At 41.3% G+C, this 288,358-nt stretch overlaps 1 protein-coding gene across 10 annotated transcripts; it reads right to left on the bottom strand.

Annotated features, from left to right (window-relative positions):
* Positions 1-15,664: 15,664 nt before the first annotated feature.
* Positions 15,665-241,228, bottom strand: ARHGAP24 (Rho GTPase activating protein 24). 10 transcript variants are annotated; one of them, XM_055724668.1, is made up of 10 exons: positions 241,089-241,228; positions 200,173-200,372; positions 157,765-157,852; positions 51,686-51,808; positions 38,851-39,058; positions 27,278-27,410; positions 24,995-25,068; positions 24,086-24,207; positions 19,462-20,530; positions 15,665-18,734 (listed from the first exon to the last, which is right to left on the bottom strand). In XM_055724668.1, exons 2-10 carry the CDS (start codon positions 200,350-200,352, stop codon positions 18,491-18,493), a joined length of 2,241 nt encoding a protein of 746 aa, XP_055580643.1. In that variant the 5' UTR covers positions 200,353-200,372; positions 241,089-241,228; the 3' UTR covers positions 15,665-18,490. The 10 variants fall into 10 exon arrangements, with proteins under 10 accessions (XP_055580643.1, XP_055580721.1, XP_005433844.1 ...); XM_055724746.1 differs by lacking the exon at positions 241,089-241,228 and adding an exon at positions 237,348-237,367; XM_005433787.4 differs by lacking the exon at positions 241,089-241,228 and adding an exon at positions 235,856-236,430.
* Positions 241,229-288,358: the final 47,130 nt, after the last annotated feature.

Consider the following 288,358-nt stretch of genomic DNA (forward strand, 5'->3'; position numbering starts at 1 on the left):
TTGAGAAAAGAGAATTTTTCTGGTTCCTGGCCCTCATTAAAAAAGCCTGTTAGATTAAACTGGAGAATCTTCAACATGTAAAAACAGCCATCCCCCTCTGAGTGCCCAGCAGGTCCCAAATGCCACTCAGGATATGTTGAAATTATTTCTAAATAACAGTGTGTTTCTTAAACTCCTATGTCAGCATGGCAATCTTTAAGTGTCTGTGATCAGCAACCATCAAGTCAAGAAGACTAGATAGAGTTCTTACTAGGTGTGCTTACGTGCTCTCATATAAGCCTTCACTCAACATGTACGTAACAACTGCTAGCTTCATTGGCATATAATGTGTGCTGTGCTAAACAGGACCTGTGTGGAAAGAATGTTGTAGCCTGTGGAAGCTATAGTTTCCCTTCTCAGATACTGGTACCCAGATGTAAAATTGTATTACAACGTGCTTTCATAACCTCAGCCAAGGTTAACCAGTGGTTTTGCACCAGGTGGTGACTGTTTAGAATCCCAGCAAGAAAGGCACTCGCACTTTGTAAAGTATCACTTAAAATACCACGTATCAGAGCTAATACTACAAAGAGGCAGCAAATTGTATATGTAATCTTAAGTCCCTTCAGATGCTGGAAGTGGGGAGTTGGGCTGGATCAAATGGGTGGCCCTGGATCAGGACAAAGCATCTGATGCAGATCCCATCGTTTGAAAGGTTACATTGTTTTGGTCATTGAAGCTACTGTAAGCTTTTCTTAAAAGTAAAAAAAAAATCTCTTCATTCTTCCTACTGTCAAATTAAAAAGGATGTTCAGCTGAGAACTTGCTGCAGTTTATACTGAGGCAAGGCCGTGCAGGTGCATAGTTGCCAATTGCGAAGTGGGAACTTCCTGCAGGCTCCTCTGTTACCATTATCCATCTCAATCTATCGAGCTGCCAAGGGATATGCCCAGCACAACAGAGGCTTGAAGGCTAAACTGTACGTTCAGCATAGCGCAGCACAGGCCTGTACCTGCTAACATTCAGTTTTGTGGATGACTAGCTCCTCGATGTACAAAGTCTTCCGATCAGGACCATTATGCTGGTCTATCAGTTTCTATATCCAGATTCTTCTAGGAAGAACTGCTATATTACTACTATTATTCTGCACACACAGAAAAGATAATTTTCTTGCTTTTCTGATAATGATCCAATTAATTATGTAAATAAATACAAAACAACCCTTAACATTTAATTGCAGTCTTTGTAGAATAAAGGGGAGGATGTTACAGAAAATAATTTAAGAATTTGTCAGGCAAGCTGTAGGAGGAGGAGCACATCATACTATTATGCAATGCATTGCATTACAAACATTTAATGCAACAGTCTTGATAGGTAGTAGAAATAAATCCCATACCCCTTACAAAAGCATTTGCATGGGTGCAGAAAACCTATTGGCCTAGATGATAAGACAGGAATATGACTGAATCCCATCTCTCCTTGTCACTGGAAGGCACAAGGAGACTTAAGAAAATTAAGAATAAGGTAATCGGGCAGTTAAATCTAGGTAAGATAGACTGGGAATGTAAGATTTGATTTCTCAGGAGAGAATGCTAAGGTATGGATTGGGCCTTAGGCAGCAAACTCTTATACAAGGCTCCACCTGATTATTTTTTTTGTGAGTAGAAGCACACAGAGGAGAGCTACCTTGCTTTTCAAAGAGATTGAAGGAATCGTGTAAGCAACACCCCTTTCTCTGAACACACAGTGGTGTATGTATGTGGTAGCAGAACTAAATAACCACATTTCACAAAATATTACATGGAGTACTTTTGCTTTTTTTTTTTTTTTGAGAAGTCTCAGACTTACTTAGATTCTGGTGCAGAGGAAGGATGTTTGCAGAGTTAGCTATTTGTGAAGTTCCACTGAAAAGCCACAATAATTTTCCTTCTTTACTTATTAGGACTTTTTGCTTGTTAGATATCTAGTACTTAAGTGCTCTTAAGTGTGTCTTGAAAGTCCTCTTCATTTATGATTGAATATATAATTGCCATTAGTGCAACATGAGTCTTACATTCATAAAACTGGCAGCAGACACTTGAATATTTACAGACTGCAGTAGCTTCAGGTAAACGTAACATTCTATATTTACAGAGTAATATTCTAAAAGACCGACAAAGCACTCTAAGAACAGGTGTGTAAGCACCGGTTCAAGATTGTGAGTAAGAGACGCACAGCCCATGGTAAGATCCATGCCTTCCCTTGCCCCCTCAGTCTTTCTCATGTCAGTTAGTTTGCCAAATTGTTGCATTTTGCTCTGGAAAACTGACAAGCCTTGCAGGTTATGCTGGGAACTAAAGGAAGGGTAGAAGTAATCTGTAGGCTTAAAGTGTCCTTAAGAAACTGTTTGGAATTTACCATAGCAAGGAAGAATTAGTTGCTTATAGAAATTTTTCTTCACGTCTCCTTAGCTCCCCCCACGACACCACCCTCACCATCCCCCCCAAAAAACAAACAAAAAAACAATCAAAAAAACCAAACACACACACACCCACACACACCCACACACCCCACCCCCCACCCCCCACCCCAATTTTCACACTTTCGGACAGCTTCGTATTTACTTACTTACTGTATCTTCCTTTTACTGGATTGGTTGTGTTGCACAGACTACAGAACATGCTACACATCTAAGTTGGGCACCTGAGCAACTCTGGTAAGAAAAGGAATCTCAATGATCAGAGCAAATGAAGAAATTGCTCAGTGAGCAAAGTGATTTTCTTGGTCAGTCTAACCCTTGCAATTTTGCACTGAGCCTGCACAACTAAATTCCACACCTGAAAATATTTGGTATAAATAGTACAGTATAACTACTCTTGTCTATATTTATGAGATGCAACCATACAGTCTCCCATTTACTGAATAAAATGACTTCCTAATGTGTACTACAGGCTATAAGGGTTTAGTTCTTCTTTGTATTGTATCAGTATGCAGATTAACTGCCTCATCAATAATATATGATACTGTGGCTTCTACAGCTAACTTTTGCTACTTAGTAAGAATAGATAGTTCCAGTGAAGAAATATTGTGGTTACTGGAGGAAAATAGGAAAGAATATGGTCTTGTTATACAGCTCTTAGGAAGTCTCATTTATCATTTTAGATACAGATGGAATACTCTCTGTTTTCATATGATCCTGTATTTATTACTCTTCTAAAAAAATCTTTGAAGCTTGAAACCATTTCTGTCCTTCATGGTTATTTTGAAAGCAGGATTGTCACTGAGATTGAAGATGGTGAGACCAGTCTTTCCTTCCACTACATCAGTTAAAAAAACCTAGAAATTCACACATTTAACAGGTTTTATGTGCCATGTAATGGCATTCAGTGATAGGCTTAAACACTCAAATTGCATGTGAGAAGGCATTCAAGGATAGATGTGGATTTTGGTTTTGTGCTTTGGGCCTTTTTTAAAAGTTATTCTTGGCTGATAATATGCTTGCATAATTGCAGTAGAGTAGCTCAATTCTTGCTAAAATTTATACACTTATGAAGAGCTCGGGCTGCAGGTTTTATTCAAACACACGTTCTGCAGCTGCTTTTCTTTGAGTGTAATTTTCAGCAATACAGTTTCATCAGTGCAGATACTTGATCTAAGTTGTTAGTACTTTGCAGAAGACCTGAGAAATAAACTGAGTTAGTAGGTGAAAAGAAGCCCAGGAAGATTTTAGCAATGTCTGTCAGGACTCTGTGGGGAAAGATACTTAAAATTGCCCAAGAGGAATTTTTTTAAGGGTAAAAACAGTCACTGCCAAGAGTAAAGTTAAACTCCAAAGATGACCTCCAAGATGCCCTTCCTCTTCTGGAGCCAAAACAATTAGCAGGTTTGGAGTCTACCTTGAAGATGGAATTTGTTCTTGCCAGGCATTTTTCATCAAGAGGAATATGATCAAGTGCAACGTACATACCCAAGGGAGGAAGAAAGCTTCCCTGATACTCAGTTGCTCAGTGTCTCTGCACAGCTTCTGAACAAAGAGAAACAGTCCGTGGTTCAGCTCATTCTTTTCCTCTCTGCATTTCTGGGTACTACCAGGCAATTACCTGACTTTTGTTTCCATGGGACAACCCTGTATGCACCTACAACTGGAATAGTTATCTTGCAACTAGCATTTAAATCACCTGTTTTACCAGACTGTACAACTCGGAACACAGAGTTTTCCCAATACTGTACCATCTCAAACATTCAAGTCTTAATACAGTTAGCTTTTTATCTTTCTTTTACTTTATTGCCTTTCAACTGCCCTCACCCACCTCCTCCACCCCACCTCACACACCCCCAAGAAAAGAAAAAGAAAAGATAGGGGTGAGAGAGAGGTTTCAATTATCTAGGACATTACAAAGCACAAGCTAGCATTATCTTTATTTTTTCACAACTAACTGACTTACTATGTATGTAGACATAAAAATCTGGCAGATTTCTGGCTTGTCTTCCAGAGGGGTCAAAAAATGGATTTGGTTTCATAGTGTAGAAGGCTTGGGGTTTGTGTTGCCATTCCTGATGGCTTAGATTACAATTAATGTTAGAACATATCTTATGCTGAAGACAGGTAAGAAAAGATCTTCTCTGTTTTCTGTATAGCTGCCACCCCAATGAACGTAAATCTATCAAAGAAAGACATTAAACAAATAGTCAAGTTGATGGCATGGCATATTTTTTAAATTGCATTACTCTTTCAAGTAATGCAAACAATTAAGGCTGCTGTATGGGAGACTGCAGGCTTTCATAGGCAGATATGTAACGATGTCCACTTGAAAAAAAGTCTGCTCATCTCTGAGCACTATACTATATTTTAGAAACAAATTAAATATACAGTAGCATATGATAAATACTTGCAAAGGTTTTTTTCATCGTATTGGAGCAAGAAGGCCATACCCTGTTACTGCAACTGGAAACATATCTTCTATTTGCAAGGATAGCATCTCTCCCAATCTTTTAATTTCTTTTTCTGAGAGCTTTAGTGAAATTTGTACGTTGAAAAGAAAGTATATATTTGGTTTGGGTTTATTTCCACAATACGAGCATGTCTACACAAGCTCCAGGTAGCTCGATAAAACATACTCAAAACTACAGTAAAGCAGTGGGAACAATGTCTATAGCAAAATCCACTTGAGGATCCAGTGCAGAGCTTTTGGCTCCATTCTTGCTCTATGTATTCTCCACCCATCTGCTTCCTAGAGAGGAGTTAGGCCAGGCATTGTATAAACTGCTAGTAACAAGTTTAGCGTTTAGCATAATCTAAATTCTGGACAAGCCCCCTCTGAATTAGTGAGCTCTTAGTTTGACTATTTGAGCTACAAGCCCAGTACCCTATGATGCATTGGTATCTCCTGCTTCACCACGCCAGCCAATTTAGCATTGAATGGCCTGTGAAAAGTAAGACATGCTGTCTGCACAGCACTGTCATAGTTGTGACAGTATATCTGTGTGCACAGAGTACACAGATAATCCACCTCAAAGCTTTTGCAGCACTAACAATAGGTTTCATGGCTACATTGCTTGTAGCAGGATGACATCTCTCTTGTCTTCTTTTCCCCATCTCACACATCCCATGTGTTGTCACATCTTCCCCATTGCTTCTCTTGTTCTTCTCAGGTTTCCTGTGGGTTTTTCAGTTTGGATGGCCAAAAGATAAATTACTGTACCAAGACTGAAGGAGTGTGCTGAGCTTCTTGCTGCCATAGCTGAGCTAGTAATAGACTAAAGCATCCTTGAATAGCTGTATGCTATATTGCAGTCACTTAATACCACACAAGCCTAATGGACATGAAACGGAGTGAAGCCAGGAAGAATTTAGCCAGGGATAACTAAGTGCACCTTTGCGGACCTCCACACAGTGTTGGGAGCAGTATCTGCCACATTTGTTTCATAGGCTCGTGGTCTTACATGGAGGCAAGACTCTCAACAGTGTCCCTGTGTTTGTCTCATTGCTCTTTGTGATTGGACTCATGGTTGGCACATATCCCCACTGCTTGTTGTTATAGTTCAGTAACTAAGGATCCTCAAAACTCTGCAAATACATACTCAACAATTACAGGATGACCACCTTACAGTGGCTGTTCTGTGCTGAACAAACTCTAACAGCAGTGAGGGATTTGGAAAGAAAAAAACCAAACCTCTATTTCCTGGGCTAGTACAGTTACCATCTGGTCAGCAGTTGCTAGTGGCTGGCTGTTCAGATCTGAAAGGCTGCGTAGGCAACCATGTGGATTTAATCCTTTCTTTGTAGCTATTTTTGTTCTGGATGGTATAACACTTCTTTCCTAACCCCTTTAAAATTGTGTCTTTAAACAAGATTTTTAAGAAATGTTGTACTTTTTTTTTTTTTTTTTTGAGAAATATAATTAAGTTTTCTCACTGCCAGTGTGCCAGTTGATACACTGCTGCACTTGGTTCTTACTATCAAAAGTTGTTGTCTATAACACTCCCCCCCTCCCCCCCCCCGCCCCGGTATAGTATGATGTAAATGACATGTTTTCCAGTGTCAGGCTGAACAGGATGCTGCTATTGAAAAAAAATTTCTATCATAGAGATAGTGCATTATGTAATGTTGATGCTGCAATTATAATAGTAAAAGTATGAAAATCAATACATTTCGGTCAGAACTACTACGAGATAATATGCAAGAGGCTTTTTGAAGAAAAACATGGAAGGGGGATAAGTGTTGCACTGCCTCTCGTGTATCACACTGACTCCGTTGCTTACTACTAAGAATGTGATAAAAGAAGTGCAGCCTCCCTCCCTCCTAACTCTCATGGTGAGAAAAAAGATTTCAGAAAGGAGAAGGTTTTTTTTCAAAGGCTCTTAATCTCAAAATATGAGATATTAATTGTAAAACAGTCCTTCAGTGTTAGATTTCAGCAAAAGTACATTCAGCAAAGTTAAAAAAACAACCCAACACTAAAAAAAAAAAAAAAAGGGAGAAAACACAACTGCAGTATCTACCTGTAGTCTGTATTTCCATCTGTGGACCAGGAGATGTAAGTTTGTAAACAGCTGTCATCCTCAGTTTTTCTAATAGCTAATGTTTTAATCAGCAGTAGAATAAAACACTTGATGTCCTCATAGTAAAACTAAGTAATTACAAAAAACATAAGATATACCTCCATCCTAAGATGGCTGTACAATCTTGAAGGCTTTCTTGAAAAACCTTGCCTTGCCTCAGAGCACCTATACTCCACAAAATGACTACACATACTGTGCCTCTTATGTCAACCCCCTATGCTGGTACAATGCCTGCTGCCTCAATATGTGGAACACTAAAGCAAACTAACCTTCCTCTAAACAACCAGTGCCAAAAATCAGGAAGAAGTAAGCCCAATATAGTAGATGCCCAGAGATTAATTACTAAACGACCAGTAAGTTGGCAAGATGGTGGCAAGAAGACGTTTTCTGGGTCTAGATTAAGAAGGTAAAAAGTTTACCAAGAAAAAAAAGAAAATAAGTGAGGAGGAGGACTATTAGTAAGAGAGTTAGGATCAGTAAGTTATCCATGTAAACTGTCAGTAATCTGTTGAAGAAAAGCAAGAGAGTATCATTCTTCCTAGAAACATGCCAGAGTGTGTTACTACAAGGGCTGGTACCACCAGGAGAGTGCTGTCAGAACAAAGCTAGGAAGCTGGCAGAGCAGCATTGCCTTCTCCTTGCACAGTCAGCTTGGAGACATGAATATTGGAAAGAGATTGCAATAGTAATTCCTTTAGTAAATCACAGGATTCAGCTCACTGCTCAGAAGTCAAATATTCTTGTTGAGTAAGAGAATACAGCGCACACTGATGGCAGTGGTCAGTGTGGGTGTGCATATGCATTGCAGGTCTTAAGCTAATTTATGAAAAGGTTTAAGCATAACACAGGTGTTTTCACTCACAAACAGCTACATTTAATGGTGGAGAGCCTGTAACACAAAGTGTGAGAAGCCATGGAATTTACAACTGATGTGTGTAACCTCTTGGCTTGATATGATGCCTGTCTAAATTTAAAAAGATTTACATATACCTACTGCATATAAAATGTCTGCAAGGATTGCTTTATTGGCTTCTCTTCTTTACTGCAGCAGTGTGCACTGGGCTTTCACTGCTGCCCTCTAGGCTAAACCTGCGTAACTCCTTTAAAAATCCCTCTTAGGAGTTGTGGGGTTTTTTTTAAATGATGTTTTGTTGTCAGTGCGCATTTCTCAGCTATATGAGTCACACAGGTTAGACTGAATTAATTCAACCTGGTTTGCAGGCAATGAGACAGAAATACAATCCTTTTGCAGGTTTTCACTCTGGTGCCCAACTGAACTCCTATTCTCCCTATGAAGGAAAGTTCTGTTGACTGTAAACCACGTTAGACCCTAAATAAAATCTTAAAGAATTGTATCAGGCCCCACATGAACTATGGGAGACCCTGTTTTCCTTTAACCTCACATCTTCTCTTTCATTTCCAAAGTCCACCATATTTGCTGCTTGAATAAAAGCTTGCTTTTGGTTATACCAGTTATGCTGTTCTAAAGCAATGCCATTTAGTGTATTAGAATTGCTCCAAATTATGCTTGCATACCTGTCAGGGAGACTTTGACTTGCCTCAAATGAGCAGATAATTTATCCTTCTCTGACATGCAGGGTCAAAAGTGTCCATTGTTTTTGTTTAAGCCACAGCTGCCCAGGGTGGCAGACAATAGCAGATTTGTGTTGCTGTAGCATCGTGAACTTCCCCTTAAACATTACCACTATCGGTGCTAGCCATCATATGAACATGATACATCATTGCTGTCCTTAGAAGGGTTACTGATTTGACTCCAGCTACTCAATCCAAATCAAAGGCATTCTTCTGACTTGTTTTTCTGTGTTGAGTACACACCTATATACTATGTATCCCTCTTTGTCAGGTCAATAAATCAATGCAAAATTTATACCCAATGTTCACAACCAATTCTTTTCTAATTTTGTAATTAAGTAGGAAATCAGTGTTTACAACAAGTATTTTAATTTGTTTTCATCAGCATGGACATGAGTCTCCTGGCCAACCTGCCCATTTCTTACTGCTTTTGCTGAGATGCAGTGTATTTGGCTCCCCACAGTAACAACTAAGTTAACTGAACTATTGCAAAGCATGACTAAAGTATCAGAAAGCAAGGCTTGCCTGAAGCATGTTTCAATGTGTAATTATGGTACTGCTACAGTGAATTGGAATTACGAGTTTACAAAGAACAGAGAATGTATGCGCCCACTAAGATGGTAAGTTTCGAACAAAGAAACCGATACTGTGACTGTAGCTGGGTTTTCCTTTTTTCTTCCCCTTTTTTCCTGTTTGCCTTCACAGTAGAACTTGAATAACAAAGAATTAGAAGACAATTTGTTTAAATTTTCTTTAAAATTGCCCAGAAACTATTTGTCAGAAACCAAAAACCTATCACATCATAAATCCATTGCACCATACACCACTTACCTCTAATGTGTACGTAATCAAGATTAAAGTTCTTCTAAAAAAAACTATTCCTAAAATACATAGTAAAAAAATGGAGATGGATTCCTCCTCAGTTCCACCCTTTTAATGGCAACAGTAATTTCTGACCCATGATAGCAATATAGTTATAATTCTCATGTAAATTATTTTGATATAGCCTAGTCCTCCTCCCTGCTGTGATGGTGAAAATTGGTTCAACTTCAGTATTATGATAAGCCCCACATTTTAGAAGTGTTAGGTCTTGGAAAGAACAAGTAACTCTGTAATCTTGACTAATCCTTTTGACTATTTACCTGTAAAGCACAGGCTGAAATTCAACAGCAGCTAAAAACAAATCTGAAAGTGGTCCCCCAGGTACCACATGTTCCTGACTCGGGAATCAGGCATAGCTGTGTGATTGAGGACATCCACTCAATTCACTTCGATTATGGCTGTGTGAGCAGAATGAACAGAAAGAATGCAGTCACTATAGGCAAGCATAGGTCCCTTTTATCTGCAGAGGTTCCAGAAAAGATTGAAATGTACTGTTGTGCTGCACAGGGAGTAGTTTTATGACTAACACATGCCATGTAGTCATTGCCTGGACAAACGGAAGACACACCTTTAGATCTGCCAGCCCAGCTCCTTTCATCAACGTAAGATTCAGACTCAAAATACAGATTTCAATAACAAAAACTCTGTTCTCAATTTTACATCTGTTTGGAATTTGTTCTGTGTTTCTACCAGTCTACGCACACATATACCTTGTAGCTGACATCCACAATTGCATCCCCTACAACTTCAATTACAGGCCTTAGTGTCATTATAGCTCAGAAGCGAACCTCAGCTATAATCTTTCTCTCCCACTCTGCCTTGTGGTCATTTCCCAAAGGACCAGCTCTCACTAAATGTTCCCCACCGTAGAACTGAATGGGCCTGTCAGCCTACCACAAACCTGTTCTCACCTGCCAGCCACAGCCACAGGGAAGGCATTTTCCTTAGCCATTATCTTAATTTTTGTCTGTGTGAAACCTGAAGCTGTAGCTGTTAGCATGGATCCCAAGGATGGGAGTTGGCAGTCCTCTCCAACTGCATTAACATAGCAGGCCCTACTACAGATCAGAACTGCCAGGAACTAATCTCTCTGCGCCTGTGGCAAGCTACTGATAAAGCTACATAAACCTGTGTCTCCCAAACTTCATTTACCTGTAGGTAAAAAGCAAGCAGGTGGATTGTTCCCTTCTCCACCCATCACCTCTTTCAAAGGACGCTCAAGCCCAGCAGCCTCTGCTATTCTTCTGTGGCCACAGAGCTAAGGAGAGAGACATAGAGGAGGAAAAGTCCTTGGACTGTAGCTGTACAGAGTTTGGGGAATGTCTACACTGTGAATGAAAGACACCCCAGCTTGAAATGCTGAGGAGCTTGACGATGCCTGCAGCTGGTTCTTCATGGACTGAGTCACCTGCAGAATTAGCATAGCAATACTTGTGCACTGCTGTATGCCCAAGCCAATAAAGCCTGCTTTGCCACAGGGCAGGCTGGCTGGACTGCATCACTATAGGAACACTGAACAGACTAAGAACCTAAGCTGGAAAGTGTGCCTGCTTCTGCTAAGTACTGCAAATTTACCCAGCCCCTGCTGGCTCCGGTGTGTTGAAAGCTGTCCATCTTTATTCAGTATGTCTTCCTGAGTTGATACTAGCAGCTCTCCACCTCTTCCCTTCTTAGGCAAGGTTTTTAATAGCTTAGTGTGCTTTTGATGATAGGTTCTGGCCTTGGTAAAAACAGGACTGGCTGGCAGCACACAAATAGATTAATAGTTCATGAACTGTTCTCTTAATGGCCTTTGGAATTGCCTCTAAAGATGCTTCATTTCTGTTGTGGTTCATACCCTGCTTACATTCCATTATAGCCTCCTTTGGTGTAGGTCCTTTCAGTCAAACAGAAGAATATCAGTGATGTCAATTGTGACACACTCACTGCTAATACTAATTTATACAAATATCTCCACTAACCACATGTACTATTAGTATTAGGTCATACCTACACATGGGTACTATTACAGAATTAGGTAGGTGTGAATTTGTAACTTTTTTACACAACTCCCTGAATAAGATCTCACTATTACACAAAGCACACATAGGCAAGAGTGAATTAAGCAAAACCTCACCAGAGTGCTCAGTCTACATGAAAGGTGGCTACATGAAGAACTAACACTACACTAGTCATCCTACTCTGCCAAAATCCAGGTGCCATAGATCAGCCTGATGTAAAGAATGTGCAATTAAAAATACCAGTTACTAGCATAGCTTAGCAGTGATGAAGACTTGGAGAGCACTTTCTGTTATAAAGTGTGGAGAATTGATCTGCAAGTAGTTCTGTGTGCAACAATCACTGTCATTTCGACTGAACTGTGGGCTACATTTCAGCAATTGTTAAGGTTAACTCTTAAGGTCAGAAAAAAATGAGCACGCCTTTGCAACTTGAACAACAAAGAAAATGTAAGCGCTCAAAACTACCTCTTTTGGTCTCAAGCCAAGTCACCTCCTAAATCCTATACAGTTAAAAAACTACAGGCATGCTTATAGTAGTATTTTGAACAGCTCATAATAGTATTTTTTAAATCACAATAAAGTCCTGCTGAACATGAATCATTTTAAACCTCTTGCACATGAAGAAAGTAATACACACAGAGGTAGAAAGGCTTTTCCATTCTTGAATTTAGGACATTCAGAAATGGAATTGTATTGCATGCAAAGCTCACTATCCTGGATCCCTTAAGGAAAAGGGGAGGAATATATTTGCATCATGCTAATTTTTCTGGGCTCAAAAATTTTTTACACTCTTTATTATTATTGGCATACTAAAGAAACTCCAGCAAAACCAGACCACCAACGCCAATTGTAAATCCACACATTATAAAAGCCTAGTAAGGGAAAGCTCCTCAGCTTCTTTCACTGCCTCTCAAACCTCTATAGAGCTATGGCAATTTATATCAGCAGGGCATCAGCTGTATATAATTTTTTTTCCTGAGAAGCACCTCTCCAGAGATGCTGAATGACAGTACGGGGGCCATTAGCAGTTCCCAGAGCGAGCGCTGGTAAACCACGGAGAACCATCTGACCTTCTGGGGCTCCCTACCTTGCATTCAGCCCTTACAGCAGTGGCTTTGCTAGGTATTTCTCCACATGAATTCTCACTGTTAGCACACAGGACTGACAAAAGCAAGGAAGACAGTGTGTGAAACAATTGACCTAGCTACTGGTGTCAGCCCAGAAAATAATTTAGAGCTGAAAAAGCTCTGGAAAAATAGCACAACATTAACTGTAGTAACCTTTTTGTAGAGACAAGCTTTCAGAAAGAATGCTCTCAACTGGGGGCAAATTACTTGCCACCTACAAATGGCAATTTCAGGTATATTCACTTGCTTGTTCTCCTGGTCTCTCCCATCTGTTTCCTCTATTTTTGCATGCTCACATCGCAAGTATGCGTTAATTTCTTTTCTCCCATCTCCCCTTTCCCTCCCCACCACTTCCTTGCAGATTTATCAGGGGCACAGAGAGTCTACAGACACTCTCCTCTTCAATGGACAGACTCCAGAGGGAATTCGGAACAAGAAAGGAAAACAATGAGGAGTTTCACTCAGCCAGGAAGGGTTCAAGTGTACAGCAGCCAGAGGCAACTCACTGTTTTGACTGGGTTGTTAAAACATGCAAATCAGTGTACCAGTTTATTTCAGCATCTCCTTACCTCACCTCTGTTCCATCCCTCTGGGAATACTATACAACAAATGTTTTTAAACATTCATTCTTTTTAGCAAATTGGATCTTTCTCAAAAATTTTTGGACCATCACTTTCAACCTCTGGATCAAGAACTGCTTACAGATCTTAGAGTGCTAATCTTAGCAAGCTCCTTTCCTCCTCATTCTTATGAAAACCTAACATACCAGCTTTGCATATCATTTAACATAAAATTTTATTTATTATTTGTATTTGGAAAACTTGCTTTATGAGATGCTGAAAAAAAAACATGTAGCGAAGAAGTATAGTAAGTTTAATTATTCTGCTGCACCAGAGCACACTCCAAACGCATAGCAGGAATCTCACAAACAGAAAGGAAGACAGAAGCTTTTCTGAGCAAAACATCAGCATCTAAAACTTAAAAGGTACAGTGAGTGTCTGCCACTATTCCAGTCTACTGTGCAAAGGCACGTAGGGTACTGTTACCCACAGCAGTGCTCTGATGATGTGGCTGGAGATGGGATTAACAGTGGTAAGCCTGCCTACCTCTCTTACTCTCTGTCCCTTAACTGTAGCATTCTGAAAGACTGCTTTTAAGTGTGCGTGCTCTCCTGAATTTACACTTCTGAATGTAATGGAATGTAATCATACCTTATGATTAGACCTGAAGGTTATTAGCTCTGAGAGATTTTTTTCCCACCATCTGTATTGATGGCTTGTAAAAGCATTGTCTCTTGTGTGCTATGCATGAGGCAGAGTAACAATGTGCTAGAAGGGTTGAGCTGTCAACTGCCATTTTCAGCTTGGAGCTAGCCAGTGAACTCCCACAAGATTATCAGTTTTGAAAATTCACAGAAACACCTGTGAGAAAGAGGTGAAAGCAAATGTATTATTACACCTGTTTCAATTAATACTTGAAACTCTTTTAGTATCCTCTCAGTAGTAGGTAACACTGTCCCTTGGCCTTAGAATATGACTTGTTCCATTACACAGGCTAGTGATAAGACTGGTTGTCTCGACTAAAGCCTCACTCAGTTTCACTCAATACCTTAAGAGTAAGATTCCTGAAAAACCTACCTTCATGAAACACCCAATGATCAAGAAATGCACTATATGAAATCCTTACAGTTTTTTTCAGAGCCTTTGGACTCAGTCTGCTTTGACCTTAATTTCACGTCCACTGCATGAGAGGGAGCATGGGTTTATCCTCTGGCCACTTAGATCCATGAGCATGCCCCTGCAACATTGCCTCTGCCAACCAGGTCAATTCACACACAGGCTGGACATGCAGGAACAAAGCAACAAATTGGTTGTGGACCATGTGAAAATGGTATCATACAGCTGAGAAGTTACAAATGTTAGAAGAACAGCTTTTCGTTATTTGCTTCTGAATGTAAGAAATGTCGATAATTTTGTGCTTTTAATTTAAAGAAGTAGGACAATAATAGAAGCATGAAGATGACCACTGAGGACATAAATGAACTTTATCACCAAAGCCTAAAAGCTGAGGAAGCCTCACAGAAAGACTGGGGTACTTTGGATGGATTCTGATGGGAGTAGACATACATTGCTGATAATATTTTCTAAGTTTGCTGTGGCAGCTCAAGTTTCCCGGTCTGTCCAGATGTTTTCTGCAGAGACAATAAGGTGAAGTCTTGTCCTGGATTGCAGAGCAAGGAATCTGGGCTATCAGTGCTTAGCCATATAACTGGGATTAGAACATTCTTTGAGGAACTGACTGGAATACATTTTCTAATGTGAAGACAAGCTTCAAACAGACAAATCCTGCCTAACACAAGCTTCCAAAAAAGCATTCAAAGATACTTAGCGTTGTGATCCCATGACTGTTTTAAGCTGATTCCAAATGGTAGAGCTACAGTGAACTTGTCTGATATTTTATTTAGTCAGCACCAAGACCTCAACCAGCAGAAAGCTAACCTAAATAGCTTTGTGCAGGTTCAGCTCCAGGAAATGGACCACTGTGGGCTGAGCTGAGTGATAATAGCACTAAGCGGTAGGATACAGCAATAAGTGGCTGGAAGGTGACAGTACCACCAAGAATGATTTTAAACCCATCAGAGCCAAAATGAGCTCGGCCAAATGGACAGAAACCTGAGCTGCTGCTCTGCTCCAGGGTAACAAAGACTTTCCTGGAAGATACTCTGACTAAAGAGTTTTACTTCTGTGTCCAGGTAACTAAAAAATGCTAGCTAGTTTTAACAACTATAATTGTGTGGATGGTTTGTATTTTCTTCCAAGACTAAGTCCTAATTTCAAAGCAGGTCAAGATCCCTCTAATACATGAACAAAACAAAAATTCTGATTTCTTCACCTGGCATCAGTCAGGAGGAAGCAGGTCTACTCCAGCCTAAGCCCTACCTAAAATTCACATGGAGAACCACCTTCCCAGAGTCCCTGCAAAAAGGACAAAAAAAATTTTTTTCAAGGATCATGCCCTGAAGAAATCAATGCAGTAGCATCATTCAGTCTGAATCAAGAGTGTTTAATGGCAGTCCTCAAAAAGAACAATACAAAAATGAGGAGGATCTATATACACCAAAAATTAAGAGTTTTCACTGAAATAGTTTGTCTTATAAACCATCTTGGCCATGGTGAATGCAAAGACCTGAAGATAAGCAAAAATCCACTCTGAACTGTGCTCTTGTAGCTGAAGATAAGAAAAAATCCACTTGGAACTGTGTTCTTGTAGTTTGTGGGTAGACCAAGAACTAACCCTCAGAAAGCAATCACTGACCAAAGAGTCTTAGTTCAGAAACAGGAGTGTACAAAGAAGCCTGTTCAAACAAATAAGGAAAACATGCAGCACATACAAATTAGTGGAAGCCTCCAGTCAGTTCCTGTGAAAACCAAAGATAATCAAAATTGAACACAGAATGCTAAGTACCTGGACTATAAACATCTCCCCTTCTTCCATGCATGTTGTATAGCCTATGGCATTGGAAGCAGATGTGGATGTGAAATAAAATTTATATTCTTTTTCAGTTTCGAATAAGCATCAGAAATAAAATTTTATCAAGTAGCTGTCATTTTTGCCACTGTATCAGCTGATAATTTTGGAGTGGCACCTTTCCCCACTGCCTCACTGGCTGCTTTCTGAAATGATTCCATGACTAAACTTTAGGTCCTCATTTACATAGATCCTTGAACTAGTTTTAGGAATTGTGTATTCCTTTAAATTTTCAGACAGCAACAGAGCTTGAATGACACAGGGACTGCTAGAGGAAATCAAAATGATAAAATTGGCTTACTGGGAATGAGAAAGCAGGACTTTCTCCACCTTGGGATACTGCTACAGGGGATACTGTATCCATCTAGTGTAAAAACATGAATTCCAGTTAAGAAAATATTTATCTCAGAGACTTTGTTGTCATGTCAACAGATGTCAGATACTGCTTAAATTGTGAGTCAACTTTGAGGCCTACTGCATCAGATATCAAGGTCTCATTCAATTAAAAAATCATATTAGCATAGTAATCTGGTTCCTTCTCTCACCATTGTGGGGACATCTTGTGATTGCTGCTAACTGATATAAAACATGCTCCTTCCTATTACCTTGATCTTTCCCTATCTGACTTTTTCTGATTTACACACAGACTGGATGTGCACTAGACATGTTCACAGTACAATAGGCACCCTGACTGGCTACTCTGATGCTCACCAGACACAAATAATGCATCCACAAGCACCATGTGTAATGCTTCATTGTAAGTTAATACTTCTCTGAAATGTAAACCTCATGTTTGCTTCCCAGTATAATTCCCACATCTAGTTAATACTTGTCTAATATATATGCAATAACCAAGAATGTTCTTTGAGGCTACCTTCGTTCTTTCTCAATTAGAATTAAAAAGAATTGCAATATATTTAAGAGACACTAGAGGGAAGCCAAGACATCCCAACAACCCTCTCTAGTAATACAGCTTGCAGTCCTAAAAGCAGTTAAAAACAAAAAATCCTTAACATGGTGTAGAAAATACCAGTTATACTTACTATATATAAAGATGCCAAACAAATTATTAATTTACAGCATGGCTTTGCTGTTTTTTTTTCATTGGCACTCTGCATGCTGTTAGGCTCCAGGCTGTTCCCTCTAGGCATTCCCTTGGTGATGCTGAGAGCCTGTGAACTTTCACAGTTGTAACACTTGACAGTAATCTCATGAAGCATTCAGACAGTATAAATTGCTAATATACACTGTAAATAGGGGTGGTGGATATGCTGGTGTATTTTCTTCCTCATTTGTTGTTTGTTGCACAGTTGCTCCATAATTTCTACTCTGGACTTAAATATTTTGGGGTTTTTTTTCAGCACCCATCACACTCACAACTACCAGGATGTCCAGTTCATCTCCCCTATATGTCCCTTCACCAGCCTTACAAAAAGGACTCTTTCACCCAGAGTACAGAGGCAAGTCACATGCAGATATGGTCAGAACAACTGGTTTATGTTTGTGCTCTGAGCTGCAGTGATCAGGCACAGGGCTTCTTTAGGGTACCTCAAAAAGCTCTGGTTATGTGATTGACACCCCCTTAAGTTCCCCCTTCCCATCTCCCAACTCCTTACTCTGCCACCCACATTTGCTCCCAAACAAGCAGCTGTTTACCCTTTTGCCATTGTCCCCAGTTTTGCTGACTTGATATCCTCATTTGGTCTTTATGATACAGGTGCCCTGATACTTTCTACCTGGGCCATCAATTCCGTTAAAATTAGTACCACTTTATTCTGTGCTGCTGTTTCTCATCCTGCTGTCTTTTTAGAAGTGACACAAATCAAGGTTAACCATCGGCACATATACCATAATATACCTGTTTATCTTCGCTCCCCAGCAAGAGGGGTAACAAAAAACCCAAAACCAAAAAACATTTGATATACAAAATAAGCTGATGGTAACACAATGCCAAAAATAGCTTATTACGTTAAGTGCAAGGGAGAAAAGCCTTGATATAAAGCTTGATTGCAACAACATTTCAAATTACCAGTTTAAATACAAGACTTGCATTAAAATATTTCTTGAGATACATCTCTTGCTCTCTAAGGTGATTTTCTTTTAAATTTATATACACATATCCAGTTGTAACACTTGACAGTAGTCTCATGAAGCATTCAAAGAGTATAACTTGGGTAAGTACACACTGTAGATATGAGTGGTTAATGTCTGTATGATTTCTTCCTTCAAGGGTTCATAACATTATGTTGAGTACTAGCCTCAGACAGGTGACCAGCCACCTGATACAGTATAATACCCGCAAGCCCTTCCCCAAAGTCCCACAGTCTATGCTTCCAATGCTCACTGGATCCAGATGGTATTGCCTCTTTCTGGTCTGCGAGACTCCACTGTCAGTTCTCCAAAAGTGGAGAAAAACTGCTCCATTTCCTTCTGCAACATATCATTCCTCTTCTCTGCATCTTCCTTGGCCCGTTCTGCATTACGCATTTTGATTTCTACCATTGTGAACTTCTTCCGCTCTTGATCCAGTTCTTCATGCAGGGCCATCATTTCTGTCTCCAGGGTAAGATTCCTCTGCTCCAAGCTGCAAAAACGAAATAAAAGCAGACAGCTCCTGAGCAGCACTCCTCACTCACTCGAGCAAAAATGAACACCACCAACAAATTCACACACAGGTCTTTCCATTTAGAAAACTTAGACTGCATTTTTGAGGTGTACCTACAAACCATGGCTTCATCAATGAACCACTCTCATAGGGCAATCACTTCAGTAGCTCATTTAGAAAATGCTTAATAACATCCATTGGCAAGGTGCACAGTAGTGAACAGCTCCACCTAGTTCTCCAGGAACAGGTTAAAGACTCTTTTCTCTTCTGGAAGTGCTGACACCCAGCTCCTGCTGTAGTTGCACTAGTGTCACTTACAAGGTCAGAATAATGCCCTGAATGCCTGTGTTTCACTGCTAATTTCCTTTCTTCACCTGATTTATCTGCTGTATCTATTTGCAAATATAGATCGACAATTTCAGAAAAACTGCAATCAACATATTTTTGTCTAAAAATCTGACCCTATATATATTTTTCATGCCAATAGGATAGCACATCACAACCATGACAAACAATTGCTCTGAAACAAACCCCTTTGGATCATATCACAGAAACAATGTCAGAGTATGTCAGCACCAAAGGATAGGAAACTCAGTGGCAAGCACCCAGTCACTGCACCTAGTGCAGACTGATAGCAAGTCACAAGAGGGAAATCTCGGATTTATGCTGTAAAAGGCAGTCAGATGGTAGAGCCAAACCGTCTTACCTTTTTATCCTTGTCTCATACTCTAGTTTTTGCTTGGCCATCTCTTGCTTTAAGCTGGAGACCAGGCTGTGCAAAGCACTGTGATTGTTAGTACTGTTGGCCACAAACGTTTCACTGTTATCACTGCTGCTGGTGGCTCGGCTGCTGTGGCCCCCCGTACTCCTCCTGTCACTTTTGTTCTCATAGTCACCCGGGTTAGAGAGATCTTCATGTGGTGGTCCATCCAGCACAGAGTCTTCAAAGTTACCTGCATAAAAGTCCTGCTCAGGGCAGGTGGTGGTGGATGAACGACAGGAGTTGGAGTGCTCAGGGAGGGATATTTCACAAGAGGATGTTGACCAGGTTGCACTGTCCACACTCTGTTTGTCATCAGAGTTCACCATAGAGAACTGCTGGTGGACATTGTCATAGGTGGAAAGCCTGTTGTGCTGGCCTGACTCACTCACCGATTCCTTCTGCTTGTTGTCCCTCAGTGTGACGTAGCCATTGGACACCCAGCCTGGGGTCCGGCTATTGAGGGTGTTGCTGTGCCCATCTGTGCTAGAAACACCCATCCGCACACCTCCGTTCTGCACGCTGTGTGTGCCCATCTTAGTCACTGGTCCTTTCAGGGACGACGTTCTCCTGGTTTGCAGGGTACAGTTTGGTAAAGTCTGGCTCTTCTCAGGGCCCTCCACAGAGCTGCTGAAGGACCCATTGGTGACTATGCCACTGCCTTTATTAAAAGCAGGATTTTTTTTCACCATGAGTGGTGGGCTTCTGGTGACATCTAGTTTCTGGATGCTGTTCCTGGGGCTATTTGTCTTGCTGCCTGGCAGAGCAGTTGGAGACTCATTGTCCGTACTTCCCCTTTGGGGAGACTCAGCCTTGTCCCAAGAGCAGCGCCTTACTGCTGTCTCCTTGGTGTTGTTGTTCTCTTTGTTCTGTAGCTGTCCCGCAGTCACTTTCTTTGGCATTTCATTGTTGTTGTTGCACACCTCAGGTCCCATCTGAGGGTCTGCATCCTTGGGAAACAGCTCGTCATGTTTGCTAATCATCACTGACATTAGCTGCTGGACTACTACTGTGCCTGAAAGGACACACCAAGTACATGGTCATTAATGACCTGTTTTGTTTAGGGCATAAATGTACTTTATCCATCAGATCCCACAAATACTTAGCAAATATTCAGCTTACACAAACATTTATGCAATGCATCCATCTGTGTAACACCCTGAATGTTTAACACACTTGAAGCGCCTCTGGCTACCAGGCCAGATCAGCACCACCTCTTTCTTCCATGAAACCAAGCCAGCAGGCCTCACAGACTCTCTAAGAAAGAAACTTTTGCGAAGAAGCTACTACCATGAGAGTAACTGCATCCCAGGCAGACCACAGACGGAGATAATGAGTAGCAAAGGATAACATCATTCTAAATGATGTGTTTCAACTCAATATGATGATCACTTTTAAAAACAATGTCTTATTCTGTCACGGCACTTGTATTTAGTACCCTAACAAAAAACAGGCAGGCAAGGGATTTTTGTTGCTGGAACACAAACGTTTTAGTCTTTGGAGCAAAACAGGGCAGTAATGAGACAGAATTAATTTAATGTGAATGCTTTTAACCACTCCATGGTGAGACTATATGCAATCAGGAAACTATGCCATGTCATAGCACGGTACAGAACTAATGCAGGACCACAGCTTGCTATTTGCTGTAATAAATGGCCACCTTTACTCTTAAAGAGCAACTCCTTGGTGTGCACACCACTTGACTCCACGGTAATTTACATACTAGCATTTATAACTGGACTTGGGGTAATACAGATGTGCAACTCTAATGCATTAAGCAGACTCTCATTAAGGGTTATTAAGAATATTTCAGGAACAGCGTCAAGGTAGTTATAATAATAACCACCCTATTTTTAAGCTCCTAGAGAGCTTTCAGAGGTATACTGTGCTCTTCTAATCAATAATTTCCCACTGTGCAATATTGTTTCACATCAACTAATTTGTAATATTCTGGATCTTTATAACCCACCCTTTTAAATTACAACTACTCAGAGCCAATTCAATGTGGGTACTCAACAACATCTTTTTTTAGTGTTCTTGTTTGTTTGCTAAGGCAAAATCATACATTAGAGCTTCATGGCAGGAAAATTCACTTAGTTACTCCCATGGTACATTAGGTGTATTTCTTCTGAGAACATTAGCTGTTTCAGGCAGAATTTTACTACAAACATTGCACTGTACTCAGGCAACTTTCAGCACTGTGTTTGACAGGAAAAAATTGCCCCATGATTGGAATTCTGGAAAATGTCTCTTGAAGCAAACAAAAAGAGCTCCTCGTCTCCATTGTACAGGTATGGTTACCCATAGCTGCACGTTTGGCTTTGAATGACTGCAAGAAAAGCACGCTGTATCTTCCAAAAAGCAAAGAGCAATGAAGAAGGGTGGCCATGAGCACCAATCAATGTACAGTCTTTGTTATAAGTTCCTATACATTTAACTATGCATAGCCCAATTGCAAATCAGCTTTCTCTCATGTCAAATCTTAAAGTTATGCTTAAAGAGAAGTCATAAATCTGTTCAATCAAACCTGTTTCTCATTAGTTAAAAGATATATGTATTTCCCTTCAGTCAGTGTAGTATCCACGCCATTTCATACAGCAGCCACCATCCTTTTAGGGCTGTTGATAAGCAGGCTGGAAAGTTGCTTCCAAGAACTGGAAAAACATACTACTTTCCCTTTCCACCTGGTTTAAAGAAAAAACAACTGAAAACTTTCTTGCTCAAACTTTCAAAAAACCCCCTCAACTCACAACCTTTAGGCAGCAGCCCATTTGGAAAAATATAAACCTAGAAGGTAGTATTTTATTTAGAAATGTCTAACTCTTGTCTCCCCATCCCAAATCTCCATCTGCCTCCCTTGCCTAGGGTGAGCTGAAGATACATGGTATCCCATCAGTAAATGTCATCCTGTGAGATACTATTCTCATTGACTTCAGTAGTATAAATCAGCTCTGTGACATCTCTCTCCAATTCCAATCTAATAAACAATTTGAAGTACTTTTTATACTATTTAATTCAAAAGCATGGGGAAAAAAGAGACAGTTTGCTGCCTGACCAAAAGAAACATTCACAACAGTTATCTACCAGGCTTCTAAGCTCTGCGGAATTTCAGAGTAAGAGAAGCTACTATTCCAGTCAGTCTGGCAGTTTCCTAGGTACAAAGAGACAGGTTGAAAGTGAAGTGATAGACAGCATATGTGCACACACACAAAAACCCTAACTCCTGCAAGAGACATGACAAGATAGTTGAAGAGGAAGGAAACAAAGCAGGAAAGACTCTTGTGTTTCTCTTTCAAAATACCATGGGGAGATGATATAAGATGCATAAACTAGCACTTTAATGACACAGCAAAGCTTATCTCTGCACCCCTATATCAGACAGTCACAGTGCATTTGAGACAGGTATGTACAGAAACCAGGGGGAAGACACAAATGCAGATTTAAGGGTATTTGAAGCTACACAGGTTGATGATACACATGCACCTTCATAATAAACATGCACGTAAATTGGACGCCTGCTCTTGCAAACTCTTTTGAGTCAAATGCATGATCAAACCATTCTCTGTGACAATGAGAATCCAGACATTAAAGTTAAGATGACAATTAAAATCCCTTTCCACATCAGGTTTTCTGCCTTATCTGAGCTGCTGTTCAGATGACTAACCCTGGGCATTCACTGCTTTCATACATGGTTTGGAAGTGCCATGTTTCTGTTCACAACAACATAGTCATTGCGTCAAGAATTAAAAGGAAAAAGAAGGAACCATAAGACTACAGAAAAACAAGTACATGAACAAATGATACGGGGAACTTTATCTGGGAAAGAGAAAAACATCAAAAAAAAAAATCCATATGCTCTCAAATAAACTGTGAACACTGTATTTTCAAGTTTTGGTAAGTTTTTCAGTGCAGCATCTGTGTGCAGCCCTAATTTCTAAGAAAGTTAAGTAAATCTTCCATATAAAGAAAAAAGTGTTTCGAGGGAGAAAAGGCATCATGTACTTTATGGACAATCAAGGTCACAAAGATTAAGCCTAGGAGGAAATTAGGGGAGGAGATTATTGTGGCCATATTTTTGTCTTAATTACAGCAAAATGCTACATCTGAACATTGCTGTAAATAACAAAATGCAGCTGACAATTTGATCACTGTTATGTAAGGCACATAATATACCACTGCCTTGTGGGGGATTCTACATTGCAGTATGAACTTGTACTAATTTTTTCTCATCGTTAAGAATCACAGTAAAATATTAACTGCACTCCAGCTGCACATGCTGAGTAAGAACACGCCATATTTGCAGCAAGTTTTGAGAGAAAAAGTACAATTTTAGTGAAGTGGCCAGGGTAGCACAATCTCATGCAAAGTCTGTTTGCAATGCGCCACGTTTCAGTCACTTTTATAGTAACCTGTGCAAGCTTTAACCCAAACATTCATTTCAGTTGAAGAACTCTGTGTCTATAAAACAGATATACGGAACTTGCTGTACATGTTACATGGACTGGTGTGTACTGTTAATTAACTTAAAGACATTCCTTCTTCTATTACAAGTTCAGTACAGTAAGCTCACCCTCCATGATAGTCAGAGGATCTTCCACTTTGGGGCGAAGGATGTTAGGGCCAAAAACAGTTGCCAGATTTTGCACACTCATTTTGTTTACACCTGAATAAGACTGGACTTCATCAAGGAATCTGTGGGGAAGACAGAAGCCTTTAAGGAACATGTAAAAACGGAAATTAAAAACAAACAAACAAAAAAGCACGTGATAGTTCCTTAACATAGTTCAAGTATTCCCTTCCAATTCCTTACAGAACATCTTGAAAACTCAGGGCTATTCTCTACAACTTCTTCAGATTTTTCTTCAAAATGAGACATTGTTAACAAAATTTAAATCTCAATCTGGACTGATGATGAGATAACTCTCTTGAAGATGGTAACCTTCTCCAGCATAATTAATCAACTGCTTGGCTCATAAAATATCCTCAAAATGCAAACTGTCAATTTTTAATAAAAAAAGTTTCTATCATTTTAAAACACATTTTTTTTACACTGGGCACTTCACAAATTGCAAATGTGTAAGACACATTTTTTAAGATGTTAGATGTATCCTTGAGACTATTCTATATATGACAAGGCATACACAGTGTCCAAGGGTAACATGCTTCAGGAGTGCACAGCCAAGGCCTATAACTGCAGTTAGAAATGGGAAAAAACAGAGGACAGAAAGTATTCACTTCTACCTTCTTGTATTTCTTGCTGAGTGTGGCCCGCTTATGACAGGAATGTCATAACTGTGCACCTTGATAGGGCAAATTAGTAATTGGTCATGCAGTAAACCTGTAATTTTAGTGCATTCACTTGAAGTTTACCAACCCTCCCACAGAGTAATGCTTTTCCTTCAGGGCACATATGCAGACACATAAGTCTGTCAGCTCACACTTACAAACACCATTGTGATATTCTCACAAGAGCACTTACCTACAGATATATTTTAGCAGATTATAATTGACAGCTGGCAGGCTCTTCACTTGCTTCACCAGTTCTTTCAGGCCCTTTAAGTGGTTTAAAAAAAAAAACAAACAACAAAAGAGTGGGGAGTCACAGTTTCTTAGTATCTTACCAGAAAAATATTAGCAATTACAAGACAACAAACACATTGCTGAAACTGCAGCATTAGATGCTATATACAGGTTACCATCAGGAACAGCTTGTAGACCCCATTTTGCAGGGGGAAAGCTATATTTGACTAATAAGGATTAGCTCTGGATAAAAATAAACAAGTAAGTAAATAACTTGGTTTCATCCTGTCTTTCCCTTCTCTCTCACTCTCTTTTTTTGACCAGCAGCTCCTTTCCTCCTGCTGCTGATAAAAAAGCTGAGGCTCCCAATAACAGTTCTTATTTGAACTAGTTGCCATTTTCATAGGAGAAACTATTCAGGTATTTTACCCAGCTCTGGTCCATAACAGATTCAGACCATTAAACAGTTACTTCAGTTTGTGCTCACCCTGGGAATGGGACAAGCAGAGTATCACACACTGATTTCTGTGCCCTGTGAAAACAGACCCTGGCTATGCTCTGTACCAATTAGTGCCTTTAGACTCAGATTGGAGTTTTGATGCTTCGCCAGCATCAGTAGGGTTTTGATTAAAATATGGTATGAAAACAAATGCAAATTGAGATGTGTGGACCACGATAGTGCACAAGTCTGCTGTCTGTGGGCTAAGAAAAGAAACAAGATGCACAGTTCTTTCCCCTAACTGTGAACGCACTTTTAACTTCTGCACGGAGAAAGATCAACTGAAAATCTAGTCAGACAACTTTATAGCTGGACTGCTAAGCCACCATAAAGAGGACTGAAGTGGCTCATCACCTATAGTGCTGATTTTTCACAAGCTATCAACACCAATTCCAGCACCAAAAGGCCACTGCAATTTGAATTTTGCTTTCAAAATGAATTTAATAAAGTGCATCATGGCATAGTTGCAGAGGAACTACATAAATACACTTTGGTCTAAGCCAATATAAAATGACTAAAATTTGAATCTGAAAATGAGTGTCACTGCAAGTATAAACTGCTTGATGAACTCGAGCTGTCAGGTGGCTTTACATGGGAGCTATTAAAGGTTAGAGACATATGCAACACACACAAGCAAATAGCTGCAACTTTAGCTCTGAGGATCCCCTGCAATAACTTGTGCAAGTAACAGCTCAAACTAAACCAGCTGAACAGCCCACTCCCACCTTTTGTAAGCAGCTGACAAAAATATGCACCTTGTAGCAAAGGCCAGCAAAGAAACCAATCTGATTTCTGTGGGTGTAAGAGGTTATGACCATAGAAGACAGTTTGCCACAGATCTTTCTTCCCCCTCCCCGTTCCATTTGGATGGGAACAACTGCCACCTCTGCTTGGCAGTCATCAGCTGAGGGCTCAGAAAGGAGACAGACTCTCAGTTAGAAAAGAGGGGCTCCTACTCAATTAATTAATTAGGCAGGAGGGATTCCAGTTCTGGCAGGATTTGAAATGTCAAAAAGGAATTAAACAGAAATAACCACCTTAGAAAGTTAGGGCAGTAGATTGAAATCAACAGAATGAGCCTATTTGTATTTACTTTGAAAATAGCAGGGTTGACTTCATTATCTGTAAGCACACAGAACAATGTAAAAGCAAGCACTTAGTTTCTTATGTCTTCAGACTAATACATAGCAGGACCATGCCACCGCAGGGCGCATTATCGGTCAGAACCCTTATTTTGCTCATTGGGTTATGCTGTTTTAAGAGTTTGGAAGGCGGTCCGCTTCCATCTTCTTGAGGCCTTCTGATTCAATGATAGGCAACGAATAGAGAACATTGGCCTTCAATCAAAAGTCAGTAAAAGTTGGCATCTTTTTGTTGGCACTTCGAAGAAAATGACCCCTGATTTAATAGCAAGAGATGGTTAGCAACTACCCAGACCCTTCCTTTTACATTTCAGAACAATAATCAACAAAAATGTAAGCCTCTTCTGTGTAAAATGGAAGCTATTGACCAAAATGATATTTATTTGAACTGGATTCAGTGTTATGCAACTAATAGAGCTAAGGTTATGCTATGTACCTTTATTTAGACTTGCAAATTATCTAGGTGGCAAAAATTTTCATATAAACCCAGCGTCCATTAATAGATTCACATCTTAAATTAGGATAGGTAATCACCAGCTTCTCTCCTCTTCAAAATCACAACAGGTTATAACACACCAGCCTTTTATTTCATCTTACTCACCGTTTCTTCCTCCTTGCTGAGCATTTTGGCACAGGAAAGAAAATCTTCATATTTTGCGTATGGTATGACTGGTTCTGGGAGTTCCCTTAGGTACAGCTTAAGCAGCGATGCCACCGTGTGCACATCTGTATTGCTGTTGGGTTGGAATACAAGAAGCTGTTACTGTGAATCAGGATAATACTGTGAGATTGACAGGCTAAAACCCCCGCCACTTCACTTTTCCATTGTCACCCCAGATTTTACTCATCAGCACTTCATACATTCATAGACCATATCTATAATCTGTGGGGTTTTTTTAGTTTTGGGTTGTTGGGGGGTTTTTTCCTATAAAAACCTCACAATATCTCCAAGCAAAAGTGTGTCAACTCTTCTGATTTATTACTATAAATAATTACACATAAGGCCCTATTTGTAGGCACAGATGCAATGAGATCCTGGCTGTCATTGACAGGCATCTTATATCAGGCATGCAAAATCTATCTTAACTGATGCTTTTCATTTTCACCCGACCCAGAAACCAGGCATTATATTTAGACAGTGGGGATTATTGTTTTACCAGAAATGGCCCCAGCTCCCAAAACATGCCCAGCATGTCTCAATTCCACTGTATCACCATCCTCCCTGGTATCACTATTAAGTAAGCAAGTTGTAAAAGAGACTGTATATACCACAGGTGTTTAGTTGAAACTGCCTGATCTGAATTACAGTTTTTTCCCTGCCATGCATCTTTTTCCTATGGCCTCCCACAAAATGACTACTGTGCCTTTTAGCTGTACCATTAACACTGAAAACCTGAATATAATTTACACACAGAACTGTAAATCCATGGGAAATTACTTTTAGCTCTATCCTATACCACGTAAGCTAACGTATTGCAAGTCACCAAACTTAGAAAATGTCCGAGTGCTAGCACAACAGGTTATAGGACTGACAGTCAAAGATCTGGCAAGACTTATGCTTTCTCATAATTACATTTGCAGAAACTTAAGGTATTTTTTCGATACAGCTAACAGGTGCCAAGGGTATTTATCAGGTGTACTAAAAGTAAGAAGATGGGGAGAAAGATTTAAAATCACAATTTCTGAGTATGCAGTAAAACTTGCTTAAATGTTCCTGCGGTGTGTAAAGTTACACTATGGTAACTTAGGAGTACTTCTCTGAAAAGAAATAAATAGATAAAAACTACAAGTCTCTTGCGTTACTTTTGACTCTCTGAGTTTAGCTACTCAGGCATTTACTCAAATTCTTACTGGAACGTTCTACATGCTTTCCCTGGTTCAGATAAGGAGTTGTACTACAAGCTAGTATTTTTCCCTCTAACTTCTGAAAAATCAAAAACCCCAGATACTAAATTATGCTAATTTCATTTCTAAGAAACAGAAAATGTACAGACATTTCCACAACATGTATTATTGTGTATTTTCTTTTCCTCTGAAAACTTCACACTTGGAACATTTTTTAAACTCTCAGTCTCTCAAAGGGAACCACTGGTATTTGATGCACTTAAGCTTTGCTAGAGGTATGTTAATCATTATTTTGGAATGATCTGTTAAAACAATAATGGCTTTCACTAAGTTAAATGTTAACAAGAATGATGGGAACAACCTTAGATTAACGTGGTGTGGTATGAGCAATCTAAGTCAAAACAGGCGAGAAATGATAAAACGCTGCATATATTTAAAAGTTAACCACCCCCACCCTCCTTGAAATAAATTCCCAGAAAACATTTCTATTTCAATCGTGAATAATTCCCAGCCAAAATTCCAAAAAGCATTTTCTAGAGAAACTCTATAAACAAAGCACTAATAGAAATCTGCATTTTTAAGGAAGGTTCAAATTGTAATCCCTTGATTGCAACCCCCTACTTCGTAGACTGGCTTGGATTCAAAACAAGAATCCTGTGTTTACCCCGCCCTGCTTCTTGGATGCATATATAACTGTAAGGAACAGTACTATATATGAAACTAGATATAGTTGTACTATTTTATGATATTTCAGATGCTAGCGTAGATTTGGCCTCCAACCTTTGCCTTCTACCTGACCCCAATCCAGATGCAAACTGAAGCTCTTCTTGACGTCCTGGCTAACAAAAATCTTTACAGACTGCACAACCCAAGGGCTTGAAACCCAGACCCCAGCGATCTCTCAGGTAGCTGCTTAAATGTCTGGTTGCCATTGGTGGCATTAGTTTTTAGAGCACAACCATGGCATGCCCAGGCAGTTGCCACTATTCAGCCTTATCCAAAACCCAAATTTTACAAAGATATCTTCAGTTTCCTAAATTGTTGGTACATCAGGAAAGCAAAAAGGATACAGAGGGACTGAGTTTTGCTAGTCAGACTCTGAAGAACAACAGCAGCCACAGAGAGTAGATGTAAACTGGCAGCCTTAAGACAGTGCCCTACATTGCAGCATGAAAGCGGGCACGGGCCATCAATCTGCAGAGAATTTAACTCTGATTCCTTGGCATTTATGATCTTTGTGAAGATTTTAGTGTTAGTATTTTTATTATTTAAACAATGAAACTCCCCAGGACTTGCTGAAGAACTGAACCACATCTTCACGGAGACTATTTACATAAAACTAGAGAGGCCTTTCCAAATACAAGATTCAAACAGGTTGAGTGACACAAATTACTGAAGAACAATTAAAAGTTAGCACACACGTCTCCCAGTGAGGGGATTAAGCAATATCATCTTCCCTTTGTACTTCCAGGATCATTCTTCCTGTAATACATAGGAATAATTTTACAGCAGTCCTTTGGAGTGAAGTGGAACACTTGCTCCTTGAGGGCACAGCAGATGGAGGATAAAAAGACTGAAGAAGGGGGAAAACCCCTGAAAACTGATGCAATTTGCAACTTTCTCCTTTCTATGTGAAGTAATAATAGAAAATCACTGTGAAGGGTTAGTTGAGTGCTAAAAACCGTGGCTCTACCAAGGAAGAACCAAGAGAGAAATGGGAAGGCAGGATGCTGAGGAGCAAGGAAACAATAAGAAATATTGTCTTCTCAAACTAAGCTCCCGAAGGACATGCTGTATACAACCCTGCAGAAAGGTGCTTTCTGTGGGGGTTAGAAACCCAGGTTCTAAATCGTAGACAGGGACACACTCACAATTTATTTTTTTTTTTAAAGTTTTTATTTGCTTCTGCTGACTGGATGTTAGGGCAATACCTCAGGCTGCCACAAGATGGTGGGACTGCAAAGTAAGATTTTGGAAAATTTGTCTTGTTTTTTTCCTAAACTGTATTGGAACACTGCTTAGGACTTAAATCTATCTAGGCAGAAATTACCATACAGATCTTGGCAGCATAAACAAATATATGTACATACACACATATACTGCCTGTAAAGCTCTTTAAGAATTGGGTTTTATTGTTTCTATTTAGCAAGTTAGACAAAAGCTAGAAGCTTTCTTCTTTCAATGTAAATATTGGTATAAAAATGTCAGTATATTTATAATAATGTAACTGAGTGATTCATATAATCTGAAACGTATTGAGACCTTGCAGTCTAGTACTGTGGTTTTTTACCTTTTGTTTTAAAATACAGAGGAAAACTTAAAAACTGGCAGACTTCATTTTATTCCATCTGTATTTTAGGTGTTTCAATCCACAAATACCACTAAGTGCATTTCAGACACAGAGGACAGCTGTGAGTTTCAAAGGAGTGCTGAACTGTAAGCTCTTTTGAGGATCAGGAGCATTTATTTCCCTTTCCGGTCTGCAGTGTAAGTCAACCAACAGCGTTTATGTATCTGCCTTGATGTGGGTCTCTCCAGGACCTGTAGAGGACCTTTCCTCCTGGACTTCTTCCAGCTACAACTGATCAATTTAAGACAAGGCAGTATTTCTCCCTTCAAACCTGACCTTGCTTATATTCTAGGACCATTACAGCCACAGAAACTTAATGATTATACCTATCTTGGTATTTCTTTTCCTATCTGACAGTGTAATATCAGAGTGTTTAATGATTACACGTTCATATTTAACATGATTAAAAGTATTCATTAACAAGTATTAAAATAGTGTGTGTCAGTTCCAGCAGAAAATCCTCTGTTATCTAAATTGGATATCCAACCATCATTAATCGAGGTAGATTTTCTCCAAGTGCACAATGAATAATTACAAGCTTGAAATGGGAATGACAAAGCACAAAGCAGAAAATTGAATGCAACGCAAAAATCATCAGCAGGCTGAGAAAGTCTATTTTGGCATGTCATGCTGGAAAGTCCGAGAAAGATTACTTACCTTACTAAAACATTAATACTGATTTACTGTTGATACGTTTCCAAAGGAGCATCCCCCACTCTGCCACTGTCCATGCAAAGGCATTACAAATGCAAATGCACCACAGCCTCTCCTTAGTCATCAGACTACACATATTTAAAGCCCCATTCATCTGAACTTTGTTATTAATATCCCTCACGGCATTGCTGTTTTGACAGCACTTTCCTTTGTGATACCACAGACGCTGTGGAAGTGGCTGTCAGACCGATTACAATGCCTGGAGTTTTTCACCCTCTCTACCATAAACAAAAATTACTGAAGCCCAGCAGGTCACCAGAAATCCATGCATACCCCTCACACTCGGACAAGCAGACAGAGTGTTCAGAGAGCTGGAGTCAGCGCTTCAGAGCACAAAGCCAACAAGCTCCTCATAAACTCTCAGAGAGGAAATATTAACAGGGCAAGGTCACATTACAAAAAAGATAAATGCTGTGCCAAAAATAGCTCTAGATCATGATGACACATAAACAGTTTGCATAAAGAACAAACAGTAGGAAACAAGCAGCTGTGAGGCTATAATTTATTTTAAGAGTTCTGGTAATAAAACAAAGGAGAACAGTACAGTTCAGTTTGTGTATCAGTACCTCCCAGAATTATTAGAATTACAGCTCTATCAATGTGTCACAGATCACAATCCTGGAAACAGCCCCCCTCACCAACATATCCTGTACCCACCACAACGTTTGCTGACTGCATCCTTGCTTACCTGCATTCAGGTCTGTAAAGCAAGTCCCATACCAGTAGAGACATTTTCCTCACATGCGATTCCAACTGGCTGCCCAGTGTGTATCCTTACTGCCAGTCTGCAGACAGCTTAAGTGAGATACTAGAGCCCATCACATACCAGTGATGAAACACCGAGTAAGAAACATCAAGGGAATATTACAAATGTGCATTAACTACACACAGAGAGAACTGGAGCACTATTACAGCTGAGAAGCCAGTACACTGAGGCTAGGAAGGCAAAGCCTGCGTTCAGTAATGTTACAGTGAATCCAGAGACGTTCAGCTGATTTTGGGAGTCACGCTTTCGTCCAGAAATTAAAAGGTCAGGTCAAATGTATAATGTAACTGGTTGAACGTCCTACGTGAATGTTCCCATGTGTAGGTATCTTCAAAGCATTACTCTCTGTATCATCTCCCTATGTAACGCTTATCTAGTACAAGTAGCAGAATTCATAATCTTAAGTACCAGCTGAAATCTTGCCTGCAACTTGCAAAACATATATGAAAGCATTTACCATTTCAAGTTGTGAGTTGTCTGTCCTCTCCTTGCTGCCACAAGAGCCTCGCTCTACTGCAAGTTAAAACTGATCTCAATTATATTTCTGTTTAGACAGAGAGAAAAACCAAACACATATTCTGCTCATTTATCCTTGTGCTCATGATTTTAACAATCCATGCTACCTTCCAGGGACACATTCAGGGGAGTAAGCAGTACAAGGAATACTGAAAATTGACAGACTCTATTTCCAAGTTAGACATCCACTCCAGTAATTATAACAGCAGCCAACTCATTCAGGTTGAGAGAGTGATGCTTTAAAGGCAGCAATGAAGACAGCAATTTAGGACACAGAGAAGAAAAGACAAGCTCTATGGAAGGACATTAAAAATTACTTAGAAAAATACAGTTTCTTAAAGAGACACAGAAGCGCTTTTAGGTAAGGTGGGCAGAAGCCTAACAATCAGATGGGTTCCCATCAGGAAAAAAAATCAACCAGTTCCAACGAATACACTGCTAAATTATTTTATCATTTGATAGGTTGTTCAGAAAGGTTGTTAAATTTCTACAGGATTGTGCAGGGATTGCAAGTATATAAGAGCCACCGCAAATAAACTACCTGTTCTTGTTTACTGGAAGAGAACACCACAAATCCCTAAGTAAGGGTGCTTTAAAAAACACACTCTCAGACCTTCCACATAGCAACAAAATATCATCCTTTCTTAAAGGTGACCATAGCCATCTAAGAAGTCATTTGTCATTGGCAAGAGAAATACATGGCTGCCTTTTTGTTGTTTGGGTTTTGTTGTTTGTTTGTTGGTTTGGTTTTTTTTTTAATAATCACAGCTGACACACCAACTCCATTTCTAAAACTGAAATTCATGCAAAGCAACTACAAATGTTCATTCACTGCCAGTACCTAAAAACACACACTCCTGCAGCAGGGCACCAATTAAACTGATTTAATGACCCTTGCATCATGCTAGAAACGTGCCTCCTAATGTGTATTTAATTGCTAGACTAGGTCTTTAAGTTGTGCCATATGCAGAGGTTCTTTCTGCTAGCTGGTTAGAAAAAGCTGAAATTAGATAGGACGTGGAAGGGGCTCCAGAGGCATAATTGATGAGCAGATTGTGAGGATCAGGGAAGGAAGCCTGGAACAGGCAGAAATGAACAGGAATTTTCAGCGGCCTAAGGCCATTTGTGTTTGGCAGGAAACAGCTTTCTAGTAAAGACTTCATTTCACATAAAAATGTTTTGTTTTGGGATTACTGTAGTTTCCCACTATGAAGAGAATAAAGCTCATTCCTTGTGGGGAACTATCTGCCTCTAAACAAAGAAATTCTTATATACAGGTTTGTATTTGGAAAAGAAAAGAACAATTTTCATAATCAGTGATTTCCAAGTCAATGTCTACTTCCAGTCTGTACAGTGCCAGTGCAGACTGCAGCCCACTAAGACAGATCCAATTTCTTGCATTCACCAAAGATTTAAAACATTCTTTGTCTCTGGAGGAGAATAAGAATTGTGCACGTGCTCCTTCTCACCTTGAGGATATTATGTTAGTAGTGTCCTCATCATTTTCTTGTTTTGCTTCTTCAGTCCCAGTGATTAAATGCACAGGAACATACCAGTTCTACGTTCTGGATTATTTGACTCCAGTAAACAGCATTTGCCAGCTATCACATACTGCCACTTACATACCCTTTTCCTCAGCTGATTGCAACGGTGACTAGAGCAGCAAGTAATATCTTGTCATATAACGTACTGCATTCCTCTTTAGAGGAATTCATACCCATAAGAGAATGTAATAGGGATGTTGTTTTGTTAAATATGCATTTATGTGCTTTTTTTCTTTCCTGTGCGTACACACAAACACAGGCAGGTCAGCTTTGTAACTAAACTCTTCTGAACTACTCGACTATATACATCAGCGATAGCAGTTACGAAAATCCAAGCCACATACATCAGTCAGTCGCAAAAGTATTAATATTTGATTCAGTGACATTTCCAATATTTATTTGCTCCCTAAGCAATCTTAACTCTCATGTCATCTGGTAGAAATTGTGATGAACTGTAGATGGAAAGAGGTAATATAAAAAGGGAAATCCAATTTTGTACCCCTTCTAGGTAAAAATTGTAGAACAAACCCTTAAGTTAATTTCCTTATGCAGTGCCATATTCTCTGTGCTAATTTTACAGAACAAATAGTTCTAATCCACTTTGTATCATTACCAATGTATGATGTGTAAAGCAGCTGTGGGATTTTAAATTTAAAATATAAGCCACACAAGCAGAGAGAAGCAAATACCATAAGAGCAAGCAAAATGGATTCCCCAGAGGGAACAATTTTACAGAGGTGGAGCTGTACTGGAAATACCAAGGATATTTCAAGTAGTAGCAAGCATGAGTGATTGCCTAATTGCACTATTAGTTCCTTAAAGCAGATTTCACAATACGTTGTTGTGATTTAACCACTGGACATATGTGCAGATACATACAGAGGGAGTGAGGTATTTATTGATTTTTGGTTTTAAACTGACATAGTTTTCAATTGTGGGGTGTTTTTTTCTTCACACAAAAGGCCTCAGCAGTTTCCAGTTGTAGCACTTGTACCTTCCCTTTCCATGACTGCGAGCAATGCTGATGTTCCAGTTTTCATACTGGGAGGCTGGGGTGTTGGGTGTTTCAGATACCGGGTTCTCTCATTCTGTGAGTCTGAGAAATTTCAAACACTGTTTCCATTCTCATACACGTAGCTCACAATTCTTCAGCAACATCTTATCCAACAATAAGATCAAGATCAATTAACACATGAAGGTTTCTGCCACTCTCTGACTTGTCCTGGATTCAATCTGCATTTTTATAACTGACTTCAGTGTTGGAACATCCACACTCATGTGAGAGCTACCATTTGTCAAACTTGTTTTATGTTTAAAAAATGGCTGCGTTTTCTTTTGAGCAAAGCTATTCTTCTTTCGAATGCACCACATTTGTTCCGCTTGCATACGTTCTGTGGTCATCTTTGCCAAAGGGGTGCTGATAGGAACACAACATGGGAGAAGGGCAGGGGCTCCACAAAACTGTGGGCAGCAGCTGAACTCGGGACAAAAGAGCAGATCTGTGCCTTTGACCTTTATCTCCCAACAGCTGTAAGGTGTTTCAAGATTTGCAACCATATTAAAACACATATGACATTTTAAAGGAGTACTAATCATGGCTGTATGGTCTTACCTTTGTTTTTGCTTTTAATTCTACAAGTTACATATTTTAGTGAATTAGCTAAGACAGCACAAAGAGAAGAAGGATTATTTAATAATAATATCCCACACAAACACATTGACAAACCTACACACACATTTCAAAGCATCTTCACCTGCTCTACAGTCTTTTTTTGACTTTTGTGCACTTATACACAGAAAAAATACCAGTATGAAAAATATCAAACTCTTCAAATATCAGCTCTTTATATTAGTTCCTACACGGATGACAGCAGCTAGTCTTTCTCCCAGTCGGAGCCAGTGACCCAGCACCACTACAGAAGTGTGACCTGGATTCCATTGTGTTTTGTGCCCCCTCAACAAAACTGTCAGCTCAGCTCTAACTGCAAAAGTCTTTATTATTATTGATGTATGAGAACAGGAAAAACATAAATTAATAAACGGAACCTTAGTAGATTTTGCACTACCAGACTTTTGACTGATAATAACATATAATTACAAATTAACAAAGTGAATCTGGAGGTTCATGAGAAAAAGTCAGCATGGACCCCTAACATATATATTTTTTTCTTTTCTCCACAGCAAGTTTTCATATTGTGGCCACTTTCCAAGAGCTCAACTTGCCAAACAGGTTGCATCAAACCCAGAGACCATGCCGCTCTTCAGCACAATGAAAAGAAATGTTACCCCAAAACAAGGTAATCACATAGGCACTCTGTACAAACACTGTGAAATGAACTTCACCTCAGAAGTTTAGAAATGGAACAAAAGGTTAGAGGAAAAATGTAGACGATCAATGGAAACAACAGCAGAGATTAGAACTTGTCTGCCTGAATTCTGGACCATTGCTACACCTAAATCATACCTCTCCAAACTCAAACGTGAAAAAGTAAATAGAAAAAGTACCCTTCACAACGCAACACATGGACATACAAGGTCAGTGTTCTATAAATTCTCAGCTTCAGAAGCAGAACTGCAGGACCAGCGATTTATAGGCAACTCCTGCTGATGCTTCTAATTGCTATAGTAGACATTATGTGCCTTCTTCACAGCAGTAGCACGTAAAATCTCTTCTCCATTTCGTCTGCTAAAGCTCAGCTAGCATGCCTATTCCTGGGGCTCATCAGTGTGTGCTACAGATGTTATTAGATAACCTTGCAGGGAAAAAAATTGCATGCAGCTGAGCCCCAGTCTCATTTGTTTTGAACAGATAGAATTTAGGCACCTTTTTCAAGCTGTAGCTCTCAGTGGGGTGTTCAGTACATCATCTTCCTGGAGTTTGGGGGTGGCTTGTTTTCTTAAGCATTTCCTCCACAATTATTTGGCTTACAGGCACAGAAAAAATAACCTTTTGTTTCTGCCACTTGCCTACTTGTATCTCTGGTAGAGGTTGTTCCAGAGACATGACCAGTACTACTTATCTTAACATCCAAGTAAGGAAAATATACCCAATAGATGCTTCTTTACCATTTTTAAGTAAGTTACACAGTATTTGAACAGTCAGTGAGAGTGCTACAAACATCTATCAGCTAACACTGTCACTTCTCACAGTCCTCTGGCTCCTTAAAGCTGTTTTCTGGTCAATTATCCTAACTCTCACATTCTGATGAAAAACTAACAAACCTCATAGGAAGACAATTCACTTTTCTTTTCCAAAGCATTACAAATTCTTGACATTTCTTAAAGTGAGGGACAGGAATGAGGAAACCTCAGAGGGAGATAAAACAGCATTACAGATGTCTGTCTTCGGTGCATCTGTGATATACCTACCTTCATGCATAACGAATATGCTCACTTCATAGGAATAGGGAAAGGACAGAGGTGAATGATTTCCAGCAATCAGGTTCATATCATGGCATGTTTTTGCACTAAACGATCAAGCTATGCTTTCCTTCTCGTTACTTGCATTGCTATCAGTCGAAGGTCACACAAAATAAATGTAAGCTGTCTCTTCTTCCTAATTCACATTAGACCCTCAACGGGAGTGATGTACCCTGATTCCATTTTGGAGGTGTGTTACAGATATCACTTAGGGCATACACTGAAGACTACCACTAACAGTCTCTTGAACTGGAATTTCATTACCATCATGTTAAATCTGATCAGAGTTAAAAGGCTATGTGGCATTCATAATCCACTGGTTCTGTTTCTCTGATTGCATACTCTGAATATGTGGACTACTGCTATCAGTGCTTATAGAAGGAGAGCTGAACTTGCAAAAAGATTAATATTACAAAAGACTGAAGTCATACACAGTTCTGTGAACAGGACTGGGTTCTTCCTTGGCCCAGAAAATTCTCATTAACTTCGCAAAATTGTGTAAGTATTGGAATACCAATTGGACCTGGACCCTCAAAACCACATAGGTTTGTTACTATGGTCACAGTGACTTTTATTTTAAAACCAAAGGCCCAAAATTATAAAGGAATACATAAAAGTAGACTTCTCTTCCAGTTTTCTAGGTAACAGAACATGTTGAAATTGGTGACAAGAGAAATTCTTCCTTTGTCTATTTCAAATGATACTAAGATCAAGGCAATCCAGATATTTTTGATTAAGCCAAACCATTAGCATTACTTTTCCTAACCAGCTTTTCACAAATAGAAATTCTCCAGAAAAGCTTTGAAATCAGACATCAAAGTCGGGGGGGTGGGGTGGGTGGGGGCGGGGGGCGAGGAAAAGACATTTTAGAGTGATAACAGGAAACATACAGAAAAACCTACAAAAACATGTCATTCTGTATGTTGCTGCCACGTGTTTTACAGCACTGTGGGTCAGCCGGTACAGCAGATCATGTCCTGTCTAGACTTCAGGGAGTGGGGACAGCTGGAGGATTTTACCTGTCAAAAGAAGGCTTCTCTCCACAGTCAAATGCATCCTGTAACTCCTTGACAAGATTAGCCTGCCCAGGCAGTCGAAAAAGGCCTTCTTCCTTTAGCCCCCGCTGTCGGATAAAATCCACACACTGTTCCACCAACATAGGAGCCAAGCGGTTCCCATAACGCTTTTCGTATCGAACAGTATCTTCCAGCTTCTGGCCAAAAATACCTGCATGAAAAAGAGAGATGTAACTTGGCTGAGATCCATAAAACATTTGAGGAGCCTGTGTCTTCCATTACAACCCATGCAATTTACAATTAATTTAAATGCATGGACAATTAAGCTACTCTGTTCTTAAGAATAAAATGCTCAGTTTCACCTTTGATACTCTCATGGAAATACAGTGCTGACATATTTCGCAACAATACTCAAAAATATTATTTAAAATAAAATACTATAAACAATTTTTCAGACCATAAGCATAGAAAACATAGAAATAATACAAATAGGATTTTCTGTCACAAAACTTCTATTCAAAAGTGATACGCATCTCCATCTACTTTGTTTCACGCCTAATTACCTGTAAAAGAATAAGTACTTCCTGTATCAATTTCAATGGCATATAAATATTACCTTTACACATGGAGGGCAAAAGATTTATAAATACAGCTCAGGATGTTGCTTCTAATACACTGAATTATTAAGTTTTCCACATAAACAAAGATCTTTCCTATAATCTATTACCAATTGCATTATCACCATCTCCTTTAGCAACAATACATTTTGTGTGTGACAAAAGAACCTGAAATGAAAGGTGAAATATATCAGACAAACTGCAGGAAACATGCATTCATACTTAACCTCAGAAGAACATGGAGATTTTTTTGACAGAATTAACTTCAACGCTGATCTGACGGTATCATCGCTACTGCTGGAAAGACAGCAACCCTTCATAACTTATTATGCCCTCCATTTCAAATTGCAGAGCCAGCCATCATAGACAGCATCAGAATAATATTCAGGCATGTCATCTGTGATGGAAGGTCTCTCTTGAGACCACTGTTTGTTGAATACTATTGGTGCTGAAGTGAGGCAATTCAATTTCTATATATAACACCACAATGAATAGTTCTGAAGCAGTCGTGACCAGAAACTAAAGACCAAATAATTATCTATGCTTGGAAGGCTCCTTTTCCAATTATGTATGGTGTAAAGTGGAAAAAAAAAAAAAAAAAGTCAGTCAAATTGTGCCCTTCACTGAGCACACAGTGCCTACTGGTTTAAAAATGTTCAACAAGGAGAACAGACTTGCTTTGGTTTGTTTTTTCTAAAGAAAGCCCAAAGTTGAGCTAGTCAGCTTTCGCTTTTGGCCCAAAAACTTCATCCACCCATAAATTACAATTACATGAATAAGTAACCACAAGCTAAGGTAGCATTCAGATTGAAGCATCCTTCAGGGTAACCTTTGATTTTTCTTTCAACAAAAGAAAGGTAACTCACACCTCAGTTGTAAAGGGAAAAGTTGCCTTGCGTATGCTCCAAGATGTTATGTCAAGTGGCTGTCAAGCTGTCAGTCACCCATACTGAAGGTCTGGGGTTTGTATTTAAGTGCAATTATTTTTACTGTAGCACAGGAAATAACTGGAGAGAGTAACTGATGTCCAACTAAGATGTCCAGAAAGTATCCTGAGATGCAGAGCAGCATATTTTGTGATTTCCATGGTACCCACATTTGTGGATGCCAAAACCAGCAGTAGGTAGGGGGACTGATCATCACACACTCTTTATTAGATCACTTTTTTCCGTGTCATACAAAACCCAAAGCCCAACAACTGGCAATTAAAGCAGGATTTTTTTGAATATCAAAGTGAGTCAAGCTCAGAAGAATACTGACTGATGCGGAATATTTGGTGTCCTCAAAGTTCAGCCTCTTCATGCTGGCAGAGGAGTTAAAATATATTTTCTTAATTCTTACATACCTTCCTAACCTCCTGCAAACTGCCTACGGGCATAGCAGGAGTATTAAATGAATTTGGGTTTCTTGTATTTGTCTGAGTTAAGAGTTGCTGCTGGTCAACATAGAGGAAATCCTCAAGTCTCTCCATTTTCTAGACCCTCCTTTTGAAAGTGATGGAATTAAGGAGGAAGGTCCACAGAAAATCAGTTAAGAAATGTGCATGATTATTAGAGTTTGGGGATTTCAAAGTCCTTAATGTACAAGAAGGCTGCTGTTCAGCACCCCCAAAATTGTTTCTTCTCCTGGCCAAACGAGCCCCACTTCCCTGCCTCTCCTCAAAGGGCGTGTGTTCTAGCTCCCAAAAATCTTGGTGACCCTTTGCTCACCTCCCTCCAGTTTTATCTTCTCCCCTGCCTTTTTTGTTTGTTTGGGGTTTTTTGTTTTGTTTTTTATTGGATACAATATTTGGAGTAAGGTCTAAAAAATGCTGAGCAAAGGGTTAATCACTTCCCTCTGTCCACTTTGCTCCTGCTGATACTGCCCAGACCGCTGTCAAAGCTTCCTGGCTGCCAGGTCCACTGCTGTCTCGTGTCAAGCTCAGCGCCCTCCAGGGCACCCAGCTCCTTTCCAGAGCTGTTTACCTGGAGTTAATCCTTCTAAGGTGTAGGATTTGGCCATCCTACTCCAGTTTGTCCTATGAATATACAGTCCAAGCTTCCCTTCAAGAGCCCATGAGATCTCTTGGTTTTAAACACAAGAGTTTTTGCCTCTTTTAAAAAAAATCCACGTAGGATAGGATATTCCAATTATATGATGGATAATTACAACTCATGTCCACTAACAGTACAATTAGTATGAATAAGCTTTGTCCTGTTGGCTATACTTTCTTCTCTCCATGCTAACATTCTTTAATCAGCAATGTGCATATTGCAGCTTACATTTGCAGAGGAAAGAGTAAGTTCTCAAACCTACCAGACTGCTTTGAAGCTCCTATTAGTAATGACACTGCAGTGAAAACACATCACTTTCTATTAATACATTTTTTGGGATGCTGCTTCCCCCTCCCCCCCCCCCCCCCTTCATTTCAGATTTGGCTTTCAAAGCATGTCTAACAGATGATGAATAAAATCAGAATATGGGTTTTATGCACAGTGGGAGCAAAAACTGTTCCGATACTATTATAAATTCCTGATGCGCCACAACACAAAATGTATTGAAAACAGGTGGCAGCCATAAAGCATTACAATGTCTGTAACTAGTTTGAAAGAGTAATTTTTAAGACAAATAGAAAGTAAAGAGTGATTCACATACAAAAGGTGACATACATGAAATGGATATGACAAATTGCATTGTTCTATTGGAGCAGCAAATCACACTACTGAATGAAGAAAATCTTAAAAAAATGTATCTGAGGAAAAATAAAACTTGATATGATAGAGAAGTAACCAGTGTCAAGAAAAAAAAAAATAATGCAAATCAGAGACTAAAATTTCCCGGTTCTGGTCCCTGAAGTGGAAACATTGAATTGTTTCTACTACTGACTGCAATAAGGTACACTGTAAATTAAGGGACTTCTGTTGAGACACTTAAAATACACATAGCTGGGAATGCCTGAAGGAGAGGGAGAATAACCACATCAGTTGTCTCAGATTTGACAGATAGGATTCAGATCCTACACAATCCTCAAAACACAGTTGCATTGAGTCTGGCCACATACACACTTCATGGCTGGAGGGGCAGGTGTATGCCCCACTATCCTCACGTCAGATAAAGCCTCAGGGACTTGGCTCCCCATCTATATGAAGGCGATAATACCGTACTTACTTCACAGGCATGAGGATTTCCACACTCAGCTTTGGAAAGCTCATAGGTATCATGGCAATTCTGACAACCATGTAATAACCTAAAGTTAAGACCCTAAGTCTCATGGAAAATCACCAGGTCACACTTTGAAGTGCTTCCAAAGTCACCATTTACTATAGTCTACATTCTCCAATTTGTTTGGCTTTGGAATTCATCTCAGGCAGGCTTAGTTTGGTTTCAAAGTCTAGGCTGAATTTCTCCAAAGGAAGTATTTCCTTCACCTAACAAATGTAGAACACTGCACCAAGCAGCACTTGGCCGAGAAAGGGATCAGTCACGATAAACCTGCACAAATATTGACTCCAAGTTACAGACTTGCTGATGCCTTATGGAATATGTACTTTGTTGCCAGGGGCAGAACTGGCAGGAACATGGCAATTTTGCTTCCACATCACATTGTCATAACTTTTACCTTGCTCATCAACTTTCTGGTGTCTGTTGGGTCTTTTGCTGTTTTAGAATAAAAGCCATGATCGTTGCCCTGCAAGATGCACTTCTTCCACTGTCCCTTTCTAATGCTTTTATCCGCTCTTATGCCATAACTAACTGCTACAGAGATACTGCAAATTAATAGTTTACAAAGACTAAGACATCGACTACTACAAAGCAAGGGCAATGCTGTGAAGAACTGTGGTTGCAAACATACAGTTACCGTGGTGGTTGACAGAGGCAGCAACAGTGAACACTATCAGCTAGCTATACCTGGTAAATACTAGCATCTCCCTCACAAAGAAGCAAGGAAAAGGCAGTCCAACTTACAGAGACTACAGCATAAACCAAAACCACAGAGATAATTTCACAGGCTGTTTTTAAAAAGTGAACTTCCACTACACTATCTAAACAAGAACACCTCTGTGGAGAGGTAAATATAAGCCCTCACAACTCATGTTGTAAGCCAAACCCAAGTTCTCTTCCTAAATATCGATGTCTCCAAAATCCAGAAATGTACAGATGCACAAGTGCTGACCTGCGGTTTCATTTATCCCTGGATAGAGTGCCAGACGGGAAACAAACAAAGCCAACAAGAAAACTTGAGGTTCAGAATGGCAGCAGTTTGGCTTCCCCACAACTGGTGGAAGGCAGGGAAATGTACAGGATTCCAGTTCTGACCAGTCACTAGATTTAATCAGCAGAACTGCTTTTTCGGAGAGGCCTTTGTAGATCTTTAAAGCTATACCAAATTAAGCCAAGATCACGCATAACATCAGAGGAAAATCACATGCTAGAAAAGGGCATGCCGAGTGGTTATTCATTAACTAGAACATTCCCGCAGCAGAAGTTTTGTAAACATTTTGAGAAACTAGATTTCCAAGCCTAACAGATACCTGTAAAGCTTATGAAAGGCATTACAGTGCTAGATCCAAATTCTGCATATGTCTACTCAAAATTTGTGAAAGCCCTGTGGTATTTTCAATGGTATATATTCACAGTTAGAGTATGTTTTTAAAAATCTAAGAATGCTATTAGTCAGTGATTCCCTTAGCTACTGAACAAGGCAGGGGTCACATTTCAAGTCTATCGACTCCAAGCTTCTGATTCAGTAAGAAAAAAGGAGAAAGATCTAGGCAGTGGTTCTGCCTCCTTGCTTTATAAGGAATAGTTTGAAAAAGCCTACCTGCCGCTCTAGCTCTACCACAGCACACGTACTTAGTGAGGCAGAAAGTTTCTGTCTTTCCCAAGCCAGACCTCAGCAATTCAGATGATAGCATAATTTTCAGACAGTGTAAAGCACAGAGGGCTGATGCTTTCAGGAGAGGGCCTATGCCTGTATGCGTGTTCTTTCAGTGTGCACCTGAGCATCTCTGTCCTTCCAAAACAAGTTCTGAGTTTATAGGCTATACTGATCAGAAAGGGTCAGTTAAGGTCAAAGGAATTATCTCAACTTAGGATCTGGATGAGAATTTTAAGCAGCTCTCAACATCAGTAATTCATTGACAGTGAAAATACAAGATCAGGTCAACAGCTTTCAACAGCAGGGCTGGGAACAAAGGTCCTGGAATAACTCAAAGAAGTGGTGGTCATGGCCACATAACACTTAAAATGGAGTTCTAAATTATTATCTATCAGCTTTTTGCTCTGCTGTTCCCCAGCACTAAGTCTCTTAGAGTGGATCAAAGGCAGGGAGTATTTTCTTCTTCTCTAAAGAACCTTGTAATGTACAGAAGAGGAAAATTTCCACCAAGGAAAGCAGCAGCAGAATTTTGTTCCTGCTTGATGATTTTTTTTTTTCCTTCAAGCCTTCTCCTAGCCCACAGTCAATGTGATGCCAGCACTAGATAAGGTAAGATAAACTTCTGCCCTGGAGTTTAGTACAGCTGCACACCAGAGGTTACTGCTTAGAAAAAAACAATTCTGAAACAAGAGCAGAACTAGCTACAGGCAGGAAAGTAAGGAAAGCAATTTTAAAAACATCGCTGGGAAGTTATCAGAGAAGTTAACAGAATGGGAAGTTATCACAGTCTATTACATCAGGGCCTGCACCATTTCTCTGGTCGTGGCCTGTGACACCTCCTCCTCGAAAACTCTCCTCATCCAAGTTCACCATGCTAGTCAATGTTCTCACCACTGCGTGCCAGCAAAGCTACCCCTCAGTTACTGCTTTCTCCACTTACCCTGCATGTGCTCTCAAGAGGTTTCTGTGGTGGTACTTAACAGAGAACATCTTCTCTAAATTGGATTTTAAAGATCTTTGGCTCTGGATCTGCTCAGATGCTGCCCTCAGAGCACTGACTTCTCCTATGACATGATGTCCAAACAGGTCTGACGTTTAATTTTTCGCTGTCTATCAAAATACAGCTTGGATCTGCATTTCCAGGAGGGGTTGTATACCTTGTATCATCAGTGAAGATTACAATGTATCTCTGCCTAAACATACAATGTCATGATTCCCTTGTAGTTCTTCCAATGACTAGCCAATGGTTTTCCCTGCTAATTTTGTTTTCTGCATGGTTTTGCACAGCTCTGCTTTATCCAAGTATGGGCTAGGTTTGCCTTTTTTTGTATTTGGGTAAATACAATCTGCAAATTTAGTTACAAGAATTCAGTATGCCAATTAATAAGACAAGTGTTGTTGCCTGTGCATCCATAGTGAAGACATGACTGAAAGTCCAATTAATGTTCACCTTTCTGTTGACTTCAGTGGGACATGGACCTAGTTAAACATGGGCATCCAGCATTCTGCAGCTCTGATCTAGGGGCCTCTTGACAGAAAATGTGTATAAAAAAGCAACTAAAACAAACAATATGTAGAGAAAAGTAAATGAGCAGCGTGGCTTCCATCCTTCTGTCCTCTGCCCCAAGCACAGCAGCTTCACTTGCAGTTTCAGACATGAAGAGTTTCTGTGTCAGAACATACAGGGAAGAATCAACAGCTGAAGCTCTTCTTGGAGCAGCTAAGGCTGCAGCCAGGCACAAAGGCAGCTGTCTGCAAAACTACCCCTTAAGCCTTTATTCAACTTCCAAACATTTCTCAAATAGTTAAGTGTATAAACAGGGCACAGACAGCTCTAATTCACACCGACACCTTGAAATGCACGAGCATACTTCATACAGACACATCCGTGTCCTCCTGGCCAGTCTCCAAAGGACTGAACTCCAGCAACCAAGGGAAACAATGCATCAAGGGGGGGGGAGGTACAGGGGGGAAACAGCTTTCAATGCAATCTTAGCTGCAGGTGGTAACTGCTCTGTGCTGTAGTTCTGTGGCAAGACCCTCACTGGCTGTGATCCCTCATTTCAAGGCATTGCCCCTGACTGCCTGCACACATAATCCTCAAAAGCAACGATGCCACTATGTCGCTACTGAGTCTTGTGAGCAAAGAGCTGCACAATTTTGCAAAAGGACAAACGGCAGCATGGAGGAACACTTTAGAGACGAACAGGAGATGAAGATGATTGTATAAGCCCTGCGTAAAGATCACCTCTCATACCTCAGAACAACATGACAGTTGAGCCCTTTCATTTAGATTTCTCTGTCCAGCATTGTTTTCAAGGCAGCACCAAAATTCTCTTCCCACACACAAAGTTTTGTCCTTGTCATAGAGGTAGTTTCTCCACACCAATCGCAAGCACTGTGGCACCTTATCGTCGTTTATCATATCTCTCTCTCTGACATGTTACCTTCCAGTGCTTCCAGCTGACATATTTTGAAAGCCAGCCTCCTCCTTTGCCCTCCTCCCCCCAGTACTGCCATGCTTTGCTTCAACAGGAATATGTGCAATGCAGAAGAAAACTGGCTTTAAACATCTCTATGCAGCAGGTGGAAAGACAAACACAGGCTGCAGGGCAGCAGGATGAAGTGGCAATGCAGCATTTGCAACAGGACAGTACATTGTAGGGCTACACTTCAATCCATCAGAAATCTCTGAATCCAAGGACTTGAGTCTTCTGCACAGATGCACATTTATCATGTTGCTTTGCTTCCTCTCTTCTCTCCCTTCCTCCCATGCAGACAAAATGCAAACCCAAACTCTTCTCCCTATGTTTTGCCAGACAAACAGGCAGCTCAGAGCATCACAGGTCTGATTCCCCCACTGCTCTCACTGATTTTTGCTCAGAAGCTCTGCAATAATCTTGTGTCAAGCCACCTCATTCAGGCAGCCCATTCATGGGCTGTCATATAGAGGAGACAGTATCAGTCGGCCAGCTACAAACAAATGACAAAGGAGTAAATAAATCATTCCTGGAATGTTGGCATCTGCATTGTTTAATGCTTTTGCTTCGGGTCTCTCATCTGCCCCTGCACACACAGCCCCCTTGACTTCTCAGAAACCATGGCTTCACGAACAAAGCAAAACACTGCAACAGAATGGACCTACCTTTACGGAAACTAAAACACCGCTTAATTCTCCTATAAGTAGTTTTAGGAATGAAAGGAGCTGCTGCTAAGGCACCTGGGCTGCGGACTCCAGCATTTCTGTCTTCAGGCATCATACAGGCCAGAGCCCCCACGTCCCTCCAAAGCTCTCCTTTACCAGCTGCATCCAGATGAAACACCACGACTGCTCATCATACTGACTGCTGAGGAGTTTTTATAATAGTGTATTTTCCTCTGGAGCTAGAAGATTTGTGGTCTTCTAGATCTTGGGTAGGGCTTGAAGTGATTTTAATGTTCTCTTCTCTGCTTCAATTTTGCTTTGGGGAACAATTTCCTTCCGTCTCTCTATTTCCTTTCGTTTCTTTTATTTCCTGCGGCAAGACAACTGCCTGTTATGCAATGCCACAACAAAAGAGTTTCAGCAAAAAGACGTATCTTCCATTCAAACAGTAGTGTCTGCACAGACAGAGGGGGAGAAAGACCTCTTCCTCCCAGCTGGAACAGGGGGTTGAGTGGCAGAGACTCCAATTCCACAGAAAATGTTAGCGCTTCACGGCGCGCAAGGGGAGAGAGAAGAACAATACCAAAAAGGCCACTGAAGAAAACTCCAGGATACGACACTCCTTGCTGGCTCCCTTTATCTCTGCAACCGAGAAGCAAAAACAACAGCCCCTTCACCCGAAAGGCTCTCTGTCCATAACAGATTCCTTTCAAAAGGCCTTTTATATACCCAGCTCCCTGTCTGATGTTCTCATGGGCTTCTTGCTTGTTTTATTGCCTTCGAACTACCAGAAGCTCTCATGGGAGAGGCGCGTCAGATGCGGCAGCAGCGCATCTTTGCCGGCAGGATCCTGGGGAGCTGCTGAGGAATACGTGCCTGCACACGGGGATGCTCTGCTTGCTCGCTCCCTCCCGGTCCCATGCCTGGCAATGGCAGCCACGGCTGCTGCCGCCGCCTGCGCCAGCCCCTTGCGTGCAGCAGGTGCAGGGAAACGACGTAGAGGAGTGAGCCGCTGCAACGCAGGTCTGCCCGCTCCTGCGGGTGACTTTGCCTTGACTTCAGGCGGCTGCCGTGTGCGGCAGCTTGAAAAGCAAGCAGGCTGTGCCTGGCTCCTGCAGGAGGTGCCAGACCTTACACCGCTACCTCTGCTAAAATGCTTCTTTTCGCCTCCTCCCTCCTCCGTAGTTGCCAGCTCTGCAATTAAAGCTCAGGCCTTTCCCTCCTGTAAAAAATTGCCTTTTTAATCTAATCAGGAAAGGAATTTCGTGTGCAAACAGGCATTACGTGCCCTGGCTCATTTACATCTCTTTTCCCTTTCAGAATTTTTTCCACAGTCACTCTGTTCTTGCGGTGCAAAAAAAAAAAGCTGTTTCTGATCACCTTAGCAGATTCCCACCCGCCCCCCTCCCACCTTCTCTTTCTAGCACAGGTTAAGAAATAACAATTTAATGATATGGTTAATCATTTACAGAGCTCTTTGCTCTGGTACCAGGAGTCCTTTCCCACTGCCAGACAAACTTTAAATATTAGCGGCTCAGACACATCCATTGCACGTGCATGCACGCACACACACAGAGCTTGCTTACAGTGCTTAAAAGAACCCGAAAATTCAAATATGTTAGTCAAAGTGGCACTTGACTTGTATGACACCAGACTATTGTGGTTTACCATCTACTACTGAAATTTAGGAAGCCGATATAAAATGGGGGTTTTGATTTATTAGCTGTCTGAAATAATTTTGTGTTGCAAGTAATTACTTGTTATTGGCTAGTCCTCATCACGGGACTGCAACTTTTCTGTATCTTGTTTATAGCGAATGTAATAAAAATATTTTTAATTCAGTGGCTACAGCTTACAAAGGCAGACTCCTAGACAACTTAACCCAGAAGTGCCCTTCTTTAGAAGGGTCAGACTGTTGCAGCAGCTGTAGCAACATGCATGTAGCAAGGAATTATACGAACGGAGTGTGTCCAGCCACAGACAATTACAGCGCAGTTAATAGGGTTACTGATAGCTCAGGCTGTCAGCTTAAGTAACAAGTAGTTAATAAAATGGGGGACACACTAGAAAAACAGCTCTTAATGGTGACACATCTCACTGCTTTTGCCTTGTTATCATGGTCGAACCTTCCCGTGAATGCTAAACCCAAAATCATGTTCCATCTATTCTCAAGTTTTCCAAGGAGTTAACTGTTTGCTTCCCAATACAAATAACCCTGAGTATTTGCTCAAGAAATCCAATAGGAAAAACAAAAAGAACATGCTTAGAAATGTTATAACTACAAATATATTTAAAATATGCAAATCAGCATGCAAAGCCTTCAGCAAGGTGCTTCCCTCAGTAATTTGCATTGAACACTCCAACAACATTGACGGTGTCCTCAGAATTTTCCTGGTGACTGGAAGGATTCCCAGCTGTAAACCAGAAATAGCTCTTGCCCTATAAAAGTAAATGAGGGGCTGGTGAAGAAAGCATAGGGTCAGGACTCAGGAGACTGTTTCTATTCATAGCTCTGTGCGTGGCTAGAAACGGAGTTTCACCTAATCTCAGCTCCCTACCTGTGAAATGTGGGCACTTCACTTGCAGAAGAAGTGCAAAGGTTGCTTTTCCTCATTATTTGCCAAAGGAAGATACTGTGGTGCTGGAAGCCAAGTGCAAAAAACTACAAAATGCTCTTCAAAAAATCCAGTTCTGTTATGCCCCCAAATTTATTGTTGCCACAGTAGCTTATGCTGCTACTGGACTGGAGCAAAAGAACACTGAGGAGCTCAACACTAGCCCTGCTTTACAAAAAGAAAGTTGGGGATGGGTAATCTTCACGCTATATAAACAAGCAGACTTCCTACCTAGCTTTGTTGCAGACGACAGTGCTCCTCCCACCTCCCCTGTCCCAAACCAACTCAGTATGCCTGTAGAAGGTCGCACCTTTTGAGACACTTTGTGGGTTTTAGGGTTTGTTCTTTTTTGTTTTGTTAACCATCCTCCTATAAGACCTACATGCCCAGGTCTTATTAACCTATAGGGCCAGATCCCAGTAAGATGACAGCTTAGCACCATCTTTCCAGTGCGCATTTCCCCAGGAGGAGCCAAAGAGAAGACATTCCTGTTTGCAGAGGTGCCAGGCAGGCCCCAGCTGACCAAGTCCCTCAGAACAGCCTACCAGAGAAGCCAAAGCCTTCTCCTAAGAACTGTGTGGCCTGAATAAAGCACAATGGAAATTGGGTAGTTTACAAGAAAAGTTTTGATTAAAATGATAGTTGACTTCAACCCCTTCCCATCCTCTCTCCTGTGGTCCACCTGGCAGCTGAGAAAAAGACATTTGCAGTCAGCACTCAGAGTTTTCAGTGATAAATGTGCTTCTTGGTCATGAAACAGCACAGGCAATCCTGCCTTACTTTTCCAGCAACCTGCAAACAAGACCAAAAAGCGTCTGATGCAATACAGGTGCTCCTTCACAGTGAAGAAATATTTCTGTCCCCAAACTTGGAGATTTGAGAACTCCAAGGAACAGACTGATTAACGTCATGACATTTTGTGCAAGGATATCAATCATACTTGTATTATAATATTATAGACATTATCACCAGAATAATAATGATGAACATGATGATAAAAATGTGCAGCCCATTCAACATAAGAGAGCTTTTCTAAAAGACAACTAGACATCCAACAATAAATTTTGATCCAGTACTACTAAGTATGCCAATCAAAAGAAGTGCACTATTAGCACTATACAGCTAGTATGAATATTCTGAAGGTTATATTGGAGTGCCTACCTTTATATAATGATATTACTCGTCTTAGCTGTCACTTGCAGGAGAATCACTGACAGCTTCTTACAACAGGCAGTCATGAACGAAATGGATGGTCTTTTAGCTGGTGACCAAAGGAATTACCCCCCACTTCTTCCTGTGAGAAAGCTGATTTCATAGAAGACCAGCCTTCTGTGAAAATTTCCCCTTGCCTTGGTAATGCACTATTATGTGCTATCCTCACCAACAAAGTGGTACCAGTTTAAAGCTTTTAAATTCAGCACTCTGCATGGGAACATGCCCAATACCTGCACTGCAAATGAAAACAAAGGGTTTACTCTACTTTTTTTGAAAGATCTAGACCATCCTCCTCCACTTCAAAACTCTGGCTGTGACTAAGACAACAGAAGAACCACTATGTGTCTTTCTGTATCTGGGAGCCTCGCGTGTTCAGTCACTGACTCACCTCCTCCAAATGGTGCCCATATAACCCTGCGAATGGATTTCACCCAATCCTCCATGTCATTCTGCGTGCTCGCCATAAGAAGGTACGTCTCATGATTAGCTGTCATCCGCTCTCGGTCTCCTCCTGCAACAGAAGATAATTGCACTTATAAACCCTTTTGCTTTCCTGCCCAGCCAAGTTCCTGCCAGACGGACTGCTGAAAGCCATAATAGCAGCTCCATAGCAAGCAGACACAGATACTATGCAGTGGAGTGTTTATCGTCAGACACGGCATGAAAAGAAGGTCCTGTAAGTACATTCCCCATCAGACAGCAAGAAGTTGTCATGCTTCCAAAAGGAAATGAGAGGATAAATGTCATTGGTAAACAAAAACAGCCCCATGGCATTCCAAGAACCATGGGGGCCTGCACTCATCTGTAACCTGATATACGCACTGGAAATTTTGCAGCAGTTATTGTACCATGATGGAGAGAATAAGTACAGAGAGAGATAAGCATGCTTTGAACAAGCGAGGATGAATCCATTTTTATTTTCAGGAACACAATGTGTCACATTCATGACAATGACATTTGATATACCCAAGCGTTGCTGTGAATCTCTAAGGAGAAGGCAGCCAACGCTAGCAGCTGACACGGTACAGCCCACTGCCTTGGATGGGTCTGATGAGAATTAGATTAAGAGGGAACACGCTGCCTTATTATCCTTTATTCAAAGGATGGATCGACACTAAGAAGGTCAAAACCAGAACTTGGCTTGCCACAGCTCCAGGTTTTTACACTTCTAGTACTGCTTTGCCTCCATCCTAACAGGTACTACGTTAGTGCCAGAGCACATGGGGATTCAAGCCACCCTTCCAGCGCTGTAGAAGCAGCAAACCCTTCCAGACAGATAGTGCCAGACATTTTGAAGCCCTTGCATCGAGCCACACACACACACAAACAGGATGCACCTAGAAGTCTCTCGAGTTCTGTGTTGATCTCTTTCCAGCTGCCCCCGTCCCTATTTTTGATTTCAGTCATACCTGAGGCATCTCAGTTCATTACAGCAGGAATACTGCTTCTGAGAGGTCTTCTGAAGAGTTCCATGCTCAGTGCTGCACATTGGAACAGCTATGTTTCTAAAGAGAAATTTTTTAAGGGCTATAAGATCTAACCACAACTTCCTGGCCCAACTGTTCTGCATGAACCTAGTTGTATAGTCCACACTTTACAGAATTAGGATACACAACTGTGAAAGGGACTTAACTGAAAGTTGGTGAACAGAAAAGCTGGATTTTCCCAGACATGGGCAGATCCTACTCAAGACTTATTCTTAAGGTTTACATGATTATTCAAAACTTAAATTTGAACTTAGGGATAAAGAGAGACTCTGGTTCTCTGCTGTGAAAATACAGTAATTTATATACCATATATTCCCCCAAAAGGCATCCAAAGAAGTAACGCAACAACCTGAAGCACAATACATTTTAGGCTATACCACAGTTTAAAAGTCTGAAGAACACTAGTTTTCATCTAAGACATAGTTAGAAGGTAGGGATGAACTATTTTAAGCACCAACACTAGAGAAACATCAGCATGAGCTAAACTGCATTGTATGTTTTTGGAATCTTTTCAGTGACCATCATAAGAATTGGTAGAAAACATGAGTCTAACTTATATGCTATGTTCCATCGTTTTTACCTTTCAAGAAGCAGAGGATGAGGGTATGGGGAGCAGGAAGCATTAGCATTCCAAATGGTAGTACTCCCCATCAACCCTGCCCAACAGAAAGCACGCAGTCAGGCCCTGGAAATTTACTCCCCATCTATACCTTTTACACAGTCATTATGACCAGAAAGGGGACAGATCTCTCTAACTCAAGCACGAAGAGTAGACAGGATACTGTATACAGTCTACTTACACTGGCATATTTTACGCATCGTCTAGAGTTCTCATCCTGAAAAGACCCAAAAATAAGATACAAACAGAAAGCCTCAGTATGTTGCCACAGCTATTAAATACAATAGTAATAAATATAGTATAGAGAAAAAGCATGCAACACAGTTGGGCACTTTGTGTGGCTGATAAAAACTGAAGAAAATTATACATATATACTTTCACATTGTACTGCAGTTTTTTGGGGTTTTTTTTGGTTTTTTTTTTTTTTTGTAGCTGGACCAGGATTCTATAAGATGCTGTACAAAAAGACACATTCATACAAAATACATATCAGATCCAGGAATAAAACAAGAGGTGACCTGATTTTCTTACTAAAGAGACACAAAAGAAGATGACAGCCATAGCCACGTGGTGGTGGTCCTCAGTTGTCTTCCACATTCTTTTAATAGCCTGCATATTTAAATTCAGCAGGGTTTGTGATATTTACTCAGTTACCACGTTATGACAAATGGGGGGGCGTTCTCCATATAAAGTAGATAAATCCCAGAAGTCTAGATAGTTAATTTACAGTGTGGATTCCAGAGCAGTACTCTAAACAACTCAGGTAAACACCCACTCAGCTAATACACAATGTGTGTTTAATTTTCTAGAGAAGGAAAACATAATGTTTGGTTACATTATCTTTTGGTATGAGAGAGAAAAGCTTTCCTAACAAAAGGAGCTTCACTATTTTATAGCAATTCTGCATCTGTCTACTTTGTAATTCAACTCCTTTCCTTCACACAACAGTATGAGACCTTGCAGGACTCTTCTACTTATGCATTCCTTTAGTTTTTATTCAAGAACTAAGGCCTCACTAGAAGATTTTATGGATACAATAGCACGTGTTGTATTTGTGTTTTACCAAAAATGTTAATTTTTAGTGGATCTGTATTTTAAATACAAAATTAACCAGCTCAGAGGGACAGACAAGAAGAAATTACCATGATTCAGGAAAGAGCCATCTCAGATAAGCAGTATCAGATAAACAAAAATAGAATTAGAAGGAACTTCCCAAATCTTCAGTAGGTTCACAGGACACTTCTGAAAGACGCTGTTTAGAATCTCCACTTCACGTGTTTTTTTTCCTTTATGATATTATTGTTATGATTATAACAAAGCATGAATAGATAACAATCTCCAAAAATCAGACATCTATTCATACCACAGATACTAGCAGTAAGTACACCAACTTGAAAACGGTGCTCAGCATGAAGTCCGTTAAATGTGTGAATGCATCCTTACTCCTTTCCCTTTGGGTGTGCAAATCATAATGTATTTTACCTGTATTGTTACATAGCTCCACATTATGCCTTCTCAAATTTGCTTTTCTGCATTTCCAGTCCAAGTACGAGAAATGCCTAATCTTGTGTGTCACGGCCTGCTTGTGAATAGCCAACTTGAGGGTCTGGAATATGACCCCTGCTTTTTTCTTTTTTTCTTTTTTTTTTTTTCATCTTTTCCCCTTGTTACTTTGCAGGTGTCATAGGACCTGGAAGGAGCAGAACCCAGTCTACCTGACAGAAGAAGTTGACTCTGGCGTACTGAAGATGAAAACCTGCTGTTTACACAACTGCTGTGTATATCCTCTGTCTTCCAGCCTCTGGTAACAGCCAGAAGTAATTTGATCTATACTGTTTCTCAAAACTACAATATAGTTTCATGTATTTTTATTCCTGCAGCTATAACCAATCCCTAATCTGTTTTATTTTCTTGGCAGCATCAGAAATGAGGTCTTATTTATTGAAGAAATCTAACCATAACATCTATTTGAAGTGGAAATGGTGAAATAGCACAATGCCATGATGAATCTTCCACTTCCAACGTGTCAGATATCTCCTCCTGCCCTCTGGCAGTAGCCATGACTTACAGGTTCCCAAGCGCTTCGTCCTGCCTCCTTTGGGGACTTAGTAACCAGTAAATACAGACTGCCGCTGTGCTTTCTCATCAGGACAGCCTGTAACCACTCAGCCCCATGCTGGGCGCAGCTTTCTGCACCGAGCCAGCGCTGCTTTGATACAAGCAAGGCGAGGTACTTTAAGAACTCTTGCCAGCAACCGGAAAAAAACGGTTAAAATACGGAAAGGCCAATTCCTGCAGGGATCCACTCTGCAGGGGAAAAGAAAGGGAACAGCCTGCGCTTCCTCATACAGCAGCACCACACCACACACTCGGAAAAAGCATGAAGAGGTGGTGACTGAATTTAAGAGTGATTGTTTCCTGAAATACCAGGCTCAACAGCTCTCCAGCTTTTTACCTTCAATCAATTAAATGTGAATGCACAGACCTTTTGCATTCAGCTGCGGACTGGGGGGATGTAGAAGTCCTGCAAGATAGTTTTTCTTTGTAGTCTCTTCCTGTCTAACCCAACACCTTACTCTTACCTGAATGTACCCAGGCCAAACTCCACATGAAATAGTTGCTTGTCCTTTAGAAAGCATCTTGGATTTCTTGCAAACAGTAGTTACAGCATTCTTGAGAATGGAATGTGAAGGGATTAAATTCATACCAGCTGTTTAAAAGAGAGTTTTTTTCCCAAGAGGAACATAACATCAAAAACTAGGATTAATCTGATTTTTCAGGCACATGCTAAGCCAAGCAGCCAAGCATATGTTCTTACAGATGTGTTGGTGAAGAGGATGTAGGGGCATTGAATTTCTGCCTGTCAGCTGGGGACTGACTTCTGATGATGCAGGTGTAACACAGAGCTTGCAGACAAGAGCTGGTGGCATGGCTTTTGGTTTTTCTGTTGTTTTATTTGGTTGGTTATAATTCTTAAAAGCTTTATTCTGCACATGCCTGACATTGCTCTTGGTCTTCCTGACTGTGTAAAACTTTACCAAATATTTACAGCACGCTCTTGGTTCAACTAGGATGAAAAAAGGAGTACATAGCCAAAGTTCCAGTCACTGCCACCTTTTTCTTTTATCACAAAATTAAGGTAGTCTGGAGAACCAAGGTCTTAATGGTGCTGCAAAAACTCACACTGAAAAGGACAAGACACACTATGATTATCAGAAACAAACACTCTGTATTTACAGGAGTTTCAGCATTACTTTTGAAGTGACTTTTTACAAAATATATGCTGTATCTTCTCATCAGAAGAGACCTGCTCCATGGAAACTATACAGAACATCGTATTTTCCAGCAACACTCAACTTCCTTACAACTTTCATGGCACAGCTTGTAGAAAACCTCTATATCATGAAGGAGGAAAGATGTCTGTGAACTGAAGATGAGATGCTGGACTTTGTGAAGCTGAAAATCAACTGGGAAGGCTAAGACCAAGGCAGGCGAGGGGAGAGAGCTTGAACATGGAGTATAAAAGAAAGCACCCTGGAAAGGTCTCTATTTAAGAGACATTATCGGAGCCACCAATGATGGAAACCTCAAGAGCCAAGAGAAATACAAAACTATCACTAAGGTAAACTGAGGAAATTACAGGCTCCTTTGCATGCTAACCAATCAAATCCTAAAATGTCCGATCATTTTATCTTGCGCTGAGCTCCCCAGATACTAAATTAAAGATACAACGTGTCAAGTCTAGCATTTCATTCAGATCCACAAAAAACACTGTCTGGCTTAATATCAAAGAGATTTGGGCAATCACGTACTTAGCTTATTATTTGATGACTCCTGAAATTTTAGGATCCATGTTTTGAAGACCCTCATGACAAAACCAAGTGCACAAACTTGGTTTTAGAAAAAAACCCCCAAAACTTAAGCTAATAAATTAAATATTGTCACTACTGTAGCATTTCTTAGTATCCATCTCAAGAGATGGTGAAAAAAAAAAATTTCACTTATATATGAAAAAAACCCAAGAATTTAGATATACCAATAATTGAAACAACAAACTTCTCACTGGCCCTATTACGCAATATATGGCAAACAAGTTTCCAAAAATCATAAAGATATTAAGAAGAAACCCCTATGTACTTTACAAGTCTTAATAGTGTTAGGTGAAATAATATGTTGGCCCGTTTTCCACAGATGTCAAGACGGATAAATCCATCTAGATGGCTAGATGTTACAACGCATGAATTGCTATCATAAGAATTTAACTCCTAAGGATTTTCAAAAGGTGTTCCATAAAACTTGAAAAATACCCTCTGTTATTTCTTTTAAAACAGAGCAGTTAGCAGACCCAGTTGATTATTTTGATCTCCACTACATACTTGCATTGCCTCTAAAGCCTTGATGACAGGTAACAAGACTGAGCGGAGGAAGATATACAGATTACAATTTCAATTCTTTTACCCAGGACTGTCCTATTACATTTTCTATTCCTGTTTGGCTCAATACTGCTCTGTCTTCTTAAAGGATATGACTGAATCACCTACATATTTTAAACGACTAATATCACCACCACTGAGAAACCTCAGCTTTGAAATATAGGTATCAAACTCACCATTGTTTTACCACCCAACTACATCAAGTGCACTATTAAATTTCTCTCTTCACAAAGAAATAACACATTTCCTGAAGAGGAGAATTAAGTAACTGCAAACAAGGCAATAATGAAGATACTACTTTTTAAACACTTCAGTACAAATACAGTTTTCTGCTGCTAAATCCAAGCTGATCTTTTGCATTAACAATCTTGAATCACAGTTTTCTGCACCAAGGGTGTATTTGGTTTTGGGGTATATTAGCTTTTCAACATGAAGGCTGCAGCCTAATTTAAGTGCTAAATGGGAAAAGACTGCTAACACAAGTACGTTCCCTGATGAGCATTGTGCTCTATCACAATTTCCCCACTTGCAGAATGCCTGGAAGACAGCAGGGCTTTTTCAGTAGGAGGAGTTGTTTTCATGAAGCTCTGAACCAGCTGCTGTTGGATCAGGAAATCAGGCTCAGGAAATTTATTCCTCACGTGTAACACAATGAATACTCTGTACAGGTAGCTTTCTTCTGTGGTGCAGAGCTACAGCTGCGGCACATCTGTCCGTAAGAGTAAGTTTATTGTCTTGCACAAAAAAAGCATAAAGTCAGTGCCACCTTTAAGCATTCTGTTTACTGCACAGCTACCAAGTGTTTCTCCTAACATAATAATTATTGCTTAAATACCTGAGCAAAAAAACTGTGATGCTTGCTCATTATCAGTTATAATTGTGTTATTATACATGTGAATTCAAATCATCCCTCGTACAATACAAAAGTGCTGATTTTTTTCAGAGACTTAATCTTTTCAGGCATGTCTTGTTCTTCCTCCCCCTTAATTTTGCTGCCCTTCCTTTATTCCTAGTTTGTACTTCCACTGTACTTGAGATTTCATAATTATCCACCTCATCCTCAGACACACATCCCAAGTGTACCCATTTTGTAGAGTCCGTTCCTCCTACCCTTCCCTGTCACCAAGATGCTGGTGCCAGCACAGTGAACTTTTGTATTCTGCCCTTCCCCAGTGCCATTCCCACCTGAAAAAGTCTCATCTCTCTTCTTGCTCAAGGCACACCGCCCAGAACATTTTGTTTACAGGTTGCATTAAAAGGCCATCAAGCTGTGTGGACTATCACAGCTCTATGCTTCACCAGCTGCTGAGCAGCAGCACACATCGCTGCCTTCGTAGTTAATCAGTACCATGTGGAAGTCAGAGGCAACTTCTTTTGGAGTGTTGTTGATAGTTTTCAGCTTTCCAGAATTTTTCAATGTTGTCAGCATTGTTGTGATATAAAACGTGGTCTGAACCGTTATGTTTGCTGTTCTATTATTGTGAATGTCAGCTGTTTTCAGAGTTGCTGGTAGCGTTTTCAGCACTCATTAATGATTCCACTTTCTTATTTATGTGGAAGTTCTGTCAAACCACACAACAGCAAAACCCCACATTTTTTTACATTTCTTTCAGCCATACTGAGATGAAATCACGTTTTTCTGCCTGTATAGCGAAGATGGTGATGAACTCACAGAAGCAGATGGATCAGGGGGAAAAAAGGTCAGATTTAAAGTATGTATTATATCTTTACAGAAAATAAATTGCTTCAGTGCAACTGACTGCAGATATCCTAAACACACACTCTGGCACTCACAACAAACCTAGCAAACATTCTGACAAAGCATGTATTGTAATTCTACCTGGTCTTGACATACTATTACACTTAGTGCAGGGAAGTGGAGAAATAATTTGGTGGATCCACAAAAGACACAGTCAGCATCACTTCCCAAGAAGGCTTCTCACTCTTTGTCTCTTCTAATGGAATCTCACGTGAACTTTTTTGGTAAGAAGATGTGGAAAATATAAATAAACAAAAAAAACAGACACTGGCCATAAGAAACCCACTCCTCTATGTCCTTCATTACTACTAGGATTTGAAACATACATAATATTGATCCAGTTACAGAAAAAAACCCCAACATTGCAGGCCACACTCATCAATGGACACGTATAGTGCCATCACAGTGCCCTATTTTCAAAATTTCAATCACAAAGAGCTTTCCTTTGAAATTACGAGTTCAAGAAAGTAAAAACAAAGCCGTCCTGCCTAATGTCATAAACTATTAAAAATACACTGTGGCTTTTTTAGTCAAAACTTGTACATACAGAAGTTATAAAATCAAAATGTCAAGACCTTATTCTTTTTTTTTTTTTTTTTTGGACAAAGAAAGTGGTCTATGTCCGTATTTGAGTTTTCTTCCCCCATTCTTCTCATATTGTCAACAGTTTCCTGGGGACAGAGACAAAAGAGATTTGCTTTCTGAACTATAGCTTGGATTCTTACAGACTGAACTTACTGGTGGCCTTCCAGAAGACACGACAGAGAGAACATGGGTTTTTCAATGACTGCCATCCTCAAATGTTTCACTGTTTTATTTCTACTACCTTTGTACCAGGCTATGTCATTTCTACGTCTGGACTGCAATAACCGAGACAGGGGTGGATTGCTACAGCCAGGTCTCAGCTCTGTGGCACAGCTTTTCGTACCCCCAGCCACTGACTACCAGGGTTGTATTTGATGCTGTGCCTAGAGGGTAGGTGATTTTAAGGAGGAACACAGAGTTATTCAATCAGATGTCAAAAGTCCTCAGCACTGAGGAGTTCCACCAATAAGACATATTGTTTCTAATAGGAAAGCTTCACAATGCAACTGAAACCTTTTTCTGTTACGTGTATTACAGATGGGGGAGGGCAAAAGTACAGAAACGGCTCCACATTTAACTGCTACATCTGCCTACTGTCTGCTATCTGATCATTGGAATATTGCTGCAGTATCTACAGTTTCTCAAATTTAACAATTCTTAGCCCCTAAAAATACTATTTTACTTACTCCTTCCAAAACCAGTTAAAATATGTGGAAAAATATGGCTTGTTATATGACTTGCCAAGAGGAATCAATGTATTTATGTAGTTGAGAATGAGTGTGAGGGTCACAATGTCAAACGTTAATGGTGGTGCCAGACTTAGTAGATGACTTCACTGTTACCTGTTGTAACTGGTTTATTCTAAAGAGAAAAGCATAAATACAAATTATCATAGCACACTTATTTTCTCTGTCCTACATGATACACCTTAAACATAAATTACTGCACTCCTGTCACTTGACAACAAGAACCTTCTTCGAAGCATCTCAAGTTGGACACCCAAAATGACCATTATGTCACTTGAAATTTGGCTGACCTCTAAGTTTATTTTAGAGAAAGTCTCTGCAAATATATATCCATCTCAACTTCTAAGGCGAGAGGGGAAAGCGCCCCATGGATCTGCTGGTCAAGACATAGTCAATAATGTTGAAAGATGCTTTAGAGGAAGTTAACTGCAAGGACTCTGTTTTGGCAAAATCAAGATCCTGGAGCTGTTGCTGCTAGAGAGATGGCTGCTCTGTGCTTCAAAATGCTTTCTTTGGTTTTCAGCCTCACATCATGAATTGCACTGAAATGCAAAGACTCAACTTGAAATGGATTATTTTTAAAGTTTAAAGTTCAGTTCCACATCACAATTGGTATGGCATTTTACCGAGAAGGAAATTAAAACTTCTGATGATTTTAAGTAAGGAACGATCAATACCTGAACATCCTCAAGCATAAATTCACCCAGGGACTGGGAGGACTTGCCTATATACATTGGCACATGAACTTTAGGTGGCAAAACTAGCATGCCAAGATGCCAGACCTAGGATGTCCTCAGAGTCTAACAAGAACAACACTCAAAGCACATGCTCACTTCATCTCTTCAGCATCTACTCATGAAGCTCTGCGATCCTCTTGAATATGGACTATCCTGAGCTTTCAGCAGGTCCCAGTCAAGATGCTCTCTTACCAGTCTAAATGCGCTCTTGTGTGCACAACACAAGGCTGGGGGGGATTAACTCAGTACAAACCAAAGATGAAGAGCTAAATACTTGTGGTATTTCTTTAGAAAGATGCCAGCCAAAAAGAAGGCTTTAGTTAGGATGTAACTATCCGGTATCCTGGGACAATCAACTGTGGCTAAGCCCTAATTTGAGCCAGTCTTCTAAATTCTGTCTCATACAGTGGCCTATGGCCATTGCTGCATGCAGACAACCAGACAATGATATTGTTTATTAATTCTCAGGGAATAAAACTGACCTGTCAAGCACAGAAAATGTTGTATTTCTGCTAATTTTACAGACAATTATATTGTAAACAGACAAAAAAGATACCGTGTTTCCAACAGCTTCCAAGAAAAGCAGTTTCCCTTCTCCAGCAGGAACTGACCGTACTCTTCCAACTTCTGGACACAGTGCTTTCCAGTCTGCACTGAATTACGCCCAAACATAGAAATACTTCATTTCTCCAGAGAGCAGTCAGTTATTTCAGCTCATATCTGACTTCAGTTTTGATCACAGATAAAAATAGTAGCTCTTTGTGGCATAGATAGAAAGCCAAAAGGATGCAAATATCCTAACTGAGCAAGTGCATATTATGCATACACACAATTTCACCATAACACCACTTGTTTAGTAATGCAAAGTCATGTTTTTAGCAGTTTAGAAAATAAATCAAGAATTAGTTATTCAATAAAACATATGGGCTAACTGACATATGCAGAAGACTATTCAAGAAGACACAGTCAAGTATCAGCATAACACTGTCTTGGTTATCTAAAGTAGCATGAGATTTTAGCCATTAGTTCAGGACCTTTATTACACGGCTGCTCTGAAATCAACCATTTCCAGCAACACTGTGCCTCTCAGCACCATTTTGGGATATCAGTTCAATATTAAACTCGGACAGAACATGCCATTTAATGAATTATCAGCTCAATTCTCCAGTCCTTTTAATGTCTCTGAAGTTTCTAATACAAGTACAGCTTTGCTCAAGAAATAGCCACCAAACAGCAGTTATCTGCAGAGTACAGACAGTGCTTATTGTTCTGTAAATCTCCACACCTTGCAGTAGAGCAGATCAAGCTAAGAATGAGCAGAAACCTAATTTCAGCTTTGTTTTGTTATATATATGCCACAGACAGACACACGTTGATAATACAGTCCACATTTCCCCTTCTCATTCATGGGCACAGCATGATCCAGAGTGCGTATATTTCTAATTTGGGTAGGTCTATACTCTTGCCTTGACACCTGGCGCCTATATACCACAGGATGTCTCTCTCAGACAGAGATCACTTGGGTCTCATTTCTGGCAGTGTACGCTAACAGAAAGTACTTGCAAGGAGAAACCCAGTATATTTTGAGGTACTGCTTTTTAAAGGGCATTATACAGGATGAAATGCTAACTTGGTTGACAATACAGAAAAAATGTTAAATGGATAATATACATACATCTTCACAGATAGATCTTGTACAAAGAAAATGTTGTCTTATGTCTACTTGCCATTTCTTTGAAACACTGGAAGAGGACCACTGATGAGGTGAGACTCCTGCCAGCCACAGATCTGTCTCTGACAGGTGAAGATGGCCCCTCCTTCCCTCTACACTGACACTCGGTCAACTTCCCACACAGAATAAATCCACAGAAACCAGGACACACATAGCAAACTCAAAACCTCTTTGCCAGCAGCATGCACAACATGGGAGACGCCCATTGTGGGTCCACTCCTCCTTAGGAAAAGTACCAGGAATTCTTCAGTCCCAAGAAATGAAACAACACTTGAAGACTGATGCCACCTGTATGAACAAGGAAACAGCAGACATCAATGCCCTCCATCAGGCAGACATGGCAAGGAGGGATAATATTACGCTTAAGTCCAACAGTAGCTGTTTGGCATAAAGGAAAATTGTTTCTTGTTTCACAAGTACATCACTGGGCTAGTCAGAGAGGGCCTAGCAAAGACTTTAGGCTCAGCTAGTCATAGGCTTGAATGGTTTCAGGGCCACTGTGAACGAGTGGAGCTTCAACTCCTCATACCAGTGGTTTTGCCCCCAGATCCTCATTCCATCTGAGAACAACTCACAGATATGCTCCTACGATACACTTTAAGAAAGCAGTCAGATAGTTAAATCTGAAGCAGTCACCATTCTTTCTATGGCAAGGAAGAACTGCCAGAATGTGATTCATCTGAGCTATCTTTGGAGCCTCTTCTAGGATGAGATGAATCATACTGTAGAGATATCACTTCTCTTCTGAGCCATTCATGCAGGCACACTCGCACACTCACATTAGCTTTGTGAGTTCATGGATGTGTGCACATGTGTCTGTGTGCACACGCATGCTTTAAGGATTCATTTCTACATGTGAATGTTAGCACCTTGTTCCCTGGGCTGTTTTGGACCACACACCAACTTTTAGACTCACATGATTGTGAGGACGCAAAGAAATACTAGCATTTCTTAAATGGCTGGTGGTTGAAAACATATCCCACAACATCTACTAATGATTTCCTTAGTAAGAAATATCAGAAAATGTACAAAGTAAGTAAACTTTAATTAAGCAGAAAAAGTTAATCAGACACTTGCTCTTCCTACTAGGAAATCAAGAAAAACTTCATATAATAAAAGTCATGATAGTGCATGAGAGGTAACCACTACGTATTTCTGATTTTGGCACATGATTTTTGGCAAAATTCTGTGCATTGGTGGAAGGATTCAAACTCTGTTAATAGGAAAAGTGACAAAAAAAATCCATCAGTGACAACCTGGACACCAGCTGGATAATATTGAAAAGATGGCATCTATCCTTCAGGTAATCACTGACCCTCTCTAGAAGCACAAAGCTTCAACCAGGAAAAATGTATAAGCTTGGGGTAAGGACTTAATGATGACATGCAAATATCTGCTGCTGACCAAGAGACAGGAATTTAACTGCCATCAGTTCCTTTGAAAAAGTTACTGTTCTTACCCACATCCCACACTGTAAACTGAGGCCTCTATATAGAAGATAGTACAACTTCCTGATGTCCTCACAGAGTAACAGAAGAGCATGCTAATGTTAGTTGGAAGTTAGCAAAAAATATTCCGCTGAAATTTAACGAGATTCTCTAGCTATGTTGAAAGCTACAAAATCATTGAATAGTAAGTTATGTTCTTTTGATGGATTCTTTAAAATTCTGCCTTACGCTTAGTTTAAGTTTATTAATTCAATCAAAGGGTTACTCATTCATTGACAAGTTACTGTTCGCTAAGGATGTTATTCCATATGGAGAGTATGGAATATACTTTTGTTATGTGTGCTGAAGACAGAGACAGCAAGCAACTGTCCCTAAACCATGCAGCATATATGGCAAAAGATATTTTTATAAGAACAGGAATAAAAATTATATGATAAGATAGAAGTCAGTAAGAGATATTTGCCAATAAGATGACTAAACTCATCACCAAGACCTCCTATTCCTAATATAGTGGGAACTGCAGGATCCCATATCATGCTGTGAATGGAAGTTGCCAAATCCTAAGTGATTTTTTTGAGAGGTGACTGGTATCTTAGACTCTCTCAGTATCAATGGCACAGCTTCAACTGGCAAGTATCAGAAAACTTGTCAGAGAGATGGCTCTTGTAATCTTTTCCACATAATTTCTAGAATTTAAGTTTTCTGATAGGGATACAAACTCTCTGATGTTTTTCCAAGCTGAAATGCTGAGCCCTTCCTCCTGAACTACGCCGAGGCACTCACCACGGGCAGAGGGAGGCTGCCCTCAAGAGCAGGGTGTTTTTAAGTGACACAACCCAATGTAGGGGCACAGCTGTGCTCCAGAGAGCTGAGCAGGTAAGCCTGACACAGCGCTTTAAAATTATTTCTCCAAGTATTTTTTGGTGTAGCCAGCAGCTGCCAACGAAAGAGAAGTTCCCCATCAGAATGAAAGCCAAGTTGCTTCTCCCATGTGCTACAGAACAGCCTCAGACTTTACTGGATGCTGTGGTCAATCTATCAGACACACCGCAATTCACCCCCCCCCATTTGAAATAGTTTCCTCCCTTGCAGTTTTCTGTCCGAAGTTAAACGCTCAGTTTAACACTGTTTTATGCACCCACAGAGCTAAACTGTAAGTTTGTTACCTAGCCCAAAGCCAACAACAGCAGGCGGTGCAGTGGCCTCGGAGCAGTCTGTGGGAACGACTGCAGTTTGGGGGTCCTGCTGCTCCTACATGGAGACAGAGTGCAACCAGTCTCACTCCACCCTTCTCCGAAGGGCTGCTCAGCCAGTACCAGGAGATGCAGAAGAAGTGCTTTCCTACATAGCTGCGTCTGCTTCTGTTTTCAAAATGAAAGAGAGCAAATGAAAATACTTGAAAGATGATGTTTAGATGAGACCCATCCATGTGTTGCACTTGCAGCACCGTTTTCACTTCCTTTCAAAGAATTCATCTTCAAAACATCTCTATGGTCAGAAATATGGCATCTTTATGAGTAAAATAATAAAAGCACCTAAAAGGTAAATAATTTTTTGCAAAGCTTTACAGAAAAAAAAAAAAAATTATCTACTGTACAGCTCTGGGACAAACAGCGTAATATAATCTCTAGGGCTGTCCTTTCTTTGCAAGCACACTTCCCCTGTCACTTTCCAGACTCTCAAGAAAATAAATTGGATACAAAGTCAATTTGAATGTTCAGGTTTTTTAAACTGATTACCTAGAGCTGTGTTCTCTGTTTCTGTGAGCATTCTACTGTAAATACATTTACTGATAACAAGGTGAACAGGAATACAGTTTCCATCCCACATGCTACGTTTTGAAGTTGTAAGCACAAATATTCCTGGAAGAACTACACAGTAACTCTGCTCTGCAATAGGAAAACCCAAGTTGATTAGGGCTAATTAAACAGGGAAAGAGACTAAAACTTACTACAAACTTAATTTTGCAGATCTCTATAAGAGATCTTCTTGCCTTAGACAGATGGTCAATATCCAGTTAATCTTACCATGTTCCTTATATATTAAATACATCAGCTGATGCCCAGTATTACAAATTACTCTGTGACTACACAGCACTGCAGTGGAGAGACTAATGCTTGACTGCCCGGTTTTGAGCAGTAAAGACTTGTTTGAAATGAATGGCACGAGAACTGACTTGAGTGACCAAAGGACACCCTGATAAAAAGACAAGAAGCCACATTACTCCCCAGTTTATCTGTCTGGAGCTGCTACAGTACCCACAGATGGAGAAAGAAGTGACCTGGGCAAGGGGAGGAAGCAACGCAAACCAGGCTAAAAAAATCCCACCTTCGAAGCAGGGTACATAATACAAGAACCAGGCTGTACTGAGATGTGTGCTGGCTGTGGCCAGGGTGCCAGCCACACCTGAGTGAGCCAAGTCAAATCTCACCTTGGTAAACCTATGTGACAGTCCAGGGACAACACTTCAGAAAAAGCCCTTAACGTGGAAGGGCTAGTCAGCCTGTGAGAAATGCTGCGCTGCCCTGCTGTAAGATGGAGTTGCTGCCCAAGTCAGCTGTGGCAGGGGAGTTTGTTTTCTGCCACAGTTTCTCACTCTGTCTCTGACCAGACTCACTTTTCATGTAAAATCACTCCCAGAGAATTAGATTTTAGCCCTTGCTTCTGAGAAGGAAAACAGCCTGTTTGATTCTCAAATTCGTCTGTTCTGTTACTGGTATATGCAGAGTAAAAAAAATCATTTTATACACAAGAACTTGATTTCTTCTCTAATGGAGGATTAACTATCAATGTCCTGAAAGGCATCTGGCAGCAGTAATCTGCAAGCTTTCCTTCTTAGGGGGCTGGACTACTACAGAAAAAACTTCGGTTCCAGCCGACAGTGTGCAGACAGATCAACAAATGGATTAACACAGTCCCAAAGGCCCACAGATCCAGCCCTGTATCCCAGTGACCGTGTTGGTGCTTCTCTCCACTAGCCAGTTACTGTAGTAGTTATGCTGTGTAGGCCCAAACCACCGTATAAGTTTTTCAATAGTTGGACACAGGAGAGGAGAACAACCTCGTTTTCCACAGTCACATAGCTCTTTGCTACTGTCTTGCCCAGGAATCTCAGAGAAATCATGCCATTTTCCTGAGCTTCAGATACCATGTTAGCAAAACCGGGATGAATGCCTTGTGCCTTACTCTGTTCATTATTTTGAGATTAAACACTCTGTTTAAATGCTGACAAAATAATTATAAATGAGACAACCGCCTACGGAAGAGAAAATGAAAAAGGCAGTGTAGTATCTGAGGGGAGAGTATAGGTTAAATCAAAACGATGGTGGAAATATAACGATACAATTAGAGTGGTAAACAAATCTAGAGGTAATTAATTACTATATTAAACTAAATGTCACTGTGCATTCTTACTGTGTAGGCATAATTCTCACAAGGATGCCTTAAATAACTCTGAAGAACTGAAATGCACCAAGATTGCAATTTAAAAAACTAATAGCAAAGTCTACCATTCAGGACCGCTAATAAGATTTCTGCAGTTTAATAGCTTTTTTTCCCTTAAATAGATCTTTCTTAGCCATTTAACTAAGCTCACAGATCTCTGCTCTCAACTTTTGAGGGCAACTTCCATGACTGTACTAAAATACACACCATACTGCTAGGTCTGGGAGACAGATTTGTTGCCACAGAGGCTGGGACACTGAAAAGTTAATTTCTTTCAGTAACTGCTTCTCAGCAAGGCTCAGGTATGATGTCCAACAGCTCTGCTCCAGTGTGCAGTGATAAAAAAAAAGGCGTTCATTTATACATGAATGGAACCCTGTTTGTGGGTTCCTACAGACCCATCTAGGCATCAAGACTTGAGGCTTCCAAAGCAGATATTCCCAGAAATACGGGAGTCTCCTACTGCAGGGTGCTCTTGAAGCCTAAGGCCTCATGAAAAAAAATCAAACTCTTAGCTAAAATGAGGAACAATATCACCACGTTTAGAAGAAGTTTTTAGCTACAACACAAAAGTATTATTTCTTTCAATCCAAACAACCTGCTGTAAAAGATGCATTCTCAAGGGCTTTTTTTTTTTCTTTTTTCCTTCATTTATTTTTCCATAGGCATCAAGTGACCAGCCATGAGAAGGTTCCTTTGGTGATACAGCCACAAGGCATCCTTCCACACAGCTCAGAAGAACAGTAAGCTTGGGGCTCTCCCCTGGAACTATCGAAGTCTCTACTCCAGCACAGTTCAGTGGTCTGAGCTTTCATGTTAGCTTAGCACATGGCTCTGTCCTTGTTTGCAAACCTCTGCTGCAAGCAAAGGGCTGGCTCAGTTTACAGCACAAAACGTCCTGAGCCTCTGCCAAGGAATTCTAGATGGCGAGAAAATGAAGCACAGGTGCTCAAACATGTTTTAGTTCAGCATTTACATGCACGGTGATAGAGTAGAAGATAAAATATTCATGGAATACCAACTAACTTGCTACAATTCAGTTTACAAATAGTTTAGAAAAAGACTGACCATTTAACACTTACTTCAACAAGAAGCTAAGAAAACAGTTAGGCATTATCAAACAATGTTAATCTAGTGGCAGATAAATACAATCGCTCTCATTTCACCTCCCATTTAGCTCTTTATTTTCTCCCTACTTATTCTGTGTCCCAAGCCACATAGCCCTGATCCTTCGTTCTTGTTTTTCTTTCATCCATCACCCTGACTTGTTTTACTTCTGAGGAGTAGGTCCACTACTCATACACTCAACAGTGATGATCTGTGAAATCCATTGGTGGACTTTCTGAAATCTGTCTGGGAACATGAATAACTAGTCTGAAAGCTGTTTTCTCATCAAATGCCTCCATTTGTGTATCCACTCGAAACTGCCAGGACTAGGGCCCATCCATGCCAGACCAGAAACGATCATGAGCCATTACATTCATTACATGAGTCATTACATTCAGCAGCTGCTGCTTCTTTGGAAATTTCCTTGGACTACATGTTTGCTCGAGGAAGAAGAAAGTATTTCCACTCTTGTGAAGAGGGAACATGCAAAAATAATCAGGAAGGAAAAGTTACATCCATATGACAAACACAAGCAACAAAGGAAGGTTTCAGGAGTTGTCAGAGATGCAGGAGCAAACCTTTAGGTGAGAGGGACAGTCTCAGACCGCAATGGGCAGCTTTCACCTCTGCCAGAGGCAGAGAAGGTTCGCCCTGAGTGACTTGCCCACCTGCCATCCCAGACTGATGTGCAGAGAGTTCATACATGAAGGACAGACCAAACAAAACCCAAAACATTTAGGAATGCTACTGATTTCAGATGACTTCTAATCTCTTGTGCTTTATCCTCAAGCAAGCAAACACAATTGTGTGCTTAGTAACACCACACAATGTCTAGCTATATTTTTTAATTATTTTTTTTTTTAAATGTGATAAATGCTTCTGACCTTACGGGTCTGAAGAAGTAACCCGTAAATTGCAAGGCTATCACCTGTGGAGAGAGCCCACAAAAGGTTGTGTTTGTACTAAGACAGGATCTCAGGAGTGACCTCTGGGGGTGGGATAATGGTTGCAAGTTTCAGCTCCAGGTAGGAGTTACTGGACAAGGACACACATACCCTGGAAAAACCAAGGGAGGGGAGTGTGACAGCACTGCCTGGGCTCTTTCTGTTTAGACTCCAGACGTCTAAAGCAGCTGGGATTCCCCATCCAGCAAACCTGGCCCTCAGGATGACTCTGGATCAACACTTCACATACGTGTAATGTGCTCATGTGAACAGCCAACCAAAACTGAACAACTGGCTCTGCTCCATTACTTGCTTTAACTCAGGTACCCCATAAACCCAACCATTTCCAATAATAACTTCATCTAACTTTGCTATTATTAATATTACTATTAATATAATATTATTATATTAAAAACCTAACATTTACTTTTCCCAGGCTAAAACAAACATGTTGAAATCTAACAACCAACTGCAGCACATGTGAAATAGCTTCACTCATCCTCCAGTCACACAATGAAAAAACATGTCTTGCCCAAGGACCACCAGATATAGCCAGCCCAGTCACACCGAATCAGGAGAGAGGCACCGTACTGCAACTGGAGAAGAGCATCTCCTCCCAGCAGCACAGACCACCTCCCTTACAGCTCCATAAAACAGACGGGCACAGGAAGAGATCTGCTCATCCATTAACTGCCACCCTGACTGTAAAAGGTATAATGCTATCACCTACACACCAGCACACTGCCACTGCACATCCCAAAGTATATGGTTAAGTTAGCCTCATTCAGCTCCACTTAATAAGCAAATCATGGCCTCTTGCAGCAGTTTCAGTTTATGAGTAGTCTTAAGATATGGCACCATGCAGAGCTCATTACGGTAATCCCCTCCTGAAGTAATGAGATGTTGGATGAATTTGGTAAATAGTGCCATAGAAAATAGTTATATTCTAATGAGGTGCAGATGGAAAGCAAGCAGTGGGTATAATAATCACGTAAGACACCCTATTCCAGCTGCTCTTTTCTCTACATTTTGGACAAACAGTGTAAACTCCAATTCCTTAATCCAGGAGTCCCACTGCTTCATTACCCTGCCACCTCTCCCAACCCATCTTGCATGGGCCTCAGGTACCAAAACAGTTATCCAAAGGCCAGGCTTGCATGTATACTGCATGAAATCTTCCATTTCACTGTGTGCTGGTGTGAGACAGCTGTGACACTGACATGTTTGACAAATGTGTCCACTTATTTTCTTTTGCTAAGCTTTGAAATAAGGCTTCAAGCCTACTGAAACAGCTACAAGCTGCCTCAGTAAGACCTATGAACCAAGAGCGTGTTTGCAAAACAAATTAAATTTCTCTTGGACACTACCAAGGTCCATTCTCTCTTGGAGATAGCAACAGAACCACTTGAGTTTCTCTATTAGCATTCAAACATACAACTGGGGAAAAAACACAGCTGGGTACCAAGCCTGTTCTGTCATAGCCTGTGACTGTTAGACTTCCCTCAGAGACTGCTGTAGGAAGGTGCCAGGCTCACACTTTCAGCAGATGCTGATTCTCAGCTGCCTTTCATGCAGGTGGGCTCTCTAAAGGCACTGAAAAGGAAGTTATTGCACAACATTTCTGCAGAGCACTGCACTTCAGAGCCATCCTGGAGCAGACTGTACTCACCCACCTCAGTTAATATAGTCCTTTGGTAACAAGTACTGGTATGAACCAAGAGAACCCTTTTACTGCTACCCACAGTACTGTAGAGGCCAGAGATACATGCCGCCGGCGTTACCTTCAGCAATGGAACATACTCTCCCTGTTGTCACTTGCCAGGAGTTGTAGCTATGTGTCCCTAACTGGACTTCGCCTGTCCAGAAAACGGACTGCTCCGACCACTTCCCCCCACCATCACAGCATGGCTTACCAAAACCCCAGAACACCACTGGAAGTTTTACATACCTTGCAGACCAGCTCACCTCGGCCCTCGCTCCTGTCAAATCGGGTTGTATGGTTCTCACAGAGACCCTATTTTACAAGTGGGAACAGGGAAATGCTGCTCAAAATGTGCTAATACTGTATGCTGCCTGTAGCTCAGGTCACAAACAACTTTCCAGCCAGCTCCACAGATTTTTGCGGTGATATCCTATGCACAGAATTCACCTGTAGTTTCTTGCAAAGCACATGTTTCTTTGCAGTCTGCCTCTCTGTCTCCGCTCCCTGCAAGGAGTGAAGGAGGCTTATAGTCAAAAGACAACAGACAAGGATATCAGCAGCCTACCAAATCTGCTCAAAGCCATGCAAACAACAGCTCTGACCTTGGAAGCAGTCAAAACAAAGTAGCATCTTATCTTGTACCCTGCTGATTAGCTGGAAGAACACTTAACATGGCAAGGAAGAAGTACCCCTCACTACACACAGAAAAATCCTGCCTGCGTTCAACAAACCAACCCAATGGTAAATTCACAAGAGTAAATCCACAACAGTTACTTTATGAAAGGAGGTGGCCGAGTCCTCAAAGTCAGCTACCTAGATGCCATCCTATCACCAGGTATTAGGTCACTTGCCATTCCAGCCTTAGAACTCAGTGTCCTTGTGTATCAATTATTTGTAAAGGTATTGTTAGCCTTGAAAGCGTAATTATTCCTTGGACAAGAATGAAGAAGGACAGAATGCTTGGAAGTATTTCTCAAGGGTGCAAGAAGGTTTCTGGTGTGTGCACGGAGGTGCAGGAACCACACCGGAAGGTAAAGGCAGGGAGACCAATTCCAGTGCTGGGAAACCGCAACAGGCAATTCCATTAGAGAAGAGTTTAGGCTGGTAGACTACATTTGGGATGAACCGCTAATCCTATCCCATATGCAGGGTTAGAAAAGAAATTGGGAAGTTCATGTCATTTGCATCACAAACTATACGGGTCAAAGTTTCTTTGCAGTAAGAAGGTGAGGTGAAACAGTTCAGCTAGCTGAGTGAAATGAGGAACTTCATTTTGGGGTTAAGATGCAGGTCTGGGAATTGAAATGTAGCTGTCATCTAAAACATCTTTGCTGGGTATTTTGTTTGTGTGTTCATTTTTTTTTTTTAAAGGAATTAAACGCTATCCATAGAAGTTATCCCAGTGCGTGCATTATCAGGTATGTAACAAACTTCCTCTGATGCCAAAAAACCCTACTGCAAAAAGGAGCAAGTTGAGGGAGACCATAGGATTTGCAGCAGCCAATGGTTTAAAAAAAGCAAATCCTCTCTGAAGACAAACCATGCTGAAATTGTTCCCAGGCTCGATTCGGGGAGGGGAGGCGAGGAAAAATGCATATACTGGATCAAGTTCTGAAAGAAAACCTTGCACTTTCTAACCCAGGCAAGTGTACAGAGGCTTCCTTTAAAAAACAAACAAACAAACAAATCAGCCAAATGTGTTTCCTATACCTCAGCTCACTTCCTCTGTATTTAGTCTCTGAGCTGTTAATTTAAGGGTAAAGGAGTTTTTGATCCAACCATGGACTCCATAAAACAAGTAACATTCAGAGAGCCATTTTTGGCAGAGATACCAGAGAAATTCCTAAGTCTCACAGCCAAGTTCTGGGAACCAGTAATTTACGTGTTCATTTGTGAAGGCCAGGACCTGGAAGCTACAGTGCATGAGAAATTTATGACTTACCAGAACACAGAAAATTAGATTCATAAAATGTCAGATGACAATGTACTTGTTAACAGTAATTAATGAATGGCAAGTATATCACCATCCCGTACACCAGGTGATGACATTTGGGTACATTTACCCAAGCAATATGTTCTCCTTTCTGTACCCTGTATGCTGAACACACTGCTACATGCAGTACCGTTTCCCGCAGTGCCATCACCAGAAGTTCAATATACTGGAAAAACAAGGAGGCTGCTATACAGATCTGCAATACAGGCTGATGGCAAGACATTTATCTATTGTTGTGCACAATTTCAATAGCTTTTTCAATCATGTCATCTGCAAATAGTCAAAGATGAGCAGAAACATTTAATTAAAAGGTGTCTGAATTTTTCACTGTTTGTGATGACTTGGAAAATAATGGGCTACTTCAGCTCCTGATCAAAGTAAGCTCCGTGAGTGGTCTCTGAGGTTACAGAGATAGACAAGCAGAATTTAGCCCTATTGAGTAAGCACAGACTTTCCACTGGCCTACCACAAGAACAGAAATTTACTGACGCACCAGTTTTCAAGGCATATATGATGGTTATTGATATGAAGAAGCTGCCACTGAATGGACTGTATATTGCATGCAGTCACGGAGCTATTCTCAGCCTAAATCCTCTGCTGAAAATACTGTGGTTTTTTAGTACACAGTCTGTACTTGAAATTAAAAGTAAAAAAATTATTTGATTCATAAAAATAGAAACAAAAAGTCCCAACAAACAACAGAAACTCCAAATAAACCCAAAGCATAACTTCTCTATCAGAGAAATTAATGCAATTAGAGAGTCATAAAAATCATTGCAAAGCACCCAAAGGACCAACTCAGCAGTTCCTCATGTCTCCCTGAGCCTGCTGAACGCTGACTGTTTACAGTGGAGGCATTTCAAGCTCAGCTGCCCACTGGGAACCTCTGTCCCATTTTGAGCTTCAGGATCCAGTTTCAACAGGAAAGCTGACGTTACTGAATCAACAGGGCTGAGCTGCCGTGCCCTCTGTGCCCCCCATCTCCTCCCTGCCTGGTGAGCTGCACCAGCCACACAACAGGAGGGGAGAGCCACTTATCAGAAGCAGCATTAACTTCTTCTGTGAGAACAAAAGCCTCAGGTATGGGCCACAAAAAGATAAGCATCTGGCTCCTTCTGCACCGGGAATAGCTGGTATTTAGACCCCGGTGCTTCCTGAAGGACACACTTGAGGATTTTAGCAGGCTGTACCTGCCTAGCAGCAATGGGCTGAGACTTGCTTCCTTGCTCTTAACCAAACCTAGAAAAGTTCTTGTGCCCCCCTTGAAAGCACAAACATGAGTGAAACACAGCAGTGGGAGAGTGCAGGAGTCAGGCATCTGAGGTTTTCAAAACCACTGATCCTGTGTGAGATGTGGTAGCACCATGTGCAAGCCTGAAACATAAAGAAAGGGCAGGTCCCAAGTGACGTTAGTATGTATGCTGTGAAACAGAAAACTGGGCACAGAGAACCTCCCTGGGTTGAGAACCACTGAGCTGGGTGAAATGCCATGTGCTGGGGTTATTTCAAGGAAAGAAAAAAAAAAAAAAACCAAAACAAACAAAAAAAGACAGAACTGCAGTTGTAGCAGACATGCACCCAAACCTATCCACACCCCCAGGAACCAGGGACTGCAGTGATTCTGCGCTGCAGTGGGGGGAGTCAGGGACGGAAATCCCCAAGTATTATCAGAAATTACACCCATCACCAGTGGGGCACAGACCTTACCACTACAGAAGGGCCAGTGGCTGTAATGACCCTGTGACCCATTTTCGACACCACGCTCTGCCCCAGGAAGGCTGCCCAGGCTGCTCCTCCTTCCATTCAAGACTGGCCGAGAATTCGCTCAAAAAGGTGCTGGGGATTAATCTGCTCCTCAACAAACGAATTCCCTCTCTGTAACAACCTCAGTGCCAGACTGCATCAGCTGACCGAAGTCAGATGCAAGATTAACAGCTTTCAGAGACATCCATTAACAGCAATAAAATATAATCATTATGTGTTTTACAAACTCTGGGTAGGTGATAAGATTTTTCCCTTGTGTAGATCAGTCTATAGCAAATTAAATCCCTAACGTCACTACAGATACTTGTATTAACTTCTATCAAGCTTGATTTTAAGCTGCCCATTTCCCTTGAGACACCACTGTTTCACTGATTACAATCTATACATAAAAACACGTTTCTGGATCGACACTTTTTCTGTATCACATATGGTAACAGTTATATTATGGTACTACACAACAAGCAACCAGCCAATTCCAACCCCAGCACAAGGTGCAAGTTGGGAATATTTCCAGTGAGAACAATAGGGTTAAACTGGTCCAAACATATTAGCAGCCAGCTTTTGCAAGCTAATGTTTTAACTAACAATAAAAATGTAAACCTCTCTCCTGTTTCTTTCTCCAACACCTGTTGGTATGAATGGCAGTCATGTCATGGAAGAACGCACAACTGAATATATCTGAGCCTAAAACATTGCTCAAAAAAATCTTAATTTTCAATTTTATGGAAAACACCACTGTCTCTCTCATTTGGCCTTCATAAAGATGAATTGATTTTTCTTTTTAATCAGCTGTAAACATACGTTTTACTTTCTAATTATGTCTTCAAACAAACTTTATCAGGGAAACTATTCAGAGAAGAAAAGTAACAGCCCCCGAACACTGTGGCAGAGTTAAGGATCACACAGAAGAAGAGATACTGTTCTGTTACACCATTTCATAACAGCAGTCAGAAAATCCCATTTTCTTTTTCTCTGAAAAACTCACCTTACAAATCCAGCAGTCACAAGCAACACCGCAGCCAGCTCCTGCAGTGACACTGCACGTGCATACCACGTCGGGATGTGCTCCAGAAAACCCTTATGACTGCGAAGTGCCTGTGTATCATCAAGCTTATTTCAGTGCAAGAATCCTGGAAAACTTAGGCTTCAAACCAGGCAACTGATCCACCCTCAGCTTTGCACCCCAGAAACTCAACCTTCTGATGTCTCTGCTGACTCCTGCCGCCCTGACAAGCCTGGGCATACAGCACAATGGGCCTTGGCACGCCATTTCTGTGCAGGGAATTCAGGGCAGCCACTCTTACCTTTGATGCTGTGTGCTTTTAAATGCCACCATGTCAGCCATGTGCGGTGGGGTTTCTCCCACTCGCTAAATGTAAATCGAAATAAGTTCTTAAATCACCAGATGAACATCTACTCTGAAACATATTCAAATATTTATTAATTTTAACTGGACTTTTTAATCCTTTAAAGAGGACCTTTCAGGATAACTCGATTGTCCAGGGTTAGGCATTTTCATTGCATTTATCTCTGGACTAAACCTAGCTAATCAAGCTGCATTCATTAACCACAGACAATTACTTAATCCACTATTTTTGTAACAGGGGCCAGATCCCACACAATGTTGTCATACCACTTATTCTTTCCTAAGAGGGGAGATGTAAAAGAAAGGATGAATCAGGCATCAATATTGATCCTAATTGCCAGAGTTACAAAACTCCAGTTTGCAATAGAACTTTCTTCACAGTTTGGGATTTGCTTTGAATTTACCTCTCATTATAACATATGTAGCTGGTATGCCCACCACCTGCTAAATATCCTGCTAAGGGCTATTTAGAGTAGAAAACCTTTTTAACGATCAAAATTACATTTCTATTAGATTTGCTGCATACAATTTCTCTACGGGAAATCTGAAACCGAGTGTCATTCAGTGCTACAGCCTCTGTTCTGCTGACAGGCAAAGGGTAAGCCAAAATGAAAAGCTGATTTGATTCCTAATTTAAATAAATTACAAGTAACTTTCTGCTTTCTTTGCCAATGCCTTAAACAACTCAGCAGTAATGGAGAGACTTTGCAGCACTCCTGAAGCTCTTAGAAAAATAGGATATGGTAATTCAGCAGTCCCTGTAGAAATCTGAAGTATTTTCAATAAGGTTATGACTGAACATTAATAAAGGAATCCACAGCTTGCGATACAGTATTGCTGACAATATTTCATTATTAAAATTCCTAGAGGGCAGCAGGGATCCATCTATGAAGACAGCACTAACATCCACAGCTCTGAAAGGAAGAAAGCAGAATTTAGGCTATCGTTTATTAATAAGCTTTTTACACTAATTCAGAGCTCATTCTGTCAGTTCTGCAGTCCACCTAAAGCATATGTTAAAGCACAGTGGATGGTATTTCAAGTTGGTGTGCAGTTGTCTTCCAAACTTTACATTAATAGACATTTTACCTTAGTTTTGATTCATATAATGGCCACAGCAACTTCTGATAGAAAGAACAAAGGCTTTAAACCATGTCGTTAGGTGTCTGTACAGACTGATGTGACAGGCATATTAGTATTGCACAGTGACTGCAATACCTATCGAAGACGGTACTTCCAACTTGGCATATTGTGTCTGTAATCCAAGAGTGGTACTTGGTAACACATAACCTCGTGCACACAGTGCTATAATGAGTAATTAAAAATGGGATGGAATTACAATCTTAATTTCCCCTGACATATTTGAAAAAAATACACAGTTAGTAAATTGCTAGATCACAGGAGTAGACATGGTGAGCCTGGGGCTAGAAATGTAACGATTCACAGGAGTAGACATGCTGAGCCTGGGGCTGGAAATGTAACGATGTACATCGTGTCACAGTTCCTAGTCTGAACCTGCAAGTGGTCTGCACAAGCTGAGCTGGAGTGGACAGGATAGAGGCATGAGGTGACTCCTCTGGCTCCAAGTCACCCAGTGACCATGATGGCAAAGCAGTTTATTTCACTGCTGACCACTGTAGGACAGCGTGTAAGCCCACGTCCACCAGCTCTTCCTCTGGCACTTTTCATAGGGGCTACACACGATGTATTTGCCTGCAAAGCTGAAATTAACAGTAGTGAGATGGAAGAAAGTAACACAGAAGGGTGTTTCCCTAGTTTTCTGTATTCAAGATATTGCAGACAAACATTAACTGGCAGCTGCAATTTCTGCCAGGTGCTTTAAATTATATGGATAAATATGTGCAGCCATAATTATTGCAGATGGGTCCCCTAAAGACCGTACAGAGCGGTGGTGGGGAAGCAGGCAGTGGCTCAGTGTAGGCAGCAGGCAGGAACCTGTGTCCAGGGTAAGTGAACACTTTGCTTATTACCTCCTCTGGTGGGAGAGCATCTGCTCTGAACAGGGTCACAAAAAGCCACCTGTCTGCTCTGCCACATGGGCATCAAAGGACCTCCACAACCTGCCGAATCTGCCACATTTCTGATCCAGTCCTGTTTCAGCTGTGGTGCTTCAACGGTCACAGTTAAGCTTGATTACTGAAGAAAAAGTCTCTAAAACCTACTGAATACAGCACAGAAACCAGAGGAAGAAATCAACCGGTCTAGAAATATGTGCACGTATGAGGTGATGTTTGGTCTTGTTCATGACAACTAAGGCTAACAAGAGACAGCGCCTGTGGTCCCCAGCCCAAGGCTGGACAAGGCACACAAAGGAGCACTCTGCCCCATTAGTCAGCTGCAGATGACATTTCTATTTTGACAAGGGTTTTACTCAGAATGTGACCCTGTACTGCACCCAACCTCTGGACACCAAATGCAATGCAGGTACCAGTTAGATTTACGGTCCTGAGCTCGTATTTTCTGGTTTGTGTTAAGAGCAGCAAGCATCTGCCAAAACTCGTTTCCCCTCTTCTATGCTTATTTAACCTCTCATTACAGATTCACAAAAGGACCTCAGTAAAATTAGGCTATTACAATCCTAAGGAACCGTGATTTGTTTAGACAATACGCATGAAGAATGAGAATATAAAATATCTATACCAAAAAAATGACATTTTCCATACTACTGTGGCAAAAGAAGAATGAAAACACAGTTTACACTGAATGTCCTTCTCCCAGTAGGTAGAAATTAGATATCAGACATGACATAGTGTTTGAAAAAAAAAAATCCGGTCAGGAAGTTAACCATGCTGTGCTTGACATTTGCAGCTTGAGCCTCTTTTGTTTCTGAGTATGCCTTTTCATACATGTACAGAGGAAAAACACGCAAACCAGCCTGTCCTGGCTTCCTCGGCCCCATTTCTGGTACCATAATTTCCACAGACTCGAGTAGATCATTCTTAAACTTGGTCTAGTTGCATCATTAAAACTTAAGTTCTTGTTATGGTTAATATCTGCACAGTCATGGAAAACGTGCAGGCTCGCACACTCTCCTAGGCTGCAGTAAAACTAACCTGTGCTATTATTTTAACACAGATAGGTAAGTCAGCTTACAACAAGCAATTCTGAACATGACATGCCTGCATACTGCTGATGTGATGGGTGTGGAGATGCCTGGATAAGGAGAGTTGGCCCCAAAGGCTTCATTCCAGTTATGCTCGTAGTTTAGCGTAAGGCCCAACTATATTGGTTCATAAACCAATTGTTTTGTACTGCATTTAACCCTTGTGACACACATTAAACACCTAGATTGTATTAAGAAGCCATTCTTAAAGCACATAGCTGCTATGGCAACGGTTTTTGTAGGAAACAGATATTCTCATCTATCCACAAAACCAGCAGCTACAATGGAACCTTGTATTCTTGGTGATACCCCAAAGAAATACATCCAGTCACAACAACTGAAGCAAGCAGAGTGCTGCTGCCATCAGCAGCGCCTTTTTCTGCAGCTTGATGGGCTTTCACTGGAGATGCTCTTCCTAAATAAGGACCCCTAACGCAGGTTAAATAACCAAGGCTGCCTCACAAGGAACTGCTTCTGACAAGCTGCTCAACAACAGCAGCTCTACTCTATTCTCAGTACCGGCAAAAGGGATTAATAGCCACAACTACTACAGTGCAGAGGCACGGAAAGGTGCTGAACAGCCACGGATTTATTAAAAAACACAGGCCTTCCAGGTTGCTGTGCATCCCTGGCATATTTTAATGAAAGAGCAGAAAGGCAGCCACTTCTTTTCATGATCTCCTGTAGGGGACTTGGCCTCATGCTGGCACAGCCATAGCAACCTGGACAACAACGGAGTATCAAGGCAGATGAAATCACAGAGATAGAAATACAGTAACTAGCCAAGTGAAGCATTTTCATTAGTAGTAGCCCTGGACCAGAAGGCAGCATCTGAGCCCCTACCCCTAGAAATGCTTTGGTAGAGCTGACAGCTGAATCAAGCCTTTGTGCCTTGAATCCACGCTATTTTTCATTTAACACTTGGTGTAAGGCTTGTGTTTCAAACGTTCACGGAGGAGAAGGGTACCTGAGATTTAATCCTCAGCTCTCAGGGTGACAACAACTCCTACCTCAGCACAGCTTTGGCTCACAGCTATGACTTTCCGTAACACACATGTGGAGCTCCCCTTTACCAGAGGCCATTATGACTGTGGAAGATAATAAAAGCCAGTTACAAGAAGGTGAAGACTCTAGCTGCTAGCAGATGCCACGTTGCTAATGACCCCACAAAGATGACATCAGAGCCAGGGCTTGACCAACAAACAGCCTCAGCAGATGCCATCGGGGCTGGCTGTCCTGGAGCAACAGGAGGGGATACGGGAGAAGCAGCTACAGCTAGTTCCGAATTGCAGAAGCCTTTGCCTGGCAACCCCGCTGCCCAGACAGCCTTATACCCACCCAGGTAGCTGTTCATTCCCTCTAGGGCTACAAATATTAAAAGAATACATCACATCTGTGTTGTCCTTGAAACACTGCCACTTAATTTTCATCAAATCATACCACCTGCTGCTCCAGAAGGAGAGTCAAGAAACAAACCTCTGCTTCCCTAAAAAGCAAACAAACAAACAAACAGAAAGATGACAAATGGCTCCCTACCGAGCAAAGCCCCCCACTCTACTGATCGCATTTAGCAGCACAAGCAGGCTTTTTCCCCCATCCTCTCTTCAGCGTGGTGTCAACAACCTGCCCCAGGCTCTGTGAATTAACTCCCCACAGGAAAGAGGTGACCTGTGGCACAAAAAAATATGTTTTTATTTTTCAAAATGCATTTCCAGTCCAGCCAGCAAAAAGCAACAGGCTCCTTCAGTAAGGCTGTGAGGTAGAAGGTTAAAGACAGTCTCGAGACTCCTGCAGCAAGGGAGCCTTTAGGAGAGGACAGGCTCTCCAGTCCCTTGGGCTCCGCGTCCCTCAGACACACACACTTACATGGCAAGGAGAGGAAGGGTGAAGGAAAATGTGGTTCAGATAGGAAAATTAACAGCCGTAGAAAACAGGTCTGCTTCTAATTGAACCTGCTCTTAGCTGGGGAAGACTCATAGTGGGAAAGTCAGCATTTCCTAAACTCACCCCACAGCCTGGGATTCAGTCTGCTCTGTACCACCAGGGAGTCTAAGGGACCTCTGCTTTTGTTACTGTTCCTTATGAAAATCTCTCTCAACAAATACCTTTGATCCCCTCATAACTCTATTTTTGAATATCTATCACTGGCTGCCACCCAAAGGCAACACACGCTTTCATATAATCAGGATTTTTCTGTCATATGCATAACTCAATTAAGAAAGGAAAAGACACATATGTGAGCATATTTTTCAGCAGTTTGCTCTAGACTGGGAAAGCAGTTATTTTCTTTAGCTGCTGCTGCTATAAATCAAAATGCGCAGATAAAATATTAAGATATCCTTATTTATAGCTATGTGAATAAGTGAGTTTGTGGAGTGCTGGCCAAAGAAAACAAAACAGTCACTTCACTGACTCAAAATGACAATCTTTTTGGCTTCCTTAGTAAAACAAAACTGAAAATGCTTATTTCAGAGCAGTAAAACTACATGGTAATTCAATACGAAAGAATTTTATTCATGTTATGCCGCATTTTAATATCAATTTCGATAATTTAAAAAGATCAGGCTCTTTCAAAAGGTAAAACAACTCCAAACCTATTATTTGTTGAAAACATCAAACAAAATCTATTCCTATTTTTTACCTGGCCCATCTGGTGAATTCACGTCAACTTCATGTATAGCTTCAGTCAACCAAGAATATCAAATAAGTTTTCCAGCCCTCTTAACGCAGCACCCAAACACTGGTTAACATAAAATACTTTTCCTCCCTTTCTAGTCTCAGAAATTTGGTCTTGAACAAACACTGCTTGCAGCAACTGCGCAGTCACAGGCAATGGGCAAGCCCCTCTGTGGCTGCAGGCAGCACTCTCAGCCTGGGGCGCAGCTCCCTGTGGCACCAAGCACTGACTCCAGCCAACATCTGTTTCGATCCTTTCTGCTCTCCTCCATGTACACCAGCCTTACCCACTAGAGTAAAATGAGTATAAACACTTAAACATTCGTTATTACACTGATAACTTGTTCGTGGGCACATTGATGGTTGCTAGTTCAATTTGATACCATGGCAACACATTACCTGGGATCTGGCTGCCAGCTGGGGAATTTCGCTTGTTTTGCAAGCAAGCTGGCATTTTTTAATTCTTAAAACAAGCCATTAAGATGAGTAATTAAATATAAGGCACAAAGAGCAGGAACAATTTCTTTGATCTGTCACTACACCAATCCAGAGAGATGTGGTTTTGTTGTTTGGTTTAACAGAAGAATCCCAGCAGCAAGAAAGGAGATGGCAACTGGCTCCCTGGGCCATAGGTCCAGCCTGAGTTGAAGCCCGTAAAATGCAGCCCAGTTTCTTGACCTGGCTCAAGGAGCTAACCGTCAGCATGAAAGCTGATCTGAACTCTCAGTGTTCCCAAATGATGATTATAAATCTTTTTTTTTTTCATAATGCAAACAAATATTTCTGCCCTCACAGTTTCTGTCGCATTGTATACTCAATAGCCAAACTGAAAAGAAATGCATGATCACCAAGGTGTAAAATGAATAACCACAAACTACTGCTTAATATCCCAAACTGGTGACTTTTGGTTATAAGTCTAACACGAGGATACTTCTGAGATAGTGCCTCTCCCCTAGTTGTTACCCAGCTGCAGTCCCCTTGCAACCATGACATTTCATTGTTATGTTCATTTAGAAAACAAGCAATGTACGTTCTGAAACGTTACCCACACTATAATGCGTTTGCTCCCTTGCACATTGCCAGTCAGCAGTGTCAGCCCTTCACCTGGCTTCTGCCACTGAGCAATATCCCTGTGCAAAGACCACCCCTTTTTTTTGGTACTCGGTGCGACAGCCCTGCTCCAGGTGTTTTCATACCAAGCCCTGGCGCTCCCTGGCTAACCCTGAGCCGCCCCACCTGTAACACCATGATCCCTGCCTTCCCTACACTGGAGGAAATACAAAAGCACGTCTGCTTTTCACACTCCATGTGCTGAGTTAGTCTTCCTTAAAAAGTTATATAGTAAAGGCATAAAGATGACAATCTGTCAACTCAGCAGACGCCAACATCTCTCCCTTACTCTGACATCTCTTGCTAGCTGAGCTCCAGGGGCTGGCACTGCCGTGATGTTCGTTCGGGGGGGCATTTCTTGGGGATCGCCTTCAGCCATAGGAGCCAAAACCGCAGCACCCAGACTGTCAATTCCAGCCTTCGGAGCTGACCTCCAGAGCTGATGCAGGCAATCCACAGCATGGCCCCTTTCCCTCTGCTCTTCCTCATCATCTGCACTTGCTGGTCCAAGGCACCTTTGGGCAGTAACAGCTTCTCCTGACCTTGCGTCTCCTCTCCCTCTCTCCCACCTGTCCCCCCATAGCAACCTCAACCTGATTTTCTCAGAAATGTGTCCATCACTCTCCACCATAGGGAGACCGTGTCCTAGCCCACAGATGGTATTTAACATATTGCAAAATGTTTATTTCCAACTCATTTCCGCTTTGTTATTCTTGCAGTCTTCCATCTCTTGTATTTTCCTTAAGTCCTTCAGCTGGGAACAGAAAGCCCAATCCTAGGACTATAAAACAAGCTTCCACAAGGAAAGCTGTTCTGTGAATTGCTCTTTTAACAAACAGGGAAAGGATTTAAATGCCAAAGAGAAACACAACAGTGATGACAGCGCTGACTGAAACCTGCTTGATAACTCCCGCCTGTATTTCAACATCCCCTCAGCCAGAGCACATAATACAACCATTCTCTTCTGAGCAGTCTCAGTCAATATTAATTAAAGGTGGAGGCATTTTAACACAACCGCCAGGCTGCTTTCTCAGTCTTCGCAACAAAGGCATCTTTTTCTTGCTCCTGCTCTTCCAAAATAATCTCCAACCCTGGCTAAATTTAGATTTCAAGGGAAAATGCAGAAGGTCTGCAAAAACCTCGTTAAAATGCTCCTTTCGCTGGGGCAAGGCAGATGATTTTATTTGCAGAAAACCAAATGGAGTCCCAGGCTAGGGGCAAACATATGCCCCAGTAAGGAGAGAGGTGGCAACGGGCAGTGTGCACTAGCAAGCAGGTTTTGCTTTCTGCAGTTTGCTTCTGCAAAAGGTTAATCCCTGATGCATTTCAAGGAGGCAAACACCAACCTGTCGTACATGCAGCCGCATACAACGGAAAGATTTTTATGGCCAAGGACAGAAAGGTCAGGGACACTCATCAAGTTCATGCTTCTCCCAGAAAGCTACACTGCACAGCAGATTTCTGAGTACGAGCCTCTGCTCACAGTCAAATGAGCAGGAACTAAGGAATACAAACCTCCAGGTGCTGGGAAAGGGGCAAGAAGGACAATATGCAGGTGCTATAAAGGACCTTGTTTGTCCCAGGCATCCCATATGTTCCCTGTATTGCGCTATCAAGCTCTGACAAAAATGAGCCATTAATATTTCTAAGCGTTTAACAAACAGATTTGGTGCACAGGTGGTTTATACAATACTAAGGCTTGAAAGGCCACATAAATGGAAGAAATCACATCCTGGTGAGCAACACTAGAGCAAAGCAGGACATTTGTTGCCCCCAACATCACATGCATTTAAGCTGAGTCTCACTAGTTATGAAAAATTTATAGACCACATCTTTCAGGCAGCTTAAGACACTATTATCTGGGGGAAATCCCTCTAGCTCCCAGCAGAACTGGTGAGCTAAACCTTGCAACTGAATTACGCTACAGTAATAACAAAGAGCAGAAGCCTGTGCTAACAGCAAAACAGACATTCAGTTTAGCTGTGTTTGCATGGCTTTTCTACACCTTGGGATCCTGCTTCCTTCAGAGGGAGTGGCCTCAGTCGATCCAGATCCCACTTCAGAGTTCACACTCCGTGTGATCGCAATGCAGATGCAGCAACGGTGCGTGTGAGATGCTACTGCCTTTTCTCTGAAGGTGTCGATACAAGCCACTGGAAATGAGAGAAAGCTCAAGCATGAGATCCCACAAGAGTTACCCAGGCAAGTCCCAGTAGCCTAGTGTGTTGAGAGAGCTGAGCCACGAGCAAAACTGCTTTCCTCAGCATCTGGGTTAGAAACAAAGCACAGATGGCTGAACAGACAGGAGGAGCCAGTTCCTTCCAACTCGGTGGTAGCAAAGAGGAGGGAAAAAAAAAAAGCTTACATGCAGTTCAATACCAAAGTCAGCAGAAGACTGAAAATCAGGAGGGGAAAAAATAAGGAATTTGACCATCAGAGTAAGGAGTCTTTCCTATCCAGATGTAAAACGTAACTACTGATCATTGAACGAGTACTACCTCTAACTTCGTCCTGCCCACAGCTTGCAATTTTTCCTGAAACTATATAAAATACCACATCTGTAATCTCTGCAAAGTAGCCTGTCACTTGCAGCTCATCCCCAGCCTCCCTGCAGGAGCTCTGCTTTCAGGCAACTCCTGCATCTGACGCAACTGACCTCTCCTGGCCTTAGATACAACCAGGGTGCAGAGGTGATACATGCAGCCATTCCCTCCATGTTATACTCCCATCTCATCAACTGCTCTATTCAGATGAAAAGGCTGGCAGATGAGGTATAGCACTGTAAGGAAGAGGTGCCGCAAATAAACTTTCCAATATTTCACAGGTCATCCTCTGAGAGACAATCACAATAAATCCCGATTTCTTTCTTGAATTATATTGTTAGTTTTTTCCTCACAGCTGTATTTCAGAATACTCTTGAGTACTTGCATATTTCAGTATGTTATTTCCCTTGCATATTTACAAGAACAACACTTTACCATATAATTCTTTTTTCACCTCATTCATTTTAAATCTGAGCATCTCTTTCTACTGCATAAAATTTCTTTTGTAGCAGGCTTATGTTAAAAAAAGTTGTGCTTTTTTATGAAGTCTCTGACACAAGAAGCTGCTATTATATACGAGATGAGAGAGTTACATTAATGTTGCTGTTTGCTGACAACTGTCCAAACTACCACAATTCTATGCCACTGTGGTGTGTAACAGCTACCGTTATACAGCCGGCATGGCTGCAGCGCAGAATTAACACATTCTTGACTTGTTCCGATTCTGATCTTGTTTGAGGAGTCCAGAGGCTTTTTCCTCAGTCTTGTGATTCATTTTTGATGGGGAAAAAAACCAAAAACAACAGAACCCCACGCACACAAATAATCCTGCCCTTTTATAGGACTTAGTGAAACGAGTCTCTTCAGGAAAGGAAAATCATTTGTATTCTTACTATTTAAAAATCGTGACACTCCTAAACAAGACTTGTCTTCTGTCAGGAGCGCTGGGAATTATTCTTAGCACATGCTGACATATACGCAGGCTTTTCAAGTATGGACACAATGGAAATCCCTCATCAGGAAGCACGGCTCTGCCCTCCAGCTGAAGGTGCATTATAGCCACAGTTCCTACACGCTTATTCTGAGGACCTGACCTAAGCTGAAATTTCCACATTACAGAAAGTTTCAGCAGATGCAGGCTTTTGCAAAGAGATTCCAGTATATGCTGCATTGATGTAAGCATCTTCACATAATTACAAATCACAGTGCTGGCAAACACATTCAACCAGAAACACAATAAACTTCACCTGATGATATTTACCCTGGGAAAACTTGTAGCTTTCAGTATAACATTCTGAAAAAGGGACTTGTCCACTTTACCACAAACACAACGTCCCTCTAACCGCTGTCACTCCTTTTACTCGCACAGTACAAAACCAAAGAGCACACAGAGTACCTCTGCTCATTACTGCTGCTGCTCCTGTCAACTCCCAACCTTTTTTCCAGTTTCTCAGGACAGCAAGATACACTGGTTTGTCCCAGCACAGCCCCACCTTCAGCTGTTAACAGGCCGTATCCGTACTGCTCTCCACCACCGGTCCCATGTCGGTTTTATTCCCATTAGAGCAGCTCAGTCTGCTGCCTAAACAGCCCCGGACAAAGATTACGCTGCCACAGCGGTTTCTACATGGAAGAGCCATTTCTTCTTAATGCCTGTCATGCCTGTAGCAGCGTGAAGCTGCTCTGCACAACCCTATGACCTGAAGTCGGCAGGGGGAGCGAGATGGGGCTGCCTTCAAGTCAGCTGGCTGCCAACCACCAGAGAACAAGCTTTCTTTCCTTCAGAGCTGATGTTCAAGGCTTTTTTAAAAACCCACGTTAGAAAATGCATTTTGATTTGCCAGATGTAAGAGTGGCCTGCAAGGGGGGGTGGTGACGAGGAAGAGAGTGGTCTATTTAAATCCACAGCATTATACAGGTCCAGATACACGCACCCATTTCTTTTATACTATATTAGTACACAGCAACCTTGTTCTCTGGATATGAAGTGCAAAAAATTAATCTAAGGGGATTCTTTCAGTTTAGTCACGCAATTTTGATCAATGCATGGTTTCAGCTGCCCTAAGAGAATATTTTGAATTGTTGAATGTATACAACACACTCAGAATTAGCCAAAATACTGATCCAATACATCAATGAGCTGGGAGGTGCTGAAGTAGATACAAGCTACAAAACCCCAAGCAGCATGTAACAAAAGGGATGGACAGCACAGCAGTGATTTTGCAGCCATGACAAGGGATATCGATGCTATACATTACAGAAAAAGAACATGCCTGTCATCTATTTTTGCAGCACCTGGATCTCAGTACTGAAAATGCTCAGGTACCTACCAACAAAAAGGTGTTATTCAGTACATTACATTTTCTAGACTAAAGCTACATTTTTATCCTCCAGCCTGTCAGTTCTCCCCAAACTGGAAGATAACAGCACCAAAGAAAATTTTAAGCCATGAACTCTCAGCATTTCCTCTTGCAGTTCCCATATGTAGTGCCGGATACGCAGAACTGCATCGTGCCTGCTTATGGCCAAGAAGCATTTCCTCACCCAGACTGTGGCTGCTTAGTGACTTCAGTCGCATTAGTTAGAGAAAAACTCAAGGGGGAAGGATTCTCTTCCCTATGTACACGCTCCACCACTGGGAATCCTAACATGAACTCTGAAGACAGGCTGTCAAAAATAAAGGTCAAGTTCACTCTGTCCTCCTGACCCTTTTCCTGCCTGTTTAAGGGAACAGACTTACCCTAGTTCATGATGCTGGAGAGACACTGGTTCCACCTGCAACACAGCAGACACCACACAGGCAGACAACAGGAAAAAGGGATATGAAGCAGAAGGGTTTGTGCGGCTTTTTTTTTTTTTTTTTTTTTTAGGATTTTCTTCCCCCCCCCCCAAAGAAAGCAAGCTTTTCCAAGTTGGAAGAGTTCTAACACTGAAATTTCCTGCCAGTATTAGTAACCTCTTGCTGTCATGATTAAAGGAATTTCAAGCTTTCTGGTATTTTCAAAATAGTCAATACCTAGAATTAGCTAAAAAACACCCAGGCATTTAACTTACTAATAATAAATTATTTCCTGTAGGCTTAACATCCAATGAAGGCATTGCCAGGTGTGAGGTGCCAGCTCGCAATGCTTTGTTCCATTTCCTTGCTGCAGCAGGGCGTCCTTTTGGGTTTGCTGTGACCTGCAGGGTAGGCAGCAGCACTGCAGGCAGCTGGCACTGCCACGCACAGCTCCTGGCTAACAACTAGAAGCACCATGCGCTGCCATACCAGGCTGCTATCAAGCAGCTGCATCCTCAGAGAGCATCACAGAACCATAGAATTATTTAGGGTGGAAAAGGCCTTAAAGATCAAGTCCAACCATTAACCCAGCACTGCCGAGTCCACCACTAAACCATGTCCCTAAGCACCGCATCTACACGTCTTTTAAATACCTCCAGGGATGGTGATCCCTGGGCAGCCTGTTCCAGTGCCTGATAACCCTTTCAGTGAATAAATTTTTCCTAATATCCAAACTAAAATTTCCCCCTGGTGCAGCTTGAGGCTGTTTCCCCTCATTCTATCGCTTGTTACTTGGGAGAAGAGACCGACCCCCACGCGCCTACAGCCTCCTGTCAGGCAGTCGCAGAGCGCGATAAGCCCCCCCTGAGCCCCCTTTTCTCCAGGCTAAACACCCCGGCTCCCTCAGCCGCCCCTCACAACACTTGTGCCCCAGCCCCTTCCCCAGCCCCGCTGCCCGTCTCTGGACACGCTCCAGCCCCTCAGTGTCCCTCCTGCAGCGAGGGGCCCAAACCTGAACACAGGATTCCAGGGGCGGCCTCACCCGTGCCCAGTGCAGGGGGACGGTCACTGCCCTGGTCCCGCTGGCCACGCTGTTGCTGACACAAGCCGGGATGCTGCTGGCCCTCCTGGCCACCTGGGCACGGTGCTGGCTCATGCCCAGCCGGCTGCCCACCAGCACCCCCAGGCCCTTTCCCCCCAGGCACTTCCCAGCCGCTCTGCCCCGGCCTGGAGCGCTGCGTGGGGCCGGTGTGACCCCAGGGCAGGACCCGGCACTCGGCCTTGTGGAACCTCATCCAAGTGGCCTGGGCCCGTGGATCCAGCCTGCCCAGACCCCTCTGCAGAGCCTCCTGCCCTCCAGCAGATCAGCACCCCTGCCCAGCCGGGTGTTGGCTGCAGACTCGCTGGGGGTGCACTCGATCCCCTCGCCCAGATCACAGACCCAGATCACACGAACCAGGACCGGCCCCAGCGCTGAGCCCTGGGGAACACCACGTGTGCCCGGCCGCCAGCTGGATGTGGCTCCATTCCCCACCCCCCTTTGGGCTCGGCCAGCCAGCCAGCCTTTTACCCAGCCCGGAGCGCACACGTACAGGCCACAGGCAGCCAGCTTCTCCAGGAGATGCTGTGGGAGACAGTGACAAAGGCTTTATTAAGGTCCAGGTAGACATCCACAGCCTTTTCCTCATCTACCCAGGTCAGGCTGACCAGCCTGTAGTTCCCCAGATCCTCCCTTCGGCCCTTCCTGTAGATGGGCGTCACACTGGCTAACCTCCACTCTTCTGGAATCTCCCCGGTGAGCCAGGACTGTTGATAAATGATGGAGAGCAGCTTGGCGAGATTCTCTGCCAGCTCCCTCCGTACCCTCGGGAGGATCCTATCCTGCACTGCAGACTTGTGCATGTCCAAGTGGAGCAGCAGGTCATGGACACCAGTTTCCTCCTGGACTGTGGGGACTTCATTGTGCTCCTCATCCCTGTCTTCCCGCTCAGGGGACCCAGCACCCTGAGGGTAACTGGTCTGGCTGTTAAAGACTGAGGTAAAGAAGGCACAAAGTACCTCAGCCTTTCCCTCACCCTCTGTGGCAGTGTTCCCCCCTTCGTCCAATGAAAGATGCAGATTATCCTTGGCCCTCCTTTTGTTGCTAATGTGTATCTGAAAACATTTTTTGTTATCTTTTATAGCAGTGGCCAGCTTAATGGGCTTTTACCTTTCTAATTTTCTCCTGGTATAACCTCACAACTTCTTTACAGTCCTCTTGAGCTGCTTGCCCCTTCTTCCAAAGGTGGTAAACTCTCCTTTTCCCTGCTGAGTCCCAGCCAAAGCCCTCTGTTCAGCCAGGCCAGTCTTCTCCCCCGCCAGCTTGTCTTTCGGTACACACAGACAGCCAGCTCCTGCCGTCTTGAAGGATGCCCAGCCTGCCTGGACCCCTGGGCCCTTCAGGACTGCCTGCCCAGGGATTCTGTCCACCGGGATCCTAAACAGGCCAAAGCCGGCCCTCTGGAAGTCCAAGGCAACGGTTCTGCTGACCCCCCGCTCCTTATTTCTCCAAGAATTAAAAACTACCATCTCACGATGGCTGTGCCCAGCACAGCCTCCAACCACCACACCACCCACCCGCCCTTCTCTGCTCATGAACAGCAGCTCCAGCGGGGCATCTCCCCAGGCTGGCTCCCTGACCGGCTGTGCCAGGAGTTATCATCCACACACTCCAGGAACCTCCCAGACTCTTTCCTCCCCGCTGTGTTGTATTTCCAGCAAACAACTGGTAAGTTGAAGTCACCCAGGAGAACAAGGGCTAGCAGTAGTGAGACTTCTCCCAGGTGCTTCTAGAATATTTCATCTCCCTCTTCATCCTGGTCAGGTGGTCTTTAACAGGCTCCCACCAGGATATCTGCCTTGTTGGCCTCCCCCAATCCTCATCCATACGCATTTGACCTTGTTACCATGATTGAGCTGTAGACAGTTGAAACTCTCCCTAACACAGAGGGCTACCCCGCCGCCTCTCTTTCCTTGCCTGTCCCTTCTGAGCAGTTTATAGCCACCCACTGCAGCACCCCAGCCACGTGAGACATCCCACTGTGTTTCTGTGATGGCAGCTATGTCATAGTTTTCCCTCTGCGCAATGTCTTCCAGCTCCTCCTGTTTGCCTGTGCTCCGGGCATTGGTGTAGATGCACTTCAGCTGTGCTATCGATCTCGCCTCCAACACGGCGTGCTGCCCCCAGGCTCATCTCTAGTGAGCCTGGTTTTACCCTCTTCCCCCTTCATACCTGGTTTAAAGTACACTCAACAAGCCCTGCTAACTCCTGACCTAGGATCCTTTTCCCACTTTGAGACAGGTGAACCCCATCTGTCACCACGGGACCTGGTGCCACATAAACTGACCCATAATCAAAAAAACCCAGAATTCAGCCAGTGACACCAGGCCTGGAGTATGGGTTGGTCTGTTTGCTAATAAAGTGCTTCCCAGTATTTACATACCAGATCACGGGGCTGCCCCTCTTCATTCTGACGTTACTTTTTTCTGGTTTTAAGTGAGTATTACCATCATCTTCTCTTGTTTTATTTTATACTGCCTTAACTCACCCCATAGTCTATCACAGTTCTTCTCTATCAGCCATCTGTATCAACGACACAAATGGTCTCAAGGCAAGAATTCAAAACAATTTTAAAATTATAACTGCTCTTTCAAAACTGAACAACTATCCTGTGGCAGCAGAGTTCAAGGCCATGGAAATCTGTTGCTATAATGCCTCCAGCCTCCACTGCTTTAATGAGGCTTTCTTGCGGGAAGCAGCTCCACTCCTGTGGGAGGGACATGGTTTTATTACTAATCTGTCAAGCTGAAATAAAAATCAGTTGTGTCTAAGCCTTCCTTCTAGAGTCCCAGTAGAAAAAAAAAGGGGGTCCATTTTCTAGGAAGAATAGGAGAGAAAGAAAATATGTGTGCTGCAAACATCAAAGTAATAACACTCTAAGAGTTAACTCCTCATTGATTCTCATTTCACCTTTATCAGCTCATCCAATTTTGTTGTTGCACAAGTGCACTTACTATTATACCTGCTTATGCGTGCTGAGTAAAAGAAAACAGTACAACCACTGCCAAGGACTTCTGTAAACGAGGGTTTTGCCTTATTTGGCCCAGCTGCTGCTCTCTGCTTCTTTGCAACTTCCACAATCAAGAGACTGCTTTGTACAAAGCCAGTGCTTCAGCTCCCAGTGAAGTGTTTCAGAGCACCAACAGCGAGGACTGCCTTCCCATGGCACTTCTGCTGCCCCACGACTGTTACACCAGCGTGAGCACCTTTTTCCCTTTTCTCTCAACAACAGAGCAGCTTGTGTTGATCCCTCTTGATTTTTTTTTTTTTTTTTTAATTAGGAGAACACAGCCTGCATTCAGGACATTCAAACGCAAAATAAAGCCTCAAAATCCTTTCAACAGTGTCATTAGAGTCATTCCACCTTCAGCAAAAGTAAATAACCAGGTAACCAAGGATAAGGAAGATTTTATATGTGAGATGGATCATAGTTGAAGTGACAGACACAACTAGTGGATTTTCACGGCTGCGGAAGATCAGCAATGATGCCCTGATAAGCTTCCTTCCTTGGTGGTCCTTAAAACTGGTTATTACATATTGTTATGAATAAATGTGGTACCTTCAGCTCAAGCTCTGTGCACTGCCATTTTTCTGATAAAGTGGTCAGCGACAATACAGTTGCAATCTTTTTTTCCTTTTTGTTCAGGACAGAGTCAACAACATCCTGTGATCACAATGGGAACAGGAGCCGTCTTAACACCGCACGTTGCCTCTTCACAAAACCTCCAGTTAATAGGCTTTGCACCAGCAGCCTCGAAGAAGGATCTGTCCCCTCCCTGCATGGCAGCACACCACACAGCAGCTGCGTTGTGCCATCAGTATGGTCCACTCTGTCTGGTCCCCACTTTTCACCAGGCACAAATGCGACAGCCTGACAAGTGCATTAAAACTTAAGCTGTCCAAAGGCAGCCAGACAGAAACTTTGTGTACAGACACCCCAGGGTATTCTTCCTTGCTTTAGCTTCCTAAAAATAGCTCTTTAGAGGGGAATGAGGCTTTCAGGGTTTGCTTGTTGCTTTTTTAACTAGTTTTGAAAAGAATCCCTCATCCATAGGCTTTTGTTGCTTTTGGCAACCCACAGGTCAAAAAGCAGAAGAGGTACTGACAAAGGAAACCTGACCTACATCTTGCCTCACTGTGCGAGGTTACATCTTTCCTGGGCATGCTTATGTAATAAAGGGGGATGGCGCACATCAACAGGAATTTGGGAATCGTGGGCTCTGCTCCTACCTCCTCAGTAGCTTTTTGCCCAGCTTTAATTTTGCCTTTAAAATTTCTCTGCCGAATTTTCCTCTTTCTGCAAAAAGCAATTAAGACTATTTATTGACCTCACAGGGGAGACATAGTCCTTCAGTTAATTAAAGCTTGTAAAGACTTTAAGATCACCCAGTGAAGGGCTTTATAGGAATGCGCAGTGCATCATAAACCCAGAAAACAACCCAGCAGAGACACAAAGGTCATATCCGAAGTGTGTCAAATGAAGATCCTGTTTAGATTTAAAGAAAAAAAGTTGTAACTTAAATTACTACATGCTTTCCCACTGTACCTTAACTAAGATGTTACAACACAGTAATCTGAGAGGTAATAATTTCATATGCTACTTGGTGAACTGGAAGGAATGTGTTTAAAGACGATTTGCAATCAGAGATACATGGCAGAAACTGCTAACTATACATGTTGCCGTATTATCTGCTTGACGCTATAAAAAGACAGTGAGGTCCCACACGAGCACAAGTAAAAATGCCTCTCGCTACTACTTATCACTAGCTTTAAGCAAAAGCCTCTTTAAGTTTTAGTGTTAAAAAAAGAAATCAGCTCCTTTCAATACTTCAGAACCTAAAAGCTGCCAGTGACTGGGTTCTTACAGGGTTGAAGGACAGGATCTCCTGAGCTGCAAAGGGGAGTGAGCAACGTGCAGACAGGGACAGGAGAAAGCATGTGCAAGGGCAGGGGACTGGCTGCTACTTCTACCGCAGCAATCTGCAAGGTTAGTGGCAGATTTTGCCCCCCAGGGCATTTCACGTGTACGGCTGTAAAGCAAGATAGCATGCACCAGCTTTAAAAACCTGCCAGCTGCCAGCCAGCATCACGAGTCAAGTCACGGATAAGGGCAAATACTTGACAGTCCTTGATGTAATAATTACATAGCAGTGGCTGCACCACTTCATGAGAACTTGCTGCTGCCTCAGGACACTTGCTAAGCAGGAGGCGGCAAATGCAGTCAGGACCACACAGCCAGAGAGGGAGGGCTGGCAGGTGAGGACAACCCTTCAAGGAGAGCCTGGGTACCTTACCTTAACAGCCACAGCAAGCACCTGTATTCCTGCTGGAGAGCTGGCCCAGCAAACACTTTTGGCAGTTCACCTGGGTGCCTTTAAAGCTACAGAAAGTTTATGTAATTTGTCATCTCTGCCCTAAATCCCCACAGCATTGTTTCCTTCCCCTAACTCTCCTCCCTATACCACACGTGAACCTTGAAGTGTTACATCAGGTTTCGTAAGGTTGGGAGGAGCACAGGAGAGGGGATGAAGCTCCTAAGCGGTCACCCTTCCTCTTTTCCCTGATGAACAACACACTATTCAGGGAACCCAAAGCCCTTTACAAAGCTGATCTCACCAGTGGCCTCACACCCTTTTGGGACCAGACAGTGACTGTTTAAGGTAAGAACTTGTATGATGAAGGATTTCAGCATCTTCTTTTGCTTCACTTGACAGCTTCCTCTGCTCTTGGGCAGCAGTCTCCCTTTCACCTCCCCAGCCACAAGGCACAGGCTTTGCCATGTATCAGAGTACCCTGGGGGAAAAGCAAAGTGAGCTGCATGTTTCCCAGTCTATCATTGCATCTTTCGGAGATGCAGAAAGAAGGCAAAGATAAGCCCACGTTCATTTGTTCCCCTCAGGATGTCAGTACTTAAATGCACTAGGTTGTGGCTCAAGATTCATTCCTGCCAGCAACGGCCACCAGACAACACATGTGGGAAGCGCGTAAGGTGTGCAACCTAATTTCTACAGAAAGAGTGTGCATGGTACCATTCACACAGGCTGCAGAAAGGCAGATGATACTGTGGTTCAGCAGTGAGGTGGCTGGCACTAACCTGTCACCATGCTGTTTCTGAAAAAAAGTTTGACTTTGCTTAAATCTGACCGATTGACCTTGTATCGCTTCAGCATCTCCTTCTGATGACGGCAAAGCTTCCAGCCACAGCATTTCTGATTCACTCGTATGTGTCCCAAAATCTGATTTACAGGCTTTTGCCAGTAGCAACCAGGATGAAAAAGCTATTTGTGGGTCTGAGAAAGAAAAGATGATGTATAATAGGGAAATATAACATTCAATCCAATTGCACAAGAATGAATTCTACTTTCAAGCCTCAAATTAAGCTTAAATGAAAAAATTATTTCCTGAAGAGCCATTTCTCATTCAAAGCAGCCACAACTCCTGATTCCGAGTGCCTAAATACATTGCACACACCACTTTTAATACAGATTTTTCCATTTTATCTTTGACTATTTACTACAAGCTCCAATTGCATGGCCATCTCTCCCATATTTTAAGTCACTCTGGCCCTACACTTTACACCTTCACCCTATCATTTCATTAGTTTTCATGTTAGGAGTGTGCAGTAACAGTAAGCTCGAAAGCCACTAACCCTCCTTTTCTTCTATACCGACACAAAGACCTCAGTGGCAGGCCAGCGGAGGACACACACACAGGGTGCACACCACCTCTTTCCTCTGGTAACACAACAACAACAACTGGCTCCCCAAGTGGCAGACGTTCAAAATCCACAGAGAAGCATGGTGGGGGTTTACTGCCATAGGAAACATTTTGGGCTTTTGTCTACTTAATATTGGAAACTTCATACATTCTCGTTAAAAATCCAGCTCTTCTGCAAGAGAGATACCCCATGGGGAGAACCAATTGAACCAAGTGAAGCCTGAAGCGGAACGTAAACAGGGAGGCTGAAACAATGCGATGTTGTTAGCTCTTCCACACCACATCTTCAGGAAACACTCAAGTACACAGATAGATAAGTATTATCTGTATTATCTCACACTGGAACGGTTCAAAGTTGCATCTGAGGAGGTTTAGACCAGACATTGGGAAGCATTTCTTTACTGAGAGCGTGGTCAAACACTGGAACAGGCTTCCTGGGGGGCGGGCGATGCCCCAGGCCTGTCAGTGTTTCAGAGGCATTCGAACAATGCCTTTAATAACATGCTTTAACTTTTGGTCAGCCCTGAAGTGGTCAGGCACTTGGACTGGATGGCTGTTGTAGGTCCCTTCCAACTCAACTATTCTCTTCTAGTCTATCCTATTCCCAGGCACATGACACTTGTTTTTAACAAACATTCTTTACTGCTTCTAGCTGCCTCAGTTTTATTCATTGTAAGTGTAAAATGTCTGTTCAGATATTCATTGACATCTTTCCCACCCACAGAAGCTGAGCTTTTTACTTTTGTGTGCAAGCGAGGCCACTTCTTTACCATGCTGCCAGATGGACTGAAAAGTGCACTGGTCAAATCAGCTACATGCAAAGACAGTACCATCCAAGAACAGCACTGGGAAACTGATAACAACAACATGAATCTTGCCAAGTTTGGCTCGGTACCTTTACAAGCTACCAATAACGTCAATCTGCAGTCCTGTCCAACCTGCATATTCTCATAACTGCCACACCACCTCCTTAAGCAATGCCTCCCACGCAGACACTCCTCCTAGTGACTGCACTGTGCAGGCAGCCCATGGGGTTGTTAAGATGTTACCTGCAGAGACAAGCCTGCTCCTGGCCAAGCATCACAACAGGCGACGGCTGTGGGCTAGGAATCCTGCACCCCACTGGCCAGTGCTGCAGCACCTGGTGCTCTGTGCCAGCCCTCAGGGGATGCGTGCTGCTCCCACCCTCACGTCAGTAGCCTTCCTCTTCTTCCTGACCTTAGACACCCATGATGCATGGCCTGGAGACCCACAGTTCAGTCCCCAGCACGCTGGCATGCAACCATCAGACAGGAAAATCTCTGGGAGTCTGAAAATTACTTTTCCATTGACCATAAAATTTGTGGCCGTGTTTTCAAGAACGCCGTTCCCACAGCTGGGGTCAGGTTTTCGCAAGGAGTAAAGAATCTATCTGCATACCTGGAAAAAGAGAAGGTTCTCAGAAGCATCACAGGTGCAGCAGCTCTTGTAACAACCTGAATGACCTGGTCATTTTGGCAGTCTGCCACTCGCTTTCATAGTTAAATCAAAAATGTATTTTTCACAAGATCTGTTCCCAAAAGCAGGCTATAACTGCTCTTCTTCCATGAATGGTGAGAACTTGCAATTTTTACATGCACTGCATTAAAGCACTTCATAAATATGCCTTGGAAGAAGAGAGCGCTGCAGTCAATGGATAATGTTCAGGTTAAGTACTTCAGTAACCTGCTACCATCTGACATTCACAGACAGAAAAGTCAATGACTTAATTTAATGATTTAAGGATTAGAATGAGTTTGGGTTTGTATCAGACTTGGCTTAAGAAGGATGAGCTGGACTCATTAGAAAATGACATTTAATTAATCAGCTACTTCTAGTTAAAATTAGCTAACAAAGTTCGGGGGGGGAAATAACAAAAACAGAAACAGAATGCAGTTTTAAACCAAATTTGTAACTGTGATTTACAGCTCCGCACTTATAGGACATGAAAAGAGAATTAATTTGACAACTGTTCAGATTCACCAATAGATCAGAAACCAGTATTTCTTTGAATTGACATTTAAATGACAAACTTAGTCCAGACTTCAGAGTTTGCTTTTGAGCTGCACTGCTTGGATTTACAGTCTGCAAGAGCTACCAGGTACAGAGCTCATGTGCAATCCATCACTTTTTTATCCCAACTGAAACAATAAAGCTAGAAGGATACTGCATCTCCTTGAACTAAGATTTCTGTCCCATCTCTGAGCCTGCACAGATGTTAAAGTAGATGCGTAACCCCATTTTCGAAAGAGATGGCAGGAGGCAGTGGCAGGCACCTGCAGAGCAGGGGAGAGCAGCTCTGCAATATCCATAACCAGCTCCAGAACAGGGGTGCTACAACACCCTGCAGTACCACCTCCTCCAGCTGTGCTCAGGGCATGACAGCATCTCACCCACTGACCTAATTAAAAGGCTTAAGGGTCTGGGGGAAGAGATAAAAGAGATTTTATATCCAAACACTCTGTAAGCACATGCTCACTTTGTAATAGCTCCCAGGAGCATTCCAACTACTTTCCTCTTACCTCTCATATTGCACCATTCACAATACCAAAAACCAACTCAACTGCTGCTGTTTTGGGCTGCCTTCAAGCAGGGTAGCTGGCAATAACTGTAGGTAGTTGAAAATAACTGTTCATCTTTTGCTTTAAGGTACCTCTTTCCAATACAGAGGTACAGGAATATCAAGATTAGATGATGCAGTAAGTCACATGGACTGTCTCGGGCGCTGAGCTGATTCTAGCACATACTAGTCATATAGCGCATCAGTCACCTAAAAAGGTTTCGGAACTGTACTGTGCAGAAGTATCCTTTGTGCAAATGCAAATGTGGCACTAAGACATACTGGCGAGTGTTTCCAGAAGTGGTTTGTTTGGTACCTGCCCATGAAACACTCAGGATAGCTGGAGGAGGAAGACAGAAAGATAAAATGCTGATTAAGAAACATCCAGCCAAGCTTTCCAGCAATTTGGTGAAGTACATGGATCTGATCACCATGAACAGCTTTAACCTACAGACACATACAGTGTCTCCCAGAGAAATGCTATTTGCCATAGCGCTATAACATTTGTCATTGAAGTTTTAATGAAATCTCACCCACTTCTACCTTTTCCAGAAGAAAACCCAACTCATTCATCTTCCTTACTCAGAAAGTATAACAAGTTCCAGACAACTCAGACTCAAGTTTACTGAATTCAGGGCATGGAGTAACTGACTCTTCATTCCACTTGCCTTCATTGTAGTAACCAGTGCTGAGACTGACAACTCAGCAGTGTTGAAGTCTGTTTCTGGAGAATAAAAATCTGAATTGGCCAGAATCAATGAGAACAAAACAGGGTTTGTTTGTTTGTTTTAAACAAGCCCAAAACCATTAATTATCTAACTGAATATGAACATTCTGATTATTATCTAACTATCTGAACTCAGTTCATGCAAACATAAGCCAAGGCATGCTAGAGCTACTCTGCCTGCACCATCTGCCCTGTTTATGCACAATGCACTCATACAGTGAGAACACACTGAAAACTCGATTATGAAACTGCTGCTTCACCTGTCTTTTCAAATGCACCTAAAGCATAGCTGAGACAGAGAACACGACCACAGCAGTGCAGAGCGTGGTGCAAGAACAGTGCATTTCGGTAACAGCCATTCTAGTACACAGAGGAGGCTGCAGCAGCTCAGCACGCTGAAAGCTAGGCAGGATCTTTAAACACAAGAGTTCATGGGAATTCAACACTTCCCCTTCACTGCATTCTTTACCAAACAACTCAAAAGAGGAGGCGTCTATTTTAAGGTAATGGTATCATTAAGGGTAAAACAGGAGTAGTTATTTTATAACACAGCAATGCAACTAAACTGCATCAAGGCTCACCCCAAAGTCGGGGTCTGACCCTGAAGCAAGGAATTTGCAAACGCTGCACAACCGAGCTAAAACAAAAAGGTGAAAACGCAAGACAGCACTACCCAAGGTATACTGCATATGCAAAAGTTTCCTTGCCTAATTCCAGCCGCTGCTCCAGCACTCTGGCAAAGCTGGGAGCTCCTGTGTGACCAGCAGGCTGAAATCCTCTCTCTTAAAACAAAGCAGGCTTCAAAGCTGTTACGCAGGATCAGCCCTTGTGAACTGAGGAGGTGGTGGGCAGGACGCTGCCAAAATCCGACAGCTCGTCTCTCTAGCAGTATCACAACAGGCTGTGACACAACACGTACTAGTGTCGGTCTAGGAAATAAATCTGAAGCTCTGAGCTCTCACCTGGCACGAGCACAGGCTGGCAGCAGGGTCAGCGCCGGCGCGGGCACCTCTGGCGTGACTGCCAGTGCCTGCGGGGCTGCCAGGAGCCACGGCCAGCCCGGCCCCTGCTCCCGCTATCTGCCGGCTGGCAGCAGTCTCTCCCTGACTCCACCGCCCAGGAATGGCAACCACCTCGCCCCTCGGGACACAGTGCTGCGGGGGGCCCGCGAGGGTGGGGACGAGACACCCGAGGAGCGAGCCCCAAACCTCCCTGGGCCAGCTTCCCTCGCCTGGGACCAACCTGCGGGAAGCACCGCGGGGACAAGCGGGGGTCAGGAGGGCTGCCATGGGGAGACCACAACACCGGGGCTGAGCCGACGCGTGTAGGCACACACTCAGGCACACACTCGCGGAGTTTGCCAGCAAGCCCTCCACCCCCCAGGCAGGTCTGATCAAACCCTCCTCAGCCAGCTGGCTGGTCAAAGGCAGACTATTTTCTTTTACAAGTTAATGCAGTTAGCAGAGAGGAACAGAGTGTAGTACTTCCTACATGCTACTCACCCGGGCGCTGCAACGGCTGTATTCCTTTAAAAGCAGAATGCGTTCGCTTTGAGAAACTCGTTTATGGTCTTTTGCTAACTTGCCCAAGATCCTGTAAAATCCCAGAAAAGGCTAGGAAATGAGAAGAGACGATTTAAAAGCCGACGGTCAGGACAGGAATTTATGGAATGAAATCTTTAAGGGCAGGAGCAGATAGAGCCAGCCAGCTAACGCTTTCATGCCCTGTCTCTTACCAGCAAATTCATTTTGTGAGCAGACCCAGGGTTATAAGACGATTTAAAATACCTGCTTGTGATGTGTGCTCCTCTGCATCAGCTGGCAGTCCTTGGCGTTGCTTGTGCGCTGCCGTCTCTTGTCCTCCTGCCTTTTCCAGGAGACCCTTTGCAATCACAATGTCGCAGTTCCCCAGGCCTTACAATCAAGTGGTTTGTTGTAAGAGAACTAAAAATAGTGCTGAATTTTTCACTGAAGCACTTGCTTGAGTGAACATAGTGCCAGTCAGCCCATGAGTTAGTGAGCTGTACAGACCTTTACTATCAAATATAGCCCAGATCTTCCTGGAAATACAGCAATTGACTTTTTTTGAAATATGTTCTTTTCTTTTAAGAAAGCACAAAACAAATCCTGTTTCTGACTGCTAAAAGACAAAATGAGTGGAGTTGTTTTAAGAATATCCTCTGGGAAAGAGTGAGTCACTTAAGCTGCTTTTATGATAAAAGATCCCTGGAGGAAGTCTATCTCCTTAGCAGTCTCTAGACTGTTCAGAGATCCGTATGCCTCTCTGAAAAACAAAGTTTCACGTTGTTGGGTTTTTCAGTTTGCTGGTGTTTGTCTTTAATAGTCTGAGCACCTGCTTCCACTGCAGAGTTAGCGCTAGCACGAGAAACAGAGCAGAATTTCATTCTGGCTAACACCTCAAGAGGATGATTAACAGAAGCACCTGTCCTGCAGAGCTGTTAATAAGGTCCACAGAAAAGAGTACAAAGTGGCCCATAAGGACACTGCATATGAAAGTATGAAAGTTTACGGCATAGGTCAACAAGTCCAGGAAAAAAAAAAAAACAAACTCAGAGGGAATTATTTTTGCAAAGCTTTTCATTACTGTGGCCTGAAAACAATCACTGAAGACAAAGGTTGCAAAGAATGTCATTCAAGATACAGATGCCAGTGCTGCTGCTGCCAATGTCCAAGCTCGGATCCCAGAAGCAGATTTCGATGCAAATCTTCCAGTCAGCACATACCAGACTCACCCACGTTCCCACAGTGCCATACAGGTGGATAAGCCAAAAAATGAAAAGGTACAGCTGACGGCTGGCAACAACCACTTACAGCATTTTAAAAGGCTTTTAAAGCCACAATCATTTTCCAGGTAGTTGCTTCAGCTGTGAAGCGGGTACCAGAGAACACCTGAAAGCAAGCCAGGATGCCTGAACCACAGAGTTAAGTCTTACTACTGCCAGTGGATGTTACTTTGTAAAGGGATCTAGAAATCCAGACTCATATCACATAATACACACCAGTGAGCAGATAGCATCTATAATGTCAGTCTGTGCTACGCTGAGTCCCTATATGACTACACTTAGTGACTTTTTAAGTCAGCATAAACTTGCAAGACAATTACTTTCTTCACCTCAACAAATAAACAGCTGCTGCCAGAGAAGCTTTCCAGAAGTAGCTCTCCAGGCTACAGTAGTACTGTACATACATATTTACATATATGCACGCACACACACACCACCACCACCACCACACATTAAGAGAAACATATAGATACATTTATTTTAAATGAAAATTTTAGGATGAAAGTGAAGTTGGAGAATTACTGGGAATATCAGAGGAGAGATACTGGTTTTAGTTCATTTCACTGATTTTCTTAGGAAGAAGCTGAAACCAAAAAGATCAAAGGTGGTTATGTGGCCTGTTTGGCTGTTAATGTAAAACTGTCTCCCACATTTTTGTTTCCTCTCAAATATCTTTGAACATCGCTTCGATTTTATTTGTTTTGCAGTAGAACTGCAATATTTTTGCCCTTGTGAAAAGGCTGCCAAATTCCCCCTCCTTTTCACTGCTGACAAAACATGCTGCACGGCAGCACAGAACATACATAGCAGCAGAGGTAGCCACAAACATAACAGCGTCTTCATTCCTGCTCCACTCCCCAAATATTATTTATAGAGAGAAAGAGCATTAAGAGAACGCAAAGTTCTCGCTAATTTAGCCTCACTTTGCCATCTGCTACTTCTCATGAGTTGATCCTAATGAGAAACTACTTCAAAACATATTTGAGGACCAGCTGCACCGTGTGAAGTCACCAGAGGAGGGGAATATTCCCCTTCCAATACATCATACTCTGCTGCTACACAGCAGCTCCTTCCCTGCCGAAATCAAGGAGAACGCTGCCATTAATATGAACACAGCCCTGGGTCACAGCCGCTTGCAGTCATGTTGAGCAAGTATACCATTCAATATTGTTTTTCTCAGTAATTCACAATTTGCTACCTGGTCAAAGGGGCAATAAGAGAGCTACAAATATCACCCATACCCCCCTGAACAGCCAGCTTTCTGCAGCTGCTTCTCCTGCAGCGCACTCATCTACGGAGTGCTCACAGAATAACAGGTTGGAAGGGACCTCAAGGATCATCTGGTCCAAACGTTCTTGGCAAAAACACAGTCTAAACAAGATGACCCAGAACCCTGTCCAGCCAAATCTTACAAGTGTTCGAGAATCCACGACTTCTCTGGGGAGATCATTCCAATGGTTGAACAATTCCAATCGTTCTCATTGCAAAAAATTTTCCTGTAGTGTCCAACCAGAATCTTCCCAGAAGTAACTTGTACCCATTACCCCTTGTCTTTTCCATGTGATTCCCTGTAAAAAGGGAGTCTCCATCTTTGCAGTCACCTTTCAAATACTGGAACACGGTGATAAGGTCTCCCCTGAGCGGCCTTTTCTCAAGGCTGAACACCCCCAGTCCTCGCAGCCTTTCCTCACCCGGCAGCCTTGCCAGTCCTCCGGTCATCTTTGTGCCCCTCCTCTGGACCCTCTGCAGCCTGTCCCCATCTTTCTTGTACAGCGGGGACCAGAACTGAACACAGTATTCCAGGTGTGGCCTCACAAAGCACCAAGGGGGGTAGTGACTTCTTTACCTGTGCTGGCGATGCCCTTGTCGATGCAGCCCAGCACCCCGACGGCTGGCTTTGCCGCAGCGCCGCGCTGTTCACTCGCACTGAGCTTGGTGTCCACCAGGATCCCCCGGTCCCTTTCCACAGAGCCGCTCCCCAGCCGGGTAGATCCCGGCCTGTCCTGCACTCCGGGGTTATGTTTTCCCAGGTGCAAGACCTTACACTTGTCCTTGTTGAACCTCATAAGGTTCTCGTTACCCACTCTTCCAGCCTATCCAGGCCTTCCTGCAGGGTGGCTCTCCCTTCCGAAGCGTCCGCTTCCCCACTCAGTTTGGTACCACCGGCAAACTTCATCAGGGAGCACTTGATCCCACCATCCAGATCGCTTATGAAGACGTGAAACACCCTTGGGCCCAATATCGATCCCTGGGGAACCCCACTTGTGACAGGCTGCCCGTTTGCAGAGGAGCCGTTTGCCACCACCTCTGGGTGCAGCCTGTCACCCAGCTCTCCCCCACCGCACGGACACTTGCCCAGGGTTCTCTGGGAGGAGGCTGTGGGAAACTGTATGGAAAACCTTGGAGAAATCCAGGCGGACAATGACCACCGCTCACCCCACATCCACCGAGCAGGTTACTTTGTCGTAGCAGGCGATCAGGGTCATCCAGCACCACTTGCCCTTGGTGAATCCGCGCTGGCTTTTCCCAGCCACGTGCTTCATTTGACTTGTGATGGGCCCCTGGAGGATGCGTTCCGTAACTTTCCCAGGGACCAAAGTATGACTGATGGGCCTGTAGTTCCTGGATACTCCTATAAGCCTTTCTTGTAGGCATGCGTGACATTAGCCTTCTGCCAGTCTTCTGGGACATCCCCCCATCTCCACAACTTCTTAGATTATGGAGAGCAGCCTCATGATGACACCAGCCAGCTCTCAACACCCCCGGGTGGCTCTTGTCACGGCCCAGTGATTTGTAGGGGTCAGGTTCCTGTAACAGTTCACATACCAACTTTTTCTCCACTGACGGTGGGTCTGTGTGTGCCTCAGCCTGGACTTTCGTTCCCAAGGCCCAACGAGCTGGTAAAGACAGAGGTGAAGTAAGTGTTGAGAACCTCTGCCTTTCCAGCTTTGTTGTTGGTGACTAATTCACCGCTCCTGTTCAACAGTGGGCCAGTGATGTAAGTATTCAAGAGGCAGCCACTGCCTGAGGCGTCAGACATTGGCTGGCACTACGCAGGGAAGGAAGAGTGGAAATACAGGACCACGGTTGCCAAGATTTAGATAAGTTCACTACTGAACTTGCAATGAGGTTGCTGCTGCCACTGCCCTGCAGACAGCTGAACCACATCACAGCAAGTATGCAGCACCCGTCATTGGAAGTGCTGAGGTTAAAGCTCTCTGTCCTCCTGAGAAAATACCTTCTAAACATCCACCTAAATCCCTCAGAGTACGACGGTCCCATACAGTGGTGGGACAGACTACAAGATTAATTTGGTTGGGAGCCAGCCCATAATTCTGCTGCATAGTTTGGTCAAAAGCATATGAGTATGAGCAGTAGTCACCTCCTGGGCCCAAGAATACACTTGAAAACAGTGGTTGTTTTTTAACTATTTGAGACAAAACCTCTAAAGCTTCATACTATAGGATTCCTCATTACCAGCTGGGGTTAGCCTGAATCTCCTACATTACCACACTGAGGCGAATCAGCTGGGTTTGGGAGAACACCAAAGCAGCCCAGGGAAAATTGTGCCACAAGTGTGCAGAGCTCCCTGGCCACTTGTTCTACTGGGGGCTCACAAGTGAAGACTCTGAATGCAAATGATCACCACTCAGATAAATCGCTGCTCCCAGTACAAATTTAGAAGCTATTACCTTCTAATTGCTTTGATGCCTCAATTTGCCCACCTGCAGAACTGTCAAAAGCAACAGAATGGGTCATTAACATGGCAAAGTCACATTCACATCCTTAGGTAAGCGGACTCTGCGATTTGCTGTGGGAAGCTCAGCAATGCTGTTTCTGTTCCCCAACATTTTTCTAATTGGGTGTGTGTATTTACATCTTAACACAGAGGGAACAGGGTAGATGCTATGGGAGCATGACTTATGGAAAACACCACCACCAAAAAGTGAAGATTAAGCACCGGTGAAAAGTGTAAAGCATGATACAGAACATAACTCCATATTCCGAAGGACTGGTCTAGTAACTCAAAAAAACCCCAACCAACATACAACTAACGTTCAAAACCTATTCAGTGTCTAAATCACAACCTTGAGTCGTCACACTGTGTAAAAGCAGAGGAGTGAGTTACACTTAGGTGACCTTGGCTTTTTTAAAATAGTTTCTAAAGCACAGGAATTACGGCTCCTGATCAAGCACACCAATTCAAGCAGAAAATAAACACCATTTCTGTGTGTAAATGATGAATTACACATTTCCCCTAAGCAAATCAATAGCCTTACAAAGTACACTACATCAGAGATCAGGCTCCCAGCTTCTGAATTCCTTCAATAAGAATTACACTATAAATAGCCTTCCACCTTTCCTGCAGTCCATGGAGAAGGCAAGAAATATCAGTCCCCTTTGTCGTCTCGCACTTCTCCTCTCTGTTGCACCAGGGAACATTTAGAACAATCTTTTGTAAACAGCACGTGTTTCTGTGTCTGCCCCAGCACCGGCCACAGCACCGTGGGGCTGCGTGCCTGAAGTTTCTGAGTATCGGTTGACACCAGGGCTGCCCAGGCAGGGAGCAGCTGTGTGTGTAGGTGGGCAGGGAACAAGGGGAGGGACAGGGCGATGGGAAACTTACCAACTTAACTGCCTGCAAATGTCACCATCCCGACTGCGGCTCGCTGCATCCAGACTGTTTCAGAAGTTTTCCTCTCCTGCCAGCTGGCCAAGATAAGGGGGACTGTTTCGCCAGACATTTTGCTTTCTTCCCTAGTACCATCACCAGAAATAAATTACATTTCTTACCTGATGAAACACACTGCTTAGTAATTTCTGCTCTGCCTCTAAGGTCCAGGGTCTGCTGTTTAAAGTATTTGCCTCAAATTTCCAATGTCCCAATGAAAAGATCCTTCGTTATTACTGGAGCAACTGTAACTGAGCACACTGGGATTATTTTTAATACTTCATGTGACTTCAGAAAGCATTTTTTTTCATAGTGCATGCTTAAATGGGACTTGACCTTCTTCCTCCCTTCATTTTAAGTAGGTTAAGGCAGGAACGTTTTCAGAGGTGTCAGCTGGGCTACACCCATGTGAAAAGGCAGCAACACCCAGAAATGTGAATTGTAAGGATCATACGCTAATGTAAATTTAGCTGGCCAGCATATCCCTTGTGGTTTATGACGTATTTTTAATAGTATGATCACATATATACTAAGGAATGAGGTATGAAGGAAGACAGCTAAGCAGCATAGCTACTTACAGAATACTAATGAGGGGAATCTTTAAAGTACCCATCGGTACCCAACTGCTTAGGGAATTTAGTGTGACAAGAACACTTTGGGTAACACTTCTGTTAAAAGCTCCTAGAAAATGCAGGGATGTACAGATTTGGGTCTGCCCTCCACATTAGCAGCAAGTCTAGCTGTCAATAAAATAATCTCTATTGAAGTAAAGCTATCTGCTTGGCCCTCAAAACTACTAAAAGCAGCAATACAATGACAGACATTACTACACGTTCCTATGAGAAGTCAAACTGTTCTTTTGGTTAATCTACTGGGTAAAACTGTGTTACACACATTCCACGGGTAGGTGAAAAGTCAGTCACATGCACAACCATAGCTGCAAACTAAAGGACATACAAAGAGGGAGACAAGATTACAATCACAGAAAATGAGAATCAGGCACCAAAATGATTTCCTGTGAGATACAGATGCAGCATCTGGTTTTGCATATTCTGACACAGGAGTAAATCTTCCCATGTGCTTTCCTCCATTTCCTTCCAACTTCACTGCAGTCCAAATCCAATTCAGCTGATATGTAAGAAATGAGTATTTTTCCACATGTTTGTGCATTTGGGGTTTGAGTTGGTTGTATTCGTGCAGCCCACAGGGATGCCCAAATAACTCTGAATAAGATATATCGGTATCTTCTCATGGAAGCTTCTGTCAGCTGTACCATGCGAAGGGTTCTCAGCTGCACAACCATTTAACTCGCCCAATGACATTTTTGGCTGCTGTTCTGCCTTGCAACTTAGAGAAACCCTCTCCAGGAGGGAAGGAGTTGCCAAAACACGCTACTTTTCAAAGAGCTTACTCCTAAGGGGAATGGGAGACATGAGAAATGTTATAGCAGGTCTGGAAGAAAACACCAGAAAAAAATTATTGTGTTGATGTAATCCATAAGGACAACATCTTTTCTATCTTCCTCTTACATCTGTTGGTTACATTTCAAGTGCACAGGTTCATAAACACATTTATACACAAATCGCACTTCAGACAAACTCACTTCCAGTTTGGATGCTGGGAAAGTATGGTGTTTGTGCAACGCATCTGTACTTCTGACAAACAGCAGCTGTTATTTGCTTAGTTTAAAAAAATGAGTAAACAAGAATATATTAATTAAATGGGGAATTCAGAAAGCTTAGATGTGGATTCAAAGCTTATTACACAATCAGGTCAACTCTGAGTCAAGGAGAGCACATGAGAGAAGATGGAGCATATTCTCTGTAGTAGTAACTTGGCACTTTATTACATGTGCCACTAACATCTTGTCTGACATAATCAAGGATGGACTTCGGTATTTCAGGTACTTAAGCAAAATCAAGTCATATATATGCTGAGAAGTGGCCATACACTTGCTCCACCTGTGTCTCCTTCTGCATCACTGCGAAATGCTGGTTACAGTACCGTCTCGGTTTCAAATGCAGAGAGGAAATCAGAAAATAAGCAGAGGTTTTGAAACTTAACATGGTTTTGAGGTTCGACCATGAAAAACAACCCTCTAGGTGAGCCAGAAAAACACATCACTTGCTCTTACATGGAAAAATCTCTCAAATTTTTGCCTTTGGGAAACACAGACAGCACAATCCAGCAAGTCACAGGGTTTGTTTCCCAGCAGCTCAGCGACATGTGCCACCAGGGGTACAGTTCATCTGCAATACCACAGTGACGAATCCAGCTCTTTAAAGCTGTTCCCTCTTGGGTCACCAGTTCAAAAAGAGCCCCGATCTGAAATGATGGAAACCTGCTATAGCCTGACACCTGCGAAGCAGCGCTGATGAAATTAGACCTTGGTTTCACTCTCGCTGCTGCTGGAGAAGCATCGCCGTAAAAATGACGGTAATCAGCAGCACCTCTGATACCCAGCTCAATAAAAGAGGCCAAGGGCAGGGCACATGTGGAGGATGGACTCTGACTTTGGCCCATTATTTCTTTTTGTTCTGGACAGAAAGATTTACAGAAGATACACTGCATCTCTGATCTCTTAAAACTCCTGGGTATTTTTTTTGTTACCTGCCAACTCTCAGAGACGCTTGGCAATACTATCATTTCTGCTGGGCCATGCTAAACTAGATACTGATAACCACTGTTCTGCTGAGAGGGTGAAAACACGCTTCCTCAAAAGCGCTTGGGGTTTTTTTATGTCATGTGTGGGACCTTCAAAGGTCCTACAGAAAACTGTGACTTACAGCTAATTTATAAAACGTTAATAATACACAAATCATACATATGGGCTCTGGTAGTTTTCCTAAATTACAGCATCAATGCCAGAAGTGACCTGTCTCATCCTGTGTAACTTAGTCTCTGTCAGGAGATCAAACACTGTTCTTTTCCCATTAGGGCATGGAGTAATGCAAGCTCATATTTATTGCAAAGCTTCCAGGAGAGGACAGGGCAAGAATGAGCTGTGCATCACCACTTCCCAACTCACACACAGACACATCAGCTGCAATTTGACAGCTAGGATGAGTAAGTTATTCCAAAAACATGGACTCGACAGCAAGCTGGAAGGTAAAGCTAGATTTCTATACTTTGCATTGCTCTAAGTTTGAGAAAGTGTCAAGGGAAAACACAGAAAGAAAGCAGAAATCTCGCTTCTCTTCACGAAAGTGCTTTTGTGCAGTTTATAAACAGAGACAAAAGAAGAGTTGTGAATACTCATTTCCTATATCCCTCATAGGTAAATCCTAAAATAATAAGGGTCTACTGGGTATTATCTACCATCTTCCTGGGACTAAGACAAAAAAACAGTTATTCCTATGGCTAATACTAATAAAATATATTTGAAAAAGGAGATAGATAAACAGACTATTCCTCTAGGCTTCAGTAGACACATAAATATTTTTATCCCCTTTCTACAGATAGCAAAACTAATGTAATGCAGCAACAATTCCCTTGCTGTTACCACTACTCACTCCACCACTGTTGCTCCATTGCTAACCAGACTAAAAATAATAAATTACATATTTGCTTTGCCCAGGGTAGAGATGCCCTCAGCAAACACATCCCTGTTCTGCAGTCAATGTGGGGGGGAGCAGTGATCTTAATTCCAATTTGGCTTGCTCAGTATGGGGTGGGCATCCCTGAGGAAACCTGGAATTTATCACTTCGAAGAGCCTCCTACCTGAACAGTCCATTTTTGCTAGCTCTTGGAGCTGAGCTGTCACATTCGCTGCACAACTTTTAGCAGCTACTCAGAAAACCCTAATTTCTTGGTCAGTCCAGGCTAGCAAAGAAAGAAGTTATGAGTATCGCCTAAAGGGCAGGATCAAAACATGCTGAGAGCAGAGTCCTGTCAGAAGACATCTAGGCTTGCTGCCAGCACTCCGTGAAGGATCTATTCTACACACAAACAGGGGCTTGGGGATCGAATCGCAGCTCCAATGTTATTTACCAGCTTTTTACTTTGACGAGGCTTGAAGAACGTAACTTTTTTCACCCCTGAACCAATACAATACACTTCCAAGCTCAGAAGGTCTTAGACTGTTTGGATAACCTTTTCCGATACTTCAATGAACTGCACACTTTTCCAAGGAGCTAAAGCACAATTTCTTTCCCCTTTCATCCCAAACACATAATCCTTATGGAGTGCCAAGAAGCTGAAACGCCCTGAAGGGTGCTATGTCCTACGTGCATCTGTGTCTATTACAAGCATATTGGAAACTCTTAGGAACTAAGGAAAATCAGGCCCAACTGTGTGCTAAGGAGAACCGTTCTCCCCATGTAACACACATATAACACAGAGTCCACAAGTATAAGCACCCACAAAGCCTTGGCTCAGGTATTCTATATGTATCTATATCCTACACACTATCACACTGGGAGACACAACTGTTTAATAACATTTGGAAACAGCCAGTACTACAATAACGAAAATTTTTCCAACTGGTGCAATTGTACAGCAAGGGGCAACCTTCCGACAGGGTATAATGCACAGGGTATGTTATGTCCTGTAACGATCCTTTAAATAATTTCAACTAGAGTACTTAAAAAACATACATGAATTTCTCATTAATACTGCAAACGTGGCATGTTCCAAACTGCAGATGTACATTTGCAATCAGGAGCATAAATTTCCCCTATTTTGTGTATTCTTCTCTACCCCCTTCCTTGGCTTTATACCTACATCTGGTATCAAGCGACTTCTTTATTTGATGCTCATATTGCTTTCTTCCTAAAGCCTCCAGACAAAATGTGTACACAAGCATGGTATTACAGCCAGATTAACAGCACTTACAAAACCGCGGTGTCCTTCCAAGTACTAGATGAGCTACGGTCCGGCATCATCAGGATTCACAAACATGCCTGTCTTAGTTGACATCCTTCCTTCAAACAAACTAAAACAGCTCAACAAATTCCTGTGGTTACAGTGATTACACAAAAACTGAGACCAAAACCAGTGCAAGTTGTGGGTATTTACCAGAAAGCTTGCTACCTCTTGGACAAAAGGTGGCCTAGCTGGTCAAAGACAACCTGATTCATAGCTGTTGCATTTTGAAGAAACTGGATGCATAAATCTGAAGTCAAAGTTATTATTTTTACCAAGTGCCATTATCAGGGAAGAGAATGTGAAGCTGTGTTCCTGCACTCTACCCAGACTACTAGATTTTATCCATAGTTTCTCATGCAGTCATTCAATCTTTTTAAGGCATTTAAATATCCAAGTTCTGACAAACCCTTTTGTTTAGATTCTTGCAACACTTGAGACGCCATCCTGCAGCTGAAAAGGCAGGAAGCAGGCAGCATTTTGCAACAGCACCTTTTAGCATCAGCTCACATATTACAGCAGAAAGATGATCTCACTTGGAGATAAGAGCATTGGCAGACAGATGAGTTACCTGAGCTTAATAGGTCAGTGTACCAGTATAGCAGCACCAGCTCCCAAAAAGCTTCATCTGTTCACCAGCTATTTCAGCTCTGTGTAAGGGGGAACTCAATTCAAGTAACACACCAACCACAATACACTTGCTATTTTAACAGACTGTTGCATGAAAAAGTTGGATCAGCATGCTTAAAAAACCTAAATAAAATTGATTTTGGATTAAAATTATCACTTGATTTCCCTCTTGGCCTTCCTGAGAATTGAACCTCCTTACACAATTGAGTTGTAAAGATTTTCTCTGAACTTATAAAAGCCTTTTATTTATAACCACATCTCATCATATTCACATCCTGCTCTAATCTATTACAAGTTGAAGGGATCACAAATACTAAAGCATAAACTAAATACACTCGGCACATTTATGCATTTAAAGCACTGCAATATTTTACTTATCAATTTCCATTTGAGTAAGAGCAATCGTCTCTTGAGTTGACTATTTTGTACGAACCCAGCAATACATTGCTAGCAAAGAATAAACAAACAAACTATGTGGGTTTTGTTATTAATCTCCATTTCACAGCTCTTCTGGCCTATCTCTCAAGAACTGCCACCAATAGTGGCTGTGCCTGGACAGTCATCTTTCTGCACAGCCACAGCCACACAGGCGGCTCCTGCACAGTCTCTATACTACACTGTCAGTTAAAATGCTGTCTCTTGTTGGCAGAAGCTCCCCAGCATCAGACTTTGCCTCCCCCACCAGTCACACCACTCTTCCACCCTGAGGAATGGCAGCAGCCAGCCAACAAAGCGTCAGCAATGTGGCTGATCTTAAATCTTACAGCACAAAGATCTTAAGGCATATCTTAAATGTTTCTTCATCTGTGGCCCAAACTGACTATTGACTGACATTTAGTTATGGTAAATAAATAATTTTTATATACCTTGTACTACCTGAAATCGACAGTAGCAGTCGTGGCTAGCACTAGGTAGCGATGTGTTAGTAAAACAAGACCTAATATCAAAACCAAAACCATAATATTTTTTTTTGTAGCTCAGAAACAAGGTGCTACAATACATATTTTGTTACAAATACTGACACTTTGGCTTAGTAACCCCAGTGCTCTAGGGTTGGTGCATCAACCTGAGAATAACCTGAGCATGAGGCATTGCTGAATTATACCCTAAATCTAAGAAGCTGTGGAGAGAATTGCAAATATAACCCACCCAGATGGCACAATCTTATCAAAGTTTAACATGTCAGTCTGCTCATTTAATTAAAACCCTTTCCTCTCCATGGTTAATGGCAGGTCTGTAGAGCAGAAATGGCACCAGAACAGATGTTAGTGAATTTGTCAAAGCGGCAGGATGATTGCGCTGACTACAGTGTCTTCTGAAGGACTACTCTATTTACATTCCTACTGATCTCTCATGTTAAATCTGGTAAATATTACCTTTCCTTTGGCTGCTCTACAGGACAGCGTAAGCCAAGTTCCTTGGTGAAAGTTGTTCACTTTGAGAAAACACCAAATGATTACAGGCAGACTTTTTTACGATTTCAGGAGAAAAACCTTTAATGATGAAAGGCATGCCCTAATTTCAAACATGCCTTTCTGCACATCTTTCTTCTTATCTGTTCAGAATTCCTCTGAAAAACTGCAGCCATGAGTTAAGACAGGAAAAAAGAACTTGGAGATTGGCTTGCATAAGACAAGGGCAGGCCAGTATCATAATCCACTTTTTGGTGGCATCAAGAGTGTTTATGGCAAAGTGAAATCTGCAGGTGCACAGAGGAGTCTCTCCGTGCACCCTGATGTCCAAACCAGAGGCGCAAACCATCCATCACCAACCATTCTGTGAGAGCAGATCTGGACACGAGAGGGCAGAGGTGCCTGCAAGCTTTTGCCCCAGGGACTGAACCATGTTAATGAAACTCTTTTAAAATGTTTGCATTACAAAAGGCAATTCAGTTACCAATGAAGGCAAAATAATTGCCAGCAATGTCAAAGGGAGGCACAACCGTTTGAAGCAAAGGTGACCCTACACTGTTAGTGAAGCAGGTTAAGAAAATACTACATTTTGATAGGGTAACATTTTCTTTTCTAGCTAGGGAAGTTACACTTCCAAAGACTAAAATATGCAATGTATCACAGTGAACAGTTTTATCTCAAAATCCTGTTCAAGGAGCCAGAGGCACACAGGAGCGCTGCAGGGTCAGCCACGCAACGGGGAAGGACAAGGTGCTTCCAAAAGAAACAGTTAGGGCCGTCAAGTTGCAAAGGAGGCACTATACAGAAGTGCAATCCCCTCTTACCAGAGACCTGCCTGTTTGAACAAAGACCATTCCAGGCGGAATATGCAAATTTTCTCATTTTTGTAATTCTGTGCAAATCTCCTTGCATCCGAGATGCTCCATGATAATGAGAGCTATAGTTTATGAATGAATTGTTAACAGAGACTTTACCTGTCTTCCGCAAGAACTGTTCCGAGAGCTTTTCAAACTCAGTTACCATCACTTCAGTTTATTAGTATGCAAATTAAAGTAATTAGACACTAAGTGGCTCACTTAATTTCAAGTGAATAATAAAAGATAAGAAGAGGCTGAAAAACAACCTGGGTCCACGCTAAGGTGATTCACAAGCCGTAAATGTCAAATTATACTTTATAGCACTAGGGAAGGTGCAAAAAGAAGAGGAACAAAACTTTAGAAGGATCTGAACGGATCTTCAGCATCTTTTAACATCATTGATCCCACAGAACCCATTTATAAAATTACCATACGACTTCACTTTTTCCTTCTACACCCACCTTCGAGCATCCCATTACTCACACTTAGCTGGAAACCAGCAAATGCCAACTCATTTGACATTATCTAAGCATGCATTTACGCAGAACCATTGAATGAGCAGCTTCCTTCCGAAGGTTCTCTCACACGGGTTTTAAGGTACAGCTCAGCATGAGAGCTGCCTTGGCTTGGCCCTAGACTCCCTTCACTTCACGAGGTGGACTTTGTCATGCCCACAACACAATGAAAGAAGAAATGAACTATTAGTTCCTATAAGGAAACACATAATGGATGTCTTCAGGAGCCAGAAAAGATTTCTTTTTAGCTCAGAAAAGGGTTTAGTCTTGGAGCCTGAAGATGAGCAGTTCACAGGCAGGTGGATTAGGATGTAAAAGGACAAGACTAAAAGGCTGGTCCAGCCGTGCTCCACCAGCGTAAAGCAGCAAGTTGGTGCTCCAGCTGCAGGCTGGGGATTCACAGACCACTAGTTACCCTGCCATTGCCGATCCCCTAGTTGTGCCCTATATACACATTAACGTTTTTCTGCTCAAAGCTAACGCACTAAAGGCCAACATAAAGGAAATGAACTTGGAGCAAGTCCCCTGATGGATTAGGGACTGGTTATTTTGTTATATACAAAAATATATATTGTATATATAATTTCACCAGCAGTAATTCCTTCCTCATTCGGCACTTATTCTTAGCTACTTTATGGCAAAATCCAACTGTACTCATCTCTTAGAGAAGACGGAGTACCTTTTTGCAGAAGAATAGGAGGTAATGCTGAGATGCCCACATCTCTCTAAGACAGCTGGTAAATTATTCCTTAATTTTCAAGTTTACTGAACACAACTATGTACTTCTGTCTCAAAAAAATAAGATCCTGTGCAATCACTTATTTTCTACTTGCTTCTTAGCATAAATGGGTATAAATGTTTCATGAACCATAAATGTTTCCAGAAAGAGATAAATGTTGAGCAATTACAAATGTAATCTTCCTCCATTTTAATGTGATATCTATTTGCACTAAGGGCAGATGGATCACTTGAAACATTATGCATCTGCAGTAAGTGGCATGGTACCCAGTTTTGCTCCCTGTATAGTCTTTTCTTTCAAAAAACATTCTAAAGCTATTATTTGTTTGCTAATTTAATAACAGAGATAAAGATAATTCTTGTAAGTAGATGTACCTCGAGTTGTCCTAGCTCTGATCTAGGGGTGACAATCTTTAATTAATGTCCATTAGCAGAGGAATTACCCTTGCTGGGAAATGGCTGAGCAGTAATTTCTTTGGATAACATATAGAATACATAACTGGGAGTAATAAAGGAATATGTGAGTGTAGGAAAGCATATATTACAGCACACTTCTCCAATGTAGCTGTAAGTAAAATAAACTCAGATCACTGCTTTGTTTTGATCTTGTATGGAATAAGCAACTGTGTTGTGAAAGGGTTCTATCATACCGCTATAGCTCTAAGAAATTTCTGGATCTTACCCCAAAACCCTCCCGGGTGCAGGGAAGGCACACACCACTGCTGGTCCAAGGAGGGCTGAGCCTCACAAAGAGCCAGGCAAAGGCAGGTGACCCAAAGACATGTGCAAGTTCAGACTGTGGACTCCATCCCCAAAAGTGGGAGAGGACAAGCACTGTGTCAAGTGGAGAGCAGGCAATGCGGTACTCCAGCAGCAGTCCAGTATCCCAATGCCACCCATCTCCACTTAGCTGATAACACCCTTGCCACTTCTCCGCTGCTACCTTGCACAACTCATTACTCGGAGGATGACCTACAGAGCCGGTTCTGCTTTGCGATACGGTTGACTGACCTGCTGCTGGAGAGCCCTCCCAGGCCTGCAGTTACCGACATCCAAACTACCAGCTGCTTTGTGCTGGGCAAGGGAAGGAAATTCAATACATTCACAGCCATGATACCCATTCTAATTGGTATTACTATGGGGCTTTTTGTTAATTGGAAACTCATTCAAACACTTTCTTCACCTCCAGGAAAAAAAGATTTCCAATAAGAGTTTTATAAAGTTCAAGCTGATCTTACTTACTTTAAATAAGGGTGGGTGGGGGGATGGGTGTGTATAGAAGAAAAACCACACAGGCGAGTAACCTCTCACAGATGTCTTGTTTTACTTCACAGAAAGAACAACCATTTCCCTATACCACTACATTTCTCTGAAAGAAGTCAGGCCAATTTTCCAGTTTTTTTCCTTTCTTTGGTACATACACTCTGGAAGAGCAAGACATCTGTTGAACTTCAGATTTTAGAGACTGCTGAGCTGTAGAGTGATCTGATTATGCAGTCAGATCCTTTGGGAGACAGTAAGCTACTGAACCTTCATATGCAGCAATGTGAATGTGAAGAGATGAACTAAATTAGCATCTAACACATTTATTAAAATAACACCTGGCAAAGTTACCTTTCCTATTAAAAATAATGTCTGCTATGATTTAAAAAAAAACAAACGACATATCGTTTGGCTGTTCACAATTTCTGTTGTCACTTACACTTGCTTTCCTTTGAATTTAGCCCCTGAAGCTTAGTGAAAGCAGTCTGCTCCCTTACAGTATGGTTTACACACTTGGGTTGCACACACTAGTCATGAGAATTTCATAATTGTGTATTTCTCCACTCTGACTTTCAAAAGGCCAACAGAAATATCTTTACTCATGCAAAGTTTTGAAGAACACACCCTTCTATTGCAAACTAACAAGACACCAACTGTGTTAGATTGGAAGAACAATGTCATCTCCAAGTGATAATGTCTTAAAAAAAAATATTGCTCACAAATGGAATAGCAGAGTTCTAAAAAAAAGAAAAAAGTAGTTAAAAAATAAAACTTGCAAGGGAATGTTGCGGATGGAAAACCGTGAAGGAAGCAATCTCAAGTCACTCAGGATTTATTATGATGTACGATTCATTACTTTCACAGATGCAATTTTTGATAGCTTGAATTCCAAGATTCAGCAATTTTAGTGGAAAGATTCATAATAACCTGTGGGAACAGCTGCATTTGCAGCTATTAAACATAGGCACAAGAAAAGATGTTACGCTATGCAGTGACAGCGAACTGAAGGTATTGTGTTAATCAGAGTCCTGCAAATACTATGCTTAAAACGAACATTGTTTGTGGACCCTCTAGCAAACAAAAGACATTTAAGGGGGGGGAAAAATAGTTATCTCCTTCCCTCTTTGGAGAGGTGTGCACCTCTGGAGTTTCATCCCTAAAAAAATACTTGTGTCAACTGCCCATCGTAACCGTAACTCTGTTTTTTTGTTATTATTTTTCAACTTAAAGCAGCATACGTTTCTGATTTTCCCAGAACGTTTCTGCTAAAGGAAGGTTAAAACGTCTCTTGAGATCTGAACATTTGCTCTTAATGATTTAAAGCAAAGCCAGTGGCAGCTGCTCATCACTCAAACTACTGCCATTTTCCCTGACAGCTTAACTGTAACTTGTGACATTTCTTAGAGGAATACAAAATGCAATTTTCTTCTCACACCAATTTAATACTGTATTATTTTTTTCAAGTAAGTGATAAAAGAAAAAAATAAATATATGACTAAGCATAGAGCTACCGGCTCCCTCATACCTGATGCAGTAGTTGGATTATATCTGCTGTCTGAAAACACAGCAAAACATAAAGTGCCTTCTAATCTGCTGGTATGCTTGTGCTAACTTTCAAAACACTGCACAAGAACAGCAGCAGGGAACAGAGGATGGCACAGCTTTTTGAATCACCTAAACAAAAAGAGTATTATTATGCTAAGCTCGCTAAAGAGCATGTATCCTGGTGGGCCAGTGTAGGGACAGAAAAGCGATGGGCAAAAGCCTCCTGAGAAGGGGAAGGAACAATACGAGAGTGCTCTTGTTTTCATGTGCGTATGCAATAACCCCTTCTGATCTACAAATGTCTGATTAGCTGAAATGACAACAAGCTGTGTGCCCTCCAGCTGGTATTTGTGACTGAAGTTTAATGAACCAGCACTGAACCAAAAACATGGAATAGCAGAAAAAGCAAAAACATAACATAAAAACATAGGAAGAAAAATCAAGTTAAGCATAGCTGCAGTTTCCAAATCTCTAGGTCATGGCGAGTGGGAAATTAGATTAATATGTGGTTGTGCAAAGGTTAAGGAGTGGGACTTCTCTTCCCACACTTGAAGGGAAAAAAAAGAAAATGAAAAGTTTTTTCCAGGTCAGCATTTGTTTACGGTTATTAGGATTAAAGGTCTAAGGCTTATGGGAAAAATGTATCTCCAAGTGGATAGCTTCCCCTTTTTTTTGGGACCAGTTTAGTATGGCCTGCCACGGCTGCATTCATGCCAACTCCAGAGCTGAAGCAGTTCTGGGAACAGACATGCCAGAGTGGAGAGCATGCCACTGTCCCTGATCTGCTCTCTCTGTGTCTTCATTAACTTCAGAAAACTGCAAAATTTATTTCATGCACATACAAGATTATGTACTCAGGTTTTTGGTGACTGACTTTCAGTCTCACGCACTGTAATGCCATCACAAACAGGGATTCATGCATTTTGCAACTACACTGGTGCAAGCAGCTATTTCCTCAGCAAAAATTTCCAGACTGGACACCCCCCTACACCCCCCCTGCGATTTCCCTGTATACATCCTCAGTTTGCAGCCAGGTGTGTCAAGGGCAGTCATCCAGCTGCTGCGAGGGGACAGGGAAAGCATGGACAAAGGGCTTGGAAACCAGGATCCTCTTTTCCTGAAGGGGAACTTACCAACTGAAAAAATTAACAGCTTCATAAGCATAATTATTACTGACTCAACCTCCCGGGCATGCATAAGGAATTACTCCTCTTCAGAATTCCCTTTTGCACTCATGTCCTAATTAAAATGGGATTTTATAGATGCATATACAGAGACAGTGTATTATAAAGCACTAACTCTGTCCATCTCAGAGCAATGTATTTTTGGTTCTGCAGTTTTTCGCCTGCAAGAGGACATAAGGGCAGCCCTGCACACAGATTGCTCATTGCCATGGCAGCTGCGCCCTGGAACAATTCAACCGTCCCAAGCAGACAGCACTCGGAAACCTCTGTGACCTCAAATGAAGTTTCCAAATACCATGACCAAAACGAGAAGCGCTACAGGTCACAAGGGAAATACTCCTAAACATACTGAGCACTGAATACTCTGTCCCCAGGGATTCCTTGTCATATAAACCCATGCCGTCCTGCTGGGAGTTCATGCTGCATTCACAAAGTCAGAGCCTATGCGTTACTGGTACTATTAAGCTGTAACATCTCATCTGGTTCATCTGTCCAAAATATCCCCCATTCTTTTCCCAAAATGCAGTCAAGAGTAGGAAAAGCAGTCAAAACAGCACACGCTCCCTTCTCCTGACTTCTACAGCAGACACGCATGCACAGAGCTACGGCACTTCCTGGAGGGAGCAAAGGGAGGGAGAGCGCTGGCTGTGGCACTCCCAGAGAGCTCAGAACCATTCATCACATTATGACCTGGAAACTGGTTTCCTCCTCAGGCCCAGGGCTGACTCATGCATCTCAGCTCAAGCTGTCTGAGCTACGCCGATCTGTGGCATCGCCTACTAGTAGCCTTTTGTAAGACTGTGCAGGCACATTAATAATAGCTATCCGGGAGATTCTGCAGGTCTTTGGGCATCTGTGGGTCTCAAAAAGCTGAGGCTGCTGCTGATGGGGTACCAGCCACCCCGATCATGAAAACTCAAGTGAACCCTGATGACCCACTTCCCAACAAAATCCAGTCCCGAGATGATACTTTACATAACAAGGCAGGTTTACCTGTATTTCCCAGCACTCAAGTAACCAAAGGCAGATTTGCAGTTTAAAGTTCCACCGACAATATAGTTTGATCTTTAAAGTTCCATTTGATTGTCTTCATTTTTAGACAGGAAAGAATGGAAAGGTCCTCGCAGCACTGGCAACGAGCTCTTAGTGCATCTAAGTAAAACATGAAAGGGTTTCCTCAAAGAAACTCCACTGTCAATTCTTCAAGAGGTGACTGGATACTGCGAGAATGATTTGGCTGATGTTCGCCAGCAGCTCATGGAAAAAAATACTCGATTTATGTTAAACCACAGTAAGTCAGTTTGACAGAACGCAGAATAAAGAAGGCCCTTCCACAGGTCTGGCAGAATTAGCCAAGGAAAAATTCCTAGATACTGCATATAGCAAGACATTTTGCTGTGCAATCACAGCTTCAAAAAAGGCTGAATTTGTCCAGTGTGAGAATCAGAGAATTATTTGTGGGTGTTATAAACATGCTAATCATCAATATCAGCATTTGCAACCACGTGTCACGCACACTAGAAGAATTAAGTGGCGTCCAAACTAGACTTCTTTTTTTTGCATACATTTAACTTGATGAGAAAATGCAGCATGCACATGGCAAGGGGGAGTCAAGCAACAGACTATAGGAAAGACCAGGTGCAGAAAGAGTAGCATGAGGGCCTGAGCAAACACCAGGCACCAGTACTAAGGAGAAGCTGCAGCATTGTTACATACATGGTCATCCCAACAGAATACAAAGTCACAGGACATGCTCACTGTGCTTGCTCGTTGTACTTCCAAAAAGTCACTGTCCCCTACCAGAGTTATCTTCTTCTTCAGTAAGAAATTTGGGAAGCGCTCCCCAATAGTGAATATGTCCATTTACTCATTCATGACTGGAGAACTGCTCTACTGACTCTACAGGTTCAGTGTTGAAATTGCTCTAAGTATGCCTTCCAGGAATCACTTCAATTTGCTGACAGGGTAAAGCATCCAGCCACTGAAGAGGATTACCCCCCCCCTGCCCCCCGCCCCGGGTCCTCAAAGCTCTGAAAGCCTCTGAGAATGGTGGCCTTGGCACTGAGAAGCACTGAGCACCGTGCCTGGACAGTCCTCTGTACAGGCATTGCACAGCTCCCTTGCTGACTCTAATTGTACACTCCAGCAGAAGCCGCATGCTGACACTTCAGACTACATTCCTCAGTTCCCCGACTGTTCTGTTTGTTTTTCAACAGAGGCAACAGCCTAAAGCAATGGAAACTGTGGGAATTAGCTGCAGTGTGTGAAAACACCGTTTACAGTACTTCAGTGTTCAGGCCTGTCAGACAATATAAATTCCTCCTGTATGGATGCCTGTTGCTAGCTAGCCCAGTCTGGACACGGCACATACCCAGAAGGATCCCTGGAAGCACTGAAGCCCAGCAGACTGTCCCCGTGAATGCAAATGAAAATTATCTCTCTTATGCAGAAAGGGAAAGTCTGAGTAGGAGAAGGGAGGAAGGTACCGAGCCCATGTGATGCTGTGGGATTTAGGCTGCCTTACTTTGAAGGGAGCAAAGTAAACCTCTAGCAATTATATTGGTGTAAAAATAGGGTGTGCACCTCCTTTGCCTTATCTCTGTGAGGCAAATCTTTTATTCTACTACCCATGATATCAAAAGCCTAGTGTAAAAGCAGTCAACAATGTTAACTCCGGGGGTGGGGGAGATTAAAAATGTATTTCTATCTCTCTTCCCTTCTCTGTACCCTCCTCCATCACGTAGCTGCAGGCAGCAACACCGAGTCCCCTTCGCCTGCTCAAGGCTGAAAAGAGCCACTTCCCTCAGCCTCTCCTCTCACTGCTCCAGCCATTCCCCTAACAAGTTAGTACATCAGGGTCTTCCTTGTGCTGGAGATCCCCAACCGGACCAGGTGCCCTTCTCTCACTCTGCTGCAGTTGGCCTCCCTAGCCCCAGAACATCCAGCTGAAGCCTGCACAACTCCTCACCCACCATGTCCACCATGTCTCTTTCCAGGGGGTCAGGATTCCTCAACATAAATGTGTCCTTACGTTTCTCTACTGCAAGAACAACTCAGGAGATAAATCTGGAGTTTGGGTAAAATCCATAACTCTCAGAGCACACAGAAAAGGCAGTAGTCTGTATAATGTTTCATTTTGTTAGCTTTCTGTTGTCAGGATGCCAGGAGGATGTGGCCTGGGAAAGGACAGATGGATTTGCCCATGCAGGCAACAGTCACCAACTCAAGTGAGAAATGCAGAGCTCCACAGAAACTCCAGCAGAATGAGTGACACCCATGCGGACTCCAAACGGCACTCACCCAGCCAGCACCAGCTAGGCTGGTTGTACATTCACAGTAGGAAGCACAAGTCTTTTAGGAGACTGTGTTGTGTAATAGTGAATACATCTTTTACAAGCTAAAATGACTAGCTGAAATGTATCGGCACCAGAGGAAAGGCAAGAATTTCCATCTAAACTTTGGTGTACAATTAATCTGAACAACTTGAGTAGACAACAGCACTTCCTTAAGCAGTATCAATCCACTTTCAAAAAGCAATGGGAAAACACCCACGTGCACTGCTCACTGAGGAATTAATGTGAAAGATTTCAAAGTGGTTGTCTAAGGTGAACAATGCAGTGACAAGATTAGATAGCCCACATTCCTGCTGCTTCCTGCAGTATAATGCCCTGTTATTTCCCAGTTCCTAAAAATGCTATACATTTTTATAATTTATTACTGTTGGCTCTTGAAAATAGAACTTCAGCTACCTTCAACTACATATAAAAGGAAAGGATGCCATAGTGCATTTAAAATACTCAAATCAAGCTACAGATAAATCCAAACTGTATTTTCTTTAAGCATAAATGCAGTCCTCCTAAAAGAAGAGACAACTGGTAGCGCCTTCAAAGTTAACTACTTGAGCCAAAGGACTGTCAAACTTACGCTACATCAGATTTCTAGTTGCTCAGAGAAACAGAACATTTGCTTGACGTCCTGGTGAAACTGTAACCTTGGACAGACAACATGAAGGTACAAAACCCACAGAAATAACAGCAGGAACCATATCTAATGAACATGAACAGCACCAATACCACCACGTCCCAAAGAGGCAGGTGGGCAACAGCTTGGCAGTGCTTCAAGTTTTCCTGCTTCTTCAGTATGCAGTGAAAGTGCAGGCTGATTTTGTGACCTTTCCACAGAACAGCCTTATTGAATTGCATCTCTTCATGCCACCTGGTGCAAGCCAGGCATAATAAGCATGCTGCATGCCCAGAATAATTTTAAGTTTTCAAAATTAATGCTAATCAATGTCAACACTGCTTACAAGCCCTTTCCATAGCTTCACAAACAGTCCAAATACAGGGGAGATGATCAAGTCTCAGAGCACTGGCATGTTCCAGCTGTTAAGACAGCCCAGGTTGCTAATATTTGGCCATCCTATATAGCAAAGGAGAGATGGTAAAAAAATAGAAAAGGAAAAATAAGAAATTTATGACAAATGAAAACTAAAGGTAGCCTGTAATTTGAAAACACAAAGTACTTTCTCATTTAACTTCAATAGTATCTCAGCACAGGCACCAAGAATCACTTTTTGCTGTCCAAGTCCAAGACACAAAGCTCTTATTTCATGACACGTGTCTGAGATGCCTTGGTAGCACGCTCCTGGACTGTGCACGTGAAGTATATACAAATAACAGAAATAACTGCACTTTACTCTTTATTGAATGGCATAGAAGCAGAGTGCTGGAAAAAATGGAGACAACTCAAAATTGGAGGCACTGTAGGTTACAGCCAACTCCTCAGCAAACCTCTGCCAGAGACCGAGGCTCTACGGTGTGCCCTGTTGGGCATGCAAAACACAAAATCACTGTCCCTTACCACTATCTCAGAGGTCCCATATGCAAAACTAACATTTTCATGCAGAATGTGAGCCACTCACCCACCTGCCCATGCCCACTACTGGTTGCTGCTGTCTGCTGGATGGCAGGGATTGCAACAGCCATGTAGCAAAACACAAACAGGCTGCTGGCGAGTACTAGCTGGGGTGTAAAGCTTCCTCGGGCAGCGGCAGACCCATGGGTGTGCTACTCTTCAACGTCCCTTGCAAAACAAAGTTTATCCGTTCCTGACCATGTGTAAATCAACATTTTCTCATCCAAAATCTTCATAAAAACAGATGGACACTATTTTTCTTAATTATTCATTCAGGAAATACAGACCAACAGTACCTCTTAGGTTACGGTGGGCAAAGTACCAGAAGGGATAGAGGAACAGTTTCAAATTCTTGTCCTTCTCCACTGAGAGCAGAACAAGGGTATCAGGCATTCTGAAAGTATTTTTTAAAAAGCTCTGTCAGTCTTTCAAAGAAAGGCAGTACATCATTCTTTTTCTGATTATGACTTGACTTTAAAACATGTACATTACTGAAATAGTTTATTCTCAGTCTCAGCATTGTCACTAAAAACCTTATTAGAAGGAATCCATAAATGTCAGTGAGGGATTGAGAAATATGCAGTGGACCGGACTGATTAGCTATAGTAAGCAGCAAGCTGTGATATTTTAACCATCTTTTCCATTCCAGTACATGCATATTTTGATGTCTTTAGAAATGCATGTGAACTACTTCTGTCCTCATACACTACAGAAATCCAAACTGTGAACACAAATCAGAAGATGTAACACTATCAACACAGACAGGCAATTATACCTCTTCACCTCTTCTAAGTTCAAACTCACAAGTTATTAACTGCCAATCTCTTCAGAAAGTAAATGTACAGTTGATGCTCTGGACATGGTTTAATAGCCTACAAGGGCAACCATTTCTCTGAACAGGAACTAAGGGGATTCTGGCTGTAATATTTAGTTTCTAAGCTTCCTGCCTTCACTGTTTTCTTGAACAGAACAAGTTCAACTAATTGAAATAGCAGACCCACGACAATCCTGTCTCCTCATTACTGAGATTTTTTTAAGTTATTTGTTTCACTGATGATTGAAGAATAAAAGAAAAAAAATGTATTTGTAACATATGTTTATTACATTTTTGGAAGGAGAAAGCAAATAATTTTGCACAGGCAGTTTTATAGATAATTCAGTCTCCCATCTTGGCTTGCTCTGTGTTGACTCTGAGTTCTCCAGCGAGCTACAAATTACATTACCTCCCAGGTTTTACGTCCCAGGGCTCCAATTACAAGAGTGGGCTTTTTCTGGCTTTCACAATTTCCTAGGTTCTTCTGGGATGAAGTGCCCATTCCACGCTGACCCTCCTCAAACAGACTTTTCCACCAGATTTATTAACTCTAATCTAGTTGCCTTTCAGTTTCTATCTGGTGCCTGGAGCATGTGTCTGCTCAGGCACATGTATTTGGTGCTCCCGCAGGAGTAACCAGCACACAACCTGGTCTAAGAGCACACACATTTTGAACATATCAAAGATTTATGCACACAAACACCACATCCACATCTCCTGTAACAAACACCCATAAAAACCTAAGTGTAAAGATCATTACCCTGAAATACTCCCAAGAACACACCTTGCCTGGGGACACGCTGCCACGACAACCATTTCAGCACCCCCCCCCACCCCCCCCCCACCCCTCCCCACCCCCCACTGAATGCAGTCTAACAGTATCTAAGCTGTCTTATCAGTTTAAAACCACATTAAAGGACAAGGGCATATGCTCACTGTATCTTTCATGACTCATGTTAAACAAGTAAGCAACACTTTTTCAGATTTCTACTTATTTAACACAGAATTTTGATGAAGAGAGAGAGATCTAGAACTGTTCTTGTTCCCAAGATCCCTGCTCCCATCCCCAAACTAGCTTATCAGTGAAGCTCATGCCTTTCTTCCCATTTAGCTCTAACTCTCAGCTGGTCTGAAGCTCCCGAGGAACATAATTACTTTAACATCTAGAATTTATGCTGGATGCGTAAAAAACATATGCAGCATCCGCCACACAGAATTGCCATTTAAAGAAGGCGCAGAAGTGGTTACCACAAAGAATTGCTTTGAGAAGGGCCAGGGACGCCAGGGTAGGATTCATGAGTGTGTCATTTCCCAGAGCAAACATGCATACAGTTTTGGAGGCTTCCCATCTTTTATACATAAAGCCATTCATTTTCCTCCACAAGCAATAACAACTCTCTCACTCCCTGTGTGCTGGCACCTACCCAAAGACAAAAGTGAGCATATCCATGTTATTTTCCAGGAGAAACTAGATTTACAATGCTTCCCTCCTAAAGCTGAGTAACAAAATCCTGCCCAACTACCAGTCATGCACATAAGGTTCAATCACACCCTTTGCAGGGCAAGGCCCACCAGGGGTGGGAATGAAAGGTCACATTGCACCCAGAGCTCAAACCTTCTTGTTCTCTGCAGAAACCAGTGCTACATTTCATAGTCCCAGCCTTAAAACTGCCTGCCCAGACAAGTTTTGGGCCCAGTACAGGGCCTCTTCAAACCACTGCTCGATCACGCACTCAGCTATTTACAACAATGACTTAAAGTTAGCACAGGCAAGGGGAAAAGGCAGTGAATAAGTGTCTCTGAAGGGTATTTGTCTCTCTTTTAATAAATCTTTTAATAAACCTTCAATAAATCTTTTTAGCTCTTCTATAATAAATCTCTTAATGAGTAAGTCTGGGAAGTACAAGGCTCAGCAGACTGGAAAATCCCAGCTTATAGAATGATTTCCTCTCTTCCACACCTTATGGCAAATCCTTTATTGTCCAGGGTACCTAATGCCCTAACTGGTGCTAGGGCTTCACTAGGGCATGGCACCACACACATACATAGTTCTTAAGGACTTCCATATAGTGGTCACATCCTAGTAACTTAGGGTATCCATTTATGCTTAACACACAGCTAGGCTGAAGGAAAGCATTGTGTCACAGAGAGGCTTGCTGCATGCATACTGGGGCGCTGGAAATACTTAGAGATCAGATCATTGAATTCCAGGCTTACAACAGGCTTAGCTGGCCTGCATATACCACTGCTATAAGACAACTAAAAGGTATGACTCACAGCCAGAAAAAGTGCTTTTATTTGCCAATTTATTCCTTCCTCAGCCTGGTGACGCCCAAGGACCTTCGCGTTTAATAGAACTGAGTGTTTAAGCACTAATGGAGAAGGTGTGTCTCTCTGCTCCAAAAGGCTACGCTGGGAACTCACACGTACTGGGGCCACCTGTTCCTTCATGCATGATGAATAAATACCACATGGCTCTAACAGGTATTTCAGTGTTTCTGATAACAAAATTCATGCTGTGCATAATACTATATGAAATAATCTCTAAAGCTGGACGCACATTCACACACAAACCCTAACAGCCTCAAAGGAACAATTCCAGACTGTTACAGAGAGGCAGTTGCGAGGCATGTGCCTTATTCTCCTTGTGGCACAAGTCTGAATCTTTCATTGAATAGAATTAATAAACATGGTATGATAAAATCCCTTAGATTTTTTACTTCTTGAAAGAAAAAAAATGTATTAAGTCAAATGATAAAAACACATTCACGTGTATTGTCTTAATAACGCAGCATAAGCTGGGATTATCTGTCCTGTGTAAAAGCTTTTTACTGCTGTGCTTTTACTTTATCAACAAAAAATTGAAGGACTAAGCTACAGAATGCTTTTTTTGCTTGTGTGCCTGCAATACCAGTCACACAAATATCCAAATTCCTGACTGTATTGTAAAACTATTATCTGTACATGTATCAAACAGATATCACAGTTATGAGTGCAAGTATCCCATGAATGCAACTTGGCCCCTAGTCATCAGACAATAAAAATTACAAGGAATTAACTACCCAGCTAGTGATGCTAGTTGAATTTCTCTTTTATTTACTTTCTGAGTTAATGTAAAACCTTCAAACAGCCTGCAAAAATTTCAGCTTTGGGGAAATACAAGTGTCCATTGGGCACTACAGTTTGCAGATACGGACTTACTCTCCTAGAAATGAAAATATCTTTTCATAAACCTAAACTTCCATAGGAAAACCTCCTGTACTACAGCATTAACTGCCTCCACTTGTCAAGAAACATTTGTCTTAGGAGGGATCAAGTTAATGTTTATGTAGCACTGAAGACAAATACATTCTCCCATGCTAGATCTTTAGGCTGCATTCTTACTCCCAGAAATAAAATACTGTTTGGTTACCTGTCTTCTAGGGAGAAGTAACAAGCAGACACAGTTGAAAGGATCTAAACATCACATAATGACCCTAACAATAATTATGCTATGAAGAATATATCGGAGCAGAGGTTTTTCAGCTGCTGTCATGCATTTTTGCTGATCTGAATATCTGGGCTAATAATTATTTAGAAGGCCAAGCCATTTCCTACAGTGCAGTAAGTGAATAAGCGTCCAGGTCAGATGTAGATTGGAGACCCAGACTTTGACACGGCTTGCCAGTGGGTGTGAGCTTGGGCTTTATTTGTGTATTGTTTCTGAAAGACTCCTTACATTTGGCTCATTCAACAAAGCATCTGTTAGGTTTCTTTCTGCCTACCTTCTTCCACCAGATTTTAAGACCATGACAGTTCAACAAGGTGAAAAGACCAGCAGACAGCTTGCAACACCCTTTCTGGGAGCTTGTCCCACAACTCAGAGCTGCACTAGGAACCACTGAAGGCAGTCACGGTGCACAGGTACACAAAACACAGGTGCGTGTTTTGGTTAAGCTTTCTGCTTTTCAGGGCCAAAGTTGAGCAGAATTACATCCGGTTTCATACTACAAAACATACCAGAACACACACAAAACAGAAATAGCACTGTGCCTCTGTTTAGAAAAACTAGGGACTTCGTACAACCTGAACTAAAACTATCCTAGTTTTTACTTTCTGGTTTTAGAATTCTCTTTCAATACAAAATTTCCTTCTTTAATTTTAGAGACTTAAAATGAATAAATGATGCTCTCATGGCTCCCAAGCATGTTCTGACCCCTAAGATAAAGGCATTGCACTCAAACCACAGCCACTATAAGCCATGAATTCATCACAACCATCACACACTCTACACCACCAACAAGAAAGCAATGACATGGTCCAAGCACTTGGAAGAGTATCACCACATGAAGAAGTAGGAGAATAAAACCAGGAAATGACAAACAGAGAGTGGAGAGCCTTAGCAGTAACAAGTTACGAATGAAAACCAAATTTTTCTTACTTTTATCGGGCCAACACAACTTCATTCCAGCAAACATCCACACCCAAAGGAGAAACACAGGTTTTGCTTCCAATGAGCCTGTGCAATCTGAAATGGGACAGGTGCTCCCAATACAGCTGCGGGAGGGCCACTCAGCATCAGAAGGCAGCAGTGTTTGGCCAACACAAGTCAGCTAAAGGGAGCTGGCCAGCCTCCAGGGCTCCTCACCTGCTGATGATGGAGAACTATAGTTGCAAGCCATGTCAACAGCAAATGTCAACACCTCGGCGCCTATATTAACTCTGCTTTTTACGCCCAGTTAATACCACTGAGCGACTCAAACCGCAGCTTCATCTGGTTAATGGTATCAGCAAGGGTTATCTCACTCCAAGGTAAATAGATATAAACCAACTGGCTGTCAGTATTGCCTCCATTAGTGCTCCACCAGCTATGTAAACTGTCCTTTGTGGGCACCTGCTGCTTCCACTGCTTGGCACATACAAGGTGCTTCAGCAGGGAAAGCCTGAAAACACAAGTAGATCCACAAGGGCTGCACAAGTGGGTAGCTGTCGACAGTAAGCTTCAGCAACAGCATGAAGGCAATTTAAATGAGATTCATGACAATTGCACACACTGCAGGAGAAAAGCTGAGAACCCCACGGCCACCAGTGGCAATGGTTTGGCTGCACTGATGTTCCCTCCCAGCAAAAAATTAAGGGCAAGGGGAAGAAGGTGCAAGACAAGCAGCTGGCCCAGGGCCACCATCCCAGGCAGCAGGGGACACTGACAGAGGGGAGCCAAAAGGCAGCACCACGAGGGACAGCATCCCCAGCCAGCTCCTGCTGGATTGCAGCGAGAGCAAGGCCTCCCTGCTTGTGGGACTGGAGATTGAGAACAACAGTTTATTGACCTGCATGTTTTGTTCATCCAATATCCACCAGCAATCACTTCAAGGAAAAAAGGATGCTCCCAGGATCCATATTTCACCAACTAAGCATTGACTCCAACATTCATGAGTGCTGAGAACAGAAGCACATTCATCTACCAAAGATTTTATCACCATTTTTCTCCCAAACCTTGAGCAATCTTGTTTCCTAGGCAGTACAGATCAGGAAGAGGGAAGATCTTGAAGCCTTCCCTTTAATTGCTAGCCCTTATCCACCAGGACACTTCCCCCATTGAAACAGTGTCCTCCTCACTTGGTCCCTCGAGAAAGCAGCTTCTGAAGATGACCAAGATCTTAAGAGTACTGTAAAAACTCAGAGTGCCACCACATAATTTATTGCCTGTGCTTCCCAGAAGCTACAAATACTCCCAAATTTTCTTCCCTCTGGTTCCCAGAACAAATCTGCTGAAAAGCATACAGAATGTCTGAGACATCAGATTGATGTTGGCTGCCTGCTATTCTTGGAAACACCTTTGCCTACAGTCTCCCAGTTACTCCATCAGTAATGAAGTGAATCTAATCACTCTGCCATGAATCATGGAGCTGATGGGCTATATTAGCTAGGAAGTACCAGGGAGCAGCTGTTTATTTTAGTGCTATTTGAAGTCATTAAGTAGCTATACCACTAAATCTTCTGAGAGGGGGAAAAAAAACAAAAAACAAAAAACCCCACTCAGCTCAGAATGGGAAGTGTTTGTACATTAATGCCCTTTTCTTTTTTCTTCTGCTTTCTGCCATTAAAGAAATTTAAAAGTTCATCTTTGGCTGAGCCTCATGAGACATACTGATACAATTTCGTAACGTGCAGAACACTGTCAAACATGCTGGCTTGTTAAAGGACAGAGCAAGAATATCTGTATTTCCATATTAACTTCCCTGTAAATTTTCAGCAGCATCAAGAGAAAATCTGAAACCCCCTCCCCCCACCCCCGAAACACAAATACTCCCCCCCAAGCCAGAACGTTGTCAGATTTTGGGTACAGGTAAAAAAGGTGAAGATTAGCTACACTTGAGCTTTGAAGTGGTATTTCTAGAACTAACAAATACTTTATAAAGATGAAACTACACTTGCTTGCTCATTTTAAAATATGGTACTCTTCTATCTAATAATTATTATGTAAAAATCTTATCTTTTAGGGGAAAAAAGTATCCTTGGTATGGAATAAAAATCTTACGCTAGGTACAACACTGAATTGTTAGGTATGTATAGTTTACAGGCAAAAGAGCTTCCCAGGAGGAGGCTTGTGTAGAAGATGGAGGCAGAAGTGGAAGAGTTCCGGTGTTGCACGGTTTGTTTGAAGTTTCTCAAAACCACTACCATGCAGATGGATTTTATCAACACTAGGCACAAATTCTGGCCTCACAAAGGAGAAAGTTGTTTGTTTTTTAAACATCCTCATGTATATGAATAAACAATACCAAGTATACATACATACTTGTATTTATACACACACATACCCCTGCTGAGTATAAACATACCCTGTAGATCCTTTCATTATTAAAACTGTGTTGCTTATCACTTAAATAGGACTTGATATTCGCAAACATCGTTCCAAGTCAATTCAGATAATCAGCTTCTAGCTAGTGAAAGTCAAATTCTTGATGCTGTTCTTATTTAAAGGTCAATGCATTTCAGAGGTAACTCAGCCTCACAGTCATCCTCTTTTTTTTCTTACAATAATAAATTATAGGCAAGGAAGAGCTTAGAGGGCATGACTGTGTGTGTTTCTCCTTACTCTTTTCTTGTAGTTCTATAATGCAATAAGATTCACACACAACAACTGACAAACTTTCAATAGTATTACTTGATTTTCCACTTGAGAACATACTTTCAGAGCTGTGGTATATCTTATTACATATACACATTTGGATGCAAACTGGAACAGACTTCCTGACCACAGGTGGTTATCCAATTCCTTGCAATGACTTGACATACACACCCCCCACACCCCCCCCCCCAAAAAAATAATCACATGGAGCAACAGGGAAGAGAGGATGTTTAAACATAGCTATTACGGCTAAACTCAAATCTGGTACTTAACAGTTTTCTACCTAAAATGCTCTTTCCCATTTCAATGTATTAAGGTACTTTCTATACTGTTATAATTTGGCTGCAGTCTTGTTTATATTGAAGTTGCTGAGAATTCTGCCACTGGGATCGGGAGTCACATGTAAAATTCTAAGTGGTGATTTGCCAGACAGACATCATTAAATGTTTCCGATAGATCCAAAAAAAGAGAAAGTACATTGTAAGATTTTTCAAGTATTTGGGAGCGTGCTTCTTGCGAATTATTGGAATCAGTGAGCCAGTCACAAGTAGGATCAACAAACGAGCATCTGACTAAGTTACGTCCCTTCTGCATTAATGAAACCATATGTTTTAGTTGTAACATTGCCTCTTATATAAATATTAAAATACTGCCAACTGAAGATAAGAATATGCAGGCTACATACTCTCTCACAAGGTGCTACAGCACTGAACCGTTCTGTGACAGGATTCTAATTTGTTACAAATTTTGGTTCCTTTCTGGAACAAATTTATTTCTATAATAATATGCAGAAGAGCTTTGCAGTACTGATAAAAATGTAGATTCATCTCCACTGAAAAGTCAGTTTTGCCAAACATTTTGATCATTTTGAAAGATGAGGTGTAGCAGCACAGACCAACACTGCGGCAGCTTCTCAGATGATAAATACTGACTTTCCAAAATGAACCCCTATACATCTGTCCACTTATTATGGAACTACACGTAAAGAGGTAGTTCAAAGACCAGAAAGGTGTCACAGCCCGGTCTTCACATTCACTGAAGTTATTCCTACCCCTCTGCAGCCTGAAGCTGGAGACAACCAGGGAATTTCAAGTCAAGATCACCTTTTATTCTGAGTGCATACATTTCTTTAGCCCAGGCAGTACCCAGTGCAAACTTTTTGTTTGTTTTAAACACAGTATTATTGACATTGCAAATACATCAGAGAATGAGAAGATAGCTCCAAGATGACGCTGTGCCAGGACCTGGCATCTCAGGCTGCAAGCTGAGCCCAGTGCCTGGAGTCCCCAAAGAATTAGTATTCTGCCTCCAAGTCTACCATCCACTCTTCTTATTTTTAATTAATATTTAGCAGTAAGTTTCAAGTAAATTGCAATGCTATCTACCCCACTGAACACAGGATCGAGTACTGCCCATCAGAGCGCACAGGGGAAGTGGCAGCCGGAGCTTCTCCTGACAAGCCAGTGTCTGCACCCGTGGAGCTCTCCTCTCTGAGGCTGTGTATCTGGAGGGAAACTTTCCCACTCCAAGTTTCCGTTTCTGCTTTGCATTCTCTATTACAAATTAAACTTGTCTGTGCAGCAGGGTCAGTGAGAGTCAGGCCCGAATACAACATTGTCCAATTTTCCTGAGACAGTATTATCAACCAGAACATTAAAACAAGAAAATAACAAACCCAAAACCTACAAGTAGTCCACTGTACAACATTTGCATAAGATGATTAAATTAACCTCTGTTTAAGAATTATGGTTCTTTTCTTTACATCACATGGGTGAAATACTAGTTAGACTAGTATCTGGAACATTTTACCCTAACCACCGAATATTTAAATGTTTAATAGTGGAACAGGAAAACAACAATAATTAAAAAAAAATCTTCATAGATGCCCAGAGGCCATTTGGGGCCAGACTTTCAAGTATTCCCAGAGTTACACAGAGATTAAGGTCAAGTGTCACGACAAACATTTGACATTCAGCAATCTTTAGTAACTGTGTGGGTGCACTTCCCTTCAAAAAGAAGAGTGAATCATCCCTCTTCAACATAAGCTAGTTTTGAAACATGTCAATACAAGGTGGAACATTTAATTCTTATTTATTATTAAAAATGTATTCAGGAAAGGCTTTTCTGAAATAGGTGCATGTGTCAAAACACATCCTAGGTAAACAATCTATATTCACATAATACAATCAGTCACAGAAATGCTGTAACCACCAGTGTGCAGCATCTCTCTTGTGCACGCATGCTTCTGCGCAAAACTGTGAGCCTAGCTTTTTCCCAGCCCTAACAGAAAGATTATAGCAACGAGTTAGCAGCAGTGCTTCAGGTCTGAGAATAGGTATTCCTAATCTAGTCAAAAATACCATTTCAAAGTTACACTTTACCCTTTTAAAAGCCTGCAGGTGATTGCTGTGACCCTCACAGGCACCACTGCACCTTGTCTTGCTAGCCTGCACCATGCCAGGGCTCACAGCGGTAAGCAGGCCACCGCCAGTTCCAGAATGAAGCCACGTTAGTGCTAAGCAGAGGACCAGAAGCCTAGAGCACTCTGCATTTGTCAGAGAATTTGCTTCTGGAGATATTTCACAGAATGGCTGCTCTGACATGGCTGGGAGCTGAGAAACCTCCAGGATCTCCTAGGGAGACCTAGATATAGAAAGTCCTACAAGACACAGATGTAGAAAGTCATGGAAAACTCTGTTTCGGCACAGCAACTTCTGCACCATGAGCCAGGGTTGGTTTCATTCCCACTGCTGGTCATTAGCCTGAATTCTATGACAATTATGAAGCACTGTTTATGTTACTGTTTGGAAGCCTCCATGCTCTTCTGCACTCATCTTCCAAGCAGAGGAGGAGGTAGAAGAGCTGCACGTTGAGGCTGAGAGCAATTTCAGACTATCTGTTGAGCAGCAACACGAGCAAGACGACCCCCTTAAGAAAACACTGCTTGTCAGAACACGTTGCAGTTGGAAAGAAAATCTCAAGTGTATTGTACTTCAGGTGAATTTTTCTGACATCGTAGCATTAAAGCTCATTTTCACATATCTAAGAGCCTTCTAAGGATGGGAAAGGACTGTTCCCTAGAGAGGAGATACAGGCTATTCAATTTTAGAAACAACAGTTACTTTCCAAGTGGATGCAAGGGATGATTTCAATTTGTGACAACACAGCATGAAGATCGTACATAGTTTTCCACTTGACTACTATTCACAATACAACAGATATTTCAGCCTATAAATAATTCTAATTAATTTAGCAGTTTTATAGCATTTATATGTATGCTTTTCAAGAATCCACTTTAATACAATCTGATTCTCTAATTTTTTTCTTAGTACGTTTTTTAATTCTTGTATTTATTTTCCATTAACTACTTCCATCTGCTAGATGGCTGAACTACTGGCACCTTCCAGAGGCTTTTTCTGATTACCTTGATTTTTTCTTGTACATAGAGATTAATTGGTGTTTATACCTGTTGTCTGCCAACACTTCCTGAAAATTCAGTCTAGCAGCCAGAACCGAGCTTTTTTCTTAAACCCTAGCTGTACATCACACAAAATGGTTACAGCAGCTCCTCTACTACCTCAAATGCTCTCAAATTTTCAAGCAGCCCTGAGCAACAAGACACCTACATCACTAAGTTATTCTTTGTAATTGCACGGTAGCATAGAGAGTGTTTTGGAATATAACTGCCTACCAGGAAAGCAACTGGAAAGCTTTTTATATAAATCAAGCAAGGAGAAACGGAGCAGCCTACTGAAACTTAAAACTTACATTTGTATATGAAAACTTCTTCCTTGCACAAATCAGTGGGGTTTTTTATTTCAAAATAATTTGTAATTTAAATGCAAATTGAAGAAACTGTTTACATATTTACTTTCTCTTCTTGTAAATATATATATTAATTGAAGACACATTTTAATGCCTGTTGAGAGGCAAAACAATCTATCCTCAAGTATACATTCACCTGCTGCCTGTCATAACTTGTTGGCTTTGAGATTATACTAGTGGGAAATTCTATTAAGCATTCATTGCCATTACTTTCTTGCCAGTTTTGCTTCCAAGGCTTGATACAACATCTGAGGATACCCATGAAAACCCTCCATCTGTTCATACTTGATACTCAATTGAGACTTTTTAATAGGATGATTCACCTTGGTAGGTAAACTGCTGGAAGAGGCAAGACACACGAAGTTTTACACAGCTTAATACATGCGATTGAACCCTCCTTTCTTTCCAGCACACAGCATCATGGTTTTATTTTGGCTACCAAAAGACACGTTTCTCTGCCTCTGTCAGCTGGGCATTACTCACAGCTCAGACTACAGAACAAAAAAGTCAGTATCAAAATCACAGTCAGCATCCTATGCTGGTTCTGGCAGCTTCATGACTTGATCATTTCAACTTACTAAATTTAACGTCTCTCTGGAGTTTCTCTACCAGCTTCCCGAAAAGATTATCATTGCTTATGTTTAATTTCTGAACATAAAATAGTCACAGGGGGGGAAATGACAATAATAAAAGTCAAGAATAGGGCTCTGCTGAGAAACATGCAGTCATTACCTGCTGGATAGATTAAAACTGAATTCCCCAGCCTGAAAGTCAAGGCTTGGCTCAATTCTTCCAAGTCATCATACACACAACTACGGGACTTCTCATAATTTGTTAGCAAGTTAACTACATTGCTGGGAAAAGTTTAAATTGAATTACACAGAGGCCAAACTGTCCTCACTTACAATGAAGAAAATGCAGGATGACTTCAATTCACTTGGACACTGTAAATAAATCTAAATACAAAACTTTCAACTTTGAAGAAGAGATCTGTATCTGAATGAGGCAGAGTAAGTTGAGTAGTACATACGCACTCTAACTACGTACACCAGCAAATAAAGGTGAGGTGACAGAATACCACATTCTTTGCTCACATGAGACATTGAGTGAATTAAGTAGTCTGGATTACCCAATACAGAAACAAAAATAGAGCAGGAAAATGTTGTTTGGCTTCCATCAAAGTTATCTCAACAGATCCAACCACTTGTCTTCAGCCCACTCAAAATTACTGATATGAAAAATACATAGAAATCCAACCTTTTCTTCAAAACATCATCCTACCGCACTGTCCAGACAAACAAACAAACTGCTATGGTCATCATCCATTTTCCCAAAATATTTTTTTTGTCCAAGCAGAGAATTTTACTCCTCAAAAAATATCATCTATAAAGCAGTAAGTCGTCTTGCCATGAGCTGCCAGAACTGGTAACAGGCACAAAAAGTGCAAATTTCCAGACAAGAGATGAATGGAGAGCAAAACACAGCTGTGACTGTGTGATGGTACCTACTCGCCATACCCACCACGCGTCAAGTCACTCCACTAGCTCTGCTTCATACGTCTACGTCAAGATTGGGAGCATCCTTAATATGGGCTAAGGCTTAGAGCATCCCATGCAAACCTGAAAAGTCCAGCTTGCTTAACAGCAACAGGAAAGGCTGACTGGGGTGTACAACAGCCTGCTGTCGAAAAGTGCATTAGCAGGCTGATGATGGAAGGAGCCAGCATGACGATAACCCTGCTGAAGGTGGGTAGCTTTCCAGGCTTACCTGGGCAGGGGTGCCCTAAAACAGCTCCCCACGACTGCTGTGGCCACCAAAACGGGAGGCTGCAGAGGGCAGCACTGCCGTGCACTTGACTTGCATTACCCAGCACAGTGTATCATAGGCAATACAAATGAAACATTAACTATATGAACCTCATGGTTGCATGGATCAAAAAATTTCCTTGATTTTAACGTCTCTCTGAATAAACAGTGGACTTTTAACGGTATCAGACTTTGTATATGCTGACACTGTAACTGGCCCTTGATAATGAAAGCTAGGAAAACACCCTTTGCAGTCCTGCCCACACGCCTCCACTGCGAGACTTTCAGGAGCACGGTATTTCACGAGGCTGCATGAAGGCTTTGGTCAGTAAGATCAGGGTGGTTTACAGAGGCTAACTGTGACGTGGAGCAGCAAGGACAAGAGCAGCATTGCCAACTGTCAGAGACCACAGCAAGGGCAGAAATACAGCTAGTTCCAGGTCAGGAAGATGGAGAGAGGAAGCAAAGGCTCATCAGGGACGAAAAGGGAATTGCAATTCTTTCCCTTAGCAGGAAAAAAAGAGCTGGAAAAAGTCACTGAGTACAGGAACAGCCAAAGGCCTGGCTACAATACCACTATTTGCTGCCACAGGATACAAAATCTGAAGTAAATTGGAAGCAGCCACAAACAAGCGGTGCTCTCAGCTAATTGCCTGGCACTGTATCAGGGCAGAGTTCAGCCTATTTACAAGGTCTTTACATTCAAAAGGTCTTTGTATACTACTTCATCACCCACCTCAGCAGAAGGAACAAACGGATTTAGAGGAGCTGATCTGTGAGTACTTAGATTAATTTTAAGGTTGGACAAACTATTTAATAGGCCTGTTTAGTAGCAGAAATTAGGAGAGGAGTTCTTTGTTAAACTGCAGAACAAAATATTGTTGTGGAGCACAGAGGTCAGACATCACTGCCTCAGATGCACAAAAATCCAGCTTCGATTTAAATGTCATTTTGTTTAAGAGCTGGTCGAGATTATAGAGTTAAGTGTATAAATTAGCAAAGCGACCACTAAAAGAACTGCCATACACTCCACATATCATTGATCTAATCACCAATTTACAAAAAACATTTTTGACATTACTGTTAAAGAGAACAGGGATTCTACTAAGCAGAAGCACTGCACAAAACCTTAATACTTTTCTTTGCAGTAAGTTACACCACTGAAAGAGGCAAGGGCAAAATGAAGAGCTAAGCACAGTATTTAATCTTCACCTATTCTCTTCAAAAACAGAAGCAGGTTAAGTACAACAGACCTCCAAGGATGTACTCCAGCTACATCAAGGCTGAAACCATCCAAATGCTTTTGGGAGGGATTTTAGTTGGACTCTGAACTGTATAAATTACCTGCTTTAGTAAATAACAGTATTAATATTACAATAAACAATAATCAAAAAGCATCGAGGCATACAGATGGTGACCAAGTAAAATTACAGGTTTGGGTTCAAATTAGTTCAAGTAACTCAGCAGCATTACATTTGTCTCAATTTCATTTATAGACTAAGAAGCACAAAACACCTTAGGAAAAACACCGTGCATTGCTGCCTCTATTCCAGACACAGGGACTCGAGCAAGGGCTAACAAATTTTGAGGGAATATCACACATGGTATCCAGCACTAGTAATTATTAAATGTGCATCTCCGCATGATAGATCGTATCTTTTCACACAGCAATTTAAGCTGTTGAGTTATGGTGTCATCAGGCAAACACTTAATTACTATGGAATAAAAGCCTTATTAAATCTCTTCCCAGCCTCATAAGCAACAAGGCAACTTATGAATGTGACTGAATCTTCAGGGCATTTCCAGGGGAGTATTCTCTGTCTATTTACTTAAATAACATGTTGTTATGTAGTTGATGCTGTTAAAACAGAAAAGGAATTTAAGGAAAGCTGATGCATTTAAAAAAAAATAGCTACAGGTCCAACAGTACTGAATGATACTCCAAGAACGTAAACCTCTATTATCCCAGTTCTGATGCTGACACTCTCTGCCAAACATACCTGAATTGTGGTTTTATCACTAGATAAATAGAAGTCCAAGAGATCAAAAGCACTTTTAAGTGGAAAATTACTTTCACACTTCTCCCATCATCTGCATGTGTGGACAAAACTATATTCAAAACATAATAAATCACCATATACACATACACCTATTACAGCACCTCCTTTAAGAGAGTCCACTTCTCCACAAACCTATATGGCTTTAAAAAAACTGACATGTAAAAAGCCTTTGGGGATTCTTTAAATGGGTTTTAGTGCACTGAAGTCTAACTCACCTTTGATAAGGCTTTTAAACTCCAAATATGCATTTGGAGTCAACAAAGCAATTACAGCATTTTAAAAATTTACAAAGATTAATAATATGGAACCACAATAAACTGATTTGCAACCATTTGTGGCAAAATACTACTCTTCAATTCGTATGAATTGCCTCTACAGATACCCAGAAACAACAAATCTCTGGAGAGAAGACGTGCCTGTCCATGGGCCCAGCTTCTGCTATAATGACAACTTTCTCAATCAGCACTGCAGACTCTCCTACAGGCCCATGCTGCTGATCTCTGGCTGCTTTCCAGGAAGGACTCCTCAGTGCTCTAATTGTGTGTGGTGCACCATTTCACATGTTCACAATACATTTTTATTTTTAATTAAAGCAGATTTATGTAAGACACACCTTAATGCGATTTTTCCAAAACAGAAAGATGGAAGCTAAACATGCTTTTATCCATCACAAGACTATAACAAACTACAGGCTGCTCTCCCTGCCTGGATTCTCCTTGGCCATTTTGGAAGTGCTCCTCTGCAATATTGCAGATGGAAAGACAGCACACACATGCACGCATGCCTTGAGCAAACGAGCTTTATGCTATGACTATTCATTTGCCTTTACCATAGCTTAACTTGACTTTCCATTGATAAGGAAGTAACAAAGGTATGGCCCAAATTATTTCACATTCCCCCAACAGAAACAATCTCTTTTATATACCTTTTTAGTAGCCTACCGTTTAATTACATTATGCATTCTTAGCTCCAACCACTATTGTCTCTCATACCTTGATTTCACTGTTTGGCTTCCCTGCTCCTTAAGTACTTCCATCTCTGTGCCATTTTATTCCCGTAGCTGACATGTTAGTATTTTGCTCTGTAAGCAAAAGGTGTACCTGGGTGGTTTAGGCAGTTTATCTGAAATTTTTCCTTAAGCCTTTGATTTCTTCTCTGTCCCTAGAAAATTAGGTCCACACTTAGAGATGACAGGAAGCCATAACACAAACTGAAAGGCGTGAGGCTGCAGATGCCCTGTCCTTCTGAAGGAAATCAGCCCCTGGTGTAGCTAATCTTGTTTGGGGCTGTTTACCCAAGTTCAGCAAGGTCTCCACTGAGCCAGCTCATTCTCTCATCAGCCTGTGTAAGCCTCCTGTTATTACCCCTCTAACGTTACTAAGAGCTTTATTGGTGTTATTGTCCTGGACAGGCATATTATTCCACCATGGTTTGGGAGCCTCTTGCATGCCCCATGGGCAAGAAGGACCCACTCACTCCTGGCGTAGGTGTCCTTTCACAGCAAGAGCAGAGAGGCACGGGGTGTCTGAGGCACCCCCCATCTCTCTCCCCCAGCACTTGCACTACTGCAGCATGCAAGGCACAAACACAGTTGCTATTTTACCACCACGTCCCTCCCCGCTCCTATCTCTTACTGAAGACAGCAGCCTAGTGGGCACGCTGCCAACGCCTTACGCCAAGGTCGAGGACAATAACGTGCTGTGTGCCCTCGTGGTTGAGTTGTGCCAAATGGTAGCAGATGGTGTCTCCTCCCCCAAGACCCTGTAGCTGCAGCGATGCAGTTGGCAAGCCACAAAGATCACCCTTCCCTGGGTGTTTTCCTCCTCCCTCCTCCATGTTGGCATGCAGCAGTCTGGCTGACAAGGCTGTCACATTTTCCAAGATCGCCCTGAAAGAAGCCCTTTAGGGAGCGGATCCTCCTGCCAGCCTTGGCTGCACACAGCCAGTGCATGGATAAACGAGCAGGCTGCCCTGGACATGCACCACCCACAACCCACACTACAGAGCGGGAGTGTCGGCTGCTGCATACAGCTTGTTTGAACCCAGAGCAGCAGTCCTGCTCCCACAGAAGAGACTGTTTGGTCTGCAGCAGGAGTCTACATAATACCATCAAGCACTGCTCTTTGACATTATTCCTTCATTAATCATCAGCTAAATTGTAGACCAGCTTCATTAAGACCTGACAGCCAACCTTGCACTTGTAGTTTGAAGCAGTCTCTTCAATAACATATATTAATCACATGTTCCTCCTTTCTATTTCTTCCTGAAAATAAAAGCTAACCACTCGCTGAAGTTACGAATATAGTGGGGATCTGAAATACAGCACAGAAGATCAAGATTTCACAACCAGGTATGCCTATTAGCTTTATAAAAGACATACCATTTAATTAGCAGAGATCTCCATCTCCAGAGGTAGCAGTACAAGCTAGGCCTCCATGAGGAGAGATGAGACAATGTCACCCTGGGCAAAGCCATTACATCCCACAGAAAGGTTTTCCTTTTCTGTCAAACAGGAGTCAGGCTAACCCAGCTTTTACCATGCTGAATAACAAAACAGCACTATGTACTAGTATATAACTGAAAAACTGGCAAATATGAGGTAGAAATTCTGCTTTTAAGCCTTAAATTTGACACCTGTGCTGAAGAAACAAAGACAAGCGAGGTCGTCACACTCACTATAGGCTTAAAAAGTTTTGTCCCACTCCTCTAATACGAGGCTGAAAAAGAAGAGAGATGACACTTTATTTTAAATAAGGATCAATGTTCCTCTAGCACCAGTAATGGGAAAAGGAGGAAGATGAAAGAGCCTGCAGAAGGACTGGATGAAGAGCAAAGGATTTGTGAGCATCTTAACACCCACGGCAGGGCAGAGCATTAGGTCAGGCAGCAACACCCAAGCACATGAGAAAACACAAAGCATATCTGCCTTAAGATGTATAAACTTTAGGAAAATAATCCAATTTCTACTCAGATGACCTAGGCACTAGCAAGTACCTTATTTTGAGGATGTTTGGCTAAACCACCCTTTTACCCAAACACAGCCTGCTTTTCTCACTACTTTCAGAGATGAGAGGGCTACACTGCCTGTGTATTTTTGCCTCCCACATCAGGGGCAGCAGCTCTGTGGTGCACCAAGGAGGTGAGATCTGCCTTCAAACTCAACAACCAGCTTTCCAGATAGCTTCAGGCAAGTCACCTAGTCTCTTGTCTTTCCTGCCGTTTTAAGTGGGATACCACCAGCGATTTGACAAAGGAGGTATATGCATTTTCATTTATTTACTTTTCATATCTGCAGAGGTTCTTGATGAAAATGGCAACGAGCATGGGAATTTCACTGTTATTACTGCAGAAGACTGGCAGACATCTGTACTACAGAACACCCCACCAGATGTTGATATCTTCAATGTCTATACTTTGGAGCATCCCTCCATAATATTTGTCTCACTTCTTCCTACAATGCTATTGTCATTACTTAGTGTATTCAAATACAGATCATCTTTTAACAAATGAAATACAGAAAAGGCACACAGGTAACTGTAATAAAAACATTATCGTCTTATCGTAAAAATTTGCATGTTGACTAAAGCTGATGGATCCTCATTTCTGTGAGCAAACAGCAAAGTAATCATTATCACAATTGATCAAAATAATGCCAGTGATGTGGATATTTATGAAAATCTTTTCTCAAAGAGCTTGACTTACCACTGCCTCTGTAGTGTCCCACTACCGTCTTCCCAATTCACACAATTTGTTTGGGAATCTAAGTTTGAAGCTGTGCTTCATGATGTGCCAAGGATACTGCTGGCATGTAACAAGCTAAAAACTGAAGCCCTGAACGGGGTATCCAACGCAGAGGTGAAACTATTACTTCGTCGGACTTTTTGATGTCGCCACTAGAGGGACATACCACGAAACTAAAAATCATGAAGCTGGTAGCTGTCAAAGATGCCGTTCAGACCTGCTATTGTAGTTAGGAAGATAAAAGTCATTTTGTTTCTTTTGAGACAAAGTTTGTATTTACACACCAGAGAACGCCCAAAGTATCAACACACGTGATTTTGTATTCACAAATAAAACGGTGTGTCCATGGCATACAGTTAACGGACGCAACACAGACATTGCTGAAGACCTGCTGTAGCTTCTCAACTCTTCAAGCCATACAGTTAGGGTGTGATTCACCTTCAGCCCCACCGAGTCTGCACTATTAAAGTTCAGGACATTCCTCACACCTTAACATAACACTGGGAAAAAGCCAATATTGCCCCCCACAATTTGGTCCCCAAATTACTATAAAAAATTGTCAGAGCAACAAGCTCCAATTACCTTCCTCACTTCCCGCAGACCACCTGGCTTCGTGGCAACTCTCTCTGCATGTCTGGCACTACCTAAGCCATTTGCTAACATTGATGTTGATTGTCAAGCTCCAGTGCCAGCTGCAGTGCTGAGGCAGAGGAAAAAAAACACCTCATCATTGCTGTGATTACAACTGGTGGCATTTAAAAGAGGGTGGGAATAAACAGAGTCCCCAACTATAATTTTCATGACATAAGCTACATCCTCACTAAGAGCAAATCTGGCGTACATGTATGCTGATAGTGGAAGATGTTCATGACAAATTTGAACTGTTTGCTTTCGTGCCACCTAAGTTTTTAAAGATGCCAGTGCCACTATGTTCCAAACTCTTCTGTGTAGTAGATAATACCACTGGGTCACACAGCGAAGCTCATCCAAACATACCATATTGTTAACTTAACCAATGGAGGAAATACACACCAGAACACATGCACCATGTGTTAAGCGGGGCCAATAAAAGCAGTCTGCTTCTGAATTAAAAGACAAGTGAAAAATAACTTTTTAACTTCAGCTTTATGTACCATGCTTGAGTAATGGCAAAGGCAGGTAAAGAAACTGAGCTCATTCCAAATTTTATAGACTCTGTGCAGTCTTCTGCCACATGAAATTAATGCCACCTAGAACAGATGGTTGAAAAGTAAGTAGAGTTACTTTACAGGAAAGAAAATGAAAGCTACAAGTGTTCAGGAGTTTTCAGAAGTGCTTCATCTGTAACCTATCTTCAAAACAGACCCTAACTAGTAAATAGTATTCAAAAAGCAGGCAACATTACTACTACTTCAATATAAATACACACACTTTTAACCTATAATCTGTACTCAATTCACAAAGATAGAAGAGATCCAAGAGAGCAGCGTTTATATATGAAAATTTGTGATAGCTTTTGTTTCACTGACTTCAAAGTTACATACCCAAGCCCTACGAGTGATCTAGGTAACCTGTTTATTCTGCATATGCTGCATACCTCCAAGACAACATTTAGAAAGGGCTTTTTTAATTCTTACATAGTTCTTGCATCTAGATTTAATTCCTTGAGCTTTAAAATCAGATGGCCTTCACTGCTATGATTTCTATTAATTTTAGGCAGAAAAAATACCCATGAATGAATATTTCTATAAATATAGAAATGATGTTTAGATCAGCTATTGCAGGCTCTTCTCTGCTAGATACAAGTGCTGGAATTCTACCAGAAAAGGGACCGCATCTTCTGAATGGGAAAAGGTGCCCCATCTCCCCTTGCAAGATAAACAAGATATTTTTTGGTAGTTCTTTGGCAGCCCAAGACTGAGTCACACCAATCTTGATCTTTAAACAGATGTGATATCATGAGGGGATCTTCCACATGAAAGAGAGGAAGTAAAACTATTCATATCACTCCGCAATATGTGTCACAGTCCTGGTCTTGCCTGTTCCCCAGACCCACAGTATAAAGGTTATAAAAACTTCTTGTGAGCTATCACTAGTTCAGATTTACATTTACATTCACAAGGCTTATACCTCTCACAGGGATGCAGGTATCATCTCAACTAAACATGGGAGGACATAAAAGCACAGAGATAGTAGTTGGTCCAATATCATGGAAGGAGTCACTGCTGGAACTGGAACAGAAAGCAGGTATCCTGAACTTGGTGCCTTCTCCCGGTGTTGTTCAGTAGCCATGATAACAAAGGCACAAAAAACATGGTTAAGAGGAATATTACGTGCATTGACCTGTAGGGCACGGAGCTTGAAATTAGTAGATTTTATGGTGCCGGCACAATAGCTTGGTAGCATGACCTGTCATCTCATCTGTAGAACTGGGGATGATTTGGATTTTGCTTTTCTAAAAACTGCGAAGGAGGCAAACCTATCATTGGCATGTCAGATATTTGCGCATCACAAGAACTGATGCTTGAGATGGAAAAGAGTTCATTCCCACTGAGCCCTCACCACTAACCTTGTGAGAAACAAGCAGCAAAGCTTCAGCTGGCTTCATTTCTCCGGCTCTCTGACTCCATGCATTTCCGAAGGTCACTTAAAAAAAAGCAGTTTAGAGTTGTTACAGCTTCCTTTGAAGGACGAGAACAGACAGTGTGCGAATGTGTCCACACACAGAGAGGTGGCTCCCTACCAAATACATTTTTGAGAAATCACTGTGTTAATAAGGACGGCCATGTGTTCAGGAGATCTTCAATAGGAAACAAGCAGCACTCAAAGCTGCTTTAGCACGCTATGCCATTACATGGAGATATCTGTGCACGGAAAGGCTGGTGCCCATTTGATTAAACAGGCTGCCTGCTCCCTCCAGAAAATATCAGAGGTACAATTAGTTCAGCCGGCAATATCAGCAATGCCCTTGAGGTCCTGTGCTCCTGACAGCTAATGAAGAGGCACTGCTGGCTGTCAGCATGTGCAGAGGGAGGCATTCATCTTTGTGGCAGCACCAATTAAATCCACCAGGGTCACACCAGGAGGAAATAGGAATTCAGTGCAGGGAACAAGTCAAAGCAGCTGACTGGTTTAACTGTTCATTTTTGGGTGTTATATCATGGAGAAATGGGAATCAATCTTGTGCTAGCCATGCTGATGGTGAAGGGAGTACAGAGCATCTGCATGACAGCAAAGGTAGAAACAGTGCTCTGGCGTGAGCATATGCACACTATGGAAAGGCATTTTTCGCAGGAGGGCAGGAAACATTTTAATACATAATTTTCCCCTAAAGTCAAAAGAAGGGAATTTGCTTAGTGCAATGTGTTCCTAACACTCTGCTGAGCCTTCAAGGAAAGATACTTGTCCAACATGTGGGTGTACCCTCACCGTGGACATGGCAGTTTTTCACAAGGTTACATCCTTACAGAAAACAAACTGGTCAACTTCAAAATAAAAGGGTCCAAAGCCTTCTAAAACATTTCCATCTCAAGACATCCTATACCAGTCACAGTCAACCACCTACACCAGTCACAGTCAAACACGCCAGCTAATCACCTTCCCCCTTTGGTGCCTCACTGTAGAGTCTTACCTTTCCCAAGTCCTGCTGTCATATGACTTCTAAGACTGCAAAGTACTGATGTCAGAAGAGAAGAATATTGGAATAAAAGCTACGGTACTTGGCATCCAGCCTGTTAAAGGTACACGGGAAACAATGTAGATACAAACAAAAGTGCTTGTTTAGCCAAAAAAGTTTTATCTGTAATTCTGTTTTGTCTTACTTGTGTCCCTTAGGGAAAACACACAAATGAACTTGCCACAACCACATTTTCCAGGCCTTCATGGATCCTTAATTAAAAACACTGTCAACCAGTAGGTGAAAAGAATTATCACCTAGTGTGGCCTTCCCATTTCAATTGTCTGAGAACTCATGGCAAAAGTCTCAAAGGACTTTATCTACTAAGCACTGCATATGAACATGGAACCAAAGAGTTTTTAATAACTTTACAACACACTGGCAGCCATTTATCTTCTCAAACCTCATAACACACTTGTGGAGGCTAAAGGGCCTGTTTACTGACAGTGAAATCAGTGTGACATACACATATGCTAAACAGATCCTTCCTGACTCAGCCATGGGTGCACAGACCTAGGCAAATCTAAGCTGATTAAATATAAAATAGCTGCCCTGTAGAAACGAAACAACATCGCCCTTTAGAACTAAAAAAATAATCAAGCTTTGGGGAGTGAAAGCCTACTGTAGCTGTGGAAGCAAAACAGTTCCTTACCCAACCATTTACGTAAAGAAAGCTTAAAAAAAAGAAACCTCAACCCCGTCTCATACTCCCATGACAGAACAGTTAATCTGCAGGAAACTTCATTTGCCATATGCTATGCAATTAAAGATATAAAGAAAAAGGCCTGTGGATACCTTTTTTCTTTTTTTTTTTTCTTTTTGTCTTGTGACTAATGAAGAAATAATTCTAACAATTTCAAAGTTCTGGGAATTAATATTTCACTCCTTTGCAGAGATTCTTGAATAAAGTCATGGGCTTTTGGGAAATGCTCTGTAGTCAAAGACTTCAGAAGTCCATAAAGTCAGCCTAGAAACCTGATGAAAGACTGCCTACTGTTCTGAGAAAGCACAGCATAAGAATTTCATGCCAGAAAAATGAGATTCAAACATGCTGTGAACAGTGACAACTGAAGTTGTCGAAAATAATGTAAAAATACTTCATAGGGCACTCTTCACAACAGCTTTGGGGAGCATTTTCCTAACATCAATTTGTAAAACCTATTGCAGACTTCTAAATTACCTGAAAATCATTCTTACAAGAAAAGCTGTGATGCAAAAGCAGCCAAATGTTTGAACAGTATGATAGAAGCAAAGACTGCCAGAGTATCAAAACTAGGTCCTGAGACAGACTTGTACATGGCAGTCCAGCAAAACTCCTTTTGTTTCTCAGCCTTTCCAGCTGAAGCACTTGGGAAGGTCGCTGAAGTATATTAAGTACATACTTTGATGTATATCCCGTACTCCTAGCTGAAGAATTAGTAAGTTGTCTCATCACATCAATCTGTTTGGCATGTTTTCAATTAGTACCACAACGGGAACCAACACTTCTATTGCACAGCATCACTGAGAAACTGCTTTCTGAAAACATGTACGTACAGAAAACTTGTGCACAGAGAGAGCTCACCTAAACCAGAATAAAAACGGTGTGATTGTCCTCAGCAATCTATTTGGGCTTGTTGTCTTGACTACAGCTCTCAGGCCTGACAAACTGACCTTAAACAAGCAAAAGCATACAGTGCTGAAGGTAATTCCTGCCTTCAGCAATCTCCTGCATCCACAACTCAAGAAAGATCTTGCATTCCCCGATGGGAAGGGAGATTAGCCCAGGAGCCATACATACAAGGTATCAGTAGACACAAAGCAGCAGCAGAGACAACAGGTTACTTCCCTGAAATATTAGTTATTTCCTAACAGTCTCAATAACCCCTAAGAATTAAAGCGTGCCTTAAGCTGCAGACACGTAACTTGGGGCTGCACTGAGAATGCTTTTAGAGGGATGAACAGACTTTGGTTAACTCAGTACTACCAAAGTACAAATTCATCCAGTCCGATGCCCATGCTGAACTATGATATTTTGCCAATGGTGAAAATACAGCACAGACATACAAAGTTTACAAGCAAAGGAGTCCACAAGGAGTACTGAAGATCACCATTTGGAAATGTATGTTTTAGTTTAAATAGTAATAATTAAATATTAACACTCATGCAACTGAACAACTCATCAGAGAAATCTTTGGGATATTTGTGTCTCTAGGGAAACTCATGCGTTAGAGCAGAGCATGCAAACAAATTATATGCTAAGGAACGTGGTCCTGTAAGCAAGCTTGTCCTCAGTGCTGTTTTCTTATTAAAACTGCATTGAGGGGACAAAGAAATACATCATTTGATAATATTCAAATGGTGAAATACCATTGGAGTTGTCATCTGGCTTCTTACCCGTGAGGCCAAACTGTGAAATGATTTATCACTCTCAGAGCTGGACATCAGCTGCCACATAAAGATCTCAAATAACAGCAACTGGGGAGGCAGCAGTATAAGCAGTTCAGTTTTCAGGGTCAAAGTCCAGTCAGTGATGAAGCACATTCCTTCACCCATTCAATAACCATCATCTCTTCTAGGCAATTATCTACATAGTTCCAGAGTATTTTGACCTGGATGTGCTTTCTGAGTGCATCAGGGGATGAGGATTCATGTCCTGGGAGGTACTACAAGCATCCAGACACCCCTGGGAAGGCCACAGGCTCCTACTGCAAGGCTTTCAGTACTGGCCTTGCTCAAAATGCCTCCAAAGTGCAACCCTCAGTAAAGCCAGGGGACTCCAAAAAAATACACTCAAGCTTTGTGTGAAAAACAATGGACAAGTCTGAGCTTCCCACATATCTTGGTGCTCAGCTCCTCCTGGTGCAAATGCGGTACGTCAACTCCATTCAAGCAGGAATCAAGTTTCCCACCTGCAAACCACCACACAGACAAACTACAGTGCTTTCATGTGCCTCTGTTCTGCACCTCTGTACTTTCGGGTGATGTCTAGTTCACTGAAACACAGCTAGGTCACCCGATTCAGTTCTGCGTGAACACAAACTCCTTCCCCCATTACACCTGCAAACCAAGATAAAAACCTCAGGTTGCCTTTCGAAAGGAACAAGCACACAGAATAGAATTTTAATCTTCTAAATAAAACTAGTAGCAATCAGCAAATAAAACACAATCACTTGAACAAACCTACTTACACAATTTTGCTATATGTGCATATTTCCCATTAAAAAAGTATTTATTTAAACTCTCTTGAGTATGAAGCATTCCTGTGAGTGCAAGAGAAGCTGTTAGTAACCATAGATACCACTAATCACCTCATCATCACACTGACTCTGCTACAGAAAACTCCTGCACAGAAAGGCGGCACAGGCCTCATGCTGTACAGCAGACAGTTTCACTCCTGTAAATTAAATTTGCCAGCGCAACAAAAGAAGAAAAAAAAAAAAAAAAAGGAGCAATTTTTAGTAATAAACTATGTCATGACTTAAGGAATGAACAGAATGTTTTCAAAATGCAAAATAAAGGCATCTGTATTTTAATTACAGCATCAAAACCGCAAGATACTTGTCTCCACACACATTTCTTTCATTCATCTTCAGAGATAGCTGTATACAGAGAATTTCATAGTATAAACCTACTCCCACGTACATTCCCAAAATAATTTACATGTATTACCAATAAACAAAGACACACACAAGTTTTCAGGCTGCCCACAGACATAGATAAAAAGAGGACTTGTCACTATTGCCTTTGGGATTACAACTAAAATTACTTCATCTTTTAATACAAGGAAAACAGAATCCAAGAGCAGTGTGTGCTTCAGTGCCATACATTTAACACAACATTCATATAAGCTGACAAATTTTAAAAAACCCTGCAAATAGAACCTGTTGCTATGCAGCTGTTTTCTCATATGAAAGCTAACAAAGGCTAAACAGAACCTTGGCTACAATATATTTTTCTCTATTACACTCAATGAGCTCAGTTTTGTTGCTGTCAGCCAATAAAACTGATTTTTATACTGAGTCACGAAGAGGCTACAGATGACAAACAGCTCCATTAAAAAAGACCAACAATACTTGCCTTGAGAACCAACTGTGACACAATGATGGCGGCAAAGCTCGCTTCATCTTTGATTAACATACAGCTGACACCACTTCTACAGGTACTGTGATGCCTCCACACTCAGCCTGAGTCTCAATCTTAATTCCATCCCCCAAAGACTGGTGCTGTGGCATGAAATGTCCTAGCTGATTGCCCAAAACCTTTTTTTTTGGCATGAATTCTTAGCATAATATTTCACCAGGAGAACTGTTCCAGTATGAAGTCACTATAGCTACGTGCTTGTTAGGAAGGGGGGAAAACATAAATATACTGGTGCTATCCTAAACACAGTCAAAACTCCATACCCAGAATTAAGAATGCACAAACAAAACAAAAAATACTGTCTGATTCCCAGGGAAGTGCTGGATAAATATTGAAGGCAGCCCAAAAATTAATTGCAAATTACTTTTAAATTTAACTGCATAGAAAGATGGCATATCAAATATTTTGTGAAGTTACAAGAGTGATCATGCTCTCCCATCAGCATTGTCCATCAGTTCAGCAGCTTGCTTTCCCACTGTCAGTGATGCTGCACAGGACTTTGTAACCTGGGGTAGGACGATCTTGGGATGAGGCTTGGCACATAAGGGCTCAGGCTGGAAGAAAATTGAGTTAAAAGTGCCAAGCAATAAACAGCCAAATTATAGGAGCAGAAGCAACACAGATGGTGGCTGAGACAGCATACCGAGAACTCAAAACACGGATGAAACATGGCATTCTCTGGAGGCTTTCTAAAATTTAGGCAACTGCAAGTTACTGTGGTAAAAGCATTCAAACTCAGCAGCAAAGTACCGTTTCACCTCCAAATGTGATGTACACATCCCACCAGACACCGGTGGTGTTTGGGATGGGTTCGTACACAGGAAATGAGTGATCTCTGAGGAAAGTGCTTGAACATGGAGAGGAGGGCCTGCCTTCAAAACGTTAATGGTTGACTGTTCAAGCCTTATTCCATTACCATTTCCTACTATCCTGTTATCGGCCAAGTTCTTTCCTTTCAGGGAAAACTGCAAACTGCATCTGAGGGCGCTTTCTGCAGCGCAGCTCTGGCAGGTCCCACACAGGCAGTGACCCTCTGGTGCCATACAGCTGCCTGCATGGTTGCACAGGAAGGTTTTTGTGCCTACACCACACACACACCTCAGGCCTACGGTTAAATATTCCACACTCGATGCCAAATTCACATAGACCAGAGGCATAATAAGCATACTCAGGGTGAACATCATCAGACAGATAAAGACTGTCATACGAATCAGGACATATAGAACACCAACTTCAGCAAAACCCTTTACATCAATGTCTTCACCTGTGATGTGGCAGCAAAGGTGGCATCGCAGCCATCCTGAGATAGGAACAGCCCATTTTTGTGCACTTCCTTAACAGCACCTTCTAGTTTAACCTGCAGCAGGAACTAAAGGCCCTTCTCCCATGGTCATGTCTATCAGGAGGAGAGAGCATCATCACCGAAATCAGTGCTCCACATCCCCTGCTGCAGAGTATGGACCCTACTTCAATAATCGCAACAGCTACAGCTGCAGCAGCTCAGCTTCTCTCTTTCCCATCTACAACATCCAGAAGAAATACAGGCCTAATTTATGAAATGCCTGATAAGATGTCCCATTTTGCCTGTAAATTTTAGGTAAGAAAGCATTCTGTGTGTTTGGGGAGGAGGGGAAGACAGACAGACACACTTTTTCAGAGCTCTCTTTAATTTTCAATGGAAACAAAATTTTAGTCAACCCTAGACCTGCAATGTTAATAATTGGTTTCTTTCAATATTTCGAAGATATGAAAAAGATACAGACCACAGTGAGAAACTTTTTTAAATGTCATGAATTCAAACTAGGGTGAGCGTTAAGCAAACCTCACAGATACCATGCTTGCTTTCTTTGCATACTAATCCCTTACAGCACGTAGCTTTCATAATAAAATCCCTTGCCATGTATAGAATCAAAATAAAGCTACACTGTGCTGAGCTGCATCTGCAAATTCCAGTGAGCAACTGGCCTTCTTAGCTTTGAAATCTACTTCATATTTCTTACACTTCTACAACATATCAAAATCTCCATGCATTAGTCAAGACAACTACATTTGTGCCTTGGCTCTGAGATGGTTTAAGAACAAGAACACAGAGGTGAGTTTCAATAAGCATTATCCTCTATTTACCCTTTTGGATAGCCACAATTGGAAAAGTAATTGGGTGATTATTGAAAAGTAACAGGGTGATTAACAGAACACATTGAATAAACACAGTGGACTAACTGGGTGTTGCAACATAGAATCATTTAGGTTGAAAAAGTCCTTTAAGATCATGGAGTTCAACCATTAACTCAGCGATGCCAAGTCCACCACTAAACCGTGTCCCTAAGCACCGCATCTACCTCTTTTAAATACCTCCAGGGATGGTGACTCAACCACTTCCCCAGGCAGCCTGTTCCAGTGCCTGATAACCCTTTCAGTGAATAAATTTTTCCTAATATCCAAACTAAAATTTCCCCCTGGTGCAGCTTGAGGCTGTTTCCCCTCATTCTATCGCTTGTTACTTGGGAGAAGAGACCGACCCCCACGCGCCTACAGCCTCCTGTCAGGCAGTCGCAGAGCGCGATAAGCCCCCCCAGGCTCCTTTTCTCCAGGCTAAACACCCTGGCTCCCTCAGCCGCCCCTCACAGCGCTTGTGCCCCAGCCCCTTCCCCAGCCCCGCTGCCCGTCTCTGGACACGCTCCAGCCCCTCAGTGTCCCTCCTGCAGCGAGGGGCCCAAACCTGAACACAGGATTCCAGGGGCGGCCTCACCCGTGCCCAGTGCAGGGGGACGGTCACTGCCCTGGTCCCGCTGGCCACGCTGTTGCTGACACAAGCCGGGATGCTGCTGGCCCTCCTGGCCACCTGGGCACGGTGCTGCCTCATGCCCAGCCGGCTGCCCACCAGCACCCCCAGGCCCTTTCCCCCCAGGCACTTCCCAGCCGCTCTGCCCCAGCCTGGAGCGCTGCGTGGGGCCGGTGTGACCCCAGGGCAGGACCCGGCACTCTGCATGGTTGAATCTGTATTTACAACTCTTCAGGCCCAGCCATCCAGCCACTTTATTCCCCAGTGAAAAGTACACTCACCTAGGCCATGAGCAGCAAGTTTCCCCAGGAGAATGCTTTGGGAAAGTGTCAAAGGCTTTACTGAAGTCCAGGTAGACATCCACAGCCTTTCCCTCATCCACTAGGCAGGTCACCTTGTACAAGGAGATCAGGTTTGTCAAGCAGGACCTGCCTTTCATAAACCCCTGCTGGCTGGGCCTGATCAGCTGGCTGTCCTGTAAGGACGGTGTTCAAGATGATCGGCTCCATAACCTTCCCCAGCATCGAGGTCAGGCTGACAGGCCTGTAGTTCCCTGGATCCTCCTTACCACCCTTCCTGTAGACTGGCACCTCATTTGCTGAATTCCAGTCAACTGGGACCTCCTCGGTTAGCCAGGACTGTGATCAGTGGAGAGCGGCTTGGCGAGTTCCTCCACCAGCTCCCTTAGTGCCCTGGGGTGGATCTGATGTGACCCCACAGACATGTGTGTGTCCCAGTCGTGTAGCACTGACTGTAAAACTGTTTCCCCCTGGGTTATGGGGGCTTCATTCTGCTCCTCGTCCCTGTCATCCAGCTCAGCGGGCTGGGTACCTGGAGGACAATTGGTCTTACTATTAAAGACTGAGGCAAAGAAGGCATTAAGTACCTCAGCCTTTTCCTCATTCTTTGCCACTGTTTGTCCCCGCATCCAATAAAAGACAGAGATTCTCCTTAGCCCTCCTCCTGTTGCTAATGAATTTAGAGAAACTTTTTTGTTGTCTTTACCACAGTAGCCAGATTAAATTCTAGCTGGGCTTTGGCCCTTCTAATTTTCCCTTGCATAACCTCACAAAATCCTTCTAGTCTGCCTGAGTTGCCTGATCCTTCTTCCAAATGTCATAAACTCTGTTTTTCCTGGAATGCCAGCCAAAGCTCTCTGTTCAGCCAGGCTGGTCTCCTTCCCCACCAGCTCAACTTTCAACACACAGGCACAGCCTGCTCCTGCATCTGTAAGATTTCCTTCTTGAAGGATGCCCAGCCTGCCTGGACCCTTTGGCCCTGCAGGACTCTCTCAACCAGCCCCACAGGCAGGCCAAAAACTGCCTTTAGAAGTCCAAGGGAGCAAAGAAAAGGCTGGCAAATAATTTAAGCAATACAGAGAAGTCAAGAGTACCAGTCAGTTGACAGGGTAATGTTCTTTAAACAAATCTACGCCCAGGAAAAAAACCACCACGCAATCAAAAAAACCACAACTGAAAATAAGTGTAGTGTTTCAAAGCAGCAATGCCTGCTGTTGTTACAATCTGTCTATCCACCCACAGTGACCAGGGAGCATTCTTAAATTATGGTACTGATGTCATCAAGTCCATGTGCTATACTGATAAACTGTTGATGCTAAGTTACAGATTCCTTTGTTACCACAGGACACACTTTACAGCATCCAATATAATCTAAAATAATTACCAAATACACTTGTGCTGTCACTATGCCACTCAGGGGTGCAGCCCCTTGCCATGAACAATCATGCTTTACACTGAGAAATAAAAACCACATCCTTTTCCTACACTGCCCGGAGGTGAATGAAAAAATTATGAATGGAAGTATTAAAAACCAATTTTTTTTTTTCCCCTTAAACTGATTCATTAATCACCCTCAGCTTCTATTCTGTCAGAACACACTACAAAGACTTTTTACATAAAGTAGAATATCCTACCTGGAACAACTTCAAAAAGGAACTTTCCTGGACTTTCTTCATTGCAGGGATGCTCAATTACTCTGTTGCCAGGCAGAAAGATGGTACCCTAAAGAAAAAAAACAACAACAATAAACATGGGATTAAAATGGCTACCACGCTTCTGATAGACTAACGCTGCTTCTTTTTGGACTAGGGGTATACGTGAATTTGTGGTGGTGTGGTATTGTGCCTGGGCAGCTGACTTCCAAAATGAGACTGATGAGGGATTATCCCAAAGCCATCATCATAGATTCCCTTAACCGAGGCGTTCAATAATGGCTTTAGGGTTTTTTTTAATCTCTTGGGTTTTTGAGACCACGTAGATTTTTGTACTAATTTCACTGTGCTGCAGGGAAAATTTGAGACCAAAAGAAAGGGTTAACCTGGCCCTGCCGGTGAAAAGCTATGAAGTTGCACGTGTGAGGCATATGAACTTAACAGCTAGGCTTCTTGGCTCTAGCCAAAGGATATGTGTACAGAAGAGTAACTTCGGTTTGTGGGGTGCATACAGAGTTCCTGCTCTGTGCCCTTTCACCAAACCATTCCCAGGAAGCAGTACAGAGAAAACATCCCACTTTCACCCACTGGCAGCACCAGCAGACCAGCACACCGCAAAGCCACAGCAGGCACAGCAAGAGTCCTGTTCAAAGACGCATTTGCTACAGGCAGATAAGGTGTCGGATCACCTCTGTTGACGGGCACTGAATGCCTTTATCACAACTTTACTACCTTGAGAAGGCAGATGGGGAGTTTTAGCTGTGCATGTTTGGTAACACTCGTTACCAAAAACAATGCCTGCAACCCCCAAAACATTTCTGAGGCTGCAGTGAAGGCATAAATCCCATGCCCACACCCTTGCCCTCACCTCCATTAAACACTGCGATACTTCTTATTGAAAACAGATGAAACAGAACAGTATTCTGCTGAGGTGGTGTTAGCAGCAAGCATTAGCAGTTGTGGGCAGCTTTCTCCACTCACTACATATACAGATATAAGCGTCAACTGGCTTGGTCCAATAACTCTACTAGAAGCTATTTTCCTTTGTTCCCGCTACAAGCAGCAACTGTTAATAGCTGTCACACTCCAAAGCCTTCTGTGAAATAACTTATTAGGCAACAATAGTATCATAAACAAAAAAGATTATACAAACAGGAAAAGATAAGTCACAACATAATTCAACTTCTCATATAACAGCTGGAAAAAAACCCCAGCAAATAAAAGGAATACATTTTTCTGAGAATTACAGGAGACCAGGAATAAGAATCTCTAAAGAGCATTTTTAACTACATTTATTTTATGTCACAGGTAACAGACCATTAAGACTAGTATAATTTTCTTGCCCACTTTGACTTGCAGCTTGAGCTGGTTTTACCTAAAAAAAACTCCACCCAGTACACAGGATAAGCAGATCAGAGTCTGCAGGAAAATTCACTGGCTCAGGAGCTTGTGTGGGTACAAGGCAGGCTAATTATATGTCTTGCTATTCAATTAAACAAAAATACGGAGACCTAGCCTACAGCACTGTAAACTAAAATCAATTTATGAGACAGTAAATGAAAACTCCATTCAACTTTGCTGTTGTTTTAGCAATAGACATGCTGCAGCCTCATTACACTGTGATGCTTTCTGATTCTCTGATGTAAAATCCTTTTAGTATTTACTTCACAGTGAGCTGTCTTAATGACAGATTTTTGAGAACGCAAGGACAAAACAGTCATCATATTTATAACCTTAGCGCCTTCAAACATATTTCATCTACTAAAACATGAAGCCTAAAGCCACACATAACAGCTAAGTTAATACGAAGGGAATCCAGACAGCAACACCATATGGAATGTTGCTGTGGTTTATAAAGTAAAACATGTCCTCAAATGGTAATTTTATTTTATTGTCTATTTTCAGAACTATTATTGGAAACATCAGTGCATATTTAAAAATATATATGGGGTTTTTTTTTACAAATAGGAAAATAGCTTTGTTTGTGCAATCTGCACCTGGATGCCCCAGACTAGCGGGGAAAGCCTACGAGAGCGCTGCAGCTCTTTCACTTCCCATTCTGTCTGCTTTCACACCCATCTGTCTGCCTTCACCGTTCAGCAACACTTCCCCTTTGCTAAGTTTTGTCGCTATCTGCATGACTGTTCCAAGGCTATCTGGAGTGTCCCTTTGTTTAGTTTCTTAGTAGCTGGCAGTGTGTTTCACATGAGTGTGCTGGCAGCCAGGGAACATATCTGCACTGTAACAAAACCCCTGCAGCCCCTCATGTGGCACAGCCCTAGCTGCCGAGTATTTGGTACAAGCAAGGAGACCCCAGTCCCCACATCACTGTCAGTCCCCTTGCTCAGTTGCCTTTGCTGGGCCATCCTTAGAGCTCAGACAATCCAAAGAGTACAGGCTACCAGGGAGTTGCAAAGGTTCAACAAGTTGATCCTCTGGTTTTCCCCTCAAGTATCTAATTCCAGGGGGAAATAAGAGAAAACCACCCATATAGTCTTAAGACAGCTAACAAGACAGTTATTTGCATATAAAAGATGAAGGTGATTTCCAAAGGAAATACATGTTTTGAATTGGGTATCAGTGCATGTAAATGTTCCATAATTAGAAAACTCCACATTGCTTCATATCAAACTCTACAAATCATACACAACTGTTAAAAAAAACCAATAATCTCAACCCAAGAGTACCAACTGGACCACATTAATATTTTTCTTTCAAAAAAGAAAGAAAAAACAATGGTACCAGCAGGGAACAACACATGCAGTCTATAAAAATATAGAAAAAGGGGAGCAGGAAAAAAAAGTGGTCCTGAGCCAAGTCCCTGCTTGCTCCCATAGCCATTCTGTTTGCAGATTGTGCTTCTACCAGGTCAGCAGCTTTTTGCAGAGCTCCTGCTGCATAAGCCTGGGTTGTTTTTCTATTTCCAACACTTCCGTCGTTACCAGGGCAGTTCTGCTTCTCTAGCTGAGTGCTTTGGGTGACTCAATAGGATGCAGGAGAAGACTGGGTTGCTCAAGAACCAACCGATACTTTCCCCTAACCAAGTATCAAGCCCACTTTCAAAGGAGCTTCTCACACACATGGATTTTACTACAGTATGCTGTTGCTTCAACCAAAGATACCTAAATAGCAGAACAACCACCTTTTTGTTAAAATTAAAAATCTGTATATACAAAGCCTTTAACTTAAGAAATAATATGACTACTTAGTTAACAAACAGACTGATAAAATACTGCAGTGCAGCAAGAATGACATAAATCTACTTCGTATTAGAGTCTTGCTCAAAGAGATGTTTTATTCCACACTGGTCCCCTGCAACACTTTCAGCACAATTCAGCAGATGATCTTCATGAGGAAGCATGGAAGAGGAGACAAGGTGGCCACAACACAAATGTTTCACATGACAATCAGTTGAGAAATGGTATTTCAGTTTTGCACATGCCATGTAACACTGTAACAGCAAAGCAACCCTGTGCCTATTTTTGTTTTCCATTACCATTTCCTAGGCACACTTTTCCCCAGCCTTGTTTGAACTTTGTTTTCTGAAGCAGACTTATCACCTGTGTTCAAAAGATACCAGGTTTTCCCCAAGAAAGCTTACAACACAAGGAATTCCCATGCCTTTAAGATGCTCATTGGCAACGACAAAGACATGATTTTCAATGCCTCTGGATGGGTTTTACTGAAGAAGGATGTAGACACATGAGGAAATTTAACTGCTTTCTTGTCAAAATCATGTCCTCAGTATTTAGTCTAATAGAGTTCCTGAAGGCTTAACTGCTCTATTTGCTTGCTTGTAGTTTGTTCTGCCACCCCTTAAAAAAGTTACTTCATAAGTCCATGGTATCAGCATTTATATCAGATGTTCTTTTTGCCCTTCCAACTTGGATGATTTATCAAAGATCACTGAATTCTATTTCAGCTTTCAAACAAAGTGCTGCATTTACATATCTGTTTTTCTTGTTTCATAGGAAACTCTTCCCATGAATTTTTTTCTGGTACTTCGGTATAGTTTCAGTTATCTTAGAGGATCTTCACATAGTTTCTTCCTCCTTTGCCTGTCTGTTGCCAGAGGTTGGTTAGCCACAACATCACAGAAGTGGCTACACTGGTTTGGCAGCAAAGGTTTCCAGGATCTTATCCCTGCCAGAGTGCAGACTCTGAAGAAACACAGCCCAGCTACTCATGCCTCTCTGCAAGAAGGCTCCCCAGTCAGCTGGACTGCATCCCTCAGGAAAACACAGTCCTCAAATAGTGCTAAGGTCTGCAGCCCCACGATCAACTGCTATTCCCCATGCCAAGCTCTCTCCCTCCTTAGATGGTGCCAACCTAAACATCTCCACAGCTCTTAGAAAAGTTTTGCTCAGAGAGGGAGGAAGGGGTGAAGAAGAAACAGCTCTCAGAGACACACTAAGGTCAACACCCAGGAAGGCGGCAGCTGATCAGGAGGATGAAGAGGCAGAAAGGATCTTTGGGTACAGGTATCTGATATACGACTCACAGCTGTGTACAATGCAGTGCTGTTATATAGTTTCATGTATCACTGTTGCTGTTTCTGGGAAATTTTGAGGGTCATACTCAAGAACAACAATGCACTTCAACTTGGATAGCATCTTAAACTGAAAAATGCTACAATTAGCAGATAATACTCTCCAACGCCACTTGTATTTACAGGATCACAGCCTGAAAGGCATCCACTCCACTTCACAGTAAAGCCTGTTAATCAACCTGGATTAAACAATATACCTGGTGCATATGCAGTTATATACATATATGTATATTTCTGCATGTACTTACAGACATCATGTGATGCATAGCAAAGAAGAATAAAGTGAACACACAAACTGATACCGGTTAGAAATCCTCATTCCTTAATTAACTACTGGTTTTGCCTTTAAACTATCACAATAATAGATTACCTCAAATCCAAGTCAGCCCTTTGCTATGGCAGGAACCTATAGACATGAGGTGAGAAAAACTTATAGCACAGGAAGAAATCCCCTTATACCGACGTCAGTAATGAAACCTGCGCTGTGCTCACTAAAAGCACAGTTTGACTGCAGTAACTACTTAAAAATCCAACTTGATTTCCACCATTACAATCTATTTCCAAGATCCCAGTCCAATCACTGCAAAAGGGCACAGAAACTCTGAAAGCCAGCCTACAGAGAGACTTTAACTACTCATTTAACTACCTACAGAGAGACATCGGTATCTCAGACTGGGACTTGGGCAAGTTAACAAGCTGGCTCCAAACCCCAGAGGAGTGCTGTGGCAGAGGCAGAGAACTGCCTTGGCTGCCTCTAGCTGGGCAAAGCCCAGCAGATCCCAAGCACACTTGGACCTGCAGCACAGCATGACCCAGCAATGTTCACAGCACACTGGCCGACATGGCTTGGCTTACTTTGTCCAGCGCAGCATCTCTGGTTTGCTTTCACCCTTGCACAGCTCTGATGTTTGCTGTTACTGCATATCACGAAAGCAAACTTATTTCTAGAGCCTTGTCTACAAAAGCAAGCATCCTCTGCCAGAGGCCAGAGCTCTTTGCTTCAAATTCACTGGCCCCTCTATCCAGTTCAGCAACAACAGTCAATTTCAAAAAATTTCAGTCATTCCTGTTGCTGTCCTACAGTTACCTATCAAGTAATGCGGTGTGATTACATAGCAACAAATCTATTAACAGGTAGCTACCACCAGCGGGCCTAAAAGGTCGTAACTGACTCGGTGTGAATTCCCTGCCTACGAACCCCTAGTGATATTTTGAAGCTATATAATTGCTGTTCTTCCATGTAAACAGAAACTATTTTTGTTCGGAGATCTCTTACCCCCTACATACATTACGGGTTTAAGGTCTTACTGGGAAACACTACATAAAGAAAACAAATTTTACTGATTTTACTGAATTGCCACTGTTAAATATACATACTATCAGATTTTCTAGCACACAACAGTGCGACAACAACGAAAAAGTTAATACAAGCTCTAATTATAAGAGAATGAAGGAACCAAATGTTCTCTTACAATAATTTTTTCCATTGTAAGAGAGTAAGATTTTTAAATTTTTATTGTAAGAGTGGATTTTTATACCACTTAAGCAACCAAAGCTCAGGAAGAACTACAATTACTACAGGAGGTTATGCAGTCTTCGTCTTGCAGATATTGCAGTCATTTACAGGTTTTCAGTATGCACAGGGAGAGAACAAGTGCTATCATATTTGAGGCATCAGGGCAGGGGATGGAGGGGGGCAGCTATTCTGATTTTGGGGAGGTATGTAACAGGCCAGGAATGAAGACGGAGGAGGACAGAGAAATTACAAAAGAAATAGGGTTGGTTGGATAAAATTCAGTCACTACACAGCATACGTTTTTCTGGCATTAATTCCATTGCATTTGACATTTTCTCATCCCACTATGTTAACACATTACTCCAGTCTGTTTCTGTTGAAGAACAAGAATCGCCATTTAGTTCTCAGAAATTCCACAGACCAAAGGATAAAGGAGATTTTTCCTTTACCTAAGGAAAGGTTCAAACCTACCTCATAGCTTAATATTCCAAACAAGAAGTAAATTCACCTCTGTGATGGTGAACACCACATGTACTATTTGTTTGGCAACGAGCACAAAACCATTTCTTCTGACATGAGAGAGCTGGCCCTTTTACTAGGATGTGATTACAGTTTCTTTAAGGATTTTTCTATCTTTCTCTCCACCGCACATTTCACTTAATGGTTGAGTGCCCCTGTCTGCTTGAGAGAAACTTCTTTCCTCAGGAATGAAGTAATCTTGGCTTGAGCAGCCACTAGAAAATACTCCCTTTTTTGTTCAGAAGAGAAAGAAAGCTCATATCAAGTTAAGCTGTAACACCACAAAAGAATTAAGTTTGCCTAAAACCAAAGGCCAGATACCAGCATATCACATGCCTACAATTTCCATTTCTGTAGCAAGGGCAAGAGAGAAGAGTGACCATTTTCTGACCATATTTGAGACAATGCCTGAAATTATTAATTAATCTGTTTCCCAGTATCATCCTGTACCTTACAGTTGAAAGTAAAACTTAACATGCTCTCTTCCCACCTCTAAATTCTGCCTGCTATTTTAAAGAGTTTCAGACAGATCTTGGATCAATATGAAGCAGCTTCCCCTTCTAAAGCAGAATTTCTGTGGTATCTAGAGAAACTTTAGCGCCTCTATTTTACCCAACTTCTCCTGGCTTCTCTCTAATGAATGAGGTTATTCAATTATATTTAGATGGGGTGAGCCAATTCATGAGTAACGCTCTTGAGAGTTACCTTGTGCATGAATGCATGGTGTGCATCTGATCCCACACAAACCTTCCAGAAGGAGTAATTAGGACTGTGATTTGGGAGAGGGAGACACACATGATGGAGACTGAACTCAGTTAACAAAACAGGACAGGTCACAGGGTCCAGCAGCTGAGAGATGTTGCAGGAGCTCTATGATATAAGGTGCTTTCCTGGGGAACCCACTCTGCAATTGCCATGTCGCTTACAGGAAGGACCCCTTGCTATTTTTTGAAGGCCAAGAAAAAGGAGACACGCATAAATAAATTTTGAAACGGCACTGAGTTTAAGGGCTCATAAGTAGAAGCTAAGAACATTATTAGATGCACGGAAGTTTTGATGAAATTAGGCTTCATAATGATTGTTAAATTTTGATCAACAGACAAACAATGGGATTGGGCATTACTGAATTACTACAGGAGAGAAAGGCAGCTATAAAAAAAATGTTACTTCCAGTGGCTCTGGTGAATAAGAAATGTAGCTTTTTATTAGATAAAACTATTTTCTCAAGGGAAAAAAGCCAATAAAGCACAAGGTATCAGAACCAAGGGCCAAGTCTTTCTCTACAGATCTTTTTCACAAAGGAAATTTACTGACTTTAGTCCTAAGAACATCTAGGCCAAAAACCTGCTATTATTCCCCAACAGGATGAGACTTGGCAGGAGAAAGTTTCAAGCATGGCCTCTCATTTATCTGTATCTGTATCTCTGGAGCTCTGTATCTCCAGTGACAGTCTTGACAGGTACAGCAACACTGTGAGAGAATGTAGCATATATGATTGAGCAGGTTAAATCAAGTCAGTCATTAAATACTGAACCAAACATTTTTCAAGATAAGATTCAGAGGAAGCAAAAAAGGCCTTAAAACTGAACTTCCTATTCTCCTTGGTTTCTTTTATTTTGAAAAAGCAGGCAACCAGTGGTCACTGCACACAGTTGCCTTACTTCCAAGAGTCAAGTGGATATCATTTATACACTCTATTTTGTTTCATTCCCACAGCTGATGGAAAGGATTAAGGTCTAGATGGAAAGAAAAACATATAGAGTGACCAGAACTGCTAATGATAATCAAGTGCTTTGCTGGGTCTCACTCTGAATTATGCTTTTGCAATTATGAATTGCAGTAGAATTCATTTAGGGGGAAAACAGTCTAACGACGTGTGGAAACACTAACGCCACTACATCCTTGTTTGAAGAAATACAGCTGGATTGTTATGGTTGGCTTTCAGAGGAGATCGTCAAGACCCGACCCACTGTAACAGTTAACAGATGAATATAAGTGATAGATATCACAACACTGACAGGAGCAAATGTCACCCTGGAGCACAGACGATAGATCAACAAATAACTTGTCTGTTCGCCTCTGAACAGAAACAGCCTCAGCCCCAACACTGGGCCCAGCCCGAGACCCTGTGCTGGAAGGTGGGTGCAGACCCAGCACAGAGAAGGTGGAAAAAAACCCAACACAAGCGGTCAGAGTGTTAAAACCTGCACTCTGTCCCTCAAAGCTGGTCAGTGGGCCAAAGCAGCAGAAGCAATTTGCTCCAGGGTAGCCACTTGCCATAATTTTCTGAAGATCATCAAAAAGGACCAACAGAAAAAATAACAATGCCATAAAATAATAGTCAAGTGAAATCAATAATTAAGATTCCACCATCTCTAAGTTCCATGAAACCCTGTCAGAGAGGCCTTTGCAGGTGAGGCAGCTTACTCAGGTAAGGTCTGAGGCAGGTTCATGGGGAGCCCTGCCAGTCACTCCAATTTAGCACCAGAATAAATCCCCTTTTACTATCATTTAAATACAGCTATCCTAACACACAGAGTCACAAAAATAGCAGTGGCTAAAACCATGGTCAGGTAAATCTGAAGCAGAGGTCAGACTGCTTCTGACCATCAGAAATATTTCAAAGTTCCTCATCTAGGATCATTATCATCATCCTTCTCCCCCTGCTTCCCTGCCCCTTTCTTCAGTACTTCATATTGGCTTAGCTTATGATAACAGCTTTGCTTCTGACAACTTACACTACACTGTTCTTATAAAGCCTACAAAAAGGATAAAATCAAGCTTTTAAAACTAAAAAATCAAATGAGAGAAATTTTAAATTCACAGAAACCACCTTTGTTCCCTAGGTCCAGTGTGAACAGAAGAAATAGTAAACAGCTGGAGAGTACAGCCTCCAGAGACTAGCTCTGAAGCACAAGATAAAGACAAGTATTTATCAGGAATGATTAATATAAAACAGTTCTTGCCCTGAGAAAAGAAATGATTCAAACCAGTTAGTTCAGTTTGGGGTTTTTGTTGTTGGGTGTTTTTTGTTTGGCTGGATAAGGGTTTTTTATGACTTCCATATTGAATTTAAGACATAAAATCCTTTCCAACCCCAACACACAGTTTTCTTCCAGGAAAGCTATACACAGCCAAGTATCCCACCTGAGGACAATCCATTTCCAGGTCAATATGTAGTAAAGGTTGAAGTTGCTGCAGATTTCTTAGAACTTATACATAAAGAACAACTTTAAAAGCATAAATAAAGAAAGATGGCAGACGAGACAATTCCACTGAAGTAGTTTCTTCCTTTCCTGTGCAAATATTCTTCCTGGCTTTTGGCTAGCAAGAATATGCCAGTGGAGCTTGCCTGTCCTGTAAAAATTATCATCTTATTGAAGAAAAGAAATAGAGTTTCACACTGAAAAATTTTATAGCTTAATGGCAACCATTAGCTTTCTTTTGCAAATTTCTTTAATGTTTATATTGCTTGTTGTTTAAACATCTATACTTTGTTTATATTTTGTCTATATAGTAAATATTTTATTAGAATGATTTATAAATGTTACTGCACTATAAATACTGCATTGACACAATAAATAGCTCACTTAACTTTCTGGCATCTAGTGTAAGATACTTTGCTGGTCCTTGTCTAAGGGATTACATTAATTAGCAGTGATCCTATCCCAGGGAGACTGGGGTCATGTCTTCTGTGCTACATGAACAATTACACAGCAGGAAAACTCTGATTCACTGATTACAAATTACTGCTTAAGCAGTACAATTTCTGTACAATAGATTTTTTTCCAGGTTTTACTTTCACTTCACCATATTAGTCTGCCTCTTCCACTCTGTGATACTGTTTCCAATTTACAACTGGACTTCTCAGATAGCTTCTCATCTTTATAACTGATCTGAATCACACATTTTTATAGCTTTTGCATGAGATCTATCTGTTTCTTAATCAAAGCATTAATAATGTGTTGAAAAGTATCCTTAAATATTTTTTTTTATGCAATAAAAATATTTTTGATTTTTGGCTGCTTAAAAGCTGCCTTAAGAACTGAACCATTTGATACTTGATGGATGCAAGTATACAAAACATTGACATGGTTTGCCATGAAAAGCAGAGGCTTCTAGCAAGATGAAGGTGTTCTAAAAACTAGACTCTTGGTCAAAATAGATACCTACATAAATCTAAGAATTAAAACATACTATCACAACATGAGGTGGAATTTTGAAGAGACAACATAAATCAAACACTTGTTATTTGCATCTGGAAGTTACTGCAGGGTGCTATAGCTCATTTTGCCTTAATTCTTTCTTAAGTGCTGGAAAGAAGGGAAGCAAGAGCTTTGTAGAATATGGAACTTGCAGGTTTCACTGTACAAAAATAAAAAGTTTCCTATTATATTTATGTAAGCCTGCTCAGAATACAACCATTGGATGTTTTTTTTGAGGGCAATGCTTAAACTACTAGCTATCATAGAATGGTGTGGGTTGGAAGGGACCTTAAAAATCATCTAGTTCCAACTCCCCTGCCATTGGCAGGGACACTTTCCACTAGACCAGGTTGCTCAAAGCCCCATCCAGCCTGGCCCTGAACACTGCCAGGGATGGGGCATCCACAGCTGCTCTGGGCAGCCTATGCCAGTGCCACACCACCCTCACAGTAAAGAATTTCTTCCTTGTATCTAATCTAAATCTACCCTCTTTCAATTTAAAGCCATTCCCCGTTGTCCTGTCCCTACATGCCCTTGTACAAAGTCCCTCTTCAGCTTTGTTGTAGGCCCCTTTAGGTACTGGAAGGCTGCTATAAGGTCTTCGTGGAGCCTGCTCTTCTCCAGACTGAACCACCCCAACTCTCTCAGCCTGCCTTCATAGAAAAGGTGCTCCAGCATCTTCATGGCCCTCCTCTGGACTGGCTCCAACAGGTCCATGTCCTTATTATGCAGTACTCCTGGTGGGTTCTCACGAGAGCCAAGTAGACAGGGAGACCTGCTGGTCACACTTCTTTTGATGCAGGATAAAACATGCCAGATAAGCCATAATTTAAATAATTATAAAATCCAGCCAGGATTAAGTGGGAGCTGGTTTAGGTCAAGTCAAGATCACAACACTCCCAAACCTCCAGACCAGTTCAGTTATGCAGAATAAATGCACAGTTCTGCAGTTTGATTAAACAGGTTTTGGCGAGGGCTTTTTGTGTACACACGGTTTCTTCATAATCCTCAACTTGCACCCTGCATTCAGGGCTCTTTCAAGTTGGGCCAAGTGCATGAACTGATCTAGACCACAAAATCAGCCTAGGATAATGCAAAAAAAACACTCAAGGACAATCACAAACAAATCCTCTCACTGCTAGTTTAATCGACCTATTGTTTCCCCTTGGATGTTGCTTTCCTACTTACCTCCTTCGACAGCCAGGACAGGAAGGGCAGTTTGCTACTCCAGGAGGAATTTACAATGTGCATAATGAAAATCATACAGTCATAGGCTAATGCAAGCTGGAAAGGGCTATACTCAAAAGTTAACCATAAGAAAAAAAAAATACTTTCCAGCCTTTATCTCAGCAGTTTGGCTACAAGGATGCTATGGGTGACCATATTCAAAGCCTTGATGAAGCTAAGCTATACAGCTGTTCCCCCCATATCCAAAAGGCTCCAGAAGGACCCAGTCTTGGACCTTACCAGGGACTGTAGGGAGGCTGACCTTTTGAATTAAAGCTGTCTTTTAAAAATAGCCAATATTTTTCAGGATTATGCTGTCTCAAAATAGCATTTTGTTAAGTGAGAATAAATAAGACTTTTGTAACCTAGATTTTTACTCACTTCTCCTAATAACACTGAAGGTATTTTACAACATTCTCTAAAGGTACAGAAAGAATAAGTGAGTGTCCTTGGTTTTATTACAGCTTTTTAGAAGTTTTCATATTTAAGTACCAAACTAGCATTTATAAACTTTTCCACAAGACAGCGTGACAAGCTTTCTTCAGAGCTGTTGGGGGGTAATCTTGCAGAGTGCCAGACAGTCTAGGGTAAAAATGGATTCAGGGTGACTGGAGGCCAACACTGTTAACTGCACTGTAGCAGCTGCTCTGTTCCAAACAATATTAATATAAATAGTTTAAATTCCATGTTGCTATTTTAATAAATCACCAAAATATAAATGGCCATGAAGGTCTTCACAGCCTGTAGGAGAGATCACGGCAGCCCTTACAAAAGCAGAGGATGAACTGCAATTTATGCAAAAGGAGAAACTAAGACAAAGTTCACACAGCAGGTGAACAGAAACCAAATTCCAGGTTTTCTGGCAAACACACTAATACTCTGGCCACTGCGCTGCTCCCTGCCTGGAGTTATTTTTGAAAAGGGGCCTCTCCTCCAACTAACAAGAAAAAATAGTTCAGACCAGTCATCAGCTATCAACACTCTGGAGTCTGCTTTTCTGAAAGAGAGACAGCCTTGACACTCTAAGCATTTTTAGATGTACATTTATTTCTGTTGGACATTTTATTTTCTTCAAAGTGAAAACACAGGGCAAAGATGTCAAATCTGTTAGTCCACCAATCTGCAAGTAAAAATGTTTACCTTGGAGCCCAACCAGAACTGGCCCCGTTTTCTGGCATGCCCACAGCTGCAGAGTACACTGACTACAGCTGGAGGCTGGGATCATCATGGGAAAACGAGGTACAGATTATGACATGGCAAAAAAAAGGGAGGGGGTGTCTCAGATTTAGAGCTGCTTGTGACAACTGTCACATTTTGTCACCTCATGGGACAAAATGTAGTTTACTCAAAAGAAAAACAGAAAAGCTCCTGAATTCCTATCTCACACTTGAGCCACTGGCTCAAGGCTGCTTCAAAGCCTATTGAAGTCAGAATAGACAATGAAAGTCATTAATGAGGTTTCATTACTACTTTTAAAGGATTTAATTTTATAACTCGGCACTGCTAGCAACGGCTATTGTTGATCAAGACCATTACTTTGCCTATGTACCTTATATATCTCTTCACAGGTTTCTCCCTTGCTATTCCACCTCCTTACACACTGCTTGTACTTTTTCTAGCACCTTTCTACCTTCTACATCACTTCTACAACACCAGAGAGCTTCAGTGTGGTCATTGCATAGCTTAAGTAGAAGTTGAGTATTGTTTACTCAGCAAGAAATGTTTTATACATGCACAGTAGGTGAAAGACAATCAAGGAACTACATAGCAAGCATCCACTATGCTCCTGGATGGAAAACAAGAGTGGTGATTCATTGAAAAGCATAGGAAAAAGGATCCTAGGAAGTTGTAATCTTCCAAACCATTGCCAAACTAAAGCCCTTAAGTGACCCACTTAACTTGTCAATGGTAAAAAACCAGCACATAAAGTTTCCATGGACTCTCAGAGGATGGCATTTGTCCTTATGCAGATGTTTCAAGTCCTTGAACATTTCAAGATATTCCACATCTCCTACTTCCCCTCTGAAAACAGGCTGCAGAAAGGACACTGGGGTGAACCCTTCTCCCGCTGCTGCAAAAAAAACCCTCCACACTAAGCCCCATCCTACAGAGCTTAATGCACTCAAAGGCTTTCCCTCTTATTGGGTTTGTGAAGCAAGATTTTGCTAGTGAGGGAGGCTACAGGGGGGGCTTCTGTAAGAAGCTACTAGAAGCTTCCCCCCATGTCCAATGGAGCCAATGCCAGCAGGCTCCAGGATGGACCCACCACTGGCCAAGGCCATCAGCAATGGTGGAAGCACCTCTGAGATAACATAGTTCAAAGGGAAAAACAACCTGCACAGCAAAATTGCCGCAGAAGACAGGAATGAGTGAGAGCAACAACTCTGCAGACACCAAGGTCAGTGCAGAAGGAGGGGCAGGGGGTGTCCAGGTGTCAGAGCAGAGATTCCCCTGCAGCCCATGGTGAAGCCCATGGTGAGGCAGGCTGTGCCCCTCAGCCCATGGAGGTTAACGGTGGGGCAGATATCCACCTGCAGCTGTGGGACCCAACACCGGAGCAGGGGGATGCCCAGAGGAGGCTGTGACCCTATAGGAAGCCCACACTGGAGTAGGCTCCTGGCCGAACCTGTAGAGACAGAAGAGCCCAGGCTGGGGCAGGTTTGCTGGCTGGGCTTCTGACCTCATGGGGAACCCACGCTGAAGCAGTCTGCTCCTGAAGGACTGCACACCGGGGGAGGGACCCACGCTGGAGCAGTGTGTGAGGAACTGCAGCCTGTGGGAAGGTCTTACGTTGGAGAAGTTTGTGGAGGACTGTTTCCCATGGGAGGGAACCCACACTGGAGCAGGGAAGAGAGTGAGGAGGAAGGAATGGCACAGATAGCATGTGATGAACCGACTGCAACCCCCATTCCCTGTTCCCCTGTGCCACTTGGGGGGAGGAGGTAGAGAATTTGGGAGGGAAGTTAAGCCTGGGAAGAAGGGAAGGTGTTCCTAAGTTTTGGGCTTAGTTCTCATTATCCTACCAGATTTGAATGGTAATAATTTAAACTAACTTCCCCAAGCCGACCCTGTTTTGCACATGACAGTAATTGCTGAGTGATCTCTCCCTGTCCTTACCTCAACCCGCGAGCTTTTCATTATGATTTCTCTCCCCTGTCCAGCTGAGGAGGGGATAGAGCAGCTTTGGTTGGCACTTGGCATTCAACCAAGGTCAACCCACCACACTCACTGTCATACCCAGAGGTATTAACACACTAGTACATTTTTGGTTTATTCTGAGAAACATATCTTATTCCATTCAGAAAAATCCAGAGCAACTGATGTCCCAGTAATCTTGTGGCACAATATGAGCTTGGGCATCCTTCATCTCCTGACAAGACACTGGGTCTGTGTGGCTTTGAATAAAAAGCCCATCCTCACGGCTGAGCTGCACAAAAGCTACGTTTAAGATTTAATGGCCGCCTTCACCAGTTTGCTGCAATTCTAATTAAAACACCAGAGTTGCTCCACTTAGAAGCATTTGCTAAATGATATCTCAGAGTGCCTGAGATAAGGGAAATCTCAGCAAAGGCAAGTGACAGCATTAATTTGACTTTTTCTGTTAAATAAAGAACAGTTCATTACAATCTTTAACAGGTGGCAGGTTTGCCACCTCAACTGCATGCAGGTTCTAGACAGATTTATGGTGCCTTTCATTTTAAAACATTTATGTGAACACATTTGCTGAGATAAATTAACTTGTTCACAAAAGCATCCTGTTCAAGGCTGCCGTTTTAACTGTTACATCAATCAAATCATGTTGTAAAAATGTTAGCATCAATTTTGACAATCAGCATCTATTATTTATAGCTTTGGAGCTCTCTTCATTAGTTTCCTATTCCAGTTCTGGTAACTTTTACATTTTAAATATACAATTGTCAAGGAAATTTGGAACACAAACTGGCTTAATGTAGCTGGATGGAAAACCTAAGCAAGGCAGACAGTTGAACAGCTTCTGAATGTACCCCCATAACAATCCAAGAAGAGACATCTAGACTCACAGGCAGGTTTTGGAGTTGGATGTGGGGGTTAATATGAAACGCTGCTTTTATGGAAAAGCAAGATTTCAGCCATTCCAAGGCTTTTCACCGAATAGCTGTCCCGGGAAACATCTGTCTAAAGGAAGAGGGATTATGCTGCTGTGATTTCCCATTTTTACTCAGAAATTTAGTTATTTGTGGATGCACAAAAGCCAGGCACAATTCCCACCTTTTCCTATGAGCACCCAAAGGAGAGGTCCCTCCTGAGGCACAGGTCAGGGAAGATTGGGTGCACATAACACTTAGGAACAAGGAACGGGTTAAACATTCCCACTGCAGAGGAAGAACACCGTGGCCTCACATCTCGGATCCCATCCATCCAGCTAGGAAACCTTCACAAATGCTTGCTGTTTAGCCCAACAAACATTTAAATATGAAAAACTAGACCAACACAAAGAGCCACTGAGTGACAGCCTAAACCTAAGATGGAAGACTTTGGTTCAAACTCATTTTCTGCCTATGTCAGTGGACATATCTGAAGAGAGGCTTGGAGCTATGCAGAATTAAGCAAGTCATCATAAATTGTACTGCTACAATCCACTGTTGGAGCCCCACTCAAGAAGTGGGACCCCCCTGGAATACACTTAGCACAAACAGAACAAATACGCTCTCCAGCCTGAGAGCTCCCTTGAATTGCGAGATGTTAAACACAGTCACCCAAACACAAATAGCAGCAACTTCATTTGAAGCAATACTATCCATCTATTTTTAGCAGGGTTTGTGTTAGGGTACAAAAGGCTATTTTCCACAACTTTGAATTAGAAACCCCCATCTCTAAACCACCTCCTTTCCTTCTCATAAGAGTTTGTATCAATGATCACTCCAGGGAAACTTTTCTTTCTTGTCTTTTTCTCCCTTTAAAGCTGAGAAGATTAACTGACAAGGTACTATTCCACTTTGAGGGACTGAGTAGATTTTTATTGGGAAACACCAATTTGTACATCAATTTAATGACCTCCCTCCCAAGCATTAAAAAAAAGGCTTGTGTTCCCATTTACACAACGATTTTAAAAAGCTTGAAGTGTCAAGAAAAACTTAGGATACAGAAAATTGTGTTCAGACACAAATGGCTTTATCATCTAGGAAAAACAACGCAAGTAAAAAAGCCTGCAAATGCTCCTGTCTGATATTCAGTACACAGCCCTCATCACTGAGTTTCAGAGCATTTTAACTGATACACAGCTATTTTGCACCACATACTCAAGACTTAAGATATCTCTGGCCAAAAGGCCTTTTAAATATGAGTGCCCGTCAAACGAATGACAGCCACCATCAGCCTCGTGGGATTCTTGTCTCTATTGAGACAGCTATAGCATCTATCCAAAGGGTGGGTAGGACACAGCCTCACATTATAGACACCGTAGAGATTTTCGGGGTTCTGTCACTCATTATTATTAATATCATGCTAGTATCAAAAGAATTGCAGTTTGTCCTGGTCCCTGCTGTCCTGTGCAATGTCTTTGCAACAAACATGACATTGGAAAGTAAGACAGCAGATAGCGGAGCAACAACCACCAAGCCCTTTTTGGCAAATAAACTTTTAAAAATTATTAACTACCATTTTTTCACCCATCCAGTATCAACTCCTGAACTTGCTGTTCTTAAAAGAAGAGTTTTAAAACCAAATTGTCCTCATTTGCACAGGGGGAAAAGGACCCATCTGATAACCCCAAGCTCAATAAAGACACTGCCATGGACATGCTGTATTGAAATTTCTTATACTACTCAAGTACAGCACCCATCTCAGTTTCTTCTCCACTGCACTGTGTTCATGCAGTTGTTGCAAACTTCAGCTGTTAAAAAGCAAAAAACATTTTTATGTACCTTCTTGCTGACAAAGTTAAATGTCCTGTTTAAAGGTACTCGGGCAAGACTCCTCTCAACAAAACTTTTTACACTGCCCAGTCTGTTTTAACAACCTTGGAATGAATCTTGATCGAGACTAGTATCAATGATCTCACCAAAGCCAAGGTTTAACCATTAAAAACAAAAGCCAACCACCACCACCCAAGACTGCTGGGTTAGTCCACACAGTGTTGGCGCAAAATCCAGGCACAGCACCATAGGTTCACTTCCCAGTTGTAGCTCAGGACTCCAGCAACTGTGAGTTCTGTGATAAAGCTAGGCTAAAAACTTCATGAAGGTGCTCTAAACTATTTTATTCCCTGCAATCAGTTATTACATGTTTTGCTACCAATCTGCCTTCCCAGGCAGGACATAGTCTGCAGTGCTCTTTAGCACAGAAAAGAAAGTTAGCCCTTCGCTGCAGTGATGAAAATGGGAAAGACTGCCAACTTAACAGACTACTCTGCCCACATCTCACAGGCTTCGATTTAGCCCTGCATGGCTGGGCTCTGGGTACTTCACTTGGATGAGATGAGTGCCTGCAACGAGTGTTGCCCTCGTAGACTTGGCCTCGATAGGAGGAGCTTCTTTTCCCACGTCCGAGTTGGAAAGAGCAGCTCCAGAAAGCCAGAGTCATTCACGGAAATATTTTCAGACTGTCAACTGAAGAGTAAAGAGGATTTCAAGAATGCAGCTTGAGGTCACCCAGTTTTTATCAACTACACAAGCCACTCCACTTGGCCAAGAACTAAGAAAGCCTCTCTCCCTAGCAACAAGTCCAGTTGTACATGCTGCTTATTCAGCTGCAAATACGGCTTTTATCCCAGAGGTAATGGACTTAGAGAAGGCTATTCTTAAACACTAATAGGCTAAAAGAACTCAATTATTTTCATTTAAAGACTAACGAGGCTCTCCTGTGAGCTATTCATTTTGCTACTTCAGGAGCCATGCAGCACTTGTACCACATCCAAGTAAATAAAAGGGAGGAAAAAAGTCATCATGACGGGCCCTTTTAATAGACACAGACCTCCAACAGCGCTGAAATTCCCTTTATTCCCATCAAAAAACCCCTCACAGTACATAGAGCAGTGTGCAAGGGTCAAGCTGTAGACAGAAACGATTATCACATAATTGCTTATCATCCCTAACAGTTCAGGAATTTTCACAGCAACATTTCAGCATGTAAACTGCGTATGGGACAGAAAACACTTGAGTACTGGTTTTCTCAGGCCACTGATATTGACCTGATATCACGATTAGTCTAATGCATAAGAGCTCCTTTCTGACAAGATCAAGAGATTATGTGAGATTACAAGGAACAGGACCAGTGTTATCAGCTTACCACCTTCACTTTGGGGAATGAGTCCTTGTGAAGGCTGCCTGCTTTATCTTCCTCTGTGGCCACCCAAGACTGACTGCTACAAGCCTCTAAACATACTTTTAAAAACTTAAAACACATAAGGGGGTTGCTAACCACTGGAGGGCAAAACATTATTTCTGGTGTTTGAAAGCACGGTGGAAGACAGCCTGTATCTTGTGTGTGGAAGTAAACTACTGTTTGGTCAGTATCTGTGCACTATTATTATTCCTTCTACCTAACAAATATATTGAATGTTTCTTGCCTAAGTCATGCAGTGATTATGTGGCCTTTGCTGCTGCTAAAGTTTATTAAAACTTCACTGAAAGCATGAAGCAAAAACACAAGGCGGGGGGAGAGAAAATTAAGGCATCATTATTGAGTGCTATGTTTCATGTGACTGCCATCAAGATATAATCTCCGTTTCCCAAGTCACTACGATTTGATTTGTGGCCCTCTAGCTCTGTCTGTTCCTCATACAGTGCTAGCCAAGTACACAACACAAAATGTGCCTCTAGGTCCCTCCTCTGTCTGCCACCACGATAAAATGGCTGTCTACACCTAACTTAGTTTCCTGCCAGCTCAGTCACGACACGTTAAATCCTTCTGACACTACTTTTTTCCCCCATGGCTGTTTACAACCAATAGATATGAGTCTGCTAAGGACGCCTGCACAGACCAGAGAGCAGAGGTAATGGCCAGAGGCAGCAATGCACCACCATTCAATCTCACCTCCACTGCTTCAAGGGTCCTGGGCACCTTTTTCCATCATTTTTGCTCATTCCCGCTCCCATCAATTTTCCATGAAAAGCAAACTATAATAAAACCCTTTCCAAAAGCTGTTTTATTTCTCCAAGAACCAGACCATCCAAAGTTCACTTCCTGGTACTACGTGTTAGAAAACAGTTTTGTTTGCAATGCGTGTTATTTTCTGCTCATTTCCTCTTTGCCATTTAATACCTGCAACGTGCCAACGAATGACAAACATCAGAGGGAATGAGACAAAGCTCATCGCATGTCTAATTAGACATATCCATAATTAAGCTCCTCACTAGTATCCACAACTCATGAAACAGGTATCATATATATGTAGAGCAACACGTATTCAAAATAAAAGACTGTTACAGTATTTTCACTATGTATGCAACAGAAAATGTAAACTCCTTATGATCAGTGTGTAACTCACTGTACCCCTCCCAAAGCAGCTTTTCTTTACCAAGAAACACAGCATTCAAGAGCAACATCTTAAGCATGAAAAGCTAACCACAAGATGAATTCTCCATGTAAGTAATAAGGCTCAAGTTCCATAACATTTCCTGGAGATTAATGATCAGCCGAAGGAGTTGATAACCAGAATCAAAGACAAGCGAATTCCCTAGGAAATGTTGCACGAGGCCAGCTCATTACCCACTGTGGAACTGAAAAATAAGGAGACCAAGTTCTAGGGCCCGTCCTTAGGCCTCAGACTCTAAAGTTATTACTACACTTTCACCATTTTCAGAAATGTGCATTTTATTAATAAAAATTAAAAAGCAAATTCAAACAGCTGAAAGACTCCCCTCCAAATGCAAGCCACTGCTGAAACGCAAGTTCTTCTGTCCGCTAACCAACATGGCAGGCAGCTCAGCAGGCACTGAATATTTTCTCATTCATTTTCATAGAACTTTGCTAAAATACAGAATAATTTCCATAGGCACGTGCTTTCTGCAAACAAAGAAAAAAATTTTTTCATCGCTAATGCCTTATTGATGTATTTTAATTATCCACTGCAGCGTCAGGCTGAGATGATAAAGCAGCAAACTGCAGTTTTACACATTCAACTCGTCCCTGAAAAGAGCCTCATTTTTCATATAGTCAGTGTATCCAATTGAGCACCGAAAACTCATCAGTCATGCCTCCACAAGTTTATCTCAAGTTTTATTTGCACATTCAGGTAAGCAATTTTAAGCAAGCAAAAGGCAATCTGACTCCCAATCTAAATGCACAGGCTGCGGAGTCAAAACCTTTCACAACTCAGTGTAAATGTCGTTAAGAAATGAGTAACAGCTGGTGAGAAAACATCAGCTTCTGGCATGCAATAAAAATGGAAGCAAAATCAGAATTGCCTTATAAAACACAGCAGTTCCCTGCCGAATTTTATCTGGCAACACCTGCAGTCACCCCTCAGTCTGCAGACTCTGAGAAATGGCTGAAAACTAGTCTTATATCAGGTTACCTCACCAAAAATTATGTGACCTCCTGGACAACTGCTCACACTGCCTCCACGCAGGGCAGCTGGTCATGCAGAAGAATGCTCCCCTTGCTTTTAAGACTTTCTTCCCATCACTTCCATGTCATTTTAGGCATCCCACCGTGAACCTCATAACCACAACCAAGGACATCCCTTCTACTCCAGCTAGCTCCATTTTATAGTGCAAATGATGAATGGGGACAGTCGTCCATAATTTATTGGGACTCTCTTGATCCAAAACTGTTGGGAGCTGTCACCCCTGCTCACTGGCCTTCTGTGTTTTAACGAGATGGGACAGGAGAGACACTTCTGGAAAACTCATGCAGGAGTTAGTAAAAAAACCCTGTGGTTTATTGTTTGATGAAATAACTCTGTGGAATTCAATAGGGGATAATATATTCCTTACAGAAATGTTTGGAGGTCATTAAACATTTCAGTATTTCAGAGAAACCTCCAGTATAATAAAGTAGTGAAATTCCTTGCCTGCCCTTTTCATTTTAAGTGATACACAAAATTTCCATAAAGGTTATGAAGAATTTTAAGGTTGGAATAAACAGTTAATAAATTTCAATGTTAACCTCTTGTTCCTCTTTAAGCAGGAACTAGCCTTCAGTTTCACGATCTGATAAAATAGCACAGCAGCAGTATTTGCCTACACAAAGAGTGAACAATCTGTGATAAAAGCGCTAAGTGCAATGCAGCATTGTTTAAAAATCTCTTGCAGTTATCCGAAAAATCTATCAAAAATCCAGCACCGAGAAAAAAATCCAATACATTAACCTCTTAACAGTGTCTGACTGTAAAACTGTTCCTTGAAAAAGAGGTAGAGATTAGCATCCCACAAGAGCATATAAACATACATAACCATGTGGTCTATTTTACAGTGGTATCAAATAGAGCAAGAGAGCATGGTAGGTATTCTTTACGCCTGGTGTTTACATTTTATCATTGACAAATAATAAGACTATCAGCAGGAGGTTATTTTACAGCAAGCAGCAATAGGACACAGTTAAGATACAAAGTATCATTACAAGATTTATATTTCAATAAAAGACTCAATAAGAAGTGGACAGGTTCCTGCACCAAACATCTTACCATTCCAAAGCCACGTCCCTTTTACTTTAGGATGACATGAAAGACATCTTTGCACAATGCTAATTAGTCTCCATACTTGCTTAGCTAGGAATATCTACAGGAACTAAACCACCACCTGCCTCTAATACCACAGTGCTAATATCTATAAAAGCATGCACATGAGAAGAGGCCCATTTTCATTTATGACCTAAGCTAGGACAAGAAGGATGTGTATTACCATAGATGATTGGATACATTTGGCACAGAAAGGGATCTGGCGGTACTCCCATCACACACATGTGATTTTTCCCTGCCCATTCAGCTTATGTGACACTGGAAAAGTCACTCACCCACCAATAAACTTAGCAGGCAAAACCAGAGCAGATGGAGAGGAGCTGCCTGGTGCCCACCTGATGCTAAGTGACTACATTAATCCCAGTATTATCGTGCAATTCCGGCAGATGTCATCTCTGAGGAAAACACTTAACATAATTGCCCATATGTAAACACTTGATACACATACTATTTCACTGTGTCACCAGCTCTGTAGAAGCCATGAACACTGTGCAAGGTCCAATGTATTTTACCATTACGCTCTGTAGTAATTATGCACTTCCAGTCTCACAGGAAGTTATAAAAAGTCTTTTTTTTACCCTCCCACAGCTGAAGACACAGGGCCCTTACTCATTTTTTCAAGACAGGGTAGTTACTGTCTCTTTAATGTAATTTCTAATCTCTTACAAGTAAGTTTTCTTTTCACTTTACCCCATGCAAAGCTTACAGTTCCCTCCTGCAGGTGACTGAAATAAGCAACGCAGACCAAAGAAACTATCACCATACCGAAAAATTCTTCTAGTGAAGAGCTACCAAATTTCAAAGGCAGACTTGCAGATTCCTGCCAGCTGTGCTTATGTTCAATTTACTGTTAATTCAAAGGTAACACAAAAGCCATTTTGCTCATCCTTAAAACGGTTACAACTCTTCCAACAGGTGACTGGCACAGGGCTGTAGGCACCAGCAGCCATACCACAGCCTTCAGACACCATGCTGCAGAAGAGGGTATTATCCCAAAGCACCAGCCCACCACACTTGCATTCCCTAGCTCTGGCATGCTTTCACCAACCTGCTATGGACACACTGAAGGCGTATCAAGACATCTATGCAATTCAACCAAGCTCTAAACACATTCAAATCTGTGTTCTTAAGTGGGAAAAGGCAACAGGCAGGCAGAGCCAGGCTGCAATGAAGACTTGCCATTTCCATGGAGTCTTTATATAACACACTGCCCCATTCTCTGCAGCTGCAGAGAGCTCTCCCCCCTTTATCCCTTACAAAATAAACTCTGTGGGTTTAAAAGAACATTCTTATTTTAGGAACCTAACTTTGTAGTTTCACCAGGTTCTTTCAGGTGAACAGAAAAATCTCATTCCTCCATTCATTTTCACAGGGTTGGTTGGGTTGCTTGTGCATGCAAGTGCTGAACGCATGAAACTTTTCATTCCTTCTTCTGAAGGAACATTTTGCCTATTTTCCACTAAAAGGCAGGCCTTGGGCTGACAACAACAATAAAAAATGTGATTCCTGGAACTCACTATAAAATGCTGCAGAACTAAAATAAGTGGGATATTTATTTGTCCATCTTGCTGATGACAGAGCCTCGCATTTGCAATTCCTCCTGCAATGACAACCTCAACCTAGGTTAAAAAACCCCAGTGTCTCAACCACTATAATAGTAGTGACTTAGTTTACCTAATATTTTTTTTTCTGTGTATGCAGCTGACAGTTTTGAAAGGTCTTACCTTAATTAGGTTAGTCCAAGCATGCCACTTCAGGTTCCTGACAGAGTCCGTGGCTTTCTCTTTGTCAGTCAAAAATATGTGTCACAATCAGTGCACAGAAATGTGCATCCTATGTGGATTTAATCCACAGATCAATCTAAATTATCACCAATTCCATTTGATTCTTTTTCAATAAGCTACAAGCCCCCTCCCCCCCCAATAAGGTCTGTATATTTTCAGAATATTAACTACAATTAAATCTTCTTTCCAAACCCTATTAGAATATTATCTCTACCTGCTTTCACTCACACTCTGCAATGTTTTTAAGTTTAAAAAGGGTTTATTATATTATTTGTACACTAAAACTAACTGTGGATAACTGAAAATATCTGAAAACCAAAACCTAGGCTTTTCCTTCTGGGATACTGAATTTCTCCCTACAGAAGATTGCACAAGCCTTCATATATTTTGCAAGCTAGATAGTAAGACTTTCTGAAACGACAGTTCAGAAACTCTAACTGTTCATTCAGATACCTGCCATGCTAGGTTGGGCAGACAATCGTGTAAGGATAAATATTTGTCCAGATCTACACCCTTAGGCTTCCTGCCCTCCTCTCCCCCAGGCCCCCAGCCTCACTTTTATCCTTTCTAGACATTCCCAGTACCCTCCCACCCCTAAGATTTTTTTGGCACATGTTCTTCCACTCCACCTAACGAACACGAGGGTGAGGGAAATGTGAAAGGCCAGTGTTACCTGGAGTAACACTATGTCAAAACACAACTGCATCCTGAGCATGCTTTGGATCAGAGTGCAAGACACAAAATGGGACTTTGTCACCAGAGCTAAGTGACACAGGTATTCAAGTTTCTACCACTCAGGACAAACACAGGCGTACACAGAGCACAACTCTTCTCACACTTACCTGAAGCACACCTTTGTCCAGTGGTTATTCCTCCTTCACTACTGACCTAGTTCAGAAGGAGGCAATCACGCCTGAGTAACAACTCACTGCTTTGAAAGGAGAAATGCCCAGGCCTGAATGCTGGTCACTACAGACTTCTCAAGCCCATCAAGGTCAGTGCAAAACCTGTACCACCAGCAGTCAGGTGACGGGTAGCCCACAGTACACTTCCAAGCTGCCCTAGATGACACAAATGCTGAGAACTCGGTCATTAAAAGATACTGTGCAACAGCTGCATTGCACTACTCGCCCAACTCAGGGCAAGGAGGCTGCCAACACACAGCTGAAGAAAGTTAGCTCTCTAAATAATTAACCCTGGCAAGGCACATAACTTACACCTGACTGTCCTGAATCACAACCAGCTGTTGTCTCCTGTACCCAAAGCTGCTTCTCCTGGTTGTCAGCAAACTGTCTCCCTGCCCCTTTGCTGGTATGCAGAAGAAGCTGTAGCATCTATTTTGACATTCTCCCCATTCCTACTTGTGTCTTCACACCACTTCAACCAAACTCATGCCCTTCCTATGCCTGTGCTTTTCAGAAAAGCATCTGCAGAAATCCTGGCACTGCTGCTCAGAAACTCATCTTCACCATTACAGAATCTGTTTTTTTCATCACTCCAAACTGCTATTGCCCAGCATAATAATAAAAAAAGAAGAGTAATTTCAGATACTACTCTATTTTCATGCCAATGAAAACTTGCCCAGGTACCCGTTTCAGTGCCACCTTCTAAATTTAGTAGTCCCACTGCTGCAAGTGCCCCTGTTTTGGCAGGTAACATCAAGGTCTATTCTGAAACATTTATGCCAGTCAGAAGTCCAGAGTAATCATTATTGTGTACCAGTCTATTACCAACCTTAGTGGGTTTTATTGGTTTTGGTTTTTTTCGTTGTTGCTGGTCTGAGGGTGGTAGTGGTTTTTTTTTTTATTTTTGGTGTGGGTTTTTTTTTAAACAAAGTAGAAAGCCAGGATCCACTTTCATAACAGGATTTAAGGTATTTCTCAATAACAATATTTTCACTGTTACTTTTACTGTTACTAAATAGCCTTAAACCAAAAAGATAGCAAAGGAAAAAAAGTCACCATCATGGCCATAAAAAAAAAAAAAAAGACACTGTCTGTTTTTGCAGATACAGAGTAAGGTATTTATATAACTTTGGAAAATTTGTGTAACAGGGTTTACATAAATTAAACTGTACCTAGAGTCATTAAAATGATAGAACATCTGTTATGCCTCAAAAAAAGGAAAAAAAAAAAAAAAAAAAAGGGAAATTTAACTCCAAAACTGCTACAGCATTCATAAGCCCCCAGGTGAGACCTCCACTCAGAGACACACAGCTACCAGGTCATCGCAATAGCAAAGGCACAGGTTGCTTTTACATGTTTGACTTCAGGTTCATACCCCTGTCTACTTTGTATTGTGCACAGACAATGCTTTTCAAAGGACTTAATGAGTGCTATGTCAGTCAGGCTACGTACAAAACCTAAAATATTTTCTACTTCTACCTGAAAACACTGAGGCACTTCTGATCTAGTAAGGCACTTGCCAAATGGAATGTAGTTTCTGCTTGTTAAGATAATGGTGATGTCACCATCCATTACACCAGTCCTACTTCCTCCCCACCCCCCCTAAGTGCTGTAAAAAAACTAGATACACTGATACGCAGTGCTACAAACAGTCATTAAGGAATATGAGGCTTGAGCAGAATTCTACAGTGAAGTAAAGCTGGGATACCTGAAAGAAAACAAACCTTGCAGTAACAGAAGAAACACTGCTAACTGAGCAATCTTCTTTTGAAATCTACTCAACACTGTCAACTAGATTGTGCACATTTTTCACCCCCGACAAGAACAGGTGTGAGATACAGATACAGTCTGCATGTGTGTACCTATCCAAAACTCTCACTGCTTAGTCCTTCCCTTTGCTTTTACGCAAACCAGCCAGGCCAAGAACCAAAGCTTCCCTCTTATCTGCCTGGTTCCCAGAGCCTCTGTTTTAAAATTATTTCTAATCTTTTTACTAGGCTTTACACGTAAAATGGCTTGTCCCAGAAATTTTGGTTTTCTTAGAAAGAGCTCACAGAAAAACACTGGATTCATTTGGAAAGTAACATGAACTAGGAGCTTCAAAGCATCATACAGGATCACTTACACTTCAGATAGGAAGTCAAAAGACTCATCTCTAACACTCTTCCATTAAAATACTATCTTCAGCATTTTCCTTTCAGTCTGTAACATGTTAGAATTCAGGGGTCCTCAAACTATGGTCTGCGGGCCGGATACGGCCCCCCAGGGTCCTCAATCCTGCCCCCGGTATTTACAGAACCCCCCTGCCGGGGGTTGGGAGGGAAACCAAGCAGTCGCAGATGACTGCCTGCCACTTCATCCGCGTGCCAGCCCCCTGGTTAAAAAGTTTGAGGACCCCTGTGTTAGATCTTCTCTTAGAGAACCACAGCTTCTCACCTCCTTCCCAGCTCAGCTCCAGCACAGCCCAAAAAACAGCCAGATCCACAGCCAGCCTGAGCGCAGCAGCCCTTCCCGAAACCCTCCTTCACCCTCTCCGCCATGTCTCACCCCAAAGAGGGCAGGCAATAATGGCACTCCCTGCTCCGGTGACACTGCTACTATCTGAGAGTTATGCACCAGTGGTGCCCATAAGAAAAATTAATGTGGGCTTCCCAAAATTTTGCACAGATAATTGTATCCCTTAGTAAATCTCTTCCTGAAATATTTTAGGTAGAACAAACCCTACCTTACTGCAACACCACCTTCTGAGTCAAGTGAGAAGGCCTCCTTCCAGTACTTAATTCTTGCAGATATCTCTTTCACTCCCCTCCCAATCATTGCATCACTCAAAGCCGATGATACCAGTTTTCCTCTCCAGAGGGACTCTCCAACACCTCTCTCCTGCTGAGCACACAGTGGTGGAATTGTCAGCTGTCTGTGTAAGCAGTTAATAGAGAAATCTGTCATTCAACCTTCTCACTGACCACACATGCATTAATGAACTCCACAACGCGCAGCAATTCTTTTCTGGATAGCATCTACTGTTCACAGCCACCCTACATAAAAAGCCTTTATGCTCCTCCTGAATGTTTGCAACACACTGGGGACCTGCTGGACACAGTTCACAGGATAACAGGGGGTGTGTGGGGGCTGCCTGTAGCTGGTTTCATTCTTCAGCAGCCATTTGTCCCATTGCTGGCATTACCACTGACTAGAGAGAAGCATACATATTATTCTAACATCTCAGGAATGCCTTGGCATTTTACAGTCTGGTATGTTTAACTTTATTTCTTTTGTCAAACATTAATTTAAGAGTGTCTACACAATAAGACTTTGAGAGCGTTCTGTAAAAAAGCCCGTCGTCCTTGGTATCACAGGGCATCCACTGAGCATATCTTCACGAGTTCTACTGTGAGCTGCCTAAGGTTTTAAAAACAATAGTGGCTGAAGTCTTTCATGAGAAAGTACTAGAAGCCAAATGCTGAAGCTAATGCCATTTGCAGATGCACACTGTGTCTCACAAGCTGAGCCAAGCAGAATAATGCAAGTTAATAATTATCCTCTGAAGAAAACTGAGAGAATGTGAAGAATGGTGGTTGACAAATTATTAAAAGTCTTACCAGCTCTTTAGATCTAGAAGTCCAGCTCTTCCTCCCCACATGCACCTGCTGCAAAACCCTGGTCCTGTCTCTAGCCATCCATTTAACATGCTCTTGTCTCGATCTCAGGTTACATTCTTTGAGCCTACACAACACAGTTAAATTTTCTCACACAAGCCCCTCTCAGCACTCCAGGGTCCTCCCGCACAGGCTCACACGCTTACATTCACATCCCAGCTCCCACAGCACCACGTTCAAGCCCCTCATCTGAGAAAGACTGTAATGCTCTGCATGCATATATTTAACCTCCCTTGGAAATTCCCCCTGCTTGCACCCTCTTGACACCGCCAGCTCGAATCACACTCTGCCAGCTACAAACGTCAATTGGACTAGCTCATGTTGGAGCTACTAGCTCCACAAAGGACTTTCGCCTTAGGATCCCAGTACTAGGCAACATCCATCTCCTCTTGTCATTCTACCAGTACCCCCTTTCCAGCAAAGATAGCAGGACAGGGGTGATGGAAATCCATCATCCCTGCCCTGCAGATGGTTTCAGTCCTGACACATGAATGCTGCTAGAGGAAGCCAAGTATGAACAGTACTTAACAGCTTTTCACCCTTGCCAGTCTCTACTTCCCCAGCTCTGCTCCTCTCCCAAAGCACAGTGCAATGAGACTAGGAGAGGGAGAGGAGCAGGAGCACACTGTGGACATTTAGAGTGGACAAAACAATACGAATTAAAACCAAACCAAAGAACAGACACTTTCTGGCAGACTATCCCAGTCAAGTACACAAACTTGTTCTTCTTTTCAATAGTAATACTTTCTTTTGTATAACAGGGTAACCAGAAAGCTTATGAAGGAATACTTGCTTAAGTACAGAGGTGAACTCAAGCCTTTCAAAGAGAAGAGGGTCTGGAAAGCATCCTGCATTTCTAGGGTCCTGTAGCATACTGGAGACATGTAACGGTTGATCACTGTACCAGATAACAAGTCATATGGCTGCCACTGCAGAGAACATCACACAATTGAATTATCTGCTTTTGAAAGCTGTAATTATTATATTTTTTTTGTAAATACAATGAATATGCATCATTTGAGTAATGAAACCCTTTTAACTTCTGAAACCTGGTGTCTTAAGAGCAGCACCGGTACTGATGGTTTTATAACAGAGACCCCATGTTACACAGAAATACACAGAGGCAGAAACTGAGCAGGACTCCTGGCAATGGAAAGGACTTTGAGAGACACATCTGTAGTACAGACTCCATATGCAACACTCGTTTAGTCAGGACAAAATTGCTCCAACGATTCGAAGAACAACAGCTCACTTATACAGCTATTCTGAACATCACATCAACATTTTCAGCAGGACACAAATAACCATGGTAAGTCCCAATGCTGTCACCTTCCGGGATAACAAGAAAAGCAGCAACCATGTAACCTAGCAGACCTTCCTTCTGTTTAATTAAACATTTAATTAGAAATAGTACTATACTTGTGCATGAGTCATCGTATCAAAAAAGTGCAAAAATATAGCTGTGTTGTGAATGCAAGCCAAGAATGGCTATCTTTGTTTTACTTCATGTTCTCTTCATGTCAGCTTAATAGCTTAATTAGCTTTACTCGCAATATTAAATGCTCTCAGATTTACAACAGAGACCCCATGTTACCCAGAAATACACAGAGGCAGAAACTGAGCAGGACTCCTGGCAATAGAAAGGACTTTGAGAGACACATCTGTAGTAATCAGGCTGTAATCAGCCTTTCATGCATTCAGAGCACTAGATGTGTTTTCTTCACTCAGTTGACTGGATACTTCTTTCCAGTGTGGCAAAGGGACACCAAAATGATCACTGAGTTTACTAGACTAGCTATTACACTGAAGAGGTTAACACAAATGCCATCATGCTCGCCTGGTTTTAAAATTGGATGGAATGTGTTTCTTGCAGTCACAAACACATCCACAGGCCTTGTCAGAAACATCACCTAAAACAAAGGGTCATAATGCATTGGTCCTAAAATCCTGATTTCACACTGGAGTAAAGGCTGGGTTTTCATACTCCAAAGTCACAAGTTCCTTGGAAAATGCAAAGCTCCTGCTTGCAGAGAAGGGAGAAGGATTAGACCTTCTCTTTCTAGCGAAGACTGATCCAGAGCCAAGAGCCAGCGATAGCACTGATGTTTGCTAGACTTAGTCTTTTTATTGAAACAAGTGTTTTATTAGAACTTGGAGACTATTTTAAGGCAAAAAGCTCACTATTTCCTCTCTAGCATGTCCTTGACAGAAGATATGTGAATCCTTGGCTGCAGCTGGCTGAGAACAGCTCGATTACTCAAAATGCAAGGTTTTATCTTCACCTTGGTATGAGCCACACTGTGGAAACTTATTTTATGTGTTTCTTCTTATTGTCACATTATAAAATACTGAAAATTTATTTTTCTCTGTACCCTCCAACTCAGCTCTGGTTAACCTATTAAAAAATGAGGCAATTGGCCAGAAAATTGAAAGCCAAAACCTCCAGTATATCAGAAAGGCTGACACAGATGCTCTGTACGTTTTATTTTTCAGCTGTGACCCGTACTTCTTTTTCCCAGATAGTGCTGGTTATATAAATGACATTATATAAATACAGAAAGAAAATGAAGAAACACACCTGGAATAACAATCAAACCCAGGAAGCAAAAGGAAAAAGATCTTCCATTGATCTGAAGTTAGTTAAATGAAACATATATGTTTTACAGCCTAGACTGTGAATGAAATCTAACACTAGACTTCTTCTAGACTAATCTGTGAATTCTCAAACCAAACAACATAGCTTCAGGAGTCTACTGTGACATGTGTCTCGCTAAGCCTCACTCTTACAGTGTACAGAAAAGCTACACTATGTAGCTTTTTACTCCTGGCAAGACACTTGGGCACAGAAGAGTTTTGATATTGTATGGAATTTAACACACCTTCATTTAAAGGAAATGAAGGTTTGATGCTCATGTGACTGATCTGGCGTTCTTGAAAGGCACAAAGAAGGTTACGGCACAGAGAACTTCACACTGCTACATCTCTTATTCTTTCTAGACACCACTGTACATCTAATCCAAGCTCTACCCATAGCCAATCTCTCTGCTCTTAAACATTTATTTAAGGAATTGTGAAAACAGATTGATCTCATTTCGCCTTTTCTCTTTATTCTTTTCAGAGAAGTGCTAACAGGAGTTGTAACATACCAATCACACTACCATTTCTCATGAGGTGTTTTCTCAAAACAATCTTTCTCCTGTTGAAATGGATTGTTTCTGTAACATGCAAAAGTTCTATAGCACATCTGTCTCACTTATGGGAAACTAGATCATTATGTTGGATTTAAGAGTATGCAGATGAAGAGGTAGTACTGCATTCAACAAAAGACAGCAAGAAAAGCTGTGAAGCTTGCTCCCAGATACTACATGGTTAGTGATTCCATACTAGAATTGAAAGGTTGTATAATAATGTGTACTAAGCACAACTTTATTTGCACAAAAAACATCAGGAGAAGCACAATATATAAATAATTTTCTAAATACACTTTCAGCTTGCAAAACCTAAACAGAGTTTCAGTAATTGCTGGTACACAATGTGGTGGGTACCGCTTTTAAGCCTAGGGAGGAAATCTGGTACCTTAACACTAGGCAGTACGTGGCACACTTTAAAAGGAATGACAGACCAAAGTTTTTAACAATATCCTGTCTCCCTCAATTATTAAACCTCTTGTCCAGAAGCGGAGCATTATTTGTTGCTCTTCAAGTGAGGAAAAGGCAAAGAAGCAAGAGGAAAAAAACTGCAAGTGTGTTTCATTCTCACTGGGGAAATAATTATCTTAGATTCGGACAAGCTGTTCATGTATTTATTTATTTATTGCATCCTGCTAGAGTATTTGTGCTTTTTAAAATGTATTCTTAGGATACCAAAGCTCTGATTAAACAGGCAAAGGGGTTGGTCCCCACCAAAGACCAGTTGGGCAGCCTCAGGTGTACCCTCTATGCTCCTCACAGCATAAGGACAGAAACACACCAATTGCTCTAGTAGATGTAGGACCATGGCATGTAGGCTTTTCATCGCTCCCCATCCTTCACATGTCTAGCACTATTTCGAGGCTGAAACAGTCATCCCTTCAAAGTCAAGGAGACCTGCCATTTTGCCTTTGCTTATGGAATAAAGGAAAACTTAATTTTGAAGCAACAGACGTTATGTAAAGACAGAGGGAAAAGGGGCAGGCAAGCAGTCCTATAACAGAGCTGAAACCTATGGATTAGGTGAGGAAAGTCTACGGTGCTGAGCCATCACAAGAAGATTCTTGTGAGATCTCAAATGTAATCTGACAAATGCACATACAGAGGCTTACTAAAGCATCAGCTCATTACCGAGATTACAGCCTTGTGTCTGTTCTCCATCACCTGCATGACCACACCATTACACTAATGCTTGGTTCACATCAACAGGCTTCTAAAACACATGCCTGTGTCTATGAAAGTCCTCAGTACTCTTGAATTGCTTGTGGTCATTATTGAAGAGTTAAAAGCATTTGCTTTTTTCTCGGAGATGCTGCAATTACTCAGAGCAGGAGCTCTTCATGGGTAGATACATAGGCTTTTAATGGGTTTTATTCTGCAGCCCAAGCAGTAACAGAGAAAGCTCTTGTTAGCCCAACTTTTGTGCTGCAAGTCTGCTGAAAAGGATGTCCCTCCCGCATTAGAAGTTAATTTAGCTGCTTCTGTTACCGTTCAACCCTTGGTCTCTGTTCTGAAGCTGCCAACACAAATACCACCTGTGATGACCATTCTCAAGAATTTGTTCTGTATGAAGGGATTTGAAACGTCTGGCTCAGCTTGTCAGGGAACATGTGCCAAGCCAAAGGCTCTAATAACCAAGACATTGAAGAAGGGGGGGAGGGGTTTGTCCACAGTGTCTATGTTACGTAGCATGTCTTCACCATTTTGCTGCATTTGAACTTGCATAGGATTCAGGTCATTTTTCATGTGATGAGCCTAAGCTCACACGGAAAAGCACTCACACAAGCCAGCTGAATGAAGCTGAAATCAGTGGATTTGTACAAATGCTGCTCAAATTATTGGTAGAATTGGTTCTCAGTTACTACAGCAGTAACATTAAATATGTCCCTTAGCAATACGCAACAAAATAAGCAAGCACACTTAGGATTTTTTTTGAACAGGGACGTTAATTATGGCCTCCACAAGATAACATAGCACCAATTGAACTTTTCCACATCTCAAGCATTCTCTTTAACAGCATACACTAAGCTAAAAGCTACCTGCAGCAGCTCTGGGCTGAGAGTTGATCAGATGTCATGGAATTTAATCAGTCAGGCTCCAAAACAACATCTGTATCTGTTAATTATCTCAAGCGTTTGCCCTTAGACAAGACAAACTTATCACATAGCCTCTGCTACTGGAATTAATGGAGTACAAAAAAAAATATTTACTTTTATAATGGTTAAGGCTCCACATGGGCTTCAAAAAGAACACATTAAATTTACTTAAAGATGAATTTGATGATTGATTTCCATAGTTTCACCCATACCCTCACATGTGCTGTGTAGCAGTATTTATATTAGTTGCTTTACTGGTACAACAGCTATTAAGCAAGGAAAGCTAGAAAGAAACATCTAGAGCAGACCACTGCTGCACATGACAAAAGGCACTGGACTGGCACTGCACTGGAGTTGATAACACAAAACCACTAGCATGATTAGCAATTTACGTCAGCGGTCTTTCCAACAAGAAGGTGGTAGTATGAAGACAATCAGTGACAACCATCACAACATAACAAAGTATTCTTTTTTAACCAGCAGCAGCCTGACACCATCCTTACTCCTCTCCACACAGGTTCATTAACGTGTTAAATATACATTCATTAGCAACCATCAGAAACGCATTTTTCATCTGGTAGACAAGAGAGAAAAGCAGAAAGAGTATCTCCCCTCTCCTGCTCCAAACCCTGCCAACGGGCACAAGCCAGAAACAGAGAGGAAGAAAGATGGTGCAAGCATAAAAAGAAATGCAAGACTCAATACAGTTAGACTGGGTAGCCCCACCACCACAGGAAAGCAGTTTTGTACCACATAGCAGCTTCTTACATCTGGAAGTATTGCTGATCCATGAAATGTGGTGAAGCATAGCAAGCATTTAACTTTACTTCAGAGTTACCAAGCTATTACAAAGAAGCTAGCTCCCTGGTCCCACAAAGCGAAAGGTAGGGGCAGTTCTTTGATCATTTGGACTAAGCAGACGCATTGGCCACTAACAACTGAAATTAAGCTGTTGGCTAGTTTACATCTTATTAAAGTGCCTGTGTTTTCCAGTCTTCCAGGGGAAGGTGGGGTCAGAGCTGGATCCGAAGAGAGAGAACAGCAGCATGCAAGAAGGAGGACTGCACGTGAGAGCTGTTTTGAAAATTCACTTGCATTCAGGGAGAACAAAAGGCTACAAGCCCTCAGGAATGAAGTCTGTGCAGATTTAAAGGAATTGGTACAATAGCAGGATGGTAGTTTGCAGATGCTACAAGTACAGTCACAATGACATGATTGCTATGTGCAAAGCTAAGGGAGACACTTAGCTTTACATTTGAATTTACCTTGCATTTCACTGAAACCTAAAAAACAGCTTTATGAGGGAAATGAATTTCCAACAGCATAAGCTGGGGCAAAGCACTGACCAAGAATTGCTTGATTTTGGCACAGAATCCATAACCTTTCACAGTGTTTAGCTACACTCCTGTAACTACGAGGCAGTTAATGCTGGAGGAGAAAACTTTTTTTCTTCCTATGAAAGTTTTTGAGACTCCTACTGGGTCAAGCCCAAGGCCTCCAAAGTTTTTCAAAGAAACAAAATAAAGAACAATCACTGAAAATTCAAGCTAACGGTTTTGGTCTAAAAGGAGCAGAAAAGGGGATTAAAGTTGGAATTTGATCACCTCCAAGTCGAGCACCTCAGTGACTGATCTTGTGCTATTTGTCTCTGGTTGAGGACAGAAATTCAGTCCTGCAAATTTGAGAAACGTTTCCCAAGAAACAGAATAATGGCATTAGGAACACCCTGGTTTCAAATAAACTTAGCCTTATCACACTAATCTCTTAGTACAAAATTCCCATGGGTATCTACTGACCAAAGTTTATTACATCTTTAATAGCACTTACATAAGTCATTGCAGTCAAAAAAAAAAAAAAAAAAGTGTCTCTATGAGTAAGTTGCTGAAACCTGCAGCAATAAATGATTTTAAAACTTACAAAGGCACACAGGTATTAGAAATAGCAGAACTTGCTACTGCATATAAAAAGCTAAGACCTATCCTTCAATAACCATCCCTGTATTCCAGAAATCTCACTGAGTTGCAAAAAGCCTGCTTATATTCATATACTAGAGGGGCCATTCCCTGAAAACCCATTAAAAAAGGCCCCAAGCAGTTTGGGGGCTTTCCCTTCACTCTCTGCACTGGACAGCCACCACTGGAGCAGTTTACCATGTGACACAGACCAAGCTTCAGATTGCTTTGCCTGTTGCTGTTGCCAGGTCATACCTGTTTCTGCCTCACACAGAAAAACAGCCCGAGATGCAGCCACTCACATTGGACAGGATACAACGCTTCTTGCCTCATCTGAAACTCAATCAGTGACAGAGTTAAGAAGTAAATTTTCAGTTTAAAACTTGAAAGACCCTCATGTTCTGTGGATGGAGATCAAGAATGATCAGAATGGAAAAAAATGCATTTGTCATAAACAGGATAGTATGTTACACAGAGGCTTCTCTTCCTTCAGCTAAGTGTTTCAAGCAACAGGAAGTATCCTTACACCAGGAACACATGGCTAACCCAAAATCTATTGCTAGTTTGTACGATGCGTGCAAAACTCCAACAAACAGCACCTTTAGTGAGCTTATGTGAAGTCAAAAGCCGTGAAAGGAAAGAAAATAAAGGAGAGATCACACTGCAGACTGCTGAATAACAAGGCCACAACTGCATTGAGCTCAGTGTGAGCCAACTGCTCTGCTGTAATACCCAGCAACAAGCACTCCACAAGCAGAAATTATTAGAAGGGCTATACAGTCAGTCACAAGGAGGCTCCATGCAGACATCTGAAAAACAGGGCCACTATTTCTTGTCTACTTTGTATTTTTTTTACACAAATTTCACCAAGACCAGCTGAAAACTTACCAGGACTGCTCCAGAGCATGTACTGTCTCAAGTCATTGGCAGCTGAATGCCAATACCATGCATTTGACTTTTTTTAAAAAATCTTCATTTACGGTGTGTTGGACATCCTTCCATTCCACTGCACCCACATCAACTGTTTAAAGTGGGCTTTCTTTGTGGAAGCTTTTTGTTTGGTTTTTAAGCTCCATGTTCACTACCTTGAAATAAACAAATATATCCAATGGCTAGTAATAGAAAGCTTTTCTGGCAAATCCTTTCATTACTGGCAAAAGTCACTACTGATCTCAAGAAAATCCTATACAATTTCATCCAGTATATTGAGTTTCCGGTGAAATTCCTGAGAAACACGCTTTTGCTATCAACCCCCCACATTTCTTGTGACACCTGCATAATTGTATTTGATTGATTTCTCTCTTACAGTTTGCAATAGGTTTTAGGTTACTCAGCATTTCAAAGCACTGCTCCTACACAGGTGAGGGCTCACCCTGAGCACACGTTCATCCCAAGACCATTTCTGTTTCCTAGACTAATAGCAAGTGTTTTGCCCAAACGTGGGGGAAAAAAAAAACAAGCCACAAAAAATCATCCGTGATCTGGACACTCCTTGCTATCTTCACATCAAGTCCCTGAATTTGCTCCATGAAAAGTGGAGTTTTGAGCAAGGCTCATGAAGCCAAGTCTGCAGAGACTTGGTGCTTCCTATCTTCCCCTACCCAAGACTGAGGGAGCTGCTCTTACAAGTCAAAGCAGTATCTACTGAGAAGCTGTTTTGCTTGCTACAGCGCTCTTCAGTATTTACAGGAAATCTAGTTCTTGTGCCTTTCCAAAGACAAGGACCAAAGCGAATAATACTCCGATCTCCCTTCCTGAAAATCCTCTGGGCAACAAGGAGAGATGGGCATTTCTTGTGATGCAGTTCTAAAGTGCATGTACAATTACGTATTTTCTCCCCACCCAGAAATGTTATCCATTCCTTTTTAACTTGTAAAAAAGCACCATGCTAAATCTTTAATCATATTCAATACTAATACTAAAATATTTCCCCTACTAACAGGCTGTTTCAAATTAAGTAATTATCATATTAATTTCTATTTAACATATTCATTAGAACCTTTATTGTAATTTTAAAATGCAACTGAGTTTTGTCATCTTCCCTATTAATGCCATTAAATGGATTTTTCTGTCAAAGAAATTTTTACACAAATTGAATGAGAAGCATGTATTTTGCCAGAAAGGAATACTTCAAGATATATTCTATTTGTACATCAGAGACAGTCTTTTCCCTTACAGACAAACGGTGACCTGTACTTAAGATTCCATCTGCCACTTGCTCAGTTTCAGTCAAAGACTGATTCAAATTCCACATTTAAGATTCACACCTTAGCATTCAAATCTACTGTCCCTTCCCAGGGTTTGTCTTAAGCTCCTGTGAGCCACTGAATTCTGCTTAGCATCACTTATACCAAACAGTGAAGAGCTTAACAAGCTCCAGAGGACAAAAACTGCACACCAAAATGTTCAGGATGGGATATAAAAAGAAATAGCAGATCACTGTCTGCTTTCAGGCATACACCACCAAGTATTTCTTGAAGGCTAGTTCATAGTTCTTTAAGACCTCTCTACTGTGCACACCTCAAACTGAAGTCCGTAAACCAAGTTGAGCAGCAATGACACTAAATAGGTGCCTAAGCCTAAAACACTGTTTTGACTGGATGAACTTGCCCATTCATGTTCATTTACAACCTCATATCAATGATGCTCCATCAGTACAGGCTACCTAGCTTTGCTCTGATAAACTCACTCACCAGTAAGACCAGGAGAGCGCAACAGCAAAGATAAAACAAGGAGATGATGCTTGGAAGCTCCCTCTTGCTGCTCACAAAACCACAGAAAAGGCACGCTGTCTCACTGAGAAGGCACTGACTTCCTTCTCCCACCTTCAATTAGGAGCATGCCAAGCCAGACACTGCAGCTGGTGAAGTTAACCATAGGCAGAGAAGAAAGCAAGAAATACATTTTCATGGGTTGCATGTAAACAACAGCTATACTGTGAAACATGGAATGCTAAACGCTGATTTCTTTCAGCTGCCCACATTTCAAACTCAAAGCTGACCTTCAGATCTGGCATAATACTAGCTTTCTAATGCATAATGGGCTGTCAGGAGTAAGGTGACCTACGAAGACTGTAAAAAGAATTAACAAGGCAAAATCCAGTGTCACTTCCAAGAAGTAAAAATTACACAGAATTATCAGAAATCAGATTTTATTTCTTCACATGCCTTGTTCACTTATTTGTTAGGGGTTTTTGCCTTCTGGAATTAACTAGATTATTGCAATCTATACTCACATCTTCAATAAACAGATATGCCATCTTTGCCAGATCCCCAGAGACATTTCAAGGACATGCAAGCAAAAAATAGCTGCTATTCTTACTGATAAAACATTACAAGGGAAAGATTCTTGTGCCTGATGATGATAAACAATCAATGAAAATTCACTGACCTTGACTGTAAAGCTAACAGCTGTGTACCGCTTTTTCTTCTGTTGTTCCTCACTAGCTCTGTGTGCCTGTAGGCATCTGACACAGGTTGGCAGAGACATTTGCCCACACTCACACTGAGAGTTAATGACTTTTAAATGTAATAATCTGACACCAATGAGATGTACACATATTGATTAAAGCATATGTGGTAACTATCTATATTACTAGCAAGAAATGAGCATGCTTCAGCAATTCAAAAGCATTTACTGATGGTTCGGATGCAAGATGGTATTTTTCTTTACTCCCATTATACACAGGCATTTGTAGAATAAAGTCTGACAGATACTAATATTTTTCTGAAATTCAGTTCTTTTCACATCTCCATCACTTTCAAAACCAGAAACATCGCGGCATAATTTCTGGTACAGACTGGACAGAACCCAAGCCCAAATAAGACTTAAGCAGACTAGTGATCAGGATGGCTGCTGAATTCACACCAGAAAGTGGATTCTGCTTTTCTTTAATTTGCATTAAAGCTATAAACATAAACGCATTTGCTTGCCTTGTCCTCTCCTGCAATAGTTCTTCTACTGTCTATAAACATATATACACAAGGTGTGCAATTAGAACATTCCTCAGGATCACTGCTCTTCTGTCTCCTTCCAAACACAACTAACCAACAAGCAAAATGAAAACTATAATCTAATTTGGAAAAAAAACCCTCATTAATTCTCTTCCATTATATTATTGTCTAAAAAAGTTACTGTACAATTGTACATTGTAGAGACTGTACAATCCAGTAGTGAATAAACATGTACTACTCCTATATACAGATCCAATACCTAGATGGCTAATGTAACAAAATACTACTTGCCATTTCCTGATGATATCCCTAAGCACTGAAAATTCATGGTATCAGTGAAGTTCTTTGCTTTAGCTCTCCAGAGTAAGAACAACAGGGTTCCCAGAAGGTCACAGCAATTTTCTTGTCAAAGTTAATGCAGAAAACTCTTCAGTATGGTTACATGGGGGAAAAAAAAACATTTCAGTACATGGCACTGAACCTGAGCCATATTTCAGGAACTGAAATTTGTGCAGTTTGCTTCAGAAACATTCCAAAGGTACACCAAGGTGAGATATTGACTGATCCTAATTCAGACAGGCCCATTCATTTTCCAAACCTACTGGCATATTTTAAGTTACACTTCTGTTGGCTTCCCCCCCCCCGCCCCCAAACTTCGTATCTCTAGGTGTTCTTAGGAACTTACTTGAGACAAGTGGAAAACTCAAACATTTAGTTATTTAATCAACTGCTACCTAACTTATCAAAGGTATCAGAAGATCAGAGTCACCACCTCCATTTCACAAAAGTAAATAGGATTTCTGAAGTCACCCCACAGGTCAGTGGCAGACAGACAAGATGATAATTTGGGCTCCACTGTGCTGTACAAAGCTCCACGTGATACACAACCGTGTCACTTCTCAAAAAACAATTATGTCCTTGCATGCAAACATACTGGCAGATGTCAAGTGCTAGTTGTATTCTGGAAACCCAGGCTCCAGCCCATAAACATTTTTATTTTGATGGCTACTTTTTACACTCTTGATTAACAAAATATATACAGTGAAAGATACATTTGATTTCCCAGCAATATTAGCTATTTCCTATTCAAAGCAGTCATACTAACATATACTTCATAAATATGCAGTGTGCTATTAATTAACCTATACTATTTGGGATAGTTTTAAGGGCAAAGAGCTACCAAGGCTGTGAAATTGATACTTAGAAATTAAGTCATACCAAAACCTTCTTTACAATCACCTCAAGATTGAATGGTTTTCTTAACATGTGCACCATAATGCAAGCTGTAAAGCTTGGCAAAGTGTCATGACCTGTTCCATACAGGAAGCGAGATTAGATAGGCTTTACATTTCTGAGAAGCGCCTGCGAAATTCCACATAAAGGTACACCCATCAAAAATGTAGTAAGCGTAAAAGGCATGAGTGCAGATGTATTTAATACCTGCACAGAAGTTACTCAGATGCCAGAGCTTTTTCTGAAATCACAAGCACCTAGGAAATGATTAATATATAGGATTATTATATTCCTGTAGGTGCTAGCACAAGATCTCTCAGCTAACTATCACAGAAGCTCAAGCCTGCCCTGACCTGAGAGGCAGCATTATTTCCCTGCTCTTAAGGCACTCTAGAGATAGGCGGCCCTACAGCATGCTGGTGAAAAAACTAAATAAATAGGAAAATAGAGGAGCATTAAGGAGCCCTAAATCGCCACAACAGAATGAGGCAACAGACAGTGGTCTGTTCCACACTACAGATGGCAATGTATTCAGGCTACAGTCTTACGGGTTTTCCTATTTGGGAAGACACAAAGCAGGGGTACTCCACATTTTAAACAGCAGAACAATAGGCAGTACCTTTTCAAATACAGCTTGTTCATCTGCCTCAATCAAGTCCATCTGACTGACTTTTGCTACTTGAACTTCATGTACACTTTGCTCCATTTAAAATGCTACGGTGAGAAAACCTGACCTGGAAAAGGAAGTTTAGAAACAAGCCTGACGGGTAAACAACACTAACTGCCAAGATCTAACACAATTTTGTGTTCACTATAATCAAAATCCCAAGTTGTACTGAGTCAGTGACAGAGACAGACAGGTCTGGTTCTTTAAACACCAAACAATTCTGCTTGCATTAACTTATTTTCCTCCCTCACCTCCCATCCTGTCTCCTCCTTTCACTTACCAAGGGCTTGGTTTCATCTTCATCTTTGAAATAGTAAAGCTGGTCACCCTTGAGAACAAACCAGCGTGTGTGCCAGGTCTTGACGAAGCCTCCTTGCTTCCTCAGCCACCCACACTTGACAGCACTGTGCTGCCCTTGGCTTGGTGGGGGAGTCTCTACAGAGCCATTGTGTTCTTCCATACTGGGACTGGGCAACTCTCCTGTTGAGAAAACAAGAGGAAAAAGTAAAATAATTAGTTTATTATCCAGGCGGTAACTTGGTCCTTTCAACACAGCTGGAAAAGAAACATGCCCTGACTCCAAGGGTGTGCTAGAAAACCATTTAGCATCTACCTGCTTATTCGTATACTGGCACCCCATCTGCTGAGAGATTACTTGCCTATGAAACAATAATAATAACACACTGAGCTGCTAAAAAGCAGGCCAAAGGCAGAAGATTTGCACAAGTACAGCGTAAGAAATTTTAACTGCCACCGAGGAAGACATCAGCTGCTTCCTGAGGTCAGTTCTGCTGGATTACAGGCAGTAACAAGGAATGAACTTGCAGTATGTTTTCAGACTAAGGAAAGCAGTAACCTTCTCACTACTAGACCTCTTGATCTAATATTCACTGACAAGCCTGGGGCTTTCAGGGAGTATCAAAGAAGCCTCTGCTTCCACGGAGCTTGATCCACCAGACACGCAGGCTTATTTTGTTTTGTTTTACTGAAGTCCATTTAATGGAATGGTGACAGTAAATACAAGAATAGCTGCATATCCCCTCATACAAGAAACCCCCTGACTGAAGTGGGTATGTGTCCGGCCATGCTTATTATAGACATTTTGCAAATCACACAGAATTTTGGTGCACCAGCTCAAGGCATAAGAAGTGTGTCAAAACCAGAGCTGAAGTGTGGAATTAGAGAAAATTCCATGTGGCTTTTCAGCTTTGTTAAAAATATACTTTTTAACCATCTCTAGGCAGTCATGAATCTTTCTGATGGACTTCGTACATACAATCATGCAGTCATATACTTAACCTTCATGGTCAGAAGGCTCTTCCTGATCCCCCATTAAGTCTAGAGCTCAACAAACTCAGGATTTTGAGTTGCAAGCTCTATCTTCAGTTGAAATACAAATCAAACCCACACCTACATGTGCCAAATAGCATATACCTAAACAGAATAAAATGTGACTACAACCACAAACACAGCAGCGTGCAAAATTAACGGTGAAATTTTACTGTAAGTGCTTGAAGAACAGCATGTTTCTTTTCTTTCTAGGCTACCGCTGGCATCCTTTCTTGCCTAGTCAGGAACTTAGACAGCTGTTAGGGTTTGGGAAAACTAGCTTCAGAGGTAAGCTATTTATTGTTTCTAAACATCAGGGTGGGAAAAGAATAAAATATTCTAGACGTTGCAGGCAGGAGATGTCTCTGACTAAGAGCAAAGCTTCCTGTTCTGACTTTGGCAAAGGAGATTGGTGAGTCCAAGCCTGGCACTCAAGCTCCAGTCCCCTCTACAGAACTACATTACTGAACGCAGGAACAGGCATCAGCATTACAAAGATGAGTACTTGGCTTCTAAAGCAGATTAAGAACAGAGATCCACATTCATTTGACAGATGAGACCATCCCTCTGACAATACAGGTGCTTTGGCTGGATAGTGCTACATCATTGTAAAATAAATTGCAATATAATCAATCAAGAAGAAACAAATAGATCAATAGATTGCAGTCAAGAGTGTTTTACAGCACATTTTTCCTTTGTCTCCCTTCTTCCTACTGTTCATACTTAACCTTCTTTGGAACAGCTTCTCCAGCTGCCATCTCTGCTGTGTGTTTACACCTTCTGCTTTTAATACCCGCACACTGCCTGTTGTCACGTCCCAGCTTTGGGCTGGATCCTGGAATCTGATCTCCATGATTGAAATTCTTAACTGCCCTGTGCCACTGAGGTTACAAGCACAGAGGTTTCATTGCAAGGTACAAATTAGAGGATCAAAACTTAAGTCACTTGGCATTCTTCTCAGAAAAAGGAAAAGACAAATCTTCCTCCTGCCTCTTCACCTACAGCCACCTGGAACACTTGTACTGTTACATTTACTTGAGCAAAGTGTGCCTGCAAAACATACAAACGTGTCTGGCTCTCAACAGAGCAGACAAAGAATTTTTTTGTGCCCAGGGTTACAATTACATCCTAACAGAAACAAACCAGCTGATAAACCCCCAGACCACACTGACATAGGGTTTGCGTGAGGGTTATATACAAAGTACACACTCTGAAAACTGCAGCTCTGGGCTGCAGAGTGTATTAGATGCTGCAGTGAGTTCTGAGCAGAACTTTGCTTCCTTCTGATCCGGAGCTGTAAGGGCACATTCAACTACCACTAGAAAAATCAATAGCTTGCTTTCTTAGTGCCTTGTTCATAAATGTCTGCTCACACTTCAAAGTGGTCTGGGCATTTGTCATATTTTTTATTCACTTCACATTGTAATAATTAACTATGAATGCAACAAAGCAGCGGCCAAGCAGCCTCTGAGAGTCCTACAGCTTTATCCCTGGATGCCCAAGCTCTCTCACTTGTTACCTTAGCTCTTTAAGATGAAGATGACAAGTTAATTGAGATTATTTGCAATAGGCAATGATAAGATAATCTCCAAGAACTGACTTCATCCATACACAGCAGGTTTGGTTAGACTGACTTGTACCCTACCTCTGCTTCTCACTGAGTGTGGTGAAAATATATCAGGAATGAGGACAGGCTGCACTATATGAGATCATTCTCTCCAAAAGGAACGGCACACAACTCATAACTGGCATTTAAAAAATACAAACAGAAATCTCTTAGACGCTGCTGGTTTTTGGCTGGGCCAAAATAGATGCCAAGAAGCAGTCCTCCAACTCACATCCCTAGCAAACGAATTAGCTAATATTTAAGCAAAGCATTGTAAACAGCAGGTAAGGTACTGCAGCTGAAAAAAGGAAGGAACAAAATCATAACCCGTAGGCTACCCCCTGCTCCTTACTGCACAAATGCAGAAAATCACAGCTCTCAGCTGCAGCTAACCTGATCAGTTTATCTCTGCTGCTGCTTGAGCCAGCCTCAAGGAAGGGGCAAAGGAAGAGTTTAAATACAGACATTGTGTGTATCACTGTAGTGCTAAGGACACCAGGTCCTTATTAGGCTTGGACCACAAATAAGAATCTAAATACCAAAGTCAAAAGCAATTAACTCCTTGGATGAAAGGATATTTGTAATTTCATTCCACAAAGTCACATTTCACTGGTGTTGATACCACTGTACAAACTAAGCATTTGGATTTTAGCTAGCCAGGGAAAAATGTTAATTGATCTACATCTCTGTGTCTAGTAAAATTTCTATCTTAAACTATTTCTGCAATACTGAAACAAATGAGGTGTGGGACAGATGACATTCTACCATTCCCAAGCCCTCACAGGCAAGCATAAGATCTCCTTTAAAGCAGCCGTTGATCTTTAGACACTTTCTGTACAAAACAGTTTCATTTCATTTATTAGTGATTTAATTCTCTTCAGCAGTTAAAATTTCAGCCACCTAACTTGCTTTTGTTAAGAGAAATTGTATTTAGTCATGAGTTTAAGTTTATTTGTTGTTTTCCATCTCTCCTTCCCTTTCAGAATCTGCCTACTTACAAACCAGACTCGGAATCAGAAATTCCAGCAGCTGGCTCACTTTCACTAGTTGTTTTTACAGCTGTTTCAACACCAAGATCATAAAAATAAATTGCAGAAATATCAGGGTGCTGGCACTGATGCAGAGAACAGCGAGGTGCAAACAGTATGTAAATAACACATGACAAAGTGTGGAATTACATCAACATACTCCAAGCCCTCTCACTCTTGTAAGACGAGGCAAAAAGCCATGCATTTTCAAGCACTAAATGAGCATATTCCTCAAACCCATCTTCTGAACGGGAAACACAACTTGTACTTGCTGCCAGAGTCAACTCTACTGACTTGGCCAACCTCCAGTTTAGGTAATGACCAGAACTGAACAAATGCTACACAGTCTGTTCATTTGGGGCTGGCTGCAGGCTAACTCTCCTGGGCTTGTCTGGACATTGGGAGTGCAAAGTAAACAAGATGAGAAATGTTCCCTGATGCACTGGCTCTGCATCAACATCTCACGGTCTACAGAGGCCATCACCATTTTCCATTGCTGGCCCCAATCCAGCTTTTTGTGCTGCCATAAGGGCATCTGCCTCTGTCACTAGTCTGTCTAGAAGGCAAATAACTGCACTTAAGTTCTCACCAACACGGAAGGGCTGTGCCAGTACCACGCACAGAAAGCGGTCAAGTGTTTCTTTTCTCCTCAGCTACCACTCACACAATACTTGAAATATGGAATTGGGCAGCTCCCCCAGATCCCAGCACGCTGCCAGGAAATAGTCAGAGAAACTCGTTAAAGCAAAGCAAATCCAGTTACAATGAAAAGTCACAGGATTGCACCAAGACGTTTGGCAAGAAACCCTGATGGTTTGCAGTATGCTTTTATTCTCACTGAAATTTCTCATGGCCAAGATAGCGCATTTCAAGCATGCAAAACATCATCAGTGTTTGCTTCCAGCAACCCTTCTTCATCTTTGCCATCGCTCAGGTGCTGTATCAGGTGCTGTATCAGGTCCTTTGCAGCCCAATATCAGCCTGGCACAAAATAGATAAAGCTGAGAAACCACCAAAGCGCCTGCCCCAGAACCATGCTCCTCCAGCTTGTCACAAGGTCTAACTCCTTTGCCTCTCAAAAGGGTAAGCAACGCAACACCGCATGGAGATGGCTTCTCCATGTCAAACACATTAGCAGACATCCAGTAAAAGGCTGTAATTTTGCATCAGCAATTGACTTGGTCACTGATGAACGTATCTGCCAACTATATATACACACACACACATATACACGTGAAAAATTTGAAAAAAATCTTTGTGACACGACTGTTCTATATAAAATTAGATTACTTCAGTACTGTAACACTTAAATGAAGAGGTATAACTTACTTTACAAGCAACACTTAATTTTGGGTTCCTTTCTAATTATTACCCATGAACTATATAGAGCATAAGTGCTTAAGTTTAAGGTTATTGCTATCTTTCAGGTATGGAGTGCTGCCTCTGACAGTTTCCCTTTGATTTTTCTTGATTTGGTCTGGCTGAGTAACAACTTCGTAAAACTACTTAGTACGTGAAAACAGGGTCTGTATTTATCTTGAAATGTGTTTCAAGACACCTGAATCTCTGCTACAACACAGGCATGCATCTGTAAGCAACTGCTGCAGGAAGCAAAAGACTGGCCTATTTCTCACCATCAGGTTGCTTCAAATCAGTTGCTGCTCGTCTGTTGTGTCAACAGGATATTGCACATGGAAGGAAAAAACATGTCAAAGAGGTAAAAAAATACTTTAAAAGAGACTTGACTTTCTGCTAGTGCTTAGCAACGATTTTTACAAGATGCACATTGCGAGGAACGTCTCAAGTTCTGTCACTGCAAGGACAGATTTTAAAGTATTCCTGTCTTGTTCTTTTTCAAAAGCTACGGCAGTGTGCCTGACAGTAGCTTTCCTCCACAAGCCTTCAGAACAGACATTATACTTTCATCCAGAAGGTTTTTTAAGACATCTGAGAAACCTTTTGTACTACTGGCAGTAACACTTCTAATCACAGATACATCTGGCTGTTCCGCATTCCCCACTCTCATTTTTGTCCTACCAGGGACTGCCTAAAGATATTTTGCTTGAAAGGATTTAACTTCCAAGGCCTAAATAATTACTACTTATTCAATAAAAAGTTGTGAGAGGTGTTACCAGCAGTCAGATTGTAGAAGGCCTGATCCACTGCCCAGTGAAGCTACGGGAAAGACTCATTACTTATCAATGCATTTTGGGATCAGTTCCAAAACAAAGATCAATAGTTTTGCCACAACATTGAGGTCTTGGTCAAATATAAGTCTTTAGTATGTGATTTGTAGTTCCATGCCAGAACAATCCTACAGAAATTCCTACACTAGCCAAACTTTTACAAGCCCACTGTTTGCTTATAGGAATTCAAGCACAGCTAGAAATAGCCCCAATAAAATGGCACTAGAGAATTTATAAAGAACAACAGAAGGTACTCAACTTCTTGTGAATCATAATGGCAGCTAAGTAACAAACTGTCAGGCACCTTTGAAAACATCAGCTTTTGTGTGTGCATATTTATTTGCTGTGGTTGCCACTAGTGTTTGTATACATATGCATAGAAACCCTATAGATGAGGTCTGGACACTAGTTCACTTCCCCTCACTGTAATCCCACAGTACCAGCTGCATTTATCCCAGTATGAATCTGCCCATGGTCTAGGGTCACTGACAAGACATGAGACCTACCTTTTAGAAGTCACGTAACAGACTAGTCTCAAACAACTTCTATGTTGACAACAACACTCAGCCTAAGCTGGCAGATGGGAAGCTGAAGTGTGCCAAACCTTTGCAATTGCTCTTGAAACAGCAATGATCAATAGTAATGACTCTGTATTTAGTGTGGTCTTTGGTACAGAACGCTGGCAGATACGGGACTGCAGGGTCGGAACCTCTTGCCTCCCCTTTGTCCTTTCTGCAGTCAGCACCGAAAGGAGCTCAGTTAGTCCTAAACACTTAATTTCTCTGCTTGATAGAACGTATTTCTTCCACATAGAGCAACAAAATCATATTGGCTTCCTTGGTAGAGATAACTGGGTAACAAAGTATTTCAAAGTGTCCCCCACGTCTGTCAGCTGCTGCTATGTGAAGGAAAGCTACTGCAGCAGTTCTATGACTGCAGCATCATGCTGTCACATCAGTACTTTCGGTAATTGTCGTAGGTAAACTTCTGCCGCCTTTGCCATTTGGTCCTATCCTCTTTAAATCCATGCAGCAATATTTAGACATGCCCTTTCTTGTCCTTCCACTGCTGTTGTGGCAGCAGGAAGCATAATGAAATTGTCTAGCTAACAGCCCTTTGTCCATCACAGACTCTCTTCTGGCCCCTAAAAATGACTTTTTGTTCCCTCCATCACCTCTTAACCTCACTGCCTTTCCTGAATCAAGATGGACTCCACCTGCAGAAGAACTTGTGTAACTCAGTAACACTGTCTTTGCTACACTTCTGCATGTTACTGACACACTTAGGTCCTCAGCTTTTTCCTCACATGGTAGCACACGGTTGCAAGACAAGGTTGCTACTACCACTGGATTGACATAGTGAAGCTACGATTAGAACCGAGTGGTCCCTCATCTTCCAGGTTTCTGCCTAGGCTTCCACTTCAGGTGTCTTATTCTGTAAAACTGGCAATGTTAGGGAGAAATTGCATATAGCGGAAAATCAGCTTTACTATCTGGAGAAGCATGCAGAAAAGACAGAAAGAGCCTCTGGTGGCTGAAAGGTCAAGTGATGCAAGATGGACAAAGAAATGCAGAACAGTTGGCAAGTATCACAAGCTGAAACACTGAGCAGTGAAAAGGTCAAGGAGCAAGTCAAAATCAGCATCTGGAAAAGCAAAAAGATATTCCAACGCAGAGACGTCTCTCCCAACCATAGGGTTATGCTGACACTGAATCTCTGATGCTGAAAAACCTCAAACTCTCTTTACAGCCTCATACTTTACATGGAGAAAGTAATCATAAAAGTAAATTCATCCCCATATGTGAGTAGTGAATACTTCAGCACTTACTGGCTTCACTTACAAAAGAATTGATTAAAAGTTGTGTCCAAGCATGATCTCAACAGATGATCTCTCAAAGTATAAAAATACTCTCTGGCACTAGTTCTTTTTCTGAAAGACTGATGGCAAAAGGCATCCAAGTACAGATGTCCACAGCTCCCTGACAGTCACTGAAAATGGAATAAGGCTCCTTTAGGAAATCCAGTGTAACAGGACTTTCTGTGTTGTCCTATTCACAGCAGCTCAGGCCTTCAACACTCCTTGTAATACTGACCAAAAGAACCAAGATGTTACAAGTTACATTCACTAAGTAAGCTGAGAGGTGGGAAAAATACATTCTAGTTTCTCTATGGCAGCAAAAGCCTCCTCCCAAACCTGCTGCAATTCTAAATCGAAGGAGCACACAGGTTCTGCAAAAAGGGTTTGTGGTTGCTGGAGAGTGGGAAGAAGGAAGGAGAATATTTTCTGCCTGCACCACACTCCAGATTCATCTCTTGCTCTGACCAAAGCTAGCCCCAGCAAAGTTCCAACTCCAGCAACAAGCAGCTAGCACAGCAAGTACTGGCTGGTGACGTCTCTCCCAATACACAGATGTTCAGAGCAGGAGGAACCTGATTTTTGGGTGCCTCCACAGAAGCCACAGTGGAAACAAAGGAAGATTCAACCAACCTCAACTCACCCCAAAATTACCTTTTAAGTCTTACATTAGTTCATATTTGATAAACAGAAGTCTGTGGACTTGTTTTTGACATATTGACATGTCACACAAACTGACCTCCTTCTGCTTTGTTAAGTACAATGTAATGTGTTTCCTTTTCAGTTCAAAGAAGTTCAGCAGCATTTGGTATTCCGCTGAGAGTGCCTTTGAAGTAGACATCTCACACTTGGAAATGTGTTCCCCAGAAGGACTATGGCATCACTGAAATATGCACTTGGGAGCATCCCACCCCAATGTCTCAGAGGGACTGACAGAATCACAGCACCCACCTGCACTGAAGTTCAGAATTACCGTATTCATCTCTCAGCTCCAGAGGCTCATGGGCAGCGCAGCACCTGGGGGCAACTGTAATGGCATGTGTGTTCATGTTACACATGTACTGTATGCATCCAAAAGAGCATCTGGATAGTAAACAGGCAGTCACGTACGGTACACAGGTAGCGAGCACCCCCCAGCTTCAGGGAGTATCTTGGCGCCATCCCAGCTGAAATAAACAGGGGCAGGTCAGAACCAAGGGCTCACACTTGGCATGCTCAAGGGTGCATCCGCTTCCACTCCTACTAAACCCAGCACCAGAGCCAAGATTTGTGTCCTTTCTGCATGCCAGCCCCAACAGGACCTAAACTTACAACAGACCTACTTTTAAACAGAAATCAGTATAGTTTTAATGCTGTTCAGAAATGTTTTATATAAATGGTAATTGCTTCTGACACTTAAAAACATTAACCATACTGACATAAATTTCTGTGTTAGAATACTGGAGACAATATAGTAAAAATTTTTAAAAGCAGATGTGTGTCCTTCCATGGAAAAAGCCAACTCAAAATAAGCACCATTACTTTGTAGTCGACATTTCCATCTTCTGCCTAGGAAAAGCATCAATTTGTACCCATGGAATTAACATCTCACTTTTCTAAAGCCAAGTTCACATCAGAAAAATAGAGTCCACAATCCTTCCTATATTTCAGAAAGCAGTAGTATGTTATGCCATCTAAATTGTTTTTGTAAATGGAAGTTTATGCTACACTAATAAAGCCACTGTGGCACTGCCTTTTCCAGTAAAGCTCTAAGCAAACACTGTTTCCAAATTCCTAAGCCATCAACAAGACACTACCCCTTGACTCTGAAATCAATTCATATGGAGGAAGGCTATACATTCATGTAGTCCTTATCCTTTAAAAATTAGGATGCTAACATGGATGTGCACGGATGCTAACACCTACTTTTCCAGCTTGTAGCAAAGGAACCATTAAAGCCAAAGTTGTAACTCTCTATAAGGTATGCACCTACAGTCTTCAGGCTCTGCTACTATAACCCACAGTGAAAAGGTGAACACACCTTTAAAAGCATGCTGTATTCAAATGTGTCTGTCTGGCAATTACATAAAATGCACAACAGAGCTTAACTGCATGCTGTCAGATCGCGTAACCTTCCTGCTATGTGAATTGAGTGAGAAGCAGAACTGAAGTCAACCAGTTACTTGCTAAAGTGCTCTTATCTTCAGCAACCTGGAAGCTAACTAAAATGATGTAAACATCTTTTTCTGTCATTGCTCTGCCAAAAAAAAAAAATATATATATATATACTTGAAACCCAAGTTAAGTTATTCACCTAGTACATGATTCAGAAACAGGAGAGATGCATGTGTTACAAAACTTAAGGTAAACATTTCTTGTTTACTGAAAAAAAAGCACCAGCAAGTAACAAGGCAACATCAGGCACTCTCAAGGTTGTAAGCAGACTACAAGAAGAGAGACAGTTGCATTAACTAGGACTAACACTTCAGAGAAACAATTCAAAGATGGCAGCCCCTGAATCTACAGCCTCTTTGAATCTGTGCTAAGCATGTTCATGTTTACATAGTTCAATTTATTCAGCATCTACTTTAAGAGAGGCAAAGTACCCCGAGAATATAAATTCCTTTTATATGAAGGACATGATATGAAGGACAGTGCTCATTAACAGCACAGAATATTAAGAACAAACCAGCAAGACCTGCCTTTTCCTATTATCTCCCTTTACAGTAAGGAGAGCCTGTGTTTTTATAAATCACTACCTGCAGAGCAAAATATCGGTGTGCCTGCAGGAAAGAAGGTTATCACCTACATCCAGAGGGCCTTACTGTCTCTGTACGGACATCATTGCTCCACAGTGTTGCTCCCTTGATTTTTAATTTCTCTCCCCATTTAAACAGCTGTGATTTCACAGGTCTGCAACTACTGCCTTGGATAAGTACACCTTGAAGCATGAACCCCATGAGCAGATTTCTCTAGTTTGTGAAAGGGGAAAAAAAACCTCATTGTTGGGGCTTCTCTTTTTACAAACCTGAACATGCGGAATTTACTTCAATGTTAGTAACGTACCACTCATTTTAATAGAGCTCATCCCCTACAGCATGAAATCACAAGGAATACATACATGGACCTGGATCTGGGTCATCTCTGTAGCACTACTAGAAAGATACAGCACTGTATTAAAGTGTTTTCTTCCCAACACAGGCCCCCTTTTCTTCACACCTAAACTTGTAACACATGGTGCTTAATTCTGAGATGTCTGCAGCACTAGCTTTGAAAACATTACCAGGATATCTCCAAGATACACACTTCCTTTTTGTGACAACATAAGTTACTCATCACACTTCAGCTTTTTTTTCATCTTTCAAAAATTTGCTGACTGTAACTGAACAGGCAAACAAACAGGTTAGGATAACTCTTGAATGATATTATCTTCTTGAGGAGTTGCCAAAGCCACCGGTCATCATGCCAACACATAAGGATGCTTGGAGACCAAGTTACATAAAATTGCACTCTTAATGTCAAGACCATCTCTGTAAATTACCTGCTAGTTTGGTCAGATAGCTAATCATCCCCACCCTCCTGCCTCCCTCCAAATTACCATCCTCAATCATGACTGAATAAAACTCATTCAGCATACCATCAGAAGCAATAAATTACAGGACAGGAGAAAGTAACCACATTCACAGGGATATTACATTTATAAGTTAACAGCAGACAGTCACTGACTTGCCAAGTAAGCGTGGTTTGAGGACTAGGATCACCAGGCTTATCAGCAAACTTTGCTGTGCTAATGGCTCTAGCAACGCTGTCAGCTGAGGTCCTGGCCTCTGTGGCAGCACAGGGTTAGCTTGTTCCTGACTAGCAGGAAAGTACATTCTTGGTCTGTATACAGCCTGCTCTTCCTTTTGCATTGCCCAGTGGAAAAGCAGCATCATGCAACACAACAAACAGGCATTCCTCTCCCAGGGACTCTCCTTTTAGTTCCTAAAGCCTCAATCCTTTCCCGAGACCAGTTCTTTAAAAATTGTCACCGTGAGATAAGAAGCCACAACAGCTCTGTGATACATACAATCAGCCAATGTTCATCAGTAAACACTACAGAATAATAAAGAAGGAAATACAACAGAAAGGCCTTCCTACACATAAAGCAACACTTCCACACCAGAATGAACAGGGCCTTCCCAGCCTAATAAACTCACCGTAAAGCTGGGAGAGACATACTTGCAGTGCAATGCCCACAACAATAAAAATCAAGGAAGCCTGACCACAAATCAAATGGTACAAACAAGGACTCATATTTTAAAAGGACAGAAAACAGAATTGCACTGACGTAATTGATACTACAGTCCAAGACTTGAATAGACATAAAGATGGAGAACAGAAACAGAAGTACAATGGAATGTAGCTCCTTGCACTTAAATATCAAGTATATCTTCCAAAAGCTAATGTCCTAATGAAGAGAGATGTCATGATTCCTGAGTGCTATTTTACAATAATTCCTACCTGTAATATTAATCTCTTACTATTAGATGAACTGTTTATTTCCCTTCTCCAAGGAGAAAGGCATTTCATGCAAGTTGTACACGGTAGTTACCATATCCAGTTTCAAGCTTTGCTCAAGGACCAATTCATCCTCATATTCCTGCAGTTTTGCTCTTCCAGGAGTTTCAGCAGCCCTGAGTAATGCATATGCAAGTTATCTTATCCTTTCCTTCTTTTTGGTGGCTACAGGTTAAGGAAAACAGGACAAAATCAAATTCCTTTCATAGAATAATTATTTTTTTCCTCTGCAATCTACAGCAGGTGTCAAAATATTTGTCATTTCAAAAACATTTATTTTTAGAAAGAAGGAAAGGATACCTTTCTTTCCTCACTTGTAACCTTCAGGTTATCTACAGCCTGTACCAACACCATCCTGCATTTCAAAAGTAACGTATTTAATCTATGCAGGAAACCAACAGCAGTTTAAATCAATGCCTCAAAAATTCAAATAACTCCTTACTTCCCCAGCACTGATTGTTTGACGATGTATTTTTGCAGATTAAGGTGCATTCTGGAAAGTACTAATTACGTGAGGTGACTGCTAAAAGAAATACAGTAATCATCATCACAGTTTATTCCACGTGCAAGTCAGCATCATAAGAGCTGTGTACAAGCTACAACTGTCACTTCTATTATTTTAAAACTATCGAGTTATGTACAACTTTTCCCAAGGAATTGTATTTACAAACAACCTCTAGAACAGACATTGCAGAAAAGCCAATGTAAGGCAATTAAATCTGTTCTTCTAGTAACTTCATACTTCCCTTTTCTCTGCATCTGCAATCCTAACTACACTCTTACTTCTTCATCTACTCTTGATAAGTTAGTGATTTGAAAGTGAGCTCTCTTCTTCCAAGGTAGAAGGCAAAATTTCTAAATATCAGTGCCATAGGAAGTAATTTTTCTCGAAGTTGTCTGCTTTATATCAGCTTGACTCATCACTTACTTAAATTTAGGTGATTTAAAGAATCAGTCACCAATATTCAAGTGAGCGGAGGTTATCTTTATTCAGCAGCGTTGGGTGGATGGAGGAATCACTCCACCAAAGTCATGCACACCCGAAGTGATGAACTATCTCATATTCATACAATAAAACAATGAATATTCAATTAACACCTATACATATTCACCACCTAAACCCACCTCCTCTTGCTTCGTATGTTCATTAGCTTACTAGTCCTTCGCGCTTGTGCAAATTCTTCCAAGAATTGTGGGCAGGGGTCTCCAGGACGTGGGCAGTGGTCTTTGGGAGGAAGGCCATAGGTCTCCCTCATGGTGTACTTCTCACCCTTTGCCTGGAATGTGATGGTCTTGCAAGTTTGCAGTGTTCTTATCGGTCTGAGCTAACTTATGTTCTTGTCAACTATCTGTTTCTTATTCTTGTTTCTTTTAGTCGCTCCCTCTAGATAACTTATAAACAGGTCCCTTGTTAAAGAAAGTTAGAGAAAGAGAAACAGACCCCTTCTTTCACTAGTTATTTCATTCATTATTTCTTTCAAACTATATGGTTACATGACCTAATTACTATACCTACATTCTTTGAGTAAATATATTTACACTTAACTTATTGTCCCTATTCCATACAATTTCTTCATATTATTAGGACCAGGTGTCTTTCTAAAGATAAAAGAAATCCGAAGCCTCGGTAATTAGTACATTCTTTACGTCACCAATTCAAGAATTTAGTGCATCCTCAGAGCCAGTAATGAGGGTCTCTGAAGGTTTATCAACTCTTGGACAAACAAAAGCGTGGGCACTCTGTTCTTTAAATAAATTGTACATAGTTCATTATTCATAGGAACTAAGTTTAATTAGAACAGATGCAGATGGAGTAAGATTGTTCAACTTATCTTCCAACAGACACAGTAGTTCTCAAGACAATATTTCAACCTTTATGAATGGAAATATATAATTAACCTTTTTAAAAAAACAGACTAGCCAGTGTAAACAATGGATGACATTGCAGCAACAATTGGGTTTTCTAGTAAAGACAAATAACTTTGCACTTAGGGAGGTTTGCAGACCAGATGCCCTGATTATTGTCTTGTGACCTAAGTTCTCTTTTTAGATTAGCTCTGGAAAAGCTTTTCTAATTCTTCACTTTTTTGTTTTCAATTATTCCTAAGGCCTTTGCCTTTTAGAAGACATAAGACTGCTGGTGCCACTTCAGAACTGTTAAACAGCAAGACTCATCAAAACCAGTTATTTGACCTTGCACTTCCTAACAAAACAGTCAAATGCCCTGGAAGTTTCAAAGAAATAAACAATAGCTTTATACATAAAATTTTCAGAATTGACAGAGAAAAACAAGCACAGCTAACAGATGTCAGACTTATTTTGTTTGTGGATGGCATTCAGCTTCTTTGGCAATAATCTGGTAAAGGAATCTGGACAAAATATGCGCAAAACACACCAAAGCTTACAAGCACCAGATCACTTTGCCTCTTAGGATAACTAAACTTGCCACATGCTTCAGCAAAACAAAAAATAAAACTGCTAATGCCGTTGCTACTTGTGACAAGGCACTGTAATAAAGCGGTAGCATCTACCTACCTTCTGCATCAAGGCCAGCTGAAGAGTCTAAGCACAAGTTACTAAGATATCAAACATCACCAAGTGGCTTCTGTTAGGGTGTGTGAGAAATTGACAGGAGCAGCCAGCTCATTAAGGACTTCCGATCCGCACGCAAATACAGGCATCAAGAGCTGAGCAGCAGCAGGGCTCCTCTACCCTACACCAAGAGCTAAGCTGAACCACGGCTGACCTAATGGCTTCAGCACTGGCTCATTGCAGCTCTCTAGGCTCGGGCCACACCAAAGAGATATGGACCACAACCTATAAATGGGTAAAAGCACCTAGAACTAGAAATCCTCTGTTTACACAAACAGAGGAACAGCTCCAATTTGATGCTTTCGCTCACAAAGTACTTGCAGTTATATTTCATCAGGAACAAAAATATGTTTCCGGTATTGCAGCTTTCTGCTAAATTAGATGCAGATGATGAAGGGTTTTTTCCCCCAGACATATGGAAGACAATGCAGCTGAAACCTCAGCTAGGCCTTGAAAGATCCTGTACATAAAGCATTAAGCTTTCTACAATGCACAGGGAATCCAGGCAGTAACTACTATGATTTCATTTCATAGTGTGATTTAGGACGATATTACAAGACAGAAATGTTAAAAGAAAGTAATAAAAGCCTTTCATGTACTCTCAAATAAAGTCAGATGTTCATGTGTCATGTATCTGGACAATCTCTGCTTTCAATGGAAGCCTGATCTCCACTTCAAAGGGAGGAAATTAGACAAAAGGGGAAAGAATGTACACCTCAGTACTGGCAGCCCCAGGAAACCCAAGACCAAAGGACTAAATCCATCACTTTCCTAACACCCCCAAGACAGACCAAAGCCTACAAGACATTTAACTGAGAGAGAAATTGAAAGCACAAGGACTTGCAGTCCTCAGTCTCAGCCACAAGTATATAAACCTTGCTCATTTTATTATTTGAATAGTCACAGCACAGAAAAAAACCACTTCTGTATGTCCATTGCTAATACAACTTCTGGGTATCGTTGTGAAAAGAAGCTATGCCCTCCACCATGTGTAGGTGGCTTTATTCTTTTAACTGGTGTTGCAGGCAGCAAACGCAAGTTTAACGAGGGTATACTTTTAGCTTCCTTAATGTTTAGTTTGTCCTTGAATATTAAACTAAGGTTGACAAAATCCAAAATGCTAAAAGCACACAGTTAAGTCCCAGCTTCCCAGGCTTTTTGCCCATTCTGAAAATATTTCTACACATCAGAAGTTATTTAATGGTGAATGAATTCTCCTTCCAAAGCTCCATCCTTCATACATAGCTTGATAGCAATTAGTTTGATCTGTAAGCTCTGCAGTAAGTAGTTTTGACACTTGGGAGCAGAATGCAAGTTTTTCATGTGATGCCTTCCTCTAGTACTTGCTGATCATTCTGAAAATTGGCTATCCATGCTACAAGTTAATGCTTTAGACCTTACACAGAGTATGTTTGAAACTTCCCCAAAGGAGCAGCTATTTCTGACTTAAATGCCACAAAAATTTTGTGAATAGCCTGAAATTTCAACTATTACCATGGCATTTCCAAGCATACATATACACTTTAGTGTTCAAGTGCTGTCAAATATTTCTTACTCACTAAGCAAATCATAGAAAAATTTCACTTGCAACAACTCACATGGTTCTTTAAAGCTTGTTGAACAACCTACAAAGCTTACCATTTTACATAACTAGTATGAATGGGAAAGAGGCCTGGGTTCACATTCCGGATCCAAAAAAACGCAGGTGGAGGAGGAGTGTGTATATTAAAACCATTGATTTTAAACATCTCCCTTTCCCCCTGCCCCCTCCCTAAACAGTACTTCTGTAAATTTAGCTCAATTTATTTTCTGCTCCAAATTGGCAAAAAAACATTCCCTTTGTAAATATTTTGGGACAAACAGAATACATTCCCAGGAATTTACTAGGCAATGATTTAGTTACTAGTACTTTTATCCAGTTCAGTCACACAGCTTTTCCTGCACACCCACATAGGTGATCCAAGCACAACACTGGCACAGCTGTCAGCTGTGTTGAGCCTTTAACAGCTCTACACCTGGTTCAACAACTGAGAAGCATAAGGGAGGCAGGGCAAAGACAGTCATGAAAAATTCCACTTGCCTCTCTCAAACGGCAGCAGAGAAACTAAAACCAGCCTCCACCTACTGTCCCCCTCCTAAACAGACCTGTATGCTGTGAAGAACGCTGTAAGAAAATGCTCCTGTCCTTATGATATGGTTCATTTTTCCCAAGGAGGGTAATGAGCTAAAAATGCACATTTCTGGCAACCAAAAAAAGACCTGTCCACTGTACCAAGAGGACATTTTGATTTGCCAGTCCTGTAACAAGACTGACAATATCTACCACAGCCATGGCTACACAAATCTTTGCAGAAAATGGTGCAACAGAGGTGTTTTCACTGAAAAACAATGCACAGAAGGAGAAGAGATGACACAAAGCAGTACAGCCAAAACCTCTCCATTTTACTTGGTTTTTCAACCCCGAAACATTTACCAACCATTTTGTTGAAGGAGTTTGAAAAAGGCATTCAAGAGAAGCACCTCACTCTCCCAGTGGTATCTGATCCAGACTGCCAATTCTGCAAGATAGAACTAGACTATGAGAACAGATAAGGAACTGGGAACCACAACCCAAGTGTAACTTTAGGGCCCAATCATAATCTTTTCAGTCCCAAAGCCATCATAAAGCACGGATGACACCATATCCAAAGACATCTACTTTTGTCAGAGGGGCAAATGAACCTAGTGACCAATGTACCACTGATGCTCTACATCCAGGGTCTACAGCTACTGTGTCATCACACAGAAGTTACAAGAGACAATTCAAAGTCTGAAGAAAACATGACAATCAGTTCTTTACATCTAGAAAATAACTTTACATCTAGAAGATAATGAGATAGTGATGGGAAAGAAGAGGGTTGTCAGACAGCAGCTCTTTCACAGTATTAAGAGGCAAGATGTATACAGAATTTTAAATGAACAATATAAACAAAGAAGTAGACATTTATCATAGTGACCACTTTAAGTTGATACCTAGTAATAAATCTTTGTATGTGATTTACTGCCAAATCCACGTACAAGCTCAAGTATGCATAACAGCTCCTGAGAAGATGCATAGGATCATTTTAAGAATGTTAAAAGTGCAATTGTGACCTAATCAGACAGTACTGAACCTTAGACATCACATTCTCAAGAACTTCCCCCCACCAGCTTTCTAAATATTTTGTCATCTCAAATTTGAATTCAAGCCCTATTTTTCATCAAAACTCATAATTTCAGAAACACCCTAGTATCTTAAATGTCAACACAAAGTATATTACTTGTTATATTCGACACTAGTTTACAAGATGCTGTCTAAACCATGCAGTATTTCAATTTAAAAAAAAAATCATGCAAATGATAAACCCTCACTAATGGCTACAATTACATGAATAAGTGCCTTCTGGTGGAAAGCGGTTTGGGAAGTTGTTGCCCAGCCCTCTTCAATAAAATACCCAACTGGAGTGTTGCACAACTCCTAAAAAGAGGAATTCAACAGTACGAAAAGGTGACACATGCATCTTCACAATAGCTCTTCTGTGCAGACAAAACACAACTTCAACTCAAAACAGATGTTGAGGGGAGCCTGATCATGTCCCTGTGTCACACTTTACACAGAGGACTGAGACACAGTTTATCCTTTGAATTAGTCACTTGTGAAGAAAACAAAGTGAAAGGAAAAGAAAAGTGGGATGTCATCACAACAGCAGACAGACAAAGTAAGTCCAGACACATCTGGATGTTATGAAAGCAAAATATTTTCAACATGACTTCCAGGTTTTCTCTCTGGCAAATACACATTAGATGTGCTAAACTCTAGTCCCAAGTTATTTGAATTGCAGTTTAAAAATACAAAATAACCCAGAAGCAGCAGCAAATTTCTGCTGGCAAAATCAAAAAGCCTGTGATAAGCAGCATAGCACATGATGGAATGAAAAAATCAAAACCAATTTTAAGAGGAACAGATTTCAACACAGTTTTCCAGAACAAAGCTGCTTTATCATTTTTATTACAGTTCATGGGGGAATTTTACTTGATGTTTGCTGTAAGGAAGGAAGGACGGACCTAAGGAACTCACGCAGCATTGTGGAATTTCCTGAGAGATTGCTGAGAAATCTGGGGTACCCCAGAAGATATCTCATGTCTGGGACTTGGGGAGCATCCTGGCATATTTCACCTCACACTCCAGATTTTTGTAAGAACCTACCATTCAAGCAGCCCTGTGGCAAACCTTTTCCTAAGGAAGTATTTAAAGCTTCAATCTGCAAAGCAAAGCCTTAGCAAGTTGTGCTAGCATCCCTGGAAAAAAAGGCCTTGAGAGCAGTAATTTGGAAGTGATGGTACAATTTACAAAACTCAGGCTTTGTCAAAGCTATTCGGGATTTTTCCTTCACATCCTAAGGCAGTGAGGTCGTTGGTCTTGGACAGAAGCCTGCCTTTGAGATTTTTAAGACAATTTGATCCTCATGAGAACTGCAAGAATCACATTTGATGGACAAAGAACAGAGAAGACACCACAACTCTGGCATTTTTCTTGCAGGATTCACATTTGAAAAATACAGTAGTTCGTCTTTTCTGATAAAAATAGCCTGAAAGGAACACCAAGCAAACAGAGATCTCTTTCCTCATTACAGTTCCCTAACAGTTGTAATATATAACAAATTATTTGCAAACTTATTTTCCATATTCAGTTGGAAAGCACTACATCACATCAACGTATCATCAGCTTGTTTACAGAGTTTGATTCTTCTCCACTGGAAACAACAAAGACAACTTGGAAGACATTCAGGGCAGAGGAACGAAGATGAGCATTTGCTTGGACTGACACCCTGACAGCCAAGAAAAGAACACAAAACATTCCACAAATGTTTGAAGGGTGCAAACACCAAGCAGAAAAACAACAGCTTAAAGGGGAAGACTATCAGCTCTCATTAGCGGCTTAGGTAGTACATCAGCCATATCCACTGGAAGCAATATACACCACCACAGTTACCTTCCCACAGCATGCTTAAGTGAGTAAATAGTCCCTCGTTTCCAGAACAAAAACGAGCACCACCTTTCCACTGCCCAGCAAAAGCCTTCAAGTGTTCAGTGAGTGACTACTGCATCTAACCATTTCTTCAGAGCCAGAAATGTATGTACACCATTTGGCACAAGTTAATTTTTTCCATGCTGTACACCTTCATCCAAATTTGTACTAAAAAACCCCATGTCCTGAATGGTATTCAAACATCTTTACCATTCTGACAACTATGATTCCATAAGCCCAAAGCTGTTCATGAGGATTCTGTACATAAACACAAAACATATATTCTGAAAACATGCTGCTTTTACTGTTTAGCCAAAAGATTTCTCAGTATTGCTACTGCCAATTGTTTCAGATTTCCCATGTTTTGAAGTTTGCATGATTTCACATCAAGCTCAAGATGTTAAGTATGGTTCTGAATTTATGAAAATACAGAGGTTCAGGAAAACACACCTTAGTATTACTCACTACTAATTACTTCCACAATGTATGAAGAAATCTTCCTATTTTTACAGTGTTTTTCACTAAGACAGCATCCACCCTGTACAGGTCAAATCCAAGGATTGAAGCATATGAACAAACTTGTGGATGTGTGATGGACAAAACAGCAGTAATGAAGAAACATTTCTACCCGTGAACAATTAAAGTAATTTTTATTCCATGAACTACATCACGTTGCGGGAAGTTTTCCTTTTTCATTTCATAGATTGACACAAACAACTGGCATAACCATAAAACTCTGTTCCACATTTCTCAACTTGCTACTGGCTTTATACTTGTTGCTTATACTGTATTTACCTGATTCTTTTTTTACTGTTATGTGTTGCATTTTTTCAGCAATACTTTTTCTGCCTTTTATTGGGTTTCAGGAGATAATGAACACAATATAAATGGAAGCATTTGTTTGGGGGAAAATTACATCAGCTATCAAAAGCCCACAGCAGATGTATCTTGAGGTCATGAATCGAATCCCTCATGCAAACAGAATGCCAAGATATTGTCAGCGACACTTAGGGTAACAACAACAGTACTAAGTCCAATGGTAACAGGTTTTTTTTGAAAGAAAGGTGTGTCAAACTATATTGGTAAAATAGTATAGATTGTGGAGTTGCTGACACCTCTACGGCAGGTCAACATACTGAAAAAAACAGTTCAGTCCAAAAAGCGCTGAAGGCACATTAGCATCCACACGTAACTGCCCGGTTTTCTGCACAGCAGTTAGCTGGGTTTTCTAAGGACTCTGGCAATTTTTAAGAACCTGTCTGAAAGTAAACATGGCAAACTGCAAAACACACTGCTATGTGAAGAGTATAGGTGATGCTCAGTGGAAATGACCCACAATTTCACCACATAAGAGGAACATATTCACCCTAAATCGTGCCATGTATGCTACCTGAATGAAAGCACAGAGTAATGAATGAAACATTATTCCTTCTGGTCTGCTGTACAAAAAGCCTGCAATTAAAACCAACTCCCAGGTAGGTTACAAACATAAAGACACCTGGAAGCTTGCCTTCTGTTGTCTTCAGAGAATTTTTTATTTGCCAGCCCTGCACACCCACAAAGGGGCCAGTCAAAATCTGGCTGTCAAGAAGAATGATAAAAATTTGCTCTTATTATAGCATATTTGTATTCAGCCATCACACAACATACCATTGTACTTTGATAACAACAAAAACCTTTCTGATTAACAGCTTTTCCATTTCAGCTGCAAAAAAACCACAGCAAGATTATTATAACTATGCAAAAAAGTATGTTATCATGAAGACCTTTGCTCTAAATTAATTATTGAAAAATTACTAAATCATTCATAACATACTTTCGAATTTGCTGATGCTTAAGCCTATTTATGTGGCTTTTAAAACACTGTAACATATCCTAAGTGAGACCATGAAATTATGCACGACTAACTGAAATGATGGGGGACTTATTTTCATCATTGCTCAAAAAAAGCAGCAGTTTCAAGTTCACCATTACATTTAAGACAACTCTCAAATCACTAAAATACTTAAGGTCGTTTGTAATCATTTCACTTTTTGTTTTCCCACCCCAAATGCTCAAAGTAATGCATTTTTGTAAAATATCACTTTTAACTATTCAAAGGTTTCAGGTCTCCCAAATTCTACAGCAAGATAAAATCCAGTATTTTGCTTGGTTGTGCTTGATGTTTGTGATCAATAACAAGACATGGTGTCTGTTTCCTGACTGATGGAAAGAATTTATTTTCTTGCAAGGGAACACTTGCAAACTGTTCACATGTAGTATTTCCTTTTCACAAATGCCTTAGAAAGTTTAACAGCTGTGTAGAGACACACATTCATGTTACAAAACGACATAAAGCATGACTATTAACAAGAAGCAAATACACTGAGTAAGTGCCAGCTAGGGGAAAGTGAAGTGGTGCAAAAGCCAGGAGAGCCATGGTATATTGATTTTTCTACCACTGAGATCTTTTTTCCCCAGCTCTGCAAATTACATAATTCTATTTAAACTCATCTGTATGGACAATGAACAATGTTTAAAACAATCCAACGGCACTTCTCAAGGTGGCAGGCTGAAGTGTCTTATTTTTCCTGTAATATGCTTTCCAGATTCCACAACCCATTTCAGCAGAGAATTTGTAGAACCCCACTCTACACATCACAACGACCTTCACTTATATCCCTGAAAATCAAGGTCATTCTACAAGATTTTCTCAGAGTAAGCTAGCATAGCATATAACAGACCAATGGGTGACAAAAGATAAATTGGTAGAAAACCATTATAATTAGGAATTTAAGTGCTTTTAGAAAGTCCATAAGGAAATAAAGTGATATGGCACCAAGAACCAATCACATACATCTGAATTTCATTTGTTAGCTGTTAAAACGTTGCCAAGTCAAACAAAGAAGTTCAATTCACTCACAAGACCAATCTTAAGCCTATACATCACTAGCAGAAATTGGCACCAATGGATCTAGAACTGTTTTCAGGATCTCTAAGACCTCTAAGTATCTCTAATAGATCTACAAAGAAACAAAACATGCAAGAAAAATCACTGCTTCTTGTCCATGGACTCCTTGTCTGAACAACACCAGTTTATCAAAGTCAATTCAATCCTGTCCTAAGTGTAGATGTGTTAAGACCAAGGCTTTCTTCCCCATTTCCCAAGTGCAGAGGCTTTAGTATTGTTCTCCCATCTCTAGAACACCTACTATGAGAAATTTTTTCAACCTCCACAAATTTAATGACCAAAAGAATTAGCCATTCTAATGTTACAATGGAACACCAAGGCTTTAATGAGAAATGCTACTTAATATTAAAGCAATATTTGTTTACTTAATATTAAAGCAATATTTGTTTTTCATTTCAAATGTAATGTAAACCAATGGAACTGATAATTTTATTACACTAAATGACATAGCATATATATGTATTAAACTAGGACAGTAAAAATCGCATAATGTAAAAAAAAAAAAATTCAGATCGTTCCAACCAACCAGTAATTTTACCCTGTGCCCTTCTGTCCCAGGATGGCAAATAAGTATCTTCTCTCTCACTAACACCATCTTGGGATTCAGTGTCCTTTTGATGACAGCTTGGTCAAAACTAATGTATTTTCACATAAGCTTTCAGCTAAACCTTCCAGTCTTGCTGCAGAGCTGTTTCAGCACTACCACCACCAAAAATATGACAAATTGTGGCTTAAAAATACTCTCTAAAGAGCTCTGTAAAATTTTAATAGGCTGGTTAAAGAGGGAGAAATTACAGGATCACGTCACGATTTCCACAATACTTTACTTTTTTTCTACCTTATTAGCCTCAAAAAATCTGCAAATGATGGACTAGCCAAAAAACACAGTTTCTTTTTGTTCCACTTTCAATGAGCCTCAGAACAAACTACTTGCTCATATCAGTTTCCAAGCAATCTGTCTAGGCATCCAAGTTTATAAACTAGAAGAACTATTCAAGCCTCCTTTCTTTTAAACATACCCAAACCAAGAAGCTTGTTTAACAGGCCTGATATGCTCTGTGATTTATTCCTTGGCATTTCCAATAAATCATCTTTTTGGTTTTGTGATAAGACTTCAGCCCTTTTATTGCTAGCCATCTGTAGCAGATGCCAAAAAGCTGTGTTTCTGTGTGCTTCTGAAAACACACACATACAAAAAAAAAATCTACTTTTTCCAGACCTCCAGGAGCACGCACTTTCTGAGCTCAAGTTTTCATCTTGGTTTTTAAGCAGAGACTTTAACTTCACACTAATCTAAAGAGGACCTTGCTACCACCAGCTTCACACATTTTCCAAGCCAGCATCTGTAAGTCTGCATGTATCCTTTCAGCTGTACTATCATACCACAGCCAATATTCAATACTGGCTGGAAGTGTCAGTAATCTTCCCATACGGAGAGATTTTAGACATGCTTGATACTTGGGTTTCCATGATTCTAGGCAATTCCCGAATACCTCTGGTTATTCTCCAAGGTAGCGTTACCTCTTCACTGCTTCAAAGTGCGGATCAAAGGCAAGAACAAATCTTATTGAGGGATATAAAAGAAAACCTACTCTATCTTACTTATTTACTCATTCTCAAAAGCACTGGGGTGGGCAAATGCAAGACATACAACTGTAGGCACTGCAAGTCACAACTTCTATAGTAGAAATTCCACATAAGTAGAAAAAATGGGCAGAAGAGCAGTTCTTCCTGGAAATCCCGAAGTACCTTACCTTGCTGATACTACTAAATATTCCTTCAGTGGAAGATTTGGCTAATTGTACACCTTTTCTTTTATGTGAACATGCTATAACAGTAAAAATGGGCAGACAGGGACCATCCTTCAAGTAAAATAGATTTCTTTTTTCTTATCTGCCTTTTGATCCCAGATGTAATAAGTGAGAAGACAGAAAATGGAAAACAAACACTGCCTTTCAATACATAAAGATGTAGAGGAGGTATGCCCCACACATATTAAAGAACAGGACTTCATAAAGCTCAGTAACATGCAAAGAGAAACTTTCCATGAGAGAAAGATGTAGACTCAATGGGAGGTATCATAGGAGTTTTTTAGTACTTCAAGACTACTTCAAACAAGATGCACACAAACCATATCTCCGTGAACACCTGATCCCCGTCTAGGGATGAAAGAAGCAATGAGGCTCTGAATCATTAAGGTACATGACACTGTTCACATTTAAGCTCTTTAAGGTATGTAACGCAGGAACTGAACAGCCTGATGACTTGTCACACACAGAGCAGCCCATCACGTGGCACCTCCAAGGTTCAGAAGAAAATGCTAAACTCTTCTACAAAAAGAAAATAGAACAAGTAGTGTATCTGCGGCTCAAAAATCAAACCGCTGAGTGAAACATGTTATCACAGCTCCCATACACTTTTTCCCGCTCAAGACCCATGTCGTATGGAGATTTGCTGGATATTTTATGGCATTAAAAAATAAATACAACCTAACTTAAAGTATCTTCATAACAGAGTGGCATCACAGGCCCCAGACACTCAGTTTTGCTTTTGTCTGTACCCAGGACATTCCCACCAGCCTAAGACACTGCAGCTATAAAGCAGAGGAGGGTATTCAGCTCCATAATGATGTATGTCATAGTGCCACAACAGTAACCAAAGTTACCAAAGCTAACTTTTCCTCAGAAGCCTAAGCTCATGGGACATCACAGGCTTGCAGCCCAGCTGTGCATTTTGAGCAACATCACCTCCTACAAAACATCTGTTATGAACTACAAATGCTTCCACACAAACCTTTCATTTCCCCTCCATCAAGCCTACTCTCGATGCATAGCCCAGTAGCACAGACCTGCCCTTGCCAGAGAAGGCATAAGCAGCTCTGTATTTTCAAAGAAAAACCTAAGGATCCTTCTTGACTCAAGGTAATAACAACTTATAAGGGAGAGCCAAATGGCAGGTGAAAGCTTTTAATGAACTCTGAGGCAAAAAAAAAAAAAAAAAAGGCAAAACCTTTCTGACTAGTCATTTGAGAAATAATTAGCTCCTCGTGTAACATTCCCACATCTATCAACACTTCCCAATCTGTCTACAATTCAGCAGTCCAGCAGCACTATAAGGTAATCAGTCTGCAAGTGAAATTGGATCTATTCCCTGTGATACCTACCTGCCCACAGCAACACCTCAGTGACAACTGCCGGTTTTTCACATCCTCAGAAAAGAAACTGAAATATCACAAAGGCATGTCTCTCTGAAATCTCTCAGTAGTACTGTTTGTATCCCATCATTCCACTCTTTTCTCCCACCACTGCAATAGCATGACCTTTTCATTGTTGTTTCATCATCCTGGGTTCATTCAGCATTTGGTGTAACAGCACAGCCTAGAAATTATTTCCTTTACTAGGTATTTCCACCAGGTTTTGTACAGTAATTTATCATGACTTACTGGACATCCAAGTAAGGTGCAAAATACTTACTGCATAATCATATTTAGACTAACAGTATCTAATGTGTCCTTTTGGCTAAGGCATTATTTTCTAGTAGTCCCTATGAAAGTATGAAATGGCAAAACTCACGTTTCACAGCCTTCTTGTTCATGCTGGGAGATGAAGATCTCCAAAGCAGTGTCCCAGGGGTGATGCCATCAAATAACACGCAGACATCTGAAGGGAATCTCAGCATTTAGGATTTTATTTCTAATGCTAGCAGAGGATCACCCCTATGCCAAACTCCTGTTCTGCACTTTTCCAGTTGCCAAGGAAAGGTGTTGGGAGCTGTGTGAGCCTGTGTTGTACAGCAGTGCTACATGATGGCTTAATCTTGTTACATGATAAATAGTCTTGACGCTGAATGTGCCATGTGGTCCACACTCAGTTGGCTGCTTTAGTCCTTTCCTGGTGTCAGCCAAGAGCACTGTGAGCTTTGTGAGCCCAGCTGGTCAGCAGGAGCACAAGAAGTGCCCGTGGAAATTCAACGCATATTAAACAGGAAAGGACTCAACAGTCAACCACAAGATACTTTAAGTGCTGAGCAAAAGAAACTGTGCCAAGTTCCCCAATTTACAGTCATTATCACAGCTGCCCCCTGCTCCTTCCCAGAAGCTTCCCTCTCCCCTTACGCCTGGGAGAAGGCAGGATTTGAAGGAACTGATGTGGCTACTCCCACACAAAGACCCACAGACCACTGCAAAGGGCAGAGTCAACAACCATTTCTAAGTGTGGTAAAGCCTAGCAGTAACAGCTGACTAAACCAGGAGTCAAATCATCATGGCAAATGACCAGAATTGTTTGTAACATCAATGCTGAAACCTAGCAACTTCTTCAAAATCAGTAAAGTTATGAGAAATTAATTAATAGTTGGCTTATTACAGGACAGAATCATCACAGTGAAAATAAGGGTCCTACTGCAAGCATGTTTATTTACCGTCAGTTTTATTGTTGCCTTGGCACTTCTTATAATACATGTAAAATATTCCTATGGTTAGGGACCCGGCTATCCTTTCACAACTGTCCACACATGACAAACAGGCCTGACAGGACAGGACCTCCCAATTCATTAGGCCCAGCTTCTGAAGCCCCATGGGAGCCAGCAACACAGTTACTTCAGATACTGAAAAAACACCATCAAAACAGCTATTTCAGTATTTCCCCTCACCCCCAACCCAGCAGTCCCAAGCCTACCCAGGAACTCCTTACTCTGTTAGAATTTTTTTTTTTCCATCCCAGCACACTCATGGTCAGCCTACACAAATTTACTCCTGCATTATCACCCAAAATAGTTCTGTTCCCTTCCTGATGTTTACCGACCTGATGCATTTATGTGCAGAGATTAAGGCTGCTCTCTCATTTTCAGTGCAATACACAAAGACATTTTCTCTTAAGAAAGAGGTCTGAACCATGGCTGGTTAAGCCTAGGCAGCAGGCATCACACACATACCAGGTTACAAAGAAAACTAAACAACCCAAAAGCACCAGGTCTCTTTTGCTTATGGACAGATACATACTGTTTTTGTAAGCTTTCATTACTCAAAAACACTACTTACAGCATGCGTTCTTACAGTTTCTTGCTGCTTACTTAGTTGCCCCTCTCTCGAGAAAAACCCAACCCAACCTAAGAAAGCCTGCTGGCATCAAGACATAGATCTCTACTTCTACAAATATATGTTTTTTCTAAATATTATTTATTATACATTTATGGAGGATGAAGTTAACTGACTCCAGTCTGAGCCCTGTACTCTCCTCGGAGGCAAAGGGGTTTCAGCATCATGCCCCAAATGTTAATGTTTTACATTCCATTTAATTTATTGACTTCTGAATAATTTTTACTTGAACTGTATTTAAAACGGCACCTTCAAGAATTCCCACAGCCATATAATGGAACTGTATTTGCTTTTTTTAAAACGGTGAATAAACCTGTCTTACAGTGGATGCTGAATGATATTTGGCAACCCATATGAACAGAATTAGTCTCCAGTCTGGAAACCAGCTACCGACCTGGAGGGTGGGAAGGGTTGCTACTATGCTTTCATTCTGAAACTTCATTTTTAGCCACACTGCAAAACTCTGTCAGAACAAGCTTTTTGACCGGGATTTCTCCTATTCACTTCAAAACTCAGCACATTTTACATTGAAGTTACTGAGATCAAATTGATTTAGGTTCCAGCAATGCTATTAAGATCCCCAAAGATTCTGAACTCTCAAAGCCCATTTGCAAAGCTTTCTGAATACAGAGACTGAACAGGCTTTGTACTTCCAAACATAAAGTAAGAATTCACAATCCTTTTAAAACAAGGTACATCACTATCTCCAAACTACAAGTTATTGGAAGTTTTCTCATTCTCCAGGCAGGCCCTTTAACATTTTTCCCTCAGTTCACTTGCTTTTTAGGAGAAATTAAAAAGACCAAATAAAAGAAACATCTGTGGGAACAGCTGCACAAATATTGCAGCTGCCAGAGATAAGATTTCTTTCTAGCATCCAAGATTTCTTGTTTTGTGTTTTGCAAGACCACTTAGTAGTGGGTAACCACAGTGACTATCCATGCATCTGACATGTAATTTTGATCTCAATCACGGATAAGAGGTAAAAGCTCAACACAAACCCACCATAGAGACACAAACACACACAACCAGAAAAAAATCAGAAACCCAAACCCTTGAAGGAAATGCCCAGAGGCACCACCATACAAAGGTTATACAGCAAATAAGCTGCTTGCTCTGACTTCTTGTGGACAATCAAAATACCAGGGTAAGTAATTTATAATTATAAGCAGATGTACAGCCCAGCTTTTTCACTGTTATCTCACATTTAACATCACCACTAAGACCCCAAATAACTCGGCACAATTTCCAAGACAATACTTTGGTAATTCGGCGATGATATCATTAAATAAATAGATTTCCAAAAGTCTGTCTTCATCTCCTAGATACATGTCTGTCTTCATATATTCGTCTTTGATTTGCAGCAATCTGTTGTGCTCCAATGGGAAGCATTAAGAATGAGTTTTATCGTACTCTGTGCTATATATTAGTAACTGTAATTCTTATTTCTCAGTCAAAGCCCAAGTAGGTATGATTAGCACTCTATTACAGTATTAATCAGCTGAAGTAGCCAGTTATAAATACATATGGCCATGATGGCCACAAGCTCTTGGAGCTATCATAGAATGCGCAGCTCCTCCAGACTTAGGGATTTACTGAAACTTTTTTTCCTCCTCCAAAATACTGAAAGAATTACCAGACATTTTGGCTGTGGAGGGCAGTCACCACATTTAGCTGATCCACAGCGCAGGATCTGAAGAACAAGGAGCAGAGCTAACTGTCTGCAGCCTCTGCATCATTTTTCTTTCTCAATCAACTCAGGAGGGGCCTTAAGCATACTTTAAGTCACCCTTGACTGTAGTGCTCTCCCATTTGCTAAACAGTCATTTAGCACACTGGGACTGTCAGAGCAGGGTAGCGCTTCAGCTTCTTATTTTTTCACCTCTACAGTGCCAGCTGTCAAGCTGGGTATGTAGAGAAAGACTTTCTACTTAAATAAGCTCCAACATGCTTCAGGGGGTCTGCTCCGCTTGAAATCATGTGATCCACTCTTGTGATTCATTTTCTAAATACTCACCGTCTAAGATTGTGCACACACGTGCCTACAGCACTACTTGGAAACAGGGTTGTAATCTTTAAAAATCAAAAGCACAAGGATTCATCACAACTTGCTTTGCAACATCAACTCTTATCCTTCCTTACAGCCACACACTTCCAGCTGAAGAAGGCAAGCCTTCACGTATGGCAACAGCCTGCTGTAGTCATTCAGCTCCTTTCCATCAAGCCACAAACAGAATATCAATTTTTTTTTTCCCCCTATAGAAGGAACATCCAAACAAAAGAGGGTCAAAACTGAACAAACAGATGGCTACAAGGGGATGGAAAGAGTCCACCCAGCCCAGCATCCTGTCTCTAACTGAGACTAAAGTAAAACCTCAGGGACAAGCAGGGTAACCCAGACAAGCATGCAACAATTTTTTTGGCTAGCTACCCTTAAAGCTGGATTTTCCCTTCACTAACCACAACATTTTCCAGCAAGCCCTTGTGCATCTTGATTACACTTTATTTGCATCTTGTGCACAGTACTATCTCCTTTCATTTGTTTTGAGCCTGCTGCTGTCACTCTTGGATACATCCTGGGATTCCTGTACTGGAAAATGAGGGAAGAACTGGCCTCTGCTCACCCTTTCCTTGCCACTCGTTAATGCAGTTCTCTTGGTCATTTCATCTCCAGGCTGAAAAGCTCCTTCCTGCTTCACTGTTTCTTGGATAGAAGCTGTGCTATGCCCTTGACTGTTCTTCTCACCCTTTTTTAAACCTTTTCCAGCTTAAGCTGCAAACTACTAGCACTTTCAGGCAGCCAGCAACTTCCCTGGTGTCACCACTATCCTCCTTCACATTTTTCTTCTCACAAAGGAGGATGTGGTAGCTGGGGGAGCTTAAAGAAACAGCTAGAAAGGCAGCCTAAGGAAAATCCAGGATGCTACCACTGGAGCTGAGGTCAGGTCATCTGAGTAAGAATTAACCGGAAGGCTACTTTCTCTGCCTACTGAAGGAGCACTTCACCTCCTTGCAAAACAGGGAAACACCTCAAAATATGGAAATAACCAACACACTTTGGCCCAGACCACACTAACGCAGGAAAAAACATGTTTGGTTCTCCCAGTTAGTGACCTAGAGGGATCATACTGCCCTCAAGATACAGACAAACTTCTGGGTTTTTGCGTTTTACTTTTTATAACACTTCATGATTGTTCAATTTGGCAGGCCAAGAATATCAGCCCAATTAAAATTTAAACTGCTCTAAAAGCAAAGACACATGTAGTAAAAAGACAACAGGACACACCAGTTAAATTTTGGAAGCAACAGACGTGCAAGATGTCTTCACTAAAGAGCTACTAATCATAATTGCTATTATACAAAATTGAACAGAATTTAATATAGGAAAATGAATGTTATTTCATGACAAGAAACTGTATAAACATTGCCAAGGAATTCAAGACTTGTTGCTAAATTTTGTCTCATTGAGCCATAGAGAATGAAAGCCCCTCCAAACTAACCAGTACAACAGTAAACAATGCAAGTTTGTTAAAATCACTGAGCTTGTGTGCTCCTTCAAGGCCTCTGGCTTGGTAGAGCATGACACTTTCATTAGGAAAGTCCAATGAAACAAGAGCTGGGCCAGCCAGACAAAATTTATTCAAACAGTTAACAGATAAGTCAAAAACCATGACTGTAAAAAAAAAAAAAAAAAAAAAGCATCATACTGCAGGTGGTTTCTAGTCTCAGGGGATCTTATTTCACAGTTTAGCCAATGACTTGGAAGAAAATTTTTTTTTTTAAAAAAGATCATGAGTTAAAAACTGTGCAGGTGACAAGTACGAAGGAAGCCGTTAATTGCAAAGAGGAAATGTGACTAACAGACAGCTGTTTGTGCACCAGCCCATGTGTTCTTGCTCAGCAGACACACAAATTGTGAAGAACTGACAGCACCTGAGAGCATCCTCCTGAAGAAAGAACCAAGGTCCCTGTTCAACACAACAGCCCCATCTCTACTGACATCACAAGACTATTTAACAAGGAAAAAGACAGTATAAAATCATTGTGTCTCTGGGTTTCGCAGGACTACACCCTAAGTATTACCTCCAGCGCTGGTAAACATCTAGAAGCATTCTGGAAAACTGGAAACCATTTATTAAAAGGCTGGAATCACTAAAGAATGGGAGAACATAATGAAGGAACTCTGTTTTCTGCTTTTACAAACAGAAAGTAAAGAACAATAGTAACTCTAGAAGGAGCAGAAATTTGTATTGAGAAGGCTATTAAACGTACAAAAAGCTAATAACAACCAGAGCTAACAAAGCTGGTAGTTAAAGACAGTGAAATAAAACAAGCAGTAAAGCACATAATTTAAGACTGATGATAATTACACCAAGTGAATATACTGCAGAGCACTGAGAGTTCATCAAGTGACTTTCTGTTAGCAAAACAGGATAATTTTCAAAAATAAATGACCTAGCTTATAAATGGGACCTAATCAAGGACCCTTATGGTTCACATTTGATTCGTAATCAAATACAAAATAAATTTACAGCTTCACTCCAGTCCTTAGCATCCACACTCTGATCACAAAAATGTAACTGGCAAAATGCTGAAGTAGGAGGAGTCAGGAAAAGTACAAGAAGCTGCAGAATAGGAAGGAGTTTCTCTGCATGGAGCTCCTCACATCAAGATCTGCCACCTAGACAGGCTGCCACAGCCAGCTTGCTAACCAAAAGTCACTTCATAAACTCAATGCTTGCAGGCACATCCTGGATGTACCTATTGAAAGTGAAGACAACAAAACCATGAGGCTTGGCAAGCACCAGCTGCTGGCTGTCCTAGCAAGGTTGGGACACCACAAGAACCAAAGCGAGCTGCTTCCTAACACTATCCAGCTGCTTCTGGGAGCTCATGCACAGTGCCATGGCGAGGCAGCCTGGCTCCTGGCTCCCACAGTACTGCTGCCACCAAAGGCTGTGTGCCCTCCCCACTGCTATAAGGCTGGGATTTCAGCATCATTTGATTACATCTCTACAGATTAAGGATTTTTATCTGTCTCAGCACAGGACTTGAAGTCTGCTATGCTGCTGAAGCTGACATACACCCATCTTTGAGATGCCTGGTATTTTCATACCCTTTTCATTGCTATAGAACTGAGCCACCTTTTCTCCTCCAATTTAAAAAAAAAAAAAAGGCAATTAATCAATGTTTTCTAAATAAATGCAGGCAACAACTATAAAAAAATATCTAACTTGAAATCATTGCTTTTAGCATAATAACAGAAACCAACATAGACCAAATCTTACCACTAGTACTTTCTGCAGTCTTACATGTAGGATGAGAATCTAAGCTGGAAATTTAGCCTCTTTTATCTTTTTAAGTTTCTGTTCCTCCCAAGACTAGCAGTGGAGTAACAAGTTTCATAGAAAGCTGTGTGTTTCACTATCATCCAACATTATCGGCCACTCGTCTTAACCTGGAGTCCTCCACATTACAGAAAGTCAAGGTCCAGACAGTGAATGAAGAAACCCTATATACCAGTGTTTTTCTTGTTTTAGAATGCCAACATAAAACCTTTTCTTTTTCTTCCTGGCTGAAAGCTAACATACAGTTCATTCACCTGCAAGACAGTTTACAACACCAATGCCACCCCAATATTATAGTGTCGCACTCTGTTCCAGAAGGTTATTTTTAAAAAAAAAACACTCCTGTCAAGCATTCCCTCTGTCCAATATAGATAAAGCAAGTAAGTAATAACTCCAGGAATAAAGCATACTTCCAAAGGCCATCAGGTCACAATAAAAACCAAACAGCCTGCAGAGAAGACAGCTAAAGGTAATATAGGATGCAAATCACTTCAAACTACCCACTGTGAATTTCAGCTCCTTCCCTTCCCCCCCAACCCGGTGTGTTTAAAAAAAAACAGATATTGAATCAAGCAGCAAGAGATGAAAAGGTCCTGAGAGAGGCCTGTGTACAATAGCTGCACATGGAGCTTGAAGGGGTTTTCTCTATTCTAGTTACTTCTGAAGACATGACCTTATCAGAAGTTCAAACTATTACTTGTGAGGCAATTTCCTTTAAGGGATCTTCATTTCTAGCTTTCTTAACTCCATCTTATGAAAACTAAACCTAGCTATAGGACCACTAATAAAAGCGATCTTTACACACCAGCCTGCATGCAAACACAGGAGAGTCTTTAAAGGAATAACCCACAGGCTCCCTCTCACTTGCACACAGAAGTGCTTTGCCATACAGTGCGAAGAAGTGGTGTCTTCCACACAGAATCATGTTGCTAGCAGAGTTTTCTACATGGCTTTATTTTTTATTTTTTTTTACTTACTGTGGGCCTTTCTTTTTTCCCTTGGGTGGGCAAACTATTTATTCCAAACTAAACTTACTTAATTTCATTAAGAATGAAAACCAAGAACAAGAGAAGGAAAAAAGCAGCTGAGAGACAGGACAACAATCAAAGAAGAGGCAGACAAATAAGTTTAGGCACCATGCACAAAGAAACACGAGTTCTAAGCACATTTATTTTTAACACAAGTCACTGTATCACGTACTAGAAGATGCCTTTTGCAATAACATAACCTGCCACAACATGAAAATTTCATGGGACTGGAAACAAAGCACTTGACTCTCACTCGCTTTTCTCTACCTCTGCTTTTAACTCTACATGTCTTCTTGTGAGTATGAGGTGCCACTTCAATGATTTTTAGCTAGGACTGGATGCTTTGCCCCTTGTATTAATAAAAAACCCTCGCTTATTTCTTACCTCACAGGAAATTCTTTTTCCCCGAATGTACAAAAGTTATTGTCACCTTCCAGGTACAGAACTACTCTGCAACAGAAAAACTTAACCTAACAGCATCTTAATACCTGCTGATCTAATAAGAGCTTTCACCTTCTCCCAGCACCCATGCTACTTAACACAGACAAACAGAATTCAGATTAGACAAATTCAGTGTTATGAACTCACTATGCTACACAGGGAACTAAATTGGTTTCTTGTTTCTACCTATACAGGACAAGGGTACCTATCTAAAAATACCCTGCTGTTTTTTTCCAGTCATCTGTTGTAAAAATGTTTCTAACATCATCAAACATGAATTACTTACTATTGCTGACACTGCTGAAAAAAGAAAACCCCCAAACTGACAACATACGTTCATGTTACTACTATGAAAGATAGAGAGATACATACAAGCCCAACAGAGGGGAAAAAAGGGGAAGCCAATTACTCCATTAAAAAGAAATCCACTCAGTAGCTCAAAAATCCACTGAAGACTCTCAAACTCTTTTGTGATTACTATCAGTGTCCTTGCTGTCGAGTCTGTCCCAGTGAGAACCTTGATTCTGAAAGCCTGCTACAGATATTTGTGTACGAGGAGGAAGATTTTAAGACAACCATCACAAATTCGAAGATGAACACTAACATGGAGATTGCAGAAAGCACAAAGGGCTTTTAGTTATATTTAAGCTAACAAGTAGTCAGATGACACATACTCTGCTTGTACCCCTGAAACCAACAAAAAGGAATCCCGTTACAAAGTATTTGACATTGTTAGGAAATAACAGCACACACCACCACTTCGAGATGCCCCCACACACACACACCCTCCAGCAGGCAAGACCAGCCGTAACACTCACAGACAGCTGCTGCCACTGCTTCCTGGTCTGCAGCAATTACTCGTCCTGCAAAGACCACACGGTTTTGTCACCAAGAGAAAAATCACAGCGATGCTACCTACCCGGGTTTTAGCTGCAGCGCTGACCCAGTCCAGCGAGAGCTCCGGAACTGCCCCAGACCAGGACTCCTACCTTCCACAGGCAGGGTCAATATTCTCACCCATAAACACGGTGGCTTCTTGAGACAAATTCGGAAAGAGTGACAGCTTGTTTCAGCTTGACTGCACTCCGAAGTTTCTTTTCCTTCCCCCTCTCTCAGCCGCTCAGCCGATCCGCGCACACCCAAGGCTACCGCCACCACACAGCAGCTCTGCGCTCCCCACCGTACGTCCTCCAGAAATCCCAGCTGGCGCACGAGGAGGAGCAGCCCAAGAAGTTAAAAAGAGTGGCTGTGTGTGTATGAATGTGTAAATATACAGTACGAGAGGCTGGAACGGCCTCCCAGGGCCAGCCCGCAGACACAGCCCCGCGTTTCAGATTTCATTGGCAGCTGGCAGCTCTGGAGCGCGCCAGCGGCACTGCTGTAGCGCCGGGGAGGAATCCGGCCCCCTTCCCAGACATCTCTGGAAATCCCAGCGACACGGCACCCGCCTCCCCGACAGTGCCTGGAGACCCTCCGTGAGCTGCTTCACCATGCTGCTGGTGCTGCGGAGCGGGGTCTGCGCTCTCAGGGGTAGGACACAGCCGCGCTACGCACTGCGATTCCTCTCAGCGCTACCATGCGCTTCTGCCAGAGACCTTACACGAGCAGCCGCAGCAGCAGCAACTCGATCGTGCCCTTGGGGCAAGGGGCTCCTCTCCTGCTGCATACGGCCACCAACTGACAGAGACACCCTGTGACCCTACACAGATGTTTGCTGCCGCCCACCTCCTTTTTTATTTTCGCCTGTGATGCCTCTTCAGTCACCCAGACACACTCTTAAGTGGTCTTGACTCATCTACTTTCAACAGCCTGCCTCTCTGCGACTGGGTACGATGGTCTGTTTAAGTGGGACTAAGGATTTTACCTTGGGTGGACCTGACAGAGGTCTCCGTGGAACCTGCACAAGGTCTGCATGCCTTTTCCCGCAGGCCCAGCCCCAACTCAGTCACACAGCAGAAATCAGGATGGGAGTTATGATGGGAACCGCAGCTGTAATTGGGTTTCAGGAGCCGCTGTTCCCTCTCTGAATAGCATGACTGTCGTCTGTTCCCGGGTGACTCAGTGAGCGTGAGGCTGCACTCTTCCCCACACTTGGTGCAAGTAATGATGTGTATCCTCTGTCCTCCCTCCCACCACCTCACTCCAGCACATCAGATGCCACAGTACTGGTTTTAGGTGGAAAAACAACCTCTCTTGGAAAATATTAATTGCCCTGTGTTACTGGTCACATCTTTCAGATCCCCATCAGGAGAAAAAGCAGCAGTCTCTAATACTATACCACAATGAGGTTATAAGAAAAAATTACTACTAATAATAGCTGAAAACAGCACAACAGTACACTTTTACACCCAGTTTCCGCATACTGTACACACTTAAGAAAAAAAACCCTGCCCATTTTCAGCTACACATACCAGCCACGTGGTGTTCCTCTAATGACTGGAGCTGGCAAATCTGTAGAAGCTGGAAAAGTGTTTTGCATGACCTAGAATCTCAGCATCTGATGAGTATGCAGTTTGGACAGACCTAGACACACTTCCACCGACTTCCCTCCCATGACCCACTTCTCAGAATTCTGCATTTGCTGGTTCCAGCTCCACCCAATGTGACAGCACTAAAAACTCCTGAGTACTACAAGACATAGTTACAGCCTTTTGCAAGCAATCAGTTTAACAAATTCCTCAGGTCTATGAAGTTTTTCAATAGATGAGGTCTGAAGAACATTTACATACTGTTAACATATGACATGTTATAGCTTGCAGCAGTGATAATGGGATACCACTGCACTGGAGCAGCTTCTGCTTTTAACGGGGGTGGGGGTGGGGTGGAATAATAATAAAAAAATCATTCAACTGCCTGGTTATTCACAGTTCATCAAATCTCTGAACTCTGCCTCTCACTAATACTGCAAGAAGGGTTGAGGCCTGCAGCAGCCAGCCCAGATATCAGCACATGAAGGGGAATACACCCAAGACACCTTCCTCACTTTCCCCGTCTGTCATGAGAATAGTCAGCCAGAAAAAAGAACTATGCAAGCCACTCAGCCCAAGGGCTGGTTCCCACTCCTGTCCCTGGAAAACAAGTCCGCAGAGATAAAACAAGGAGAAGGCAGAGCAAAACCATTCCCATCATCTCTCTGCCAAATTCAGAGATGAGGCCAACAGAGGTCCTCAGCATCAGGGACAGCATGCTGCACCTCGCTAAAATGCAGCTTGTCCCAACAACCACGCCAGTTTGAAGAAACACTAAGTCTTGCTGCCACTACACCAGTGTAATTTTTTTTCCCTCCAAGAGTAAACAGAGTATACAGATACACGGCTGCTCAAGAAGAGAAAGTAAACATGCACAAACTTTAGACAGCAAAGAGGAGAACACAATTAAACACATGCACAGCAGGATACCTGTGCTGGCCTTCGGTCTGGTTAGCTGCCAAAGGCAGGCTCACAAGGAGAACAGCCAGAATGACATACTAGAAAAAACATTTTTTAATGGGCTGGAAAGCCTTCCACCATCAAGGACCATGCCTGCTCTGATGAGGTGCCTGTACATATGGGAGCCTCACTTTATGCATCACAGTAATCGACACTATATAAAAACTTAACGCAGGCACTTCTGTAACTTTCGTCTCCGCAGCTCCGTGCCTTTATTTGAACAACAGCCATATTAACACACAAGACCTCTTGTTTAAATTATAGGAAATTACTGTTCTGTTACTGTACTGTTCTCTTAAGAGAGAAGTAACCCCAGGGAAATTTCCAGCTACCAGAGAGAAAGGAGAGTGGCACAATGTACTTCCTAAGCACAGAGACACACAGGAAGCAAGCTGCAGGGCAGACTGGAACTGCTGGCTGCAGCAGTGGGCACACGCAGACCCCCTGGTCCTGCGCCAGAACTGCTCACACACAGCAGAAAGCTCACAGCCTTGGGCCCGCAACATGGGTGCTTTCAAAAACTGAGCTGCAAAGCCACTCATATCCTAGAAGAACCGCACATTTGAAGTCTGGCTATTAATACATAATTACAACAATAACAATGAGGAGACCTTTTGAAGTCAGATTTCCTTCCTTCTCTTATTGGTGGCCCTTTGCTACTGTTCTTTCTCTCTGCAGCAGTCATGGTTTGCTAGCTGATATCCTTTTCAAGCTGAGTTTCAGAACATAAAACAATTCATATTTGCAGCTTTATGGGCTCATCTGCAAGACACATTAAAACTCTTCACCCCATCTTGTGTTTTCTGTGTGTACATCATCAGTAACATTACTCATTCATTATCTACATCAGCGAAGGGCCAGCAGGACCAGATCTGTAACTGGAAATGGTTTACCCAACTCCATGCAATACACCACTAAGACTAAGAAAAGCCTGGGCTGGTGCTGGTAGGTACCCAGCTAGTTTTCCTTGCCAAGACTGCTCCTATCTAACTTCTTGGATATCTTACCTGAGCAGACTGGGACACAAAGACTTGACCTTTGCGTAGCAGGGAATTATAATTTTGAATCTTTCTGTCTGGAAGAAAAACATGATGGTTTTTTTCAAAACATCTAATGGGACAAACCCGATACACTGTACCAAGCAATCAAACAAATGGGAAGGATGAAAACTGCATTTGCATGGGACAGAGTGAGTCTGCTCAGGCACGGCATACCCATGGGCAAGTGCAGGCAGTTCCAAAGATAACTCTACACCTCTGGACAAACATGCTCCTTTTGCAAGTGGGGTCACTTAGCTGGGGGTCATGGAGTACCTTAGCCAAGTTCCCTCTTCCCTGCTCATCTTATGTAGAAATGGATCTGTAATTACTACCACCACTGAACTATTTACAGTCCACTACTAAGCCTCTTGCCCTTAAAGCCTTTTATACCAGTGGAAGCAGCAAACTGACTTTGTTGCTCTGTGCAGAGCCTCACCTTCTCACCTCATCACTGCAGAAGGCATAACAGGTTATTTGTTTAAAATCTACTGCTAAAGTTAACCGTGTGACTGTTAACACCTGAAGATACACACTGAAAAGTTTTGCCCCACAGGATGCCAAACAACAACAACAAAAAATAATTTCATTCAGTAAGTCTTATTTTGCAAGCATTTTCTGATCTAGCAAGAGGGGGTCTGCACAGCTTGTGGACTTCATAGAGTATACACAGAAGCCTCACTCTTTATGTGTTCATGTGCGTATATACACAGTCTTTGTAACAGGGCTTCTCTGCAGGCATCACTACTGTCTGGTGAACAAACTGGACAAGTGTATAAAAAAAACGGGAAAAAACACTTTTTTCAATATAACTAAACCCTGAAGGCATCTGCTGCCCCTGCAGTTTCTGTTGGCTAGTACTGATGGAGAAGGTGGTACTGAATTCACTACACATTTTGGGAAATATCTTCTCATCCTATTCGCAGCGGTTATGTTGTGCAATAGAGCAGGCTGGATAGTCACTTCCCATATTCAGTTTCATGGAAATCAGTTCACCTTAACCCCTAACCCACTTTACAGATGAAATCTGTCTTACCTCCCCAGTGTCTGGAGTATTTTGGAAGATGTACAATTTTTAAACACTACTGTTCCAACATTTGTTGGCTATTTTTGAGTACTGGCTCACCACTGTTTCCTTCATTCATCCAATATTACAGTCAATAATATTACAGTCAATATTACAGTCAAAAAGAACTGGGATATAATATAGCAGGTTGCAGCAAAATCTAAAGCCACAAGGTAGAAAACACAACCACAGCTCGCTGAATAAATATCGTTCTATATCATTAGTCCCCAGCAAGAAAAGGACAAGCCACACTCAGAATTAATTGACGAAACCTAGAAAAGTGGCTTAAATCTTTACTGTTTCCATAGGGACAGATTCTGCAAGATGTTTCACAAATTAGTCAAGCTACTTACACTAATAGCCCTAAATCAGAGACATGAAAGTGCTCAAAGACAGGGCCAAAACCTGACACATCTGAAAAAGGATTGAAAACTGTAGGTAATCTTCCCTACACACACAGGAGACTTTAGTCATAGTCATCAGGAATGTTTTGATAATCTGTGCATCTTCAAATCTATGAAATCTAGTTGTCCAGCTGGGAATCATTTTATCTCAGAGAACCCACAGACATACAGCCACTTTCACATCCACTTCTCTCAACTGCAGCAAGATATTACTCACCAGTTTGTAGACTTTCTGCTTTCTGTGCCTTACAACTTCTTCCAGCCCTGTGCTCGGCAACTGAACCTCACACACAACTTTTAGTTGCACTCAGCAACATAATTCTTAACCACATGTTCTGTTTTCCAGTCTAGACAACTGGGACTAACGTAAGACAATTAAGATCTGCATGGCATACATCAAGTCACATGGGAGAACCATAATACCAAATTTTTTAAATAATTTACATCATTTCCCTCTTCCTTTCTGTGCAAGTGCTCAGAATAATCTAGTGTTTAGGTTGGAGGTCAGTATTCAGCAGAGAATTTCTCCTCCTCTTATAAGAGCCCAAACAATTTTATCTAGTCTACTTCCTCCAAGTCCAGATTGTTGAGTCTAGAGTTGCACTAAAACCTTACAAAAAACAAAACAAGGTTTTCCTGGACACACACAGAAGGAAGCTGATTCAACTGTATTCTGACTGAGGAAAAGATGATCACCCATCTAATACATGCTTCAAATTATATTAATTCTTTAGAAATTGAAAAGTGTCAGAAGACACAGAAAAAAGCTTCAGTAGATATAGTGATGATTTATGGTGTGACAGATCAATGCACAAAATGTAGAAACAAGACAACCAGGTACATCAACAGAAACCTTTAAAACTAATGTTTTTATTTAAGCACTCATTGACTACAAGATTTGACTTTTTCACAAGGCTGTTGCCAGGATCTCACGTTAGATGTCATTTTGATCTTGGCTTTGATTTCCTAAACATCCTCCAATATTGCTCCAAGATTACTCTGGAAGTAGCCCTTACTAATATGAACATACTATTCTTTCCCAGCCATTAAGCAAATTTCTCCTGGAATTACAGGACAGGCAGAAGGTAACTGACCTTGTGTCTTTGGTCAGAAGCAGAGAACACAAGCATATGTGTTCCTACGAGGAATGGCAGCAGGTAGGAAGGAATGTAATTAAAAATCCCCTCCCTAATGTAGCCATTCCAACAGTGAATCTTAATTTACCATTAAACATCAAAGTTCAAATCAGCAAATTCTGGATCCTATTTGCACAGGACAGCTTAGAACAGAACATTTTACCTCTGTTCCTTTCTATATAGAGAGCAAAACCTTCAAATACAGATATAGCATGGGTTTTCTTCACAGTTTGACAATGGACATGTCAGAGAGTCCTTAGCGACATTCAAAAATAATGTTGGTTCCTTTTAAACACTTAAACCCTCCAGAGAATGGGATCTTTGTAGAAGCTGACATTCACATGGGGGGGGGGGGGGGGGGGAGGGGAAAAAAAAAGCCAGCTTTTTAGCCTGTCCCTCTTGGGAACACTGACGCTGCAAGAAAAAAAAAATTCTTCCCCTTAAAAATTAACATCTACGCTTACATTCTGCAATACATTACATAAAACTCCTCAGCTGTCTATTTAGCAGCTGCAGCAGCCTAGCTGAAATTAGCAAAACCAAAAATATTACATCAGGGTTTATTTTGGTGATACACTTAAAATGTATATACACAAGAATGCAAGCAGAACTTAAAAGTATAGTTATGTTCCTGCTAACCGGTGTTTAAATGCATAGTTTCCCCACCTTCACATAGATGTAGACTGTGAGCTACTCCACTTTCATAAGCAACATACCAGCTTAAGCAGTAGAAAAAAAAACCTCAAGCTGTAAGAGCTCAGAGGATATCACCACTGGCCAAGCAATCTTCTCAGGTCACTAGGAAGTAAAAGTTATTTATCAACAGTAAACAGGAGCTCCAGTTTACATTGCCTCTCAAGAGGCTGGATGGAAAAACAGAAACATCCATCCCATAAAGCAGCAGTAAATTTTCAAAGAAAAAACAGCACCCCACAGTGAACCTGATCGCAGGAATAAATGCATCCAATGCGAAGAATTTAACACAGTTAAGTCAACAGGTAAAGAACTCAGAAAACCCTCAACAATAAATTTATGTGTCACTGTGCCTGTATTTCACAGTCTCCTTGACTTCTACTGAGCTGTCTGCACGCCCTGTCTGGAGGGCACTAATTCACCTAACTGTCAAGGATCATCTCCAAGCTGAAATATGAGAACACCACAGAGAACATCCTCCTGGGGTGACATTGTACTCCTTTCTATGCTTTCTGGTAAAAACCAGCTTTTACAGCAAGTGCACAGGTACAGTTATTGCACAAGGCACAATTTGTGTCCATTTAAAAATCCCCAAGTCCTAATCTATCACAGCAATGACTTCTGCTGACATCTGCAGCAAAACATTGCCCTCTGAGTCAGTTGCTGTTGCGGTACATCAGTAAAGAACAAGCATAGAGGGGCAGGAAATCTCTCAAATGGCTTTCATTAGGAAATGTCTCTAATTTTTAGCTGAGAAAATGAACACAACTGTTGCATTCTATTTTACCCTGGTGGCACATGAAAAGGAGGAATCTAACAGAATCAATGTTTAACATTGACACAGATTCCCCAAGGGCAGTCCTGACCTGTTGGACTGCAGCTCTGCAGGGTGACAAACCTCATCATATGAGCTACATCATTTAAGATGCACATTGATTAGCTACATTAAAGATGCAAATGGAAAGAGAGGTAGAGACTAACATGATGAGATCACAACAAAAGAACAAGGGAGCAAAAACTAAACATGACTGTTACAATTTGTCCACAGAACACACTTGCATGAGACAACAGGCTTAGTCACTAGGGACAAATCAGAAATTCTGGTTTTGAAGACTCATATAAGACAATAAAACCTCCACATATAGCATTTCTTGTCAGCTTTCATTACTGAGCAAATGTAAGCAAGGATGATGGAAACAAATGACTGTTCCATATCACTGCAGGTTTATTTTTAAAAAAATGCAAAGAGGACCTCTAAAATGCCTTGAATTCATTCAGTGAAGTTACTGTGTCAAGACTGCTACTATCAGGATTTGCACAATGCCTTAAAAACTGAGCATACCGTTTCCCAGATCATGCTAATCTCATTTTTTTCACAGACCTTCTTCCAGATACAAGTATCCTTTCCAGTCTTATCTCACTATATCACTATGTAATAGCAATTGTCACAGGTTAGGTGCCATGAATATACAATACCTGCATGAAATCTAGACCTCCTATCACCAACACATTGTATGCCAGGGGAACCTCACTCATTTTCAAAGAGCTTTGGTAAAGCCACAGGCAATCTGTTTGCAGGACGTTGCCTGCAAAATCTATACTGTAGTAACTTAAGTGCGTTCCTGGAATATCCACATATGCATGCAGGCTACATCAGAGGCTATTAACATCCACTAATCTTACTACTGCAACAAACATTTCCAGATAAATTCATCATTGCCTACCCCTCTCAACAGCCTACCCTGTCAGTGTGCCATGGACTAATACATCAAAGCATTTTAATATTACTGATCTGCATTTATAGTGGACAATATCTGTTCATTTCCTCAAAATTCTTCTAGGAAACTCACCAGCTTTTTGTTACTTTTATGAACGCATTCTTATTACCCTAGCACTGAAAATGCTTTTATTAAGGCTGCAGTTGCATTCCATCATTTTGCTTTTTAAAATTTTATTTTACTGGTGATATCACTAAATGCCTGGGATTCTTTCAACTGTGTATTAAGGCATATCTCTGCAGTTAGTTACTTAGACACCCACAACAAAAATGGTTAAGAAGTGTTCAGTGCCTCACCAATGTTACTGATCACTTGGACTCTGTTATCTACTGTTTCCCTTCAGCTGTGACCCTGGCTAGATGAAAATGAAATAAAAGTTCGAATTGTTAAAGCTCAGATGCCTTTTACTAGTGATGTGTTTGCTTTCTAGAAAGTCTCACTAACAGTTCTATCTGCACTTCAGCTTTAATGCACGATACATTATTTCTCAGTACTGTAAATGAGGTCTTACTGTGTCCATTATATGATGCTGACCTAAACTAGAAGAGTAAAGCCTAAAAAGAAAATCAGAAAAGATGAAATGCAACCCCACTCATATTTGCTGATTGCTAATCCTGACTACTGTCATTACATTTTCACTATAAACTTGGTTATACTTTGAGTACTAAGAACCTGAGCTCTCAGAGCTGCAGTGGTGTTTGCCATCATGCGTTTCACATGAACTGGAGATAAGGAAAACCAGAGTGCTACTTCAGTCTAGCAGTAGCATAGTACAGCTATCTTGATGGCTCATTGTACAGCTCTGCCTAACTGCAAGAGAAAACCTTCTCGTGTTTGGACACTATGAAGATTGACAGTTAAGAAATATGATACCCATAACTTCCCAAACTCATTAGCATAGCATCTTCCTACAAGAGTTTCTGCAGGTATGTTTGCTCTGCTATGTTTGTCCCCTTTTTCTCTGAAAACAGCATTCAGAAAGGCACCAAGAACAACTAGTGAAATCACATGGATTTAAAGAAGATAGATTGCACACGCTCCTCGTTATTGCTCTGCAGTAAGTCAGCTATGAGCTCTTAAAGGATGACCAGAGATTTTGGGGATAAGCACAAACTATTTGCTGCACTGTAGCACAGAGCTGGGAGCTACAACACACACAGCTACCGCTCCCTGCTTCATCTGGAGAATCAGTTGAGTTTTTAAGCACCAACTGACAGCTGCTTAACATTTACTCTGCTCCACTATTTGCTTTGGGAGCTTTCAGGATCCTCCAATTAAGCTCTTCAAATTCCAATGGGGGATTCAAGTGACAAACAGTTCTAGCAAGAGACTCAATACTAAAAGAAAACACAGCAGTCCAAAGTCCTTTCTCTTCCATTCTTTTGGATGCATCCTGAGGCATAACTGACAGACAATACTCCATCTCAAACAGTAGCACTTAACTTCAAAATATTAGAGAGCTCTTGAGCCATTTAACAGCACAGCAAAATAAGGCTTTTATCTTCATAGTCCAAAAGCCCCATTTGCCACCCTGCATACTTCTTTTTGATCAAACATAAATTGGGACCTCTTTCTGGTATCCCATACATGAAGGCCACTCTAGCATCTGTCTATTCTTCTCCCACATACAAGCTCTTTCCAAGGCTATTCAATTGACTGAGAGTGCTTCCGCTATGTATTTTATGCCTTCCAGGTGCTTAATAAAAGTCTTTCAACAGAAAAAAAACTTCAACTAGCTCTTGGGCTTCTCTCTTGCAATGTCATTGTCATCTGTTCTTCCTCCCCCTAAAACTCTATGGATATTACCCTCTTCAACAAGACCTTTCTTTTACCCAGGAAGAACCCTGCCCACAGGAACAGGATTTTTACATCTGAATATTTTAAAGCATCTCTATTATGCTTGCCACAGAGCTCCATCTTAAACTCTTGTCACAGCTTCCCCAACATTATGCAAAACAGATACAGTGAATGGAGGTGATGCCATGAGTGGAGACTGCATGGAATCAGATACTTAAATAAAGCAACATAATTGGATACCTAATCATAGCAATAAAGGGTGCTGCACTCATCTCCACACACCTCATTTAGGTTTATGTTTTCCAGAACCTAACGTATGTCTGATGACCTGTGTATTCATAAAGTTTTAAATTCCAGATATTTTTATCAAGGTGTCATGGCAAATGACCTCCTCCTCTAGGCAAGCAGCCACAGAAATGAAAAGGGTCACTTCTTGCAACAATGAGATAATTAAAGCTATTGCTTCAAGAAGAAAAAACGCTTCCCTTCCTGAACTACTCAGAGTAATGCCTTCAAGTCACCAAGTTAAAACTGTGGGGATTGCTTATTTATGCAGCATAATCCAGGATGGATGACATACAGACCTTTCACTTTTCGACCCACTATGTCAAGCAATTTAACTAGAGCTGGTGAAGGATCCGTATATAAAGGATCTAGCATACAGGTTGTGCTGTGGGTTTTTTAAAGTTTAATCTCATTTTGCAGTACATCCTGCACGCACAGAGATTATCTGGTGCCCCTCACAGGCAAGCTATGCATGGCAATCAGCAGTCACTGCTCCCCAGCTTCTTCAGGGCTGTGGAAGAAGCCTTCCATGACAGACATCCAGATCCAAAAATGGAGGAACTAAGACTGGACCCATTATTTCCAGAATTAAGAACCTCACCAGCTGCTCCTGGGAAGGGGTCTTGGTCATGCAGTTTTCCTCATCATGAGGGAAGCTGTCACCTTTCATGCTTTGTAGACAGGAGCATTTCTAAGACAGTACACAATTCCAGCATTCAGACTCTACAACAAATGCTGAAAAACAAGGGAATGATCTGACAGAGGCTACCAGTGATTCACACCTGCCTCACACTGCATCACCATCTGTATCAGGGAACAGGAACCAGTGAATAAAAATGTATACTAAAACCCAACAGCTATCAAGTGAGACTAAATAATTACAAACTTCAAATGAGGAATAATATTTACCTTTATGGATAACTATCAATGGGGATAGCTTTCCAACAGTTGCGCTTGACTCTCCATTACTGGAACTCTTTGAAGTTGCAAGATGACACACCAAACAGAAATTACAGCCATCCCAGCTTTAGATACCAGGTTTCCTTCAGGGTCTCTTCGGCACCTGACTGTCTCTGCAATGTCACACGTCCCTTCTGACCCTCTGTCTTTGCTGCTGGAGATCTGCTTATCTCCATTTATGGAGAAGCACTTCTGAAAGACTTTAAGGCAACATCAAAGAACCAGAAATCCTCTACTTACAAGGAACCGGCACTAGGCGTTTGCCATGCAAACAATGGCTGATAGAGGAATAGCACCATCTACCTCATCTCCACCAAGCCTTACATAGGAAATCCCAAGCCCTAACAAGTTAAAAGCCTCTCCTCTTTTTTTCCTGATAAATCACTCCCCGTGCCCCTGCCCCATGCTAGGAAGTCTCAACCTGATGCTCCAATATATTTAATTTATTTTCTGAAGCTCTCTGACTTTTTGAGGTAAAAATTATGCTCAGCAAGTTTTTACTTAAACTCAGGCAAAAAAAAAAAAAATGACAGCCTTCTTCCTGCAACTCACAGAAGATCTGTGTGATAATATTTGTTGAAGTCTACTTCATCCAAGCCCCCTTTACCCACCCAAGCCCCCCTCACCCATCTAATTGAGATCATACAATACAGACTGTAGAGCAGGAAGAAATGTAACTGGCTGCACAAAACCAGAAACTTTCTGTGGAACCAGATCACACTGCATCTACCATTAAGCCCACAGTAGGACTTAAATCCCTTTCAGAGGAGGCTGCCAGAAAACTTGCCAGTTCTCAGCCAGAACCTAGCTGTCAAACACAGACCAGGGCTTTATAGCAACCCGAGCCTTCCTGCTTCCCAGACCTTGGGGACCAGATGCAAGAGAAAATGCTCTTGTGACTAGCTTCCCCACTCCCCTTCCTTAAATAAAAAAAAAAAAAAAAGCCACAATCATTCCTGGCCTGTCTACAGAAGTACAATGGCACGAGGTTTGGCACAACCATCCTACTTCTCCAGACAGCAGCAAGTTGTTACACTGCTAACATGACAATAGAGCTGAAAATCTCAGAGTAGGAAAATGCATCCCAGACTATAAAACCATTCCTACTTATCCTTGTATAGAAGTCATGTACAAGTCAATCCTTTTACTCAAACATTTCAGCAAATCTGGATGCTAACCCCCCCGCCCCCCCTGGTTACTTCCCCCCTTCCAAAATTTGTAATTGTGGTGTGGGGAACTTCTGAATATCCATACTGCAGTGGTAATGTCCCATTAACATCCCTTCAACCTACCTGGCAAGTCCCAGAAATGAGACAGATGTCATGAGTGATATAAACAGAGAACAGGATCCAGCCCAAAAAAAGCTATGAGCTAGGGGCCATGAGATTTGAGCTCTAGTCCAAGTTTCTGCCAGCCAAGCAAATCTGGGCAACCCATGCTGCTATTCTGTGCCTTTCTTCTTCCTCCCCCACTTCTAACACATCTGTTTCAACTTAAGCTCTCCAGGACAATGACTCTCTGTTGCTACAATGCCCAACATGTTGTGCTTCCATTAGGAAACAACAAAGACCTTATATGCATAAGGTGACTGTTGGATATCCAGGCTCAGTTCTCAAAAATTCTGGCACAGGATTTTCTTTTCTGTATTTTCGGCTGCGGAGGAACCAGATGAAGTCACCCACTCGTTGTGCTGGAAGCAAAGTAAAGAGGAATTTGGACTGTGAAACCCATCTCAACAGACCAGGAAACCCATCTAATATCACTTCAAGCAACAGTAAAAAGCACAAGTAAATAATGCCTTGCTGATTTTCACAAAGACCATAAAAATCTGAGAGAACCCACTGATTGTAGGACTTTTTCTGGCACAGGAAAATTCTGGGCTGACCCTCATAATTTTTTCCATATTTGGTGGTACATAAATGGCCTGGAAGAGGGGAGGGAAAAGTAGCCCAATATTGGTCCCACTATGTGGGGTAAACAGTATCTCAAAAAACCAAGTGAGAAGCGGGCATCATTTTGCTTTTATGAACTCTGGGTTGGAAATTGCTTCAGCAAAATAAACACATCTCTTGTCTTGATATACACACTAACAGGAGTAATAAGACTCAGTAACTTAGCCTCTACAAAGCTCACACACACAGGGCCAGCTATATACTGCAGCAGGGCAGAGAATCCTAAGCAGACACACCACTTTCTCTCACCTACCTGTGGGCATCTACCTACAACAATATCCTGATTATTAAAATTATACTGACAAGTGCAACATAGGAAGGGCTTCCCAAAGAAGAAATAGGTATGCACAACACAGACCATGGTTTCAAGGAGAAAAATGAACCATTTTTACTACTGCTCAGCCACATGCATTAAATGCCTTTCAGAATTTAGCTGAAGGAAGAAACATCTCATTTCACAAATGCTTTGACGGTAATATCCCAGTGCTGGTACTTCTGCTGAGCTCCTTTCCAAAGCCATCTGCATTGTACTTATGAACCACATTCATGATACCATCACCTCTGCCAGCCAGCCACCCACTGTTACTGGGAGAGACAAAAAGGAAAACCCCTTAAGTTTAAGTCACTCAACCCAAACAACATCCGAGATGATGTTAGTTACATAACAAATTATAGAATACCTTCCATTTCAGCAAGCTGTGGCCAAAGCAACCTCAAGAAATAAGAGAATGAAAAAATGAGTAAGGACATTGGGAAGTTAAGGTGCCAGGTAATGTACCAAATTGTGCGTAACATACAAACACCTAGGCCCAAGATAAATGTCTCTGTGGGCAAAAACAGCTTTAAGATGCACTGAAGAGGAGATGAAAGCACATTAACACGTAAAAATCACTGAAATCCACAACATTATTTGAGGGCACCTATTACTCCATGGCATAGAGGGTCTCAGCTTTAAAGATCACGGGCACTCCATTGGCACCGCTGATGTGCATCACTTACCATCTGGGAGGACCTCATTACACAGTCTGCTGTCTATCATCTGTACCTTTGGGATGTTCAGATCATTTGTCAAGACAGAGAATGAGAGCACAGACTGAAGTGCCTTTTCTGCAATTCCCAAAGCTCAGACACACCCTCCTCACATACCATCTTTTCTACCTCCTGTTCACCACTCCTTTGCTCCACCTGATGACCACGTCCGCTCTACAGCAGATCACACTCCACACGAGTGCAGATGAGAAACAGGGGGGAATCTCTTCTTGCATTTGACTGAAGTGCTGCGCATCTGTAGTACACATCGTACTGGCCACCTTGTTTTTATTCTCATTATGCCCGTTATTTCTGCACTCCTGTTCCAATGGAACAGTACTGTAGTTAGATAGTAGTGCTAGATAGGACCGGTGTGTCTCCTGCCACACTGCACTTCACTGTTGCTGCTTTAATATTGTTTGTAATTTACAAATATTTTAAATCACTTTATCCAACACTGTGGCTTCAAAGAAGTCAAAAGGTTAAATGCTCTTGTACACCAGCTGAAGACCCTTCTCCATACCATGAAATGTTTCTATGAATTACACTGTTAACATGTGTCATCACCAGGATTAAGAAATACAGGACTTTTAAAGAGAATAATTGAGGGGGTGAATGATTAGCTTTGGCTTCATATGATAAAGTAGCAAAGCAAAAATCTAATACAAGTGAATCACAGTTGGTTTTAGTAAAATGTAATTACATTAAACAGTTGGACGTTTCCTGGGGAAAACAACAAACAAACCACAGTATTACCACAGTAGAAAAATCTTGTTAGCAGACTGAAGGGAAGAAGGTTTTTTTCTATCTCAAAGGTGAAAAAACAGCCATTAGCATTCATGCTACCAGGAGCACTGAACATCTACTACATTCTCTAAATGTTATTACTCTGCAGATCAACCTGGTAACACATGCATCTTAATGTTTTTTTTCCTTGTGTTTCTTTGGCCTGCTTGAACTCAAACTTGTGCTGAAGGGTGCACAGCCATGCTTTTTTGTCAGCTGATGAGATCTGGAAGATTTATACCAGAAAAGAGAAAAATAAGGAAAGTGAGAATTGTGATTACCCTCTGTACCTAAGGACCAGAATATACAGAAAGGAGCAGTTAATGAACAAGGAAAAAAGCGTCTTTGACTAATGCAGTATTGAATAAAATATAATAGATACCATGGTTACTCTCAATTAGAGCCAACTCTGTAGTGTGAAAAAAGTTTCTACAAGTTCTGTCTAGACTGTGATGTCTAAATTTTAACTATAGCTTCTGGTGCCAAACTAACAAAATCTGCATTGTCACAGAACTTTGACAAATTTCCAGATTTAAAATATTATGGAATACTATTCTTAATGTAACTCTGTCCTAAAAGATATTAGTACTAGCAAAATGCCCTTCAAATTCTGTCACTCTTCAACAAAAATTTCAATGAAGCGATGTATATAATAACATCAAACGTATCTTGAACGTCAGTGCTCTGTTATTTTCTATATCTAGCAATTTTTACCTCACAGCAATAGCCTCAGTGTAGCAAACGAACAGATAAGCTTCGGTGTTTGCTAACTCAAACAACAGGTCTGGAATACTAATACTAGTAAGGTTTTTTGCTTGTTTAAAAAAACGCCAAAACCAAACAGTACAACCAGACTAAACAAAGCTTATACTTCTGACCAAACCCACAGTAACTGTTAACTGTCTTTGCAGCAACCAGAATGCTAATCTTCCAAGGAGTTCATTCATAGCCATCAGGCTGTCATGTTTTCCTCTGTGGCAATACCTAGAAAAATAATAGGCCTTGTGAGGTTGCTGTCAAGTAGTTTTCACTAACAACTTTTTCAGGAGCATTATAACCATTTATTTCTTCAGCTGGGGGAACAGAGCCACAAGGGCTGAGATGTTCAAGTCCACAAAAAAGCCCCACATTTCATGTTTAAAAGAAACCAGATTCACTGCTTTGTTATAGCTCCTAGTCATTAGTCTACCTTATCCCTTTAATTATATGGTATTTCATCCTCTGAGCCTTTTAAAGAAGTTAAGCTAGATATAGCACACAATTAAAGCTGAACTTCAGCATTCAGCAATTTTCTATGTGAAAATTGTTATAATGAGACTCTTGTTGCCCAAACAAGAGTGCAAATGTCCTCTTATGACACAGCCAGCGATGAACTAAGAAACGTCCCTCTCATGAAAGCTGCAACCATCTCACTTAGCATTTCAGGAGAATGAAATTATTTAGGTCAAAATTGTCTTCATATTGGATGGAGAATGCCTCCTGAAAAAGTAGTCCCACATTAATGGTGACAAAATAGAAACTGACGCTTTAAGTGTTGAAAGGAAGTGTGCAAATACGAGATGATTATAAATCCACTTAAAGTGTAAGACTGTCAAGGCCAACTGTTGCAAGACATTACTCGCTTATAGCAGCTCAGCATTCCTTCTGAATACTATAGCCACCTCATCAACAGAGGCGATGCATTTATTTTTTTTTTGCTAGACACACACAGAAGTCAACTTTAAAAACCAAAACAAATGTGACCATGATTTTCCAGTAAAGACTATTTCAGGTTTTGGATTTCTGGAAATAGGTAACAGATATTTCCTAGACACATATATTACCTCCTTGTCCACATGCCACTCTGTGACAACATACAAACAAGCAAAACGTATTTACAGTTTCTTGTAAGCAATACATACACTGTGCAACATGCTAAATTACTGCCCCACACAACAATTCTACCCTTACTCTAAAAAATCATTAAATAACTCAGTGCATCCATCATGCAGACCTTCTGGACTTTTCAGATAAGGTCCTGTACTGTTTGTGTCATGGCAAAACCAGAACAGGTAAAAGACCATTCTTGAAATAAAAGCATATTTCATAACAATGTAATTATATTCTGGACATAATTTTGTTGTCCATTTACTCAATGACAAAGGGTTCATCACCCTTGTTCACTATGAACATGCAATGCTGCTTGAAGGAAATGCAAACTAGACCTCTGTCCTTCCCCAGAGCCCAGGGCTAGTGTGCAAATGGGGCAGTGTGCCAGCTCTTCCCTGTTCTGTCAGGATGAACATTTGACACAGTCTTTCACATGGGCCAAAAATTCACAGTTCTGATAGCACTGGCAGTAATTTAGAAGTTGGCCTTTTATTTTACTTACAGCTAGGATGAAAAGCCAACACTCCAAATTCTGCACACACTGACATACAAATTCTTGTTTGTTAGATGCATAAAAGGTTCCTTCAACACATACTTCCCCACCACCACCCTACCCCCATCATAACAACTATGATCTAATGTTTCAGACATCCATCAAAAAAAATCCTAGAAATTTGTTTCCACCTGTTCTTCATTCTTCACCAGTGTATTTCTAGATCCATCAGTATCATCTTACTTGGAATTCTTTTAAGTGATCTCTAATCTACGACATTTAAGCTCCTTTCACTTTTAATTAATATGGATTCCTACAATGGAAACTTCTCCATCAGTGGGAGCACAGCGGTAGCCTGTTTCAACAGCTGATGCAGGGGGTTTACCTAGAACGTATTTTTATGCCATTGTAATAACACTCCAAGCTTCTGAAGAGAATTAATACTTAAAAGTTTCTTTCCTTCTCAGGTGCTTTTTGTCAAGCAAGGCATGGTCTGATGAACCGAGCAGGCATACCAACACTTGGACAGAAATCATTACAAGTATAGCAACTTAGTGAAACTGAATAATACACTTTCTTTGGTTCATCAAATAAGTACTTACATGAAAACAAAGCATCACTATGTGGTGTAGAATATAAACACCTTGGGCTTTACTGTATGTGTGGTATGATCTTGGCATTCCTTGATGTTAGGACTCTGTATTGCCTTTGCTCCTCCACTTCAAGGCACATTTAGCAGAAAACTACAGCTAATTTTCCTCCCAGCCTGAAGTCCCTTACCAAAAAAGTAAACACACTCCTCCTTTACCTTTTTCCAAAAAACAGCGATTATTGGCAAGACTCCCACAAAATCTTTTTCACTTATTTTGTGTTTTGTCCTAGATTTCACAGGTATTAGCAAAACAATAGCTCAAGTTACAATCTCACCTTCCAGATGGTGAAAAACCAAAGTTCAATGGCCATGGCTTCCTTTACATACAATAATTGCAGTGACATGCTACACTGTGTATTTCCTAATTAAAATCCATATATACATTCAAATCAGTACACCAATTTATGATAACTTGTTGTATAGTTCTCCTTCCCAGCCATGTTTGCAGCTACTCCTGTTGATAAATGACTTTTCTTATTAAAAAGAATATACAAATATCTGCAAGATCAGCCTCCAAGGCCTCTTGTTTTTATCAGCAGCAATATTTCACTAATGTTATTTAACATTACTCAGCCTTGCACAGCATCTCTGAAGTAGTTAAGTTTCCCTACTAGCTGTCACAAGTAATTTTTATGATCCACTGCTTATACAACAAGAAAGCCTCTCTCCATCACGACCATCACACAGAGGACCTCCAGAGCTCTACTTTTAAGAGCTGTCACTGATGCCTGGTACCTCAGCTGAGCTGCTGGCACATGTACGAATGCGATACTGCTACCCGTCTGCTTTACAGTGACCTAAGTAACAGAATCAATTGGTGCCTTCACAGTCAGGCTGGCCGTTTTATGCTGAATAAGATCAAAAGGGTCAGACAGAGCAAGAAAGGAAACTCACACAAAGAGAGCAGGACAATGAAACACACCTAAAGCTGTACAGCAACAGTGCCCTGCGAAGCCAGCGTTCAACCATCTTCTGTGTAATATTTTGGAAATTACCTTTTTACCTGTATTGAATATTATCTCTACTGCAATTTTCACTGTAAGAAAACTGACAAAACACCAATACCAGAGTCACAGCTTCAATCTGCTTTGTATCGCCATCTCCAAAAAGGTAAAATTTGACCTCAGCTTTAAAAAAAAAGAGAAGGGTAAGCCAAATCTTTTTAAAAGAAGCTATAGCCCAAGCATTACTTCTGAAAGCCTTGCTAGCCTGTGGTGCAAGACCACCAGTATCATGACAATGCACTGATACTCATTTTCTTCAGTAACTGGTAGTACACTTGTGCCAATACATCAGCAAACTAGAGAGCAGACTATCCACAGTTCTTAAAGGCAACAGTAAAATGCAGATACTAGAATCTGCTGAGGTATGCTGAATTATTTCCTTCTGATTTATCATTTTAAAAAAAACCCACACTAAGACTGGTATTCACACAAGCAAATGGATTTAGGTAAGCCTGTATCACGGATATCTCAACTGCTCACTTCACATTGTTTTTGAAATCACAAGTTGCTTGTCCCATCCCCATGACAGAAGTCCATCACTGCTCTTTCGTTTGTGGTAATTTTTGGATTAAATGTACATAATAAAGCAAGTATAAATAACTGGCAAAGGAAATGAAGCCTGAGAATGTACAAAATGTTTCAGAGCATGGCTGAAAAATCATCCCAGCTGTCTCTGGAAGCTTCCAAAGGACTACTCCATGCTATGTCAAACTGTAATTAGGAATTGTCTAGAGTCTTTAAAGTACGGTCTATGAGAGAAATGAGACCAGAAGATAATGGGAAAAGGGTCAGCAACTTGCTGGCAAAAAAAATACCATCAAGAGTTACATTAATAGTAGAATACAATGGACACAATGTACAACTGAAACATATTTGCTGAAGCATGCTGAGCAGAAAGGCTAAGCAACATCCAGTCAAGACTAAGCTATTTAATCAGAGAAGAAGTATTTACTGAGAAGCTTGTTTTAAAAGAAAATATAGCAATTGGTGAAGACATGACAGACTTTAAGAACTAGACAGATTTCTGCTACCCAGCAGGTACATGTGCTATACACAGGGGTGTTTTAAATCAGGTAGAAGCCATGTTTTAACAGTCATTTTGCTCAAACACTAGCTAAGCCTATCTTGCCAGCTGAACAGCGGGCAACCTGGTTTAAAAGCTGACAATTTTTCACTGAAGTGCAAGTATCTTACCCAGAGAAAAAGCGTTGATCATCAGCCATTTGCACCTCACTGAGGAAGGATTTGCCACACCAAAGAACAATGTGCTGCCTTGGAAGCTCACTGGAGCAATCCCTTTAAATGTACAGCACAGCTAGCTGGTTGAGGGGGGCGACTGTCCCACTTCACACAGCATTGGTGTGGCCCCACCTCAAGTACTGGGTGCAGTTTTGGGTGCCTCAATAGAAGGACATGAAATTACTGGAGTGTGTCCAGAGGAGGGTGACCAGGACAGTGAAAGGCCTTGAGGACAAGAATTATGAGAAGCAGCTGAGGTCACTGGGTTTTTCAGTTTGGAGGAGAGAAGTTTGAGGGGTGACCTCATCACAGCCTACAGCTTCCTCAAGGAGGGCAGCAGAAAGGCAGGCACTGGTCTCTCTCTGGTGACCAGCTACAGAACACAAGGAAATAGAATGAAGCTGTGCCAGGGGAAGTTCAGACTGGACATCAGGAAAGGTTCTGAACGACTGGTCCACTGAGAGAACGATCAGTCACAGGAACAGGCTCCCAAGGGAAGTAGTCACAGCACCAAGCCTGTCAGAGTTCAAGGAGCATCTGGACAATATTCTTAGTCATACGGTTTAGTTTTAGGTGGTCCTGTGAGGAGCAGGGAGTTGGACTTGATGATCTTTACAGGTCCCTCTCAACTTCAGATATTCTATGATTCTATTACAGGTCTGACCTGGCCCTACCGAGCACTGTTTGTCCTTCATTCCAAAGCACACAGAAAAAAGCAGCAACTTCCCTAGTTAACGAGGTAATTTCCAAATTATTCTTTCTCAACCTTTTCTAGATTAGTAGTCTGACTTTCTTAATCTTATGTGAGGATATACACAGAAAATGGTTGCTACTTCAGAGTTAATGAGGGCTACAGTTACAGCATCCCACAGTGCCAAAGCATGACTACAAAACATACGACAAGGTATATAAACCACTGGTTCTTTAGGTGAGGAAAAAATGAGCATTTCAAGCACAGGCTCACAGATTTTTACTGATGCTTAGTACTTGCAGCTTTAATAGATTTCACAAGACCAGAGAGGTGTCCAGTATTTCTTGAAAACGTCATGAAGTGAGCATTCAGAGACATCTGTATGAATTACAGCTGCATTTAGGAAACATCCTCTCTGCAAGTGAAGTACTACAAGACCAGCTGTTGGCCAAGTAAGGAGGATTGTGGCAGGTGCTCCATGCTGCAAGGCCAAGGGGACACACCACCACTCATGCTCCTACCAATGCAATTCCCTTTGCTGCTGTACACGAGAGGGAATCTGCCAGACAACTTGGCTTTGCAGCAAAGAACAGCATCAGGGCCCCAGAGCCAAGTTTAGCCCTGCAGACAATCTGTTTCACTGTCCTATGACCCTCAGAGGGCCTTTTTCTTTTTCCAAGATACTGCTTTGCCAGACCCTCAGGTGGGTGTAGTTGGTACTGCTGTGCACACATCTTGGCGTGTTGCTGTTGCTTCAGTCCCACAAACTGGGCTCTATGTTACAAGCACAAAGTGTACTAAAGATACTCTTTTTCATGTCATTGTTTAAAAACCTGTGCTGTATGTTTCCTCTTCCTTCCAAAATCCAGAAGGTAGTCACTGAGCAAAGCCAAAACCAGGAATCTGTTAGCCCACACCTTGTTTAAGTTTCTGACCAAACCTCTTCAAACACTTGACAGGAATAACCTCATGTTTATTATCTTCTGAGTTATCGCAGAAGAAATAGTAGTTACAGCAATATAACCACAGCATGCTTTGACAGCCTAGTCTGCAAGGAGTTTGGTTCATGCAGAACCACAAGCAGGCATGTTCTTGGCACTGGGAAAACAAAGACCTCAGCAGTGAGCTCCTTCTCATGTCCTGCACTGCTGCTCAGCACTCTCATGAAAAACTAGTTTTGGCCCTTCCACGTTTATTGGTCTCTTCTACTAACATTGACTTGCCTGTCTTGTGATTATCCCCTGCACAGAAGATTTCCCTCTTATGTCTCCACCTACAGTGAATGTAAGCATGCAATAAATGACCACAACCGAATCAAGTATGGTCACTTAACTAGAGTATTTTAGCAGACTTGAGACTGTACTCCAGGGCAATAGTAACTCAACTACAATAGCCAGAACATCACTGGAATTACAGTAGTATTTCAGCTCTGAAAGTTGTTGTTAATTATTTTGCACAATGATCTCATTTCAGGATCCATCATTCAGTTGTTTGGTTGGTTTTCTTTTTACTGCAGTATCTGGAGCTTAGTTCGTGAACTGTTAAAGAAAGGGTAGCCTTCACTTAGCCAAACCCACAGGGGGCATTATCAGTAAGATGCAAGAGTTAACTGAAGTTCAGTGAAAGCTACTCCAATTTATCAAAGTGGGAAGGTAGCAAAAAAACTGTTTAACTACAGAGCAGGGTCCCCTTGGCTAGTGCTCGTACTCCCAAATGTGTGACCGCTGACCTAACTCAGGCATAAACTCAAGCAGCATCTTCTTAATCTCTTCCTTAGTTAAAATCTACAAAATGGACTTTCAGACATGAAACATCTGCTCCAAATAAGACATCCAGGTGATCACAGAGAAACAAGGCACTCTCCAGGTATAAGAGCAGAAAGAGAAGAGTGCAGAAGACAAAGGGTCACAAGTCAAGCTGGCAACAGGCACAAAGTTCGCATTTCTACTTCTACTTCTCCTGCACCTTCTCACTAATCCACACCCAGGTACTGAAGCACCCAACTCAGGAACGTTCTCTGGATATGACAAGATGGGACAATATTCATGCTATACTTAATCCAGGGAAACATTTGAACAATGTCTTGATTAGATATTAATTTACATTCTGAGTTATACCATGATCCCAGAGCCTTCTCAGTTCTGAAACAACTTCAAAAGGGTACAAAAGCTCTACACTCCATTATTTTTAATAGGTATGCAGACTTTGCAAGTATATATCACTGTCATCAAATAATGCTGAGTTTTAAACACTTAAATTGTACATTTGGACTTATTACAAACTAAGTAGAGTATTCATTTTCCATTTTCCAATTACTTGAGTCACTTCACATTTACAAAGGAAATTTATCAAGTTTTCGTCCTGAGACTTTTAATATAGTAATTTTACCTGTACATATACAACTGAAGAAAACATAGATGAGGCCTGACCAACATACCACAGAAGTGTAAGTCCTTTTAAAAATTAAAAGTAGTATTTTGCAACCTAACTACCATTTTTAGATTTTAAAATTGCACATTATTTTGAAACAAACAGTATTGCACTTTTCAGTGTAAGCGCAATGCTGATGAGGTCATACAACCTATCTGAAATCCCACTTAAACCTCTATAGCCTAAATTCCAGTAATGTTCAACAGGAGGATTAATTATACCACATCAGTCTAATCTCTATGTCAGTGGAATAGAAACAGGTTTATTTATAAAACACATGCAACTTTGCAGTTGTCCTTTACTAATGAAAAGATTTAACCCTATTGCCATTACACAGCAGTTTGCATGCCAGGGAATCCAGCATACAAAATACCTTTAAATTTAATTCTAGATACTGACTACTATTACTAAGTATGGTATGTCAACTTCATTATCACGCAAAATGACCTAAAATCTAAGTGACAAATGATGCTGCATAGAGTTACGGTACCCTAGTGCAACTGCAAATGTTCAGACATCTTGTTAGAACTCTGGTTAAAGGATGATGTTAGCCATTTCAGATATCACTGAATTACTTTTATAATTGGTCTTGTCTAGCATCAACTTTCCCAGTTAAAAAAACCCAAAACTTTTTTTTGTGTGGTGGCAAACCCACATGAATCAAGGGGCAGGGAAAATACAGTTCCTTTTGGAGGGAAATGGTAAACTACCACTTAACAAAACATTATCAACTCTATATAGTAAATGGAAGAAAACATGATTACTGTTTCATTTGAAGCAATCAGATATATTACTAAAATGTACAATGGAGAAATTGATTGCAGAGGAAAGTTAATTTGAAAATTACTTCAGAGAGCAGTAATTGCTAAATACCATTAAGAGCTGCTGCAAATTTCCTATAGAGCACTTGGCAAAGGTGCTAAAGTTTAAACACACATTTACTTAGTAAAAGACTGTCAGTGTTTTTCCTTCCTAGCAGTTAAACGGGCCTTACTGCCCCACAGCTCTTTTTTGTCAGAAGAGTTAATATGAGCCCTCTTGCCACACTCAAGTACAGAGGACAGCATCTTCAGCTCAGGGACAGGACTTGAGCATACACAGTTATGGAGCACCCACAGGCTCCCTCTCATTTGCACCCACATGGAGGATAGTAGAGTCCTGAAAGGAAGGCAGCAGAAAATACCAGCTCATAAATCTTCATGGGTGTCTAAACCTTTGCTAGCTCCTTTTCCTTAGTACTAAAGCTCTTTTCCATTATCCTGCAGTTCAGGTGGGAAGAGGGGGCACCCACTCTAAAAAGCTGTTTTTCATCAAGTTAAAATTCTTAACACCTACTTCTGTTGTCTGGTATTTTCTCATTCTGGCTATTGAACAATCCTCTAGATATCTGGAGGCACAGCAATATTTAATAGACTCAGTTAATTAAAACACCTGACTTTTCCAAAAGCTTCTACACTGGAGACTTTTTTGACTACAGAAAGAAACCTTGACCAAATAGCAAAACAAATCAGACATTTAGAAATCAGAGATAAATGAAGGCTACAGGAGCTATATAATCTCTCAGCTGTGAAGAAACCACCACTTCTTCTTGATGTACCTACAAAAGACTCAGACAGAACAGTAACAGAGTGTGCACATGTTCTTTGTTATGGGGTCTATAATTCTTAATTAGGTTGTTATTCCATTTGCTAGGCCAAAGAGGCTAAAGAAGGAGCCAGAGATTCCTATCCAGGTATTAAATAGCACCATGCCCTTAGGCAAATGGCTATTTGACAATCTCTCCTCTTCCTCACTAGACTACTTAGAACAGTTTTTAAGACAGTCAATCAACTTAATTTCAGGGTTAAGGTATTGCAAAAAACCAATTCTTAAGACTTCTGTGTAATAAAGACAGTCTAGAGTGCTATTTCTCATTTAATGTATGGGGCTTTTTAATGGATTTAAGTCACAGATTGTCAGATATGAACTGCTGACTTTTTAACCTTTGAAAAATACTTTTTGTTTGAATTATAACATGAAAAATAAATAAAATAGATGATAGAACTAGTAAGGAATTTGTCCTTTCAGTTATAAAAAGAAACAGTTTCCCACAAGAAAACTGATACTCTAATTATAAGCTTCTGAACGAGACCATCTTGTAAAGCTTTGTATCCACTGGCACCATAAATCAGAAGCTTCTAAGTTAGTTTATTTTCTTCATCTGCAAGCCTTCCATATGCTTTAATGTTTTAACATTCTATTCTTTTAAATCGGAAAAGAACTTTGTTATTACAGCTATGGGAAGGGTTATTGCTGTTTTAACCAGTAAGTTAGATTTTCATCCTTGCTCCTGCCTCAGTGTTTGATGAGCAAAAACTGTGAAAGAAAGTGAAGATGGTAACATCCATTTCCAAAATGATGTAAACAGGTATACTTCCCATTTGCTTCCACTGAAGACACTAAGCCATACCATACCTAAGCTCAAACAACTTTACCTCAAAGAGAATGGTTTGGGTTTGTTTCATTGCTTTTATTCTAAAAGTACCTGTAAATGGGGAGTGAGGGGGTTTTTTTGTTTCTTTGAAATCTTTAAAACTTGGTAGTTGCTACCTCCAGGGTTCATCTCCCAAAACACTTTATTAGTACAAAGACTTAACAAAACTTTCTTTTTCCCCTCTGAAAGGACTTTTCAATGAATGACAGACTAAAATGTGTCCTAAACTCTTGTGATGTGATCCTGGCCTAGACACATCTTCATGCTGGTTTTTGCCTCCCATGAGCTTTTTAAGCTAAAAAGAAATAAATGAATTTTTGTTCTTTTACCTGCCTCTCAGAGGCTCCCCCTGCCTGTGCAGGCTTGGAGGCTCTCAGCACCTTCCTTGTAGACAGCCTGTTAACCCAGGCTTCTGAGGCAATCATAAGACTAGTGTGGATGGAAGAAAAGGTGAAAGCCAGCAACCATGCTGAAACAATCAATGACAGGTTTTTTTACAACCTGGATACAGGTTCTCTTATAAAATAAAGCAAGAACAGCTGCAAACATCACGCTGACAAAACAAACAAGCACCCAGATAAATTGTTCCAATTTTACCGTAGTATGACATAGAGATTTTGATCTTCACTTACAATCAGCATGCTTAAATCCATTTAAAACCAGTTTAAACTGCACTGGTTTAAACAAGTTTTCAGCTGGTGCCATTAAATTGATAAAACTGTGTCTGTTTTCTTACAAAACAACTTTTTCTTTGTATTTAGTTTCTCTCACCTGGCTGTCACGTGGCTTACACTAGTGGAATACAGAACTTCCCATTACTACCACTGTGTCACCATTTAGAGTTGTACAAGGAAACAAAATTGAGTACTTCATCTTCAGGCAGAACAGGGGTAAGTAAATGCAGTGCCTACAATGCAGCAGAGAGATCAGGCCCAAAGGGAAAGACGCTAAACAAAGGTTGGGGGGTTCCCTCCCTCTTCCACTGGTGGCTTCAAAACTCTGCATCACACTTCACACCTGATTTTAGTCTTCTGTCTGCCTGCCACAGAGTGCCAAAAAACCAGTCATGGCAAGGAGGCATACAGCAAAAGGCACAGCATGAAGCATCATTTTTACCCTGTGGCTATGCATACATCAGACCTCCTGCCTTACAGCTGGGTGAACCAACTCCACCCATTATTTGACTGCCTGAGGGCCAGCTGGACACTGGGGTAGTGGGATATCCCAAGACACATGGGAGAACATGCTGGAGTGGAGCAGAACCTCCATACTACCAACATGGAAGACAGTATCTCTCACACACGAGGAAGCCATCATCAGGTGTGCTAGCAGCTATGGATTTCATGATGATAATTATTCACTGACCACATATGAGTATTTTATTCAACTTCGTAGCAACGCTTGGTAATCAGACGTGTCAGCTGTAGGTATGCGGTAAAAGTAGGTGAGCTATCAAGTTGATTTGTTAAATATTTAACTTGCTAACATGTAATAACAAGCAAGAATTCTCCTTCAAGCCCAGTGTTAACTGAGGTGTCAAACTGTGGCAGACAAAAATCAAATTCAGGTGATCTACGAGTGTACTGGACTGATGAACCAGGAAGGAAATGTTCTGCTTCTTTTCTTCACCAATATATTAAAATCACTATGGAGGAGCAGCTTATCAAATACATACAGCTAAAATTCACATTTCAATCCTGTTTTATAAACTCCAGAGGCCTCAAAAAAACCCAAAACCCACATGAAAAACAACAACAAAAACAGAACACCTCTGCAAGAACTTTTTCAGACAACTCTTTTTAGGAAAAGCAGGTTAAGAAGAGAAATGCAGGACAGGAGCTAAGGGCAAACTTAGCCAGAAAAATAACACAGACTTCCCTGTCAGGACACCAGGAGAGAGCAATCTATCTATGGAACAAATCAATGAGACCCCACAGAAGGCAAAGCCTCCAAAGCCAACTCACCAAGAAAGGGTTTGGAAACCCTGTCAAAGAGCACCCTGTAAGCCTGGGGAGCTAAGAAGCCCTTCTGTAATTTCTGCATCTATCTCACATTCAGAGGTTTACAGATCAAACATAAGGCACATCCCCAAAATCCTGAGATCTGGACTCGTAGCTTAGCAAAGGCAAGTCAAACTGTGTACACAAACCCTGCCCACCTACTTATCAACACAGAAGAGACATGCCCAATACGTGTAAAAGTTATTCCAGGCGTTCTTACAGAGTTTCATAAAACACCATCTTTGTACTCACCTCCCTCACTGAAAAAGGCACTTACCAAGTTATCTGTATTTTGACCTATACTGAAACCACGAAAATATCATGTCAAACAGCAAAGGTGTGTAAACAGTGAAGCCTTTCAGTGTCCAAAAACTTGTCAGTTGCTTGCAACATTCTGTGTGCATGCAGGGAATGGTGAAAGGAAAATTATGTATGTGAAGCAAATAATAATATAAAGGCTGTTGTTGGGGGGAGCACTGCATTAATATCCTGACCTGGCTCATGTAAGCCCTTTAAGATGAGAATAGGTCATGGGTTTTGATACACAAGATGAAAGGAAGAGCTGATCAGGAGACAATAAATACTCCAGGTGTTACTACAGAGACTCTTCTCCAATAATGCTGCAGAGATGTAACAGTACAGTAAGTGCAAGCAGGTTGTGGAAAAGGAACTACCAAATATTTTGCAATACACCGAGCAAAAAATGTTACATGAGTACCCTTTAAGACACTTCCAGACACAGTAACTGAGCTGTTTACTGAGCAGTCCACAAGCAGCCAACTCAGATATTTGATATTATCAGAGCAGGCCACCCACATCTGACCCAGTAAACGTACACATGAGCAAGAACAATCCTCCCAAAACAGTGTAACCTTTTTATATAATCTGACCTTTAGCAAACAAAAACTCTCCTTTTCGATCATGTTCATACAGAAAGACATCAAGTACAGTGTTTCACATCACTTCTAAATCATGGAAGATACACCGGAAAAAATTGTACATTAATAAGCATGGCATTAAGTCAAAATAGGAACTTCTTCTGAGACAAGGTCAATAATTCAGCATTTGTTTAAGTTTCACATTTATGAAATAATACTAATACAAAATATTTACATATCACACATGCACCTAACAGGTTTCTGTCTGGCAAGGGAGACCCGAGACTCCCTGTGGAAAAATGGAAGGCCAAAAAAGCAGAGTTGCTCATTACAGGAGGTGCTGGACACCACACGGTGACAATTTCCATACCTATGTGACCTGAAAATATGTGTTTTGCTTCTATTACCCTTATGGCAAAGCAGGATGAAAACCAACAGGACCTATGTTTCACCTTCTTCACACACACCCCTCCCCCCTACAATTTATTCATGGAAAAACACTTGCAGTCAATTTTTAAGGTTTCAGAACAAGGAAATCAGGGAGAAACAGAGGCTACAGCAGCAAAAAAATATGCAGCAAGAAGACCTACATTAATGGCCAGACATCACCATGTTTCAGTTTGTTTTAGAAGCCATAGCCTGGACTGACTGAACAATTTGATTTATACTTTCAACTTATTCCTCACATGGGGCTCCGATTCCTTGTGTCTACAAAGTCAAGCAAGGGTACCTAGAAAAGAATAAGCTCTTCACATAAAATGAACATATGACACTTCTATATACAGCACTGAAAGAAACTTACTCCTCTAGAGGCAGAAAGAATGCTAATTAAGCAGTGCTACTGTAGAAGTATTTGCAATGCTACACTACTCTCACGCTTCTTATTGGTCAGCACTGGTCTCAATGGAGGGAAATGGAGAACAGTGGGAGAGTCTCAATGGAAGGAAATGAAAACTAATGGGATCTAAGCTCTTCCATCAGATACAGGAACACCTTCAGAACAAGCGTAATGAAGCGGTCACGGGGGAATTGAGCTCTGCTGTGGCCAGTGTTGTGTTCATAGACATCTATAAAGGAAATCAGTCTTGATTTCTGTAAAAGGCACAAGACCAACAGCTAACAGATTAATTACTAGCCAAGATTCATTCCCTTCCCTCCAGCAACATTTCAGACAGCTACTATCAGAAGACAGGAAACTTAGATAAGGATTAAAAAAAAAAATCACATTGCATGTAAAATCATATTCAATATTAGACTTAATGATGAACAGCATGAACAGCACTTTTGTACAGTGGATTAAATAGCAATTTATTACAAACTGAAGACTACAATGCAGCTTCTGTAACAGACATGCCTCAGAAGCTTCCACATATTTTCCCTTGTAAACTATACTGAAACTGTGCCTCAAGCCAAATCAGACAATAGAAGATGCTGTGTAATAAGCACTGATAAAAACCACCCACCCCATGACAGTGCTGAAAGACTGCCTCACCTCTTTTATATAGTTACTCTTAGTTTCTGTGTACACCTGCACACCTAGATGTGCTTACCTGTTAAGATTATTTTATAACTTAATGACCACTCCATACACGCTAACCATCACAAGCCATCTGAGAGGGCAACAAAGCGAGGACGCTCATGAGCAACTTCTTTGTTAAGCACAACAAGCAGCCTTCGTGTACCACGAGGTACTTACACATTTTTCACTACCTTGTTAATAACATGCCACAAATATGGGAAACTCTTTCTCTGCATATACTTTGATTACTTTGAGTTTGAAGACTATCTTAAGTACATTACATCTTAAGTCAAAAAAATCCAGAACAAGAAGCCCAAGCCCACCCTGAACTTTCAAAACTCAGATAGTTCATTGCTTAAATCACTAAAAAATTATTTTTGTGATAGCTCAAGAACTAACAGACGTTCAATGATGAATGTGTTCATTCAGGGAAGTGAAGGCATGATCACATAGTAAGTATATTCTTTAACTATTTTCAAAACATATTTTGTAAAAGCAATCAACTTCCAAGTTTCAAAGATGCTATAAAGTATAAGGTCTTAAGAAGCCAAGAAAAATACTTTCACTACTCCTTTTTGCATTTCACTTGACTTGTTCATCTGTCTCCAAGACTTCACATTGTAAGTTTTCAAAACCTAATCCTACAACGATGTTCCAGTTGTAGAGGAACAAGCCAGGTGTAATAGCATGTTAAGTAAGGGAACTTAATTTCCCATATGAATAATACTTTCTCCTGCTATTATTTCACTATAGTGAGTCTAAACTCTTTTTAGAAGAAGCTCAGATCAAATGTGAAAGTAGAAAAACATTAGTCTACAATTTACTAGCTGCCAGTGTCTAGTTGTGCAGTAAACCTTTTGTGGGAAGAATGGCAAACCGTAACCACAGTTACCTAATTGGATAGCACAGTGATGACTGACGAAAGAATGTCTCGTTACATCCTACAGGTCATTACTAGGGCAGTTAATATCTGGCTGTAATTTAATGTCAGCTCCCAATAAAGAGATCCTATTATTTTGTTCAGTTCGGCTCAACCCCTCAGATTCAAAAACAATCACCAAACCCTATCACAACCTATTGCAGGTTTCTATTTTCTGTTTTTACATGTCCTACGCGATGTAATTCATTCAGATGGTAACCAAGGGATTTAGTATTGAGGTCAAGCATAAGTTACAGTAGAGAAAAAAATTATGCTGAGAAAAGAGAAAAACTGCTTCTTGATGAATACTTAACTTTTAACACAGCATGCACTTGGAAGCCACTAGAGAGTTAAACCTGCCCCAGACCTTGCCAGCTGCTCTGTGTGCTTCTGAAATAAGCTCAAAACAGAGCTAGTAACAATCTGTGTCTCAGCTCCCAGACTGCCAAACATTCACGCATTACAGCAACAGATGCTCGATTATGGTGCTGTAGCTTTCTGTACTAGCACACTTTCATTTGTTCCCAGCCATCATCTCCAGTGACCTCCTACAGACCTCAGATCAAAAATAAGGGGAGAAAACTGCATTCAGGATCCCAGACAAAACGCAGTTTTCCCTCTTATAATGGTGTCACCTGACAAACTGAAAAGCCAATATAATATCTAGAAAAATATATGCAAATAATATACTATGTATCTGGAAAACTTCTAGCATTACACATTTACAGTATCATTAAAACAGTGCTCACATTAGTAAAATTAGGATGTAACAATTTAACCTGGCAGAATTGTTTCCATCCCAAGAAATCAAGAACAAATCTTCCCAGTTAGTAAATCCTTGCAACACCATATGTGACTTGCACATGCAAAATGCAGCAGCATATCCTGGTTGCTCAAACAGGTCGTAACGATTTGTCAGATACTGTTGAAAATGCGATCCTTAACTTTAGCCTCATCCCCAAGAATCTTTCAGGGAGTACAGTGTTATTTATCAATATCACAGACAGCTGGGTGATACAGGTATTTCTTCTGTAGGCCTTCTGTGCAATGAGTGATACTCAAACTTTTTTCCCAGAACATAAAGGGATTTCGAAGCAAGATCTTCCCAAACACACAGAACAGTATCCACAGCAGGTACTTTTCTCCTTTTCTCATAAATGTTTGCCAAAAAGATAATATTAATGGGAAAGTATTTTTTACACTTAACTATGAATTTTCAAACAAATTCATTCTTATAACTGTATGAAAATTATGATACAGAGCAAGCATGAGTATGAATGCAAACAAACCTTATCTGTGAACTGACACTTGAAATAAAGTACACATAACTGATAAAGAGAACTCAGATACTAATTAATAAAGGAACAGTAATGCTTCCATCTTTTACAAAAATATGCATAAGACCCTTAATCTAGAGCTGGCTATATAAACTGAAATACCCTAGCCTTTAATGTTCTTCTTCCTTTCTATAACCTGTTCTTACCTACCATGAAAAGGTATCAAAGCTATCAGTACCTAAAGGACACTGCATAATTTCATTTTCTTAGTTTCAGATTTTGTGTCACTTGCAAGCAACCAGATCTGAAACTCAAGCCAAAAACCAAGTCCCAGTACACAACAGAGTTCAACACACAACATACAGTGGTTAGACAATTTTGCATCAGCATAGTCAAGAAAAGCTCCGAGCTTTAAAGTCCTCCCTTGATGTTTGACATGACAGTCTTGAAGGGGAAGGACTGGAGTGTATACTACAGGTGACCAGCAAACAGCACATGGCAGCCATCTCTAGTCCTCTAGCTCTTTACCTGATGAGCTCACCAGCCTAAAGTCCTATAAACCATCTCCCATGGGGTCTACAGAGGTAACTTCTGACTCATGACTAATTTTTTATGGTCTGTCTGGGTGTCCAGACAGAGGTCATCTCTATGGTGGCTGTATCATGCAGCCGTTCCACAAAGCTGGCACAACTGAAAACATTATCAGTTATTACTCACCCTCCTGACACATCAGTGACTCCTTTCATTCATTGGCCTGACAGACAGTTCATGTGACGTGACTTTGTGTCCTTTTGTCTCCACCGTTCTCCTCTTCTGCTCTCTCCTAGCAAGCGTCATTAATAATCCCTCTAACGTTTAGGAAAGAGACCACAGTAAATCCTCTTGAAGTACCAGCAAAAAGCCTAGGTATATTATTCCAACACCAGCTATGCCTGCTCTAGAGAGAGCCTTCAGTGTGTGCTGCATGGGGAGGGCACTTGAGAAGGTCTGTGGGAATATCTACAACAGGGGTCTATTTGAAAGGAATTTTGTAATAGCCAGCTGCTACACTGAAGGAAACGATCCTTGCAATCCCAGTTTAGGACAGGACAAAACAGAATTGGATTTCATCGATCTCATCACCAGGGTGTCAAGTGACAGCAAAACTAGTACAAAATGTTCTACCCCATAAAAATCTCAAATCTTAATGAAACCATAATAGTTGCCAAGGAGCCAGTTTTTCTGTGTTTTGGGAAAGCAAACACAGCTTTGATCTGTCAGGAGTCTCATATTGCACTGAAAACAAACAGCTTACGAGTTAAAGTCAGCGTTAAGACAGATGTGCTGCCTTTTCCCACCAGCCATCAGTATTCTGTCTCTGTGTCTTGTCTGCTTGACACCACAGTGAAAACTGACTGAAAGTCAGCCTGGCCAGCCCATGAATCTCTTGCATAGCACACATTTGGAACCATCCGTCCTTCCCTTAACAGCTGCCACTTCAGAAGTTTTCAAGAAATATGTTTGGAATAGAAATAATTCCAACCACAGAAGCAATCGAACAGTGAAGCCCTTAGGTCATGCCCATAAATCCTTTCTTTCCCCACTGCTATTTTAGTTAAATACAGATCATTCTACCCTTACACATACTAATCAATCTATTGCAGTAACTGCTCAGAAAATAAGCATTATTAATGCATTAATTTTTCAAATGCTTGTTTAGCCCCCAGTTCCTCTGGCTTTCACTGAGAAACCCATTTGCAACAGAGCTCAGAGCCTGTACCTCACATGGACAGAACTAACTGCCTCCCAAGTCTCTACTGGGAAAGTTTGTGTATCCACATACTTTTTTGATTTTAAAAGTTACCACAGTAACACCTGCGCTACACTGCAGCCTGGAATTCAGCAGGCTTTGCTACTCGTTCTGTACTTTAACTACTGGACAAGGCTTTTCTCTGATTTTTTTACTACTTTGGTTAAATACATTATCTTTGAACTGCTAGTGTTGCATTTTATGTGAACTTAATTTGCACATCTTTTTGCACATATTTTTTTAATATCTTTCTCAGTTAAAGTATTGGATTATATTGCAGTGGACTTGGCAGTGCTAGTGGTTTGACTTGGTCTTAAAACTCTTTTCCAATCTAAATGATTCTATGATTCAGAATCATAACAACTTGGTAAGACAGAACTGACCTGTACAGTTTACATCAAGGCTAAAATACCAACCATAAGAACAGACAAAAAAATCCACTGATTATTTAACAAACAAATGAACGGCTTATTTTGCTGGTCATCCAACTAACTAAATTTTATGCAAAAATGTTAAAATAACTTAAATTGGTTAACTAATGAAGGAATTTTAAACCAAACAGCTTCGCTTTGTAAATGAATTCAAGGTGTTTGATACTTGCGACTGATAAACGCACTACCACCGTGAAATTGAACTAGTTCTTTCTGTGTTGCTAGCAACTTCATGATTTGAGCCAGTAATGCAAGATCATATAAAACGTTTTCTGAGCAGATTCTCCTTGTACCACCCGAGTTCAGACACCAGCCATGTAGACAAGCAACAATCTGCAGACACAATGACCTGTTACTCATCTGCCTCGGAGCATGGGCCTGGACTAAGCTAAATATATGGATTTTACAGCCTCATAATCAATGTAGTACTACAGATGTGAAACTCTTACATTAGTACCACTTCCTAAGACTGGAAATACGTTCCGGGGAGAGCATGTCACATTATGAAGTGCACAGGCAGGCTTCATTTCTCAAAGTTGGCGGGTTTTTTCTTTATATCCCAAGAATATTTTTTTTTAATTTTTTAAATATATGTCTACCTATCTCTCCAGATCACTCATAAAGTGTTATGAAGGAGTAGTATTTTGTATTAGGGCTCTTTAACAGATCATTAGGAACATCAGATCATTCAACTACTTATCCTACAGCATTCAAAAGCATGAATGGGCAACAATTAACAGTAACAGTATAAAGAGAGCATTTGCTTCCTTGTTATATATACACAAACACGCACAAGAAACATGAACCCTAATGGGAACACAGAATTTCCATTCTCAGAGGTAATGACTTAACGTAAGTTTTCCCAACAGGAAGGCCTCTGGAGAACAGATACTAGACGGGACAGCTTAGCTCTGTGTTGAGAGAAATAAAAAATAAAACCTATTAACACACACAAAAGAGGAACTTCTGACTGGAAAGGTGAACCTCCACTTTGCGGTGTGAATCAAACACAGCAACTGTTCTTTAGTTTCATTTCTCAGCCCTTTTATACCGTCCTCTTTATAATTTATCATTAGCTTGCTCCTTGGTTAAACTAGCAGTCCCAAACCATGAGCAACCAAACAAGTGAATCATGCCCCCTGTCTGAAAAAATCTCTCTAAAATCCCAGTCTCATTGGTCAGATGGATCACTTCAAATATGTCACAAGTGCTGTAATGTAAAAAACCAAAACAAAACCCAAAAAAACCAAAACAAAAACGTGCCCCTAATCCTTATTTAGTGTCAAAGGATGGAGATGATTGTAATCTTTTTAACAATACCAATCAGGGGGAGTAAAGTGAGCATTTACACACACTGATCTCTCCTCCAGCATTTTAAGCCTTTTTCTAATGTTAACAGTCCTCTCCATCCCCTTGAAATGCATCACCCACAACACCATGAATTCCAGAGCACCTGCATGTATTTGATTTGTAAATACAAGCCACGTTTATTTTCTCTTACTCAAAGTAGGCAGCTGCCTACATGCTCTGCACCAGAGAACCCGAGCTCACCATTTTCTTAATTGTCCCACTTCAACTCCAGAAGAACACTGATGTGCAAGATACTAACCCTGTCTTCTAAAGAAAGGCATAGGAAATCCAGGCAAGCTCCTTAATACCAGCTTGGGAAAAACTACTTGACAGAAGGAACAAAGTACCTTCTTTCTTTGTTATATCACCTACTCCTTCAGACAAGCTCTTGCAATATTGCCCACAATACACTGAAAGATACCTACTTTTTGATGTCTTCACCTGTGTCTGGCACAAGCTGCTGTAAAACAAATCATGAGAACATAATATGAAAATGCCTCTCAGTCATTGCTGACCTAAAATGGATCTAAGTAATACCAGATCTAAAAAGGCCTGCAAAGTTTTCTTTCCAACTTTGCATCACATCATTCCATGTTTTACCTAATGAGATGATTTAATGGTATATACCATCTATGTGATCATACGGATTAAGAAAACCATAACATAGGTATTCATCAATTTTCTCAATGACTTTTTTTTTATCAGTTCTAAACCACACCTTATATTTTGTGTTTGCATCAAAGGCAAAAAGTAGTTGAGAAAGCTAAAGAGTAATTAATTTCAGCCAATGCCATATACTTCTTTATCCATCATAAAACTTAAAACGTTACTGAAGCAAAAGACCAATGAAGAAGTTACACTATACAGATGCTTATCTTCACAGCCTATCTAGTACAGCTGTCACTGTTGGATTTAGCAATAAACTAGCATAACAGCTCTGCTTACTGGGGAATTTTCTTCTTCTAAATTTCATCTGAACCATTACTCCAGCTGCTTTAACTGCCAAGCCATTGCTAGCCACGTCAAACTGACACAGACAGAGCAGAGATGGCTGAGATAAACATCAACTCTTTCAGCTAACTGCCTTCCCTGACACTCACCCAAGCCAGCGACTTTTTAGGATCAGTGCCTCCATAGGAACTGGGCTGGAAAGGAATGAGTCCTCTTCTCAAAGGTTTATTTTCTGAGACTAAACACTGATGACTTCAGTAACAGAAAACTCTTCCTATGCAGTACATTTCTCTGTAGCTGTCTGACAGAAGAACATCTCTTCAGTGCCAGCAAGCTTATAAATCTACACTACTAGGCAGTTCAAAATAAATAGCTTAATTTTCTGGATGGTAATTCAGGAAAAATACAGAAGATGCCACTTGTGGGTTTTCTTACTCCTGGTTTGAGAGGCTTGTACTGTTTCCGGTACAAAACCCTTACACTACATGTATTCCAAAGAGAAACCATATCAAAGACCAGATTTAAAGAAGCTTCACTGTTACCAGTTTTGAAGAAAACCACTCCATTTATGCAGACCTAAACATGAAGCATGACCCCCACAGAGAGTCATGCTTCCACTCTGCAGGCAGCGCAGCAAGGATTCTTGACAGCCACAGTTCTCCAAGTGAAAAGAAGGTATCCTGCAGGCTTTAGGAATACATGGGACACCTGTGACCCAGTTTCACTTTCAGTCTTACTTTATGGAACTATGAACATTTAATGTTGACTTTCAGAACACTAATACATATCACACCCTTTGAAACACAGTATGATGCTTTCTGCAGTTGGCTTTTGTGGGCAACTTTTGCACAAGTCTAAGCCTTCATCGGTTGCATGTTACCGCCTACCATCTGCAGCTCCGAGAACACTAAAGAGACCTTTAAGACAACTCATATAACAGAATGAGGTAGTGATAACAGACAGAATACCAGGAAATATACACAGCTGGTTGCTTAGATTCTCAGTTCTCTCTCATCTTATCCCTGCCTAACTAGCATTTTATTCCACCCACCTTGTGTCATAAAGGCAACTTCCTTGCAAGCATATTTTCTGTTTATTCGCAATTAGGTAATTAATTATTCACAACTGGGGATTTAATTTTTCTGAAGATACTACCTCCTGCTTACTTCAAAACAGAATTCTACATGTCCTTCATTTATCTCTTAAAAAAAACCCTCTTCATAAACCATGCCACAAGGTTTTTCCTTGGAATTCATGGTAACTTGGTGTGTGTGCACACACTCTCACTGCTTATGGACAGGTTCGTGACACTCTTCTGCTACTTTCTTAAGAAAAGTAAAGCTCATCCATTTCCCGAAAAAGCTGTCTACTAACTTCTGAAAAGGAAGTAACTTAAGTGCGCTTTTGACATCATACTGTATCTTGCACCTTGCTACTAAAAATGTTCCCAAATACTCAACTTTAACACAGTAAATTCATTCCAAAGGCAACAATCTTAAAAATAACATTTTGAAGTCATAAGATGAACTCAGAGGAACAGGTAGTTGTGTGCCAGTGCTGCCAGAGCACCTTTAATTGAACCTTGCCATAGTTAGATACTGTACAACATGATATTAATTACAAGCTCTCTGCCAGAGCAGAACTCATAGCAAGAGGCATTAATATAGAGAATGACAGCCCCATGTGGTGTTCTGTAAAGGCACGGGCTTTGTTTATCCAGGCTAAGAAACAACTCCAACCATCAGACACAAAAATTCTTACAAATAGCTTGGTCTCTAAAAGAAAGCATGTTAAATTAATTATTTACACTTGTTTATGCATTAATCTACCAACTCTGTTAAAAATATACTCAGAGCCAAACCTTAACCTCCACCCCACCTCGAGTAGCACTAAAGATATAGAAGTATCACCTTTCATTACAAAAGTGATGTTCTTCTCACTTACTTTAAAAATCACACAGACCCCTAACTTGCACTTGACATTATAGGCAGTATTGGTCTTTCATGTAGTTGGCACACAGTTGTGAACTCTTAGAAGCATTCATTTCTCTCCCTGTAATGTTTTCAAATTCATGCAGAACAGAAGGAAAACTGTCTACAAGATATGAGAACATAATTGTTATACTAGTCCAATAATAGTGGTACATACCAGCTTTCTATTTTGAAGTTAATTGTATTCCAATATATTTTAAATTCCACTCCACAGTAATCCATGAAATGTAGACTGCGTACTTGCCGCTTCTGTAAGCCACTAAGCTATGGCTCCTCAATTTGTCTGCAGCAGGACAAAAATCACTGTTAAAACACACAATCTTCTGCGAACACTGATAAAGAAGCAAAAATTTTAAGTACCTGTAATACCTACACAGGTTGCAAATGAAGCAAAAGACCTATAAATGCTTTAACCCCCAGAGTTAAAGCCTAGTGATAGATGAAGTTAAACAAGTTGCAAGCCAGCATTAAAGGAATTTTAACTCCATTAGGGGAATATTCAGGTAAAAAGGCATCAGCATTGCAGCAGGCTTTGCTGGTATGATTATATTCTTACCACCAACACAAATCAAATTTTTTTTTTTTGCAGGACTTCATATTTACAAAACAGAACACTGTTGTGAGTATTGAACTGTACTCTGCTTGCTTATATTTTGTCCACTCAAACTTTATGATTTCTCAGAACTTCCCAAACACTTGTTTTCTTCCCTCAAAAGCACCGTATGTGAAGTCCTCACCACTTCCCCAAGCTCTCCATGTTTCAGGTTAAGCCACGCTTGTTTCACCACATCTATTCACAGAAGGATGCTGGAAGGACAGGTCTCAATGCTTCTGCAAAGGCTCAGAGGGAGATACGGTCTCCTGGAAACGGAGTTCTACCAGTGCTGCGACTATCAGCGCTCTATCTTTAACATTAGCATGTTCTGAAACAGCAGAGCTCAGATTTTCATGTCCAAGAAAGTGATTTTACAGAATTTTTTCCTTCTCCCTCCAATGTGTACATGGATTTCTCAGCTATAAGGTACACGGCTTTATAGGTGAAAGGATACAACAAATAGCCCGTAAAATCAAGCCAAAGCATCCCTGAAACAGTCTGGCTTTCTCCTCTGTAAGGTACATTAATTTTATATATATTATGTGTTAGATAAAGGTAAAAGGTGTGATATTAAAGGGCCTCAGCCTTTTAAGGCAGCCCATAGGTTTTAGCCGAGGCTGCCATTTCAAAGTCAGGAAAATCAAATACTTCTATCAAATCAAGTGTTGCACCTGCTTTTATACATATATTTTAACAGGACTGTCAGTGTAAGAAGACACTGAAAGCAAGCAAGTTTAAAACTGAAGACCAATTAAATGCATCACGAGTCAGGCTGTGGCAGTTTGCAACGCTGTTTAACAGACTTATTCATGTAGGTGCAGAAAATGATGAAGTCAGCTGATTTTTACAGGGAATACTATAAAAGCCTAGAATTCCTTAACACGTAGGCTATAACAGGAAATTCATTATTACAAGTTTCTGCAAAAAGGACAGTATTCCTGAGTCTTTCTGTGGTTGGGTTTTTTTGTGTGGCTGAACAAAGCTTTTCTTTATCTTACTGTAGTAAAATGATCAGCTTTCTGCCTCGTATTGATGCTTACAGAGGAAACACAGGACATCAGAGGACTGACTTATAAGAGACCTCCAGAGATCATCTGGTCCAATACCCCTGTTAAACACAGGTCAGCTTGAACAGGCTGTCCAAGACCACGTACATTTGGGTTTTTAATACCCCCAAGAATGGAGATTTCCCAGCTTCTCTGAGTGACCACTGATCCTACTTGGCCACCTTCACAGGAGAAAGACTTCTTGTGATAAAACAGACTTCCTTGTTTTTCTGTCAGTGGCCATTGACTTTTGCCCTTTCACTGGTGTTAAGGCTGAGAGCAATCTAGCTCTATCATCTTTACTTCCTGTGAATGATCAAGTTTTCTTTTATGCAGAAGAGTTCCCATGGAACCTAAGTTTAACTGCCTAAATAAAAACCAGAGACTCTGAAATTTGAAGGCAAGCTTAGTAAGGAAGCTGGTAGATTAAAAACCCACCTGCTTCCACAACTTTGCTATTTGCTTAGGGTGAAAGAAATGTCTATCTGGTTTATTTCTTGTGATCACATAAGACAGGTCCTTCTTAAAGGGCTGAATAGTCCATAAAAGCAAGCATTAATTCTCCACATATGTGAAAGCCTCACAACCCCAAACTCTACCTCAAGAGAGACCAGTAGCAAGCTACGACGAACATGAACCATACTGTAGGGCATAACCCCTTGTCTTTCAGATGAAGCCAAAGGCAACATGAAAACAGGGGTATCCTGGCACGTTCACAGCAGTGCAACGCTGAATGACCAGCTATAACACATCATGGCACACTCTTACATCTTAAGGGCAATCAGAGCTGAGGCCAACCTTCAGCAACCTCCAACAAGCTCTGTTTTTAACTCATCTTTGAAGAGAATTTGTTGCTACTCTTATGCCACAGGGTATCGAAGCCCTGTGATTAGAGCATAGAAAGCAAAAGGATCCTGCAGGTTCCCTAAAAATCACACTGTTCTAAGTGGTTAACTAAAAAGGAAAGTATTTCTTACCTCCCAACAGCACAGCTCCTCCCTAGCCAGGAGGATGGTTTATGAAACAAACATGCAAATACTCTTGAACCTTAACTTTGAGAAAAAGTTTGTGTAGTTACACAAACACATTGTCTTTTTGACCATGATCAACCATAAGCAAACTACAGAGGTGGGAAGAGTATTTAAGGCATTCAGGATCAGTCAGTGAGCAGATGACTACCCCCACAAGTCTCCGCTCAGTCTTTGCACAGGTGAATAAGCAGCACTTCTGGCTTCTTTTCAAGAACTGCACAATTGACTCATTTGATATAAAGGTAAAGGGAATCTAAGGTTGCTAGAAACAGGCACAGAGTGAGCAGCAGGTATGAAAACAGAATAGCCTGAAGCTACAGAACTCTGATGTAGCCTTAAAATAAACCTGAGCTTTGCGAATTCTCGGGGGAGAGCAGTCTGCCTCAAAGGCTATCCAGACAACACAGAAATGGGCTCCTCTTTCAAACTTTCTTTGTACAGTATACAAGTTATACAAATAGCATAGAGAAGTTTCAGTCCTGGCTCTACGTAGGGCCATAAGAGAAAAAAATGCCAGAAGCATATCTGGAATTCAAGTAATTTTTAGGGTTTTGGCCTAACCTGCTTTTTAAATCTTGCATTCTGATGGAAGCTCACTCCAGACAGATTCTTGATTTTGTTAAGTAGGCTAATTCCCATTTCTCAGCTAGTAATGCTCAACCAGGTGGCCAAAACTTTAGGATTAGTACCACAGAATTTATGGAAGACTTGAATTTGAATAGTTTAGGGTTACACGCACTAATGAAACTAACCAGCACTTTGATCTGGAAACAGGGAAAAACTAGGTATGTCTGTCTTCAATTAGCAGCTCCCCTATTCTAATGCTAAATCCAAATCAATCCTTCCCTCAAAATGGAGAGCAAAAGCTTTTTTTTATTAATAACAAAACTGACATATTCCAGCAGTTTAAGGCATGCTCATACCGAGCAAGTACAAGAATGTTACCATACCACTATGAATAAGGAACAATAAGGGACTTAATACAGAGAAGCATAAGGTAACATAAGCAGCATTGTTTTTCAACTGTCAGATTAAATGGCAAGGCTAAAATGCCCACACCGTCTTCCCACACACTTGCCAGATGCTACCTGCAAGTAAATTAGCACAAACTCCCACACCCTGACCATTTAAAACAAGACTGGGTAAGCCAGAGGAAACATTGTGTAATACTCATTTCTGGTCTGGCAAAGGGAAGGACAATAGGATGGAAGGATTAGATAGAAAATCCATTAAACTACCTAATTATGTTAGGGTTTTCCTGTAGATATTATGACTGTGTAGGACAGGTAGCTACCTAAATAAATAAGCTTAAGCATGAGGTTCTTAGCACCTTCTGACTAACTTACTTCTCTTCTGCTCTTCTGAGATGAGTACTTTCAACTCCCCTCTAAGATAATCTGTAAGCCCTACTGGAGGGGACATTTCTTTGCCTATTTTCACACATTCTGAGAAAACATTGCTCCCTTGGTCATACCACTGAATATTTTTCACACTATTTTAATTCAGCACCTGTAGTATCAAAATCCCATGATACTTATTTCTGCAAAACTAGAACATCACCAGTACATTTGCTTGAACACAGAGCAAATACAGCCTACAGGACCTACCTGCCTTACAAGTTCTGCCTTTTGCCTGAGCTTTTAGCCTGTATCTGACTTGGAAAGAACGGACACTTCCATAAATCTCAAGAGCAGTCATCAGCTAGCAAGCACTCAGGAGACAAGGTAATGAAAGACAACTATGTAACTAAGAAGGATGAATTGAACCCAAGTTCTTGTGAAATTAATTACTGGAGATTCTGACTTTACCTCAGTACAGCCTGAAGCACCTTAAAGATTTAAAAGTCCAGCTGGTTTTTAGACAACAGATTTACTTCCTTCTTCCTTACCCTGCCCCTCCACTTCTAAGCAAGCAAACGAGCCTTCCTTTGTGAACAGTTGGGTGGTATGATTGAACTGAGATCCTACGTCTACTAGGATTTGAAGTGACAACCTCTGTTCAAGTCCAGCCAGCCTCCTAACTGCCAACACAGTGCCCTGGGTCCTCAAACTTAGGTGGTACACATATGACTTTTGGAGTTAATGAAGCCATCAAAAGAGTCAGCATGGAAGAGCAATCAAGGCCAACAAATTAAATTGCACAGATAACTGGACAGCAACATGAGTACCGCCAGGAATAATTAAATGAGAAGCTGGTGTCTGCTATTTGCTGAACAGCCAAGTCTCAGACTTCTGTGCCCCAAAATGCAAGGTATGAAGTCCAGACTGAGCCATATTTTGGACCTTCAGCCCACACCAAAACAGCATGCCAGAGATCCAAGGTAAAAATTATCACATGGACTTGACTGAAACACAATTTACCCTTGACATCTGTTAAAAATGTTAAGATATTACTTAAAACTTTACAGAAAGCCACCTTCCTAGAGCCAAGACTCACATTTAAGTAGTGAAATATTATTTTTCCTGCCCAAGCAATTTAATTTACATCTGATAACCATTACAATCACACACAATATTAAACTGACAAGCTCCTTCAGACTAAATCAGAGTCTGAGAGCTTCAGACAGGTGACAACATCTGTAATTCATTTGTCAGTGTCCTGACCCCAAAGTGGGCAACTGAAGCAATTACCACATTGCTGATGATCTTGCAAGCCTATTTTTACTCCTGTCACCCACTGCCATTAGAATTATATTCTACCTTTAAGTGCATAAAATAATTTTAAACTTATAATTTGCTAGAATTTTAGCTGTACAGTTCACTTCAGCAAGTTAATAACCAGGGGTCTTGTATGCTGGTCTAGTAGACAGCTCATTTATCCAAGTTTCATTCATTGTACAGGAAGAGCTACGGAACATCTCAAGCAGTCTATCATTTTGCCCTGAGGGTAACCACTCAGCTCTGTTTCTGATGCAAGAAATATTGACTATCACATACAGAAACCCTCAGGGCATCTGGCTCCTCTTGCTGTTCTTTGTCAAACTTTATCACCAACAGAAACGTCAGTTTAGCAGACAGTTCACAGGACAGGCTACCTCAGGTTCTACCATGACACAAGTTCTCCTGAGCTAAATATCGCTTGACATATGAAGTTGGAGAGTTCATCTTCCCACAGTTTCCCACCCCAGGACACAGCCCACCAGGATGCATCTGCACCAAGAACACGTTTTGGAAGAACCTCTCCTTGCTGGAGAAGCTGCCTTCCCCCCAAAAGCCCCTCTGTCATCTCCCAGACTTGACCTATCCAAGCATCAAGCAGAGCTCATGGAGAGGCAGTTTGCTCCTCTCAAGTCCCGCATCTGCCTGGAGCCAGTTTGATTGCTAATGGAGGCTGCTGTACTGTACACCCTAAAAGCCTCTTCCCCCACTGCTCCCTGGAGTGGCTGGGAGACAAAAATACCATTGTCCCCATTCTTCACATTCAGTTCCAGCCCCAAAACGTTTGCTGCATCTTGCTGTCCAGACATCATCCCCAAGGCACTTCCCATGAAACTTCTGCTTCTTTTTTGTGGTCCCTGTTCAACTGTACAAATTTCCATGTTATGTCTCCTCAGACTTTGATCTACTTTTGACCAAGCAGAAACAATGGTGGGAAAACAAGATACACTGAAAAGCTGCATCCATCACTGAAACATTCAGTGAAAGTCTAGTCAATTAAAACATGGGGAGACATCACAGCCAGCACTATCACAAGACGTGGTTTTCAGACACTAACACACACACACGATTTCCAGGGAACCTTATGAATAGAGCTACTCCCCTGTCCCTTCTTTTTAGAGGAGAAATTAAAAAAGTATTGCTAGCACATACTCAGTCAAAACAAACAAAAATGTTTCTTCAGGCTTAGAAGGAATTTATTGCTGCTCTATGATGACAAAAACTTAGGAAAAGTTAGACTAAACGGAAAGGTTTCCTTGTTATTAGCAGTAAACAGTTTCATGTATCCATGTAAATCTGTATTGTGTTATTAAAAACAATGTTTGAATTTTCACACTAAGTATACATTAAGAAGATCCCTTTCATTATTCTCACAAAAGAAAGTGCCAATATCAGCAAAAATCAAAACTAAACTTGTTGATGCTTCATTGTATTCTACCATCATGCTCCCTTCTGGTTTTGCTATCCTCCCTTACAATACATAACCTAATTTTATTTTGTCATCAATTTATCTTCCTTGTTATTCACTTTATGTTTTACAGCAATACATCAAAAGCATAATTTCTAGTGACAAGTTGCACTTCTTAATGGAAAATTTAAAAAAATAGTTAAAACCCAAGATACTGATTTTATTTTAAAACAATAATTATTCTCTGACTTAGGGGAGAAAAAAAGGAAAACATCAGTTATCATAGCTTTTTTCTCCACATCACCTCTGAACTTTTTAAGCAGAGCTCTTATAAAGAGGCAATGATGCAATGTAATAATAGTATGTTGCCAGTAAGAAATACCTGTAGACTCAGATAAAAGGAACAAAGGTAAATTACCTCTGCATAAATCAAGCTGCTCTCTAAGGAAATCCATTCATAGCTGTTGGCCTCTACTGTTTCTTTAACCTCACTACTCTGCCTTGGAAGGGCAGCATCAAAATTCACAGCTCTTTCTGACAGAGTTCACAATTATTAATGAATGAAAACTGCCAGAGAATAATCTACTTTTTCTTGCTTATTACTTAGCAAGCATTTCAGGATCCACGGTAATACTTCTCCTGCAATAGATAAGCTCAAGTAAGCATATGGTAAGAGTAGTCATGTAATTTCACCGCCCAAAATCTGATGGCTCATTAATTCTTTTCCACCCAGCAGATTTTTTTGATTAGTTATCATGACAGGTATTTAAAAAAAAACACCAAACATGTGGCTCTTCTGTTTCTGCAAATACAACTCTACAACGCTGACAGACAGGACATTAAACCCCTGCAGAAATTTTAATAGAAATCTCTTTTGGAATGTGATGTGCAATACTATACCTCCATTGAACGGAAACTGTCAATGTGAGATTCTGGTCAGTATTATCACGGTCTCGCTACAGCTTTCAAACTTTCAGATTTGAGGAATCCATCAACTTGTATGGATAAACACTGAAAGCACATCCTTGAACTCAAGAGATTCAATTTGGCCAGATGCTCATCCCAATCCTAGACATCACTACTGTTCACAGAATTCCTGAACACTATTTACATTTGACAAGTAAAATAACCAAAAGTAGCCCTTTTGTCATACTACCTATTCAATCAGTTTCAGACCAGCTAGAAGAGGAGAGAAACTGGCAAAGCAAAGCATCTTACAAGGCAACATACAAGGAGAATTTACAGTGTCCACAACCTAACAGAAGTTTAACCCAATTGTTGAGATACAAGCTTAGTAATTTCATATTTCATCCAAAGCAGGTATCCCATTTCTAATTCTTACCATAAGATGTACATCACGAGTCATTTAAGACATGCTTGCACTGGATGATTAAAGGGAAAAAGGCTTCCTGGAAGCTACAGAACAAGAAATTGAACCCAGGGCTACACTGGTAAAAGAACAGTTGTATTATAAGTCATATCTCACTCATAATGCTGAGTATGTACTATGTGAGCTACGTTTAGTCTACAGAAAGAATGAGTTTGTTTTATCCATACAATTTTACAATGTCATTAGAAACGGTATATTATTGAAGTCAACCACCAGGAAGAGTTGAAGTGGTTATGATTCTTCATATTTATTGTTCACTAGCTGCAGCAGATTGCAATATACGGTTCCACTCATGATCATATAGAAAGCAATAAAATCCAAAAGAAAAGTGTGGATTTCTTGTCTGCACTTGTTCACAGTACTGTCAGCATTAGTTGATGTTCAACAGAAGAGAATGATACTGTTCTAGCATTATTTTAGGGAAAGACAAAGGAGTAACACCATGCCAGATGTACCTAGCAAGGTACTAAATGGTGAGAGATGAACTGCTTAGGAATTCTCAGGGGATGTGCAACAACACTCAGTTGCAGACAGCTGCACTCAGGAAACTAGCACTTTTCACCTGAACTGTCAGTATCATACTGCACCTGGAAAATGGCATGCTTTACAGAACATGCAGGAGAATGAGACAGATCACACTCCAACATCTTTACTCGTTAAGGATTAACTTCATTGATTCCAAGTAATAACTATATTTCAAAGACTAGAAAATGAAGCCTTAGAACTCAGAAATACATCAGTTGGTGAATTACTGCATATCAGGTTCCTGAAACTGACAGGCTGGTAAGCAAGGTAAACCAATGTTTTGCTGCCCTCTTCATCCTAAGGTTAGTGAATAATTACATCACATCGATCCCAGCGCAAATTCAAAACCTGAGTTAGAAATGCAAGGTGCAGCACCTTCAGCACTGCTCCCCACCCCAATAAGCTTAATTACATATCACTCCCAGCAATTTGGAAGTGCAACCTAGATCTTGGGCACACACTCCAATTCAGACTCACTTACAAAACCTTAATTTACTTTTGCATGCACTAACTTCGTTGTTCTGCAAGGTCTTTCCCAAGGGGAGAGCTGCCAGTCACCTTCAGGCTACCAAAAGTTCCAGTGTCCTTAGCATATTCCAATTTTTTTCAGCAGGTTTAAGAGCCACCTGATCATTACCCAGCTTCAAGCCTGGTGTCACTGGCAGAATTTTGGGTTTTGGACCATGGGTCTGTCTACAGGACACCAGGTCTGCTGGCAACAGATGGGAAACGCCTGTCTCAAAAGGGTAAAGGATCTTTGCACAGGAGTTAGCTTTAAACTAGATTTCAAGGGGAAAAGCAATAAAACCAGGCTCACCAGAGATAAGCCTGGGGGCTGCGTGCTAGCAAGGTCCTTTGGTCTGCCATTTCAGTGGAGGCAGGGGATGGAGATCCACATGGCAGCAAAGACACAAGGGTTACTTATGTGTCAGGAACCACAGAAGCACCTAAGAACGGTCATATAGGAATTAGGACTTCTTACCCCAAAAAGGTGGCAGGATCAATAGCCCAACTGAAGTGCATCTACACTGGTGCACACAGCATGGGCAGCGAACAGGAGGAGCCGGAAGCCATTGTGCAGCAGGAAAAACTGTGATATAGTTGTAATCACAGAAACATAGCGAGATGACTCATACAACTGGAGTGCTGCAACAGATGGCTATCAACTCCTCAGATGGGATAGGCAAGGAAGGGAGGCGGTGGGGTAGCCCCTCTGGGTTAGAGAGTGTTTTGACTGTCTAGAGGTTGACGATGGTGATGGTATTTAGGGATATGGTTTAGTGGCAGACTCGGCAGTGCTAGGTTTACGGTTGGACTCCATGATATTAAAGGTCTTTTCTAACCTAAATGACTCTCTGATTCTATGAACCAGCCTTAAATAACTTGGAACTCCTTGTTACTGGTGTTAAGAAACCCATGCTTCTACTGTCCACATTACATGTCTTCTACGATTAAAAGCAGTATTTCACTTTTAGAGCTGTCTGTCCCAAAGTTTGTTCCACAATAAATCAAATTTGTTTTTTAAAAGGACCTGAGCATGTGAAGGCCTCTTCACAATATTCACACAGTGAGACGAGACTGTGTTATCACAGTAGCACTCCTTGTAGCCCTAAAGATGAAATGTGTCAGCATTTCTATTATCATAACCTCCATTGATCAGGGGTTAATAACTTTGATGTATTACTCTGCAGCTACACAGAAGAGCCACAAAGCCTTTAACTTGAAGGAGATCTGCAGGATACAGATGGGTCCTTTCCAATTAAAATTAATTCCGCAAGCAAAAAAAAATTTTAATTTTATAATGTTACAATAATTTCCAAAACGTCAAGGAAAATAAAACTATCACTTAATAAATTATGTTAAGGTGAAATATGTAAAACACTGTACTGAGTACACAATACAGTATCTGCTAGCTGTGGGTATGCTCCAAACTTCACTTTTATCTTTAAAGCGTTTGGAACATTTTTTTTTGCCTGTCTTCTAACTATGTAGAGAAAGGTTTCTGACCTCACCAAAAATCTCACCCCTGAACTTTACGAGGCTCTTACATTTTGGCAGACCTCACAGTCAAAAACAATCAAATGTCATAGTTACTACATGAAGATTTCCATTTAAAAGATTTGTTGCAATTCTAAAAGTACTTCAGACTCTAAATCTAAAAACGTTCATTTGGCTGTAAGGTTTTCTCACCAGTCCATATATTAGAGCTGAAGAACAAATGACATTCCATTAATTTCCAGCACTTACAGAACATTTAATACAGATAATGGCACTCTGGCTTTTGATGCACTCTTAAAAACATATATGAAGATGTTATTTCACATATTGTTTCCTAGTACAAAAACTTTCAGTTTTCAATCTGTATTTTGTTATTCTGTGCAACCCTGTTTAACTATAAAGGCGCTGGCCCCTAAAACATACTGATGACTTTCTGATAAGAGCATTGAATCACAAGGCAAAAACCAATGAGAATTCAAAGCTGCGTTAATTAATGCGCTACTATGTACAAAGCCAATGGCCAGTTCTGATGCCTTAACACAAAGGTTCCTCTAATTCCACATGCCCACCTGAAGATGTGCTTTTAGAGCCAAATTAAGGGTTTACATTGGGGAATTCTGAATCCTTTCACAAATGTTATAGTGGACACACAATTGCAGTTCACCTGAAAACAATTCAGTCATGGTTCTGCTCTTATAATACATGGGCGATTTGGTAACTCATTCTCCACCTAAGTGAAAGACTTTTTACACAGAGACCTTTTGGCCAGGTTGGGGCTTTAAGGATAGTTCTAGATCTCACTTGAGTTTTGCTTCGAGATTTCCTTTTACTGGTATGACCATTGCACAGGCATTAAGGAGACGTACACATAGCTGAATACCTACACCACACTAAATCTATGCTTACCTGATATTTTACACATTTGTAAAAACTTAACTGCTTATCAGTCAAACAGCCAATCCTCCCCTCATTGGTTTGCCTACTGCAAGAAATATTAACTGTAGGATTACACCTGATATCTTACTTCCATTCATGACATGCGCAGATAAAACAATTCAGAGCTGAATGGGACTTGCAGTCTCTCACTGGCCATCATACATGTAACTTGACCTTGTAAACCAAAAAAAAAAAAAAAAAAACGGTATCAAACTGTTGCTGTACTATATGAACTACTTGACAACAGATGCAGTTGTCATCAATTAAATCGTCTATAATTTAGCCACGAAATCACTTTCTACTTACTCAAAAAAATACAATTAATATCTTGCATCTTTCTACCTACAATGGTAACATAAATGTCCTCTGCATATAACTAAAATATATGATGTTAAGATGACTTACCGTGCAGACAGGTAGAGCTAACTTGGGTTTGATACCACTCAGGTGACCAATTAAATTGAGCAATAACACATCTTACATACTTTGGAGAAAGTTTCAAGTAAATCAACCAGAAAGCATACACAGCCCCTAAAAAAGTAACATCCAGTGTTGTACAGAGCTATTGTACCTTTACAGTTCAAGAAACTCCTAGAGTCCAGCTTTCACACGCATGAGCTCTTAGCATAATATTGGAAAAATGACTAAGTGTTCAGAAGTGGACCACCTGAAGCATGTTAAGTACTGCAGAGCCACGCTGAAGATCCCAAAACACAAGTCTGTTCTGCTGTGAGTGTTTTGGAGGCTTAGTGGGATGAAGGTTCTCCATTCTTGTCTGCACTCTCTCTCGAGTAGCCCAATGACAAGGAGCAAAGAGGTAAAGTTACAGTATTAATGAACCAAGTGTGTCTGTCTGCAATATTCATTTATTACATTGGTGAAATATACATGTAAAATATATATATAATCAGTTCAGCTAGTGTTTCCTGATATATTTGTTCATCGGTATTAAGGTAAACCAGAACTTCCAAGTTCAGAGGTGGTAAACAGGAAAAAGCACAATAGAACATTTTCAGGAAAATTCTGTGCAAGGATATTACACGGAGAACAAGATGGTGATTTAAGGTAAAAATTTGCTTTCTTCTAGACAGAGTAAGCTACAACATACCTATAAGTGAAAGACAAGGTGCCCAGCTCCACAGGCTAGAAAGCTCCCTCCTTACCAGAGTTTTGCATGCTTTTTCCCCCCCTCCTGCTACTTTCCCTTTTCCACTATGCTATGTACACCTGGTGTGCATTGGACATCTCTGTTGTTCTAATCTCCCCTCATGCTGTGCTAATAGCCAACACACACAAACTGCAGAAGTCAAGGCAACATTATGTCATGCTATAAAATTCATCAAGGACCTTCATGCTGCAAGGAAGATGGTCTTCTCTACACCAACAATAGCCACTGACTAGGCAACAGCTGCATGACGTTTCCCCAGCAATCTCTGACCAGGGCAGTGATGATAAGGGATAACGGGAGCCACAAAGCTGAAATCAGATTGATGAGCAGCTGTGCAGAACATCAACTAAGTGATCAAATC

This window comes from Falco cherrug, chromosome 1, assembly GCF_023634085.1.
Source record: "Falco cherrug isolate bFalChe1 chromosome 1, bFalChe1.pri, whole genome shotgun sequence".
Classification (NCBI taxonomy): Eukaryota; Metazoa; Chordata; class Aves; order Falconiformes; family Falconidae; genus Falco; species Falco cherrug.

Bases quoted from the DNA above. Each gene is read 5' to 3' on its own strand.
- ARHGAP24 (XM_055724668.1), bottom strand. From the start codon at position 200,352: ATGGAAGAACACAATGGCTCTGTAGAGACTCCCCCACCAAGCCAAGGG. The intron at 51,809-157,764 runs GTAGGATATTCT...CTTCTGTTGCAG, and splicing joins CCTTTTTGAAGTTGTTCCAG to GAGGAGACCGAGAGCGGATG. The intron at 39,059-51,685 runs GTGAGTCAGTGA...TTTTTCATGCAG, and splicing joins ATGGGCACCATTTGGAGGAG to GTATTTTTGGCCAGAAGCTG.